Below are 275,504 nucleotides of genomic sequence, written 5' to 3'. Positions count from 1 at the left end.
TAGCTGGTATTATCACTGTAGTGGTACAGAGAAAAAGTATGGGACAGAACACCTCATGGGAATTAAGAGTTTAACACAACTTCTGGGTTGGCTTGGCACAGAGCCAGCTTTGATAGGAAACCGTCCCCACTGTTTATGGCCACGGGAACATGTCTGACATCAGACTTTGCAAGGCTCTATTGGGAAATCAGTGATGTGTCTGTTTTCTCCGGGAAGGTGCCTTGTGAACGTCTCTGAAGCTGCTCGGGGAGGGGCTTAGGTTGGGACAGTGATGTCTGCTCTTCCCCACATCCTCTCCCTACCCCCACATCTGCCCCACCTTGGGTGGATGGAATGGTCAGGAGGAGGCTCCATGCAAGGCTATCTTGCTTTTGGCTGGGGGTCAGCCTAGAGGAGTTGGGGGGGGGTCTTAGAGACTGGAAGTGGATATGGAAAGAGAGAAGATGTAGACTATATACCTGTAAGGGGAAAATCACTCTCACAGACAATTCTAATCCTGATAGAGAATTTCTCATGTCCAGTTTGAGCAGATCTGCCACCATTGCTTCTGGGTCAATGGGTTTTAAACTTGAGTCTTGATCAGATTCATCTTGGGCTCCGGATTCTCAGGACCCACTCTCAGCTATTCAGATTCTTTAGGACTGGGACTGTCACCTCACGTTAACCTTACGCTGGGGTAGTGAGTTGGATATTTTCCATTTGTTTGTCCAGACCCCCCTCTGCCTTTCTCTACCATGTGCTATGCCCTGGAATGCTGACCAATATGGACTGCCTTAGTGGATTTCTGGTCCTCTGGTTTCTGAGTTCAGCCAGTAGGAACCCTGGCTGGAGATGTACAGGCAGAAGCTTCAATTTCAGAGAATTTATCCCCCAGCTCTGTCCCTGCTGATTGCTGGGAATGGCTCTTGGAAGGCAGCCCACATCATATAGCCTTCTCTTGGGGCTCCTGCCATGGCTCCCCTACCACTCCTTGGGCCTAGGGTTAGTAAGAGCTCACAATCGTTACTGGCCTTAGGGTGCTGCACCATTGCTCATTACTTTCTCCAAACCCTTCCCATATTTTGTTAAAGGTCCTTTTTATTCAATTCTCATGAGTTTTTAAAAATTGAGATATAGTTGATTTACAACATTGTATTAGTTTCTGGTGTATAGCTTAGTGACCTACTTATACATGTATGTATGTATGTATGCCTTTTCATATTCTTTTTCATTATAGGTCATTTCAAGGTACTGGATATAGTTCCTTGTGCTGTACAGTGCAACTCTACTATTTATCCAGTTCTCGTGAGTTTGATGAAACTATCTGTCCTTGCCCAGCTCCAGGATGCTATCTGGGTCCTGCCTGGACCCTGATCCATTTGGGGCTTGTCCACAAAGCTACACTTTAAGCAAGGAGCCCAACTTAAAGATGGAGACAGAAATAGAAATACATTAGAAATACTGTTTCAATGGCTTTTAATGCTTCCTAGTTCCTTTTTGGCCTCTTAGTGCTTAAATTATTTGAGACTAAGGTGATGTTTTTCAAAAAGCAACTTTACCAGAAAATGAAGTTAAAAAGGAAAAAAGGCTAATACTATTTAAGGAGAAAGGAAAGCACAGAAACAGGCATATCCACAAAGCCCAGCCTCCTTGTCTGTAAGGAGGCCTACACCCGTGATGGCCCGCAGGCCCCATCCATACTCCCCAGGCCTCAGTTCTCTCAGTTCTGGAAAAAACACTACCCCAACCAAATAAATTGAAACCATTGAAAACTGCATGAATTAATCGTGAATATTACTCTGCCCTCCAATTCTCTTTAACAGTAGCTCCTTTTAACAGCTTGGTGTAGATCCTCCTAGATATTTTTCTGAACATTTTTAAACCCATATATATTTTTATGTTTTTAAACAAATGGATAAGCCATTTACTATGCATGCCGTTCTACTTTTCTTTTTCATTCAACATTATTTCTTGAAGATCTTTCCATGTCCATTCACACACAATCGTCCCTCAGTTGTCATGGGGGATTAGTTCTAGGACTGCCCCATGGGTACCAAAATCCACAGATGCTCAAGTCTCTTATATAAAATAGCATAGTATTTACATATAATCTACATTCATCCTCCTGTAGACATTAAATCACCTCTAGATTACTTACAATACTTAACACAATGTAAATGCTAAGTAAATTGTTGTAACTACAAGATAAATGCTATGAAAATAATAGCTGATGCATGGTAAATGCAAGTTTGGTGTTTTGGAACTTTCTGGAATATTTTTTCCGAGTAGTTTCAATCCGTGGTTGGTTAAATCTGCGTATGCAGAACCCATGGGTATGGAGGGCTGACTGTAACCACGTCATTATTTGTTCAAGTTTTCTAAAAACAGTTTTATTGAGGTACACTTAATATAAAATTAACTCATTTTAAGTACACAATCCGATGATTTTTAGTAAATGTAAAGAGTTGTACAGCCATTACCACAATTCAGATTTAGAATCTTTCCATCACCCCTAATAGAAACGTAGTGTCTGTTTGCAATCAACCCCTCATCTACTTTCTGCCTCAATAGATTCACCTTTTCTGAACAATTTATGTCAGTGGACTCATACAATATGTGATCTTCTGCTCTGGTTTCTTCCACATAGCATCATGTTTTTAGCCCTCAGTTAAACCACTGCCTTCAATGCATTCCATGATGTGGATGCACCTTCATAGTCTGATCTAACCATTTCCCTACTGATGAACATTTAGGTTGTTTCTAAGCTTTGAGTTTTATAAACAAAGCTGCAAAATGTATCCTATATGCATTTGTCCACTTATGTGGGTATTTCTAAGGGGTATATTTTAGAAGTGTAGTTCCTGGATTAGAGGATGTGTGCACTAAAAGAGGTATGAAATTGCCTTCTCTAAAGGCTGGACCTATTTACTCTCCTAGAAGTAGTGATGATAATACTGTCTTCTCATTTGATGAATTCTGACCAAAACCTCTCTGCAATGGCTCCTCCAAATTACTGAAGTTGTCCCCTTTGTTCTCCTGATGACTTTCTTCATATTTCCCCCTTTATTTTAATAATTAAAAGCATTTTAATTGTGAATAGAGCACGTACTTGTGGAGAACTTACGTTTATAGCTTAAAGAATGATAATATAGTGAACCCCAGTTTTCCATGACCTAGGTAAAGAAAGAGAATATTATCAGCACCCTCCAAAGCCCCAGTGTGCTCCTCCCTAATGGGTTGAAACCTTAAAAAAGCATTATCCAAACGTTGGTGGTAACCATTCTTTTGTCTTTAGATTCCTTTTCATAGGTAACCAAAGTTCGAGTGAAAGATTTGTACAGAGTCAGTTTAGTTAAGCTGGAATTATGTTTTCCCAAATCCCTTCCTTGCTTAGTTCCAAGTTAGCTTGGAAGAAACTTTAGTGTGAGATATGCAAGGCAGAGTTGGAGCACAAGCTGCATTTTTTATGCTCTGGAAGGTCAGCACCAGGTGCGAGTCGCTGTGACATGCTGCCGCTTATCTGCTAGCTGCTGTCGTTGGTCGGCCCGCAGTGGGTCCCCAGCCCCTCGTGCTCCCGAGGCAGGTGTGCGCTAACCTTCACGATGCAGGCGCCAGCTTCTCCAGCAGGCAGGCCATCCACAGACAGAGCCTGGAGGCCACGAGAGCCCCTCGCAGCTTTCAGTCTGCCCTCGCAGGTTCCAGCTTGTCCTCGCTCTTCACTTCACATGCATCTTTCCTTCTTGGCTGTCTGTCCTGCCACTTTCAGGTCCCAATACCAGAAGCAAAATCAACAGCCTGATCTAGACTATTTAACCGACTCCCGGTTGCTACAGTCAGATCCCTGCAACAAATCCCTCCTCCTAGTGGTTCTGCTTTTCTAACTGAACCTTCTGTGGTAGAGCATGTGTCTCAAGAGAGGGTTTAGTTTGGCCTGTCTTTGAACTTCTTGTTGGGCTCTGATTGTCTTTTAACTGTCCTGCCTGCCAGTGCAGAATAGGGTAACCTTACCTGAGCCTGCCCCTGTACCTCTGCCCTAAACCTCAGCTGGCCCTTCCTTCCATCAGACTCCAAATCCCAGCACCAACATAGATGACTCTAAGTCCTGAAGAAGTAGACTGGCCCTATTGTGTGAGTGGAATGCTCTGAGAAGTTCATGTATAACTCATGTACCATTAGAAAAGCAAAATATTTGGAAAAAAATGAATTGAACTAGGAATTTTTATTCCAGTGTCATTACTATTCAGCCATGAGATTTTGGTCAAGTTGCTTTGTGTGGGCTTCAGTGTCCTCACTTAATGATTTGAAGGACTTGGCCTGGGGGTGGGTCTCTGGGTCTCCCCTGGCTTTACTGCTGCGCGATGGTGTGGTTCTCCGTGACGGTGTGGTTCTCCGTGACGGTGTGGTTCCCCCTGTGGGCCTACATGTGATGTGTTTCAATGTGACATGCAAACTGGAGGTACTTCTTCATATCACCCAAGAGAGGCTGCTGTTATGAACAACAGGAGCCCATCCTGCAGAGTCTAGGGAGGGATTGTGGCAGAGGAAGATGTCATAAACTTTGGGGACAGAGAAAGAAGACAGATGGTGTTGGTGTAAGCAGAGGAATGTTCTCTGAAAGCAATAGAGAGGCCAGCTCAGACGGAGCATGCAGCTCTGGGCAGAAAGTTGCTGGGCCCCGACACAGTGGGACTCAGGCCTGGAAACTTTGGAGGAAAGACAGAAATCAACAACTCAAAGGCAGACCCTGATTTGCCCTGTCCTAGTGATGGCTTAGTTGGTAGATTATTTGGGCCAAGACTGTCTCTATGTATGTGTGAGAGAATGTGAGTAAGAGACAGGGATAAATATTAACAGCTCACGTAAGTACAACTCAGCCTCCGCCTCATTGCTTCTGGGCTTATTTTATCCTCTTATTTTCCTTGGAGAACCATGTTCTTTTAGCCCCTGTTCAACAAGGAAAGTGCAGAGTTGCTGGAACCAGAGTGGCCTCCTCCCACTGACAATCATCTCAGGGAGCCGTCCGGTCCGCCTGCCTTGCCCAGTCCTGGCAACTCTGGTGTTTGGTAATTACCTGTCTCCCTGCCTTTCCCTCCTGATGAATCAGAAGCTAGTCTGAAGGCTCAGCCAGAGCAGCTAAGTCATGTTTGATCCTGACTGTAGCACGCCGCCTGGCAGAGTGAGCTGGGAACAAGAGATTACTGTTGCTGAATTAATCCTGTTTGCTGAATGTGAAGGAAAAGCACCTTCATGAGTTAGAAGTCATAGTTGCCTGCCCCGTGAGCATTCCAGCTCAGAAGTTTGCTCCTACCTCCCTGGAGAGGCCTCTTTTCATGGCCAAAGTGGCTATCCCCTTGATTAAATGGTCAGACAGTTGTTAACATGAAAGGGATTGGAACCTGGTAAAAGTTTGGTGATAATGAAGTTCAGTTCCCCTTGCTTCCTGACTTCCTCAATAGGCTGCTCAGAGCCAGAGTCCCTCCTGTCCAAAACCTGTCAGAGACAAGCCCTATGAACAGGGGCTCTGCCAGAGGGAGGCTCAGTCTGTTTTGAGTGCTGCTGTACCCCAAACTCTGAAACAGGAGGCACCCAATCCTGCTGAAGGAATGAGTCAAATCTTTGTTTTGTCCTGGTGACTTATGCCATTTCCCTATTCGACATGAGTGCCCTTTTGTCAAACCTGAATGATGAGTGTGTCTGTGTGTGTTCTGGGTGGTAGAGGGGAGAGAGTGAAGGGGAACTCAAAGTGGGGCTTGCTGGTTTTGAGCTCAGGAGAGCTCTCTGACTTCTGGCTACCCAACCCTCTGACTTGGTAGACTTTCTCAGCCCTTCTAGGTTCATCCTTGACACTTGAGTACTCTTGCACCCAGGGACGTGAGGAACACCAGGGGATCCCAGGCCACGTTTCCTTCCATAATACATACTCAGCGGCAGGAGGCTTGGGCTGGGGGAGAGGAAGGAAGAAATGCCAGCCTCCACCTTGATTTTAGTCCTTCTCTCTATGTACTCAGTAACTAACAAAGGGATTTATTTATCATAAAGGACTTCATTCAGGACCTCTGCTCATCCTTGCCCGACCTCTCTGTAGCACTTAAATGCTTTGTGTTGCAAGTAATGAAATACCCAACTAAAAGTAGTTTATACAAAAGAGACATTTAATGATATCATTTAAGAAGTTATAGGTAGGTGGGTCCATTGGTTCAAGTTTGCCTTTTTGGAACTACGTGGTAAAATATGCATAATACAAAATTTATCATTTTAACCATTTTAAAGTGTACAGTTTAGTGGCATTAAGTACATTCACATTATTGTGCAATTATTACCACTGTCCATCTCCAGAAACTTTTCATCATCCCGAACTGAATTCTGTATCCATTACACAATAACTCCCCATTTTCCCCCTTCACCCAGCCTCTGGTAAACACTATTTTACTTTCTGTCTCTATAAACGTGACTATTCTAGGTACTTCATATAAGTGGAATCATACAGTATTGTGCTTGGTTTATTTCACTTAGCATAATGTTTTCAAGGTTCATCCATGTTGTTGCACGTATCAGAATTTTATTCCTTTTAGAGACCGAGTATTATTCCATCGTAGGTATATATCTCACTTTGTTGATCCATTCATCTGCTGATGGACAATTGGGTTATTTCCACATTTTGGCTATTGTGAATAATGCTGCTATGAACATTAGTGTACAAATACCTGTGTGTCAAGTGGGACCTCACTGTAGTTTTGATTTACATTTTCCTAATTATTACTGATGACCTATTTCTTTATGTTCTTTGGAGGAATGTCTACTTTCTAATTCCTTTGCCTATTTTTGAATTAGGTTGTTTGCTTGTTTGTTTTTTGCTGTTGAGTTGTAGAAATTCATTATATATTCTGTATATTAACCCTTAATAAGATATATGATTTCAAATATTTTCTCCCATTCTGTGGTTTGCCTTTTCACTCTGTTGATAGTGTCCTTTAATGCACAAAAGTTCTTAACTTTGATGCAGTCCAATTAACCTACTGTTTCTTTTGGTGCCTACACTTTTGGTGTCATATCCAACAAATCATTGCCAAATCCAATGACATGAATCTTCCCACCTATGTTTTCTTCTAAGAGTTTTAGAATTTTAGCTTTAATTTTAAATCTTTGATCCATATTGAGTTAATTTTGTATGTGGTGTAAAGTAAGGGTCCAATTTCATTCTTGTGCATGTGTACATCTAATTTTACCAGCACGATTTGTTGACAGACTATTCTTTCCCCATTGAATAGTCTTGGCATTCTTGTTGAAAATCACTTGACATTTATGCTTAGTTTAACTTCTGAGCTCTTTATTCTTAGGCTCTTTTTATCCTTTGGCTCCATCAGCCTGAGTGTGGACATACTTTTTGCCTCATTGTCACAAAGTGGCTGCCTCAGCTCCACACATCATATCTTATAACCATATTCAAAAGCAAGAATCAAGGATATGTTTCTCTCTCTCTCTCTCTCTCTCTTTCTCTCTCTCTCTCTCTCTTTCTCTCTCTCTCTCTCTCAAATCAAGAATATTTCCCAGGGGTCTCCAGGCCCTAGCAGACTTCCTCTTAAGCAAAGGTGCACTGAAGCCAATTTTTACCTGCCTGTAAAAGCATACTATTACATTTTCTAGATTTTGTGAGCTGGTTGCTAAACACTGCCACCCCTGAAATCAGCCATGGTGGGAGCATTTACACACTGGAACATGGCAAATGCTACAAATCAGAAGTTTTTCTCCTAGAAGATTGGTTTACCAGAACACTATTGCCTTTAAGTCTCAGTAGTCAGAACCAGATGATATGGCCACTCCTGCCTGAAGAGAATCTTAGAAAGTGAGTGTCTGTCATTCTCAGCCTCTCTCAAGGGACTTTGCTAGAAGGCAAGGAAAGAGAAAGTTGGGGAAGCAACTAATGATGTTTGACATCACTGGTTCCCAATGGTGGAAACTTTTATAGTTACTTAAAAGAGTGTCTTCAAAGACTCTCTGCCAGAAGACAGAGGGCTGTGGGCTCAATGGTTGGATGGACCAAGCTCTAGCAGTTGACATGATGATTATGGTAAGAGGTGGGGCCAAGGCACACAATGGGGGCCTGGTAAGGATGTGGCCTCAGCAACTCCCTGTAACCAGAATGGCAGGCTGCCTTGACATGCAGACTGTGAACAGTCAGAGGATATGAGGCTTGGAATGGATGGTGAAGGGAAGGGAAGAGCCCTGTGTGGGGGTCTTAGAGGGTGGTAGAAGTGTTCCCTGAAGAAGAGCCAACAAAGGAAGGCCTGCCGTCCTTGACCGAGAACTCCTTGCTGATCAGGCCATGGATGGCCATGATCCTGAGGAGTCCGTGGCGAAACTTCTGGCCAATGAAGACATAGATGAGAGGATTGAGGCAGCTGTGGAGGAAGCCCAGGATCTCAGTGGCATCCAGGGCCCGGCCTATGTCATTGCGACGCTCACAGGTCTCCGAGATCACCCGCATCCTCATGAGGGTGTCTGCGATCAGGACCAGGTTGTAGGGCAGCCAGCAGAGCAGGAAGACGAGCACCACAGCAAAGATGACCCGCATGGCCCGGTGCTTCTGCCCCATGTGGGCCGCAAACAGCGTGCGCAGGGTGAATCCGTAGCAGAACAGCATGACCAGCAGGGGCACGAGGAAGCCAAAGGTCTGGGGAAGAGCCCGCATCACCACCCGCCATTTTGTTGTATTGGCACCCATGTCTTCGTAGCAGACTGGGCTTGAATAGGGTGGGTAGATGGTCCTGCGGAAGAGGAAGATGGGCAGGGCCAGGATCAAGGACAGGGTCCAGATGCCTAAGCATATGAACTTGACCCAGTGCCGCTTTTGAGTCAGCGTGCGTGTGGCATGGACAATGGCCAGGTAGCGGTCCATACTGATGCAGGCCAGCAGTAGAATACCACTGTAGAAGTTGACTTCCTTCAGGAGTGAGACCACCTTGCACAGGGGTGTGCCAAAGATCCAGCCCTTTGCCTTGGAGGCGGCCCAGATAGGCAAGGTCAGGGCAAAGAGCAGGTCAGCCATGGCCAGGTTCAGCAGGTAGACATCGGTGACAGAGCGGCCCACCCGGCTGTATAAGATGACCAGCATCACCAGGGAGTTTCCCAGCAGGCTAAGCAGGAAGACCAGGGCATAGATGAGGACAATGCCATACTTGTTGACATCCAGAGATTCTGGCCGGCATGGGGCAGAGTCTGGTAGGATAGAGGGCAGGTCAGTGTTGTAACTGTAATTACCAAAATCTTCACTGTAATTCTCCCAGTTAATGTCGTCCATATTTGAGGTAAAGTTAAATTTCTGGCCTAGAGAAGAGAGATGAGTGTTACTGCACAATAAAATCATCCCAGATTTTAGCCCGTCTGCTCACAAACCTCAGACAGCATTCTTCTTGTTAGCTTGGAAGTAACTTTCACTTCATGGAATGGCCAGGGCTCTAAGGTTTTGGAGACACATTTAATAATAAATGATACATTTCACAAAAAGTGTCTAGTTCCCTTCAAAGTCAGAGAGAGGATAACACTTTCCATGACATTGCTATCACCCAAACCACTGTTTCAACTTTGCTTTGGTTAATCCCTACAGAACATGTGATCTTGGACCCCCTTGGTGGTGGGCACCTCTGACTGTTGAGGCTGATTTTGATGTCAGAAACATGAAGTGCCATTCAGTGCTTAATCTGGGGGATTAAGCAGGCAATACAATTGGGTTAGACCCCCTAGAAAAAGATCAAAGCTTGCCTATAAAGCTGAGAGATGAATTCTTTTGTCCAACTTTCTGAAAGTTAGTTAAAAAGAGGTGTTCTGGAAAAACAGTCTGAGTGATAAGAGCATAGAGTTTCCAGATGCTTGAGGTAGAATAAAGTTGACTCCGTTGGCACAGCCCAGAATTCTTTTGGGATGCAGGAGAGCTGCTCTGGGAGCACTGGTGCCGTTTGAAAAAATATGTTAAAAATCATAAGGCAGCTGACTGATTCTCCACATGGGTGGAAATGTAACAGATTATCTTGGGAGCTCTGGGTGGGCACATTCTGCCATGCAGGGGTGAGCAGAGAAAGGCAGTATGTCCCCAGCATAAGGAGGAGGGGCAGCAGGAAGCAGAGGAGGCCGATGGAGACACGCTATCCTTGTTTTGGTGGCTTTCCAGGCCTGGTGTGACCCTCCCTGTTCTGCCAGTGAGCACCTTCTCCCAACTCTGACTCTCCAGCATGCCAAGACTATCCCAGCTAAACCTACCTCTGTGGGCTTTGCCCTTATTACAGGGGTAGCAGAGAGCCTGCTTCTGGGGGAAGCTACAGCCCCTCTGAAATATTATCCCAGTTTTCAAAGAGGAAGTGAACTAAAGGAACCAGATCTTGAATTATCTTCCTTTTGAAACATGAAATCTATCACCACAGAGCCATTTCTTTATAACAAGGCATGGTCGTCCTGTGACCCGATGCAAGCCTGTAGCCCACCTGAACGTGGAACCTACTGTTAAAGAGAAGACCATCAAGTAAAAAGGCTCAGGAATTACTTCACATTCACTACCACGATCATAATAAAAGAAAAAGGACAATACGGTGGTGATGAAGATGTGGAGAAGTTGGGCCCCTCACATATTGCTGGTGAGAATGTAAAATGGCACAGCTGCTTTGGTAAACAGTTTGGCAGTTGTTAAGAAAGTTAAACACAGCGTTATCATATGACCCAGCAATTCCACTCCTAGTATACCCAAGAGAATTGAAAAGGTATATCCACACAAAAACTTGGACATGAATCTCCTTAGCAGCATAACCACCAGAAAGTGGAAATAATCCAAATATCCATCAGCTGATAAAAAGATAACAAACTGTGGTATACACATACAAGGGAATATTATTCAACCACAAAAAGGAATGAAGTACTGATACACGTTACAGCATGGATGAAACTTGAAAACATTATTCTGAGTGAAAAGAGCCAGACACAAAAGGCTTCATGTTGTGTGATTCCATGTATGTGAAATGTCCAGAATAGGCAAATTGGCAGAGACGAAAAGTAGTTTAGTGATTGCCAAGGGCTGGGGGTAGGGGGAATGTTAGTGAATACAGGGTTTCTTTTTGGGGTGATGAAAGTGTTCTGGAGTTAGATAGTGGCAATGATTATATAACTGCGTGAATACAGATCTTTCTCAACTTACAATAGGGTGATGTCCCAATAAACCTACTATAAGTTTAAAAATTCATAAGTCAAAAATGTATACTAACCCACGGAACGTCATAGCATACCTTAGCCTACCTTACATGTGCTCAGAACACTTGCATGGGACTACAGTTGTGCAAAATCATCTAACACAAAGCCTGTTTTACAATAAAGTGTGGAATAGCTCAGCAACTTACTGAATACTGTATGGAAAGTGAAAAATAGAATGGTTGCTTGTCTCAGTCCAGAATGGTTGTAAGTGTATTGGTTGTTTACCCTCATTATCAGGTGACCAGCATCATGAGAGAGTAGCTTCTTATATGTTGCTAGCCCGGAAAAAGATCAAAATTCAAAGTACAGTTTCTAGTTAATGTGTATGGCTTTTGCACCATCGTAAAGTTGAAAAATTGTAAGTTGAACCATTATCAGTTGGGGACTGTCTGTGTACAAAAGTACAAAACCCCACTGATTCGTACACTGTAAATGGGTGACTTTAATAGTATGTGAAGTGTGTCTCAATTTTAAAAATTAATCAAAGGTGTCTAAGCTTGCAAAGGAAATGCAAATATTAAAATAATATCATCACCATCAATGACAACAACACAAGTGCTAGGAAGCTTTTCTCAGAAGAAGAAGCTGTGGTACTGTCAGTCATACATAGCAAAGCAGAAACCTGAATGAGATCAGGAGGAACTAGGAAAATATGCTCTTTTCCTCTAGAGGGATAGAATTCGCAGGAAGCCTTTGCCTTCCTGAGAAGGCGTTACTTTTCCCCCGAAGTGATGGGGGCCAGATAAATTGCCTTCTCAGCACTCAGAAACCACAGATAGAGTAGATGAGATAGGTCGGTCCAGGAAGCTGAGAGATGTGGTGATGAGGGTGGGTTCCTGCCTGGCCAAGAGGCAGGGATGGTAGTGAGAGAGGGGAATAGTACAGCTGGCTCAGCCAGTGTTGCTGGCAAAACCTGAAAGGAATCACTGGCTCTGCAGTCACAAAGTCAAGAACAAGTTTGCTCAGAGGTCCAGGGTAATACCTACTGAAGTCGCAAGATGGGTCACTTCCAGGAGCAGATGATCAGAGATGCTCTAAGGAAGCACAAGATCTAAGAGAAGACCCACCTTTGAGAGTGGATGCAGAGCTCAGCGGGTGTCGGGAGCTCATTCCCTCAGAGAGGAGAACCTCACATTTATGAGCATCGGCTGTGAGAAGGCAGAGCTGGGGCAGTCACAGAAACTGCCTATCAGAAGGAGCAGCAAAGGCCAAGTGTGATTCACAGAGAGTCTTCATTCTGGATGATCCCGTGCTCAGCTGTACTGGAGGCGGGCTGGAGGCGAATGGGCAATCTCCCACTCCCAGGCATGAAGGGTCCAGAAGGAGACCATGCAAGTCAGGACAGACAGTAGAGAACACAGAAAAGGGAACAAGGCCAGGACAAAGACCTCCAGCCACTGGGAGGTGGGGATAGGGAAGGTTGTTTTAGTGTTGTTTGCTTTTTAATTCACCAGTCTCTGAGGCGCCTCGTTAGCGCAGTAGGTAGCACGCCAGTCTCATAATTCACCAATCTCTGGAGAGGCTGTCTTGACAGGTAAAGGGAGAAACTCAGGGCAGGCAGATACACATCTGGGGTCTGGTCTGTGCTTCACCAGTACATGATCGTTCGGTAGTTACAAATAGGTGTGATTGACCCTGTTTACTGGTGAGAAGACAAGCCATAACATGGTTCAGAAACCAGCCTGTAGTCACAGAGCCTCCAACAGGTGTGAATGGCTTGACATGCTGTTTTCAGTCTACAGATCTGCTTCTTAAAAACAACCATAGCTCTTATATTAAACATACTTGTAAGCTAAGTTCTTGAGATACCACAAAGTCATCCTGGATATAGTCCTCTCCCACTGTTTGAAGTTTTGTGCATTGCTTCCTTTGCTATTCCTTAGGCCCAGAATGAGAGAAACAGCCTTCACAGGGTAATAAACCAAATGCCCTTGACCTGACTGGTCCCTGCTGACCATCCAGCCACGTTCTCAGTAACCAAGCGGGAGATTCCCTCATTGAGTGAAACCACCAGCCCCTTAATGGCTCATGGTAGTTCAGAAACTCTATAGAAAGGATGAGTCTAATTTATTTCATGAAAATGCTAAATTTACAAGAACCCAAACCTTCAAGGCAATCTTTAACAACAGCGACAAGCAACAACAACAAATTCAAGGTTGTTTTAATACATTATTCTTTCTCCATAAATATCTAGCATCTATAAGTAATCTAGTAATCTTTCTCTATAAATATAATCCACACATAAATGCATTTAATAGGGGGGAGAAGGGCTCAGCAGCCCCGGGCTCTTCCTCAGATCCAGTCCTAGCCAAGCAGGGAGAGCTGGCTGAGTGGGCAAGAGAAGGGGGTGGGTAGTGAGCTGCCCTAGGTGGTTGTTGGAGAGAGATGTAGGGAAGAGGGGCAGAGGCTCTCCCCTTGAGGGTAGGGGGGCCTAAAGAGATAAGAGGGAGATTAAAGGATATGGGGATAGATGCCTGAGACCAATGGAGGCTGGATGTCAAGGGGGACAGAGAACAGAGAACTTCTGGATGGTGGGAGGTGTGGGTGTTGCAAGACTTACCAGGATTCTGGGCTTGTCACCTGAGGGACACCTCCAGGAGGAAAGATGTGCCTGACTGAAAGGGCGGCGGTGATGAGATGGCAGTGGTGAGAAGCCGGCGGAGGAAGTGAGTGGTGGATTAGGTTGCTCAATTATGGGGTGGAGCCCCTGAGGGTGCGAGATGCTTTTGATAGCTTGAATAATTAATTTCCAGGTCAGCCTTTTGATAACTAGGAGTCATTTTATGAACTGGCAGAGCTCATATTGGGAAGGGACCTGTGGGGTTTTCTAGCCCATCTCTCCATTTCACAGAGGAGGAAACTGAGGCTCACCCAAAGGAAGTGGTCCAGGATTTTTCTCATCTTTGCGCTGATCTCAGCAGCCCCTACTCTTTCAGTTGCCCTGCCTGACTCTCCCCACACTCCAGCTGCCTCGGGCTTCCAGTGCCCCAGACACCACTACCCAGGAGCACCACTGCTCTTGAACATCTTTCCCATCTCAAAGGGGAACAGCTCATTAAGGCAACTGAGGTGGAACTTAAACTTCTGGTGAGTCTGGTGGCTTTCGTTCTTAGACTTAATGCCTCTTGTCTCCACCCCAGCCAGCCCAGGCATCCTTAAAGCCTCCCAGATTCCTTCTCCAAGCCACCCACCTTTGAGAACCCCTACCCGCAAATGGGGGCCCCATTCCACCTCGCGTTGTCTTTCACCTCACTCCACAACTGTCTGCTCTCACCAGGCACCTCTCTTAGGGCATTGCTAGCTTTCTCTTCGCTTGTCCACTTGGAATTGGGTCTGCAGTAGCTGCCACCTTTGGGGCCAAGACCATCTAATTTGGAAAGCAAGCCATTTGGTAAAGTTAAAATCCCACCCAAGTTCAAACACATTTTTGAAAACTGTTGAGTGACAGCAAGACTATATTTTGGCACATTTGCTGTTGATTACACCTGAAAGGATAAATACAGGCAGAGCAGTGGACACTAATTCACCACCCCCTCCCAGGCCCCCACCCGGGAAATCGATGCCTCAACCCCCTCCACTACTCCTGGCCCTGGCCTCTTGCTTCAAGCGTCCCAGGACTCACGGAGTGCTCAAAGCCTGTGACAATCTCATCTAAGCTACCCCTAGGAAGGAACTTTTCAGTCCCACTATTTAGCAAATATTCTTTGTCACCTTTCTCTTTCCTATGCTGGAGAAGAACGCAGTGATTTCTGACCAGGTGATGCTAAACCCAGACAGAGGCCTAGGACACATGGAGAGAGACCATGAGAACAACAATTAAGAACTCTGTTAGCTGAGCAACTCTGGGCAAGCAGCTTTTCCTCTCTGAGTCTCAGTTTACTCACCTGTAAAATGAGGCCAATGACAGAATCTAACTTGTTGGGTTATGCTGAGGATGAAATGAGGGTAAAGCATAGTGTGAGCATTTATTGCATTTATTGTTGTGGTTATTATTATTGAAATAGTTTATCAGCAAATAGCATGGTGTCTCTCCCATGACATCCCCAAGCAAGAGAAAGCAGTGAGTCTGCTTTCTGAGCTGAAGTCCATGTGTATCTTAATTTGCTTTGACCTGAATAACAACAGTCATGCTAGCTGTAATGTTGAGTATCAGCTTAGGGTCTAGCTTCTGGGGAGAGTGCTTTTCAGAATCTGTATAATTTAATCTTCACAACAGCCCCATGAAGTGTGCACTTTCTGAATGAGGAAACTAAGACTCTGGAGTTAGGCAACTTACCTAGAGTGACTCAGATGAACTGAGTTTTAAGCAGTTTTTAAGACTTTTTTTTTTTAACCTGACCTCAAATCTAGTGTTCTGTCCACTGTAACAAGGAGCTAGATCCCAGCCTCAGTTTTCTGAACTCTCTGTCCTAGACAACTGAATACGAAAGGTACAGAAAGGACAGCCCAGATTTGACATGTCCCAACCAGTCTACTTCCTGATTGTCATTAGATTGATTTAATTTCCTCTGAGCCCACTGCATGCCTATGGATGGTGGATTGAATGTTAAAACCAGCATCCAATCGTGGTTCTGCTGTTAATGGTCAGGGTGAGCTTGGACAAGTCATTTTTCTCTGGGTCTCAGTATGGTCCATTGGAAAATGAGGAGATTAGCCACATGCTGCTACTTAAACTTAATTAAAATAAAATAAAAATTTTAGTTCCTCAGCAGGGGGAGGGTATAGCTTAAGTGGCAGAGCGCATGTTTAGCATACATGAGGTCTTGGGTTCAATCCCCAGTACTTCCTCTAGGAATAAATAAGTAAATCTAATTACCCACCTCCCACCTCCCCAAAATTTTTTAGTTTCTCATTTCAAGTGCTCAATAGCCGCATGTGACTAGTGGGTACCATACTGGACCGGGGATCTACAGAACATTTCCATTGTTATAGAAAGTTTGTTTGTACCGTGCTGTCTTAGTGAAGACTTAGTTATTTTAGCTTTAAGTTTCTGCAATTCATCACTTCAGTTCTCAAGGGACTCAGAGGAGACTGAGATTTCCAAGTTCTTTCCATCAGAAATATGTCCCCAGCAGCCCAAAGTCTGAACAGCCCACCTACCTGCTGTTGTTGCTACAGCTGCTGTGTTACTGGAGTGGCCACGGATGCCTCCACTGTGACTCAGGGCTTGGTAGCTGTCAGGGCTGTTGGACAGGAAAAAGTGAAGCAGACTTTACATGGAAACTTCTGACCGGGGCCACAGGGGGAAATCCAGGAGGCCCACAGTGGGAGGTGTTCCCACAGAGGAGCAATGAAGTCTTTTCTAGGACTCTGACTGCAGCCCGAGGCTCTGCCTGGCGATTCTGTAATGAGTGCTGGGAATTTTCACACCTTCTTGTCTAATGGCTTCTGGAAGAGCCTGCCAGTCTGAAAGTGGAAGTTGACTTCCTCCGCCTCTGTTCTGAATCCTCCTTACAAGGAAAATGCAGGCAATCACAGCCCCCAGCTGGCAGATGTGCCTAAATTTACGTACACACTTTCTTCCTTCCTTCTAGGGGCAGCATGAGAAGTCACCCTCATCTTTCTAGTGAATTCCTGCACCTGGCTGTGGGACTGACTGCCTCTCACATCTTTGAGGATCTTGCCTTCTGGGCCCTCTGCCCCTCAATCACCTCTTTCCCTGAACTTGCTTGGGTCTTTCCCTCCCTCTGTTCTAGGACCCCTTTAGCTACCATCACCCCCAGGTCCTCCATTTCACAGGCAAACTTCTTGAAATAGCAGCAAGCAGTTGCTGCTTCCACTTTGCCAACTTCTTGTTCACTGCTCAACCCACTGCAACCAGCTTCCTTCTCACTGTTCTGCGGAAACAGCTTTTGCCAAGGTTACCAATGACCTAGGGTTACTAAATCCAGTAAACCTTTTTCTTAAAACTGTTTAATATTATAAAAATAAAGCATGCATATTGTAAAGAATACAGGTGATACAAAAGCATATAAAGTAAAATTGGAGTCCCTTCCATCCCTCTGTTCACCCATATCTTGTGAACATCTTTCCAGACTTTTGCCCATGCATGTACTAACATATTTTCCTTCCTTCTTTCCTTAATAAAATAATATTTAACTAGTTATATTGTTCTGCACCTTAAAAATGTATCATGTATCTATTTCACATCAGTTCGTATAGATCCATCTTGCTTTTTTCAATGATGACATAATGGTCCATGGTATGGACTTCACATGATTTATTTGATAATTACCTTATAGATGAATATTTAGGTTCTTGCTATGAGCATCTTTGAATGTAGGTCTTTGGGAACTTGTATGAGTGTTTCAGTAGCTTAAGTATAATTTTGCTGGGTCATATTTACGTACATTTAAATTTTGATTATAACTACTACATTGTCCTTTAAAAAGACTTTTCCAGTTACTCTCCTGTTATCTGTATAAAAGGACCTCTTATCTTATCTACTCATACTATCTTGTATTTGTCAATTCTGTTAAAATATCTTGGCTCAGCCTGCTGTGTGCCTTTTACTTTATTTATGGTGAAATTGTTACCATCCATGTTTTATTTGATCTCTACACCATTTAACCCCACTGACCCTATTCTCTTCTTATTGCTCCTGAAGTTCTCTTGGTCTTGCCTGTCACTTTATTTCTTAATTCATTCCTCAAATATGGATGCTCCTTGGAGCCTGCCTTGGTCCTCTTGTCTACCTGCTCTCCCTAGACCCGCCCACCTGCCTCCTTGGCTTCATCTCTCACCCAATATGTGCTAGCGTCTCCCACACCTGTAGTTCTCAGCCTCTTTTCTAAGCTCAAATTCCTACATGTAATTCCTTCCTGAAGTATCCCCTGAGGTCCTACAGATGCTGCAGGATGCTGAGTTTGCAGAAAACCAAACTCATAGGATTCCCTGAAACGTGTGTTTCTCCTCCTTAACCTGGAAACGGGCACACCCTCTACCCTACCCTCGTTCTTCCTCTCCATGGAGGCCATCTCCGTAACATCCTTTGTGATTATCTCCTCTTCCTCATCTGGTGGCGCCAGGCCCCATTTTATTCTCTCTTGCTCAAACTCCTGCATTTGTTGTGTGATGGCTATAGATTCCAGAGCTGGACTGAGTTAGGATCTCAGCAATGTCACCTTGGACAAGTTATTTCATCTCACGGGTCTCAGTTTCACCATCTATAAAATGGGGATAATGAGAGCACCTACCACAGAGGGTTGTCCCGTGGATTAAAGGAGTCTGTATTTGTAAAGCAGTTAGAATGGTGCAAGCACTGTGGGTTGCTGCTGCTGCTGCTACTACCACTACTATTTTCCTAAATGCTTTCTGCCTCAAGCCTTTCCCTCCTCAATCCATCCCCCACCCCCTACCAGGACGATCTTCTTAAAATGTGAATTTGATCACCCTCTTCCTCTCTTACAACCCTTCAAGAACCCCTGTTGCCCTCAGGCAGAGTCAAATTCCTGATCTGGCCAACTTGTGTCCCCGCATGTGACCCCACATCTCCAGCCTTATTTCAGGCCATGCCCCCTTGAATCCTCAACACGACTGCCCTGCAGTTCCCCTGCAGAGCTGTTCTGGTTCCGTTGGGCTTTGTCATGCATTTCCCTTTTTCTCATCCCCAGCCTCCTGGTCTGGCCAACTGTCTCCTTTCCAGTTTAGCTCAGTTGTCACCTCCATGCACCACTGTCCCCTCTGTGCTCCTCAGCATCCACAGACTTACCTGTGTGATGGCTTCAATTTCAGGGACCTGTAATCATCAGCTTGGCTGCCTCCTCCTTCCTACAGTGAGGTTCTTGAAAGCAGAAATTTTTATAATTTATATGAAATCTGTCTCCCCAAACCAGTCACAGTGTTTGATATGTCCTAGGTGCTTAGTATCCTTTGTTGAGCACTGAATGGATTGACAAAGTGGGGAAACTGATGTACATTGCCCTGCCATCTCACTGCTGCCTTTGATAAGGAGAAGTTCTCACTAGCTCTCCAGGGCAGGAACTGCTGTTGCAAAACTCTTGCTCCATGCGACGGTAATGGGCTGCAACTCTTGGTGGCCCTGACCCCAGGAGGCAGTCCACAGGCTCTGGTCAGAGTCACAGGGTTACCCAATTGCTGTGGAGTCTCTGGCAGTCTGTGTGAGGCAGAGGGGACAGGAATAGCACACATGCCTGTTTGGAACCACAAAGTCTGCCCTGGAGCACAGGTAGGATAGCTAATCGCCTTGTCATAGAGTGGGGCCTGTATATCTTCTGAAACAGCATTCTCGGAAGCAGCACAACTGGGTTCCCAATGAATAACACCTAAGACTTCTTGGGCAATCAGGGGATATGATCTGTACCACAGAACTACACGAGTCCTTAACAACCGTCTTAAATATTAAAGTCTAGCTGAGTAAGCACTGCACAGAGAGTCACCTAGACTCAGCCCCTTCCTCTAGGCACTCACAAATTGGGACCCTGCAAGTCACCATAGTGGTTGGCAGGGAAGGACAGAGAGGCTCAAGCCCCATGTCTGTGCCTCCTCTCCTGTCCACCAAACCAGACATATGCCCTGGGGAGTAACTGGGACTCTCACATTCTGTTGGTGTGAAGGTACAATGTACAATCTCTTTGGGAAATAACCCAGCAGTTTCTTAAAAGTTAAACATACACCTATCATATGACCTGGTCTTTCATTCCTAGGTATTTACCCAACAGAAATAAAAGCATATTTCTCTGCAAAGATTTGTACAGAGGTGATGATGGGAAACATTTGTAATAGCCTCAAATTGTAAACAACCCAAATGTCAGCAATAGGTGAATGTATAAACAAATTGTGGTATATCCACACAGTGGAATACTACTCAGCAGTGAAAAAGAACAATGGATCTATGCCACAACATGGGTGAATCTCAAAATAATTATGCTGAATGAAAGAAGGCAGATAGTAAAGAATGTATACTGTATGATTCCATTTATATAAAATTGTAGAAAATGCAAACTAGCCTCTAGAGACAGAGAGCAATTAAGTTGCCTAGGGATGAGGAGAGGTGTGGAGCAGGAGGGAGAGATAACAAAGGGCACAAGGAAATGGGGGCTGATGGATGTGTTTATTATTTTGAAGATGGTGTGGCTTCACGGATGTATATTGAAGTCAAAATTCATCAGATTGTACACATCAGATTCATGTGAAGTGTATTACATGTTAGCAGCACCTGGAGAAAGCTGTTAAAAATGAAAGATGATAAAGACATACCCCTGAAGCACACAGACTCCAGACAAGTGTCTTGATGGATGGGCTGGCTGAAGAGGGAGTGCAGAGGAGAAACGTCAGGCTCTTATTCTTGGATGAGGATTTTCTGAGGGTGAAGGGACTTTCGAGAGGATGACAAGCACTCCCTCATGTCACAGAAAAAGCCTGACAGCTGAGTGCTTTGCAAGGTTGCCCAGCTCAGCAGTGGGAGATGCAGGGCGGGCACCTGTCTCCTGACAGCCAGCCCCGCTCCTTCCACCCTCCACACCACGGCCTGTCCACTCAAGTGCTGTCCTCTTTAGATCGCTGACTTCCAGAAGATGGGACCGGTCAGACCAGAGGGCCAGGAAGAGCTGAGGGGTAGGGGGTCTTGGTCAGAGGACTTGGGCTTCTCTTCTCTGGGAGCAGGGTGGGCAGTGGCGCTCTCTCTTCTTGTAATCCACAGAGCAGGCATGGCAAACCCGGCCTCCGCAGAGCCTGCAAAGCAGAAATGGAAGAGTGCGGCATGCATGGATGTGTACCGGGCAGGGGGCAACGGGATTCGAGCATCTTCAGGTCCACTTGTTTCTCATCTCCCGGCAGAACAGCCCTGGGTCTGTCTCAGGAGGCGTCCCCTTTCCTAAAGAGTATCCCGATGCCCCACCCTCCAGGGTCCTCTAACTCCAAATGGCAGGTTCTCCTGATGGCCCATTGTCCTCGCTCCTGTTGCTTGTCCTGCCACCGTGTTCCCAGGGCAAAGTGAGGGGCGCAGCTTCCACTGCACAGGAAATCTCTTCCCAGATGAGATCAGCCAGTCTATTCCTGGAAGGGTTACACAGTCCCATCTTTCAGATGCCATTCCTTGTCTGTCCCCTTCCTACTATTCTTGTTATGTTTCTGCTAAGCTTTGGGTAAAATGAGTGGCCAGCTTTAGGTGGCCTTTTATAAGGTGTTCCTCCCTTCTCTGGAGTGGGCAGAGGGCTGTGGCTGGTGGAAACTGGGTTGTCCCAGAGGAAGGCTTCTGTGCCCCACCCATTACCTGCATGGGTACCGCCGAGACAGCCGGCCAAAGATCTTGCTACAGCTGACACAGCATCCAGGGGCCACAGAAGAGAGATGCTGGACCTTCTGCCACAGGTCATCCTTCTCTCTGATGGGTGGTTGGAGGTGGGGACATATACACACAGAGGAAGATAGAAAGATGGAAATGGCACAGATGGAGAGACAGAGAGGGACAGAAAGAGACACAGAGATAAAGAAGAGAAAGACAGAGAGGGACAGAGTGAGTCTCACAGAGATATACACATAGACAAAAAGAGACCGGGGATAACAGAGCAGAAAAACAGAGACACAGAAATGGAGAGGGAGACAAAGAAGGATGGAGACAGTCACTCAGAGAGAGAGGAAGGAAGTCAGGGAGGTGGAGAGGGAGACAGAGACACACAGAGAAGCAGATGGGGAAATACATGTAGAGGGAGAGAGCAAGACACAGGGAAAAAGATGCAGAGACAGACAGGGAAAGAGACACAGACATAGAGGGAGAGACAAATACGGAGAAGATGGAGAGAAAGAAAAAGACATAGTGATGGAGAGAGACAGAAACAAGTGAAGAGACAGTGAGACACAAACACACAGAGATTGGTGATTCTCCAGTTTTTCTGGGAAGATGGATGGTGACACCCAGGTTCTCTTTGCCCAACATAACCTTGATGTATTATTTAAGAACTTGTTCATATCCCACCTCCTCCAAGAAGCACTCCCTGATTTGAAAGCCTCCAGGGGGTTCTTGCTCCAGACTCCTAAAGCATATAATGCCTATTATCTTTTATTTAGCACATTGTACAAACTGCCTTGTAGTTACATATGTTTATCCTCCTGCAAAACTATCTTCACTGTTTTTTAAAGGATGTTTATGAATGTGGGTAGTTTTATATTTTTATCAAAATGACACATACATACAATTTAAAAAGTGAATGGTACAGAAGGACTTCTATCAAAAGGCCTTCTTCCCAGTCTCAGTGGCAAACCCCTTACATCTTTTAGCTTATTCTCCTTGATATTACTTCCATGTTTATGTAATATGCTCCTATCCTTCTTTCTTCATTTTCTTGATTTATCAAGAAAGAACATCTTCTATAGAGCTCCTTGATATCAGAAGATATGGCTTATTTATTACCATGCTCACTATTAACTCTTCTTCCTTCCTTCCAATGCAGTTATATCCCATTTTTGGTTCCTCTTTTGGCTACGATGTAATTTTACAGAATACACTCACACATTTATTTCTCACTCATTTTATAAACTAAAGATATATCACAAGACTGCCATCCTGCAATAAGATGATACCAGCAGCCTTCTCTTCAGCTTTCCCCCTCTCTACTTCCTGACTTGTCATCTATTCCTGCAAATCCAATATGGTAGCCACTAGCCACATGTGTGGCTATTTAAGTGTATATTAAACTTAATTAAGGTTAAAATTAAAAATTCAGTTCCTTAGTTGAAACAGCCATATTTGAAGCGCTCAGTCACTACATATGACTAGTAGCTACCATACTGGACAGGGCAAACGCAGAACATTGCCACCTTCACAGAAAGTCCTCTTGGAGTCTGTTCTATACTTACTGTTGTTTGGGTGGTGACATTTACACTTATTCTATAATTATAATTGTCTTCTGTGCATTGCCTTTAGGTTGATTCTAACATTGAAAAAAATCAATGAATAGTCTTTATTATTATTAGACAACATATAAGCATACTGTGTCAACTGGAGCTAAGATGTGTTCTATAACATTTGCCTTCTTGGAAATTTGTTGTTTTTCTAAGACTTTCTAATTGCCTTTCTTTGCTCTTTGCATGAGTTGCCTTTAACATAGCCTAATCCTAACTGCCCCCTCCACAATTTTTTGTCATAGCAGATACTCTACTGAGTCTCTTTCTCCCCAGAGACCTCCCTCCTGGACTTCTCAGTAATTCTGCTATAGCCTGAACTGACTGTTTCCCGGGCTTGCTGCCCACTTGTCATCTTGGAGATTCCCTTTTCTTCTCTCCTAGGCTAGAGCTACTATTTTCTGAATTCCACATCTTCTTTCTTGGCTTACTTCCTTGTTTTTCTGGAGTATATCTTTCATTAACTTCCTAAGAAAGGCTGTGTGGGAGGTGAATTTTCTGTGACCTGTCTATCTGAAAAATGTCCTTCCTCCATCCCCTCCACACTTACTTCACAGTTTGGCTGGACATAGAATTCTAGGGCAAAAGCCAGCTTTTCTCAGAACTTGAAATCATTACATCATTGATTCTTAACATTTGTTGGGTTTGAAGTCTTCTGTAAGTGGACCTATCTTTTAGGATATTCTTATCTTTGTTTTACTGAAATTCTACAATGTTCTATCTAGATGTAGTTGGTTTTTTTCCCCCTTTTGTTTATTGTGCTTGTCACTCAGTGAAATCTGTAAATCTGAGCTCTGTGTCCATCAGAGCTGGGAAAGTGTCTCATATTTTCATCTGATAATTACCTTCTTTCCATTCTTTCCTTTTTTGGAACTCCTATCAGTTGGAGAAGATACTGAAACTCCTGAATCGATTCTTTATGTTTATTTCTCTCACATCTCCTTTTATCTTTGCTTTCATTCTACTTTCTGAGACTGCCTCATCTTTCTCTTTCAATCCTAGTGAATTAAAAAATTTTCAGTGGTCATTGTTTAATTTCCAAGTACGTTTCTCGTCTTTTTTTTTTTGTTTGTTTTAGTTTTTTTTTTTTTTTGGGGGGGGTAATTTGGCTTATTTATTTATCTTGAGAGGAGGTACTGGGGATTGAACCCAGCACCTTGTGCATGCTAAGCATGTGCTCTGCCATTTGAGCTATACCTTCCCTCATTGTTTCTTATCTTTTGATGGTTGCTTTTCACAGCATCATGGGAGATGGATCTTTTTTGTTTATCTTTGTCACTCCTCTTTATTTTCTAGACTCTGCTCAAATGTCTGGGGGATCCCTGGTTGTCGTTTCATGTTTAATAAAGAGGTGATAAAAACTGCTGGAGCTCCAAGGAGTGGACAGGGATGGTTGACTCGTGGCTTCCCCTTAGGCAAGCTTGGGCAGGGAGCTACCTGCTGCTCTAGACTCTCAAATGCCAGAACACACTGCTTTATTATTTGGGGCATCTAAATTTATTTAGAGAAAGATCTTTTAATTATTTGCCTGGGAAATAGGGCCCTCACTGTTGGGTGTTTGCATGGGGGAGGTAGGCAGGAAGCATGAGTGTGCACTGTTTTTTTAATGACTTCATCAGTTAATTTTCCTGATTTCTGCCCCTCATCTCACTTCTGCCACTTGTGTTCTTGGTGTCTCCAGACCCTGAAGTTCTAACATGGGCTAAATCCAATATTCACTTCTCCATCCATTTTCTGGCTTCTGGAAATTAGCTGAAATCTCTCATCTATGGTTGGTTCCTCCACTTACCGCTCTGTTTGCAATTTATTCTTTTACCATCACTTAAATGAGATCCCAGGATGGAGAATAGATAATGTGTGATCAGTCTATGATCTTGGCACAGAAGTAAACCTTTGTGCTCTCCCCTCCCTTTTTCTTTTCTTCTTCTTCCTTTTTTTTTTTTTTTTTGCTTACGGCTGTATCTTCCGCAACACTTCGGTGAGGGACATTGTATTATGTGATTTGGGACCTGAGTGATTAATTTCTTTAGCACTAGGGAAAACACTTGTCTCTTGGGATGAACTGATGTAGTTCCTTTGAGTGGACAGTGAAATTTAGGTAACTTTCTGTTTCCTTTTTTGATCCTCCTATCAAGATGTTTTAAACCTAACACTTTAGGAGTATTGTTTTTCATCTTTCATTAAATCTATTTTTCTTTAACAATCATATACACAAAGGTCTTTTATTGTTAGCTACGTTTAATTCTTCTGCGAGATATATAGCTAATTTTTGGTATCTTCCTTCTTTCCAGTTGACAGCTCCTCAAAGGAGATTATTCTTCAAATTCTTTGTCCTTTCCAGGCTGATCTCTCCTTTCCTCATCTTTAATCATTTGGATTTTGTGCAAGAGGATTAGTCCAAATGATCCCTCACAACCTCCAGTTCTAATGGAACGTGAGTCCAATGGTCTCCTATTTCCTGAATGAGGTGAAAGTATAATGGACACCTGTGAATTACCGCCTCACTAGACTGAAGGGTAGAAGCCAGGTTTCACACATTTCCTCCATCCCTCAGTGAGCCTAGTGGTTTGGAATTGATCCTGGTGAACTCAGCCTCTGGAACCCAAGACACCTGACCCAGGACAGGCACAGGTCCAGTGGTCAGAGGAAGTCCAATAGACAGGCAGGTATAGGACATTCAATTACCTCTCAGTTAACCTCCTCCTTCTTCTCCTAATTCCTTTTCAACCCTTGGGCTCCTTTCCCTTCTCCTAGCATTGGTGTGTGTGTGTGTGTGTGTGGGAGTGTATGTGGGGGTTGGTTGGCGGAGTGTGTGCCTTAGAGGTAGAGGACTATATGCAATTTATATGCTGTGTGTCCTTGATGGCCAAGTCAGCCTCTCGGACCCTCTGTTTCCTCATCTGTAATATGGGGATAACAGCGGGGGTGGCTGAAAGAAGCAAATGAGTTAGTATATAGGAAAGGGCCAGAGCTGCTTGATACCAGCCCCCCTTCTGTACCCCAGTCCTGGGGTCCTGCCCTTACTGAATCAGTTCCAGCACCCGCCTCTTCATGGCGCGGACCAGGTCCCGCTGCCCTTCAAGCTCCTCCTCATGCATGGCATCCCTCCTTTCAGCCTCCAGTTGCTTCTGCTCCAGCTCCGCCTGCAGCTGGGCCCTCTCTTCCTGACACCTGTGCGCAGAAGGAAGACTGAGTTCTGAGGGAGAAAGCGCAGGGGCTGTGACTGAGCTGGGCTGGGCCTCCGCGTGGCAGGGAGCCCTGCTGGGGAAGCTGGCCATGCCCTCTGTGGATGGACTGCACACACACACACACACACATGCACATCACACACTACACACCACACGCCTCATATTCACAACACCGCACACACACACACTGCACACACTCACAACACATACACGCTCACACACCACATACTAGAAAACACACACACCGCATACACTCACAACATAGCACACACACCACACACACTACATTCACATATGCATTATACTACACATCCATACACACCACACACATCACGTACCTACACTTACACCACACCACATGCCACTAGACATACACACTCTGCACACACTCCCAATACAACACAACACACACACCCCACATCACATACCACACACACCATACTTTCCACCACATGCATACATCATAATACACATCTCACACATGCACACACCCCATACACCACACATACCACACATCACACATCACACCGAACCAAGCACTTTGTGGTCTGACACCTGTGGGTTGATGCCTCAAACCTTCCAGAGAAATGAAAACAGGGCTTAGCCTTGAAGGTTCCTTTACAGAGGACAAGTCAACACTTTCATTTGTTTTCCTTTTTTAAAAGAAAATTTCCATTTTAAAATGTAGTTTTCTGGAAAGGCATGTTCACAATCATGGCAGCTCTCTGAGGGAAATGGGTGTCTGGGAACCCAGGCAGGATAGGCTGTGCCAGCTGAGAATAATTGTGGTGTTTGGGAGAGGGGGTAAGTGGTGTGGGATTTGGAATGATTATTTGGCTTTAAAATATTTTGAAAAATCATGATACATTGTCTTTTCAGTTAAAAAAAGTAATCTTAAACATGTGGCATTCTTCAATTTCTGTTTCAGTTTGGGCTTGGAAATGCCTCAGCTCTATTCTTGCCTCTTTCGCTTGTCATTGTGGCTTCCTAGAAGGTTCCAAGAAAACTAATGGTCTGGAAAGAAAAAGGTCCCAGCTCCAGATCCCAGCCTCTTACTCCATCGCTCAGATAGGAGGGCGTTGCCACGGTGGTGCCTGTCCTGTGACCTCTTGATGCGTGTGTGTGTGTGTGTGTATGTGTGCACGTGTGTGTTTGTGTGCATGTGCACGCCCATGCCCCTGCGCTGAGGGCGTTTGAGGGGAAGAGGCTTGTGAGCAGCTTGACATGAACTGAGTTACTAATGTTTCAAATGCTGCCACGTGTCATGCTTCAGGGAGGAAAACTGGGTGGGCCATGAAATCAAACCGACAAGACAGCCACCGAAATGCCGAAAAGGCCAGTCCCTGCAGCCTTAGAAGGAGTGACTTTTAATAAACATTCTAGTCTTCATTTAATGAACATTGTAGCCTCTTCATTTCTAAGTACTGGGATTTCATTTTCCTGTGCCTGCCCAGTGATCCCAGGGCCCTGGTGTGGCCAGTGCAGTCCCTAATGTGACCACTGTGGGTAGTGTGTGTCTTTGGGTAGGAAGGAACATTTATTAAGCACCTACTGTGTGCCAATGGCTGTTTTCGGTGTCAGGAATAGAGCGGTGCCTATTCCTGGTGGAGCTTATAGCGTGTTTGGGGCAGTGGTCAAAACAAGTGATAGACCAGTAAAATAATTAAGTGTATGACAGCGACAAAGGAGGGGCTGGCTCACAGAGTTGAGAGGCGCTTGGAAGTCTTCTTAGACAAGGTGACATTAAAGCAAATCTGAAAGAAGAGAAGTCTGCAGGGTAGATCCAGCCAAGAGCATACACAGAGTTCTGCAAGTTGGGAAGAACTTGGTTTGTTTGAGGAAAAGAAAGAAGGGTTAGTGAAGCTGTAACCCTGTGAAGGGCAGGGGTGAGGGAGCAGGAGGTGAGGTGGGAGGCAGGCAGGGTCCTCAGAGGCCCCAGGAAGCATGGGCTTTGATCTCAGTGCAATGGAAGCCGTTGAAGCATTTAAAATATTTCAAGTATTTGAGGGGGTGACAGACACTCCTAGTGCAGGAGACATGGAAGGGATTAAAGTCTATCGAGTACCTACTGTGTGCCTGACACTGACCTTAGGGCTTCATAGCCTTGTTTCATTGAAGTTTTGCAAATTTATGGTACAGGTAATACGATCATTATTTTATAGGAAAGAAGATAGAGATTCAGAGAGGGACTAACACTTGCCCAGGGTCACACAGCATGATAAGTGGCAGGGAGCAGAAATTGGAATGCAGGCCTGTCAAGCTCTCACCTCTCTTTGCCTCCCCACACTTGCATCCCAGCAGGGCCCTGATCACCAGTGGTTTGTGGCACCAGGGCTGAGTGGGCAGCAGGTGGGAGTGAGGGAGGGATCCTGTGGTCCTGGGCATACCTCTGAGGAGCTCCATACTGCTGCCCAAGATGGGGGGAAGATGTGATGTTTGCCTAATTCCCCATCTGAGGACCGTCCACTCATTCCTGTCCTAATCCCTTTTGCTTTGAGGTCTAACCCACCTCAAAGGAAAAGGAAACCCAGAGGAAACTCACCTGCTTGAAAAGATGGTCTCGTAAAACATCTGAGCTGGAAGGAGGAGTTTTAGAGATCCCACCATCTCCTTTTGCAAATCAATGACCTAAGGCTGGAAGGGGAGGGCCAGTGTCCCAGGACCCCACTGCCAGAAAGCCAAGGGGTGGGTATTGGAAGCCCAGGCGTATTTTTAAAGCCCCCGGGCTGTTCTGCTCTGGGGCCTGCTGCATCTCCCCTCTGCATCTAGCCTGGGGCTCTGCCCCTGCCCACCTGGTGGCATTTATTCTCCACACCACAGCCAGAGTGATCCTTTAAACACCCAGGTCAGACCATGAGACCCCTCTGCTCATGACTCTGCTCCTACGGCACGTGGGAGTCCAGCCACACACCCGTTTGCTCACGTCAGAATACAGACTAGCTCCATGGAGCAGTAAGTCCTCGAAAACACAGTTCAGCCCAGAACAGGCCTGTCTACACAGACAGAAGGCAGTTAGTGGTTGCCCAGGGTTGGGGAGGTTGCAGAGAAATGGGTAGTGACTGCTAATGAGCACAGAGTTTCTCTGTGGGGTAATGAAAATAATCTAAAGTTGATTGTGGTGATAGATATACAACTTTGTGACTATTTTAAAAACCACTGAATTGTCTTTTAAAAGCAAAGAAGTATATTTTTAACATTAAAACAGTCACATCATGTCCCCCGTCTGCTCAGGACTCTTACTGGTTCAAAGTCAAGTCAAAAGCAAGGTCTTTTTGATGACCTACTGGGGTCTCCCGTGACCCCCCCACCCCAACCTTTTCCTGCATCCTCTCCCTCCTTCGCTCCGCTGGGGCTATAACGACATCCTTGATGCTGTGCCCATTGCCATCGCAGGGCCTTTGCTCTTGCTGTTTGCTCTGCCTGGAACATTCTTTTACCACATATCCAAATGGCTCACTCCTCACTTCCTTCAGGTCTAGATTCCAATTTCATGGAGGTCTTCCCTGGCCATGACACCTCATCTAAACTATCACCCCTGATGCTTACCATTCCCCTTCCCTGCTCTATTTTTTTCCTTCTTAGAACTTACCACAATCTGATATCCTACGTATTTTGCTTGCTTATACTTATCAACTGCCTCCCTATTGGCATGTAAGCTCCACAAGGGAAGGAATTTTGTCTGTTTTATTCATGAAAGTATTTTCAGTGCAGAGTGGGCACTCTGAGTGTTTGTGGAATGACTGAATGATGGAAGGGATGACAGGCAGCAGGACAGGGGTCTGTGAGACAGGGGCTTCCCCAGCCTCAGGGAGCAGCCTGGGGCTGGTGGTCTCCCTGGAACGCCCAGCTACTCCCTCCAGCCTGTCTTCATCCCCAGAAGAAGGCCTGGGTGGGCAAGGCCCCTGCATTCACTTAAGGCCTGAATCATGGGAATCTTTGCTGACCAAAGCACAGGACTTAGCTGAGTGTCTGGTGGGAGGAGTCCCAGCGGGTCTTTTTGGGTTGATTTCTGGGCTGCTGGGCCTCTCTCAGCCTTGTAAGCAGTCAGTAGATACTCTGTGATTCAGTCTGAATCACAGACTCAGGCTCCCCTGGGGGTCGGGGCAGGTGTCAGCCACGTGGGAGAGACAAGGCAGGCGGGCAGACTGAGGCATGCAGAGACCACGGGAGAGACACGGAGAGACTGAATCAGACCAAGGAAGATCTTTGCACAGCGGAGATTTTTAAAAAATAAATTATGACAAAGAAATCGAGACACTGAGAGATCTAGGGGGAAAAGTAGAGATGAAACAGGGCACTTTGGACCCTTGAGGTTAATGTGGTGATGGCAGGATGAAGATGCTGGATGGTGAGAGAGGGGAGGGGGCACCAGGGAGACTGAAATACAGGAACTCGGGATACTGGCCCAGGGGTCGTGTTTAAGCCCACTAGTTCTGGAGACAGTTGTGGGTTCCGGCTCTCAGCTCCTCTACTCACTAGCTGATACCAGGTGAGTTGTGTAGCATCTTTAAGCCTTAGCCTCCTTGTTTATAAAATGAGGGTTCTTGGAGGACTGATCTCCTGAGGTGGCTATGAAGAAGCACCTGGAATAGTGCCAGAGATGTAGTAAATGCTCGGTAATGATAGTTATGATTACAATTATTAAGAAGGTGAAAGAGAGATTGTATAAAAGGGAACAGGAAAATGAGAGACAAACAGAAGAAAAGAGAGAGACTGAAAGAGATAGAAAGGCAGGATCATGGTGGGGCAGGAAGGCTGCATGGATGGACAAGAGAGAGGGGAGCCCAGAAGAGGCAGCAGAAAGGGGCAAAGGTGATTGTGGGAGGGAAGGGAGGGGCCAGAGACGTAGACACCTCCTGGGGCTATGCAGCAAGGTCACTGAGGGAGGGGGCTGGCAAGGGGAAGCCGCCCAAGAGCGGAAACAATACCCTACATGCCTCAGCATCCCCAGCTTGTGCCCCACACCGGGCCTTGTGCACCAGAGGTGCTCAGAAGATGCTTGCTTTTTGACCATGACCACGAGCCTCCTGCCCCCTGGACTCCCGGCTCCCGGCTTGTTCTGATGGTTGCCTAGGTTACCTTCTGAGCTGCTCCTGCAGTGCCTTCAGCTCCCCTTCCTGCTCCTTCAGCAGCTGCTCCTTCAGCAGCTGCTCCTGGTGCTGGGCCTGCTCCTTGGTTTTCTGGAGACCATGTCTGAGGCTCTGAGGGCGGGGAGAGGGTGAGAGGAAGGGAAATAGAAGCTGAAGGAGGAGGGCAGTGACCCTAGCCCAGGGCCTGACCTGACAGATACCCCTGTGAGACCCCAGGTCATGTGAAACAGCCCTTGGGTGGTGGGCTGGACTGGGGACAGCACTAGGAGCTGGCTCTGTCCCTGGGTGAGCCTGAAGCCACCATCTCTTCCTTCATTAAAGGATTGAAGTTACAAAGTTCAAGGATCTGGAAGACTCCGGCTGGGGAGGAGGCTGAAGGAAGGCTTGAGAACAATCCAGGAGAAGCATCAATAAAAGCAAGGAGGCGGGGTCTGCAGTAGGAGAACTTAGAACCTGCCAATAATGTGGGCTATGGAACTTGAGAACAAGCAACTGCCCTGAAGAACTGCTCGGAAGGGATCACAAACTCAAACGCCTACAAGGGCTGGGCAGGTAGTACTGATGAATAAAGTAGGCTGGGCGTGAAGCAACAGGGAGCGGTGGGGACTGCGGTGGACTGAAGAGTGCATGCTATTCACGTGACAAACTGAAGAACTTCCAAAAGGCATCCTCAGATCCTAATGATCCTGTGTGGACCAATACAAATTGATCTGTGGGCAGGAATGGCCCCAGGCTACCCTTGAGGACACCCATCCGTGGGCCAGGTTGGGGAAGAGAGAAAAGATAGGGACAGAGCTTAACTGCTCTCACCTTGACCACATCCTGCAAAGCCATCTCTGCTTGTTCCTCCTTCCTGGTCACACTGGTCACTTCTGTTTGCTCTTGGGGTTTCTCTGTGGTGGAGCCTTCCTTTGTTCCCAGGCCCTGAAGGACCCAGGGCTCCCCTGGGATGCTGGGCACCTCTCCCTCCTGCCTGCTCCCTGACGCTGCGTCCTCTACTGTCCCTTTGGGGCTGGAGGCCAGCAGCCTACGGACATGACCCCACTCTGCTTCTCTTTCATGAGTCCCGTCTGTTGTTCTCTGGCCCGACACATCCAGCAACACCCCCCTGCCTTTCGCCTCTGTCCCTTTCACCTCTTTCAGAGCCCCCTTGGCCCCCTCTCCCTGTCCCTGGATACTGGATGTTGAGTTCTCCAGGTAGATCCCTGTCCTTGGAGCTCCTTTCTCTTGGTCTTGCTGAAGCTCCTCCCCCTCTGGTTCCCACATGCTCTGGGGGTGCCCAAGACTCCTGGGATCTTTTTTCTTCTTTTCCAAAGAGGAGGGAAGATGCCTGTGTTGCTGCGTCCTTGGGAGTCCAGCCAACCGGTCTTCCCTGGGTGCATCTTGCAGACAGCCAGCTTGGCTGGTGTATGGCTCCTCTGGGTGGACTCCTATGGGGTCTCTGTATGTGGCTGAGATCTGCAGAGAAGCCCCAAACCCATCACCCCTTTCAGTACCAATTCACCAACCTGGTGCCTGTGAAAAGCCACAGCCCTAATCCATTGAACTGGCTAAGGGTATGGATTCCTGGCTCCTCCCACTAGAAATATTGATTCAGCAGATCTGGGGTAGGGTCCAGGAATCTGAATGTTGACAGCACCCCAGGAGACTGGAGGCCCGGGCTTTGATCTGGTCAGGGAGCAGCAGTGCTTCTCAATGCCCTTTCCTTTCTCACCTTGTACCCGCATCTTTCTCCTTCCTTTACCTCCATCTTCTGCACTGATCTGATTTCCCCTAAGTTCTTCCCATCTATCTCCTTTAGTCTTTTCCCCTGAACTTGACTTCTCTGTGTTTCTGTTTTCTCATCTGTAAAATGGGAATCATAATACTGCCTTGTGGTTGTGGTGAAAGCTTAAACAGACAGCCCCTAAGAGTCACTTCTGTCAAGAAGGCTTCTCTGCGCTCCCATGTTCCTGGGCATGTCTGATCACTACACTTGTGTTGCAATGTGTTCCTTTAGGGCCTGTCTCCCTGAACAGACCTGGAACTCCTTTTTAGGACAGAGATTGAGTCATAGCATTTGCACCTGGTGCCTGGAAGCTGGTGGGGGTGCAAAGCAAGCTTGTGGAAGGATGATAACCACAAGTTACCCCTTACTGATCATGTTGAAGGGGCCCTGCTCTGTGCTGGATGTGGGCTGTCACAATGCATCCTCAGGATGCCCCCCGCCAGGTGGGACAAGTTTCGTATCCAAGGTTGGTAACGGATGGAGCTGGAATGTGAACCAGGCAATCTAGCTCTTCAATCATTCCCTGAATTGAACTGAGATGTTTGCAAATTGTCCAGCAGAGGATGTTTCCCTCGGCTGTTTCCTATGAGCTTCCGGTCACCTTCTGCAGCACTTCCTCCTCCCCTGGGCCCCAGTGGCACTTGCAGATGGTGCCAGTGGTTCCCTTCTCTCTCCCATATCCTCACCACCTTAGAAGCATGAGCCTTTCCTTCTGTGGCTCCCTAGCCCCAGGTCCTCATGTTGGCCTCTTCCTCTCTGTCTGTCCAGATGGCTCAGTTACTTCTCAACCTGGGGGTCCCCACAGAGATGGAGGAGAAGCAACTCAGAGTGAAAGTTGGGAAGAGGCACCTCCTTTGGGGAATCTGTGGTCTTTCTGCGTCTTCTCCCTTGGGTCCGATTGGAATTGGAGCAGTGGGACCTGAAAATGAAAGTGGCAGGGGGACCTCTGGCCTCTCTCGAGCAGCGGTCTTGGTTCTCAGATGCAGGATATCCCATATTTCCAATCACCCATTCATCCCATCACCCCTCCCATTTTCCTGCCCTTCCACCCTCATGCATGCATCCTCCTCTCCATCCACCCATGCATCCCACACTCCACCCATCCTTCCAACCCATCCCAACATCCCAATATCCATTCATCCTTCTAAACGTCTACCCCAAACATTCAACAAGTGACTTTGTGTTCTATGCAGCATCATGGGACATCATAAGGTCACACTGGGGAAACAGAAGGCTAGGGAGGTGGAGACCCGGGAATCAGGGAGCAAGAAGGGAGAGAGGAAAAGATGGGGTTGGGGGCTAGTTTGGGTGGGTAGTGGTAACAGGAGCAGGCATTGAAGAGTCCCTCCACGCTACACCTACTCACTCTGAGAACATGGGCCAGGCCCCATCCAAGTCTGGCCGCTGCAGGTCCAAGTCGAAAGCCACTTCATTGAGAGCATAGAGGGAATCCAGGATGTCTTCCTGGAGTTCAGGGCACACCAGAGGGCTCCGGGGGCCATACCACTCCCTGTGTTAACAGTGATCAGCACCCTTGACCTCTGGCCCTGGTGCTATTCCACCCCCAGCCTCAGAGAATCCAGCTCCACTGCACACCCTATTGGGATGGTTCCCCAGGCAGGGTTGTGGCCACTGGGGAGCAGGAGGCCCAAGCATCATGATGTTACCAGGACTGGGATTCTAACCTCCCCTCTGCCCTTTCTCCTTTGACTTTCCCTTTACGACCCTCATTTTAGCTGTCCTTGATATTAAGCCACCATTCTGAGGTAAAGAGGGATCTTCATGAAGGAGGGACATGGGCTCAGATGGTATCAGTAGCCACACCTGATAAGCTCTGGGTTCAGGAGGCAGAGCTGCAAGAACTCAGCCAGCTGTCCACGGGCGAGGCAGAAGCGGATGAAGGCACGGCCTTTTCCCAGTGAGGTCTTCAGCTGCAGAGCCCACAGGGGACAAGTGAGGGGGTGGTGATGTTAGGGCAGAGGGAACCAGATGGCACAGAGACAGAGGAGCTGGGAATGAGTGGTTGGTGGGAAAGGGTGTCCTGGGACTTGAGGCTGTGGGAGGAAAGGCAGTGGCTAGAGGGGTGCTGAGGGCAGGGCTCAAGAAAGATGAGGACCAGGTGAGGGGGTCTATGGTCAGTGGAGCTGGGATGGGGGAGAGAAGGGCCTCGGGCGGGTCTTTTTCCCCTCCTGGCCCCTGAGCTATCCTTGTTAAGGGCCAAGTGGCAGGTCTCCATCACACCGAGGCCAGCCTCCCTGCCACCTCGCCCTGGATACCTTGCTCTGTGAGTGGACGAAGCGGGCTGGCTCTGTGTTCCCCCGCTGCTGCCCCAGGGCAGTGCAGAGGAAGTCCCAGTAATCCTTCCGAGGCCTCAGGAAGCCCTTCTGCTCTTTCTGGTCAAACTGGAAGCAAGCAGAGGGAAGGGAAAGTGCAGAAATATTTCTTCCAAGAACCTGCTCTGCGTTCCAGCAGGCTGAGTGGGTCCATGGTAGGGGGGAAAGAGCTTGTGCAGACAGGCCCAGCTTCAGGTCCTGGCTCTGCCCTGACTGGCTGTGTGACCAGGAGCAAGCTGCTTGACCTCTCTGAGCCTTCAACGTTCTCATTCATTCCTTCATTCATTTCAGAAATACTTACAGAGCACTTACTATCTGCCAGACCCTGTTTTAAGCCCTGGGGATACAGCAATGAACAACTGATCTCGTGGGTTTACATCCTGGTAGGGGAAACAGACAATGAGCAAACTGAATAGGTAAAATATATAGTATGCTACAGTGTGCTGACTGCTAAGGAGGAAAAATAAAGGAGGGAGAGGGAATAGAAAGTGTGTGGTGTGTGCATGCATGTGTGAAATGTGTGTGTGGTGTGTGTGTGTTAAAAATCTAGATTTGGGTGACCAGAGAAAGCCCCACTGAGGAGATACTATTCAAGTCCAGATCTGAAGGAAATGAGAAAGTATGCCATCCAAATTTCTGGGGGAGGAGCATTCCAGGCAGGAGGAATAGCAAGTGCAAAGGCCCTGAGGTGGATGCTTTCTTGGTGAGTTTTAGGAAGATCAAGGAAGCCAATGTGACTGGAGTGCAGCAGATGAGGGGCAGACTGGCAGGAGACTCACACAGGCACACAACACATACCACACACACAACACATACCACACACACACAAACCTCACACACACATGCACACTCATACCACACACACATACAAGCACAGAGAAAAGGAGGAAGGGTGTGTGTGTGTGTGTGTGTGGGTGGGTGGGTTGGTGGGGATGGGCTGGTCATGAAGCACCTCAGGGGATTAGAGGGAAAATGAAACAAGATGGGCATGGAAAGAACTTAGCTGGGCACATAGTAAGTACTCAATAAAAGCTAGTGATAGTGATGACTGGGGCTGTAACCAGTAGCAAGGAGGGCCAACCCAAGGATATCCATGCCTCTGAAACTTTTGTCTTTAGAGCAGGGTGGCTGCCCCCAGCCCCACCGAACCCTGCCCCAGCCTGGTCCCACCTCACTTCCCAGACTACAGGGACAGCCTTCAAGGGTGAGGTTATTTGTTAGGAAGGACCTGCTGATTGAGGGAGATGAGGCCGTGCATGGTAGCAAAAAGATTTCTCAGAATCTGGGAAAGCCCATTGGGTGGTTGGTCACTGGGACCTGGAGAGATGGGAGAGAGGAGGGAGGGGAGGGCCCGACCTGCAGCAGAAGCTCCAGGCAGCCACAGAGTCTGTGCAGCTCAGCGCTGGCATCTGTCACCGGCTGCTGCCCACCCCCAAAGCCCTGGAGGATGGCGGAGACGGCAGCTGTAGGGAGGATGGTGGACATCAGACATCGGGCAGTGGGGGCTCTAGCAGAGGCTCCCGAGACCCTGAACCTCTCCCCCAATTCGGTCCCAGAAACTCTCTCAGGACATACTCACCCTTCAGGTCCCTGGTGATCTTGAGGACCTCTCCCTCTTCCGCCATGAATATTTGAAAGTGACGTGATTCCTTGTGGCTCCAGAATATCAGCCCAGGAAGGAACCTCTGGCTTCAGCCGCCCAGCGGTCTCCATATACAAAAGATCAGAAGGGATGTGACATCTTTGGGGCCACAGAGAGAGTTAACTGGTGGGAGAAAATCCCAGCTCTTTCTTGTAAGCCAGGGTGGGAGGATGACAGTGTGACCCCCACTCACGGAGCAGTTCCTGGGAGTCAGACCCTGTGCCCCTGCCCTGTGTCCCTAACAGCCTTGTCTCATTCAATCCCCATAATGACCCTAGGAGGGTTATCTCAATTTCATTTTATACAAGGAGAAGGGAGTTCAGAGAGGATAATTGTTTTATCCAATGTCACAAAGCTCTCAGTGGTGAAGCTAGAATTTGAACTGGGGTCTGGCTGCCCACAGGGCCCATGTTTTCAGTCCTGGCTGGATGTGAGCGGCCCTGTTAGAACACAAGCCATGTAGATGCTGGGCTGAGGGATGCCACCCCTTCCCCACAGGGGGCTTTGCCAGAGCAGTCATCATCCTTGGAACACACATTCATTCTTTCCTGGGCCCCAGCTGAGTGGAAAATGTGTGTTCTTTGAGGAAAAGGAGACAGAAGTAAGGCGAGGCCCCAGAGTGGGGCCTCGGCCAGAATGCTGGGTAGGGAGCAGGACATGCGATTTTTATCCTGTGGCTTTCTTCCAAGCGACCCTCAGCCTGTTCCCCTCACAATGGGTCCTGGGGCTCAGAGAGGAACACTGTGGCCCCTGAGGGCCAGTGGGCTTATTCTGAGAGTCTGAAGTAAAGACAGGCATGGGGTGGGAAACCCAGATGTCCTGTCCCCCAGGCTGTGGTGCCTGGAATTTCGGAGAGTGGGAGTGAAGGAGCGGTAGGATGCAGTGGAGGGGAAGAAAGAAGGAGATGAAGGTAAATGAGGAGGGTGGGTGGGAGATGCATTCAGATGTGCTGGGAGTCAATAGACCTGGTTTTCCATTCTGGCCCTGCTGCTAACTCAGTGTGTGATCGGGGCACAGCCTCTGCCTTTCCCCATCTATAGATCAAGGGGTTGGGCCGAGGGTCTCCACAGCTCCTCCTAACCCTGGTTGTCTGTGAAATCCACAAACATCCAGATGGACCTTCCCCCTTCCTCATCACTATCCAGGATTCCTCTGCCCTTGCTCCCAGCATCACCCCATTTTCCCAGCCACCCCCAGACCTGGGGGCTTCCCTGCTACTCACCTGGGAAGGCCTGGCTGGCTGGGGCATGGGAAGGAGGACACTGCAGCCTGAGACTGTCACTTGTGACTGAGGGCCCCAGCTCAGCCTTTCCCAGAGTTTGCTGCCTGGGAAGTGACTCAGGCCTGGCCCAGCCCACTGGAGGAGGGGGAAACCTTGCTTATAGAGAGAGGAGCAGAAGACTGCAGGGGAGCAGTGGTGGAGGCAGGGTCAAGAGCTCCAGGGCAGAAGGGTTGAGATGAGGGATGGCTCCTCTCAGGCAGACCTGGGGTAGATGCACTTGTTGACGAAACACAGACTCAGACTCACCCATGTGGTAGTGGCAATTGATGCTCTGCAAGTTTCTTTCCCCTTCTCATCACAGTCACTCTTGTCTTTCTTCCTTATCGCCACCAGGTGGCACAAAGAGGCTATGATGCTGCCCCATCTGATACTAGGCAGTCTTCACCATCACTTGGTTGGAGTGTCCTGCAGGTGGGGAGGGGAGGGCATGGGTCCCACCACATGTCTCCCTCCTCCTCCCCTCCTCAGTCTTCTGAGAGGTCCCTGTGAGTGCTGCTCATCAGTGCCATTTTCCCAGTTCTGGGATCACCCCTAAAAGAATTAAAGTGAAAGCACTGGTGAGATGCTGTGTCCAGGAACCCACAAGGGGGGTTGCCCAGGAGGGCTTGTGGTCCTCCCACACTGGCTTTGCTCTGCCTCCTTGAGGCGGGGGTCTTTCCACCACCCGGTCCCCAAGGGCTAGTACTAGGGACAGAGAACAGAGAAACAGGCACCTGCGAGGACTATCCTTTCCCATCCCCAGGAACGGCAAGCAAACACTGGCGCACGCGGTACCCTCCTGCCAGGACAGGGTCCTCTTACCAGGACTGCCTGCCGGTATCTCCTTTTCTGGGACTCGGTCTCCTGCGTGCAGAGGCTTCGTCCCCCTTCTCTGTCCCCCGTGTGCCTGTCTCCCGTCTCTCCCTCATTATCTCTCCTTATCTGCTTCCTGCCTCTCCCGTCGCGCTGGCTGGTGATCTCTTTCCCAGCAGGTCCGCCGCTCGCGTCCCGAGACCCCCCGCCGCCCCTCCCCGCGCCACAGAGCCCTCGGGTCTCCGTCGTTACTGGCTGCGTCCTGGCGCCCGTGTCACCGCCCCTCGCCGGGCCCGCGCTCCCCGGCTTCCTGGCGGTGCGGACCAAGAAAGCTCCGGGCGGGGACGGGCTGGGGGGCGTCGCCGTCCCCCTCCCGACGTCGGAGGCACCCTGGGCAGAGCGGTGGCCAGGGCCGGGGGCGGGCGGGCGCCCGGCCGGATGGGCTGCACCGTGAGCCTGGTGTGCTGCGAGGCGCTGGAGCCCGCGCCCCTCTGCGGACCCCAGCCCCCGGGGAGCCCTCCGGCCCCCGCGCCGCCCGAGTGCCGGGAGACCCCTGGTTCCACTCGCGCCAAGAGCGGGCGGCTACTGCTTCAGGTAGGGCGCTGCGTGCGTGGGTGGCGGGCAGAGCCCAGCTCACCTGAAACGGGCAAAGAGCCTCTCCAGGAAAGCGCTCGGCAGCGGTTGTGGCGCTCTGGAGCCAGGACCAGGTGAAGGGGCAGTTAGGTTGAGGTCACACCTGGATCTCTTGAGCCCCTGGAAGGAGAGGGATGTAGGACCTGACCCTCAAAAGGGCAAATCTTTCAGGTATGGTTTTAGGAGCCACCTAAAAGGGGCAGGGCTGGACCTGTTGGGAAAGGCATTGGAAGAGTGAATTTCCCCTGAGCCCATCCAGGGGTTGACTGTGTGTCCCACCGGTTTCTGTGGCCGTTGTCTCTGACCCGGCTCTGTAGCCAGGAGGGAGGGGGCCTTCTGAGTCAGGGAAGGCCCCTTCAGAGTCAGGATCGACCTGAGGATGGTGGAGGAGCCAGGCCCTCACCCCTGTGTTCTCTGTTCTGGGTAAGTCTTAGAGCTCTGCAAGTGGGACTCAGAGAGGTGGGGACAGGCTGGTGCTGGGAGGCAAGTATGTGTTCTGGGCTAAGTGTCTGTCCATGAGCCACCAGGCCTGGCGCAGGTGTGGGCATTGGATTTCTCTAAGGAGGAGGAGGAGGGGGAGATCTTTGGAGTCACTAGGGACTAGATAACTCTGCCCTTGGTTCCCTGAATAATCCCAACCTACCTCTCTGTCTGGGGGCTGTGAGGGCTGAAGCCTCCCAAGATTTGTTTGCTGTGTGGGGTTTGGATTATACTGATGTCTTACATCCCTCCACCTGGGGCACACAGAGTTTGGGCAACTTAAAATTTATTGTGTGACCACATCCCAGCCCCCTTGTCCCCCTTCACTTCAGCAGCCAGTGAAGCCAGGTGTGTGTGTGTGTGTGTGTGTGTGTGTGTGTGTTCACCAAAGTGACCCCTCCACCCCACTTGACTGGTGCCCCTCTAGGACACAGATTTGATATGTTTGTGGTTGTTCTCCACAGTGCCAGGCATAGGGCTGTGCTTATAAACCCAGCTCTCTGTCCTTCCTAAGCTCTAGCCTTAATCATCACCATGATGACCAGCCATGCTAAGGGACAGACTTGGTGGGATGTAGTTGTTGCCTGAGCCCTCGCAGTGGCTGCTGGTCCAGGGATGATCTGGATGGAGGCCAGATCCTAACTTCGGGCCCTGGGGGTAGGACGAGGCCTGGAGGTGTCAGCTGGGCATCCCAGACTACTGCTTCTTGGTCTTGGCAGAGGGGCAGAGAGTGATGATGACGAGGCAGAACTCTTGGGCCCTTCCAGAGGCCATCAGGGCTCCTCCCCTGCCTCAGAGCTTCATGAACCTTTCTCTGTTCTTGAAGGTTTGGGGGGAAGTGAGTTCACAGTCTCCCTCCCTTATCTGTTCCTATCTCAGATGCTTTCTGACTTTACTCTCTGTTGGTAGGTCTCCCTGCTTTCTCCACTCTGCATGCAGCCAACCATGGGGTGGGTGCTGGGGGGCCACCTGAAGGCGGGTAGGGGCAGGGACAGGGACAGGGACAGGGACAAGCAGTCAGGGCTGAGATGGAGGAAGGAGCCAGGGGCACTGGCGGTGGGTGATCAAGGAGAGGGGAGAGGTGGGGGCAGGGAGTGTGTGTGTGTGGGCATGTGACAGCCACAGGGACAGGCATGGGGACAAGTGTCTGTCTGCATTCGGATGAGCTGGTTTCTGAGTGGCCTCTTGAGAGAGCCTGGCGCTCACCCATGACTCACCCCTCCTTTATCTTCAGGATGAATCTCCGTCCCAGTTCCAGCTCATGCCCACTGCTTCCCTGGCTCTGGGTCCTGCAGGGGACGCTGTTGCTGGCTGCTCTCTCCCCTTGCCGGGGTCCTCATTCATAGTGCAACCCTCACGAGACCTCAGCCACCCAGGAAAGGGCAGCCAAGCTACCTATTGCCTCCCCAGAGGAGACATTTTACCACGTTCTTGTGTTGGATAAACATCTCTTGGGCTCCCAGCTCCCCCAGGAGTCGGGGCTTAGAAGCTACTTAAGCATCTGGGCTCCCAGCCAAGGCCCTCCCACTGACAGTCCTGCCACTGAAATGCCACCCTTTCTGCCACAGACACCCTCTCCTCCCTTCCCTAGGCCAAACTTCTCTCCTTGGGCCACAAGCCATGTTCACATCCCGTCTCCACTTGCGGCCTTGTTCCTCCTCTCCCTGCTTTGGCAAGCACCCTTCTCACAGGGCCATCTTGCTCTCTTGCAACTGTGAGCTGTCCTCACTCACCCCCCTGAGCTGGCTGTCCTCTGCTCAGACCACACTGCCCTTCTCACTCTGGTGGCCTCTTTGTTCCCTCAGGCCCCATTTTCCACACCTCTCTCCTCCCTGGCTGGAATTTGTGGCCTGCACCTCTTCTCGGCTTTGAGGAAGGTTGCCCACCTAGGCGCACAAGCCTCTAAGCTCCAGCTCTGGATTATTGAAGACCAGAGGTGTAAGCCCTGTCGGGTGGCCTCCTTAGGGTCCGATGGCAGCCCTACACTCCGATTCCTCCCTTGGTCCCACATAGCAGCCTGCCAGCCTCAGGAGAAGGAAAGGTGGGGCTTGGCACCCCTCCTGAGAATTCCTGCCAAACCTTCTCTGACCTGGGCGCCAAGGGGCCTGGAGGGCATCTCCAGGTGCCAGCCGCGCCTCCTTGCTCCCTGCCATATCCCAGGACAAGTGGGTGCTTGTTGGATGGTGGTGGGAGCAGAGGGGAGGAGACTCCAGGCTGCTTCTGCCGCCTCTCTCTGAAAGCCAGCCCCTGGGGTCAGTTCAGCTGGCCTCTGCTCAATAGCCCGGAGCCCTACTGAGTTCAGGAGGTTCCTAGGGTTAAAGGTCCTGCAGCCTCCCCTGCATTCCTGTCACGGGGTCCTACACCTGTGATGGAAGTTCTGGGTTTCTAACCCCCTCTAACCACCTCTACTATGAGTTGAATTACTTCTTCATTCTCTCTCTCTAGTTATGTACAATCATAGACCCCAGAGCTGAAAAGGATCTTGGTTAGTGGTTCTGAACCTTGTGAGGTCAGATTCCTGTGAGAATCTGATGAAAGTTACAAATACTCTTGTTAGGGAAATGTATGTGGGCATGTACACACACAAACACGCAGACACACACACACACACACAGAGACGCACACAACATCATGAACCCCCTCAAGCCCACCGAGGGTCTTGATTCTTACAAACCCTGTGTTTCACAAATGGGCACACTGAGGCCCAGAGAAGGGAAATGACTTTCCCAGGGCCACACGAGTGGTTGGCAGAGCCAGGACCACAACCCAGGTGTCCTGACCCTGCGCGAGGGAAGTTTTGTTCTCAGAGGCAACTTTTGCCTTCCCCAGACTGCCTGCAAGATAGGTGGGCCTGACCATTCATTTATTCCAAACTTTTTTTCTTTTTAGTTTTAGGGTATTCATTACCTCAGTTTGTAATAGAATTTATTTCATTGTAAGTTTATGTATTTCTTAAATTTATTTTTATAAAGATGTAATTGACATACAACGTTGTGTAAGTTGAAGGTATACGTGTTGATGTGATGCATGTGTATATTGTGATGTGATTATTGCTGTTGTGTTAGCTAACACCTCTTTCATGTCACATAATTATCATTTCCTTTTTGTGATGGGAACGGTTAAGATCTAGTCTCTTAGTCAGCAAGCACATTTGAGCACCTGCTGTAAGCCAGGCGTTGAGCTGGGAGCTGAGACTAGAGCAGGAATGCAGGCAGCCCATTTTCTTGGCCTCAGAGCAGGTGTCAGTCTGGTGGGAGAGAATCAAGTGCAAACAAGTAATTGCACAAACGCATTGTTGGAAACAGCACGATGGAGAGAAGTAGAGGATGTAATGGGAGCTACCAGAGGGATCAGATGTAGATTGGGAAGGCAGAGGAAGTGGCATTTAAACACGGCACCGAAGTGCAGGTAGAATTTAGTGAGATGCAGTCTGGGTTGGGGAACAGCACACGTGAAGGTCCTGAGATGGAGAGGAATTGGGAGTGCCTACAGAACTTCACAAAGGTTTTCTCTGGCTGCTGCTGGCTCCTCCTGAACTCTGCTGTCTGTGTGGGGTGTGTAGGGGTGGATTGCAAGGGGCGAGTGGCAAAGAAAGGAGACCTGGGGAGGTGGTTGCTGTCATGGGGGTGGGGATGATGATGGTTTGGGTTAGCGAGGTGACTGGCCATAGAGAGGGCTCCCTGAGGGTGAGGGCAAGACTGATTCAGGACGAGAAGGGACAGGACGTGGAGATGGCTTGGAGGTGGGGTGAGAAGGAGTCGGGGGCGAGGTGAAGATGACTACCTTCATCTTACGAAGACCATAACTGGTAAGGCTTCATCAGGCATTCCTTCATTTTAGTTTAGTGAAGTATTTCATAAATACAGAAAAGTGGGCATGCTTTCCACAAACTGAACACGCCCATGTGTCCATGTAAACAGGATCAGCCAAGAAATAGCGCATTGCCTGCACCCAGAAGTCCCCCTTCCTGTCCCCTTCCAGTCACTAATCCCCCTTTGAGGGTTATTCATTCTCCTGACTTCTGCCAGTATAGATTTACTTGTTGTAGAACTTCTTATAAAGGGAGCACATCACATGTGCTATTTTGTGCCTGACTTCTTCTGAGCAACATTGTGGTTGTGAATTTCATCCATATTCTTGAGTTTGGTTGTAGTGTCCCTTCTCACTGCTGCACCGTGTTCCACCGTGTGAAGACATCAGTTCTGCTATTGATAGGCATTTGGGCTGTTTCCAGTTTGGGGCTATTGCACACAGTGCAGCTATGAGAATTTTCGTGTGAGAGGATCCTGTGTTCTAGTTTCTGTCCGGTAGACGTCATCCCTCTATTTTGGTGGTGTCTCTAGAAGACTCAAGCATCTCAAGAATTAGAGGCATCATCCCACAAAGGGAGCACTTCATCATCTTGGCAACGGACATGAGAGACATCCTGGGAAAGGGGAGGATTCCTAACTCTGTAATATGTCCCTCTGTGGTGTCTCTTCTCATCTTGCCACCCTCTTCCCCCACGTGGGGCTAAGGTGTCAGAGGGGAAGGAGGAAGAAACCCTAGAGGTCTGTATTCAAGTAAGGGTGGGGGGGTCAGCTGACTACCTGTCTCAGCCTTACCCACTCTCTGGGGGCAGGTCTGGGTCCTGGTGTGGGTCAGGAGTGTGTGAGGCTGAGAATGGGCCCACACCCTCTAGTCCTTCTCTCTTTCCTGAGGGCAGGAAGCCAGCTACAGCCTCCTTGTTTGATGTATGAACTTGCCAAGGGCCCCTGGCACCAGAACGGAGTGCCGCGCCAAGGGCAGGCAAGCCAAGGCAGCCCCTGGAGGGGCAGCAGCCCAAGAGTGGGAAGCAGAGGCTGCCATCTGCAGAGAAGCCAAGCATGGGGAGCAAAGGAGATTCAGGTGATGCTGAGGGTCCAGGTCCCCTTGCTGACTGTCCCAGCGCCGATTGCTTTTGGCCCATCCCCATCAAGAGACCCTAACCCTGGTGCTTTCGGCCAGCCCCTCCCTCTCCAAGCCTGAGTAGCTGTAGGGCCCAGAGCAGGAAGCTGGGTCTCCAAACCCACCCCAGAAATAGGGGATGGAGAGACCTCAGCTTTAGCGCTCCTTTCTGGCCAAGAAGAGGAGAGTGTTGAGGGTGCTTCTGGTGATGCCTGTTTCCCTCATAAGTCTGTGAGCCGGTGTTTTCAGGCCAGAGCCAAGGTTTGGAGAATTTGGTATCATAGGACGTGTACCGTATAGATGCTCAGTAAGGGTTACTCAGTGAGTGGATGGATGGCGAGAGTGGGGCAGGGAGAGACCCCAGGGAAGGAGAGAGAATCCAGGTGGAGGCCAGGCACAGGGCATGGTGTCAGGAAGCTGTGGCCTGCTGCTTTTCTGCCTGGGAAGCTGTGGTCTCTCCTCCAACTTAGGGCTCCTCTTGGCACCCAGTGGGTGGGCACAAGCGTGGGGATAGGAGCTGGGGTGAGGCCACCTGGGTCAAGCTCAGGCATGACTGGAGGTCAAATAGGAATGTCTGCAGGGTTGGAAGATGTCCACTGACAGCAGGCCTTTTTGAGATCTGAAGAGTGTGGGAAGGGAGGTAAGACCCTGGTGGTCGGCTGGGGCCGGCAGTGGGCGGCGGTCTCAAGGAGGCCAATTGCTGGGGGCTCTGTCCTCTGGCCTCAGCTCAAGCTTTCACCTCTGCCCAGCTCCTCTTGGCATTCCTGCCAGCATCTCCTCAGGAACTTCTAGTTGCCCCATCAAACCCCATTTCACCCCTCTTCCTGCTGCGGCTGAAACCACAGTTGTCGAGAATGGCCGGGTGGGTGCTTAGACCCACTCCTCAGAGCCTTCTGGCAAAGCCTTCGTTTGGTGCTCTGTGGGCCCTGCTGCTTCTGTGTGAAATGTTGGTTCGGCACCCAGTGGAAACTTCCTGGTTCTCATTTATCTGCTCACTTCTCAGCCAATCTGCCTTTCCACCTACCTGCTCCTTCTTCCAGCCACCACCTTCTCTTTTCCATCCACCCTTCATCCTTGTCTCCATCACCTTTCCCTTCTCCCACTCTCCCATCCTCTGCTAAGTACCGGGCACACACATGTGGTCTTCCCCAGTGAGTCCTCACCTTCTGTTGGGACACCCTGTGTTGTGGGGGTGGGTTGGGGTCAGACATCCAAACACATCATCCTGAGACAATATGCAGGAAGGCCTGTGCAAGCTGTCACCTGGTTCTGGGGCAGGGAGTGGCTCTTCTGCCTGGGACAGTCTGGAAAGCCCACCCAGAAGAGGTAACATTTTGACAGGGGTCCTACAAGATGAATAGAAGTTCACCGACGCAGAAGGGAGCCAGGGCCATTTTTGTTGGGCCCAGGAGTGTGAAAGTGTGTACTGCCCTCAGGGAGCTGGAGTAGAGGGTGGGAGGGGAGAGGCTGGGAAAGAGTGGGTCAGCATGGGAAGGGCCGTGAATGCCAAGCTGCACATTTTGGACTTTAGACTTAGATAGGCCATAGAGAGCCTCTGAAAGTTTCAACCAAGGCTGGGAGGGAGTCTGCATTTGAAACTATCCCTGGCACAGGGTGGAGGATGGATGACAGGTGGGCATGGGTGATTGGAGTCAGCTGATGGGGTCATTCTCACGTGGCTGTGGATGAACCAAATGGGTGTGTGTGTGTGTGTGTGTGTGTGTGTGAAGGGGTGCTTTCTGAAAGCTGGTTCCCTTCTTCATCCCTGACTTCACCTCCACCCAGCCTTTCATCCCCTAACCAACAGCCCCAAGACCCCGGGTCTGGCGGGCCAGGAGTTAAGCCGGAGAGCTCACCTGGGGGAGAGGCGGCTGGCTCTCTGCCTTGTCCCTTTGGCTTATTTTCACCTGCTGCCCAGCCCAGACGTTGCTCCCATGGAGATCGGGCAGGGGACAGGCCTGGCTTTGTTGGGACCCTGAGACCCAGCCTGGCCTGTTGGCTTTGCCCTGGAAGGGCTGGAAGATGAGGAATGGAGGCGGCGGGGAGGGATGGAGATTCCTGGGACCCAGTGCTGTGAGCAGACTGGCTGCTGAGTTCCTTGGCTGCCACTTCTGGCACACCCTGGTCACATGCCTGAGGGGGTGAGCTGGGGGTGCTTGGCCAAGGTTGGCAAGAGGTGGGTGGGTCGGAAAGTGCCCCAGGGCCATGTTCTCCTTCCTCTTCTGCTTCCTGTTGTCCAATAGCTCAGCCCGTCCCTGCCCTGGGGAGGTGCGGTGCTCTTTCTTGAAGGATCAAGATCTTTGGGTCCAGAGTTGGCTCTCCTCCTGATCTCTATGCCTCATTTCCGCCTTCTTTCTCTCCTTAAATCTCTCTTATGCTCTAACTGTTTCTTTCTGTGTCTGACCTGCCCACCCCTTAGGAGTTTCAAGTCCCTTTTCCAGCCTCTTTCTTCCCCTGAAAGGCAGGAGGCAGGGATGGATGGCCTCTCCCTTACAGAGGAGGCACAGAGGAGTAGTGGTTACACGAGTGGCCTTCTGAGTTAAACTAAGTTTGACTTCGGGCTTTGCCATCTCAGGGCTGTGTGTCACTGAGCATTTTATGTAACCTCTCTGTGCCTTGGTTCCATCTGCTGCCCTTAAAAGCACGTAGGACGGTGTGGGGGATATCGATAGCATTTAATCAGGAGTAGCTGTTGTTGCTGTTTTTATAGTTATTGAGTGATTGTATTAGTTCAAGTCCTCTGAGAAACAAGCTGGGCTTAAATGTGTGACGATTTTATTAGAGGAGATGCTTGAGTGAAAGGAAGGAGCCAGGGAGGATGCGAGAGCCCTCAGATGGCAACGTGAGTCTGACCCTGAGTGAAGAGGAGGCAGAGGGAGTGAGAGCGGGATGCAAGTGTCCTAGACCTCTGTGCAGTCGAGGGAGAGTTTAGCAAAGCTGACAGGGAACCCAGGAACCAAAGTTGGCCGAGTCGGCTCACGCCCAGGAACAGGCCTGTCTTAGAATCGCTTTGACAATGGCAAGGAGCAGCCCGAGGGAGGTCCGGCCTCAGCGAGCACGGTAGTGGGTTTCAAAGCGTACAGCTGGGCCCCTGCTCCTGGCACAGGAGGTCTGCAAGGTGCATTTTGGTGGCCACCACAGGGCCTTGAGACTCAGGACAGAGCCATGGTCCTGAGGTCTGAGGTGGGTTGGGAGGGATGGAAGGGGTTGACCAGAGGAGCTGGGAGAAGGCAGCAGCCTGAGTCCTAGGCTGTTATGTCCCCTTCCAGGCCTGAGCCTGCTTGGTCTGGCTGCTAGGCCTCCTCGCCTGGGACCTGGCTTCAGTCTGGGTCCTGGCTGTTGAGTTACTATCCTTTACCTTAATCATGTTAAATGGTTGGTCCTGCTTGGAGCAGAGGGCTGGCTCCACCTGGCCTCTGACACTGCTCTCTGTCCCTCTCCTTCCTGCTGGAGGTACTGAGGGGGAAACTGAGGCCCAAAGAAGGTTCTGGGTAAGTAGGGGCTTTCAGGAATCAGCATTGCAGTGGCCTCCTCTTCCCCTCTGGACAGAGCCATCCACCTCAAAGTTCATCCTAGGGGAGGCCTGACAGCCTGACACTACCCTTAACACCGACCTTGGGTGTCCTTTGGGACTGGCCGGGCTGGCCGGGCTGGCCAGAGTGTGGGACAGGGGTGCGGAGAGACAAGCCAAGCTGCGACACCATTAGGGGAATGAAGTTGGAGCAGGAACAAGTGTTTCTGGACGCTGAGCTGAGGCCATCTGTGGCGGTTGGACCAGACCCAGCCCAGCCAGACTGTCCTCTCCACTGCCCCCAGGAGCTCCCCATCACTGCAGACTGCATTGAGATGTGTGAGCCGCCCAGACGGCCTCTTGAACCCCAGCCACTCAATATGCTAAGCAGGGCTAATTTATTCCCTTGCTTCTTAATGGAATTGCAGCAAAGCCAGCAGGGAGTGAATGTGTTGGAGGTAGCTGGTGGTGGTGGAGGGCGGTATTCTCCATGGTTCTCTGCATATCTTGCTCCAAGACCCCTGGGCTCCAGCGTGACTTGACATTTTCCCCGCACCGACCCCAGCTCCCCATCCAAGGCTCAAAGAGGAGGCCTTGTAGTGAAGGGAGCAGGGTAGCTGGGGACAGGTAGCTAGATGAGTTCTTGCTTGCTGCTTCCTAGCTGTGCGCCCTGGGCAAACTACTTAGTGTCTCTGAGCCTCAGCTTCCTTACCTGTAAAACAGGGAGAATAGAGCCCAGCTGACCGGGCTGCTGTGAAGAGCCCATGCCAAGCTCTGGGACGCTGTGGGCAGGTGGCCTCGTTTGAGCCTGTCTACATGCTGCTCTTGTTGGCGCCTCTTTCCCTCTTTTGTCACCCTCTGCAGTCTGGACTCCTGAATCCTGAGGTCAGTGGGGGATGCGTGTGCAGGGAGGAGGCTGTTCTGGAAGCTCTGCTCTATACTTCAGGGATTGGGGGTAAGGGGTAGGGACAGATGAGCTGACAGCCCCATGTGAACAAAATGAGACAGGTTTTGTGGTGGAAAAGTGTGTAACCATGTGTTGGGCTGATCTGGTTGCAAGTCTGGGCTTTGCCACTGACTACGTTTGTAAGCCTCAGTTTCCTCATCTGGGAAATGGGAATGTTAGCACCTACCGGCAGGTTTAGGAAGGGGATTAAGTTGGCTGACATTTGTAAAGTTACTGGCATATAGTAGGCTCTCAATACACATCAGTTTCCTTCTCCCTCTGGAAATGTCCTTCAAAGTCATCTGGTTGACCCCTTCACTGGCTGGCTTGGGCAAGGGCCTCACCTCTGAGCCCTTCTCAGAAAGGGCGGGGGATAGGGAGAGCCCTGGGCTTGGGATCTCTGACTTGGCAGACAGATTAGAGGTCACTTAGCAATAATGATAATGAATGCCCTTAAAAAGAGACTCACGCAATACTCACAACAACCCCAAAGTGATGCAAGCAGGTATTATCACCCCATTTCACAGATGGGGAGTTGGAAGCCCAGGGAGTGATTTGTCCATGGTCTTGCCGCTGTCAGTGCAGGGTTGGGACATGAGCCAAGTCTTAGGGTTCCTGGTTCTCTGCACTTGGCCTGTCTCCTACCTCTTACCCATCTGTTGAGCAAGACAGCCCCACTCAACTACACGGGGAGGGGGTGTGCAGTACAGGTAAAGGGAGGGGTTCTTCTTGTTCTCAGTGGTCCCTTGGGAGTAAGAAGTCATTGTCTTGTTTGACTGGTCAGTCCCTCTGGGACACTCCCACTTCGCTGTCTGGTCTCCAGCCTTGAAGGCACCCACCTTCTTCCCTACCAGAATGAGGCAGAGTGGGGAATGGGTGGGGGTTAGTCTGCGGCAGCTGCCTTCTTTGGGGTTAGGGTAGGGTTAGGCCTGTTGCCCCTCACTCAGGCTGGACCGGGAAACGCAGCTACCTCTCCCTCAATTGCCTCCAGCAGGTTGACACTTCTGACCTCCTCCTCCAGGAAGCCACTTCTTGTCCCAACTCCCCAGCACAGGAGCCCCATCCCCCACCCCTGCTTCCCCTTCCCCCTAAGCTCCCCAGCAGCCTCTGTGGCTGTGAGAACAGCCCCCATCTTGCTTCCCAGACCCACTGACTGGGCTCTGGGGTCTCCCTTCTCCCCCTCCCCTTCTCCCCCCATTTATCTCGGGAGGCAGAGGCCCTTTGTGAAGCTCTTTGTGTGGATTTGAGATCCCAAGGTCAGTCAGGGGGACAAAGGGACACCCCTCTCCCCTCTCCATTGTCCTATCTCTTCCCAAGGATCTGTGTGTGTGTGTGTGTGTGTGTGTGTGTATGCACATATGTGTGTGTCCATGTCCTAGCTTGGTGTCTTTTATATGGAAGGGCAGGAGGAATATTGAAAGAATTCAGGGAGGCAGAGCAGTCTTGGGGCCCCTACACCAAGGCTGAGAGGCCCTTGTGGGAGAAAGGAGACTAGGTGCCTTTGAAGAGGGGTGATCGGTCCTGGGAGTGTGTGGGGTAGGGGGGCCGAGTCACTGACTCTCTGGCCCCAGGACTGGGTGCTGTCACTCCTCCCCCCACCCCGATTCCATCTCTGATTCCATCATTCTGTATCTGTTTCTCTCTCCTTTCCCGCCCCTGCTCCCCCTCTCTCCCTGCAGCTCACTCTCTCCATCCTATCCCTCATTCTCACCCTGGCATCTGCCTTCCTTGGCACTGTCCCCTCTCACCCAGGACAGACCAGGCAGGCACCCCTCCCCGTTACTTGATGCCAGTTCCAGGGAGGCCCTGTCACATGCTGCCACCCCTGTACTCCAGCCCTTTCTTGACTTCTGCCCTCATCTCAGCTGTCCTAGCCTTGACTCCCTTGCCCTGGGCCCCTGCTATTTCCGCCCCCCTCATTCTGCGGGTGCCTCCTCCCAGGGGTGCTATCTCCATGGCCCCAGCCGTGGCTCCCCTTTACCCTGGCCAGCCTGATGACCCCACGGTCTAGAATAACACTGGGTGGCTGGCTGCCCGCCGGGGCCTGGCTAAAAATAGACCCATGCTTGGTGTGCTTTCAGGGCAGTCTGGGGCAGAGGTAGGGTCCAGCCCACAGGTCCTTCATGGGCTCCTTGGGGGACATACTCTGCCGGGGCCCTGGGGCCTCCCCACCACCCCACTGCAGCCAGAAGCTTGGTTGGAGGGCCATGGGCCCCAGAGACACCTGGGAGGGACTTTCTGGTGCTGGTGGGTGACACATGGGCTCAAAGAGGCAAGCTGAGTGCCAGAATCAACCCAGGATTCCCAGCTGGTAAGTGTCGATGGTCTTGACTTGAACTCAAGTCCGGGCTCTCAGACTGGAGGCACAGTTGCTCCAGCCGTAGCTGGCTTTTCTGCCCACAGGTTGCTTTAAGACGAGTTCTCATTCCCAGCTTTGCACTTCTCTTGCTTTGGACTCTGAGCAATGACTCAGGCTCTCGGAACACAGGCTTTCCCACCTGTACGAGGGGGTGTTCCACCTCTTGGGGCTACTGCTAGGCACGTGGCTGCTGGGTCAGTGGTTGACAGGACTCCCGGGGGGTGTCCACAAGCTCACCAAGCTGGTAGCCTCCATCCTTTTCAGCCCCAGCCCTGGACCCTCTGTCTCCTTCTGGCCTTTTGGATCCCTCCCTGTGTCTCGGTCTTCACGTCCTCTCTGGTCTCCAGATGGCTCCAATCATGGACTCGGGGGCCCTATGGGGTCTGCAGAGCTCCCTGGAGAGGACAGCCTGGCCTCTGCCACTGTGTGCAGAGTGGGTGAAGGGGCAGCTATGGGCTGGGTGCCCAGTGAGGGCCTCCATCTGGTCTCTGTGCTTTAAAATTCCCAAGAGCCTTTGTGTTGTTGCTCTCTGAATATTCTTTTAATTTTATTGCTGCTGTTCTTGTTTCATGGATGCTTTTTCTCCTCTGATCTCTCTGAGGAGATTGCTAACTTTTTCTCGAAGTTTTCCTCCCATGGATTCTACCTCCTTTCTCCAAGTTGCTGCTGGTCTCTGCTGCTTCTCTGCTAAGCTTTCCTCGGATGCCTGGGAAGCTGGGCTCCCCATTTATATTTCAAGTGGGACATTAACGGGTGGATTGTTTGCACTGGGGTTGGGCATGGACCCACCCAAGGCTTTGCTGGCTCTCGAGTGTCCAGCTGGACTCCTGCACTGGGGAAACTGCTGTCAGTGTCTCTGAGTCTCTCCTCCTGGGCTTGCCAGATTTCCAGAGAGGTTCCCACTTTTCTGCCTTGGGGTAGGTACAGGCCTGGGTGCTTCATATTCAGTAAACACTCACTTGACCCCCTCCTTCCTATCAGTACTCGTGCCCGCAACTGTGCCTGGTGGTCCCGGGGCCAGAGTCCACTGTCTTTCCAGTGGACTCTTGTCTTCTGCTGGGGGTCAAGGAGAGGATCTGGAAATCTAAGCACTTCTTCAGTGTCCTGCCAATCTTCCCGGTTCAGGTTAACATTGACCCCTGCCCTCAAATGTGTTCCAGTGCCACTGATCCTAAACCTTTAGGGGGTTCTGTGCTGAATAATCTGGCGGCTTCCTGGCTTTTCCCGCAGCCATCTCAGGGTTCAGCTTTCTCAGGCTCACAGTTCCCACGAATACATCTGCTCTCCAGCTCCCAGAATTTTGACACCGTTGTCACGGGTGATAATCAAAATATTTAACAAGAGATCCTGGGGACTGTGCTGGGAGGCTGGAGCAGGTCCTGAGGCCCCTCCTGGGCCAAGAATTTGCCTTTTCAGGTCCAGGGAAGGGGCTAGAGCAATGGGAGGGCGGGTGTGCAGTAACTATTTACCCACTGGGCCAGAAGTATGTTAGTTCTCAACAACCGCAGTGGTTGTGCTGTGCTGAGCATCACTTCTCTTCTGCTTTCTTTTTTTGGTCCTTCAGGCTTTATGCTTTAATTAAAAAAAAATCTTTTCTGTTGCTTTCAAGGAGTTTCAAGAGGGAGCAAAAGTAAATGTGTGTGTTCAACTGGCCAACTTTTCTGAAAGTATGCACTGCCCTTCTCTGGGCTGGGGCCTCCCTCACCTGCAGTGGAGCAATGCTGGCAGGCAGGAATGCTGTGACTGGGGAGGAGGGCTGGAAGATGCAGCCTTTTCTGGGACCCAGATGCAGGAGGTCCCCCACTCTCCTCCTCCTAGGTCAGCTGTCTTAGTTGTGGCTTTGAGGGCACTGATGGGATGTGAGGTGTGAAGTCACCAGCAGGTGTGAAAAGAGCAGCAGAGGATGTGGGAGGTCAGACATTAGGAAGCACTTCCCAGCCAGCCAGGGCTATGAAGCCAGAGAACAGATGATCTGGGGATGCTGTGGGGTCTCCCTTCTGGAGAATTTCAAGCCCCTGGTTGATCTGGGCTAGAGGGGATCTGCGGGAAGGCAGGGGGCTGACTGGGATGACCTCAGGCGGCAAGGATTGGATTTTGGTCTCTTGATTTCCCTTTGCCAACCCCCTCTCTTCATCAACAGAAAGCTTCTCTCCATGGGAGGCAGGGTCCCTCTTCTGTGGTGCTAAGGGACAAGCCTCTTAGGGAAGAGGAAGTTTGAAATGTGAGAGGCAGAGATATGAGGAGGTCTGGGGGTCTAGAAAGAGACTTAAGGGTGGGGAGAGACCCCACGAGGGCCCCCCCACCCCAGGGCCCAAGGCTGGAGGGGAGGGGCCTCCTCAAGGGGGATGGGGGTTTCAAGGAGGAAGACAGTGGGAGGGAGGTTCTTAACTCCAGGACAGACCCATACTGACATCTCCTATAGTCAAGCAGGACGTAGACAAAGAAATTCCTGTCAAGCAAACTCATTTGCATATTCTGCATCCAATTTGCATGTTATTTGGGGTCCAAAATGGCTAGAAATTTCCTTTGATACCTACTTTTCTCTTTCCAGGGGTACTCAGCTCTACCCCTGTCTATTCTTTCCTGTCTACAGGGTCCCAGCCCTGAACCTTCTGCTCCAAGACCCTCACCTTATCCTGTGGGGGCATGTTTTATGTATTTCCATCTATGCTGTATACAATTCCTCTCTCTTCAGGATCTTTTTTTTTTTTTTTTTTTTTTTTTAAGTGGAGGTGCTAGGGATTGAACCCAGGACTTCCAGCATGCTAAGCACACACTCTACCACTGAGCTAAACCCCCACCCCTCCTCTCTCCAGGCTCATTTTTGCTTCCTTCCTTTGGCTCCTTAAACAAAACATACCCCATTGCTAACCAACTCCCAGCCCTTTCTTACAAACTTTCAGGAACAATAATGGGGTTCCATCAGCCTTTCCCTAAGAGGGCTCCTCCCTGTCCTCCAAGCTGCTTCACAACTCCCACCTCTACCTCCATCCTCAGCCTGTTCACATTTTCCTCTGTCTCCCAGACACAGAAATTTAAGGAAGGGGACAATCGGGTGCTAGACAGAACTAGGTGTGAGTGGCCAGGAAAGGCCTGGTTGAAGAAGATATTTCTGATGGATAAGGAGTAGATGTCTGGATGGGAAGAGGTGTCCCACTCCAGGAATCTAGGATGACCATGGCTGGTAGGAATGGGTTTTGGTTTTGGTAAGAGAATCCATACAGAGGGTGCTGGGCTGAGTAAGGTTGGAGATTTGGGGACAGGGGAGCAGGGCTGGCCTGCTTTCCTGCTGAGGTTTTGTGCTAAGTCATAGGAAGCTGAAGACTCAAACCTCATTTGGGGTTTAGAAGAGTTGGGGAATAGTAGGGTGAAAACAGAGGCCTCTCTGGCAGTGTGGTGCCACATAGGAAGTTCTTCCTGTTGTCTAACTTGAGTATTTCCTGCTGAGTCCTGACCATTTCTTCCTGATTATCCTCAGTGGGGATGGGAAGCTCAGGAACTCACACCTATGCTTTCTCTTCTGTCTTCCCTGCTTGAGAGGCATCCCTCAGTTCCTTCTCTTCCTGAGTTCCAGCTTTTTCTGGGCTTATGTGCCCCATTCTACTTCTCCTTTGGCCTGCTTCCAACATCTTCCTAACAATGCTGTTTTGGCTTCATCCTGCTAGGACTCCCGGCTGCTCTTTCTCGGGTGTCCAGTCTCTGGATGGCAGTGTGAACTGTGTGTTCCAGACAGGGTGCTCTAGCCCAGGGCTCTGGCGGGGACTGTCTGTCTGGTGGGGGAGGGGTAGGCAGCTAGCAGACCCAGGGAGGGTTGTGGGGCAGGTGAACTTGCTTTTACAGTCACCCCAGAGTGCCTGCCCCTCCTGGCCCCAGGTTCTAAGATATTTGTCCAGTAGCTCCCAAGGGTGCCTTGATGAGTCAGGTCTGGTGCCAGACATTTTCACATGTATTGAATCCTCACAATTACCTGTGAGGTTAGGATCCTTGTCTCCATTTTGGAGAAGAGGAAATAAGTTCAGACGAGAGAAATAATCTCTTCAGGTTCATACAGCCAGTAAATGTCAGGGCCAGGATTTAGACCCTGGTCTCTGCCGGCTTTATACCTCAGTTCTTCTCTTTGGGAGGTGGCAGTGGGGATGATGGAGGTGACACTTCCCATGTCCCCGGCATGGTCTCAACTGCACTGGGAGGTGAGAGAGGCAATCGCAGCAGTACCCATTCCCCAGAAGAGGACACTGAGGCTCCCAGAGGGGCCGTGCCTGAAACCTCGTCTGAGGTGTTGCCTCTTGTCCTCGGGTCCGACTCCTCACCCCTCACGGCCTCATGACTCTGCTCATCCATCTACAGGGCTGGGATGGGGCTGGGGTGCCCAAAGCAGGCTGCACCAGTAACCCCCTTCTCTCTGGTCTGTCTGGGGCCAGGCCTGCCCTGCTCTACCCTGAAGCTCCCAGACAGAGTGAGAATAGAATGTGCCAGAAGTCAGGCTCAAGTGGATCACAGAGAGGGTCTGGGATCCTTCTAGGAGGGGGGCAAGGAGCAAATGGAAATCAGCAGGCCCAGGAGAGCCTCCAGCCTTGATTCAAGGGGGTGCAGGGATTTTACCCACGTCTGATGCAGGGTCCAGCCAAGGCACACCGAGGTGCCAGTTTTCCTGGCTTCTGTGGAGCAGTGAAGGATTCAAGTCTGGGGACTCTTGAGGTTCTCCCAGGAGCTTGTTCTGGGCCTGGCCCCTGGGCACTAGCTGTGGCCTTCTAGTCAGGAAGCAAGTGCTTGAGAGCCTTGGCCCAGATCTGGTTCCTGACCCCAGGGACTGCAGCCGGGTCCTTGAGGGTCTCAGCTCAGACTCCCTCTGGGTCTGCCCCTTCATGATCAGAGTCTGGAGTGGCGGGAGTCCCTGGGAGCCCTGGGTCCGGCTTCCTTCTGGAGCCTGGAGATGAAGCCATGTCGCTTTGTTTTGTGCCTCGGTTTCCCTGGTGGGTTGGCTGGTGGCATGCCATACTTTCTCTCCTCTTTCTTTATTCCTGTCCTCTTCCCTTCCCTTGAGGCTGGTGAGGCTGACCCTTCCCCGCTGCTCTTTGTGAGATGGTCAGAGCCCTCCACCTCCCTTCTGTCTGCTGTCCCCCACTTCCTCCTGCCCTCTGCGTGTCTCCATCTCTACACTCACACCCGCTCTCTCTCACTTCTCTGGTTTTAGACAGCCTCAGCTCCACTGCCTTTCCCATTTTGGATGTCTCTCTTGGAGGCTCCACTTCCCCTCTTCTGTCCTTATCCAACTTGGGGTCCATCTGGAATCTGGCTCCTCCTGGCCCTCCTTCCTTCTCACAGCTTCCTGAACGTCTTCAGGGCACAGGGGTCCCACTTTCCAGTCTCTCTCCCATTTCTTCTCTCTGTAGAAACCATAGTAGGCGGTGGGCCCAGGAGAGGAGCCCAGTGTGGTGTCCTGGCTGGAGAGGGGTGAGGAGTGCCAGTGAGTGGGAGGAGGATGGTTGTCCAGTGAAAATAGGCGGTAGGTGGTGATCTTCTTATCTGTATCCACCCCCATTTGCTCAGTCTCTGATGTCCCTAGCTGCCTGCCAGTCACTGTCACTATCTTTTCCTTCCTGGGACTAGGGGCTTTAACCCAGCTCCCTTCCTTCTGTGCCTCCCATACCCAACTGCCCTCTCTGTCCAGTTGGCTGGTTTCCCAGGAAGGGGAGGGGGGCTGTGTGGGAGGAGGTAAGGGCGAGGTGGGTGGTAATTGTATTGTCTTGTACCAGTTCTGATGCAATTGGGCTTCCCAGACTGGAACCCCCCACCCCCCTGCCCCCTCCTTCCTCCCTCTCCTCCTGCCTTCTCCATTCATCTAGCTCCGTCTCCCAGTTCCATCAGAATCAATTAGAGAGTCCCTGCTTTAATCTCATTGCAGGAACCTGGGCTCAGACCCAGCAGCCCAGCTCCTAGGTCTGCAGTCCCTGTGCTGGCCCCTGCAACGAACACCCCAGGGACAGAGGGATGACCAGGATGACCTCAGGGCCCCTGTTCTTACTTCTCCACCCCCAGATGCTATGGCCTGCCCCGGGAGGCAGCCCAGGCCCCCAACGGATCAATACCCACCATCACTCCAGGTCTGTCCCCACCCCTCCCCTACCCACCGTTTATCATGTCAGCTGCTGGGTGGTGAAGGAAGTCATTTGGAAAGGGGCCCAGAGGACCCAGGATTCTTAGCCTGCAGAATGCAGAGTGGTGGGGGTAGGGTGGTGATGGGGGCTTGAATAATGAGCCGCCAATGCCTAAAGGCATTTATTGTGCAGAGAGGGTGACCAAGTGGTTCTTCCCCAGACAAGGCAGTCTGAGAGGAAAGGGTCTGGAATTTGAGAGCCGGGATGGAGGTTAGGTATCAGGAGGAACTTCCTGCCTGTCATGGGTCAGAGACCTGGGTTGGTGGTGATAAAGGGGAGAACGAGAACATAGGGGCTCACCTCCCTGGGATATCTATAAAGGAGCAACGTTTCCTCTTCTCTCCCTCCTCTGTCTGCAATGTTGGGCTATGGCAAAGCAATCGAGCCAGGAATGGTGGGGCCTTGATCCATTCTGGATCTGCTACTTTTCAGCTGTGTGATTCCTGGCAAGTCACATTACCTCTCTGGGCCTCGGTGTCCTCATGTGCAAATCATGTTGGGGTCGGGGGCAGGGAAAGGTGTTGGGTCTCTTTCAAGTTTAACTGGAATAAGTGTTGGATATTAAGGAGCTAGGATGCAGAATAGGGAGGTGGGTCCCTCGTCAGGGGCGGGTAGAGTGGAGATTCATAAAGATCTCACTCTTCTGGTGCAACAGCAGTAAGAACCCGGAAAATGACTCCCCACTTCCAGGGCTGGAAAGCTGGGGTAGGGACCCAGTGGGTTTAGAAGCAGAAATGGCCCACCTTCCATCTTTCTTTTTTTTATTCATGCAATCAACCAAGCAGTCCACCAGGTAACTCATGTTTATTGACCATGTGTCCTACACCATGCTGGGTGCTGAGTGCTGGGAGTGCAACCATGAATGACTGACAAGGTCCTCTGGGAGCTGGCAATCTGCTGGGAAGGGCGTGAGACAGTGACGAAGTGAGCAGATCTATCAACAAGAGATAGTGCTAAGTGCTGTGAAGCAATGAACTTGCTGGTGTCACACAGAGACTGGGAGCCGGAGGGATGGAAGGACTCCAGTGGGGTGGTTAGAGAAGGTGACCTTGGAACCTATATGAGATGGGACCCCAGCTCTGCAGGGACCCTAGTTCTGTCACTGTGTATGAGTCCTGGACCTTGAATATGGTTGGGTAGTTTAACCATGAGTGGGGCTGGTGAACTCTGTCCCTGATGGAGGTGCTGAGGCTCTGGGGAACCCAGTCTTGGAGGTGAGACCCAAGTGGGAGCTCCCTGGGGGTCACAGGAGGAATTGCTGTAGCTGGGAGGGTGATAAAACTAACTCTAGTTGTGAGAAAGCACATGGAGAGCTGGGCCTGCCAGAGCTGTCCCCATCTGATGGAAGAGAAAGGCTGGGGGACCTCTGGGGAATGGCCTCTGTGCAGCTCTCTTGGTGTGAAAGCAAGACCCGGAGCCTCTGATCAGATGCCCAAGCCATCTTACAGGAGCTGCCTTTGTTCCCCTGCAGACAAAACCAGCCAGGGGCACTATGGCCCTGGGGACCTGGGACAGAGGAGACTCTGTGCTTACTTTTTCCCCAAGGGGCTGGTAGCTGTGACCTGCTCTCTTGTTTCCCTGACACCTTTGCTGGATGCCTCTGGGAAGTTTCCCGTTCTTCTGGTCACTGTGGGGGGGTGGGGCAGAGTGGAGAGCAGCCCCCTCGCTGTGAATGTCGCCGCCATCCCTCCTGGCTCTAGACCCGAATCTCCTCCCTGGCCTGCATTCAGAAGCCAGGTCTCCAGGCTGAGTGAACAAGAGTGGAATGTGGAGGAGAAATTCTTCCTCCTTCAAGCCCAAGCCAGACCCACAGTCCAGCTCTGCTTGCCAGTCTGGAATCTAGGAGAGGAGAGGAGGTAGAGGGAGGAAAAGCGAGGGTCCCAGGGGGTGGGAGACAGGCCCAGGGTCTGTGGGAGCCTGAGCAGGGTAGGGAGACAAAGAGTCCCCAGAGGATCAGTCAACCCTTTGAGGATGGTGGCCAGCTTTTCAATAGTTCCACTGGGGAGGCCAAGGTGAGGAACTGGGGGGGCTGCCGTCAGCTACCTACGTGGGGGCTGCAGAGAGATTGGCGTCTGATGTGAGGCCCCTGTGACTGACCAGACCCTGCCCAGGCTTATCCCAATTCGTGGTCTCCTGTGTCTGAGCATCTGAGTCTGGTCCATTCTGTGGGGTCCCGCGTCTCTGTCCCTGATGCTTGGGGGCCTGGAAGGAGAAATCTGGGGTGGGGGCATGCAAGAACCCACCAGGTGCCAGATGCATTTTCTGGTGCATTGAGTGCTTTGCGGAGAAAGAGATTGAAGTTGGAAGGGGATTGAACGCCCTCCCCACCTCTTCAAGATGCACGAGTTTGGGTGAAAGAGGAAGCATAGGGATCCTTGCTAAAGCTTTCCAGAAGGTTCTGGGGGTCCTGGAGCTGCTCCCCTCAGGGTTCTGACCTCCTCTGGGGATGAAAACAGAACTGAGGATATGTGACTTCCCATGAGGCACCAAACTCCCGAGGACAAATTTCTGCATCCTGTTGGGATTGTGCACAAGAGGGCAGAGTTCATCAACCTTCGACCTTCGGGAGCTGAGTTACTGGGCCTGAAGCTATGTGGGGCGAGGGGCTAAGAGAGGAGACCTGGGGAGAAGCTCCAGACAGTGCCAGGTCTGGCTTCCTGTCCCTGTCGGGTGCAGACTCTTCCCTTGCTCTCTGGAGGGTCACTGGTTTAAGGACACCTCCTGCTGGCCAGTGGGTGAAGTGAAGGACTCCCCACCTTCGGAGTCCTTTTCATCAGTATTTCCTTGTTGGGAAGGGCAGAATCTAGAAATCTCTTCCTTCTCTTCTTTCCTTCTGTTTGATGAGTGCTTTTCATGCCCTAAGTGCTCAGAAGACTTAAGAATCCTCTTAAGGAAAATCATCTTGTCCTTGCCTCAGGGTCCAGGCAGGAAGACACTCCAGCCTTTCTGAAGAACTTCCTTCCATTTAAAAGATTCAACCTGGGGTTCCTTCCGATTCAGCTTTATTCCACCTACTGTGGATTAAGCTCCATTTCCTCACATCTCACATCTGATCCATTTCCTCTGGTGCCAGGGTGGGGAGGCTGTGGAGATTGCAGGCCCCCAAAGAGGAGGCAGGCCCCTTCTGCAGGCCTGGCACAGACTTCGTAATGCCTGGCACTTCGCTGGAGGTCATGGGCATGAGCAAAGGCAGGACCTGCTAGGGATGGGCCCATATACTTCCTTTCCACTTACTTCCCTGATTCCACCTTTCATCCAGAGCCTTCATGGTGGTGTGTGGGAGGGAGGTGATGGGGTTCCCTCTTGCCTGGGAATTGTGGGGGGGGGGGGCGGGGTTGAGGGCCCTAACATCTGTCTTTCTCCCTCTCTCTGTCTACGGGCCAGCAAGACCCCCTCTTTCTCCCTCACTGTGCTCCTGCCAACCTCCCCCAAAGCCCTGTACCCCACTGCCTTGTCTCAAGGAGAGGAGCTGAAGTCGGGGCGGGGCAGGGCCTGAGAAGTCTGCTGGAGTAGGGGAGAGCTTGGCCCTGGTCCTCAGGCTGCATGTTGGGAAGGAGACCCTGCCTGGAGCCTCCTGATGCTGTCTCTGTGTCCTCATCCTTCCCTGAGGAAGGGGCCAGAGAGACAGCATTGCCAGGGAAAACGTCCCTGAGATGGTGCCAAGGAAACCCAGGCCTGGGAGTGCAGGCAGCTGGGGGCAGGGTGGGGGTGGGGCCTGGCTGGTGCTCCCGTGGCCTGTTGCTGTGGAAGAGGCCCTGGCAGGGTCCTGCTTGCAGCCTCAGCTCTCCCGCCCCTTTTCTTTCTGGGCTTGGCTGGCTGGCTCTCCTCCCAGTTTCTCTGCAGCGACAGAACCAGGGGCAAAGCTCAGGGCTGCTTCTCTACCTTTCTGTAGTCTGCCTGTGGGTCTCCTGCCAGTCTCCCTCTGCCTTTGTCTCTCTGTATCTCTATATCTCTGTGCCTCTCTCCAGAGTCCAGCACCTCCTTCTCGTCTCTCTCTTCTTCCTGCTCCCTAGTTCCAGGGTCACAGTATGGTGATCCCAAACAATATTCTGGAGAGGCCCCCATCCCCTGTTCACATCCTCTGAGCACTGCAGAGGCAGAGAAGGGTTCCCAGCCTCTAGTAGCGACCATGGGGCAGGACATGATGGGACACAGTGCACCCTGGATCCTAAGCAGGAGGTTCAGCCAATAGCTGTGGGCAGTTTGTCCAGCTCTCATCAATCTGATCTGGTACAGCCTCTCAGGCAGGGGCCCTTCCAGCATGTGGGGGCGTTTGGATGCTTGGAGCTCCCTCCTATAGTTGGCTGGAGAGAGATCCAGGCAGAGGAGTCGGGGTGTGGCCAGGGTCAGAGGTTGGTGAGTTGGGACAGCTGGTCCAGGTTGTGTCCTTGTGTGCATGCCAGGCCCACGGATGTTTCTGCTTCAGTCAGGGAAGCCAGTGGCCTCCGTTTAAGTTAATCACATTATGCTCTGGGGAGCAATATGGAAATAAGAGTGAGGTCTGGAGGGAATCCGCACACACAGGCACACACACACATACGTGCACACTCACACACTCACTGCAGCTTGGAGCACAATGCTGCCGCCGCCGCCGCCCAGGCTCCCACCGCCGCTGCGCCTTCCTCGCAGGTGGACGCCCGGTGTCTGGCACCGCCTCCGTTCTGTCGGATCAGCCTCTCCTGCGAACCACTCCGGGAGCCTCCGAAGTTGCCGGGGTGCCTGTGCCCGCCCCTCAGTTCGCCGGGGAAACCAGCAGGCGGAGGCTGTCACGCCGAGGGGAGGAGAGAGGGAGCTGGAGGAAGTCCCCGAGGGTGGAGGAGCCCTGCAGCGGTTCGCGCCTCCCGCAGGGGCTCCTGAGGAGATGGAGCCACGTCGGGGCTGTGCCGCGGGAGCCCCATCAAGCTCCTCCCGCTAGAGGGGCCGGGACACTCGGGCTGCTCCGGCGGAGCTGAGCTTTCGGGAGACCCCGGGGCAGGGCTCTCGCTTTCCTCCTCACCACCTCTCCGTAGCGCCGGGTCCTCCTCCCTCGACCCTCGACCCTCGACCCTCGCACCCCGAGGTGCCCACCCTCGGGGTCAACATGACTCGACTGAGCTGGTGCTTCTCCTGCGTGATTCAATGGAGCAAGTACCTCTTCTCCTGCTTTCTGCCCCTGCGTTTCTGCCTCCGCAGACAGGTAAACTTACCTGGCACCTGCCCCACCTCTCCCTGACAGGCACTCTCCTCCCTTGGGCACCTAGGCATCTAGTTTATCACCCTCCCACCCTCAGAGACACCCATCTGGACAGCTGTCAGCCTGGCTGTCATCAGTTTGAGGACTCCTGGGGAGCCCCCACCCATGCACGGATCAATGAGGGGGAGTGGCTGCCCCTCCCCGGCCATCTCTGGTTTGGGTCAGAACCCTGAAGGTTAGCACTGGAGTGTGTGCAAGGGCGGTGGAGATCTGAGCACAGAGGAACATTTCTAGGGGCTTTAAGCATCCCTCCCAAGTTTCTGTGGGAAGGGAGAGCAAGTTCCTGGAACTGTCTCTTTACACCCCACCCCCACCCCCCCACCCCGGCTCGGAGGATTTAGTGTAAGGCTGGGCAGTAACAGAGTGAGCTGGAAATGGGGCTGATGGACGTCAGGAGGGATTTCCTATTTATTCAGGAGGATGAAGGGTCATGGAGAGGATGGGGGCAGTAGCTGGGTTAGTGAGGTAGGAGGGGTCTGGCAGGACCCGCAGTGCTGTGGTTCAGCATCTTTTCCCCTGGGATCCTCCCAGAGAAGATCCTTGACAGTGCCTTCCGCTTGTGCATTGGGAGTGAGGAGGTTGAGGAGAAGGTGGAGGTGGGGGTATAGCTGGCCAGGAGAGCAGAAAACTGGTAAAACTGCATGTAACCTTAAATCCTCCCCTGGAGGCACATGACCTCAAGCCCCCAGAAGTCTCCAGTGAGGGGAAAGATTTCAGGGACTGGGGGTCTGTTTTCTGATCCACTCTCCATTCCTTAAGGGAACCACAGGGGCCCCTGTCATGTAGGGGGAGGGGAGGGCGCTCAGTGCATCATTCAGGCTAGAAGTGCCAGCTATAGAGCCAGTCTGCCTGGCTGTGAATTCTGGCTCTACCATTTGCTAACTGAGCTTTGGGCAAGTAACCTACTCTGCCTGTACCTTAGTTTTCAAACATGTAGAATGGAGATAATAAAAATACCTGTATCACTGGATTGTTGCGAGGATTAAATGAAGTAGGACATTTGAAGTGTTTACCAAATGCTTATTCCATAGTAGGTGCTCAGTAAAAATTAGGGATCTTACCTTTATTATTGCTGTGCTTTTCCAGCAAGGATCTCCCTCCTTGTAGACTTCCAGGCAGGCCAGAGACGGAGTATGTGGGGATGGAGGGATCTCTCCCAGGATCCATTCTTCCCATCACATGGGTAGGAAGGATCCTTTCACTCCGTAAGAAGTTGGGATGTTCAGCTCCTCCTCCCAGCTGCCGCCTCTGGGACTCAGTTTCCCCTTCTGCCACTCCGCAGTGGGGAAAGGTGCCAGCCGGCTCCCGCCCCAGTCACCCAAGCTGTGCTTTGAAATCTAGCAAAATGCATTGTCCCCAGGGATTGGCTGCGAGGCAGGCGCTGCAGCTGTGAACCACGGGGCCAGAGCCCCATCTGCACCCCTCTGGGCTCTGAGTTCAAATGCTGCGAAGTCCAGGTTTTCAGACTTGGGAAAAGGCAGCCTGCGGCAGGAATGGCCAGCCAGGACCAGGTCAGTCGGACCCCAGGCCACTTGGTAATGCCCCCTCCTCACTTGGAGAGGTTGAAGATGACCAAACTCCTCCTGGGCTAGGGTTTGAGCTGGGGACTGGGGGTGAGGGGCTGGATGATCAGCTGTGGCTGCCTCCCTCCAGCCTGCGAGGGCCTGAGTGAGGCAGGAAATTAGAGCTAGGGAAGAGATTGAGATCACCGAGTCAAGCTCTGGGAAGGATTTTATTAAAAATTGTTGAGATTGGGCCTAGAGACTGTCCCCACCCAGGGTGCAGGTGGAGGGGAGGTAGGGGAAGGGGATGTGAGTCATGCTTCTTCCTGGGTCAGCTAAGGAAACCAAGGCCCAGATAGGGCCTGGTTGGAGCCTAACTTTCCATCTTAGGGAGCATTCTGATTTCTGGAGTGCAAGGAAGTGACTTCCATATCATACCGGAGGGGTGGTAGGCATGCAGGCAAGGGGCTGGACCTCCCCTAACTCCTAGGATCCCTTGATGGGCATTAGGATGAATGTCCCATGCTCCAGGATGATGTGAGTCCCAGGCTTGGTGAGTGGAGCATGGACAGGGCCTCAGCCGCCCTCACTCCTTGGCTGCACCCTTGTTCCCTGAACACCCTGAACTCTGGTATGTGGAGGCTCTGTGCCGCCCAGAACTCAAAGGCTGAGTGTGTATGGGGGAGGGGAGCAGGGAAAGGTGGTATGGCTTATCTGAACAGAGTCCCTGTGGCCAGCAGGGGCCAGACCCTGCCCTCACCCAGGGCTTACTACGACTCTGCTTTTTCTCTTCTGGTTGGCTCTTCTGGAGCCACTAGGGAGTCAGTCAGTCTCACCCTGACCCAGGTGGCAGGATTGTCCTCGGCTTCCCTCTCTGTGTCCCCCTGCCCCATCCTCGCTGCCCCAAGCTGGACCTGGGTCTGAGCAGCTGACCTTTTTCCTGGAGCTTCAGCACCAGCCCTTGGATAAGGAGTCAGGAGGAAAGGACAGCTAACACATCACCTCAACATGGGACCAGCCCATGTCCCTGTGCAACTGTATTGCTAGAGGAGCAGCAAGAAAATCCTTGATCCTCACGAGAGGTTGGGTCAGATGCCCTGGATTCCATTCTCACACGTATTAGTTGTATGACTCTGAGCAAGTTGCTGAACCTTTTTGTGCCTCAGCTGGTAGGAGGCTTAAATATGGTACTGCAATTAAGCATCTGGTTAGTTAATATTGATCTATCTGGGGACGGGGGCAGAGTGGCAGAGTCCAAGGGGGCCAAAGGATGCAGATGCGGTTACCGAGGGCTTTGGTGTCAGGTTCCTGTGTCCCATGCTGTTGGGAATCTGCTGTTGGTCATTGACGGGGAATCGCAGCACCAGCTCTGCACTTGCCTATCTGGTGGGAGGCTCTGGGACCTGCTGGGAGGAAGGCTGCGGTGCCTGTGGCCCCAGTGTGAAGGCAATGGCTGTAGCGTTGGCAGGAGAAAGCTGGCAGCATGACTCTGGTCTTACAGTGACTGGACAGTGGGTGCTTGGGAAAAAAATCTGGGGCCTGGGAGCCACTGCTCTGTGACCTCAGGTCCGTCCCACCCCCTCCCTCCACTGCAGTGGTTTCATCTCTTAGCAAGGGGGCTGGGTTAGGTGAGCGGTGCGTCATAGACCAAAGCCCCCTGGCAGATTTGTTTCATTTAAGCTGACAGAATGATTTGAAAAAAGAAAAAGCCAACCTTTAAAAATTCATATTTTTTTTCATATTTTGTATGAAAGTTTCATAAGATAATATAGATTTGGGGTTTTTCTTGAAAGATCAAAAGATCTGACAGTGTGGACTCATGTCGCTGTTGCCACAGTGGTTGTTGCTGCGGGGCGGGGTCCCCGTTAGCCGGACCTGCCCTCTCCAGGTCCCCGTAGACTCCTTGCCCACTCCCCTCATTTAATTTCTGTTGAGCCCCTGAAGGGTCTGACTGTGAGCCCTGGACTAGTTGAGCCTGGAGGTCTTTCCAGCTCTAATATTCTGTGACCTTCGGACTCTGTGGGCAGTGGTGACAGAGGAAAGTCTCGATGCCACAATAGGAGGTGGGCTGACAATGGGAAGAACTTTTTGATGGGCAAGTGTGGAAGGATAGAAAGAATGGATTGGAGGGAGCTGGGGCCTTGCCCTGGGAAATCCGTGGCATCACAGGAGGTGGAGCTGGAAGGAAACTTCGAGACCATCATCAGCTTGGTCAGTTTGCAGGTGAGGAAACTGAGGCTGGGAGAGGGCAGTGCCAGGCTCAGGCTTTGTTCCTGCCCTCACTCACCCTTCCCTCTACCTCAGCTCAGCCTGCCTCTGGTCCCAGCGCCAGCCCCAGAGCCCACAGTCCTGACTGTTTCTTCAACTGGTTGCTGACTGGAGGACAGTGAGCAGCAAGCAGGAAGGCTCTGTGTGCAGAGGGGAGAGAGGAGTTAAACACCAGCCGCTGCAGGAATGGCTGGGGCAGTGGGTGGCATGTCACAGGGTCGGGGCGCTTGCTAAGGCTCCTGGGACCCCAGCCTGGAAAACCCAGCCAGCCCACCGGCGTGTACCTGATGTCTGCTGCGTGTGAGACCCTGGTGCAGGCATGGGGTGGGGATCCTGGGATGGGTGATACTGATCCAGCCTGTGGAGAGTCTGCAGCCTGAGAGAGCTCGGAGGTGAGGGGGTGAAAGGAAGAGATGGTGCTGAAGATAGGTGGGTATTACAAGCATGTGCAAAGGTGTGCAAGCAAGGTGCACCCAACACCCTTTCAAGGGGGCCAGGGTGGGCTGGGAGGAAGATTTTGGAAGGGGATAGTAGATGATAAAAGTAGGAAAATATGTTAGGATCCATTGGTTGGTAGATTGAGTCATTGCTTCTTCTCATGGCTGGCACCTGCTGTATGCCAGGCTCTGGGGTTACAAACACAGGCTATGTCCTTGCCCAAGGAACTCTCCTCATGTGTGGGTGGGGGAGGGGATACCAGGCTGTGAAGGATGAATAATGGGTAACAAGCCTGAAAGCAGAGTCATTACATACAGATAGACACCTCAGATGGCAGAGTTGAGCATTCAACAGGGAAGGTGGTGGTTGGGTAGCTGGAAGTTCTTCCCAACAGTGAAAGGTTAAAATACAGGGGAGACCCCCATAGTCTTGGAAGAGAGGGGTGGGATTCTCGAAGGGGCCCCCCAGCACTAGCGTTCTCCACTCCCATTTTCAGTCCCAGCTGAGGGGACTGCAAAGGGAGCTGGCCTGGGGGCTGCAGGGACACTTTGGGCTGCATGGGAGGCCGGATGAGTTGGTGTCACTGTGACTTAGTCTTCGGTCTTGTTTTTCTTGTTTCTGGGAAGCCGCAAGGTGATTTCTCAGAACTCCAGAGATAGCTGCCGGGAGGCACATCTTCTAGTGACGCCAGCAGCAAAGGGCTTTGGGAGCAGGCAGGGGGAGATGGGTGGGAGTGGGCACTGGGACGTCAGGGCTGAGCTGGCTGTGCCCTTGAAGTTGCTGGGAGGCTGGCAGGGCTGGTGATGATGGCTAGGGGAGGGCCCCTGAGAACCACTCCTCCTTGATTACCCTACACTCCAGCCAGTGGAGAGAGGGAGGGTTTGCAGGAGTGTCTGTCTGTGGGCATCCCTAGAGATGGCTGCAGGGCCAGCTACATGTGGGACACTGGTCCATTTCAGTGTTGGCTGAACTGTCAATTGAACCCTGGCAGGCTTGGAAGGGATACCCAGGGGGCATTGTGGTTCTGGAAAGGGATGCAGGGTAGGGGAAGAAACTTTCATTGCCCCATAGCTCTGCAGAAGGACTTAGAAAGATGTGAGAAAGGACCCTGATTCCTCACCTTATAGCCTTCATCAGAGCAAAGATTCTTGACTCAGGTACCTGCTTAAGGAAGGACCAGAATTAGACATCTTGCTTTGGTATCCTCCCCTGACTTCTCGTATCACCAAGTAACAGAGGCCCTTGTGCAGTGCACAACTTGCACAGCTGCACGTGGCAGCCTGTTCCCAGATGAAGTGTGAATGTTTCCCTCTCATTCTGGGGTATCCCAGGTAGGTGTCCTGGCTGGACTATGGGCTGGGAGCCAGCACACCTGGCTGGGCAGGTCCACCTAAAGGGAGAGGCCAGTTGAAGAGATTGAACCTTGAAGTTGTGCCGTGTGTGGTGTTGACAGAGAGTGGTGAGGGCATGCTCTTGGGTGAGTGGGAGACAGAGGCAGGGGATATATAACCCTTTTCACATGTGGCCCGGGTCATGTACTGCATGCTGGTGTGTGTACATAGGAGCTCAAGCAGAGGACTTTCTTGCCAAGTTACTCAATCCAAGAAAATGGTCTCTGAGTGCCTGCTCTGGGTGGGGCCCTGTCCTCGGCATTCTGTGTGTTTATGTGAGTTGGACTGTGTGTCTTGGTGTGTGTGTGTCTACAGAAGGGGGTGGGGCTGAGCCCTCTTCCCCTCCCCTGGAAGGCTCCAAAAAATAGAGCTGATGATTCACCAGCCCCACCCACCCTCACTTGGTCCAGCTGCGGCCAGAGCTCCAAGAGGAAAGTTTTGGAGGGGAAGGTGGAGGGGGAGTTGAGACAATGAAGGCCCCGGGGGCAGGGGCAGATTTTGCTGGATTCCCCTTCAGTGAACCCTGGGAATGCATTTGGAACCTGTACCCCTCTTCTTCCCTGCTCTAGACCCCAAACTCTTGGCCCTGGGCTACGGTGTTGGTGTCGGGGAGGGGAGGAGAGGGGAGGGTTCGTTGGGGGGGTTGGGGGAGACCCTGTTTGAGGAGAAGTAGGCATGTGGAATGGTGGGAGGTGAAAACTGGGCCCAGGGAGGGGGAGCAGGGGAGGTGGAGGAGGAAGTGGGGAAATGCAAACCAAATGTTGGCCCAGGGCACAGTCAAGAAAAACAGACTCTCGCGGGAGCCTGCAGCAGGGCTCCCTTTAGGAACGGCAGGAAGGGCTGGGACAGATGTTTGGAGAAAAGAAAGAAAGGGGAAAAAAATGTAGGAAAAACTTGAAATGAAATCCACAGCTCAGAGGGGGCAGGGCCGTCCTCCAGCGGTCTCAAGCCTGGTTTCTTGCGAGTAAAGCATCGGGCTCTGAGCTTGCTGAAGGGGCACCAGGGCCTGACCTGGCTAAGTGTGTGTAAGCGAGCGTGTGTTCCAAGGGCGGGAGGGCATGTGTGTGATCTTGGAGATGGGATGGGGCCAAGGAACCCCAGGGCAGGCAGACTGTGCTGTCCCATGTCTGCCTGTCCATCCATCAAAGGTCGGGGGTGGGGGTCTGCAGTAAGTAGAACAGACTCCAGACGCCTGGTGGTGCCCAATCAAACCAGAAGGCAGAAGGAGCCTTGGGGGCTCACAGGGGCGGTGTGTCTGGGTTTGGGGGTGGCTTCTGCAGGGAGGGGCTGTCTCCTGCTTTGCCTCCTTTCCACCCCCTGTAAAGCAGAGCTTCTGACCCCCAAAGCCACTAGTGGAGCTGGGAGGAGGGAGGAGACAGGAGGCTGGGACAAGGGGGTGGAGTGGGGGAGGAGGAGGAGAAGGAGGGAGGGTGAGTTGGAGGCAGGCAGGGTGAGCTGCCGGGGCCGACAGATGCTGGCAGAGCCAGAGCAGCCGCTGCAGACTCAGAACTCCCTTCTGCCTACTCTGTGGGGACTGCGAGCTCAGGGGGACAATTTGCAGGCCCCAAGTGTTGCCCCAGACACGGGACCCATCGAAGATGACGTGGATCTGTCTGTCCTGCATGCTCTGGGTAGGTCCTGCTGCTCTAGCTAGGCGCTTGAACCCCACCCCCCCACCCCCACTCCTTCGACCTTAGCCTGAGGCTGAGAGAGCCTGTGGTGGGGGGAGTGTCGAAGGTGAGGGAGGGGGGGGTCTCTCTGTCTCTAAGGGATGGAAGGAAAGACTGACTTGAGTAGATCCTCAGCCTGAGTCTTTCCCCATCAACAGGGCCCAGGCCCTGGTTCTACTGGTCAGTACACCCCGGTCCCCACTGCTCTCTCCCCGAGTTGAGTTCAGGAGCTGCAAGTAGAAAGAAGTCATCAAAAAGTTGGATTCTTTTTGGAGCCTCTCCTGTCCCCACCCCCACTGCCACCCCCACACTGGGGTGAAAATTCTTTACCCCTCAGTTGCTCAGCCCATGAGTCTGAGGAAGGAGCAGTGGTAGGGGCCTGGGGAACAGGGGATATTGACCTAGAAAGTGAAATTTGGAGAAGCAGGGCTTGGGGTAGGCTCTGCTCAGATTCCATCAGTTTTATCCCAATTTCAAATTCTACCTGCTGCTATCCCTCCCTCCATAGCCCTCCCATCCTTACCAAGACCTCCCGACTCCCTCCTGTCTCAGAGGAGGAAGCCATGGCCTCCTCTCCCCCTTTTCTTGGCCCCGATTCAGGAAGGCGTGTGTTGGGGCGAGGTGCCTGAGGGGTGGGCAGGCAGGGTCTGGGGGCCACATGGTGATGGTGAAAAGTCTTAAGGCCAGTCAGGGGCAGAGGCTTCTGGGAGAGGGGGCTGGGAGGGGGCTGACTGCTGGAAGAGGGGAGGGAGTAAGGGTGAGACCCCTTCCTCAGAGGGGCTCCGCTGCTGTCTGGGCCAGGAGAAGGCATGCACAGGGGTCAGGAGGGCGAGGAAGTCATCCCTGGCTGAGGTTAATGTTGGTCTCAAAGAGAATGATGGCTGGTTTGGGGGAGGGGGCTTCAGGCCCAGGATCCAGATGTGGCCTTTCCTGCCCCTTGCCCTGTTTCGGCCAGTCCTGGGGAGGGTTCTCTTTGGCCCAGGCAAGCCCAGGCTGAGGACAGTGGTGGGAGATCAGACTTGGGCAGCCAGGTGTACTTTGGGCAGAGAGGGGAAGAGGGGAAGAGGGGAAGGGGCTGGGCTGAGAGGGTTTGGGTGGAGTGTGGGGCTTGGGTGCAGGCACGGGTCTGAGTAATAGATTGAAGGTGTCTGGAGAGTCCTGCGCAGAGGAGGCATCAGGGGTTCATTGGGCTGGTGTTGACATCTGTAAAATGGGAGCAAGTTCATCTCTCCAGGCCCTTCTGGCTCCTTGGGACAGGCTCTGGGAGGCCTGCGGACTATGCTGAGGATAGAGGTGGGCAGGGAGGGAGGCCTGCAGTGGGCAGGATGGCAGTTGGACTTCCAGGGGTGATGTGCTGCTGTGGATGGAGGAAGGGCCACGTCAGCAGAGAGGCAGTGGGAGAAGCGTTTCTTGGCTGTGAGCCTCAGTTTCCCTGTTGGTGAGATGAAGCTGATGGAGTGGGGTGCAGTAACCCTGTCCATGTTTCTTCTCTCCCCGAGACCTGGGAGAGGGGACAGGGGACCAAGGGCAAGTGTGGATTCTGTGACTTCTCTGAGGCCTTCCCTTTGCTCCTTTTTCTGCCCCCTCTCCTAGTGCCTTCCCAGCCCCTGTCCTGCCCCCACCCCCCACCACTGGGGTTGTGGGACAGCCGAGTGGGCAGGTTTCTGTGGGAATGGGAAGCAGCTGGTGGGAGTGGGCTGGGCAGAGGGTGTTTTCTCTCCGTCCAGCCCCAGCCTGGATGCCCACCGGCAGGATGGGCCCAAGTCTGGCATTGGGTGGACTGGCCCAAGGCCACAGTCCTGGCCCCATCAAGCTTCTTATCCCCCTCCTCCAGTCATCCAAGGCTATTGTACCAGAACTTTCCTCCTTTCTGGATGGGCCTCTGTGGGACTGGGGTGTGTGTTTGTAGCAGGGAACGAAGGGATAACCAGTGCCAATTATGGATGGGGGCATGGAGGTCCTGGAGACCAGGTGTTGCTTCTGCCTTGAGAGGCACCTGGTGGTGGGAAGTGTGTGGACTTTGACACCAGGCAGGATTAGGCTCAGATCCTAGTTTTGTCATTTACCAGATGGGCAGCCTTAGGTGCAACAGCTTCCTTCTTGAGCCTCAGTTTTCTGACCCGTTAAGCGGGGAGAATAATCCACACTTTTTGTCCGGCTCGGGTGAAGACAGAGACAATGTACATCCAAAGACCAGGCACCCAAGCACACAGTAGGTGTTCAGGAAATGCCGGTCCCTCCCCTACTCCATACCCCTCTGCTAGGCTTATGGGATTCCCTATATCCCAGATCTGATGTGGGGGAGGATCTCCCCAGGAATAGCTGCAGACAGTTCAGTCTAGAAGTAATCTATCTGTAGCACATGGTTTTAACAAGCTCTAGGAATAAAAATCACTTTATTAGCTGGGGAGCATAGCTATATATTATGCATAACTTGATTTTTTTTTCTTCAAATGCTCCCACTTGCTATTACATTTTCAAGTATGGTTTATTTAGAGAACAATTACATGCTATTAATTGAGGCTTTTTGTGTTGCCCAGATGGAGTTAGAGCTGCAGGCTCTTCCTTCTGGAGGGGCTCATTCTATTCCTGGGAACTGGGAAGAAGCTTATTAGATGGGGCTGAAAGAACCCCCAGGCAGGACTGAAGGCCAAGTCCAGCCCTGACCCCTCCCTGAGCAAGCCTTGTGGCCTCAGGCTCGTCACTTGACTTCTAGGCCTCACCGAAGCTTGGATGGTGTTCTCTGAGGCCACTTCCAGCCACAGACAAGGAAGCGTTCTCTTTGCTGGGGCCTGTGTGCTTCCCAGCGCCAAGCACATGTTTTTGTTGGAGAGTCCTCATGGGCCCCTGGTTTCCTGGTGGGCAGTTCTTGCCCTGTACACCCCAGCCTGACCACTTGGTCCTGAGTTCACTCTCTGGAGTTTTGTTGGCCCGTAAGGGCTGTGCCCACCGTGGGTTTGGGAGCTAGTCTGGGCTGCATGAGACTGATCAGGGTCTGAAATAAAACACTCCTTTTGTAAAATTTTTCAAAATGACGTTTGAGGTACAAAGTCCAGGAGAAATACCGTCCTGTTTTTGGGCAGTGTTCAGAGGAAGTGTGGCGCGCTGGCCGAGAGCTCAGTGCCTGGGTTTCATCCTGGCCCTGTCAGTTGGGAGTTCTGTGACCTTAGGCCAGTAGCTCCAAATCTCTGTCTCGCGGTTTCCTCACCTACTTATAGGGTCGTTAGGTTTTAAATGAGCCAATATATGTAGAATAGTGTCTCCTTCCCAGTAAGAGCTTGAGAAATGTTAGCTCTTTTCATCTGATAGCACATTTTCAAGGCCATGCAGCAAGTTTGTCAGAACTAGAACCTGGATCTCCTGCCTCCCCAGCCAAGGCTTCCTTTCTGGGAATACTTTAGCGCAGAGCATGTGGGGTCAGTGAGAATGGAGGTAAGGAAGATGTGAAGGCCCAGAACATGCAGGCCTTTTCCTGCAAGTAGCTTGCACAGGGTCAGAGCACGGACTTGGGTGCAAATCCTGGCTCTGCCGCTTGCTAGCTGTGTGGTCCCGGCAGCTGTTGAACTTCTCTGTGCCTTACCTGTGTCCATTTCCTTGAGTTTCACAATTTCATTTGAACCTCACTGTGATTCTGGGAGGTAGGAAGGCCAGGGAGCTCCAGTTTCTAGCCAAGGTGAAAGAGACCCACAGAGGGGAAGTGGCCTGCCCAAGGGACCACAGGGCCACTGGGTTCAGTGCTCCTGCAGAGAGGAAGGGTATGGGCTGGGGGCTTTGCAGCTCTGCGTTGAGGGGTTGGTGGTGAGCAGCCCAGGGATAGGAAGTGGTGAGCACTGTGATGAAGAAACCATGCAGTCGTTGGGCCATGTGAGCCCCCACCCACCCACGTTCCCGTCCATCTACCTCACAAATGATTACAGGTGCCAACTTTCTTCAAGAAACTTGCAAATATTAGGCAGATGATTGCAATAAGATGGGTGTTACCAGGAGGATGGGGGTCGGGTTATAGCTCAGTGGTACAGTGCGTGCTTAGCATGCATGAGGTCCTGGGTTCAATCCCCAGTACCTCCATTAAAAATAAATACACATTGTGCTGTACACCAGAAACTGACACAACGCTGTTGTTATGTACTTCAGTTAAAAAAATTATAAAAAGGAATAAAAAAATAAATATACAAGTAATATCTTAAAAAATAAATACAGGTGTTTAAAAATAAATTTTAAAAATGTTAAAAAAAAAAAAAAAGATGGCTGTTACCAGGAGGGAAACTGTGGGGACATTTAAAGGAGGATCTAACCTAGATTAGGGGAGAGGAAGATGTATCAGGAAAGACCTGTCCGGAGGTGAACTTTAAAATAGCTCCAGCGATGAAGCTGAGACCTCAGAAATCCAAGTGCAGGAAGAAAGAATAATTGAAGAAGAATGAGGCGGAGTAAAGTGGCCAGTAGACGGCCTTTGGACCGAAGGGCACTGACGATGTAACTGCCGGGGCTCCTCCAGGTCACATGGACGGCAGCTGTCAACACACCCTTGGAAGTGGTGGTAGTGCCATGGTTAGGGACTTGGGGACCCTGTCTCAGACTCAGATTTGAATCTTCCATCCCGCCTTCCCTGTATGTCTCAGAGCACATTCCTCAGCTTCATCGTAGGATGTTGTTGTGAGGATTCAATGATGGAACCTGTGCCAGCCCCTTGCCATTTTGTCAGGCCCATTCATGGGAGCTTAGATGACCCACATATCTGCACCCTCCCATTCCAGGAGATGATTTCACTTCAGAGCACAAGAAAGGGACTTGGGACTTGGTGCTCAAAAATGGTGGGATGTGGTTTACGACGAAGCCAAGGGGAGAGAGAGACAGGCAGTCTGATGGAGAAGAGATGATTCAGCTCAGGAAGCCAAGTCAGGGGCAAGGGCTACCGGGGAGAATCCCAGGCTTCCCAAGCCTCCGTGTGCTCCTCTGTCACGGGGGAGCGCAGTTAAAGCCACTGTCTGCATCCTCCATCCCGTGGAGATCCAGGGCTTCTCAGTATCAGAGAGCTTTCTCCTTGGCCAGGTGATGCCAGCACCTGGTGTCTGTGGTGAGTGAAGGGGCGGAGCCCGTGTTCTGTCCTCTGAGGGCTGGACAATGGGAGTGGGTGGAATTACACTAGAAGGAACCAAGGTCAGGCAGCAAATCCATCTGGTTTGCTCCTTCTGACTTGTTCAGGGCTCCTGCTGTTCTGGACCCAGGGGACACGGAGCAGCATGACATGCAGATGCTTGTGCCCAGTGGGCTAGTCCAGCACACACAGGCACGTCAGCACAAATCAGAGCCCATTTCCAGTAAGCACTTACTACATGTCAGGCGCTATTCCAACCACTTTTCAGGCATTGCATCCTTGTGATCCTCACAACCTAGGAGCGGTTGCTATGATTAGCCCACTCAGCAGATTAGTAAAGTGAGGCAGACAGGGGTTAAGCACCTCGCCCAGGGTCACTGAGCTAACAAGTGGGGAAGCAGGAATCCGTCAGATTGCACAGAGCGCTGTGATGGGGCATGAAGCACGTGCAGTGGAGGAAAGGAAGGGACACTCGGCGGCGCTTAGCCTGGACCGAATCGTGAGGAAATGACCAGACAAATCGAGATGCTGAGGGACAGACAGTCTGTCAAGGAGCCTGGACTCTTCAAAAAAGTCAGGGTCATAAAAGAGAAATCAAAAGGTAAAGCAGTGTGTCCACATGAAAGAGGAAAGAAACGCAGCAACTAAATGTAATGCAAGACCTTGATCGGATTCTGAGTCCAAAATAAAATCAAATGCAAAGAGCCAGATCTAATGGGTGCATTGTGGCAAAAGGGGAGATTAGACTATGAACTGAAGATTAGGTAACAGTATCATATCGATGTCGAATTTCCTGAGAGCGGTAGTTATACTGGGCTGAGGTAGGGGACAGAGACAGAGAACAAGCTTGGGACTGAAGTGGCGAAATGTTAACAACTGGTGAATCGAGGCCAAGGGCTTACGTATGTTCATCTTTTTCAGAGTTTTAAAACTTTTCATAGTGGAAAAAGAAGACAGGGGTGGGGAGACTGATTTTGACAGAGGTGCTGGGAGGTGGTATCTGGGAAGAGCTCCCTGAGGGGATGAGGTTTGAATGAGGCCTTCGAAGATGCCTAGAAGCTGGACAAGCTGAGAGGGAGGAAGGGCATTCCAGGAAGAGGGAACAGCAGGGTGGAGGCTCAGAGGTGGATGCAGGGCAGGGAGTTGGGGAGCTTGGTGTAGGGGTTGAGATGGCCTGATGGGTGGGGTATGGACCGAGGCTGCTTCCCTGCTGACTCAAGGGAATGCAGGTTTTACCTTGGATGCATGGGAAGGCGTGGAAACATTTTGGGGTGAGTGGGGTTGTCAGTGGCCCCACAGAGCTGTGCTCCTTAGAGGCTGTGTGGGGAGGAGGGGCACAGTGTCGAGGGGCCCATGAGGCTGTTACACCAGTCCCAGGCAGAAGTGACAGGGCCTCCAATTGGGCAAAGGTAGTGGAATGAAAAAGCACTGGAGGCCAAGAGAGTGTTTGGGAAGCAAAATTTACAGTATGGCAACCGGTTGGATTGGAGGGTGGAGGGCCGGGAAGAGGTGAGAGTGACTCAGAGTTTTCCACCTAGGGCGACCAGGAACATGGTCTGGCCATTAGCTGGCTGGGGGATTTGCAGGGTGGGCGGGTGGTTAAGGAACTTCGGGGTGTACATGAAGCTGAGGTGGACTTGAGGGGGAGCTTGCATTTGAGGTGCTGGGGGACTCCCAGATGCCAGGCTGCAACTTCATTGGGAGTCCCAGTCTTCTCCACAGAAATGATGGCTGATGCCAACCAGGGCCTGGTGTCCCAACCCAAGGTGACAATACATGGAAGGGTGGATGGCCAGGAGGCAGGGTGAGGACCAAATGATCCTCCAGGTCTGTCTTGGACCTGCTTTTTGGTGACTCTCCCAAGACTCACTGGCTTGCAGGCATCTGCCCTCTGGCCTCATCATCTGGGCTCCTAGTGTTGGCCCAGGGAGCCTAATGGCCAGGGCTGAGGAGATTTCTTGGGGAGGAGGCAGGAGTTCATGAGCTGGAGGACCCCTAATGTTATTAGCCCCTTTTCATCACCACCACCCCCCCCACCACACTGCCCCATGGGGCTGGGAGGAACCAACAAACAGCCATTCCCACCCCAAGGCCAAGGACTCCTGCCAAGGCTGCCCAAACCAGATGTGCCACACCCCTCTGGCAGGAAGCTTGGCTGAACAGAGGGTGGGAGGAAGAGATCCCCTAGAGGCCCAGGAAAGCCCTTCAATGCTGGATGGGCTTGTTCCGGGGCTAGGGCTCTGGGCTTGGAGAGTGGGGAAGAATGACTTCTGGCAGGGACCCCTCCCCTCTTCTGGGCTCTGGCTCTCAAGGGTGTTGGAAAGACCAGGCAGCTCCTGCCATGCTGGGCCTCCTCTGAGTTTCCCCCAGGTCCATTAGGAGCTAATCCAGCAAGGGAGGGGCTGGGTGTGCTTTGTGAGGCTGTCTGCCACTTGTCGGGGAAAATGATGATCATTGTCATAACAAGCCGCTACCCTCGAGCTTGGGGCTTTATGGGCTCATCCACGTGCTCTGCCTGTGCGTGCAGGGTGACCGTGGGCGAAGGCAGGGTAGGTACTAGACCCTCGTTTCTCTTCTTCCTCTGGGCTTTGACATGTGATTGTTGGGAAGTTCTCGTTCCCCCGAGGCTAATTGTGCATCCTGGTGGTTCTTGCCCACGGGGTTTGCTTTGCCTTCAGTAACTTCACAGCTCGTGTCTGGCCCCTTCTTACAGTGACAGATCCTGCGGGTATTTGATAAGAGACTTACCCACCCTAGACTTTCTCCTTCCTCATCCTGGGGAGCCTTCACACCTGTGCATCTGACTCTTTCAACAAGATTACCAGACATCCCAGTTTATACCCGGGGAAGCCAGTGCTGGCAGAGTCGAGGTCATGACCTGGGGTCACTTGCCCGGGCGTGGCTGAGCTGGTCTCCTCGCTCCTGCTGGGGTTGCCCAGCCTCTCATGGAGGGCGATGTCTTGCTAGACATCCTTACATCATCTCGTTAGATGTAACCATGTCCCATCCGCAGATCCCACAGTCCCTTCATCTCAAACTGGCCCATTATTTCCCCTACACTGTGTACACTCGGACTGTCTTGTCCACATTTCATCTGGGGACTATGAGGTCCAGAGAAAGCCACTGTGGTGTTTTCAAGGCCTAAAAAGCAGGTCTCTAGACTCCCCTCCCAGGGACCCCTTAGTCAGAGAGGCAGGATGGGGTGGAGGTGAGGGGAAGGAGCGTGCCAGGTCACCCCCAGGAGCAGCTTAGGAAGGCTGCGAGAGAGGCCAAGGAGTGTGTCTGAACCCTGTTCCTGCTCTTCAAGGCCAGGCGAGAGGAGATTTCATAAACTCATATTTTATGGGATTGGGTCGGCAGGGTAGGCAAGCCCAGGGCCCAGGGGAGAAGGCTGGGTGTTTGCTTGTCAGCCTAGAAGCCTCTGCCTGCTCCCCATCTGTTCTCTGGGCAGTGGGACCCTCTTTGGGGAAATTCCACTACCCCAACTATGCTTTAGGGAAGAGACCTCTTTCCCTGGGCTTTGGGGGAAGGGCTGGATTGGGGATGAAGGCAGAGAAGTCTGGGGGATAAGCTGGAAAAGGGAGCTTTGTCAACTTAGTGGGGTGGGAGAGGTAAGCTTGGAAGCGGCAGAGTAGGACTGAGATGACCGTGCTCTAGGTCTTCCTGCCTTCCTCCCCAGACAGGCCTTACACTGAATGCCAAGGCCCCTCCCTGTGCCTCCTCCCATCCCTGGGCTGTGCTGTTGACCTAGGGCTGGATCCCCTCCCCGCAATGTCTGTGACCGAGATCATTTGGAAGGCTGCCAGCCAGGGGCTGAGATGGGAAAACAGGGGAGGTGTGACCTCAGAATGGAGGGGATTCACTTGCCTCTCCTTGTGGGATGGGGACACTGAGTGAAGTCCAGAGCTGGGCAGTGCCCTGCCTTCTACCGCGCAACCTGACACCTCTCCTAGAGCCGTCTTTGGAATATCAGAACCCTGGCCCGGCTGCCTGGCCCAGCCACCGGGGGGCACTGCTGGGCTCCTGCACCCACTCCTGGCTCCACCACCCTTTGCTCTCTCTGACTCTGCCCTGGGCTTTATCTGTTCCTTCCTGCCTCTCCACCGTCTCTGTCTGCCTGTCTCTGAATTTTGAGACAATCTAAAACTTCAGAAAAGTTGCAAATACGGTGCAAAGAATTTTTTCCCCCTGAGCTGTTTGAGAGTAAGTTGCTGGTATGATGCCCTACTACCCCTACATACGTTCCTGTTTTCCTACAAGGACTTTTCCTACCTAACCTGACACAGCCATCGAAGTCAGGATAGTGACATTGCTGCGTGACTGCCTTCTCATCCTCCGACCCCACTGAAGTTTGGCCAGTTGTCCCAGTGATGTCCTTCAGGGGCATGGAAAGAATCCAATTCAGAAGCGGCTGTAACATTTGGTTGTCACATTGATTTAGTCTCGTTCCGTCTGGAAACCTCCTCGGTCTTTCCTTGACTTTTGTGACCTTGTCACTTTTGAAGATTAGAAGCCATTTAATTGGTAGACTGCCCCTCCATTTGGGTTGGTCTGATGTTTCCTGCTGATTAGGTTCAGCTTGTGTCTGTTCGGCAGGAGCATCACGAAAGTGATGTTCTGTTCTCAGACTGTCTCCTCTGTGGCACACGGTCTCCACTCATCCCATTACTGGTGATGTTAACTTTGATCGCTTGATTTAAGTGGAGTCTGCCAGGGAAAATTACTTTTTTCCCCTTTGTAATTTATAAGTATGATATGGGGAAGTGCTTTGAGACTCGCAAATGCTCTGTTTCTCATCAAACTTTTGATGTATTCACTTATTTCACGTATCAGTGCAGGCTCATTTAAGCCATTACTATCATTATGTATTTGATGCTCAGATCTTCCCAGTCTGAGGGGCCCCTTCAAGCTGGCTTCTGTGTCCTTTTGTCTGTCTCTCCCCCTTTGATTCTCTGGTTCCCTTTATAGTCTCCATGTGTTTCTATCTAAACTCTCTCACTCTCGGTGCGTGCTTGTTCGTCTCTGTCTTTGTCTCTGCCTTTATCTTGGTCCTGTTTTTTTCCCCTCTCTGTCTGAGTCTTGCTTTTGTCTGTCTTTCTCTCTTTTCTCTCTCTCTCCTCTCTCTCTCCCTCTATCTCTCTCTGTATCTTTGTCTTTTTCTCTGTCTCTGACACTGTCTTTGTCTCTCTTTCCCCCCTCTACCTCTCTCTGTCTTGCTGGCTTTCCGTCTCTCTCATTTTGATCATTTTCCTCTCCGTGTCTTCCGCGGCTCAGTCTTGTTTGCCCAGGACTCACCACTGCAGGGTCTTCAGCTGGGGGTCCTGGACGCGCTGGGTTTGTGGGACACTGTCAGCCACCCTCGTCTGAACACACAGAGCTGGAAGGCTCTGGAGCAGGGTGCAAGGAGGGGGATTGGAGGAGAAGAACCCTCTCCCTGGAACTGCGGGGTCTGTGATCATGTCTGTGTCCATGTGTGTGCAGAGGGCGGGGAGAGGAAGCGTCATGTCTGTGTTCTGCTGGCCCCTGCTGCTGGAGCCGGGAAATGAATCACGTTAGACACCAGGGTGAGGTCCTTGGAGAGGACAGTGCGTGCGTGCAGGGCATGACTTCCTGGGGAGTCCTCTGAAAGGGGAGCTTTCCCAGTCTGTGCCTGGGCTGGGGGCCGCGGGTGGGAGGATGTTGGTCCTAAGCAGTGTAGGCACAGGACTTTGCGCTTAGAGTGCATTTCCATATCTGGTCATAAGGGGTGTGGGGTCCAACCTCATGCTGTCTGGAGGGGGAGACTGAGGCTGGTGGTAGCGGTGGGCTGGCTACTGGCCCAGGGCTCACGGCAAGTCAGACCCAGAGAAGGCTTGACTGCCAGCCCGCCTCTCATTTCATGTGTGTGGTGGTGTAGTCTCAAAAAAGATATTTAACCTATCAATATCTTTATAATTCAAAGCATAGCATATAAAAATAAAGATGGAAGATGCCTTCTAGGCTGGGGCAGGGGGCGGTAGTGAGGGTGAGGGAGAGAACTGAGGGGCCCAGCACTCTGGGGACGTGGGTACAAGATTCAGGGCCACCCACAGTGGAATGGATGAGTGAGCTGCGGGCACAGGATGGAAGACCACACAGCGATGGGAAGGAAGGAGCCACTTCTCTATGCGACCACGTGCATGAATCCCACAGATCCTTGCTGAGCAGAAGAAGCAGACACATACTGTGTAATTCCACTCATATAAAGTTTAAAACCTGGCAGAATGGATCTTTGGTGATGGAAGTCACAATAGTATTTACCTTGGGGTGACAGGGACTGGGATGGCCACGGGGGAGCCTCCTGGGGTGAGGTTCCATGAGGCGCATGTGTGTCAAATTGTATTGAGCAATAAGTTTAAACTTAGTGCACTTTGCTAATAAAGTAAAATTTAAGAACATGATTAAGAAACCACAGAGGGGCCTGTGGTCCCTGGGTGTGGGGTTTCCAGTTATCTGTTCCCACTTCAGTCTGGGAGCCTGAGTCGCACCCATAGCCTTCTCTGTCCCTGGGCACCTCCTCCCAGAAGTGGGCTCAGGCCTCTCACAGCTGAAGGGGCTCTCGCCTCTCCTTTTTCCCAGGGTCCGCCTGCTTCTCCCCAGTCCCCCGGCTCTTTCCCCAGGAGCCCTGCCTTCTGCCCAGGCCTGACCACTGTTCCTCTCCTCCCACAGCCCGAGGATCTGGAGGCCCCCAAGAGTCACCACTTCAAGGTGAAGACATTCAAGAAGGTGAAGCCCTGTGGGATTTGCCGACAGGTCATCACCCGGGAGGGTTGCACCTGCAAAGGTGAGCAGCTGGCTGGGCCATGGGGGTGAGGAGCATGTCTTCATGGGAAGGAAATGGCCTGGGGCCCAGGTCAGGCTGGGACTTGGCTTTATGGATGTCCTTGGGGTCCCGACTTGGTGCCTGGTTCTCCTCTGGGAGGGGATGCTGAGCACATGGATGGCAAGCGTGTGGGTATGTTTGGACGGCATATGGCAGGTGTGGATGGCATGAAGGGGTATGTGGATGGCATACAGATGGCATGCAAATGGCCTGGAGGAGGCGTACGGATAGTATGTATTGGCAGGTGGCTGGTGTGTGGTTGGTGTGTGGAGGTCATGTGGAAGGTTTGTGGGTGGTGTGTGCCCGGCACTGGGGATACTGCAAAGACACCAAGCCACAGTCCTCCCCCTGTGGCAGCTTAGGGGTGAGTTTAAGAGGACCCATGTTCACCCTTGGAGAAGGGCCTGCTGGCTGCCAGGCTTTTGCAATGACTGTTCTCATGTGTTCATGGAACGGCCTGGGGTTTGCTGTCACTGCTGCCAGGGGAGTCAGTGTCTTGTCCCAGATTACACAGTGAAGTCAGCAGGAGGCCCCTGCACCCGATCTTGGTGACTGACACCACCCACCCCGATGTCCCACCAGATGCCTCCCTGTCCCTCACCCCTGCCTCCCATCCATCCCCAGCCCCCTCCTCCATGCGGCTTGAGTTGCTGGGCTTCTCTGCAGCCAATTCAGGCAGCTGGCATCTCTCACCTCTTGCAGCCCCTCTGCCTCTCGCATCCTGACCCCCCTCTCCAGCCCACCTCTGCACCAGCTTCCATGTGGATCTAGTCCTGTCAGTTCCCTGGGTAAAGCCTTGGCAGCCCCGACACCCTCAAGACCAAGCACAGACCCTTTCCTGCGGCCGCATGGCCTGGCAGTCCACCCATTGCGAGCTCTCTGACCCATGTCCTCCAGCCCCCAAGGCCATAGTGAAACAAGCTACACCTTGCACACTTCTCGAATATGCCAAATATATACAATATGCCAAAGGGCCAGGACATTTCTTGCCGGAAGCCTTTACTCATGGATGTCTCTCTGCTAGAACTCTCCCCTCTTCCTTCCCTTCATGCCCAAATCCTGGTGGGGCTGGGAAGCTGGGCATCACAGCCTAGTGAACAATGAATAAAACACTTCGTATGAAAGCACTCCTGCACATGATCTCTTGAGATGCTCATGGCATCCAGGAGGTGCTGGGGTCATCTCTGTTTTACAGATAAGGAAGCTGAGGCTCAGAGTAGCTAAATCTCTTGCCAAGGCACACAGCTGTCTGGGTCAGAGTAGTGTTTCCAGCTTGTGGCAAACTCTGGGGGTGGGAGGGCTTCCTAGACAGGGAGTTTCAGCTGGTGTTGGAGGTTGGAGTGAGTAGATAGAAGTGTGTGTGTGTGTGTGAATGTGAATGTGGGAGATGATCCAGGCACAGCTAAGGGCAGAGGTTTATGGTCCTTAACTGCAGGGCTGGGTCACCCAGACTGAGTTTAGGGGGCAAACAGGAACTTTTGCAATACCAACATTAGCCACAAGGTGGCATCCTCCCCCCAAGACGTCTGGCTGGGATAGGTGGTGGTTTAGGGTGGGAGCTGGAAAGAAGCCAGGGAGACGTTGCTTAGGGTTCTGCATTTTGCTTGCATCACCACCTCCACACCACCCTGTCCCCTGAACCTGCTCAGGTTAGCCCCTGGCCATCTCCCCATTCCTTCCTAATTCAGTGTGCTTTCCCTTCATCCCAGTGACCCTCAATGCTGCTCTTATAGGGGCTGGGGTTAGAGGGAAGTTCCGACATATTCACTGGGTGACCTTGGGCAGGTCTCTGGCCACACACTCTGTGATAGTCTGTGGTCCTAGGTTCTGCAAATGACCTGGCTTCAAGGCCTCGGTTCAGGAGGGGATTTGACCCCACGTGAATGGAAGGCTCCCAAGGTGAGCAGGGATGACCCTGGTCTTACCTGGTTTGGAGCCCGTTCCTGCTAGTGTGAACCAGAGTGGAGGGCCCATGGCCAGTGGGCTGCCAGGCTGGTTTGGCAGCTCTGGGTGAGTTTGCAGGAAGAATGCCAGGGCTACTCTCCGGAGGCACCACCAGGTGTCAGGACTGGGCCACGGAAGGACCAGGGGCCCCCGGCCCTGCAAGGGAGGACAGAAGACTCCTGGCTCTTCTACAGGCCATATGTGCACCCCCAGCAAGAGGGTTGGGGGCAACAGGTCTGTCAGCAGGGTTGGGGCCACTGCGTTTGCTGGTGGGAGATACAGGAGTGGACCAACCCTCTGTGCTTTGGAAACAGAAGGTTGTGATGACATGAGATGAACAGACCCCTTATCCATCCATCCATCCATCCATCCATCCATCCATCCATCCTTCCTTCCTTCCCTCCATCCATGCAGGGCCACCAGGTGTGTTGAACAGGCTGTTCCCTGGCTGAGAGGGCAATTGTGGACTAAAATCCAGGCCATATTTTATTCACCAAGCCCAACCCAAAGGGTGTGCTATGCTCCCTGGTTCCTCTTCTGGTCTTTAAGTCTCGGACTACAGCCTGGATTAATGGCTGGGGGTTCTAGGTCGAATGTCAAGGCCCTGAATTCGGTCTCCATGGGGCTTGCAATGTTGAGGGAACTTCTGCTGCAGGCAGGGGCAGTGAGGACACCTTCCCAGATCTAGAGAGAATGGGGTATTTGTCCATCTCTCACCAGCTGCCCTGCTCCATAGGTCCCACTCTCCTGCATTTCACCGTTTAATGGAACATGGCCGAAGGAGGTGGGGTGGAAGATGGGGTGGAGAAGGAATTCAAGGAACCTGGGGTCTAGTCCTGGTTCTGGAGACTCAAAGGCGACTGAGGCAAAGAACCAAGGTGGGTGGACATGCGGGTGTAAGCGTGACAGACATATAGGAAAAGAGGTCGCCGTGAGACCTCAGCTGGTCTTCTCTGGCACTGAGCCTGCTTCCTCCTGTGTACCACGCGCTTAGTAATCAACCTTGTCCTCATCTCTGAGGTGGTGATTGTGAGGAGCACGAAGGTTCTGTGTGTGGCTGTAAAACGGGCAGGAGTGTCAGGACCAAGGCTCCCTGTGGGGAGACCATGGGAGAAGAAGCCCAAGGCCTTTGTCAGTGGCCCAGCCTCTATTTCCAGCCCTGTTGCTCACAGGATGTGTGACCTCAGATAAATCACTTCACTGCTTAGGCCTCAGTTTCCTCATCTATAGATAAAGGGCTAGACCAAGAATGTCCCCTGAGGCCCAGACCATGGAAGAGCCTGGAGAATTCCCTTGTTGGCATCTGTAGAGTCTGGTAACCCTCCCAGCGTAGGCTGCCACTCCACGCTTGTGTGCATGTGTGCACCCATCTGACAGTCATGAACCAAGCCCCTCTGGGCTGGATGCTGGGCCAGATACTGGTGCCAAGATTCAACCCCTGACCTGGGAAGGCAGACATGCTATTAAACAGTTACAGGGCCTGGTGGCAAAGCTGGCACAGAGCTGTGTTGAAAGGCTGTCTCTGACTCAGCAGAGATTTTCCTGTCAGGCTTCAGCAGGGATGGCATATGTAGGCTGGGTCTTGAGGGATGTGTAGGAGTTCCTCAGCTGAAACATGGGTTTCTCACAGGTCTCTGGGGGCAGTGCTCCAGGGAGTCTAGGGCCTTGCCCAAAGGCCTTAGCCTCTTGCCGGGCTGAAACCCAAGGGAAGAGACCAGAATGCCAGCTCAAGAGCCCAAGGGCTGCCGTCTGGATCTGAATGGGGGCCCAGATTTAGAGTGTTTCCCTTTTCAATGCCCCTGGTCACCCTGGAAGATAAAGGCCGTCACCTGCAGTTTCCCCAGAGTGGGATGCACCTGGGGAAGAGGATTCAGCCCTTCATGGGACAAGCCTACCAGAAGCCCTCACTTGCTGTATTTGGGGAAACCTTGTTTCAGGGAGTCTTCTCCTCTTCACTGGGGATCCCAGCTTCTACTGCATCTGAGGACCTCCTTGGAGTCATTGCAAAGAGCCTGCTAGAGTGGGAGGACCCTGGGTTCTAGTCCTGGCTGGCCCCTGCATGGCTGTGTGACGTTGGGTGAGACACTTAACCTCTCTGGGCCTGGTTTTCCTGGTTCTCTAAATGAGGGGTTGGACTAGGGCACAGGTTCTAACTGTTGCAGGGAAACTGTAAGTTTCTTTGAAGGTGTTTTAGGGATCTGAGAGGGTAGAGAAGAGGGGAAATCTGAGAGTAGTCTTAAGGATCTAGGGCCAGGGAAACCCTGCCCACTTCAATCAGGGCAGCTCTGGTTTTGGGAGTTAAATATATTAGGAGGCCGGATGGTGTGGCAGTTTTGCAGTTGTCTCAGACATCCTAGATTCAAATCCCAGCTCTTACTAGTGAGGACTTAGGCAGATTGCTTCCCCTCTCTGAGCCTCAGTTATCTCACTTTTAAAATGGGTCACATAGCAAACCTCCCTCCTCAGGTTACTGTGGGGATTACCTGAGATAATACCCATGAAGTGCTCAGGACAGATCCTGGCACACAGCAAGCATTCAATAATTGTCAATCAATATCACTGAGATTCCATCTAAGAGGAGGCAGTTGCAGGAGTTTAGCTGCAAAAACAAAAGTTTGAAAACCACTAGATAGGATGATCTAGAAGGTTTCTTCCTGCTTCAACATCAGAGCCACATTGTACCCACTGCCCCTGACCACCCCCAGAGATATCTTGCATTAGGGTTCTCCAGAGAAACAAAACCAGCAAGAGGGGTAGGTAGGTAGGTAGACAGACAAATATTTAAGATACTGGCTCATTTGAGTGTGGAAGCTTGGCAAGTCCAAAATCTACAGGGCAGACTGTCAGATTGGAGACCCAGGGAAGAGTTGCAGTTCAAATCCAAAAGCAGTCTGCTGGCAGAATTCCTTCTTGCTTGGGGAAATCAGTCTTTATTCTTCAGGCCTTCAACTGATTGGACAAGGCCCACCCACATTATGGCAGGTAATGTATTTTACTCAAAATCTACTGATTTAAATTTTTACCTCATCCAAAAAAATCCCATTCACAGAAACATCTAGAATGATATTAAACAAATATCTGGGTACTGTGGACTAGCCAAGTTGACACCTAATATAAACCCATCACATACCTCCAAGCCAGGCAGTGGAGATTAGCAAGGCAGGGAAGACCTGAGAGGCCCGGTGGGCAGGTGGGCAGCTGGAAAGTTGTCTCTGCCAGTCGGGGAAGGAGTGGAGGCCGGCCAGGCACACAGGCAGTTATCGCCAGGGTCAGGTGCACACTGAGGCTATGTGCTCATTTTCCGACCCGAGGCCAGGAGGAAAAGGCCATTTAGATCCCAACAATGTTGGCTTCCTGTGTTCCCGAGAGGCAGGAAGCCACCCCAGGACAGAGCACCGGCAGCCCAGTGAGGCGGGAGTTGGCCAAGGGCTGGGGTTGGGGGTACGGTGCTCCACCCCTGCAGGTAATCCATGAACCCCTCCCCAATATGGGGTTTTGGCTCCGTCTCAGGCCACCGGCTGGGCCCTGCTGCACGGAGGCAGTGTTAACACCTAGGGGCAGAGGTGGGGCCTCTGGGGCTCCATGGCGCTTTGGTTTGACAGGGTCCTTCCCCAGAGGGCATCATCTTGCAGGGTCACTGGCCCTCAGGTGGGGTTGATCCTGAGATGTGTGTCCAGAGAGGGCTTAGGCAGCAAAGGGTGCCAGGAAGGGGAAGCTGGGCTTTTCCTGCCCTTGTCACCCTGAAATGAGGAATGGTACCCTGTGGAGTGGGTATCCTTGTCAGCTGGATGTTTCCTCAACAACCTGAGATGTCTTCAGGGTTGGAACCTGGGTTCCCCACTTTGTTGGTTGGAGGGAGGAAGTGGTGGGTGGTGACTGTAAGAGCTTGTGCACAGGCTCTCACAGCTGGAAGAGGGCTTGGAGACCATCTGTTTCAGGGGTTGGAAATGCCAGCGCATTCAAGGGGAAAGCAGGCAAATGAGTGTGGACAGTAGGCCATGGTGAGGGTCCAAGGGATCTGGAAAGAGCTGATCTGCTGAAAGGCATTCCAGCTAATTAAAGACATCTTTGAGTTTTAAATATTGGGCCAGCTAATGAAGGCAAGGGTGCAGGCCCAATCTACCTTGGAGACTGCCAGTTGACCGTGTTATTCTCTAAGCAGGAATTAAGACTCAGAGAGGGGGGAATGACTTGCATCAGGTCACACAGCTATGCTAGCAGTTAGGACTAGGACCCAGGTCTTTTTCGAAGTGCGCTCTGGGCTGGCCACGTATATTAATTTGTTTAATTCTCGCAACAACCCTGCGAGGTAGGTGCTATTATTACCCCTATTTTGTACATGAGGAGATGAAGGCTCAGAGTAGTTAAGTAACTTGCCCCAGATCACAGAGCTGGTGCATGACCTGCATCTGAGCTGAGAGCCAGTCTACATGTAGCCAAGTAAGTAAGCAGGTAGATGGAGAGCAGGACCAGTGCGTGAGTGGATGAAGGATCAGTGAACTCCTTTAGTGCTCCCAACCCTCACCAGGCTTGATCATACATGGTGTTTGTCCTGAAGCACTTGGGAAGAGTGACTATGGTCCCTACTTGCCCTCTCCCAGCAGAGAGTGGAGCTGAACAGCGGGGCTCACCCACCCTTACTTGTGTCTTTTCTATTGTCCCAGAATGTCAGCCCCGATCCAGGGGGTTTAGGGTGGGGAGAATTTTTCCAGTTTGAAATTTACTCCACATTTATTGAGCCCCATCTATATACCTGACCCAGTGCTAGGGGAAGGGACAGTATAAAAAGCTGCAGAGTTGAACAGGACCTCAGGACCTCCCTTTCTGTCTTCAAGAAGCAGTTGAATGTGGGGGAGAACAAATCAAAGGAATATTTAGTTCTTCAAGCTGGCAAGAGCTTTCCAAGGGTGGTGGGCTGAGGATTCTAGTTGCACAGAGAAGAGAGGGGCCATTTTTGAATGCTTTATTATCCAGGGAAGGACATTTTGAGCTGGGCTTTGAAGGATGTATAGGAGTTCACCATTCCAGACCTGCACCTTGTAGACTCAGAGTCTGTTTGAAGAGTTTGATGCTGCAGGAACAGATCTTGTTAGGGGCAGTGGCTGGAGGTGGAGGCAAGACCAGGTCATGCAAGGTCTTATAAGTGTGCTGAGGAGCTGGACAAAGAGTTTTAAGCAGGAGTATGATGTGATCAGTTTGTACCTGAGAACGGCCTGTGACTCTGTGGATTGAAGGGGGACAAGGCTGGTGGGGAGATGGGGCCCAGGGAAGGATAATTGGTCTGAATTGGTGCAGTGGTCAGGGAGGAAGGCTGAGATTCAACAGCCTCTTTGGATGACTAGTTACTTAGTAGGGTAAGGAAAGGGAAGAAGGAATTACAGGGAGGAACATGCAGGGAGCAGGGAAGGACCCAGGGGACGGCAGCTGGTCTCGATTCTCAGCATCAGCCTTTGGCTTCTTGCTTTCTGAGGGATCCTATATTTCTGGTTCTGGTTTCTGTATTTGTTAGCTGTAACTGTGTAACAAATTACTCCAAGCCTTAGCAGTTTAAAATAAACACAAAATTATTCTCTCATATAGGTTCTGTGGGTTGGGCATTCATGAGTGGAGATTTGCCCAGGTAGCTGGGTGGTTTGCCCATGTACTCTGGGTGTTTCCTGAAGTTGCAGTCAAGATATCAGGCAGGGCTGTGGTCATCTGAGGGCCTGACAGAGGCAGGAGATTCCACTTCCAAGGTGCCTCAGTTGTGTGCCAGCCAACTTGGTGCTGGCTGGTGGCAGGAGAGCTCAGCTGTTCACCACATGGCCCTCTCTACAAGGCTGTTTGAATGCCCTCGCAACATGGTAACTGACTTCTCCCAGAGTGAGTGATTCAGGAGATGAAGGCTGAAGCCACCAGTAACTTGGATGAGAAGCCATCCACCATCAATTCTGCAATAGCCGATCAAACAGCCCTGTGCACTGTGGGAGGGAGCTGCAGGAGGATGTGCACACCAGGAGGCCAGTCACACTGGGGGCCACCTTGGAGGCTGGATGCCGCAATTTTCCTTTCTGTAACACAGTTGAATGTGCCGTTAAACTAGAAGTGAGAAGCCAACCAAATGGCATGTTTTAAATTGCAGCAAGAGGGATGCAAGTTAGAGAGTAGGAAATACCGCCCTATGGGAGAATACCTGAGACAGGTGACTAAGACTGCAAAGGAGCCTTCCCTGGAGGGGACTTGGGGCAAGAGGGTTTCCTTGCAGTTGGGAGCAGGTGATTTTAAAGGTGTAAAAATCCATGGGGGCTTGGCCATGCCTGCGCTGCTTAGAACCTGCCACTTGAATTCAGTTTGCTGAGCTGTCTTCTGGGCTGGGGGCTGGGGGCAGTTTTCCTTGCTCCCCGCTGTAGAGCTTTCAAGGACAGGCTCTGCATTCCAGCACGTAGGAGCACTCAGCACATTGTACTGAACTTGCCCGATGATTTCCCCATCTGCCCTCCACTCAAGGGCGTTTACTGAGTGTCTGCCCACTGTGTGACAGGCAGGGCTGCCCTGAACAGTCATGCAGGCCATTCACTGCCAAGGGCGCCCGGCCGCCTGCAAGAGCACTGGAATCAGCCTATGCCTTGCTTACCAAGCCATGCATTCAGATTCAGGGCTGGGTCCACCTGGAGAAAGGGCATCTTCTTGCCATTCTCACAAAGACACCGTACTCAGTTGTGTGTCCACCAGGTTGGTCTGCTCAGAGGGTAGGACTTTTTCTAATTTTCACATAGGTGCTATTTGGTGCTGTGGGCCTGGAGCAGACACTGTTCTAGCTGCTGGGGATACAGTGTGAATGAGACAGGCATACTCTCTGCCCTCATGAATCTAGCGTAGGGAGATGTACTATATATAAGGGAGCAGGAATTATCCAAGATGACTTGAGATTGTGAGCTGCGCTAACAGTATTTTATTAGGATGCTGCTGAGAAAGAATGATGGGAGAGCCTACTGTAATTTGGATGGTCAGGGAAAGAGATGGCTTTCAGTGGATTCTAGAAGTAGAAGAAGGATATGGTTGGGTGAACAATGGAGAGCTGGGGTGAGAGAGAGTGTTCCAGGTAGCCCAAAAAGCAAGTGCAAAGGCCCCAAGGTAGGAAAGATCTTGGTACATTCTGTGAACATCAGGAGTATGAACTATGATGCTGGAGGAAGATGGGAGTCCTGGCTCTCACTGTGCTCCTAGTGTCTACAACTACGGTTGGGAGGCCTGGAGTGGACACATAGGGATGGATTTTGATTGAATATGAGACATTGAGGGGAGGGTTGTGGTTCAGGAAAAGGCTGAGAGTGGGGTGGGGATGATTAAATGGGGGTGAAAATAAAATTCAGGCATGATCTTCAGTCAGGTCAACTCAGCAAACATCTACCAAGCCTCTGCTGTGTGCTAAGTCCTCTGTATGTGTGTGTTTGATACAGAGGGAGATAGAGACCAAGCCAGGAGTTCCCTTCCTTGAAGGAGCCCATAGCTGTAGGAACCAAGATGGTGGCAGGAAACGTGCACTCTGTGGTGACGCCTTCAAGGAGGTAGGGAACAGTGAGAGAGGCCTTGAGAGAAGGGGCCAGGACTTATTCCTGAAGACCCAGCATTTGATTAGCAGAGGGAGAGGAAAGGTTCCCCTAGTCTGAAGGCAGTGGTCCAGTGGGGCGCCTGCCTGGCTGGGAGGGCCTTCCAAGCTCAGGCCACATGGCCTGAGGCTTTCTCAATTCCACATTCCATGGCCAGAAAAGAAGACATAGTGGGTGGGGCTGGGAAGGCTGCTGGTGTCAAAGTGGACACACCCTTAGGAGCCGAGTTGCCACCTGGGGGTGGGGCAGTGAGAGAGAAGCAGAAAGGCTAGACAGAGGGGCATGACTTGACTTGGGTGGCCGGCGGTGGAGAAGTCCCTGAGCTGGGCTGTGTGGCTGGTGGGGTCAGGAAAGCCTTGCTCAGCACTGGCTGAGTCACAGGCCTGAGCTGGGGCCAGAACTAGGTTCTGGGAGAACAAGATCCGGCCAAGGTCACATCCCAGACTCCTCCCAGTGTGCCTCCCGGTGTCTCCTGACCCCTACTCCACAGACAAACCAGCAGGCTTAGTGCAGGGAGCCCTGGGGCCTCCATCTGTGCCTCTGTCTCCCTTTCTGTGTTCCACTGGGGATCTGGTTGGAAAGGAGATGGGGTGACTGTAGATCCAAGAGGCAGGGCAGCTGACTGTGGCCCGGAGCTGTGAGGATTTGGGGTTAGGGCTGTTCTTTCACAGGTGCCCCGGCCCACCTGCCTCAGCCAGCCCTGGGCAATCCATAAGGTCAAGCCAGTGCAGAAGCTCTTATTAGGGGACCCCCTCACCCTAGCTGCAGGATCTGGTGGGAGGGGGCCACCAAACTCCTGGGTGAGGGCCCTAGGGGTAGGGTGGGCAGGACTGGGACATTCCAGGCTGAGGGAACCCCATAGGAAATTTGATTCCAGCTTCTGTTAGTGGAAGGGCGGAGCAAGTCATGTGTATGTGTGTTTGTGTGTGTGTTTGCGTGTGTGTGTGTTTCAACACAAAGTTTGTGAGTCTGTGTCCACAAGTCTGTCAGGCTGTACTCCAAGGGTCTCCCATTAACGTGTGTGTGCTAGTGACCCCAAGTCAGAGGTTTCTTCTTGGCCTGTATGTGCGTCTGTGAGGCTGGCTGTATGTGCTCTGTGTGCACGTATGGACGAGTGTGTGGACGTAAATGGTTCTTGGTGAGTGTCTGTGTGTGTGTATATGTATGTAAATATGTATGTGTGTGTGCACCGGGCCTCCCCTGGATCATGAATTGGGTCTGTGTATCTCTCTGGGGTGGGAGGGGGAGTAAGTGTGATCGTGGTTCCCGGGTGCCGGCTGACTGTCTAGTGTGTAAGGGAAGGTCCCCTTAGTCCTTGCTATTCCCTGCTCGGTTGGCAAAGGGCCTGGGTCCTGGCCACCTCTGCCCCTGTTAAGGATCCAGAGGCCGAGTGGGTCCGCGGCTCTCCCCCTGCTCCTCCCACCTTCCCGCGCCCGCCGGAGGGGCTCGGGCAATGGGGGCTCGGCGCCTCCCCGGGCCCCGCGGGTCCACAGTCTCCAGCGTTCCCGCCCCGCAGGCTTCGAGGAGCTGCGGCAGCCCCCCGCCCCCTTCTCTCTCCTTCCCTCCTTCGCTCCGTCCCTCCTTCCCTCCCGAGCGCGGGTTGCGGGCGGGGGTGGGAGGAGATTTCGCCGGAGTTTCCATTTCATACCTCGCGGCTAAACTTTCTTTCTGTGTCTCGCCCTCTTGCAGTCTGCAGCTTCTCCTGTCATCGGAAATGCCAGGCCAAGGTAAGGGGCTGTGGGCCGGCTGGCCCCGCGGCGGGGTTGGGGACGAGACTATCTTGGGGTGCCGGGACTGGAGCTGGGGCGACGGCGGGCCGAGGCGGTGCCCTGATCGTCCCCTCCTTCTCTCTTTGTTTATGCAAAGCTTCTGGGCCCAGGAGCGGGCTCAGGTCAAGGTGAAGGCGAGGGCCGGTGGGCAGTGGGAGGAGGGGCGCAGCGAGGGGCATGGGGGGCGCGGCGTTCTGTCTCTGCGGCTACTGGAGGTGGCTGGTGGGGACCGAGATCCGGGAGAAGGGCCTTTGAAGGTATTTCCCCTAGTTCTCTAGGCGGGTGGAGATATGGAGGGGGTGAGGGGTGCATTTCAATTACCCTGTGGGCCGCGCAGAGTCCTAGTCGGCCGGATTTGGCCAGCAAAGGAAAACGCGGGATGGGGCCACAGCCGTAGGACCTCGAGGGCGGGCGAAGGGGATGGGTAGGAGTGGGGGGAGGGGTGAAGTTGAAAAAGGTCAGAGGTCAGGGTCGCTCTGGGCCTGGAACCTCCTAAGCAACCATCCCACTCTCTTTATTGGCGGGGGTCCCAGTTTGGTCCTCAGTTTCTCTGTCAGTGGTTCCTGGCTTGTGTTAGTGGGAGAGGAAAACGGAGGCAAGAAGCCTCCAGAGGGATTGCTGGGTCCTGGTTGGCCAGGTTGGCTGGTCCCCTAATGCATCCTCTCAGGCCTGGACAGAGGAGTGATGGATCAGCTGGTGGCAGCCTCTTGGAGTAAAGGGATGGCAGGGGGAGGGAGGGATGACACCAAGATGGATTGTGATGAATCATTTGGGAAGGAAATTGTTCTGTCAGATGCGCTCAGCTCCCTGGAGGTGGAAATGCCCTGCCTTAACCTTTCCTATGCAGCCAGTCTCTGCACTGTCCCCCATTGTTGCTAATATCCTCCCTGCCCTCTCACCCCTACCTTTGCTGTTCAGTTCAGTGAGTGGAATGGGGGTTGGGGGGGAGAATACTTCAAAAAGGAACTTTGAGCAGTTGAGCCCCAGTGTCTGGTACATCTCATGCTCTGCATCTTATTGGCTGGATGACCTTGGGTAAGTCATGTAATGTCTCTGAGCCTCTGTTTCATTCTCCAGGATTTGGGAATAAGACAAGATTGTTATAAGGATGAGTTGGGTTAATGTGTGTGACACACCATAGGTGCTCAGAGACACAGCAGGTAATTGACTGTTATCAATCAGTAGCTCTGAGGGTCAAGTGTCACCCTGGAGAAGGGTGCTGATGGAGCAGACAGGTCTGAGAGGAATCCACTTTCTCCTGTGTGACCTTGCTCAAGTGAAGTACACAGCTTTGCTGGGAGTGTCTCCCCATCTGGAAAGTCTGTTCTCCCAACAGAAGTGCAAAGGGCCCAGCTCATGGTGGCCACATCTGGACAGTTCCTGCCCCTTCTGTTGTTGTCTGCTTTTCTGACTCCCTCAGCCTTTTCTTCCCTGGGTGGGGAGTGAGTTTCTGCTTCTCCCTCCATCTCCCTCCTGGTTCTCTTCATCCAGAGCAGAGTTTTCCACCCTTAACCTCAGAACCTTCCAGTGCTCTTGCTCCTCCTCAGTCTACCCCACCCCCTTCCTGCACCTGCTTCTCTCAGTAACAATGGACATTTGTACAGTGCTGTAGGCCTTAGAAAGCACTTCAATGCATTATCTGATTTTATTCTTTTAATTCTATCAGAGCATAAAACAGGCCGAAAGAGCCCGTTGTTTTTCAGATAAGGGAACCGAGGCACCCAAAGGTTGAATGACTCTCCTAAGGTCTCACAGTATAATTCCTCACCCATCTCTGTCCTTGGGCCTTTGTGCTTCCTTCTAAATGCTCTTTCTTGCCTATGGACAGACATTCCTTGATCCTTACCTGCACTTCCACCTCTGCCTTTCATCTCTTGCAGCAGTGGATACAGTTAGAGAAGGATCTGAGTAGGGTGAGTGGGGAGTCTGGAGAGGCTGAGAGGTGTGACAGAAGGTGGCTCTTTGTTGTACAGCAGCCTCCTGTGTGGAGGCAGAGGGATGCCCAAGTTGACTTCTTGGGGATGTAGCCTGTCTGGCAATTCGCACATATGCTGGGGGTCGGAATGCACCAGGCTACAGCAACCCTGTTGTACTCAGCCAGGAAGGCCAACCCAGAGCAAGGGGGCGGACTTGCAGGGCAGTGGTCAGACAGACAGATGGGGCTTTTTGTAGGATTTTCCTCTGTAGGAAATGAGACCCACTGGTAGTATGAGCTCCACCCAGCTGGCAAGTCTCTCCCCTGAAACCACAGCTCTTACTCCCGCCCTGCCTTTTCCTCCTGCAGGGAAAGGGTGATGTGAGCCCTAGAACACACAGCAGAGCTCTGAACTTGAAGGTCCTCTCATCCATCCTCCTGCCTCGTCAAAATGCATTAAACAAATTTTTTTTGAGCTCTTTCCAAGTTCCAGACACTATTATTGGTGAACAAAACAGAGAAGGCCTTTACCCTCATGGGGCTGACATTCTAATAGGATAGACAGTAAATAGGCAAACAAGTTATGAAGGAAATGAGCTAGGGTGGTGGGTTAGAGAGTGATTAAGCTGAGTGGCCCAGGAAAACTCCTCCAAGGAAGTGTTGTGTGAAGTGAGACCTCAGTGATATTACGTGATGATTTGAGATTGAAAGAGCCAGTGCGAAGGCCCTGAGGTGAGATGAGTGTGTCATGCTTGAAAGAAGGCCATGTGGCTGGAGACTAGCGAGTGCTGGAGAGCTTTGAGCATGAGAGACATGATCTGGCTTCCACTTTGAGAAGGCCACTCTGGCCTTGAGCAGTCCAAAGGGTAGGAGAAGGGAGATGGGCCAAGAGGCAGCCCAGGTGAGAGAGGCTGGTGGCTTAGTCCAAGGCGCTCACAGGAAAGACAGTGGGAAGGGACCAAGCCTGGGATGCATTCTGGGTTGTGCCCAGAGCCTGGCTGGTGGATGGGATGTTGGGTGCGAGAGAGAATGGGCTCAAGGATGACTCCCAGGTTTTTGGCCAGAGTCACCGGTACATGTGGTTCCATTTACTGAGTTAGATGAAGTGTGTGAGAAATTTCTAGGGAAGAAGGTGCCAGGATTTCTGCTTTGCTTGGTCTCTTATTTCTCAGTTCTTCTCTCCCACACTGGGGGTTTCTTGCTGATGTTGATCCTCTCCTGTCCTCTCAAATTCAGCTCACTCTGGCCACCCATCTAGAAAGTGACTGGTTCTGGATACTTACACATATCACCTTCCAGACTGTTCCTGCAGCATGAACCCATAGCTCTGAGAGGGGCTCTGTTATTTATATGTCACAATACGGTATAACAAATTACCCCTAAATTTAGTAGCTTAAAGCAGTAACACACGGTTTCTGTGGGTCAGAAACTTGGGAGTGGCTTAGTTGGCTGGTTCTGGCCTCGGGTCTCTCATGGGGTGGCAGTCAAGATGTCAGCTGGGGCTGTAGTCATCTGGAGGCCTGATGGGCTGGAGGATCTTCTTCCAAGGTGGTTTTTTCATGTGGCTAGCAAATTGGGGCTGGCTTTTTGCAGGACGTCTCAGTTTCTTGCCACACAGACTTCTCCATCAGGCTGCTTGCGTGTCCTTACAACATGGCAGCTGGCTTCCTCAGAATGAGTGATTCAAGAAAGAACAAGGTGGAAGCCACATGTCCTTTATATCCTACCCTTGGAAGACAAACACTATTTCTCCAATATACTATTGGTTACCGAAGTCAGCCCCACTGAGTGTGGGAGGGACCTATATAAAGACACGAATACTTGGAGGCAAGAATCATTGGGACCATTTGGAGGTGGACTACCACAGACTTCCAGAGAGAGAGCAAAACTGATCTGGCTCTTGGGAGGTCTCAAGAGTGGTGGGAAGGGCAGGGACATAGGAATTAGACATACCCAGGTTTGAACTCTACCCCTGCTGCCTTCCATCTGTGTGAGCTGGGTTATAGAGGATTGAATGCACACTGGCACATAGTAGGTACCTTCTCCTTTCTTGGAACCATAGGTGAAACTGGAAAGGAGCCCAGATATTCTATGCCCCGTTCTTTGCCACTTGGGCTTACTTGAGAGAAAATGCTCAGTACCAGTAGAGGAGGGGCCTTAGCGCCCAGCTCATAGTAGGTGTTGAACACATGTTTATTGCACTTGCGAGGGTTGAGAGGTACGTTGTGCCCTCAGTTTATAGAATAGTGCTTGGGTCATATTAGAGGTTCCAGTGAATGAGTAAAAGAGTGGAATAAAGAAATGTTGAGAAACAAGAAGTTCTTATGTAGAGAGAGAGGCTGATGGGTGGATGGGAGCAGGAAAGAGGGAGCAGAGAAACCATTTTAAAATTCCCCTTCAAAAAGCTCTCCTACCTCCTGACACAGAGATGCTCCAAATAATAAATCTAGATGTTTACATTTTCTAGTTGGTGGTATAACTCATATACCATAAAGTACACAAGTGGATAAATTTGTACATACATATGAGCCAGATCAAGATCTGGAACATTTCTAGTACCCCAGAAATAGCCGTTATGTTCCCCTACCAATCAATAGCCCCCACAGGTAATTGCCAGTCTTACTTGCGCCATCAGAGGCTAGTTTTGCCTGTGGATGAACTTCATATAAATTGAATCATGCAGTATGTTTACTTTTGTGTCTGGCTTATTTCACTCAGCATTATGTCTGGGAGGCTCATCGGTGTTCTAGTGAGTGGCAGTGGTCCATTCTTTTTTATTGCTATGTTGTACTCCCGTAGGTGAATTAACCACAATTTATTTATCCATTCCATTGTTGATTGCCATTTGGGTTATTTCCAATTTGGGGCTATTATGAACAGGCCTGCCATGAACATTTAATCACCTGTGTCTCCACTGAACTTTGTAATACACAAAACATTTCCTTTCACCTTCTCGGTTCTGTAAGAGAGCCCCACTTTATAGATCCAATGGGGAGGCCCAGGTAGGGTAACCAATTTGGCTAAGGGCACCTTAGCACAGTGGCTTTCTGGCACTGCCCTGGGATAGATGGAGGGGGAGCAGATGAGAAGAGGAGTAGACCAAGAGTGAGCGTGAGCCAGAGAAACAGATGAATAGAGAGAAGGGGCTGGTTCAGGCACTGACAGCTCACTGTAGTTCATGGAAACCCCACTCTCCAGCCATCCCCCTAAATCTCTTGAAGGAAGCAAATTCTAAGCCTCCTTTAGTCCCCACCCTTATGTCTCATAGGGGTCCTTATTTGTTCCCAATTGTTTTTCTCCTGTTGAGGATTTAAAATGAACGGCCCAGGATTTGCCTTCCACTTTATTTGAGCACATGCACGGTGTGTATATACACAGCAGATTTTCTTCTGTTTTGCTTTTCTCCTCACGTGCCTGCTATACAGTTCCACAACCTCCAGATACATTGTATTCATTTACGTTTTAATTTATTGTTTTAAAGGAGATTTTAAATTTTGTGGTAGTTTTACAGTTATGGAAAAGTTGCAAAGATAGTACAGAGAGTTCCTGCAGAGCCCACTCCCAGTTTCCCCTAACCCCCCATGTGTGTTTGAGAAACCCTCTTTTCACTCCTCATTTGCCCACTTGTTTTGAAATAGCAGTCCCAGCTGACAAGGGCAGCTCCTTCCAGCAAAGTGCTTGGTGTCCATTCCAGGTCAGATAAGAGATGAAAGGACCAGGTAGCTGCTGGGCAGGCAGATTGCGCAGGCCTGCACCTCAGCCTCTGGGCAGAACCTTCTCACCTCGCTTTTAGCCTTTTGCTCTCTGCTGCCCTCCTCCCAGCTGGGCACTTCCCTGCCCTAAGTACCCAGGGAGTTGAGAAGTAGTGGGTGAAGGGAGGAGGCGGCAGCTATAACTTGGTCTCCTTCCCTGTACCAGAGGGGTTTAAATCCCATCCTTTAAGCTTGAAAGGAAAGGAAATCCCATAATTAACCCCCATCTTTCAATCACATTACACATCACCTTTCCCGCTCTCTCATAAACACACCTGCAGCCTCCTGTCACAGTTGTGTTGGAGGCTTGTTGTGGTCTCCTGCTACCGGGATAGCCGGGTAGTGGGAGGAGGTTCTTGGCCCCAAGACCCATCCATTGCTCTAAGCCCAGTGGAGGGTTTAAATTCTTTGCTCTTGGAGACAGACTTTTGAATTTAAATGCTGACTACACCCATAACTGGCTGTGTGACTTTGGGCAAAGTACTTTACCTCTCTGAGCCCCAGTTTTCTCATCTGTAACATGGGAGTTATACTAACACTTATCCTGTAGGGCTCTATGAAAAACCAACTAAAATGCCAAGTTCAAAATTTAGTGGTCAAAAAGTTGCTAATATCATTTTGTGTTCCTCCTGCCTTCTTCTAACTCACAAAAGGTGAGGAGAATCTGAGAGACCAACCAAGCTTGCTGAGGGCACTGGTGTCAAGCAGGACTAGATACCTGCATGTGCCTTTCTTCTCTTCTCCCTCTCCGTTATCAAGGAGGAATGAGGAAACCACGCTGGCGAATATGTCTTTTGCTTGTTTGCTTGCCTCAGGGCCCCCGAGATCCATAGCAGTGGTTTCCAGACGTTGTTTGTACATTAGAATCACTAGGGTGCTTTAAAAATACTCATGCCTGGGTCCTCCTCCCCAGGGATTCTGATTTCACTGGTTTGGGGCATGATCTGGGCATTGGGGTTTTTGCAGGTGGCAACCAGGGGTGTGAGGGTACGTTGGTACAACCTTTCTGGAAAACAGTTTGACTGTTCCTTTTATAAAGGTAAACATACTTGCCCTCTGACCCAGCAATTCCACTCTAAGGTATTTACCCAAGAGAAATGGAGACATGTCCACAGAAAGGCTTGTATGAAAATTCATAGCAGTTTTATTCACAATAGCCCCAAACTAGAAAAACCTGAATATTCAAAAACAGGTGAAGGGACAAATTGTGATCTAAAGGTCCAGTGGAATACTACTCGGTAATAAAAATGAGTGAACTATTGTTACCCGTAGCATCATGGATGAATCTCAGAAATACTGTGCTTAGTGAAAGAAACCAGACGGAAAGGAGTACATGCTAGGTGGCTCAATTTTAATGAAATTCTTGACAAGGCAGAACTATCATGACAAAAAGCAGATTAGTAGTTTCCTGGAACTGGGGGGGTATGGTGGAAAGATTGACTGCAAAAGGGTGCAAGGGAACTTTTTTGAGAGTGATACAGATTCTCTTTATCTTGATTGTGGTGGTGGTTGTCCAGAGTGTATATATATATATGTATATTTGACAGACTCACTGAACTATATGCTTAAAAGGGATGCATTTCTTATATATAAATTACATTTCAATAATGTTGATTTAAATGAAAGCTTCCCAGGTGAATTTGCAGCCGAATTTGAGAACTGCTGGTCTGCAGCTTCTGAAGACCCATCTCTGTCCTTGCTGACTTGGTGAGCACCCGGCCCAGCGCCAAGTGTGTAATAGAGCTTTCTGCAGTCAAGAGCTTACTCTTTTTAAAAAATAACAACTTTATTGACATGTAATTCACATACCATACAGTGCACCCATTTCAAGTATACAATTCAGTGTTTTTTTGTGTATTCAATATTGTGCAGCCATCGCCACCGTCAATAGTAGAACATTTCATCACCTTGAAAAGAAACCCTAACTGTCCCTCTTCAATCCCTCTGCCCTAGCCCCAGCCCTAAGCAACCAGTAATCTGCTTTCTGTCTCTTCAGAATAGTTCCCTATTCTGGAGATTTCATAGAAATGGAATAATAGAATGTATGTTGTTTGGGGTTGGCTTCTTTCACACAGCATGCTTTCAAGGTACATACTTTTTTATGGCCAAATAATACTGTTGTATCAGTATACCACATTTTGTGTATCCATTTATCAGCTGATGGACATTTGAGTTGTTTGCACCTTTTGGTTATTGTGAGTAATACCACCATGAATATTCACGTACAAGTTTTTGTGTGGGCATATGTTTTCACTTCTCTTGGATATGCAAACCTAGGAGTGGAATGACAGGGTCATATCATAACTCTACATTTAACTTTTTGAAGAACTGCCAGGCTGTTTTTCAAAGTAGTTTATGTGAGTTTTCTAGGTTTGCTGTGACAAAGTTCCACAGACTGACTTAAAATAACAGAAATTTATTGTCCCATAGTTCTGGAGGCTGGAAATCCAAAATCAAGGTGTTGGCAGGACCATGCTCCTCTGAAAACTGTAGGGGGAATCCTTCCTCACCTCTTCTAGCTTCCGGTAGAGAGCTTTGGTGTTTCTTGGGTTATAGATGCTTCACTTTAATCTTGTCTTCACATGGTATTTTCCATGTGTGTATTCTTATCCTCTTCCCTCTGTGTCTGTCTGTCTCTGGGTCCAAAGTTTTAGAAGGACACCAGTTATATTGCATTAAGAGCCACCATAATGATCGCACTTTAACTCTGTAAAGACACTACTTCCAAGTAAGGTCACACTCTGAGGTCCTGGTGGATTAGGACTTCAACGTATCTTTTTTTGGGGGGATGACACACAATTCAATTTATAACATAGCTGCACCATTTTAAGTTCTCACCAGCAATGTATGAAGATTCTGATTTCTTTACATCCTCATCAGCAATTATTTGACTTTTTGATTTTATCCATCCTAGTAGATATGAAATGATACCTTATTGTGGTTTTGATTTAATTTCCCTGATGACCAATGATGTTGAATATCTTTTTATGTGCTTAATGGTCATTTGTATATCTTTTTTTGAGAAATGTTTACTCAAATTCTTTCCCCATTAAAAAACATTAGGTTATTTGCCTTGCCATTATTGAATTGTAAGAGTTCTTTATATGTTCAGGACACAAATCTCTTATCAGATATGTGGCTTGAGGTATTTTTTTACCCATTCTGTGGGTTGTCTTTTTACTTTGTAGCATACAGTTTTAAAATCTGGATACCGTCCAATTTGTTTATCTTTTTCTTTTATGGCTTGTGCTTTTGGTGTCATAGGCTAAAGTCAAATCTTAAGTCATATTTACTCCTATGTTTTCTTCTGAGTTTTATAGTTTTGGTTGTTGCAATTAGGTCTTTATCCATTTTGAGTTAATGTTTGTATATGGTGTGAGGAAAGGGCTCAACTGCATCCTTTTTTTTCATGTGCCTATCCAGTTGTCCCAGAACCATTTGTTGAAAAGACCATTCTTTCTTCACTGAATGATCTTGGCAACCTTGTCAAAAATCAGTTGACTATAGATGTGAGGGTTTATTTCTGAACTCTTTACTGTATTTCATTGAGAATGGAATAAGACTATGTTTACCCTTATACCAGTGCCACACTATTTGATTATTGTTGTTTTGAAGTAAGTTTTGAAATTGGGAAGTGTGAGTCTTCCAAATTTGTTCTTCTCTTTCAAGATTGTTTTGTATATTCTGGGTCCCTTGAGTTTTCATTTGAATTTTAGGATCAACCTATCAATTTCTACAAAGCAGCCAACTAGGATCGTAGTAAGGATTAAATTGGATCTGTAGACCAATTTCGAGAGTATTGCCATCTTAACAATATTGAGTCTTCTGATCTGTGAGTGTGGGATATCTTTCCATTTATTTATATCTTTTTAAATTACTTTCCATACTGATTCATAGTTTTCAGAGTATAAAAGTTTTATACTTTTTTTTGGCTAAATAAGTATTTTATTCTTTTTGATGGTATTTTAAATGGAATTGTTTTCTTAATTATACTTTCAGATTGCTTATTGCCAATATATAGAAATACAATTGATTTTTGTATACTGAAGATTTATCTTGCAACCTTCATGAACTCATTTATTAATTCTAATAGTTTTTAAAAAAATTTTTTGGGGGGAGGGATAATTAGGTTTACTTATTTGTTTTTTATTTTTAGAGGAAGTGCTGGGGATTGACCTCAGGGCCTTGTGTATGCTAAGCATGCACTCTACCAGTTGAGCTATATCCTCCCCCTTAATTCTAGTAGTTTTTAAAATGGATTCCTTAGAATTTTCTACATACAAGAGCATTTCATCTGTGAATAGAGATAGTTGTATTTCTTCCTTTCCAAACTGAATGCCTTTTATTTCTTTTTTTTTTTTGCTTAACTACCTGGCTAGAACCTCCAGTACAGTGTTGACTAGAAGTGGCAAGAGGGGAAATTCTTATCTTGCTTTTGATCTTAGGGGAAAAGCATGCAGTCTTTCACCATTAAGTATGTTAGCTGATGCCCTTTATCACGTTGAGGACATTTCCTTCTATTTCTAGTTTGTTGAGTATTTTTAAAATCAGGAAATGGTGGTGGATTTTGTCAAATCTTTTTATGTATCTATTGAGATGATCTTGTGGTTTTGGTTTTTTATTCTATTGATATGGTGTATTACAGTAATTGATTTTCAGATGTTAAAACAACTGCATTCCTGGGATATATCCCTGTTTGGTCATGATGTATAATTCTTGCTATTACATGTTGCTGGATTTGGTTTCTGGTATTTTGTTGAAAGTTTTTGCACCTCTATTCATAAGAGATATCGGTCTTTAGTTTTAATTTTCTTGTAATGTCTTTGTCTGGTTTTGATATAAAGGTAATACTGGCCTCATAGAATGAGTTGGAAGGTGTTTGCCCCTCTTCTACTTTTTGGAAGAGTTTGTGAAGAGTTGATACTGATTATTCTTTAAATGTTTGGTAGAATTCATATGTGAAGTCGTCTGGGCATGGGCTTTTCTCTGTGTGTAGTGTTTTGATGCTAATTTAATCTCTTTATTTGTTATATATTTGTCTATTCAGATTTTCTATTTCTTCTTAAGTCAGTTTTGGTAGTTTGTCTTTCTAGGAATTTGTCCGTTTCCTTAGCGATCTGACTAATTGCCATACAATTGTTCATAGTATTCCTTCATAATTCTTTTTATGTCTGTGAGGTCAGTGATAATATCCTCTCTTTCATTTCTGATTGTAGTAATTTAATTCTTCTCTCTCTCTCTCTCTTTTATTTTTCCTCTCCTGGTCAGTCTACTAAAAGCTTATCAAGTTTGTTGACCTTTTCAAAGAACCTACTTTCTCTCTAACTCTTACAGGGTTTTTCATGGTAATCACTTTGTTTATAGCCACTGTTTACTGAGTGTTCTCTGCATGGTGGCTTGGCACTCGTCTCATTGAATCCTTAAAAAACCACACATAAAGCAGATATAATTGGTCACACTGTCAAATGAGAAACTGAGGTGAAGTGTTTTGCAGCAGTCACGCAGCCAGCAGGCCTGAGTGTCTGGCTCCAAAACCTTTTTACTTCTTACTTTTCCATCTTCAGCCTTTACTCTCTGCTGCTGTGGTTCATTTTCTGATTTCTAAGGAGATGAGCCATGAGTCACCAGTCCCTCGCATCACCTGTCAGTGGGCCTCAGCCTCACCTGGGGAGCCCATTAAGCATATTCCTGCCACCCTTCGCTTTGGTTCAGTGAGTCTTGGCTTGGGCCCATGGATCTGCATTATTATCTAACACCCCCAGTGATTCTGATGCTGGGGTCCCTTGATAGCACCTGACTAATGTGTGTTTGCCCCCTGGAAACTCCTCTTCAGCTCCACTGGACAAGGGCCTCCAGGAAGCCACTGGTTCCTCTGGCCTCTGTTCTCCTGGCTTCTGTTTTCCCTGAGGTGGGGGTCAAGGATGAGGTAGGTCTTGGGTGGGAAGCCATTTTATCTCTGCTTTATAGTAAATTGCAAGAAGTTGGAACAACCACCCCTCCCCCCAGTCTTTCTAGCGCTCTCTCTGAGAGTGTAGGGCCTTTGGGGGTTAATAAGTAGGCCTGGAGTGTGTCATAAGCAGTCAGTTAGTGCGCCCCCCTTCCCCCAAGGCTGGAGGAGAAAGTGACACTGAGCTGTGACTGGCTTCTCATTTTCCTGGAATGTGGCTCCCAAAAGGTCTCATATTTTTTGGCGTTTCTGACTCTGGGGCTGTGTAAACATTACACAGGGGTTCGCTGCATCTGACAGACTGTAGGAGTTAGGAAGGGGGAGGGTGGGAACACAGAGCAGGGAGAGAAGGGCAAATAGGGGCTGGAGAATTGGAGCCAGAGAGGGAGACAGTAGAGGGAAATCCTGGGGTCTCCTTGAAACAGGACATGTGGCGAAACATGCAGGAGGGAACAAAGGCCAACGGATTCCCACTAAGAACGAGTGTGAGGGATCTGGTGAGGGCTGGGGTCTATGGTGTAAGGAGAGGGCAGGGGGGCCAGGGCAGGTTAGAAGTCCTATCAGTTGCCTGGGAGGGCAGGTGACTCCTGAACCCCTGGTCCATGCCAGCCTCCCTTTTAGCTGGGGTGGTCTTCAGTGCCTGCTGGAGCTGGGCAAGCAGGGAGAATGGGGGTGAGGTGGGCTTCCCCTCCTGGGGCGTCTGCCTGTGCCTGAGAGCTGCTGGTCCTGAAGGAGGACCCCGAGATGCCTCTTGAGGATTCTCCCCTGCTCGGCTCTCCCTGTAGGCCATGACTCAGTCTTAACCTTCTGAGCCTTTCAATCCACTGACCTAAAACCGATGCCAGAGCCTAGATGTCCTGGCGAAGGTGGAGCCCCTCTGGCCGTGGGCTCAGGTGGATCTTGACTCTGCCATTTACACGAGCTTTGTTCCATCAGACAAATTGCTCCACCTCTGAGGCTGGTTTCCTCATCGGTATAAAAATGGTGACATTGATATGGATTAGCCACCTTGCAAAGTTGGTGTGAGGATTAGAGAAAATGTGGGTAAAATCCTGGTAGGTAATAGGCTCTTCCTCGATAGATGGTAACTCTTACTCTGTTACTCTGAGATCCAAGGATAACAAACAGAGAAGTGCCCCAGAAATCCACCAGGCAGCAGGCCTGGCCAGAGTCACAAGAATGACCATGGCCCACACTCCCTTCCCCTCCCCCTCATCGATTCCTCCACCTGTGGTCACCTGCTGGCCCCCCAGTGGGGATCTCCTCCTGGTCCCATGTCCTCCTGCTCTGCCCCACCCGGAACCTATGAGGCCCCTGCTCCCTTGTCTCTGAGGGTTTTGGCCCCTGGCTGATGAATGACTTGGCCAATTGTTCCTGGCAGCCAGCAGGCAGGCGAGATGGGATGTTAGCGGGGGGCCATTAGGAGGAGAGGGGTATGTGTGTCCTGGGGCAGAGCAAAGCACAGAGTGAGTCACAGATTAACCCCCTGGCCTGTTTCCACCTGCTGGACCTGGGCACCCAAGCGAGGGTGTCCAGAGGTGTCTGGGTTCAAACCAGGTTCTGTCCAAGGAAGCGGGGAAGGAAGGTCACTTGTGGGTCATGTGTGATTGGAGTAGCCGCAGAAAAGCTCCAATACCCTCTCCTGCACTCCGAAAATCATACTGGCTTGAATTCCACCATTAGTCTCCAGTTTACAAAGATCCTCTATCCTTACACAGACAGGATCATTTAATCTAATCCTCACAACACCACTAAAAGATAGGCATTAGTATAATCCTCTAGGGCACAGAGGAGGAAACAGGCTACGATGGTTGAGCGATGTGTTCATACAGGTGGAACTGGGACCTGGGAGTTGAACCCAGACTCAGGGAGAGCCTTGAGGAGAGAGTCTGACCTGGAGGTGGTGTGGTGATCATCCCCGACCCCGAGTCTGACTTTCCATCTTCAACGCTCACTAACTCTGTAACTGGGCAAGTTGCTTAGTCTCTTTGTGACTTGGGTTTCTGATCTATGAAAGTCATAAAAATAGACCCTGCCTCCTAAGATTATTGTGAGAATTGAAAGAGTGAATATGTCTAAAGCGTTTAGAGCAATAGATAATTACCAGCAATTATCATCATGGCTCCCCTGTGAATGGAGCCCCAGGACAGAGGCTGCAGTGAGGTTAAATAGAGGAAGTTGTACTTTACTAAGCCTACCTGGATCTCCAGGGAAGACAATTGGGTGGTCCCCACTTGACTGGGCTGTCTTGTGAGATGGTGAGCTCTCAGCAGCCATCTTGTGTTGTAGGGAGGGAGTTTGGATTGGAGGCAGTGAAGGTCTTTTTGGTGTTAAGACTTGGGAGCTCAGGAGTCAGAGCTGGATTTGTTTCCTGCTTTCCTTGCTTACAGCTGAATGAACTTGGACCGTTTTCTGAAGTGCCCCCATTCTCAGTTTCTCATCCAAAAACAGGTCTTAAAAACCTTCCTATAGGGTTGTGGGGAGAACTAAATTAGCTAGATATGGAGTGTGCTTTTCAGCTCCTGGTGCACAGTAGCCAGTGATTTGTGACAGCTGTGGTTGTGGTGGTGGCATCGTGGTTATTATCATTAGATGCCGAGTCTGGGTCTCTCCAGGTGATGATTCCAGAGCTAGAATACCCGTGCATTCCACGTGTGTCACCTTATCCCTCAGCCAGATCTGTTTGCTCTGCTCCCTGAGCCGTCTGCATTCTTCCTCCTCTGCCCTCTTAGTCTGAACATCCCCTGTCTGATTCTGAGGACACCTTTCCAGGTCGAATCCTTCTTCTCTCCCAAGGACTTAATTCTTTAACGCTCCTCTGAATATCATTTTAACCCCTAATCTGTGGTCTTCTTTAAGACCCCCTTAAATTTTTTTTAAATTTTGAAATGATTTTAAACTTACAGAAAATTTGCAAAAATGGAACAAAGAGTACTAATATTCCTTTTCTCAGTTTTTCTGAATGTTGACATCTTACGGGACTGTTGCACAATCATCAAAACCAGGAAATTAACATTGATCTGATGCTATTAACTAATCTACAGATCTTAGTAGAATTTGGCCAGTGTTTCCTTTACTACCTCTTTTCAGATCCAGGATCCAGTTTCAGATCCCACTCTGCATTTCTTCATGACCTCTCAGCCCATGCTAAGGTGGGACAGTTCCTCAGTCTTGTTTTCTCTCCCGTGACTTTGGCCCTTCTGAAGAGTACTGCTCAATTATTTTGCAGAATGTCCCTGTTTGGGTTTATTTGATTTTCTATTTCCATCATTCCTTCTACATTTATTAATTGGAATTCTACTGTAAAGAACTGTCCCTTATCTTCCGTTTATTTATTCAATTATTTGTGGGTTTGGAACCTGGATATCCACTTTATTTATAGGTTATAATCATTATTTTTATCATTATTTTTCTTGGATCAAATTGACCTAGCTCTGGTCACTGAGAAGTCTTTTAAGTTGGTAGGACCCGTGGTTTTTGACCTCTCTTATCTGCTCTCTGTAGCAGGCAGGGTTCTCCAAGGAACAGAACCAACAGGATATTTATATGAAGAGGATTATTTTAAGGAATTGGCTAACGCAGTTGTGAGAACTGTCAAGTCTGAAATCTGTAGGGCAGGTTGGCAGGCTGGCAACTCAGGTAGGAGTTGATATTGCAGCCTTGAGTTAGAATTTCTTCTCCAGGAAGCCTCAGTTTTTGCTCTTCAACTGATTGGATGAGGCCCACCCATATTATTGAGAGTAATTTCCTTTTATGTAAGGCCAGTTGACTGTAGATATAAACCTATCTACAAAATACCTTCACACACACCTAGATTAGTGTTTGATGAAATCACTGGGTACTCTAATCTAGTCAAGTTGACACAGAAAACTAACCATCACACTCATCCATTGTTTAGGAAGCAAGAGGGTCATTTAGCTTTCCGTAAGTCAACAAGGGTGGGTGGATGGAGAATACAGGGGCCCCCTCAGGCTGGTTTGGGATGGAAGTATGCAGTTCTGGTTCAGGCCTCTTTAGTTTCCAGGTTTGACCTTTGCTTCCTGCCCTCTGTGAGAGCTTGGGCAAATCCTTTTATCTGTAAAAGGGGAGAATCATTGTTCTGGGGTGGGTGGATTCAGAAGAAGGATTTTAAATGCCTGCCTTGGAAGCCTGAGTGGGCCCCAGCCCCTGCCCCAGGGCTTGGCTTCAGGTACCTTCCAGGACTTGCAGCCACCTATCTGGGGACATACCTGGGGTACCCCTCCTTCCTGGGAGAGGCGGAGGTGCTGTTAGCAGCAGCTGTTCCTCTCTCTGATCTGATCACTTTGGAAGAGGGTAGTCAGGGAGTCCAAAGTGGATTAACCACAGAGCCCAGGCAGGAGTTGTGGCTACGGGTGTGTACACGCGTGAATGTGTGCTTGTGTGTTTAATATCCTGAAGTCAGATGGGCAATAATTGGAGATGCAGGGAGACCTTCTGGTACTCGAACCTGCAAGGGGCCCACAGATGCTGAGCAAGGCTCTCTAACTGGACAGGGTTCCCGAAAGTTCTCAGGCTGCTGAGGAGGTGGGGGTGAGATGCCTGGCTTTCCCAAAGTTGGGCAAGGAGATGTAGAAAGAGAAGGGGAAAGGGGCCTTCATGCAAGAGGAAAACCCTAAATATATCCCCCAAATCTCCCCTGCTGAGGGGGCCTTGACGTTCCTTCCACCTCCCTGAGTGTCAGTTATTCCCCTTCTTTCTATAAGGGAAACTGAGGCCCAGGGCGGTTCTAGCTTCAGAAGAGGAGTGGATACCAGACATTGTCACCAGCTTATTTTCTTGCTCTTCATGGAGGGCAACCTAGGAGGAAACAAGTTGAAATCACAGCTGGAGAGGGTTGGGTTAGTTCTTGGAGGTGCTGGTGGGAGCCTGGGAAGGGGCCCCAGGGGACTGAAGGGGCAGCTGGGACTCCGTGGCTGGAATCTCAAGAACAGAAGTGGTTGTGTTTGGCAGGTGAGGGCCAGGCCTTCCTGCACTGATGCTGTGTGTGTCTGTAGCGGGGCAGGATGAAGAGCCGAGGAGAATCCTGGGGTCCCAAGCTGCCTTGTGCTGACTTAGGGAAAACAGTGCAGTCCAGCCGTGCCCCTTACAACCTCATTTGTTCTCATGCCACCCCTGTATCCACCTCTGGGGTGGTGGGACAGGAGATGGGACTGGTGTCAGTGAGCATCCTTGGGCCATGAGCTGGACCAGTCCAGCCTAAGTTTCCTCCTCTGTCTAGCTCACGGGTTGCTATGAAGAGCTTTGGAGATGGCATACCTCGTGGGGCCCATGTCCTCTTTCTGGCTGGGGTGATCAGTAGGGGCAACTTTGTGTAAAGCTGGCACTCCTTCTGCCCCACCGCTCACTGAGGGGACTGGTCTCCCAGGACCGAGGTACAGGAGTGAGTTCCTCCCCTATGGGGAGTCCTCCCACTGCCTTCTGCAGCTACCACTCCTCCTCCTTCCCTTGCTCCCCCCTTTCCCTCCTCCCCTCACCCTCACCAGGGAGGATGATAAACTTGCTGCCAGCTCCGAATAGGGCCTGACCTCAGCGGTGAGGCATCCCCTTGCCCCCCACCCTCCCAGCCGCGGGTCCTGCATTCCTGGAGAAGATGAGGTTGAGCTGCTGCCACTCACCCCTCCTTTGTCCTGAGGGCTGCTGCCCACCCTGCCACTTCCTTCTTCTTCCCTCATCAGAGCCTTCAGTGCCAAAGGCCCCAGCTGTGGGCCTCGGACAGGATAGATGATAATAATAATAATGGTGGTTACCATTTATTAAGCAGTGAGGCACATTACATGGATAGTGTCAATGAATTCTCAAGACAGTGCCATGGGGAGGTTGCTATTATGATTGTTCCAGTTTTAGCCTGGACAGGGAGGGGAAGGTGGTGAAGAGAGGGGAACGGAGGCTCAGAGAGGTCAAGCTGCTTGCACCACCTCACACAGCCCCCGCCCCCCACCCCCCCAACAGCCCACCAGCAGCATTAGGCTCAACCCAGGACACAGGAACTGGTCCTGAGAGGAGATGCAAGCATGGGAGGCCAGACTTGCTTGGGGGCCTGGAGCCTCCTGGGGCATCTCAGCTGCCAGAAGAGATGGGTGGGCATCTCCTGGGTGTTGAGAGCTTTATGGAGGAAAGTTAATGTCCCTCCTCTTTCCTTCCCTGGTTTCTAGAGGCATACATTCAGATCTGGGCAAGCAGGCAGCCCTCTCCAGTGTACTACCTGCCTGCCTTCAAAGTTCAGCGAGCAGGCTTGGGTGTCAGGGAGATGTAGGCTCGAATCCTGACTCTGCCACCCACTGGCCCTGGGGCCTTGAGAAAGTCCCATAATCTCTCTGAATCACAGTTTCCCCATCTCTAAGTGGGCATGATATCGTCTACCTCGAAGGACAGTTCTGGGGACTGGAGATACTGGAAGAGCAGAGCCAGGCCCGAGCTGCCCTTGATAAATCGCAGCATTGCACCCTCCGTCACCCAGCAGCATCATCGCTCTCCATCCCAGCTGTGCAGCACCAGCCGCCGGGTCCAACCTCTGGGACCGCCATGTCCGGTGTAGCCACGTACCTGCGTGCTCAGGTTGCAGACGAGAGCCCGGGTAGGGGGTGAATGACTCCCACTGTGGGGCTGTGTATCAGCTTCCCACGCAGGGGGCGGTGTGGGTGATCTCGCTGCTTTCCCAACCACTGTCAGGCTCGTTCTCCTTTCCCATTTACCACATCAGTCATCATCACCTTGCACTATTACTTCATTTAAAAAAAATGACTTGCTTTTTTTTTTTTTAACCTTTTACTTGTTCTAGGTGATAGAATTTATGGGTTTAATCCAAGATTATGTATTTTTAATCTCTTGCTAAATACAAAAAAAATAAAATTGTTGAGCCACGTTTCCAATGAAAATCATCTTGAATGTCATACTTTAGGAAACAGTGGTCAGATGAACTTCTCTCTCTTATAGATTTTTTTTTTGTCAATTCTTAATTACCAGAGATTTGAAACATATACAGAAGCAAGAAGAATAGTATACAAAGAATAGTACTCCTTTGTACCCATACTCCTGTTTCAAAAGCTATCAATATTTTGCTGTTTTTGATTCATCAGTCCCCTGTCACTTTTTTTTTTTTTTTGGCTGGAGTGTTTTTAAAGCAAATCCCAGACGTTATATCATTTCACTGTAAATACTTCAGTACGTATCCTTAACAGATAAGGGCTTTTAATTTTAACATTACCGTAATACCATTATCACAGTCAACATAATTAGTAACATTTTCTTAGGAGCCGCTAATACCTAGTCTGTGTTCAGTTTTCCCTGATTATCTCAAAAATGTCTTGTTCCAGTTAGTTTGAGTGAGGCAGATGGACTTGGAAACTGTGCTGTAGTCTCTCTGTTTCTGTAATAATCCTGTGTCTGCATGTATCATTGCCTCTGCCTCTTCACCAATCAATGGATCATACATGATCACTTTTTCTGACGGGTCCTTATTCCAGTTTTCACCTGTCTCCTCTCTCATCCATCCTTTTTCTCCAGCACAGTTTCCCTCCAGGCTCCTAACCAATGTCTCTGTCCAGTTGGATGTGAAATCAGGAGCCCAATATCCCTCACATTTCCAGCGTCCCCTCCCCAGCCTTGGCCTGGCCAGCCCACTGCCTTGTCCCCAGGAAGGAGGTGCTCTGGAAGGAGAGGCAGTGGGTACTTCTTGGGTGAAGTTGGGCACGGTGGCGGGGAGCTCCTGTGCCCATCTCCCTCGATGCCTCATCTGATGAATACTATGTCCCTGAGATGCCCATGTAAGGCTGCCTGGTTTGCTGGGAGCGGGGGCCAGTGGACAGGGCCGAAGGGGCTGGTTGTGGGGTCATGAGGCTCTGGGAAGCCTTACTGGACGGTTGGCCTAGGGCTGGCCAAGGCCTCGTGGGAACACACCCCTGCTTTTAGTCGCGCTCCCCTCCAGGGCCCTCCCTGCCTGGGGCCCCTGCACTCTTGCTTTCATTGCCAGCCAAGGTCCTGCCCTCTCTGAGCCTGGTTGCAAGCTTGGGACGCTGCTCTGCTACTCTGATCCCAACTCCCTGGGGCTGGGAAAGTCATGCCCCGAGTCCCCGGGCCTTGTGTTCTTCCTCTCCTGCCTCTGCTCCCGAGGTCTCACGCCTCAGTCCTTTGTCTCCTGGGAAGTTGAGAGGATGGGGGTACTTAAGTGGGCCCTCTTCCCAGATTTCTCCTCGAGATCCTCGGCATCTTTGAAGAGGCTGCAGCTGTTCCCTGGGTCTCAATGTTCTCATTTGAGAAATGCCCAGAACAGTGCTTGACCGCGTTGACCGAGTCACCAAGAGGGATGTTTGAGGCTTAGGTGTGTGCATATGCATGCACGTGCATGTGTGGGCACCCAGACTTTAGAGCTGCAGCCTCTGAATGTGAGTGAGGGCTGCCCGGCACCACCAAGGTCCAACAGAACTTTCCAGCCCCTCGCCCCGTGTATTCTCTCTCTGCTGTCTCTTCCCTTCCGGTATCTCAGGTTCCACCTCCACATCTTTACATCTTTGTTCTCTTTCCTGTCTGACTTTTCTCTGTGTCCATGTCACTCCCTTCTGCTGTGCCTTTCAGGACTCTGTATACATGTGTCATCCTCAGGGTCCTACCTTGTTCCCCAAGTCCCAGCCCTTCATCCTGATCCCCTCAACCCTTCGTCCTTAACCCCTCAGCCCTAAAATCCAAAGACCTCTCCCTCTTGACTCCATGATTGGGGGGCCTCTTTCTCTCCCAAGTTTCCTCCAAAGTGCTCTGTGACTTAGGGGAAAGGAGGGCTCATGTCCTCCCGTCCTCTGTCCCAAGGATACCCCTCCTGCCCAAAGGCAGCTACAGATGCCCCAGAACTCCTCCTAATGCCTGACAACTTTGTAGGGGTATTGCCTTCATGTGTGTTACTGAGAGTCCCCGTTTCTGAGCCTGTAATGAACACAAGGCTTTTCCCTGAGAAAGACGATCCCTGAGATGTCCCTGATCTATCCAGTGGCACTGAAAATATGTGATTTAAGGGTCAGCCATGAAGGAGGGTTGTTTGAGGTCCTGGCTTAGGCGATGGAAGACCTGGGTTCAAATTTTGGGTTTTCCTCCCTAGCCATGGGGTCTCAGTGAGCCTCAGTCCCCTCATCTATGGAAGAGGAGCAGCAGTGATGTCACTGAGTTGTGGAGAGAATGGGGCCAGATGAGGCGCCCAAACACCCTGTGGTGTTGGCGGGGGGCTCCCGTAGCTTCCCCATTGCCTCAGGCTCTGCCTGTCCGAGGTGCGCTCAGATGGAGGTGGTGCGGGGCGTGTTTGCCTAGCTTGGGGGGCCTGGAATGCAGGGAGGACAACCTGTAGTTTAGTCCACTTCTCAGGATGAACACAGCCCTCCTCTCTTGCTTGTGTGGGTGGGTGTCTCTGAGGGGTCCCTGGAGATGGGAGACTGCCAGGCCCCTGGCCAAGGCGTCTGTGTTGGTGGCGCCGGCTTCTGGGGCACCTCCAGGACGGCGCTGCGGGTGGGTGGAATCCAAAAGAGTGAGACACCGAGGCCGGAACGTGCCGAGGATGCTTGGGGCTGCTTATCTCTGGCCAAGAATGTGCTGTGGTATTATTAGCCGGCAGCCTTCTCGCCTTTGGAATAACCACCCGGGTGGCATGGCAGACACCTGTCCAGCTCTGCCTGCCCAGACAGCCCTCGGGTGCCTGCACTGAACCTCCTGTGGCTGGAGCTCATGTGTGTGCCTGTATGTATGTGTGTGCCTGTATGTATGTGTTTGTGTGCATCTACATGGATCCACGTGTACGTGGGTGGGGCATGTGCCTGTGTGGGTGCAAGTTTGCATGTCAGTATGGTTCTTTGGGGGCCTTTAAGCACTGGCATGTGTGTGCAAAGAGTGTGCTTGTGTATCTGTACTCATTTTCATGCCTGTGTGTACACGTGGATTTAAGTGCATATGCTTGTGTGCAGTGTGTAGGTACCTGTGCACGCATGCATGCATGAGCGTGTGCGTGTATGAGTAAGTGTGAGTGTGCACGATTGTGTGTCTGTGTCTGTGTGTACCTGTGCCTGGGGGAAGCAGGAAGCCCCGAGGAGGCCTAGGGAGCAGGAGGGAAGTAAAGGAGGGGAGGCTGATGACACCACCTGGACGTGGTGAGAGGCTGGGAGGCTGGGTGGGGAGGAGGGGACAGCAGGCAGGTGTGCAGGGTAGGCAGAAGGGGCTGCTGGGATTCTCCAGACTTGGGGTCTGGGCCACTCCCCTTGACTGGACTCTCCAAGGCAGCATGGTAAAGAGCCCTGAGGTCAACTGGCCTGAGTCCAAGTCCTGCCTCCATCAGTCACTAGCCTTGTGACTTTGGGTAAGTGACTTAACCTATCCAAGCCTCAGTTTCCTCATCTGTATGATGGTGATAATAATAGTACCTGCCTAGAAGAGTTACTGGGAGACAAAAAAATACAGTGCCTGGAACATACTCAGAGCCTGATAAATGATAACGTATCGCCATCATCATCATGACCGTGGACCCCTCTGTCTGCCCTGCATCTGGCCTTTGCAGTCCCTCTCTGGCTGAGACCTTCAGGCAGGGTGGGAGACCCCCAGCTCATTCCGCTCATGGCATGACAATGAGACGGAGGCCTAGAGAGGGCACAAGACTGGTCCAGGGTCACCAGGAAGCACGGCAGAGCCATAAGGTCGGTGCCCCTTGGCTCTTGGTAGCTTTTTCTACCAAGAAAGGCTATTGAAGCTCTTTCTGCCTTGCTCACATTTCTGGGTTGGCAGTCTGTTGCCGGGATGGAGAGGAGGGAGAGTCTAGCTGGCTTTCTCACCCAGGCCAGCTTCTGCCGACAGCCCAGGGCGCATCTGTTCACCATGCAGCTTCTTACAGGACTGAGGCTTCCACTCTCTGCCCTAACTGCCCTCCTATGAGTCTTTGATTTTGAGCTCCCAGGATCTTACTGCAAATCCTGACTCTCAGATGGAGAGGATTGGGGGCAGGCCCCAAGATCCTCACTTCCTCTCCTTGTCCTGCCTGAATAGCCAGCTCCGGACTGAGGTCCTCACACCTGGTTGGGCTACCCTGGCCTCACCTTCTGCTCCGTCTTTGGCCAGACAGGAGTGAAATTCCTAGGAAGCGCCAGGCCCATTTAGAACTGGGCCCCCACCTGCCCGCCTCTACCCCCACCAGCACATCCCACATCCTCTCCCTTGGCCCGCCTAGGCCTCCCTTGAACTCCCAGGTGCCAGGACGACTGCCCCACCTCCTCCACCAGGGTAGCAGGCCCAGGGTGTCGCCAGGCATGTGGGGGTGGGAGCGGGCACTTTGGCGCCTCTGTGTGGTGGGGTGGGGGTGGGCAGAGGCAGGTGGAATCTGCCAGGATCCCCGAGCCTGGGCAGGCTGTGATTGCCCTGGACATCGGCCAGAGAAGACTTGTTTTTCACAACCACCACCAACTACCCGGAAGAAGAAAAAAAAAACCAACAACAACAAAAACAACCACTAAACTTTTTTTTTTTTTTTTTTTTTTTTGTGGAATCTGCTGTTAATGGCCGATTGGCTGTACATTATTAAACAGGCAGCTGGAGGTCTGCCAGGGTAGGGTGCTTGAGCCAAGACTCACAGCCTGAACACAATGTTCCTAGGAAAACAGTCACCGTGGGGTCCCTGGGGAGGAACACCCAGAGGGAGGGGCTCCAGCTGTTGCTTCTCGCCCTGCTCATCTTTCCCACCCCAGCCTCTGTCTGGTCATCTTGTGGGGCCAGGGCCGTGCTATATCTGGAGCCTAAGCATCCAGGCCCTGTGAGCCCTTTCCCTTCTCCCTGCTCTTTCCCTTTTCACGGTTATGTGGACAGCCTCTTGCTTCTGTCCCTGCCCAGTGAGCCCAGCACTGGCTCTCCTGGCGGCTAGGCTGAGCATTGGGTTGGGAGCTGGACACCTGGTTCTGGGTTGATTCCATTGAGTTCCTCCCTGTGGTGACATTGGGGTTCCCTACTTGTACCCATGTCACTATAAGGATGGTCAACTCTAAATTCTCACCAACATTTTGTAAGCCCCATGGGGTGGCCTTGGAAAGATGCTGCGGTGATTGTTAACCAGGCTTTGTAGCCCTTCCTGCTCCCGTCCAGGTTCTATCGGTGAGACCAGGAGTCATTTCTCACCCAAACTCTGCTGGGAGTGACTGGACACTGGATCCATTCACATCCTTTTGGACAGTCCCTCCAGCCCCCTTGAAGCCAACCAGGGTATAGGTCAAAGGTCTGAAGGTGACTTCAAGTGGAAGAAAAGCAGAGGGTCTGGAGTAGGGTGACCACCATCTTCGTGAAGCCAGCGCCATACTAGGGTATGCGGACAGAAGCAGAGCGTGGGGTCTGTGTCATGCCGGGGCGGGCCCACTGCCTTCTGCACCATCAGGCTGCTGCTGGCACGTGCGTGTGGGGGGTTATGAGTTTGGGAACTGATCCTAAGGAACCTTCTCTGAGCCTCTAGAGATAAGATGGCGTCACAGTTAGGAGTACAAACTGGGCTTTGATCCCATTGCCACTGCTTCTTTGCTGTCTTCTTCTTATTGACTTTGGGCAAGTGACTTCGCCTCTTGTGTCTGAGCTGCTACAACTGTGCAAAGCAGGTTAGAATAACACTCACTCACTCCCAGGGCCGTGGTGCGGAGTGAATGAGCTTGTGCGTGGACGGGGCCTGGCACGTGTGGAGGGCGCACTGGCTGTCGGTGGTCCCTCCCACCACCATTCTGTGCTTCCCCTTCATGTTGCTCAGCACTCTGCATGTCACATGTCTGTGCTTTGGTTTGCTCAGTGTCTCCTCATCCTCCAGACCCTGTACCTGGCTTTGACAGGGGCTTTGGGGCACAGGGCCTGACCCAAGGCAGCACTCACAAAGCATTTGCTGAATGAATGGGTGAGTGAATGAACAAATGAAGGGATGAGGGCTGCCTGGTCAGGGACCAGAACCAGAGAAACAACTGAGCACCTAGAAAGTGGAAAGATCCAGAAACTGTGGAGGACCAGGAATGTCCAGCCTGTGAAGCGACTACTCTGGGAGATGGTGAGTGACTGTGTGTCTGCGTATGTATGATTTTTGAATAAAGCTTGGAAGTCATTTGTTCCCTGAGGCTGGACCCGGGGCCTCAGGAAGTAGGCTGCAGCCAGTGGTGGGAGCTGCTTTGGCTGTGGGGGGAGCTCAGGGTGGGGGGTGAGCAGGCAGAGGCTGGTGGCACGCCAGGCACACGGAGAGCCCCGTGCTGTGTGGGAGGTCAACTTGCCAGGTCCCTGCCGACTTGATGCTGCTGCTTCAGCTAGAAGAGTCACAATCTTTTAGTCGATGTCTCTGAATGTCAGTTTCCTCATCTATAAAATAGGATCAATAATGGTCAATATCCATAGGGTTGTTCAGAGGATTCAAGTGAGTTAATATCCACAAAGCTCTAAGAACATGGAAAGCATTCTATAAATTTGAGCATTTATTAAACAACACCAAAATGATATATCGGAAGAAGAGATGAATTGTGATTCAAGTGGGCGCGGTGATGGCTTCTTTGAAGGAGGATGTGGGGGGAGCATAACCGTACCAAGGGCTGCCCTGGACAGACTCTGCACTTGGCACTCAAAGCGGTTAAGTGACTTGCTTGAGGTCACACCGCCAGTGGGTGGGTGGCCAGGCTTCGGGCGCGGTCTGTGCCTCTCCAAAGCCTGGACTCTCTTCCCTCCACTCCTGAACTCCAGCAGGGCGGGGCTAGATTTCTCTGATTCTCATACCCTGGGAGGGATAGCACCTCACTTCAAGGTGGAGCAAAGTGATTATTATTATCTCTAGGGATGGAACCTAAGTCCTCAGGAGGGAAGTCTCCAGCTCTGTCCAACCCTGAAAATGCTTTATAATTAAAAAAAAAAAATGGGGAGAGAGTGAGAGTGGGACAAGGGTGAAAGTTTCAACAGCCTGTTGCCATGGAAACCAGGGCAAGGAGAGATAGTCATAAGAAGAACACTGGAGGGACGAGGATATGTTAAGGAGAAGATGTTAAGGAGGAGGAATGGTGAGATGAGGGGTAACTTAAGGGGGTACAGGGAAGGGAAGTCGATGCACAGAAGGGTGAGGAGGTGGACGAAGGCCATGCCAGTGATGAGAGAGAGGAGGGAGCAGAACCCAAGGTTTGGTGGGACCTGAGCCAGTGGGCAGCTCCAGATTTGGGGCAAGCGTGGCTGGCTAGGGCCAGTCCCCACAGGTCGACTGGGCAGTGGCAAGGGGGTAGTTGTAGAGGTGGGAGGTCAGTGGACCAGTACTTGAGCCAGCCTGGGACAGCACGTGTAAGTTCAGCCACCAGCCTGGCTCCTTGCCTCTCCCAGCCTGGCCGGCTCAGCTAAAGGGCCGCTCTCATGCTGGGGCCAGCAGCCTATCGGCTGACCTGGCCTTGTCAGGATGCTGCTCTGTCCTTAGCAGCTGATCAGCCCCTGGCTGTTCCTGCTTCTTGGACATTCAGAGGCGAATGGAAAATGGTCCCAGGCTTCAAGGAATTCACAGAAAAAGGGGCAGAAAGAAAAAGGAGTGCATATGGGCCGTGACGTTTGCCCTGGCTTACCTTCCCGAGAGAGGTTTTCCAGTATTTGATGATCCATGTTGTATCCTTTCTGCATCATCTGAAATAAAAATTGGACCCTATTTCTTTAACCCTCCTGTGCTTTTATTCAACAAATATTTATTGAATATGTACTGTTGTCCCCCCCGGATGCTCTTTGATTTACAGAGTATAGACGAGGACTTGACATTTCTGATGGTGTCTGAGCAGTGTGGAGTAGAGTGGAACCCTTACCTACTTTGGTTTGGATTCTATACCTCTATTAATGCAATCAAAAGTGCGCATGCCTTTTAGGGGCAACCATAGCCTGCTGTCAGCTGCACTGAATTTCTGTTTTCACCAAATCTTAGACCTTTCCCAAGATTAACTCAGTTTTTTTTTTTTTTTAAACTTTTGAACCTTAATTCAGGACTCTACCCCATGGGAAATGTTCCCTTGCTAATTTTGGCTTTTTTGTAAAGTCAGTTTTACACTTCGATTCAGTTTGGCATCTTAGCTTTTCCTTCTACTTTTTGTTTTCTTCGTGTACTTGGTAAACCTCCATTGTAAGTCTTCACCTAAGTTACTGATAAGTATGTTGGACAAGCCAGGGCAGAGGACAGAGCCCTTTGGCAAGTGAGAAAGTTGACATTGATCTATTAATCAACATCCCTTGGCTTGCTGGCTAGGAATCCACTCGGCTTTCTCTCTTGGCTCTAGGCATTTCAGCCTGGATCCTGCCAACACCTTCCTGAAACCCAGATAATCTGGGTTTGGGGATTCCCCGACCGTCCAGTCTCGGAACCTTATAATAATGGGTTAGGGTGGTGGATGTGGGTATGTGAGGCGGTGGGGGTGTGGGCTCTCTGAAAGAATCCAGGCAGAGCCAGTGATTATCACTGAGATAGGCTTAAGGGGAATCCTGTCCTGGAGGCAACTAAATCTCAGGGTCCTTCCAGCTTCAAAATTGTGTTGCTCGGGGAGACAGGGATTCGTGTGTAGTCAACTGGCACCATCAGTGACTCTCTGCCAAGGACCATCATCTGCTTGGAAACGTGTCCGAGGAATCTTCTAAGGGACCTGAGAGGTTATCAGATGAGAAGATGAAAGCCAAGAGGGCCTGAGAGTGACCTTGGGTCACCAAGACATCAGTGGCTGAGCAGGGCTGGAACTTGAGGTCCTGACTCCCAGTCTGAGGCTCTTGGTGCTGAATCCCAGTGCCTCTCCTGGGTGGAAACTGAGACGGTCTCCAGGAGGGGAGAGGCTGCTAGCATGTGTCTTGGGGACAAGCTATTGGCAAGCCGCTTTTTTCTTGCTTTCCCTGCCCTCTGATCCTCCACCCTTAGACTACAGTGCAAATCTGAGAGTAGGAAGCTGGAATGTGGAAGACCTAGTGCTTTTCCCTCCCTGGGGGAGTGTGTGGCAAAGGGCCTGAGGCATTGCTGCACTTTGAGAGATGCTGGGAATGCATGTAAATGAGATGCAAATAGGGGACTGCGGTGAGGAGGGGGTGCCCCTGCTCCTGCCTTGGTCTGGCCTGAGTGTTAAGGATGACAAATAGAAAAGGAAAGGACCGGTGACCTGGGGTGTGAAGCCCAGTTTTGGAAAGAAAGGAGGAAGAAGGGATCTGTGGGGCAGCAGATCTGTGGGGTGTGGCTTTTGGAATCAACTCTGGAGGGTGCCCTAGCCAGGAGGTCCCAGAGGGTGCCCCAGAGATGAAAGCATCCCAGGGGGCAGCCCAAACTCATCTGTAGCTGCAGGAGGGTGGTGTGGTCAGAAGGGGAAGGGCGCAACCCAAATGCACAGACATTCACCACATGTCTAGGGTGACCCCCGGGGCCTGGGTCCCAGCCAGCTGTGTGTTTGGCGCAGCAGAATTCTGAGGCCCTGGGCCTCTCCCCTCAGGGTCTGTGGTGGAGAGGGAGGAAGAGGGTGAGGGCCAAGGGTGCTGGAGAGGGTAGCTCCAGCACCTCCCCCAGAGACCACCCCTCTCCCTGTCCTAGGAAGATTTAAGAAGCCAGTCCCTCCCTGCTGGGTGTTTGTGGTCAACTGTCAGTTCAGAGGAGCTTCCCCTCAGTCCTGTTAAGAGCCTGGGAATCTGGCCTCTCGAGAGTGGGGGTCGAGTGACACGATGCCCTCCAGAGGGGGAACCGGGGCCTGGCATTCCCACTTGTGCCATATGGCGACTGAGCCTTGAGTTGGAAGATCTGGATCCAAATTCTACCTCTTTCCTCAGCTGCTCTGTGATGTTGGAGGAGTCCCTTAACTGCTCTGAGCCCATCTCTAAGACTGGGAGAAGAATCTATAGTCACGTCCCAGGTTTTAATGGAGATCTGCACGGAGAAACACAAGGGAAAGTTTAGGTGCAGGGCGGGCGTTTAAATATTGACAAAAATGAAATGAGGGAGCAAATGAGATCAGCTCTGGGTGGACCTCCAGCCCCCTCTAGGAAACCTGGATTCAATGCTCTTGGGCATTGAATCTTGGGCACTTTTCTTTCTCTTGACTTTCTCTTGGCCCTTTCTTCTCAGTCTTTTAGTAGCCCTCTCTCCCTTTCTGTAGCATCCCCGCCTCTCCTCGTGGCAGTGCCTGATTCAGCACCTGGCCCCAACATGCATGGTTCATTTTCCCTCTCTTCTCAATGGCCTCTCTGTAGCTTCATGGGCAGTCCCATCATCCCCAGCTCCCTCTCCTTCCTCCTTCTGGGTCCCTGTTTCTGACTCAGTCTTTGTCCCACTCTCTCCTCCTGGTTTTTCTGCCCTCCGTTTCTCTAGCGTCTGTCTTCCCTTAACAAGCATCCATTGAATGCTTATTAGATGCCAGGCACTGCCCTGCTCCTTTCTGGGTTCTGTGTCTCTCCTTGCCTCCCTGCTGCAGGCTTCTCTCCCTCCCATCCTCTTAAGCCTCCTGCCCTCCCTTCCCCCAGCTACACTGGGCTCCAACACTGGTATTATTCAGTTTTATGAGAACCCCCTCAGGCCTGCCCCTGAATGGACCAACCACAACTGGAACCAGATGTGCAGTCTTGCGCTTGGGGATGGGAGTGAGGGAGGGAGGAGGGAAGGGGCATAGGCTGGCTCAGGGAGAGGGGAGGGGGTTGGGGGGATGGGAGATGGGAAACCCTGGGAATCCTGAGTTTTCAGGGCTAGGGGAGGAGTGGGGAGGGGAGAGAGAGAAAAGGGACTGTGTAGGCTTCTGAGGAACCGGTTCTGGCTGTGTGTGTGTGTGTGTGTGTGTGTGTGTGTGTGTGTGAGATGGTGGGACTGATTGGGGAAAGTGTGTGAGATCAGCTGTGGGACAGCTCTTGGAAATAAAGGAAAAGGCTGCTCTTCTTTGAAATCCTCTAGTTCCTCTTAATTCCTCTGTGTGGTTTCTAGAGACTTGCTGAATTCACAGTTCTGTGCCCAGGTGCCAGAGTGGGAAGGCTGGGGTAGAGGGAATGAAGTTGGGGTGGGGGATGACAGCGGCTGGAGGAGGGCGTCTCTCAGAGCCCCCTGGATCTGCCGCAGACCTGACGTGGGTGGGGTGCACTTGGGACATCCATGTACCAGTCGCATGGTCCCCATATCTTAGCAGAGTCAGTTTTTTGGTTTGCAATTATATAGCTTTAAAGATAAAAGTCTGCAAATAATTATCTTGGTACAGCTTTGTGCAGAATTAAGCATTTAAAAGGGAGGCTTCAAAGACAGGGCCTCATCACAGAGGGCCTCAAATGTCCTGCTGCAGAGCTTGGACTGGATATGGTAGGCGATGGGGACCTGGGACTATTTGAGGTCAAGCAGGATGAAGGTGGGTGTAGGTTGGAAGCAGGTGATGGGGAGGATGGAACTTCTGCTATTCTGTGACCTGGTAGAGGTTCCACTTTTATAGTCAACTCCCCCTTCCACCTCTAGAAGAGCCTAGAACCTTTCCACTTCCCTCCCCTGACTGCGGCTGGCGCAAGGCCCTGAGCTGCTCCTGGTCTGCAGAGGGTGTGCGGGTTGGGCAGGATAAGGCTATCTGGAGAGTTGGGGCCAGCGAAGGCTGGACAGGGGCCTGAGGAGGCCTGGGCCAGGTTTCCCTATGCAGTCTCAGAGGCATGTTCTGTGGGGCCAGGTCTTTCCCATCTCTGGGCAGTGCCAGAGATTGAACTCATGTCACAGATTGAGGCCGCTGTCAAGGCTGGTAGGTTCTGAGACGCTGGAGCTTGGGACTCTGGGAGGCCAGACTCTTCCCACCTGGGCAGGGATGAGGCCATCTTGCTCTGGAGGCAGCGGGTGGATGCAGTGATGCCTCTATTCCGCCCTCCCCACATAAGGTCCTGAGAAGGTGCCCCTCTCCACCCCCTCCATTCGCCTGGGCTTCCCTATCACTGATGATAGGGGGTGGGGAGCAGCCCTCTAATGTGCTGACCATCCCAGTCACATGGCCCCAGATGCTCCCAAATCTTTCCTGGGCTCCCAAATCTGTTCCTCCTGGGCTCCCCTGTCACTTTACTCTTTGGAAAATTGAAGCCTGGGGAAAGGTTTGGCTGGATTCATAAAATTAGTGATCATCAGAACTGAAAAGGTCTTGAAGACATTTGGATCCAAAATCATTGGCCAGCAGGGGAAACTGAGTCTCAATGATGCAGGTCATTGGCCCAGGACCTCCCACATGTCAAAGTGAAGGGCCTTTCAATCTCGAAGGGCTGGGTGGTGGGAAGCTTGGCTCTGGAGACCGAATAGGGTCAGAGTTGCTCTCTACGCTCTCCTGTGTGGTCTTGGACAAGTCAGCTAACCGCTCCAAGGTCACTTTCTTCAGCTAAAATAACAAGGGAGATTTGAAGATTAAGTGAGAGAGAGAATATTCTTTAAATGTCCGACATACCGATAGTGGACGGCAAATGACTTTTCCCTTCCCCTCAAAATAATCCTGTCTGCTTCTTCACTTTCATCATTTGTATGGTACTCCAAACTTTTCAAATCACATTTCCCCCAATGCTTTTCATCGTAAAAAGCTTTTTACACATGGAAGAGTTGAAAGGATGATATAGTAAACTTCCTGATTCTATAATGAACACTTCGATGTATTTGCTTTATCACATTTCTATCTATTTGGCAATCCATCTTTTTTTTTTTTCCGATGTATTTCAAAGAGAGTTGAAGTATGCATTCCCTTAACTCAGAGTTCAATTCAAATCACTTTTGAGTATACAGTCACAAATGTCTAACTCAGCGCAGGAGAAAAGCAAGGATTGTTACCCCACATTTGCCAAATAAGGGAAAAAAAAACCAGAAGTGATATTCTAGGTCTCCAGTCACCAAGTGAGTTGGTAACAGCATAAAGCAGAATGGTTTGTAAAACTTGCTATTTATTATTATTGTCTCACCAACCATCCTTCTTCACCCAGTAGCCCTTGAGCTGTTTCTCTGCAGCTCTGTCTCTTCCATGGGGTCCTGGACCTCTTGGCATCCCACTCCCTTTCCCTACCTCTGCCCTGCAAGCAAGCCCCCTGCCCCTCCCTATGGGTCCCCAGGGGGGCTGGTGGGCCAGTAGCTGAAGGAGAGGGGAGGCCACCCTTCTTGGCATGCCCTGCCCCAGGCGGATGTGCTCTGCTACCAAGCAGGCGAGCTGGGAGCTGGGCATGAGTGCCCTGGCCCGAGTGCTTCAGGGGTTAAAGGAGGTGGCGGGGCGGACTGCTGGCCGGCTCCGGGAAGGGGAAAGGAGGCGGTGCGCCGATAGCCCGCCCGCTGCCGGGGGAGGGAGCCGGGCGAGCAGCGCCCTCGCTCAGTTGCTCCCAGCAGTGGCCCTGGGACCAGCTCTGCTCCCTGCGCCCGCTCCCCGCCTGGACACAAGGCTCACTCACGCCCTCCTCTCGGCAACCAGCTTTTTGCCAGCCACAGCTGCTGCCCCATCACTGCCCACTGCCCTGTCCTGTGAGCCCAGACACCCACCCAACCCAGTGGCTTCTCTGCCGGAAAGGTGAGTGCGGGGTGTGAGTGTGTGCTCCGTTTGTGTAACTGGCTGCCGACATTGATGCTGTCAGGACCACGATCAGGGCGTAAATTGGGGGAGGGGGCGGTCAGCCCGCCTGATCATGTGTCTCTGGGCTAGGTAGCCCCTCAGGGCCGACCTGTCAGTCCCCTGCCTTCAGTGTCTGGTTCTGGCAGGGATGTCTGGGGCGCGGTTGTCCCTGCTCTGAGAGAGACCAGTCAGAAGGAGTTTTGTTTGCTGGAGAAGTTGCTGGTGTCAGTGGCTGCTTGAGACCCAGACCAGCAGGGGTGAGTGGGGAGGGACATACTGACCAAGGCAGGGGGTAGGTTGGGGGATTTAGGCTCCAGGGTCCCTTCCCCTACATGCCAGCCACCTCAGGGCTGCGTGGAGGAGAGGACCACCACACAGGCGTGGGCATTTTTTCCTCTTCATTTCTTTCCCCGCCACTGGCTGGAGTAGTTCCTGGCACCTTCTTCCTCCTTGGGGCTCTTTTTGTTCCCACCCCTCATCTCCCAGGGGGCCCCCAAGGCAGCAAATGAGGGTCTGGCAGGCCTGGAAAGGTCTCCCGTGCTTCACTCCCCTCAGCGTGGGTCCGTGCTCCTTTGCCTGTGGGCACAGGCTGGCATGAGTGCCCCATGCCACCCTCCCCCATCCAGCAGCTCTTACTCCTTCTACACCCCTCTAGGCAGAAATAGCTAATCCAGGTGGTTAATGAACAGACATACGCAGCTGCCTTTCGCCCCCTTCTCCTTCCTCTGTCCCCACTGCCGCCGTCTCCTGCTCTGACCCTCTGATGCCCTGCCTACCACCCCCTTCCGAGCCAGAGCATCCATACAGAGCTAACTTCAGTGTCTGTCTCCCACCCTCAGTTCAGGACCAGGGCCAGGACTGCCTGGCCAGATGTTTTTAGGCTGGCCACTGTCCTAGTAGAGGAAACTGGGACGGTGGTGACCGAGTGGTGATCAGGAGAAGGCTGCTGTGATCCCAAGTCTGGTTCCTTACAGGGGAGTGGGATGGGGTTAGGGGACAGGGTAGGTGCTGGCTAGGGGAAGAACTGGTTTAAGGAGGCCAGGACAGGTGGTTGTGGAGCGGGGTGAGGCTAAGAGGGAAAACTGGAAATGAGGGTTCCAGAGTTTTTGGGGACAGGGGCTTCTCTTCTGGAAGCCCCAGTGCCCCTTCCACGTGGCAAAGCCAAGCCAGAGGGGTCAGGAGGGAGAGAGGGGAAATAGCCTTTTTCCTCGAGTCTCTGCTGGGCCTCTTCCTGAAGCTGCCTGGGTGGGGTGGGGTGGGGACCACTGTGGCTTAGACTTGGTCATAAGTTGCTCCCACCCCTGCCAGCTGGTGGCTACTCCAGTCTCCCCCAGCCTCTCTCTCTCCCCCAGGGCCACAAGGCTTGCTACAGCTAAGACACCCTCTTCCCTGACCCCTCTGGCCTAGGGGTGTGGGAGGGAGGACCTGGACCTGGCTCGGGACGGGGAGCTGGATGGGAGAGTTCTAAGTGGGATCAGTGCTGGGATCCCAGCTTGGGGTTGACCTTGACTCTGCTGCCCACAGAGGGCAGGGAGTGGAGGTAGTGGGCCAGGGCCTAGAAGGGTCTCAGCCAGTCTAATAGGACTAAGAGCCAGGACTTTGATCCAGAGCTGAGACTTCTTGGGTGGCGGAGGAGGCAATCTGGGAACCTCTGCTTCCAAATACCTGGCCTTGAACCCTTCTGGCTCTCCTTCTGATCCCTCATCCAGTATTTCATACTTCCCTTCCCCTCAAAGCCCCAGAACCTCCCATGGGAGTTTCGGTGTCCAGAATTGTAAACACAGGGAGCTGGTGGCCAGGTGGAGGAGGGCTGGGGTAGGGTGCAGATGAGTTCAGGGGCAAGGTTACAGTTTGGTGACCATCTTCTCATTGCTGGTGGACTGTGGCTGAAGCCTTGGAGTTTGGGACCTCTCAGTGTCCTGGTTCTACTGAAGAGTTGGAAGCAAAGGGGCAGGATGGATTTTTGTTCGGTGAAGGAAGGTGTGAAGGAGGCCTCCCTAATAAACAAGCCTGGCGGGTCAGCGGGAGAAGGGGCTGCCTTGTAAGGTAGTGAGCTTCCCTTCCAGGGGGGAATTCAGACAGAGGCTGGACAATAGCATGGAAGGATTCCTGAGCTGGGATGTGGTTAGAAGGGATGACCTTGAAGGTCTCCTGGGATGCTGAGGTCCTGGGATTCTTGGAGCTGGGGAATTCTCTGACACCCGCATCAGGGAGCAGGAAGTCAGTGGCCTCTGGCCTGGGGCGTGGGCGCAGACACTCAGGGTCCTCCTCATCCCTGCCATGTTCAGGGAACAGGGAGCCCGCTACTCTCCCTTCACATCCATTGCTCAATGGCCCACCAGGTTGCCTCAGCTGCTTCCTGCAAGGATTCTGAGTTTCTTCTAATTCCTCCTGTCCCCCTCTGCTCCTTGCCCTGCTGGTTAACCAACACCACAAGGGCTGGAGCAGACCTGTGGGCTCGTGGCCTGGTGTGGAATGGAGCGGGAGACGCATGGCAGACCTTTACCCATGTCCCCTGCAGAGTCCGCGCCCTAACCCCACACCGGTGAGGTGCTAACTGGGGGCAGTGGTGTGCTGTGAGGGTGGACAGCTCGAGCCCCTGCCCAGTTTGGCCCCCCAAAAGGGGCTGCCCCAGCCTGCCTGGGGATGGTAGGCAGCAGAGCCAAGATCAGAGATGCAAAAACAACCAAGGCTGCTCTTCTCTGAGCCTCAGTTTCTGAATTTGTAAAATAATACAAGGTTGTCAGGGCAGCTCAAAGTGGTTTGTGTAACTAACAGCTAGGGGTTCAAGCAAAGGGCGTTGTTCTCAAGGGCCTCTCTGGAGTGCAGGAGGAGCAGGCCACCTGCTCCCCCCTGCCAGCCTCTCCAGACCTGTTTTCCAGGTGGAGGTGGGCCTTGAGAGCAGGGAGGAGAGGCAGGGTGGGGGTGGGGTGAAAAGGTTCTAAACACCGAACTCTGGGAGGCTTGGGCGTCCCCTGATGGAGTGAGTGTCAGGGTGGGCTTCTGGGTTGGGCTCTGGACCTACACCTTCTTCTCCCTACCGTCCCTTCTATCTGGGTGCCCCTTGATCCTTTTTCTCCTCAGTGGAGAGAGGGAAGGAGTAGGGTCCCGGCTTTGACTAAGGATGAAGTTCTTTCTGATGTCTAACTTCAATACCTTGGGCCCAGATGAGGCTGCTTAATCAAGACACTCCTTCCTCTGGTCTGACTGGGACCCAGTTCGGGGGTGAGGGGCAGGAAGGTGAAATGCTGAGTGTGCCCTTGAGCCTGGAGAAGTCAGGGTCAGAGCTGGGGCCGGCAGAGGCTGCTTCTGACTTCTTGGCTTATTTCTGGGGCCACAAGTCTCTGATACCCCAGAAAGGAAAACTAAGGTCCAGTTGAGGGATGCATATTGAAGAGGGGAAGAGGAAAGCCCTCTCAGTTACTAGACTCTGAAAAAAGCAAATCAGAAGCAGGTGTGCTGCTGCGGGAGGAAGAGAGTGGGTTTGGGACACTTCTGTCCCTGGCAACCCCCCTCCCCTGGCCCTGGCTCTTAGTTTTCAAAGCTATTAGGTGTGCAGAGGTGTGGGCACCAGTGAGCTGGAACGACGGTAGTGGAGGTGGCAGGGCTGCCAGCCTTGCAGGGCCGTGCTCCCTCCCTCCATGGTGTCCCCTCCATTATGCACAGTCACACGCCACCTTCCTCTCCTTCCTTTTCTCAAATCGCCTGAAACATTTCCCATCTCTGGGTGGCGGAGGTGGTGTAGGAGGTGCAGCTGGATCCCTGGTCTGCTCCTGCCCAGGTTGGTGACCTTGACCATCTTCCTGCTTGTCTACAGTTTGATTTCCCTCAGGGAGGGTGATTGGTCTCTTAGGAGTTGGAGCTTGGGTGGGGTGGGGGTGGTAGGTGGGCCTGAGCCAGTCCCTGGCGCTGCCTCCTCTAGGGTTAGCCTGGGCCCTGTAATCCCTGCCTTTTTAGGGCTGGATGCCTGTAGCTCAGGCCTGGGTGTTCCAGGAGGCTGAGAGGGACTGGCTGAGAAGGGCGGGGTCCTAGGGAGCTGCTGGGCCATGAGGGGTTACAGGAGGGCCTAAGTGGAATCCCATCCTTCTGCTACTATGGGGGGAGGGGCCTAGTCCTAGGTCAGGTCTCCCAGGAAACTTCCTAAGCCTTTTCCAGCAGAGAATGTGGGACCCTTCCGTTCTCCTAGCCCTTGCAAGCTCCCTGTGTGCTGACTTGTCTTCTAACCGGATTAGAAGCTCCTTGAGGGCAGGCCTGTGTCCTTTGCCTCCCTGGTGATCCTTACTGTGCCCGGCAGAGTGCTGCTGAGCACAAATTGACTACCTAATGAGGGGCAGAGGGGTAAGAATTTTAGTTTTTTTATTTTCAATTTTATTTTTAATTTAACTTTTTATACAATTTTTAAAGGTTACTCTCCATTTACAGTTATGACAAAATATTGGCTATATTCCCTATATGAATACATCTTTGCAGCTGATCTCACACCCAATAGCTTTTACCTCCTACCCACCCCGAGTGTTGCCTGCCCCACTCTGCCCTCTTGTAACCACTAGTTTGTTCTCTGTATCTGTGAGTCTGTTTCTTTTCTGTTATATTCACTAGTTTGTTGTATTTTTTAATCTCCACGTATAAGTAACATCATACAGTATTTGTCTTTCTCTGTCTGACTTATTTCACTTAGCGTAATGCCCTAGGCAGTTTTAATAACAGTTTCTGCCTCATGGTGTGGTTGTGAGGATCAAGTGAGTTAGTTTATTTAAAACACTTTGAACAGTGCTGAGCACATAGTAAGTGCTCAGTAAATGTGAGTAATTATTATTATTATTGGTGGTGGCAGTGGTGTTCTTCCCAGAGCCCCACTCTGGGCTGACCCTTTCATCTCCTGTCGTTGTTGTTCTACCCCTAAGATGGGAGGGTTATGGGACCAGAGAGTAGATAGAGGACATGGTGGCATCGTTTTTGCTCAAGGGGTCCTACCATCAGAGCCAGAGAAGAGACCTCCTTTCCCCCTAACTCTTTGTCTCTCTGACTGAGGGGAGGTGGGGTGATGAGGGGACATCTCACGGTCTTCTCTGCCCGGGAGGATGCAGTTATGTTTATGGAGGGCTCTGAGAAAGCTGCTAGCACTGTAAACAAGATGCATTATTGTAAACCAGCCCAGGCTCTCCTTGGATTCCTTCCCATTCCCCGATAAGAGTCACCGAGTCGGAGACTCTCAGGCCTGGCAAGGACATGGCCTGGCCTCCAGGCAGGCTACGCTTGACCATCCATAGGGGTAGCACCTGTATGTTAAAGTGTGATTCCCCTAATATGCTGCAAATTGCTGTGTCTTACACCCTCTATGTCTTTCTGAAATCTAACCTGTGTCCCTCTTGCTGCAACTCTAGCTCAGTCCCTTGTTGGTAGGAAGTGGGGGAACCACACGCAGCCCTTCCTGTGTGCCGTGTAGCTGGGAGCTTTGACTCCGTGGTAGGGGCAGGCTCCTGGCCACATGCCCTCTCCATCCCAGGCCTCCCTGGGGTCCTTTGCTTCCCTGTGCCCCTGACGTTCCTCATTAGCAGCGGTCAGCCTTTGGGGCCTGCCAAGCTACACGCTCCACCTAGCCCTGGTTCCCACCCAGGGAGGCTGAGGTTGCTCCGGGTCGGGGGTTTGAGCTCCATTTCCGGACCCCTGGCCCTCCCAGTTGCAGCTGTAAAAGGCATTAAGCGCTTTTTTTGGAGAAAGAATGGGCTTGGGCTGATGATGTTGACAGCTGGGGAGGGTTCCTGAGCTCAGCCCAGCCCTATCTTGCTTCCCCTCCTCAGCCCCTGCTCACCTCTGCCTCATTTCTAGGCCATTGCTCATCTAGAGGAGGGGCTCACCTTCGACCCTTGACCTTGACAGTAGGCAACTGGTCTCCGACCACCCTTTAAGGGGAGCACTCTGTGGGCTCAGCACTGGGCTTGGTGCTGGGGTGGGAATGGAGGGCAGGCAGAGGGCTTCCAGGGAAGTGTAAGGGAGCGTTTCTGCCCTGGGGTCCCAGTGGCCGAGGGCAGTGGGAGAGAGCAAGGCTCTTTCTCCATGCCTGGACTCTGGATGAGTCCCTTCCTTTGCTGAGCCTGGTGTCCTCACCTGTAAGACAGAGGGCTGGAGAGAGGCTAGGCTAGGAGAGTCTGCAAGTCCATCTCCCTGCCGGAGCCTTCCCTGGTCCCAGACTGCGAACTTCACCTTGGATTGACCTTGCTTCCCTCCCCGCCCCGCCCCCACCTCTGGCAATTGCTGGCAGGAAGTCCTGCTGATTAGGGCCCTAATCACCGCTGAGACTCCCAGAAACAGCCAAGCTGGTTGAGCAGAGAGGGACCGCCAGGCCAGGAATGGGGGAAGCACCAGAGAAGCTCCCACCTAGTTACATGGACTGGGGTGTTGACTGTGACTGGGGGACACTAGTTGCCCGCTTGGGATTGGGGTCAGCTCCTTGGGCTGGGGCAGTGCCCCTGCACCTGCTGTAGCCTTGTGGCAGCTGAATGCAGTTGGGCACACTTAAAAGCCTTTTTGGGCATTGGCCCTCTGCCAGGCAAGGTGCCAGGGGTAAGTCTGGGGCTGGAAAAGCCAGAGAGATGTAGTCTAGTAAGAAACAATGGGGAGTAGACAGAGGGTTTCTGCAAAATGCAGAGGGGTCATCGAGCAGGAAACAGTGTAGATGAGCTGGCAAGTGGAGAAAGCTTCAGAGAAGAGGTGCCATTTGAGATGGGTTTTGAAGGTTGAGAAGGAGTTCTATAGGGAGGAAAAGGGACAAAGACTTCTTCAGGCACAGGGGAAAGCACAGAGCCGCGAAAGTAACAATGGATAAAACAAGGGCTCCAGCCCTGTGTCAGAGTTGGACAGGCTTGGGTGACCCTCCCAGCCCTGCTGCTTACTAGCTATGTGACCTTGGGTGGAGCCTCAGTGTCTGCATCTGTATAATGGGGCTAATCCTTACCCTCACAGAGTTATGGTGGGAGATGAAATGAGATCCTACTTGTGAAGTGCTCAGCTCTGTGCCTGGCACAGGCTCAGCCCACAGTAAGTGGTTTGGGTGGGAAAGGCTGGCTTTGGGGGAGCCTGGAGGTGTTGCTTGGGGTCTGGCTGTGGGAAATTTTCTGAGAGAGGTTAAAGAGGGAAGCAGCAGAAGGCTTTAACATAGGAGAAACAGAAGGAGGGTGTTATTGAGAAAGGTGATCTGGACAGCTGTGAAGGCTGTGTTAGGCCAGGGAGACCCGGTGACAAACCCAGGCCCCTGGAGTCCTGTGTTCCAGTTGCTCAGCCTTGGACTGGGAAACTCCAGAGTCACTCCATGCCTCTGGGCTTGCTTCCCACAGGCTGTCCTCTTCTCTTGATCAGGAGGCTGGGGAAGCACTGAGATCTCCTTCCTGGGAGATCTTTCAGGCTGGAAGAGAGCCCTTTTTGGCAAGGCTTCACACACACGAAGGGCTGGACAGACTGCAGCAGGCGGGAGTGAGGGTAGACTGTGGGCAGCTCCAATTTCTAAGGTGTTAAGAAGCTCCTTTGGGGGGCGTCTGTCACCACCTGCCTGGTACCCAGTAGATGCTCACTGTTTGTTGAATGAATCAATGAACAAGAGTGTCCCCGGGCAAGGTGGAGGGACCTGTCTACTTGGAAGCAGCAGGTGCCCATCCTGACTGTAAGTGACCTGGTGAGTGTCCGGATAGGGGCTGCCCATCCGGAGCCAAGAGGAGTGTTGAGTGTCTCAGAGGCCAGGTGCCTGGCCCACTGCTGGTGCTTAGTGACCGTGTGGATGAGGGAGCGGGGATTTCAGGAGCTTTAACTTCCCTAAGTGGGGTCTTATCACGAGGGCAGTGTGGTGTGGGGGTCAAGATCAAAGACTCTGCAGCCTCACTGTCTGGATTTGAATCCTGATCCCACCTCTTACAGACTGTGTGACCGCAGACAGCTTACCTAACCTTTCAGTGCTTCAGTTTACTCATCTGTAAAACGTGGGAAATGGAAAGAACCGTGTCCTCTGGACATGCTGCATGAGCCTTGGTTATTATTACTGTATTGGTATTACTATTGTTGGTGCGGAGGGAAAGAGTGGGGCAGGGGCTTCTTGGCAGGGATGAGTGCAGCTTCCCAGAGGGAGATGGGGGAGCATAAGAGATAGAGGAGTCTCCTCTGGAGGCTTTGAAGAATCCTTGGCGCCTTATGAACTGCCTCTGACACCACACATGGCGCTGCCTTTGCTGTGGCCAGCTAGCGAGCTGAGCGTGGGAGCGGAGGCAGCAGCCAGGCCTGGATTCCAGGCTGGAGCCCTGGGAGAGCAGGGGCAAACCGGAGCGAGGGGCGGGGGAGGAGAGGTGAGCAGAGACGTGGCCAGGACTCTCCCTAATCCCCAGCTGGGACCCCAGGAATTCCTTCCATCATCTCCTGCCAGAGGGCCTGGCCTTTTAGCTCCCGGGCCTCTGGAAGGCCTGTGGTCCATCTCCTTGCTTTCGGCAGACTGTTCCTGATGCCCCTTTACTGTTAGAAAGCGATTGCTCACACTAACCACTGTCTGGCTGCAACTCCTTTCTTCCCGCTCCATCTCACCTTCAGATCTCCCATCGCCAGTGTTGTGGGATGCGCAGCTGCTTTGCAACAGGAGGGAGTGAGGGAAGACTTGGTAGACATCAGAGCCCTGCCCTGATTCCGGGCAGGGGGAAGGGACTATGCAGTGTGGTGGAGGGACTGATGACAGGGGGTCAGGTGGCCTGTTTCTAGTCCCCCTTTAGTACTGTGTGACCTTGTACAAATCACTTCCTCACTCTGAGTGTCAGTTTTCTCGTTTGTGAGATGAGAGGTTGGAGTTGGGAGAGTTCTCACTTTCTATTTGGTGCTGAAATTCTGCCAAGTCCAGAGATGGTTCTGAACAGAGAGGCTCCTGCTCTTGGGGCTGTTGGAAGAGCTGTCTGCCACGAAGGTGGGGGCTCTGGAGGGTCTGTATGTGCCTAGTGTGACGCCCGCTGAGATGCGGGGGAGGTCCCCTCCAGCCCTGGGATTGGAAGAGTCTTTGCCCAGTGACTGCTCCTCCAGCTCCATTTCTTGGAACAGAGTGGAGGGCAACAGCTGTCGGGGGCGAGTGGGCCAGAGTCTCTGGGTCTCTGTCTCAGTGATTCAGGTGGGGATGCTATGGCAGGATTTGAGCTGGTGAAGTGAGGGAGGAAACTGGGCAGATCTGCCGGCTCCCCGTTGGCCACTCTCAGGGGACAGAGTGGGAGTAAGTGATGTGCTGAGCGGTTGGGGTGCAGAGAAGGGTGAGTAACAGTTGTGAGTAATGGCTCATGTCTCTGCTGGGCAGGTGGCCTTTAGACTGTACAGAGCCATCTGGGGCTCCAGAAATGCTATCCGGAGGCCCAGCCACTGAGTCACGGCAGCCTGAGCTCCACTGCCCCTGCCGTCCTTAGGAACAGGGGCCGGTTGCATGCCCATGTCCCCTGTCCCCTTTGCCTCTGTGCCTCACTTTAGTCCCTCCCACCATCTATACCTCCAATCCCCTTGGCCCCATAGCTGTCCTGTCTGTCTTCTAAGCATCCAGGTGACTTGGATTACCTGAAGGATTATAGATTTTATATTCTGGCTGTCCTAGGCTTGAGTCCCAGCTCAACTGCTCATGCTGAGAGGTCTTGGGAAACTTACTTTTCTTGCTGAGTTTCAGTGGCCTCATATGGTAAAACGGAGTATTGCTTGTTGTGCATATTGTTGGAAGGATTAAATGTGATACTGCGTCTGAAGTACACAGTACATTGTAAATATTCAAATAAAATAATTGTCCGCAAGCCCTAAACTCTTGTTTTGCTCCTCCTCACCATGTCCACACCTAAAATTCCTGCTTCTATGCCTTCATCCCATAATTTTCAGGATGCTTATCCTCCAGTTAGATCTGCCCCATCGTTCGTGCACATGCCCTCCTGTTTCTGCCATCTCCTGCCCAGCTTCCATTGGTGTGCTTTTCCCCGTCATCTTATTCCTACAGAAGAATGGGCAGGGCTCAGTGGAATGGGCGAGTCCAAGGGGAATTTGTCACTTGCCTGGCTGCAGTGTGTGGGCAGGCTCCTGTGGGCATCTTGCACCCCCGTCTCCCCGCCGCTGGTTCGTGCTCTCCCCTCCCCTTGTCTGCCCGCATGGGTCACTTCCCCCTCTGGCTTCCTGAAATCAGCTGAGCTTAGGGCCATACAGACTGCCCCTGCCAATGGGTGTGTTGATGGAGCTGCCGTGTTCCCGTCTGTGCTGCTCTGCTTGGGGTGGGGCGGGAGGGAGCACCAGGGAGTGACTTTGCATCTGGACCTGGCAGTGGTCCTATGGCGTGTGTGGGCTCTGTGTGTGCCTCGGGGCATCTGAGCTGTGTGTGTGCAGTGTCTCTGGGTCACCAGGCGCCTATCTGATGTGAGCTCTCTCTCCTGTCCGTTTAAATTCTGCCTGTGTTTTCCCAGCCAGATAGAGCCAGGTCTTCCGCTGCTCCTCCCTCCACCCCCTCTTCCCTCCAGACCTGGTTTCAGATGCGTGCATCTTGGAGGGCCTCCCAGGGAACAAGGAAACATTGCAGGGGGGTGGATATGCGTCAGATGGAGCCAAACAATGCCGGTGACAGCCAGGCCTCTGCTGGCCTTCATTGCTGGCCTGGCTTCAAGTCTCTGCTGCTGGCTAATTGGGAGTGAGAGGGGGCTTCCTGCGACTCGGCCACAGATGCATTTAAAGGAGCTACAAGGATCTGGGCTGTCCTGCTTTCCAGACCTCCTGCTTCCAGGGTTCCTCGTACAGTCCATCAGAGCAGATGGGGTTCCAGAACACCAGCCTTTGACATGAGCTAATTGTGTGGAACGATCACACACTAACTCCTCTTGTCGCTGCCATCTGTGGCCCAGGAGTTTTCTACATGAGTGAATTTTCAGATAATTGAAGCTTAAGGTCATGTGAGAGTCGAAAGCTCCAAAGGAATAAAGGTAAATTGTTCTGATGGGAATCTTTTGCATTGTATTATACTGTTCCGAGCTCTGAAACTTAAGGTAGATGGGACCTTAGGAATCACCTACCTCTTCTTATTCTGTTCTTGTTCCTCAGTTTTTTCTGTAAAGTGGGCATAGGAACAGAACCTACCTTTGGGTTCAAGCAAGGGTTACATGAGTTGAAACACATCAAATGTACGTAGTATGCCTGGTACAATTTGTTGTCCTTTTTTTTTTTTTAAACATTTTAATGTTTCTGAAATTGGAATGCATCTTACAATTGAAGTGTACATTTGGGGTAGCATTTCCTCCTCAAAAGCTGTTGATGGTGCCCCAGACAGTCAAATGGTATCCTTAAGATTAGGAAGCAGGGCTGTACACACTTATGGTCTGTAAGGCTCTTTGCAGATGTGGAAGGGAGAGAGACCTGCAGGGCTGACTGTGGCCAAGTTTCAGAAGGCAAGGGGGCAACTCTGATGTCTCTGTGGATTTGATGGTGGCCCCCAGCCCTGGAATTCTCTGGGGCCTGGCTCATCCCACCCTCTCCTCCAGCCCCCTGCCCCAGCCTCCTCTGCCGGCCCCTAGCATGCTCCTCGGCAGTTCCTGAGGCTTCTTGGGTTTCCCCCATGCTCTTAAATTTTTTTCCCATGCATCCTTCCTGCCTCACTGTTCCAGCACAGCTTAGGGTCAGAGACTTTTGTCCCTTAAAGTTCTCATCGAGGGACAGAAACTCTCATGGGGAGTGAGGGGGTGGGGTGGGCAGTCTCCCACTGGGTGTAATTTCTGGAAAAACAGATGGACTTGAGTCCCAGTGAAATAATAACCCTCTTCATACCACCATTAAAGCAGTTACTGGGCTCTTTTGTAATTCTCTGTTTACATGCCTGTCTCCTCCACTGGGCCACAAGTTCCCCTCCTGGGCTGGGCCATTCTTACTCCTCTCTGGCTCTCTAGCTGGGAACATGGCACCGAGGGGCCCTCGGTCACTGTTGTTGAATGAATGCATGGTTTTGCTTCCATACCCATCATCTCCCCCCGTCCCCAGTTCCACTAGAACCTTGACCACAGACCACAGCCCTTTCCTTGACCAGATTCTTCTAGGAACTTCCTAGAAGCTCTGTTTTCAGTGCTGAAGCCATGTCACCCAATCCCCTGCTTCAGAATAAATGGCCCTTCTCCAGGTGGGGAAGAAGGGCTGGGGTTTTCCCTGCTCTTTAGATCTCAGGAGAAGGTCACCTTGAAGTCTGCTTTTTAGACTCCCTGTTCAATGCCTCCACTTCTGTAATAGAGGTCCCATGTTCTCTGAGTCCTCCTGTAGTAGAGGTCCCGTGTCCTCTGGGTCCTCCAGGCTGGGTCCTTCAGTGGTGTCCGGCTCCTCAACCTTCTCACATCCCTGTGTAACCTCGGTAACCTCTCTCCTCTCTTCCTGGCCCCAGCTCAGAGCCTCTTTTCACCTTGGTCTTCTCTCTCTACCTCTGCCCCCTGACATCTCCTGGGCCCACCCACCTCAGGGCTATGCCCTCTGTGAAACTCTGCCTGTGGCCCCTGGCTGGGCAAGGTGGTGTGGTCCTGGGCAGAGCCGAGGCTTGGGGTGCCCCCAAAGTAAAACTCTGGTTCCATTACTTACTGCTTGTGTGACCTCAGGTTAAGCATGTGACCTGCCAGAGCTTCATTTCCCCATCTGTAGAATGGGTTGATAACCCCTACCTCAGAGTGTACATGGGAAAAACCAAACTTGAAAGTGGTTTTCCCTGGCTGGAGCAAGGGCTTGGAAGTGGAGAGGTGAGAAATGGGACCAGAAAGAGAGACATGGCCAGGTCTCAAGGGCTGTGAGGACCATATTAGGGCACCTGGACTTTATCCCATGGAGCTGGGAGCCTCAGAAGGACTCTAGGCAGAGGAGTGGCATGACTGGATGTGCATTTTAGAAATAGTTCCCTGGCTACTGAGTGGAGAGTGGATTAGAGGCCCAGGGCTGAGGGCAAAGAGGCCTGTGTTAGGAGGCTATTGCAAGAATCTCCTTGACTAACGGGACTGGGGGTGGTGATGGAGGGGCTTGGAGAGATGTTTGGGTGGAGGACTTGGCTAGGCTTGGTTGGGGCAGGAGGAGGAGTCCAGGCCGACCCTCAGGTTTCTGGCTTAACCACCTTGGGTGGCCAGGGGTAGGGGAGTGGGGCAATTGTCAGTGGCCAGTGGGGGAGCCCTGGAGGGGGCAGAATAGGGGCAGGGCTATGAGCCCAGGATGCTGACCAGTGTCAAGCCCTAGGCCCAGTTGTGCCTTCTCGCCCCTGCTGGTACTTCCCTGCGGCTCCGCATGCCCCACCCTTGTCATTGCTGGCCCTTCCTGGGCCCCTGGCTTGACCTCTTGTGCTCCCAGGAGGCGCTCAGTACCTGTTTGCTGAACTCAGCTTCTGATTCTCCTGCTTGCTAGAGTTTGCTTGTGAGAAGTCTGGCTTGGTGTGCAACCACACTGACTTTGGGTGTGGGCAAGTGTGGTCCCTGAGCTGGGGTTCCAGGGGAGGCAAGATCTTCAGAAAAAATATTCTGCCACCAGCTAGGTGTCCAGCGAACCAGATGCTACCTTATGCCATCCACCAGACAGGCTCTGAAGGGGGCTGGCTTCAGAGGGTGGGGCCCCCTGGCTCTCAGTGTGCTCTGCTAGGCCCAGCCCACCCGCTCTGCTGCTTCGGGGACCTTCTAGGGAGGGCTGATCTGAAACACCACATTCCAGAGGGCTCCAGAGGGTCGGGCACACGAGGCCCTACCCTTGTGGGGGTTGGGCTGTGCAGGTCAGGGCTGCCGTGTGTGGGCGTGGCTAGCAACTCCCCTGGCTGGAGAGCCTCATCTTAAGTGTGTTACAGGACCTGGAGGCTGGCAGGGGCTGGGGTGGCAAGTGGGTGAGGCTTGAGAAGAGGCTCCTGAGACAAGAGGGATGACTGGGGTACAGGGAAGGGGGCAGCTGGAGCTTGAGGGGCAGACTGATTGGGTCAATGGTCCAAGTGGATCCTGGCCCAGGAGGATTTGGGGGAGGGGTTGGGGCTGGGGTTCTGGGAGCAGTGCCCCGAGCCGGCCGTCTGGGACTCCCTTGGGTCTTGTCTGCCTGGGTTCTGAGTCACAGACTGTGCTGAGTTTGGGGAAAGAGCCGGGCCCCATCTGCCCCCCGACTGGCTCCCCGGCTGCGGAGGGGACTCTGAGCTGGGGCATGGCCCCCGCCCCTCATCTCGAGGTGTCCCTGGGAACAGGCCCCTTCTTGCCTCCAGGAACTTGATGTACTTCCTTTCCCGGCCCCGAGCAGAACTCTATATAAGGGAAGGAAACAGCGAAGCAGGCCGGGAGCGAGCTCTGGTGAGGATAGGAGGCCCGGAGGAGGGGCACAGGCCTGGGAAGGAAATGGAGTCAGGGCAGTGGCCCCCTCTTCCCCGGGACCCCCCTGCCCAGGGCTGGAAGCTCAGTCTGGGAGGCCGGTGCCTTCTGGCCGTTCCTGGGGCTCTGCCTCTTTCGCCACAGTTGTTCTACTTGCTCTGTCTACACACCCCCACCCACATCCCCCACAGCCCTTTCATGGCTGCCTGACTGGGAGCGCCCTCAGGTCCTGAAGGAGCGCATGCTCACCCCAACCTGGCTTCCAAGCCAAGCCCTGGTCCACTTGGCTGGGCCTCTAGCCTGCCCTTGCCTGGCTGGCTGGGCCTCCTGGGGCCTTCTTGGTAAAGCCCAGTGGACTTGTGAGGTGAACTCTGAGGTTCTGGGCTGTCCACAGATGAGGGGTCATCTGGCTACATCCTTGATCATGGGGCATGCCTGCTGGATCCCTCTAGGATCCGTCTGCATTATTCTTGACCCCTCTGGTGTCACCTCAGTGACCAGGCCTCAGAGGATGGCTGCGTTCTGGCCACAGGTTCCTCGGGCGGGACCCGGCGGGTGAGCAGCAGGCAGAGCTGTGGGCAGGATCCCGGCTCTGTGAAGGGCAGGAAGGGAAGTGGGGGACCGCCTGCCCCCAGAATGGGGGAGCGGTGTCCTGCCATGCTCTGGTGGGGAAAGAGTAGAGGCTGGAGGGGCATCTGTCCAGATGAGGTGGGGATGAGTGTCTCTAGGTTTTAGGGTGCCTGATGGCCCCTTGTCTCTAGGCTTCCAGGCTCCTCTCCAACCCCTTTCTCCTTCCCCCCATTATTATTGGTGTTACTGCACATCTCCTGCTTGCCTTAAGCTCCCCATCCTTCACCTCCCCCTGGTCCCTCTCCTACTCAGGCACCTTCAGTGGCTCCCCAGGGCTAAAAGTCTTAACTCCTCTGCTGGACATTGAGAGTGGCCCAAGGTCCAGCCTGGAAAGAGAGTTTGCAGCCAGTCTGCTTCTATCACCTCCTTTGATCTGCCCTTCAGTGCTGTTTCTTCCCTCCTGTCCCCCATCCCGTGTCCCAGCCAATGGGGCTTCTTTTAACATATGAAGCATTCGCACCTCTATGCCTTGTTCCTGTGGTTATTTCCACCTGAAATGCCCTTTCCCCATCTCCATCTTCAAAAACCTTATCCAAGTACCTCATGAGCTCCAGGCTCTGAGCAAAGCACCAGAGCTTCTCGATGAAAATGGTGCATGTGCTTCCTGCCCCTGTGGGGCTTCCAGGGGAAGTGGGTGAGACACACAATAGAACAGTGAAAGCCTGGCTGGGGTGTCCCCTCCTCCAAGGAGTCTGCCTGGGATCCCTGAGCTCTCTCTGCGCTCTCACAGCCCCGGCACCTCTACCACGGTGCAGCCTCATCCAGCCGTGGAGGCAGTGAGGGCATGCTGGGAGAGGCAGATACTGAAGGCAGGCTAGCCTGGTGGTGGTCCTGCACTGTCACTTGGTAGGTGTGCCGTCTTGGATCTCACAGGATTGTTGAGGGGGCTGCCTGAGATCTTGTAAGATGAGGATGCTAGTAAACTACCTCAAGGGGGTCATAAGGAGTGAAGGGATAATACAGACCAGGGCTTAGAACAGTGCCTGGCACCCAGTGAGTGTGCAGAAAATTTCAGCAACTACCACTTCTGCTTCTGCCAACACTATTACTTTTAGCTGTTTGACTTCTGGGAGATGGCATTGAAGCCAAAGTCAGAAGGATGAGAGGGCTAGCTATGCAGACAACTGGGCCAAGAACATCCTGGGCAGAGGGAACAGCATATGCGGAGGCCCTGAGGAAGAGCAGAGCTCAATCCCAGGGACTGAGAGGAGCCACCTTGTGGGTGGCTTTGGGTCCTGGACAAGGGGGGATGAGCACAGAATGATGGTGGGGGAAGATGGCAGGAACCAGGTTGTACAGGGAGCTCCTGGCTTGGGCTGGCTGCTGTCGAGTGCTTTAGACCCTCATGTCCTGGTAGTCTCCAAGGCTGTGCCCTGTTGTTGGCATTGTGCCCAAGGACCTTTGAAGTTCAGAAAATACTTGTGGGTGGAGGGCTGATGAATGTCAGGCATTGACCCTGATTGAGCCCGGTAACACTCACATCCCGCCTGCATCCCTGGCTCTCTACCTCGCAGACTCCGGAGATAAGCCGTTCTGCTGCATTGGCCTTGGGCAAGTCATTACCCTTTTTGTGCCTTGGTTTCTTTGTCTGTGAAATGGGTGTTATAACAGTACAAGCCCATATATTTTTTTATTAGGATCAAATGAGTCCAAGAAAAGGACTTAGGACAGTAACAGACATATCAGCACATCCTGCAGGCTTTTTGTGCTCTGTGGAAATTTGTGTTCATGGGAGAATCAGCACAGCAGAGAGGGCAGGAGCACGCCTCTGTCTGGAGCCAGACTGCTGGGTTTGCATCCTGCCTCCTCTGCTGGACAGCTGATTAACCTCTGTGCCTCTGCCTTCTTATCCACAGAACAGGACACTCAGGGTTGTTGTGAGAATGAAGTGAGTTAATTTACTCCAAGTACAAAGCACAGGGCCTGGCATGTAACAAGTGTGATGGAAGTTATTTGCTGCTGCTGCTGCTGCTTTTATAGTTGGCATATTTTTCAAAGAGGAAAGGCTGAGCCTCGGGTCCACCAGCAACCCTGTGTGCAGATGGGTTGTGGAGGTAGACCCAGGGGGAGGAGGCTTACCTGAGGCCGACTTCCTGGGCCTGAATTCTGGAATCTCGTGCTGTCAGCCCTGGGGAGGTGAAAGGTTGGCAGGGTTGGTACTGAGAGCCCCCGCAGACACTCCAGAGGCTACCTCATCTGCAGAGGGAGGGTTCCTAGCTGGGGTCCCCAGGGGGCAGGGGGAGTGGTCACTGCCAACAGTAGGAGTCTGGGGCCACAGGGCATGGGCCAGAGTGGCAGGGGGCCCTGGCTCTCCCTGGCACATTCCAGGCTCCTGAGAGGGTGGCCAGGGGCCAGGGTGCCGGAGGGAAGGAGAGAGCCTTTTAAGGAAACATTCTCTGCTTAAAAAAAAGAGAGAGAGAGAGAGAGAGAGACAAGAAACATTGAAACACACAACAAAGTTAGTGGGCTGGCTGGCCGGCTGGCCCTGGAATGCACAGCTGTGGGCGGCGGGTGGGGGAGGCCCACTGGGGGGCAGCAGGCCACGAGGGGGCACCAGGCATCAGGCCCTTGGACTGGGGGTCCACAGCTGCCCCTCAGATCTAGGGGCTGTCTCTGCCTCAGGGGGACAGGGAAGGGACCTGGGGTAAGGACACCTGGGGCCCCATTTTTTCCACTTTCTTAAGGTGGTGCTGGGGGAGAGACACTTGTCTATTCTGACTCTGCCTCAAAATGTGTCTGCAACCCCCTCCCTCACTTTCCCAGCCTCCTGTCCCAAATGGAGACTAGAAACTCACTCTGATATATTGCAGGGGAAGCCAATGGCGGTGGATGGAACTTGGCTGTGGCTGGGAGGCTCAGGCAGTAGCCAGTGGCACCCCCATCTTTTGCAGTTGATCCCCTATTTAGGTTCCCAGCTCTGTCCCATCTCTAGCTCAGAAGGAAGGAACAGAGCAGGGTGCTGTCCTGTAGATTGCACCTGCTCCTACCCAGGGCCTGAAAACCCGTGGGTGATAGAGGGAACAGGGGATACTGGGGGCCTGGCCCCATGAGGTTGAAACCTATAAGCCCCAGAATGGGATTTGGGGCTGGGGGCTACAAGAGACAAGGAGGAGGCCACTGCTAGTGTGCACCCTGTACCTCAACAGGAGGTATAATAGTACTACCTTATTGGGTCGTTGAAAGGATCACAGGAGTTAACGTGGGTAAGGCATTGGTAATAATGTCTGTCATGCAGTACACATTCAGTATGTGTTATATGTTTAAGATATTGTTCCCCTTTTTTTGGCCTCATATGTTACTCTCCCAAGTCCTGGAGTAATGTTGAGTACTGAGACTTCAAGCAGGCCTCTGCTTGAAATGAGTTGGGTTAGGAGCCTGCCATGTGACTGGGTCAAGAGCCCACGGATGCTAACTCCTAGCCTGTCCACCCTTTCCAGGGCTCGGGCCACATCGTCCTGCAGGCGTGGTCCCCTTCTGGGCTGCTGTGTCAAGCCAAGGGAGCCTTTGGGCTGGCTGGACAACAGAACGGGGTGGGTGGCAGGAGGACCGGGCTGAAGGTGAGGTCTTTGTGAAGAGCTGGGGCTCTTCCAGCTGGGGCTATAGGCTGTCACTGTCACTGCTCCACTGGGGTGGTGGCTGGGATGGGAGGCCGGCTTGCTCACTGTTCCAGGAGGGAGCTATCCCCTCTTTGGCCATCCACCGCTTATGTCCAGACACCCTCAGGCCCGGGGGGAGAGCTTCCCCCTCCGTCCCCTCTGTAGGCCTCCTGCCTGGTGTTCGGGTCGGGAATTGGAGCCAAGGTTGAGGTATGAGCTCCAAGAAAAACGTGTCCCAGCTAGAAAAAAGGAACACACTGAGTCTCTGATAAAGGCCCCTGCTAATTGTCAGGATAGTGGTTTGGCTGCCCGGCCCCCAGAGAGGGAGTGTTATCTCAGGATAGGAGCAATCCAGCCCCCTCCCTGCCCTCTCCCTCTGTCTTGAGGCCACATCACCACCCACCTCCCCCCATCAGAGATGAAGATGAGGATGATGACTAAAGTAATAGGTCACACACTGAGGGTGCTTTCACCCTTCAAGGCCTTCCTCATCAGTTAGCGAAGTGGCCAGTTCCCTCTGGAAGAATCGGCGGGGTCCTCCACCAGCCTGTTCCCGCACGCTTTGAGAAACTTGCCAGCTGTTTGCAGCTCTGACCTTTGGGTGAGCTATCTTGGCACTGGGGAGAATGAAGAATGTGACTTTTTCTTTTCTAGAAGTCTTAAACATGGTTTTAAAAAATTTAAAACAAATCTTCCCATATTATAGAAAATTTAGAACATGGAACCAAGGAAAAAGAATCTTTATTCTTATTACTTTAACCCTGGTGCTTTGACCTCCAGTCATTCGGCATATTTTTTAACAGAATTTAAAAACTGTGACATCCTTTCATTTTTGCCTTCTGCTCCTCCCGCTCCCACCTGAGCATTATTGCCTAAGCATTTTTCCATGTTGCTACATGGTCTTCCATCAAATTCTCCCACTGGAGAGTGTCAGTGTTTGTGAGTTGAAGGAAGGGGTGTCTAGTGTGGGATGGGGAAAGTGGAATGATCTCAGGAGGCCCTGGTTTTCTATGGGGATGAAAGATGCTAACCTTGCCCCTTCTTTCTTCCTCCCACAGGTGGCTGCCCCCTGTATTCCTCCATCCAGCCATGAACTGGTGGTGAGTGACAGTCCATCCCGTGCCCTGCCAGCCCCACCTCCCCTCTTTCCTCAGCTCCCTGCTGCAGCTTACTTTAGGCCCAAGCATGCTGAGTAGCCCCCACGGGTGCTGATCTGTTAGGTAAGGAGGAGGAAGGGGCCACGTCCCAAGGCCGAAGCTGGATTGGGAGGATATGAGTCATGAGGTCCCTTCTGATGAGATGTGAGGCCTTCTATTTCAATCCTGAGACTTAGGTCCTTGGAAAAACCCATAAAAGGGCATCTTGCCTGTCTCTAGGCCTGGCCAGGTGCCTGTTGTCCTGGGGCTCGTGGGACCTGGGGATGGCATCTCCTTCTACCCTGGTCCCCTGTTAGGTACCCTCCGGCCGGAGGAGGCGGGGATGGATGGCATGACCCACAGAATCCATGTACCTGGGCCGTTGCTCACATTTATTCGAGTGGCCTGTTCCACCTCCAGGCTCCTTGGCTGACTCTGCTTTTTTGCTCTCTCTCCACGTCCCCCTTCTCCTCCCTTCCCTAGTCAGGCTTCCAGAAAAGCATAGGGCAAGACTTCTGTGAGTTATGGGCTGTCGAGAGGGGCCTGCTCCAGACCGATCCCAGCTGGGCTGATTTGGAATGTTGGGAGCTTTCCCTCTCTGCCCTTCAGAGATCCCTCCTGCTCCCCAGCCCAGCCCTGGAGGCTGCGGAGGAGGGGCCTGCCTGCGTGCAGGTGCGTGCTGCTGCCTGTGCCTGTGCTCAGGGGTGTGTCACGGAGGGCCCCTGCGGGCATGATCTGATCGGCCGGTGGCTGGTGCGGAGGTGCCTGTGGTGACACTGATGTGGGTGGGAGTCTGGGGGAGGTGGCAGAGGTGCCTCGGGGCCCAGGTGGTTTCGGGTGTCTGCATCCCTGTGCGGTAACTTGCCCAGCCTGGGTACTGGAATCTCACTCAGGTCACCTGGCCTTCTCTCCTCTAACACCTGTTTGCCATGTGACAATGCGCAGGTCCTGCCCTCTTTCTGGACCTCAGTTTCCCTTTCTGTCGAAGAGAGGGGTTGCACTTGATACTCCAAAGGCCTTCTCAGTGCTGATAAGTATTCCCTTGATTCAGGGTCCTTGATGGAATGAAATAAATTATGCAAGAAAAGATTATTCAAGAGTGCTTGTGACTCTTAGCTGTCTCGAGGACCCAGAGCAGTGTCACTGCCCTCTGCCCTCCTGGCCCAAGCCCTGCCCAGCTATTTCCCTTCCTTGCTGTAGCCCCTCTTCCTGGTCTCACTGGGCTCAAACCCTTCTGGGCCTCAGCTCTCCCTGGCTGTGCCGCTCCAGATGTGGTGTGTTATTCGCACAGGGCCCAGCCGAAGGTCATCTGACAAGAGTAGGGGATGGGGGTGGGATGCTGTGGGAATGAGGCCAGCCTGGTTTGGAACTGCCAGGGAGAAATCTCTCTGGGACTGTGGAGGGATACCATGGGGAGGAGGGTAGGGAGGAGTGGGGAGGGGTGAGGCTATGTCTCATCATTTCAACCCAGCTGCCACTTCGCTGCTGAGAACAGAATGTCCTTGGCTGGTTTGGGATGGCTAGGGGGCTCCGGGGTTTAAGGCTGTCCAGGCAGAAGCCAGATGCATGACCTCTGGGAGTCTCGTGAGCTTGTTTATGTGAGAAGGGGTCAGAGGTTGAGACAAAAGGGAATAGGTTGGCATTCCAGCTGGAGGCCATGTAGTTAGATTCCAGAAGAGACTCCTGCCTGAGCGAGGTTGTGGAGTCTTCCCTTCTCTGTGATGTGCCCTACCTGGATGGGGGAGCTCTGACCTTTAGGGAGGTTGGATCAGCCATCGGATGGTGGAGTTTCCCCACCTGAGTCAGAACCTGTCCCCCACCCCTCTTCTAGAAGCTCCTTCCTTTACTCACTGTGCTGCAGCTACCTGGCCTTCTTGTTGGTCCTTGAACATATGAGGCATGATACTGCCTCAGGGCCTTTGCACTTGCAAAGCTTTTCTCATGGATACCTGCCAGGCTCTTGCCCCCCTCCAGGGTCTTTACTGAAGTGTCAGATTTCCCTTCCCCCAACAACCCTACTCGGGCTTTTTTTGCCCCTTAACATGTATCACCATCATACTTGCTTATCTTGTTTAAAAGGCTCCCCCACACCAGCATGTAAACTCTGATACAAGAAGTTTTTTTTATCCTTTGTGTTCATTGCTGTATCCCCACTGTCTGGCACACAGTTGGTGCTCAATTCATGTTATTGAGTGGCTGGAAGAGGACCTTCAGCCAGATGCCTGGCACAGATTAGGTACTCAATAGACAGGACTGCTGTTGCTCTTAGTCCCTACTGGTGGGCGGTGGGGGATGTGATGGGGGCCAGTCTCCAGTTGGAAACTCTGCTGCCTTCCCCGGGGAGGGAAAGTGGCCCAGGGGAAGCTGGGAGAAAGTTTGGCTTCCCCCAGAGAGCGCTGAGCACCTGTTTCCTCACGGCAGGCAGGCAGGCAAGTGCTTTGAGCAGGTTCACAAGAGGGAGGAAAGGGCGGGTTGTATTTTTCCTTCCTTTTGCCTTCGCTGCCTGCCCTTCAGCCTCTGCAGGGCTGGTCTCTGGCCTCCCCGCCCCCTCCCTCTTGCCTCACACTGTGTGTCTGCCTGCTTGTCCTGTTTTGTCCATGCCTCCAGCTCTCCCTCTCACCCATCTTGCTTCAATCCTACCCCCCTGGAATCGGACCGCTCATCCCTGGGCACGGGATTTCTGCCAGCCTCTGGGCCCTGCCGGCCAAACACATCTTCCGGCCTGTGCCAGGCCAGCCAGGGCACAGTGGCTTAATCTTCAACCAGTGTTTTTGTCTTACTCGACAGATGTTGCCCAAGCCCTTGGGTAGAAGGGTCACCTGCCTCCTGTGGGGTCCACGTGTTGGGGCAGGATGGAAAGGGGAGAGGGCATGTTTGCCATGGACGGTCCTGATCCTTGGAAAGAGCTGAAGCAGCTTTTCTTAACATCTAAAAAATAAGAGTCAAAAGGAATTTCCAGAGGGTGATGGCCAGAAGTGGCCAGGCCACCAAGGTTGGTCAGATGTGAGCCCTCCTGCACGCGTGGTCTGGCACCAGGAGACCTGGGCTAAGGGAGAATGTGTGGGCGCTGCTTCTCCTCCGAAGGCCAGCCCCGTGGTGCTTGAAACGTCCTATGGAGTGAATCCCATCGAATCACAGGTCGGGGTGGAGAGTGCAGCGGGGAGGTGAATGGGGAAATGGGAATGCTAGGTTGATTTCCTCTATAGTAGTAATCAGAGCAACAGTGAGAAGTTAATTCTTGTCTAGAACTTTCTCTTTGCAGACCTCTGTTCTGAATGCTTTACAAAAGTAAACTCATTTATTCTTCAAGACAAGGCAATGTGTGTGGGGGTGTCTCAGATGGGGAACACAGATGAGGCTTAAGGCCACAGAGTTATTCAAATGGGGAGCTGGGATTTCGACTCAGTGGCTGGGCGCCAGGGTCCACACTCATGACCGTGATCATGACAGACGTGACTGGCTTGCACAGCAGCTGTGGTCTTCTGAGCCTGTCCCCTGACACTGGGCCACTCAAGCCCACAGTGACTTCGGCAGAGATCTAAATCCATCCTTAGGGAGAGGAGCAAACTGGAGCTCAGAAAGGCCAGACTGGTTTGCAGTCACACACAGTGGCTGGGGCTGGGGCAGGAGTGGGGTTTGTATTCCTGAATCTGCTTTCTCCCCAGTACCCTTGGTGCTTGCTGCTGATGTAAATACCTGATGTTGCCAGGCAGACTTCCCCTGCATTTCTTATTCTAAACAGTACCAGCCGTGAGTCCATCTAGCTAGCTTCTCTGTTTACCAGCGGGCCTGGGATTTTGGGGAGGGTCTATCCATCTATCTCTCTGCCATCCACCCTACCAACAAACGTTTTCTGAGTGCCTACCTTGTGCCAGGCACTGTTTTCAGGCTGGAGCTGCAGGGTTCTTTTCTACCAAGTACCGGGGCTTCTGGAAGGCAGGTGAGGATGCAGTGGGCACGGAACCACAGGATTGAGAGGATTAGATGCTATCTAGTCAAATCCTGCTCTTTCTCAGGTGAGGAAACTAAGGCCTTGAGATTTCTTTTCTACTCTAATCCATTTTTAAAATTGTGGTTTGTTTCACTTAGCGTAAGGATGCTCAAGGATGAAACCTCAATATTCACCCATGTTGTAGCTTGTGTCAGAATGTCCTTCCTTTTAAAGGCTGCATAATATTCCATTGTGTATATATGCCACATTTCACTTATTCATTCACCTGTCAATGGACACTTGGGTTATTTCCACATGTTAGTCACTGTGAATAATGCTGCTATGATCATAGGTGTATAAATATCTCTTCAAGTCCCTGCTTTCAGTTCTTTTGGGTATGTACCCAGACGTGGAACTGCTGGACTATATAGTAATTCTGTTTTTGATTTTTTTTTTGGAGGAATCACCATACTGTTTTCCATAGTGGTCGTACCACTTTATATACCCACCAGTAGTGCACAAAAGTTCTAATTTCTCCACATCCTCCCTCATACTGTTTTATTTTATGTTTTTCTTTAATTTAATTTTTAGTAGTAGCCATTCTAATGGGCATGAGGTGGTGGCCCTGAGATTTTCAAATGACTTTCTCAAGGTGCACCTGTATCAGATCTGGGGTGAGGAGGTTGGCAGAGAAGCACGTAGAGCCCTTTAGCCCCCGTGCTGCCGTCTTGCTGTCCATCAGGGAGAGTGGCCAGCATTTGCTTTAGTTCATTTGAACTCCCAGCCCTTATGTGTTTCATCCAAGGGCACTGAGCCCCTGGGTAGCCATCTTTGGGAGATTCTGGAAAGTGGAGCAATGTCAGGAGAGATGAGCCCAAGAGAGACTTGACTCTCAAAGGAGAAGGCAAACTCTGAGCACTGCATTCCAAATAGGATTCCCAGAGTGATGAGGGAAGCTGGAAACCCCAATCTGTGCACCTCCTAGGCTGCTTAGTTCGGAGAGGGAGAGTAAAGGCAGGCTCAGAATGGGAGTGAGTGTGTTGAAGGACACCCTGGCTTACTTCGTGTGGCTCTCCAAAGTCGAACCTTGTAGGTGGAGGTTCTCATGAAGAGGAGGAGACATGGATGTAAAGGAGAATTTTCTAACACCTACAATGGCCCATCGGTGCTGTCTGTCACTGGAACACATCATACTCACTGATGCCTATTAGGATGCAGATGGGAGGTCCTCTCTCTAGGAGGTGCTTGGGTGGAGTCCTCAGGGCCCTCTGAGGCCCTGCCCTTAGGCGGGGCTATGGAGGGATATGGTTGCATGAATGTGCTGACCACCTTTCCTTTGATCCCCACTGGGAGAAGCTCCAGTTGGGTGAAGGGGGATCCTCTGGGGACCCTGTTCAGTGGGGAAGAGAGAGAGAACTCTATTGTGGAAATGAATTAGTGCCCGACTCGGGGGTTCTGACAAGAGGCAGCCTTGGGGTCCAGGGAGGGCAGCAATCCATCTGTGCTATGCTGGTTGAGGCGTCTGCCTCCTCTTCCAAGTCCAGTTTAAGATCTGAGCAAATGGAAGAGAGGAGGGAAGGAAAGAGGGCCTTCCCGAAGGTGGCAGAGCTGAAACAGAGATGGGGTAGGGCCTGGGACAAATTATCAAGTCTGATGGGGCCAGAGCAAATGCAGAGCCCTTGCTAGGGGGAAGAGGGTGCCAGGAAATCTTGTTCACCTTGGTGGCCGTGGCTGAGTGCTGGTGAGAATAGACAGAGAGTGAGAATGGAGGCGGGAGGCAGCGTGGCACGGTGGTGGGCAGTGAAGAGATGGGGGCAGAGCCTGCCAGTAGAGGAAGGGAGAGGGCAGTGGAGTCCACCCGAGGAAAGAGGGGCCAGATAAGGGAGGAATCCAGAAGCCGGGTTGGGGAACTTGAACTCAGTGAACCACACGTTAAGGGCCATTGTGGGTCCTTGAGTGGGAAAGTGACCCAAAGTGGGGTTTGAGAGCGGGAGTCTGCTGCCAGCTGTGGGGTGTGGCTTGGTGGCGAGAGGTTTGCCAGGAGACGGGCCAGGGGGACCAGATGAGGCTGGTGCAGGTGCTCAGTGTTGGGTGGAGGATTTGGGCAAGGGCAGACAGAGGGGCGTGGAGGAAGGGTCCAGGAAGCACAGACTCCCAGGGCCCTGGCTGAGGGGTGGAACAGCGTTCGTGGGGAGTGTGGCAGGAGGGGGCGAGAAATATTCCAGCCTGGCTCAAGACCAGCCTGGTGGGCGTGTGTGAGCAGGACAGGGTGGGGGGGGTGGGGGTCCAAAGTTACCCAGCTTCAGCAGCCGGGAGTTGGGTGCTGGGTCCCTTGGGGTGATTTGAGTGGGGAGCTGAGGACAGGAGTGGGCTTGCCCAGGCCTCTCCCTGGGGGTGCAGGGAAAATCAGGCATCACATTCCATTTAATCACATCCAGCCTGTTTTTTCACTCTGGTGGCTTCAGCCTGCCCGGGAAAGGATGTGGCCCCTGGAGCAACTTCATCCAAACATTCATGGGGTGCAGGCTGCTGCTGCCCTCCCTCTAGCCCCTTGCCCTCCGTGGTGATGCTCCAGCTTCTGGGATGTGGGAAATCACATGGGGTGAGGAGTGAACATGGACTTTGAGGTGTAGATCTGAGCTAGTATGGAGCTGGCTAATCTCCCTGGAAAATGTTTCCTCATTTGCCAAGAGGGATTCAAAGTGCCCCTCTGCTGCCCCTGCTGCACGTGTTTTTGTTATTACCACGTTGCTGGTCCCCCGACCCCCGCTGGCTGTGGGGTCGGTCTGTGATGTGCCTGCTGGCCATGCTCCCTCTAAGTGCCCCATAAATGGAGCTTCCCTGCCCTTCCCTGCCCTTCCTTGTTGCTTTCAGTCTTCTCTCTTCATTTGTTTAGGGTTCTATTTTGGGAACAAGTGAGCCTGGAATAACGTGCTCTGGGTCCTGGGACAGAGGACATCCCAGCCCCCACCAGCCCCACCACCAGTGCCCTTCCCCTTCTGATAGGCAGCGCTGCCCTGACCTCATAGTTCAAGTCCCTCATGGCAGTTGCTGTGATGTCATGGGGTCTTTTTTGGCCTGAAAAACTGCCTGGATTCCAGGCCTCCCAGGGGGCAAGAGTAGGGAGAGCTGGAGAGGTGGAAGGGGGGAGGGTGTGAGGAATTTCTGGACGGAATGTTCCTCCGGAGGCTGAGTCCGCATTCTGCGCTGGCCCCCCTCCCCCCAGTCCAGGGCTTGGGCACCTCCGCCCACCTGCTATGGCCCTCTGCCTTTTCCTTCCTCCAAAACAGCAGCCCACAGATACATTTTTTCCCCCCAGCCCACCCTCCCTGCAGGCTACCAAAGTGTCCCACCGTGTGAACCTCCAGCTCTCATCCCAGCCACCCCAACCTCCACAGAACAGCCCCTCCTCGGGCCCACACCATTGGGGGTGGGTATGCATGGAGAAGGCAGGCGTATCTTTTTTTGGAAAAAAAAAATCGAGGAAAGGATGTGCAGCTTCCCTTATCCACCCTGCGGTTCACAACCCCTCACATTCAGGAAGCTCTCTCTGGTGTCCGACTCCAGTCTCTCCTACTGCAGCCTGTTTCCTCCTCTTCCTCTGGAGGTGTATTGAAGAAGTCTCTTCCTCCTGGGGACCTGAGACAATTAGTCTTTAAGCTGCAGAAAGCTTGTTCCCAATAGGAGGGCAGTTGATTAAGAGTAAGTGGAATTGAAGGTCATGGCCAGGAGAGGAGACAGCATGAGGGGGATGTAAGGAGCAAAACCAGCTCTCCTACCTGCCAGCTGTGTAATCTTGGCCATGTTATTTAATTTCTTGGCCCCTCAGTTTCCTCACCTGTAAAATGGGGTAACCCTGTGAGCATTATGAGGACTGATGATCATGAAAGCGAAGAGGCCTATATTAAGCCCAGGGCATCATTAGTACCTGTTGAGTAATTATTATGATTGCAGTAACATTATGAAAAGGCACCTGCAGACCAGGGCAAGGAAGAGGTAAGGCAAATGGGGACCCTAGGGTGCAAAATTGGAGGGGGTATCACTCTCAGGGTTGCGCACCCTGACGCTGAATGCCTCCTTAAATTTTTTGCCCTGAAAGTCTGAGTCTGGTCCCTGCCTTGCTGCAGACTCCCCGGTTTGAGACTCTAGAGCAGAAAGATCCATGGAGAGCAAAGCCTTGCTGTCAAGTGGCACCAGGTCCAAACCTTGAGCTGGATTTGAGTTGTCCTGCCTAGGGGCTGGGGCATTCTGGAAGACCCTAGCGGCGCAGTGAGTCAGCTGCCCTCAGCTCTGGAAAGTCCGAGGTCCTTAAGATCCAGAGTTTGTCTTGGGATTGGGCAGTGGGTGGGGCCTGGCGGGGGGGTGCCATCCTTGTTTGGGCTTCATCTTCTTTGTCTTTCTGCAGCTGAGCCTGTGTGTGGAGGAAGAGCAGAGACTGCCAGGAGCTACCCAACTAACCCTGCCTGCAGGCTGGCTGGGGACAGGCTGGGGGGTCAGTGAACGAGCTCATTGGTGGGCTTTACTGGGTGCCAGCCTGAGTCTGCCATGAACCGCACTGTGCGAGGCTGGACGGGTTATACCTACACCTCTCTGCACCTCAGTTTCCCCATCTGTGAAATGGGGAGGGAGCAGCTGGTGTCTGAGTTTCCCCTCAGAGCTGATGTTCTGAGGAGTGGTGTGCAAGGATGGGGTGTGTGTGTGTGTGTGTGTGTGTGTGTGTGTGTGTGTGTGTGTGTGTTGTGTGCTGAAGGTAGGGTGACAGCCGAGGCCTAGTGGGTCTCTGCCAGCCATTGAGCTCTGGGACTGTGGCCTCAGGAAACCACAGCCCTGATGGTCTGGGAGCTTCCCTGGAGCATACCCAAACCTCCCTGCAGGGCCTGGGGTGGGGGTGACCTCAGGGGAGACCCCCCCAAACCTGGCCCTCCTGTTACCAGTTCTCTTTCCCAGTAGCCCCAGAGCTGGCAGTGCCTGGGAAACAGAGAAGCAGGACTTCAATCCCAGGAGGACTGGGGTGGAGGGGAGGGGCGGGGAGTGCAGCTTGCAGGCTGGGCTGTGTTTGCAAACTCTGCAGGAAAACACTGGGTGTTTAAGTCCGAAGGGGTTTTTGGAAATTTTTAGTTCTTCAGAATCCTCACCACCAGTACATTGAAGGCAAGCATCTGATGGCCGGCCTCCAGCTGGCACGAGGAAGGGATGGGGGCTGAGGGGCTGGTGCTCAGATGATTGCTGGCAGGGAGAGAAGTTTCTTTTGCACTGCTGAGGCCTGTGGTTTCTAATATTGACTCCTTGGTCTGCACTGTGCCAGACCCAGGAGGGGCGGGGCAGGAGGGTCAAGGTGGGGCAGGGTGGGGTGGGGTGTCTGGGAGAGGGCCTGGCCCTGGGCGTGTGCGGGTGGAGATGATAAATAACAGCTCCCATTTACTGAGAGCATCCTAAGTGTCAGGCCCTCTTCTAAGTGCTTTCTGTGCTTCATCTCACTTGCTTCTCACAAAATAAGGCCTTGCAGTCTTGCCAAAGAGCAGCAAGGACAAAGTGACCTACCTAAGGTCACAGAATTGGTAGCAGAGGGAGTCAGGACAAGGCCTGGCCATCTGTAGCCAATGCTTTTGGCTTAGGCTAGTGGTTTTCAAAATGTCATCCCTGGACCCGGAAACCTGTTAGAAATGCACATTTTCAGGTCCCTCCATCCTCTGCTGGATCCCACCTGGTAGGGAGGGCCCAGCTATACATGTGTCTGTCAACAGTCCTCCAGGTGATTGGAAATTTGAGACCCCCGGCTCTCACTCTGCTCTGCCCAGAGTTGGGGTCTCTTGGGAGACTCCCCAGAGCAGGGTGAGGAGCTCTTAAGGGCTTGTAATGGGCCTGGGACAGGTACTCTGTCTCCAGTTTCTCCATCCCACCTAACTTCTGTCTTTCTGACCCCCCCTATCTAGGGAGGCTGGTGACTGTGAAGAGGGAGGGTTTTGGACCTGGGAGATCTGGGTTCAGATCTCAGTTGTGGTGTGTAGACTCTGCGCACAGAAGGTTCCTGCAGGCCTTCTCCTCCCCACAGGAGGCCAGAGCAGCTCCAAGAGGAGGCAATTGGGCTGCCCTGCCCCGCCGAGGGGTCTCCACCTGAGCATCCTAGAACCCTGGACCAGAAGAGACAGGCGGCAGGGTGTGGTCAGAGGGCTGGGGTGGGCTGGCACTGTTTCAGAGAACTCCCCTGGGTGCGGCTAGGTGGTGGTTGGAGGCTGGGGGAGACCCTGGTCCCAGTTGTCAGGTAGCTCCTAGGGCTCAGTCTGGGGCAGGGATCCCCAGGGATTTCCGGGAGGCTCATTTTCCCCCTGCCCAGTGGCCTGTGGCTCAGGATTGTGGAGTCTGGGGGCAGCTGGGTGAGGATTAGGATGGGGCTGGGAAGGGGCAGAATGTGGCATCTTTACTCTTCTTCCAGAGCCATCCTCAGACTCCAGGTGGGCCAGCCTAGGGGGGCTGAGGGAGGCTGGCTGATGTGCCTCCCCACCTCCTACTCTGTTCTGGACCCTGTCCTCCCTCAACCATCCCAAGCTGCCTTGACCCTGAACTACACAAGAGGTTTCACCCACCTGGAGAGAAGTTTTGGCGTCAGCCTCCCGTCTTCCCGGCAGGAGGGGTGAAGTATGGGCCCCTTTCATAAAGAGCATGACTGCCTTTGGCTCAGCCCACTTCCTTCCTCCATGCCCATCTTGGCCCACTTCTCCTCCCAGATACCAGGGCCTTTGAGGTCATTCTGTCTATCCCCCTGTCTTCAGACATGAGCAGCTCACCCTTAGGTCCCAGGGATGGGATTGGGCGGATGCTCCTTATTTTGAAACGCACTATCTTAACCTGGTCTACACTCATCTCGGCAAAGGCTTGTTTCCATGACCTTGACAGCTGTGCTCACGCCTCTTTGTAGGACTCAAGGGCCCTTCTAACTGAGCTGGGAACAGAGGCCTGGAGACTGTGGCCAGGAGGTGGCCCTGGCACGGGGAGTTTCTCTCTGGTGATCGGGAGTCTGAGGAGCTCATGTTTCAGGATGCCTTTAGTAGGAAGCAATTCTGTTGGTCTGAGCAAGGGAAGGATGGCACTGGGGTGAGGGACAGCCCAGTCCACAGGCGTTTACTGATGGTCCGCTCCACATAAACCCAGCATGAGGGACATGGCAACTGAGTTGGTAAAATGCTGCTTTGACTCTGTTTCAGAGGCAGGGCGCATAAGAGTCGTAAGTAAAACAATAGTTGGAGAATTAGACATCTTCCCATGATGAGATTATTCATACCCTGAAGACCAAATAAGTGGCACAGATCCTGGAGGTCCACGGTGTGAGAGAGAGCCCCCTCTTGCGGGGGGGTTCAGGGAGGGCTTCATGGAGGAGGAAAAGAGAGGAAGCAGTTCTACAAACAAAGGCTTGGATGTGGGAATAGCAAGGGGTCTGGATGGAGCAGAGCTTTTGGGCATGAAAACAGCTCTGTGAGGGGGCTGGGCCACTGGTGGGGGTGGCCCTTGAAAGGCCACTGAAGAGAGGACGCTGGCAGGCCCCTCACCCAGGGTTGCTGCAGTTTGATACAGAGCACGAAGTGTAGAGACCGAAGATGGGGTTCTAACCCGTTGTCCCTCTTTGTAGTAGGTGACTTTGGGCCACTCATCTAATTTCTCCTTATTTGTAAAGTGGGGCTCAAAGCTAGTAATGTAGCTGCCTCACTGAGTTCTTGTGAATAAATGAAACGGTCAGTGTAGGTGCACTTGCCTGGTGTGTGGGAACAAGAGTAACTTACTTGCTCCTTGCTCCTTTTTGGCTGTCTGAGTTATTGGCCCTGGTGAGGTGTGTCCAGCTGGATGGTTCGAGTAGTAGTTTGTCATTTTCCAAACTCTGCCCCCCAAGCTTGGGGTCAGCGCATCTGTCTGAGTCTTGGCTGGTGCCATCGCCCTGTCTCAGGACGCCTTCTGCCCATCACAGCCACCGGCCCTGGGGAGAGAGCCAACCTGGGGAGGTTTGCCCTGAGGCCTCATGCTGTTTCTCCTTCTGCCCACAGCCCGTCAACACTGAGAGCGCTCCAAAGAATGTAGTGGACACGGTGAGTGACGGCGGGGGGTGGGGCGGCGGGGTGGCCGGAAAGCAGAAGGAGGATTGGGAGGAAAGTGAACAGATGTGTTTGGGGACACTCTTCTGGAGTAGATTTGGGGAACTTGAGGGAAGGGTGGGGACATGGATGATGTTGGGAGCCGGACATCTGACCATCCCCTTGTGTGTCTGGAAATGGACTGTAGAGGAACTAGGCTGGGGGAGAGGGAGAGGCCAGTGGTTAAATGTGGACTTCTTTATTAAATATGTAGAATGTGAGAAAGCCAGGCAGATCTTTCCAAACCCATCTCCCTGACTTAGCAGAGAGACACTTTCCTCAAGGCTGCGTGGAGGAGGCAGGGAAGGAAGTGAGTGGGTCCTGCGGAGGGAAAACTGAGGCTGACAGCTGAGAGGCATCTCTTGGCCGTGGCCAGCGTGGAATAATGGGCTTGGAGACTGAGGACTTGGGTTTACAGCCTAACTACTCCAAGGTTCTATTTGTGTGACTGTAGGCAAGTCATGAGCCTGCCTGTGCCTCAGTTTCCTCATCTGCAAAATGGGAATAGTAATAATGTCCCCCAGGAGAGGTCAGGAGACACAAATGGAGGGTGTGATTAGCTCTGAGGAGCCTTTAGTGGACAAAAAGATTCTACGCAAACAGCCGAGCCCCTTGCCAGGCCCTTCTGCCAAGCCCCCACCCCCCACCACTGCTACACCCAACTGGATAAAGACCTGGTAACTTTTGGTGACTTTCCTTGATTCCCCTCTCTGACTGCCTTTTCTTTGTCTCCAGGGAGAAGGAGCCTTCCGGGGTGGAAGCACACGGAAAAGCCTTGAGGAAGAGGTCAGTATAGGCAGGAGGAGGACAAAGATGTGGCCGGGTCCCTGGTGCCTGAGGTGCGGGGTGGACCATGTCTCACACTTTTGTTTGGTGGGGCCTCTCCTTAAGGCCCGCTTTCCAGAAGGGCAGGCAGGGGTTGCTCAGCTCAATTACTGAGCCAGGAGAGGGGCTGGGAGGGTAAGCAGGCCCCATTACTTGGGTACTAGATCCCAATCTTAGCTTCAGCCTCCAGCTCAGCTGGATCCGGAGCTCATTTGCCATCACTTAGGTGGACTCAGTGCTGCAGGGTGGGAGGAAGAAGAGAAGGGGCCTGCTGTGCTGTGTGAGGCCTGGCTGGGTGGTGAGCAGTCACCAAGGTAAGGACCAGGGGAAGGGGCAACGCCGCAGCAGGAGGAACTAAGGGCGGAGATGAAGAGAGACTCCCGGGATCTTAGAGGGAATCGCAGGCTCTGCTTCTCTGGAGAGAGGAGGCTTTGAAAATGTCCTAAATGCTGCTGGTTCAGGAGGAAGCTGGAAGATGGTTGATCTCGCAGGACTCCTCCTGCCCTGCGGTTTTGGTGGAGGGTGATGGGCAAATTCCTTACGTGGAAGGACCTCAAGGAAGGCAAGAGGAGCTCTTCCGGGACCCCGCTTCCAGCTGTGCTCGTGTCTGGGCTCGTCTTCACAACCCCAGGGGCAGAGGCCCGGCCAAGTTGGGCCTTTCTCTTTCTTCCCCGCCCTTCTCTGACAGTTTGCCCCTCTGCTGGCCTCTCCATCCTCGCCTGCCCTGATCTGCAGAGGAACAGGGAGTGGTTTTGGCGGTTGGCACGGGGGGAGCTGTTGATGGCATGAGGCCCTATCATCTGACAGCTGCCTGACCCACGGCAGGGAGGGCCTCAAAGGAAGGTACTGGGCTCCCGCGGGCAGCCACACTTCTGTGGTGAGCCTGCCGCCGCTGCCACATTGCCCAGGGGCAGCCCTGCACAGCCAGCCCTGCGAGGCGGAGGTGTCCCAGGGGCTACACAGAGCCCCTCCAGGAGGAGCAGGACAATGCCTCTCAAATTAGTGGGGAAGGCTCTGTTCAAGGTATGCACGGGTCCTGTGGGCACGGAGTACCCATGCTGGTGTGGGACCCTTGTCCGGTTTGTGATGTTTCTGGGGCTGGGGTGCAGGGAAGAAATTAATTTTTGTGTACCTACTACTAAGGATTAACTACCTTAATGTACACAAAGTGTATAATATGTGCTCAATAAAAATGGGAGCCATTCTTCTTACTGTTATTTTGGCTAAGGGCCAGGAGCTGGGCTGGGTCTTTTTTTGATCCTCATGACATCCCACTGTGGCAGATGCTGAGACCCCATTTTATAGTTGAGGAAACAGAGGCTTGGAGGGGTTCACTGACTCAATAAACGTCTTCTCCATCCCATCCCAGGATGGCTGCCTGGATCTGGTGTTTCCAGGACTCTTGATCCTTGGCCAAGGGACAGGGTGACAGCGTGTGAACCAAGCCATTTAGCCAATGATCTGGACACTCTTATAAGCTGAATCCTAGAGCAGTTGCTCCCCACAACCCCAGCCTCGGCCAGACAGATTTTACAAGGTAAAGCTGCAGCAAAAGAGACTGAAGTCAGACATCATGAAGAACTTTTTGACACGAGGATATGTGTGACCTTGATCCTGGGAGAGAAAGAGATTGCTGTTTAGTTGGGATTAGGGGTGTGTGGTTTTTTCTTTTTTTTTTTTTTAAGGAAAAAGTTCTGTTGATCTGGGATGAAAGTGTGTGTGTCTGTGTGTGTCAGCAGTGGGTAAGGGTGCCGTCTTGTCTGGATATGGGAGAAGGGACATGATGAGTTTTGCTCTCATTCATCTAAAGTTGTTCATGAAAGACTAAGCGAGTGAGCAGATTCCAGAATGATCTGGATACTGCAGAGGAGGAGAGAAAACCTCTCCTGAGGTTCCCAAACACCTGTCCCGGGCTGAGTGATCCCCGGGTCACCGAGTCGGTCCCCTGCCCATCCACAGGTCTTTCCTGCCGTCTGCCCGGGGTGAGGAGACCACTTTTCAGGGCAGCATGGTTGCTGCCCTGGGCCTGCTGCTGTGATAATAATGTGCCTGTTTGTTGAGCTGCTTTCCTGTCTCTGGCCTGCCGCCCAGGACTCACAGGGCAGGAATGGCTGTTTTCCTCTGACGGGGTTGGTGTGTAGCAGCGTTTGTGGATGGTGTGCTGTGTCGCACTTTGTTTTGGAAAAATCCAGGCTGGTGGGCAGGAAGGAGAGAGGAAGGGGTGTGGCTGGAGGGGCTGGTGCGGAGGGGAGGGGATGGTTACAGCCCCCAGAGGAGACATAGGGATGGGGAAGGGCCCTTGACGTAGATTGGTCACCGATCTCTGGCTGCTTGACATGGCCCCTGGCGTTGCTTCCAGACCCTCCTCCCAACTGTGCCCCCTGGGGACTTGGGCTCAGGAAACAGCTTTTCTTTTGGTCCAGAGCTGTTGTGTTTGGTCTGTGGACCTCAAAGGAAGGCAAGACTCTTCCCACACAGTCATTGCTCCAAACCAACCCCGCCCAGATCCTGGGGTTCCCACTCTTGCTGCGTGGTGGTGGGAGAGGAAGAGAGCAAAAAACGGAGCCGAGGGTCATAGATCTTGAGCTGCTCAGGAGTGTCTGATCGGTGGTCAGCAGCTCTCACCTGCAGTGAGGACTAAGGCCAACAGAGTTGGCCTAATCTGCAGCAGGAAGGGTGAGGGTTAGATACCAGGAGGAACTGCCTGATAGTAAGAGAAGTAAGACACCGTTTGGGGAAGGCTGTGGAATTTCCTTACACAGTGTCCTGTAAGCAAAGGAGAGACTTGTTTCCTAGGGAGCTGGATCAAAAGTCCTTTTATTGATCCCTGTCTTGGGAGGGCCAGGGAGGAAGTTCAAACCATGTGGGTAAAGGGCTTTGAAAGTCTTGGAGAGGGAAAGAATGGGATTACGGGCAGACAGAGAGCTAGTTTTCTTTATAAAATAAAATCTTTGGAGTACTCTGTAAAGCCCTCCGGTAGTTTCTCCCAGAGGCTCTAAGTGGAACGGGTCAATTACATGCGATTGTGTTGTACCCATTTTACATATTGGTCAATGAGACCAAGCGGCTGCTTCTCACACTGGCTGCGTGGATGAGTATCTTCCTTTGCAGAATATAAGCTCTCTGAGGTCGGGGGCCTCATGCACAGCCAGTGGACTCAATGAAGTTCATTGCATGAGGGAATGCATGCAATGATGGGGAGGAGAGGGGACTGCATCCCTCTTGAAAAAGGCCTGTGTAATGAGGCATGCAGCGGAAGGCTGTCTCCAGCCCTGTGTGTGTGAGGTCACTGTGTTTCTTGAAGCGTTTTATGTTGCTCACATCCCCCTCCCTGCCCCCCAGCCCTTTTGTGGTTCTCTGTTCTCCCTGTGACTCTGTGTCCACCAGCACTCAGACAGGTTACCTGTGCAAGTCTGCTTTCTGCCAGTGAGCGTCACATGCCCGAAAACTTTGCAGAAAACAGGAAGCCCTGTCAGTTAGAAGGCGGCCCAGTGATTCATCAGGGGATGACCGTCCAGCTGTTTGTCCCTGTCCTCCACGCTGGGGTCACTGTCCAAGGCAGCTTCCTCCCGTCTCCCCTTCCCTGGCTGGCCCAGCAGAGCAGAGCCGGCTTGGACTTTGTCTTATCACCTCTGGAGGCGGCATGGCCAGACTCTGTTAGGGCCAAGTTTTTATTTATCTTCCCTGGCTTTTTTGGGGTGGGGAGGCTGAGGAATGTGGAATGTTGTAACATTGGGAAGGGGGGTGGAGAAACGGGAGCTGGCTCTCCGGCCCTGCTCATCCTCCTTACCCCTGCGCCTGTGGAGGCTCCCGGCTCCCCTCAGCTCCCCCGTCCCCTTGCCAAGCCCAGCTCAATATCCCATTGTCTCCCTGCAGCTCCCTGGGCCTGGCCCTGTGGTCCTGGCCACACCTCCAGCCTTGGCTCTGGTTGTGGCTTCCAGTTGTTAGAAGCAGCTGTGGTGGCCTCCTCCAAACAGGGCTATGGATCAGCAGCAGACGGAACCCGAGGGGCTATTTATAGCAGGGTGGCCCTGGGGCCTGGAGCGGGGCCTAGGGCCTGGGGAGGTTCAGCGGCTCCTCATCAGGGGCCAGTGAAACGGAGACGGATGAAGTGTGGGGTTTCTGCGTTCCTCTGGGTGGGTAGTTTTGGAACAGCCCGGTTTGGGTCTTGAAAACCGAACACAACTCAACCCCTCCTTACCGCCCGCCCCCAACCCCCCACGCCTGACTCATGCAAACCCGAGTCCTCAGGGCCAGGAGAGCTGCGGAGACAGAGAAACCTTCCGCCCCGACAGTCCCACTTGGCTGTTTCCTCCTGCTGCTGCCTCCAAGGCTGAGCTGTTCAGAGCTGGGCGGCAGCCCAGGCGGAGGGGACTCTGGCCACAGCCTTCTTACGGGAGGCTGGATGGAGGGGCCTCCTCTTAGTGGGGCTGCCCTGACTTTGGGCTCAGCTGGGAGCTGGGCCATGGAGCCCAGCCACCCCTGCCTCGTAGGCGCTGCTGGACCTGGAGAGGGCTGAAGGGGGCTTCTCTTCTTGCGGCCCCAGTGGTCCAGCCCAAAGTCAAGGTGAATCCTGCCGGTCATCACTGTGGGGGTGAGTTACTGTGGCCTTGGTTTCTCCTCTCCTTGGTGGGATTGTGGTCCTGCCTCCTCCAAGACGTGGATGCGTATTGGTGGTCAGGAAAGGCTGGTTTTGGGGAGTCTCAGGGATGTTTGGAAGGTGCCAGTGGGCTCAGAGAGCTCTGCCTGAGTCTGGGAATCTACCAGTTGGTGTCTGATTTGCGTCAAGTGAGGTGGCTGAAAGGATGGGTGGCAGCTGGTGATGTTGGATTTTGATTTTCTGTAGAGGTGAATGTTTGGTTATATCTCTGACTCTCTTTTTAATTGTCCTTGATGTAATAACGGTAACAACATCTAAGTGCCTTCTGGGCATAGTTCTTCTTAATCTTCAAACAACCTCATAAGGATTGTCCCGTCTTACACGTGACATTACAGAGGCTCAGAGCGTTAAGGAATGCAAGGCTGCCCAGCAGGATGCTGTGGGACTCTGACCCTGTGCTTTCATCACTGAGCCATTGGGATGTCCTGGGATATTTTGGACACCAACTTGGGTTCCTTTGCCTAATTTTGTTCAAGTTGATAACCCTGGGATGGGGAGCGAGTGAATGGGGGGCGGTGACAGATGCTGGGCAGTGGGTCCTTAGGAGTGTGATTTGCTGCCTAGCACTGGTCTTGGTTACTGCCAACCATGCCTGATTTCTTCTTGTCTCAAAACTTTTGATAGAATGAGCCAGTGTTGCTGCTTTAAAGGAGAGAGGCGTGTGGGCTGCTGGTGGTCGGAGGAGAAATGTTCAGAGCTGGGCAGAGGGTGGCCAGCACGCTCATCTTTCCTTCTTTCATGCTTGCGATCTCTATTCTCCACTTGGGGTTGCTATTCCAATGTCCAGCGAATCAAGGTGAAATGGGTTTCCATCAGTTTAGTGACAGTTTTATTGAGCGTGGACTCAGCGGAGATAGCAGGTGTGATGCATTTCTCAGCATTTGGGATTTCCTCCTTGTCTGGGAAAGGAAAGCCTTCCCCTAGGGAGGCTCGCAAGCACACAGGCACACTCATGTGGGATTGGCATTAATTGCTTTTGGCTTTGGGTTGCTGTGTTGCTGGGGCTTTAGGGTGCCTGGGCTGGAACGCTGGCAGAGGTAGGAGAGGAGAATCTGTTTGCCCGTGGTCCTGACTGCTCCCATGGACAGCTCTCTGCTGCAGTCTTGCTGTCCTGCTGGCCTCCTCCCTAATGCTACTTCTCTTCTCTCTTTCCCAGGGCTCCACCAGAGTCACGCCAAGTGTCCAGCCCCATCCCCAGCCCATCAGGTATGCCAACTGTGGGTCAAGGGGTAAGGGTACATGCAGTGAGGTCGCTGTGGGTGTTCTTCACAAGTCATGCCTTTCGGTCTCTGAGACTGAAGTCACAAAGCCACCGGTAGGGAGCATGGGCAGACGTGAAAGCCGCAGGGAGAGGATGCAGGTTGATGCCGCTGGGAAGCATCATGTTTTGCATTCTAGCTCGAAGCCAGGCCTTGTGTTGGATTCTTTATTGACCAGCATGATCCTATCAAGCCCTTGCAACAGCCCTACAAGATGAGTATTTTATTCCCATTTGGCAGATGAGGAAACTGAGTCTCAGAGAGATGAGGTGACTTGTTAAATGTCACAGAACCACCAAGAGGCAGCTCTGGGGTTTGCACTCAGTCCTGGCTGGCATTGAGGCCCCTGCTAGACCCTGTTCCTCTCCATGGGCAGAGATTTCTGATGTTGGAGGGTCATTTATAAAAGGAAGGTTCTCTATCTGGCTGGGCTGGGGGAAGGAGATCCACAGGGGACTCGGTGCCTTGCTCATCCATGATCTCTTTTTCCTGCCCCAGCTTCTCTAATTTTCCAGCTGGGGCGCTTCCCTTTCTGCCTCCCCTTCAACCCCGAGGCTCCCGAGATGAGTGAGAATCTGGCCCTAGGGATATGGAGCCCCAGCGAGAGAGGGCCTGGAATGTAGCTGAAGCTCCCAGTGGGTTATAGTTCAGGCTCCAGCTGTCCACAGAGACTCGAGGGCCCATTTAGAGGATCCCCTCCTCTCGTAAGCTGAGAGTCACTGTGGGGTGGGTGGGTGAAGAATGTGATGCTAAGGTTGTCCAGGTGGGGGCGCGGTTCTGCCTTTAGTAGGAACCCCACTCCCAAAGGCTGCAGTGAGAAGCTTGCTTTAGGGATGAGGAATGGCTGAGAGGTCAAATTCAAAGTGGGCTCCCAGCCGACTGACCCCTGCTCCCTGCCATTGCCACCACAGAGAAGCTGTTCAACACCCTTGGCTCCCCTTTCTCCAAGCCCCGTCTACACAGTTGGGCTCAGAGCTAACCCTTCTGGATTCTGCCCTGCTTTCAGCATCCCATGGCTGTACTGTCCGGTGCCACCGTGTCACACTGAAACACCTCTGTGGTATTCCTCCTGCCGCCCCTCTAGTCTAACTTTACCCCACTGTAGTGAAAGGTTATCAAAATGAACTGTGGGTGTTGCTTACCTTGGAGAGAGGTGGGGAAGCAGGACACTAGGAGGCTGGTGATGGGTTAAGAAGGGGAGGGTGTGAGGTGCACCCACAATGGAATGCCAATGTCCCCATTTCCCCTTCCTGTCAGGCCCCCAGTGGTACCCTGGACCCTCCCTGGAAGAGAAGCTGGGTGAGGTACAAAGGAGCCCCCACCTCCCCTCACCCAGTGCCCAGCCCAGGGGGCTCCCCACCTCTCCGAGGAGCTCAGATGGTGCTGGGATGTCTGGGGGCCACCTGCCACCACAGCACACCCTCTGCTTCCTGGGCCCTTAGAAATCAGGGCGGTCAGTGGCAGGAAGCTGCCCTGGGAGGTGGTGGGAGCTGACAGAGGTGGGGAGACAGCCAGAGAACAAAGGGCAGGAGTCGGCCTGCCTCCGGGGAGGGCTGGAATGTGTGCTGTGGTCTGGCTTACCTGGAGCCCAGGTGAGCGTGTCACCTGAGCTGCCCCTTCCCCTGAGGGGCCTCCCTGCCCACTCCACAGCTCGGAGCAAGGGGAGGGCAACAGAAGACTCAGCTCTGGGATGCGAAAGCACCCAGTTCAGGCTCTCCTTTCTCTTCCGGAGCTGTCCCTGTGTCCTTCGAGAAGCTTCTGCCAGACCAGGTGGCCACGATATATCAGGAGGCTGAGCTGGACTCCTGGGTTCCTGGCTGCTTCTGGCTCTGACTCTGAACTCTGGGATTACAGGCTGAAGGCAACGCCAACAGGACTGATGAGCACCTAGGACTGGTGTCATCACTCCTCTGTTCTGAGATGGCCTGAGATCCTGGCCATCTCCTTCCAGCCCTGTTCTCTCCGGCACTCCCAGACTGGCCTTGCTGGCCACACTGGCCTTGCCAGGGGAAGTCTCTGGCCTTGGCTGTGGGTCAGGGAGCAGCCAAGCCCCTGGGTTAGATTTGGGGGCCATGTCTGATGTGTTGAGGGTGCAGATACCCTGTCCTTGTCCTGGGGCCCTGGATCCTGGTCTGGAACCCCTCTGCCTGCTGTCTCCCCAGAAACATGAGTGTAAGCCGGACCATGGAGGACAGCTGTGAGCTGGACCTGGTGTATGTCACCGAGAGGATCATTGCCGTCTCCTTCCCCAGCACAGCCAACGAGGAGAACTTCCGGAGCAACCTCCGCGAGGTGGCCCAGATGCTCAAGTCCAAACATGGAGGCAACTACCTGGTGAGGACGAAGCCTCTAGCCTGCTGGCCTGGTGCCCCCACCCTTTCTGCTTGCCACCTCCTCCTGCTGGTGTCCCGACCCACCTGCCCCTGAGCCAGCTCTTCTTCCCTTCCTGCTCCTGCCCTTGGCCCCGGGTGTCTCTCGTGGCCTGAGTCTTCACTCACTCACCAGCCCAGCTCTACTGTAAGGGGTGTATCTACAGTTGGGATGCAGCACCTGGAGCCAAGTTGTGTGTGTGTGTGTGTGCTTCTGTGTGTATGTGGGGTGTGTGTACGTGTGTGTGTGTGTGTACGTGTATGTGGGGTGTGTGTATATGCATGTGTGTTGACCAGGAGGAGAGAACAGCAATAAAAACTCACGTTATTGAGTGTGATGAGCCAGGTCCTGTTCTAACTCCTTTCTGTACATTTAAACTTCACAACAGCAGTAGGAAGCAGGTTTTGTATGAGCACGGAGGGGTGGGGTATCTGCCTAAGGTCCCAGCGTCAGGAAGTGGCAGGAGTGTGACACTGTCAGTGCCTCTGAGAAGTCTTAGGGCAGGGTTGTGGCAGAGTGTGTCTGAAGGGACCTTGGGTTGCTGACACTGGGATCGTACCTGGCACAGGAGACTCACCTAACCAATGTGGAGGAAGTGGCCCCGTGGTCTCTAATGTCAGAAAGGCTGGCCTGGGGGATGGGCTCTATCCTGGCCCCAGAGGAGGGCTCGATCCACTTTACAGGGAGGTATGTGTGGGCTGGACCCACGGACCAGATGGGCCACCGTGAGGAGCTGTCCTGGGATGTCTGAGCAAAGACGGGGTGTGAGGCTGTACTAGGTCCCAGGGCCACAATAGGAAATTACCACAAATTAGGTGGCTTAAAACAACAAGATTTACTTTTTCACAGTTCTGGAAGCTAGAAGTCCAAATCGAGGTATCAGCAGGGCTGTGGTCCAACCTAATTCCCACAGCAGGGGCCCTGCCTTGCCTCTTCCTATCTTCTGGTGGCTCCTGGTAGTTCTTGGTGACCCTGGGCTTGTAGTGGCATCGCTCCAGTCTCTGCATCTATCATCACATGACCTTTCTTTCCTGTGTCTCTGAGTGTCCTCTCCTCGTCTTATAAGGACACTAGTCATTGGATTTAGGGCCCACCCTAAATCCAGGGTGATCTCATCTCCAGATCCTTAACTACTTACATCAGCAAAGGATCTATTTCCAAATAAGGTCACATTCTGAAGTTCCGGGTGAATGTGAATTTTTGTGGGACACTATTCAGCCCTCTGCAGAGGTCCATCCATCAATTCTGTTGGGCATTCTGGCTTTAGGGGGAGGGTATAGCTCAGTGGTAGAGCGCTTGCTTTGCGTGCACAAGGTCTTGGGTTCAATCCCCAGTACTTCCATCAAAAAATAAATAAACCTAATTACCTCCCCCAAAAAAGAAAAAATTTGAAAAAAAAAAAAAGAGCCTGGCTTTAAACATCAGAAAGTTCTGGGTTGGAATGCTGGCTCTGCTTTTACTATCTGATCTTGGCCCTTAGCTGCACTAAGAATTAAGATTTCCATCTGTAAAATGGGTCTAATAACCCTCCGTACCTCTGTGGTTGCTGAGAGAATTAAGGCAGCTGTTAGACGTAAAGTCTTAATACGGCCTGGCAGGCTGCAGACACTCAAGTGGTGTCTGTTGTTAACAGCATAAGGTATGTTCCAACTAAGATCCTGCCAGATTTCAGGAGTCAGGAATCCGTAGGTCTCTGCTTTCCTTCCCATTCCAGACCCTGTGGTCTTCTTCTCTCCCTGGAGACATCACAGGGGTCTTTGAATTTCCCAGGCCATGAGGTGGGTATGGGGAGTTCTGCATGCCTCCTTCAGAGGTGGAGACAGAGATTGGGGGATTCCTGTGGGATGTGGTCAGGTGTCAGAGGGCATCTGCTGGGAGAGGGGTGTCAAGGGTCTGAGAGGGCCCACCCAGCGCGGGTTACACTCTTGGATGGAGGGTGTCCGACCACAGAGCAGTTGCATCTTCGTGGGGTGAGCTAAAGTCAGTGTGTGAAGTGGAAACCAGAGATGGCCAAATACTTATCATTTGATACCATTGGATTCCACTCAGGGTGGGGAGATGCCCACCTTGAGGGTGGCACAAGGGACCCAAGACAGGTTGATTTCCTCCTCGTCTTCAGTTCAGGACGTCTGCTCCCCCAGGGGAGTGGCTCGGTATGTCTCCCTCTTTATCCTGATAACCTGTAGTTGAGTTCCTGTTGGTCAGTGTGTGTCTGATGGGACGCATGTATGCTCATGTATGGGTAGAATTTCCAGTAGGAAAAAGAGAGAGAGAGAGAGAAGGAAAGAGAGAAAGCCAGCCTTCTCACAATCTCCTCCTTTTCCTCCTTCTAGCTTTTCAACCTCTCCGAGCGGAGACCTGACATCACGAAGCTCCACGCCAAGGTGAGCCCATGGCTGCTTGGGGGTGGGGGCTTCTCCCTGCCTGGAAGGGGGAACAGATGGGCCCCCTCTCCCTGAGGTTCCCACATGAACATCTTGGGGAAAGTGCTGCGACAATTTGCAAAGCCTGTTCAAAGTTACAGTGCCGTCTGCTATGTGAAAAATAGAAGAGAATGTATTTATTGTTTGTGTACTACAAAATACAGAAAGCAAAGCTCAATACGGTGCTCTTCACCCAGGTCTGCCCCCTGCGGTGCACACTGGGGCTGGAGCTATGGGATGTTTAGTCTTATTGAAAAGTATCCCGGATTTAAACTGGCTGGGAATCGCCAATGCAGACTTCCTCCAGCCAGCCTCCTTTCACTTGCGATTCAGTGGGCTGTGTGTGGGGCTTAGCATGGACGTCTGCTCTGGACCCTGGATTCTGGTACCTGTCACTGTGTGACCTTGAGTGGGCGGCAGACTTCTCTGGGCATCAGTTTGCACCTCTGAAAGTGGATTAGATGTGCTCTCTGGGCCCTTCTTGACACAGGTTTTCTCTGACTTTAAAGTTCTATTAATTAAGAAAAGTTTGAAGGAGCCTAATGTCTGCTATTCAGGTCTGTTCTCTGTTCCCTTCAGACCTCTTTCCGCTGACCTGAAAACTTGATGGTTTGTGTGTCCGGGGCTTGGAAAAGAGCTATGAATAGCCCTTCACCCTTCCTTCTTCCTCCCTGAGCCAGGTCTCAGGGTTATCTGTGGGAGGAGAGGTTGGGAACAATGCTAGGGGGTGTTCTGAGGTCAAAGTGATGTACAAGGGACCTAGGGGCCATCGGCTGTAAGCCTTTGCCTTATGCACGTATGAGAAACTGGGGCTGGGGAAGGGGCCGTGACTGGCCTGAGGTCGCACAGCCAGCCAGTGTCAGCCAAAACTCAGGCCCAGGGTCTCTGGTCCCGGGCCAGCATCCTTTGCCTCTGCATCCCTTCCTCCCAGCTGGGTTGACGGTTAAGGCAGGAACTGAGGCCCTGCTGCTGGTGCCACCACTTGGGTACTGGCACGAGGCATGTGTGCTGGCCCCTACCCCACCCCTGTCGTTGACTCTCCGGGTTCTGCCACTTCTCTCTCATGGCTCGGGCTACAGGTACTGGAATTTGGCTGGCCCGACCTGCACACCCCAGCACTGGAGAAGATCTGCAGTGTCTGCAAGGCCATGGACACCTGGCTCAACGCAGACCCCCACAATGTCGTCGTTCTACACAACAAGGTCAGAGCCGGGGCTACAGGATGAGTGTGTGTGTGCACGCACATGCGCACGCATGCACACACACCCACACATGTGTGACTATATCCTTGGATGAGTGCATGTACCTGCCCGTTTCATTGACTGTGTGAACACACAGGTTTGTGTGTGTGTATTCTCCTCCTTGAGGAGAATAAATTCTGTCCCGGGCACCCCCAAGAAGTAGGGGGTAGCAGCTTGAGGGTCCCTCGGGCATGGTGAATGATCAGCTGTGTTTCTTCTCTTTGACGGTCAGCCCTCACCTGCTTCTGCCCTTCTCCTGTTCTCCCTTGGACCACCCCCTTCTCTCCAGCCCCTGCCCCCGCTTTTCTTCAAGGTTCTGGATGGGCTCCGGGGCAGGAGGGCCAGCGTTAAAAGTAAAGGCTTTTGTGTTTCGGGGCTTTTCCAGGGAAACCGAGGCAGGATAGGTGTTGTGATTGCGGCTTACATGCACTACAGCAACATTTCTGCCAGGTAAGGAGGCCCTGAATATCGCCAGCAGGAATCCCCTCCCCTCTTCACCCATCTAGAAGTTATGCACGCCTCTGCCTCTGGCCAGCAGAGGCCTCTTCCCACTTAGGTATTTTGCAGCAAGAATAGAACGCAACCAATGGATGAGTCCCATGCTGATTTGGGTTTGCAGAGGGGCAGAGGGGTTGGTCCCTTCATTTAGCCATTTGACGGGGGTGGCGGGACAGCCCCTGTGCAGACTGCGCTAGGTGCTGGGGATAGAGCAGGGGGCAAGGCCAGGCCCCGGCCCTCATGAATGTTCGATAAGTAAACGAATATGTCAGTAAGAGCAGGTGACAAGTGCTGTGCAGAACGGAGACCAGAGCAAGACTGTGGGGAGGGGAGGCCTCTTGAGGAGGTGGAACTTGAGCAGAGACTGGAATCAAGTGAGGGGAGGTGGGAAGGACTGGGTCATATACAGCCTCTGGGCTGGGGGAGAGGGGGAGCCGGGAGGGGTGGTGCTGGGGGCCTGGGACCTTCCAGGCAGAGAAGAGGGGATGCAAGGAACTGGCGTGTTTGGAGCCGAGTAGGTGAGGGGACGAGAAGTAGTAGGTAGTGAAGCTGGGAGTGGGCGGAGCCTGGGGGGCCTTGTAGCCCTTGATCAGGATGTTGGGGTTTATTCTAAGAAGGATGGGACTTCATTGCTGAGTTAAGAATGGAGGAGCTGTGTGATCTGTCCTTTCATTTTAAAATCTCTTTGAGGGTGGGTAGAATGTTCTATGGAGAGTTTAAATAGGATGGTAGTTTTATGACTTTAAGAAACCCGACCTGGCCTAATCTTTGCTTAATGGTGAACATTTCCTATGCACCTACTGTGTGCCCACATGTGCCAAGCTCTTTACAGATGTTATCTCACTCGATTGCCATAACAACCATCAAGTAAGGCCCGATTATTACCTGATTTGACAGGAAGGGAAAGTCAGGTTTAAGAAAGTTAAGTAACTTGCCCCAAGGTGCAGGGCTACTAAGTAAGTGGTGGACTTGAGATGGGTTCCCAGGCTGCCTGGCTCCAAGGCCCCCATGCTGAGTACATGCTGGGGCAGTCCTTTCCTGAAAGCATCTCAGGACAGGGTGGCTGGAGGGCTCTGCGGGGCAGGGGTCTGGGGACAAGGGGCTCTTGGACATGGAAGCTGGCTCCTCTGACTACCTGTCTCTCCCCACAGTGCTGACCAGGCCCTGGACCGATTTGCAATGAAGCGGTTCTATGAGGATAAGATTGTCCCCATAGGTCAACCATCCCAGAGAAGGTGGGTGGCCAGGGTTCTCGGCCTGGTGCACACTTGTGTGTATGTGCTCGCTGTATGTGGGAACTAGTCTTGTGTGCTCATGGGGGTGGAACAGCATGCCCAGGTTGAGGGTGTGCCAAGCACACGTGTCCAGGTGCTAGCCTAGAGGGGCGTGAGCTCAGGGTCATGGTTGAGCCCATGTGCAACTGTGTGTGCCCACAGGGGTTCCAGAGGCTGGTGCAAGACAGCAGCGGGGCCATCAGTGGGAGAGGTGCAAGAAGGCAGCTTGTATAAGAAAGGCAATGCCATTCAGGGTTGCTTCCGTGTTTAGGTGGGTCTACAGGAGCCTGACATCACTGCCACCTCCCCTAAGGAGGTCACAGACACTCATGATAAGGGCCACCTTCGGCTAGGAGAGCTTTACAGTTTTACAGAGGGCTCTCAACCACGTGATCCACAACAGCCCAAACAGGAAGCAGGACAGGGATGGATTTCTTCATTCATCTGGCAAATTTTGGGTCCTCTAGTGCGTTCAGAGTGCTAGAGATATCTAGTCGGACAGGACAAAGTCTTTTGCCTTTGGTGAGCTGACATTCTATTGAGAAAGATGGACATTACACAAGTGAATGAACCATCAAGGTCATTTTGGACAGTGAGAAGTGCTTTGATGTGGAAAAACCAAAACAGAACATGATGGGCTGGAGAGTAATGGGGGTGGGTGTGAGGGGCTGATTCCAATGGACTGACCTTTCTGAGCAGTTGATATGTGAGGGGAGGTCTGGGAAGGGAGAAGGAAGCATCTGAGTGAAGGTCTAGGGTCAAGGATCCAGGCAGAGGGAGCAGCAAGTACAAAGGCCACAATGTCCTATGGGCTTTTTCCAGCCCCTCAGAACACTGACTGGACACTCAGGACCCCCAGCTGCAGATCCTGGAGCTTTCCAGCCTCTCTGTGCTGGGAGTCTCCAACCCACACCGCATCACGCCTACCTTGCTTGCCTGGCTAAAAGTGTGCTGGCACTGCTGGGGACTGTTTCTGCCGTTGTAGCAGGAAGTACAAGAAGGAGTAAGTCCTCAGGTAACCAGTGCCTTACAACTGACACAGGACAGCTGGTAGTCAGCCTCTGTGTCAGTGATCAGAAATGAGCTGTCTTTATTTGCAGAAAATTCTGGCTAGGCTGCCAGACACAGCTGCTGTGGATCAGTGAGAGTCTTCCCAGGGAAGAAGTCTCAGGGAGGAGAGAGCTATCATTCAAGACCCTGGCTTTTGCTACATGTGACTGGTGGCTTTGGTCCTGAGTCTCGCCCTTGACCTTGAAGGATGAGAGATTCAAACAGAGGAGCATGATGTTACAATGGCACAATGCGGCTTGGAGAGAGTGGGCAGAGCAGTCACATCTCTGAAGCTGAAAGCCTGGGCAATGGGGATCAGTGTTACCTCTCAGGAATAGAATTGTTCAGGGATTCCACTGTGCAGAGTGTGTGCTTACATAGCATGTGATCAGTGTGTGTGTGTGTTTATATTATCTGTGTCTGCCTTGCAGCTCATATTTGCAACTGCATCATCTGATGGGTGGGTAATTCCATCTGCATCTAAATGTGGAAGTGCAACTGTTGGGAAAGTGGCATTCATTGCTACTTTCCTGCCTTCTTGTCAGTGTCACTTGCAGGGAATGGAGCAGCTGGAGGAAAGGAGGGCAGGGACAGAGGGAGGGAGGGGCTTTGACTGCAGCTCCCCCATTCATTATCACCCCACCCCCGGGCTCATTGTCCCCAGCACACAGACACATCCTGTTGGCATGATCAGAAGATCTGATAGGAGCCTGCCATTCCAGGTTTCCGGTTTGAGCAATGGGGCTGGGGGCTGGGCAGGGGCCTGAATAGGAGCTGGCCCTGCCCATCAGATTATCTTCCTGGGGTAGTCCGAGGTGGCCCCACCCTGGCCCAGGGACAGAGGCCCACAAGCCTGGAGGTGAGCCAAGAAGCCAAGAGTCAGGATGGGACCACTGTCATGGTCATGCGGATTCTGGTCTCACCCGCCTCAAAGAGCCCCCATTGGCTCCCTTGGAGACTCAGGATGCATTCTGATTGGTCCAGATGACTCAGCTTCACATCGTCTGGCCAGTCAGACAAGGAGGAAGTACTGACCAAAAGGACTGGCCTGTCCTTCTAGTAGATGCACTGGAGTCAGACTGCTTGCTTCCCTTCTCCCCTGACCCGCTAGCCTCCCAGCTTTGTGTGTTCTTGCTGTGTGTCTTTGGGAGGCTGATTACCATTTCTGGACTGAGTTTTCCCTCTCTTCTAGAGTAGTGGGGGATGGCTTACTCCTTCCGTTCTTCCAACAAGATCTTTGTTAAGGGAATCGGGGTTGTTAACCCTAGAGATAGGAATACTTAGTGGAAGCTAAGTATCCCCCAATACCAAATGAATGATATAGAGAAACTTTGTACACTTCAGTGCAATATAAAAATGTGAAGGGTTATAATTATTAAGCTCTTACTGTTTGCTGGACTGTCATGTGGCTAATGGGTCTGTGGGGTAGAACTGGGGCCTGTGGGTACAAATGTAAGCCTGGTTTGGGCTCAGTGTAAGGGTTGTCAGAGCTGTCTGGTGGTTGATCAACTTGCCTTGTGCAGTAGTGAACAGCTACATGCTGCCAGGGATGTGTGGGAGTAAATTTGGTCCAGCAGGGGGTTCCTGGGCTGGGAGTGAAGCATGAGTGATGTGGTCATGTTGACCACCAGGGGGCGCTAGAGAACCCCAAGTGGGAGGCTTGCCTTGACTCCATTCTAGGTGTAATGGTACCTGTTCACCCTCCCTACCTGGGGCTCCAGGCAGTAGGGGAGGACTGTGCTGGGGGCAGAGACCCCAGCTGCCAGGAAGCTGGGGTTGGTTGGAGGAGGGGAGCTTGGTGGGGCCACCTAGGGTGATGTTCTTAGGGGGGGAAGAGAACAGGACTGCTCTGCTCCAGCACAGGCTTCCCTGGCTGAAGCTGCCCCTCTCCCTGCTCCAGGTATGTGCATTATTTCAGTGGCCTGCTCTCTGGCTCCATCAAAATGAACAACAAGCCCTTGTTTCTGCACCATGTGATCATGCACGGCATCCCCAACTTCGAGTCTAAAGGAGGTAACTGTCCGTGCCCGCTGGCTTCCACTCCCCTCCTGTCTTCCATCTCCCTCTCTTAGGAGGCAGCCCTGGGGGGTAAGAATGCAGGCTAGCTGCAGCCTTAGGCTTAGAGTCTCAACTCTACCACTTCCTATTTCTTTGAGCCCCAGTTGATTCATTTGCAAAATGAGTTTAATCCTGGTGGTGTCTGCAGGGCAGATGACACTGGACATGGCAGTGTTTTTGTAAACTCAAAATGCCTTTTAAAAGTCAGGAAAAAAAAAAAAAGAAAAGTTAGTATTTCTTCCTCTTTCTTTTTCCATTTGTCCTTCCTCTTTTCCTACTTCCCCTTCTTACCTTTCCTCCTCTGGTTGTTCCTTCCTTCCCTCATCCCTCCTCTCCCCTTCCTCTTCCTGCTGTGTCTGTTGTCTTGGCTAACACCACCCCTCCCTTACAGGGTGTCGGCCATTTCTCCGGATCTACCAGGCCATGCAACCTGTTTACACGTCTGGCATCTAGTAGGTATTCGCAGGAATGAGTGGCCAGGGATGCCGGAGGCCGAGCCTGAGGATCAGCGGCACGGGTTGGGGGGCTGCCTAGAACCTTTTCTAGGAGGACTTTTAGGAGAGGGCTCAGAGATGGGGTCAGTGAGTTTCCCCAGTAAGCCCCGGCAGAAGGGCAGCTGGGAGAAAGTGCACTGCCCCACCCTCTCAGCAGCCCTCTCCCCTCTGCCTGCCTCTCTCCATAGCAACGTCCAAGGAGACAGCCAGACCAGCATCTGCATCACCATCGAGCCCGGGCTGCTCTTGAAGGGAGACATTTTGGTGAGTCGCCTCTCTGCTCAATCCTGTGACTGCCATTTTTTTTTTTTTCCTGCTTCCCTCCTGCCTCTCTGGACAAGAGTGTCATTCTTGGTAAGCCGCCAGCCTTGGGGTTGCAGGTTCCCAGGGGCCCTGCTGGGTCTTCCAGGCTTTGATGACCCTTGTCCATCCGCTGCCTTGGAGTTGGACGTGCCCTCCGCTGGGCTCTCCTCTTGTTCTAGATCATCTTCAGGGAAATATCTCTCAGTGTGAACTGTTACCTCAGGGCTTCCTGCTGGTGACAGGACTCCCTCAATCCAGGTCCCTCCTCCCTCCTGCAATTTAAATCCACGCCTATATTTTCTATTCCTACCTGCATGCAGGAACTTCTTGGGATGATAGCCTTGTCCCCGCAGGGCAAGACTGGCCTCCAACTCTCTGCTGTTCTAGAAGTTTCCCCAGAGAGCTCTGAGCGCCTGTCTGGTATTGGTGACCTCTTCCTCACTGGGTTTGGGGTGAGCCTTGAGGGCCCAGTCATGGAGCTAGTAAGGAGGCTCCCTAATTTCCTGCCTGATGGGCTCTGCTCTCTTTCCCACGCAGCTGAAGTGCTACCACAAGAGGTTCCGGAGCCCAGCCCGAGACGTCGTCTTCCGTGTGCAGTTCCACACCTGCGCCATCCACGACCTGGGGGTGGTCTTTGGAAAGGAGGACCTTGATGATGCCTTCAAAGGTGGGCTCGTCGAGTAGAGAGGCAGACCTAGCATGGAATAATTAGAACCACAAGGTGGAAGAACAATGACGGAGCGGCTGTGGCAGCAGTGAAGGGGGAACCATGTTCCCAGGGAAGGGGAGGTGTCAGGGAGGTGTCTGTCTGTGCTTCTTTCTGCTGTCCATTTGAGGTTTCATCTACATCGTGTTCAGGCAGGCCTCGAACATATCCACATCCATCCATCCACCAGCATCACTCGTGTGTCTGTATGTTCCAGGCATGTGTCAGACCCTAGTGATACAAAGAGAAAGAAGTCAGGCCCTACCCTCAGGGAGCTCACAGTCTGGTAGGCGAAAGACACACAAACATGATACTATGAAGTGATGCTCACAGTGATGGCGACAGACACAGGCATGATGGGTGCTCCACGGAGCAGACACCGTTGCTACTGTAACTTCTCTTCCTACAAGCAGTGGATGGTGATCTGTGTCCAGATTTGGCCCAGGCAGAGATCAGCTCATGCGGCTGGGGCTCAGAGGGGGGAGGGGCTTGATCTCCCACTATAGTCTGGCTTGTGCAGGAGAAGGCTATTTCTGTGATGAGCTTTCCCTGTACTGGAGCCAGGAGGGCAAAAGCAGATGATGTTGTTATAATTGCAGAAGAGAATGTAAATGTTATCAGTCTTAACAAGGAAAATAAAGGGCTAGCTGACAAAATAAATGGGTTGTAGAGAGGTGGGGGGAGGGAGTGGCACAAATTTCCTCTTCCTACATGGAGTCAGGACATGATTGAAAATGGACAGATCAAGAAATAGAGGCTTAACCATAGTACTGAAAGTTTCAGAGGTAATCAGAAGGATGAATTAATAATAATAAAAAAAATAAAGCCAGATTTAAGAAGAGAGGTGGTGCAGCCATTATGGAAAACTATGGAGATTCCTTAAAAAACTAAAAACAGTCTTAACATATGATCTAGAAATCCCCCTCCTGGGCATATATCCAGAGGAAACTCTTAATTTGAAAAGATACATGCACCCCAGTGTTCGTAGCAGCACTATTTACAATAGCCCACACCTAAAGGTGGGCAACCTAAAGGTCCATTGATAGATGATTGGATAAGGAAGTTGTGATATATTTATATAATGGAATACTACTCAGCCATAAAAAAGAATACAATAATGCCATTTGCAGCAACATTGGTAGACCTAGAGATCGCAAAGTACTTACTTCACCTAAGCCAAGTAAGCCAGAAAGAGAAAGAAAAATACCATATGCTATCACTTGTATGTGGAATCTTAAAAATAGACACAAATGAATTTATTTATAGAACTGAGACAGACTCATAGACACAGAAAAACTTATGGTTATCGGGGGAAAAGGGTAAGGGGAGGGAGAAATTGGGAGTTTGGGATTTGCAGATACTAACTACCATATATAAAATAGATAAACAATGAAGTCCTCCAATGTAGCACAGGAAACTATATTCAATACCTTGTAATAGCCTACAATGGAAATGAATATGAAAAAGAATATATGTATATGTACGTATAACTGAATCACTATGCTGTACACCAGAAACTAACACAACACTATAAATCAACTATACTTCAATTAAAAAAAAAGTGATGGAAAAGAGAAAAAAAAAAAAAAAGAAGGGAGGTGGGAGTACTGTAAGTGATCCAAATTATTCATCTTCATAGTGGTGAATCAGTGAAGATTATTTAAAACTGATATACCTAGAAATAGTGGCATAGAAACTATGACTATTATTTAGAGTCTTAGAGGTAACTTTTAGTAGAACAAGAGCTAGAAATAGTTAGAAATGGTTAACTCAGGCAAGGAGGCCAGGGCCTAGGGTGGCAGCCTTAATTTCATTTTGTGTGTGTGTGTGTGTGTGTGTGTGTGTGTGTGTGTGTGTGTGTATATGTATATGTAAAACTTATATTATCAACTATGTATGCACATATTGCTTTAATTTTTTCTAGAAGAAAACTTTTTGTGAAGTCCTTTTTGGGAATTGATTGCCCATTTTTGTTTTTCCTCTTCCTTTTTCAGATGATCGATTTCCAGAATATGGCAAAGTTGAATTTGTGTTTTCTTATGGACCAGAGAAAATTCAAGGTAAAAGCCAAGTTAGAATCCATTGATTCACTCCATTCCCTCGATCCTGCCCTGCCTTACTTCACCCCACTTCCACCACTTTCCCACTGATCTATTCTACGATTATCAAGTTACCTGTGATTGAGAGGCAGGCCAGTAGTAAAGGATCTGGATATCATAGTGGACCCCCAGCTAAACATGAATCAGTGACTTAATCCCTGGATAATAAAAATAAAAAAGTAGACAGAGAGGCGCTGGGTTGGATAAACTATTCTGGTCTCATTAGGTCATTATCCTATTATATTCAGAGACTGAAGGCCTTGGTGGATGGAGGGACTGGCCAAGGGGACACTCAAAGGTGCTGGATGGATGATAAGTATTTATGAAAACTGAGGTGATTCAACCTGAAGATGAGAAGGCCAATTTAATTATAGCCTTTAAGCCAGTACACTGGTTATATGTGGAGACCAGTTGTTTTCCATCTTATTTGAGAACAGAATGGGAAGAGGTGAAGACAGAGGGACTCTGGGTGAATTAAAAAAAGGACTGCTGGGTCAGGAAGGTAACTCATCCCAGAAGGCCTGACTTGCACCTTATGCTATCTTCATGCTGGATGTGTAGGAGAGATTCTACCTGGAGTGGAGAGCATGTTAATGGGGAGAGGGGCAGGGATGGCTGAGATGACCTGGGTCCTCTCAATGTCAAGGCTGTGATTCGCCTGCTGTCCCTGACCCCATGCAGCCCATCGCAAGCCTCTCCCACCTTCCCTCCTGACTTCAGGGGCAGACTCTCCGGACTCTTGGCACTGCCCCAAGGGCCCCTGGGATACAGAAAAGAAAGAGGGTCCCCAGCCAGAGTCCTCGGCTTTCTTCTAGAGGGTCTTCATTCCTCAGCGCCCCTGTCCTGACTTACCCTTATGACCTGGTGTGAGCCTCTTCAAGAATGCAGGAAACCAGACTCCTGGGTTCTCCATCCAACTTAAGCCACTAGTCCCGCCCCACCGTGGTCAAGAAACTGAGAAGTCCCGTAGGGAGCATCCTTGGGGAGCTGGTTGGCTTGCTCTGTTTTTCCAGCTGCTGATCTGTTTTTTCTTTCCCTTCACTGTCCTCTCTGCCTTTCCCACTGTTTTTAGGCATGGAACACCTGGAGAACGGGCCGAGCGTGTCTGTGGACTATAATACCTCCGATCCCCTCATCCGCTGGGATTCCTATGACAACTTCAATGGGCATCGAGATGACGGCATGGAGGGTAGGTGGGACCAGCGGCTTCCAGCCCCTCCCCAAACTGCACAGCCCCTGCTCACATTGCCTCAACTCTCTTGGTTTGCTACGACACCATACTAGGTTCAGAGGGAGAGTGGTGCAGAGGAGAAGTCCAAGGAGAGAGCTCACAGTTCAGTGGGGGAAGAGAAAACAAAACATGAATGTGTTAAGTAATGAAGGCAGAGCTAAAGAATGCAGCAAAGCAGCCATACAAGGGTGTATCCTTGGTGCCAGATAAGTCCTGTTGGCAGCAAGTGCTCTGAGATTGGCAGGGGAGGGATTCTTGAGAGATGGAATGATCTCGGAGGGCTCCTTGGAGGAGGTGGCCCTGCGTGGAGCTTGAGATAACTCTCTGTGCTGCAAATATAGCATTTGTTAAATCTCTTTTAACCTTGTTGTTGGATTTCTTCAGGCTCGCTGCCTGAGTTCTCTGGGGTCAGAGCACTAGGAATGTAGACACAGCATTTAGGGCCCTCCAGCTTTCATCAACAGCCAACGAAAATGTTTGCGAGCTGGAACCAAACCGGGAGGCTCCAAAATTTGAAAAGAAAGCAGCAGAATTGAAATTAATACATGTTTAATTTAGCTACAAAACCTAACATTATGTCAGATGTTCATCTGCAACTCTGTTCAACTCTTGAGAATTAGATATGAATTATATTGATTGATGTGGTTCATTTGAATATGTGTGATGGGACGCAGGGCCGGGCCTCTGAAAGTGAGCATGTCTGGAGCACAGGAACCCTTGAGACACCCTGGCTGGGGTTTGGCCACAGGCTTGTTACCCTGATTTGGTCCCGGGACCACAGAATATGGGAGCTGGGAGGACCTCAGGACCATTGGCCCACCCCCCCATCCATCTTCAGCTGGGATAGCTGAGATCCCCGTCCCCCAGGAGGAAGCATCTCTTGATTTAACCCCACGACCAGGATGTATCATTTTAAGGGCACTGGTGTCCCAGCCTCTGTGCTTCTCTTCCCAGCTGGAGCTGGTCCTCGGGTGGTCTGCGCCGTCCCGGGGACCCTGGGCCATGTGGCAGAGCTGGGCTAGGTAGATGCGGCACCCTCACCCTGCCTCCTGCCTCCATCGCCAAGGTTGTGGATTTTTTTACTCCACCCTGAAAATCTTGTAGGCCTTTTCTTGCATAAAGATTCTCCCTCTGACCTTGGAGATACCAGAATGACTGATGGATTTCAGACTGGGATGAGGGTGGTGGTTGGGCTAGAACTGAGGATTTGTTGGGAGTATGTTCATGTGCAACGTTGCCATGTTGAAAGTTGGTCCTCGTACCTACCTGATTCCCACCCTTCTCCGCTCCCCAGGGGCCCAGCCCATCCACCAGCGTCCTCCCTACTGCGCTGAGGCTGTCCCCTCAAATTGCTCCTCCCCTCGCCCCAACCACATCCCCTTGTGCCCAGTAACTGAGGAGGAGGAGGATGAAGTGAATTAGTCCGGAGGTACCGGTGGCTGCCAGCCTAATTGTTCATTGTTCTGGGGATGTTTGCATTTTTAACAAGAACACTTGGCAATTTGAAGGAATTTTTCAGTGTCTCTTCATCTCTCCCTAGTGTGGATTCAATGTGATGATAAATGTAAAAACATTTAGTAAGCCATAAAGTGCCAGGCAAACAAAAGGTAAAATACTTAAGGGGAAAGGAGTGGCTGTGGGAAGAATGGGGCTTGGGATATTGTCAGCTGTGGGGACAGGGAGAGGGCAGACCAGAGAAGCAGGGAAGGGGAGGAAGGAGAGGGCGAGGGAGGCCCTGGACTCCTCTCCTGACCCCTTGCCAGCCCTCCTCTCCTCTGATCTGCTCCTCCAGGCAGGGGGATGGAACCAGTGGGACCTTTTGGCCAGTTAAAGGTCAGCTTGTCCTGTAGGGACAGAGGGGCTCCTGTCTGGAGGCTGAGATGCTGGCTCCGTGCCCGAGGGTGGGAAGGGAGGGCAGGGGAGCAGCTCACTGCCATGCTGTCCTCCTCCCAGGCCTGGCTGGCCTGGGCCTGGAGCTGAGCAGCTGGGGTGGTCACTGGGGCAGACCCTGCCTGTCCCACTGTGTGCTCCCCGCTGTCTCTGGGCTGCACCTCCGACAGGGACAGGAGAGCGAGGCGGGTGGCCCTGGGGCGGGAGCAGTGATCGTTATCCTCGTCCTGCTTCTCCTGGCTGAAGCACTTCTGGAAGGCTCTAGATTCTGGGGCCCAGAGGTAAATGCATTCTGTTCTGGCTAATTTTCTGGTCAAGAGAGCAGAGCAGGAGGCCTGTGTCTGTCTCCCTGGTTGTGGGCTGGTCACTGTGTCTCAGTTTCCCCATGTGCTAGCTAGGATATGGATGCCTAATGCCCAAGACTCTGGGAGCGCAGGAGGTGGCTCACACTGGAGCCTGGGAGGGGCTTGGCTGTCGGCCGGAGCTGTCCTAGGGCTGGGGGATGGCTTTGCGGGGGGCGATGTGGTGTCTGAGGCAGCTCTGCCTGCTCTCCGGGGAGGCCCTGGACCAGGAGAGGCAGGCTGGCCCCAAGGCGCTGAGTGCAGGGGGTGAGCACGTGTGCTTTAGAGCCCAGCTACCTGGGCCACACCTCCTGTCTGCCCTCTGCAGCTGTGTGCCCTGGGTCTTCACCTTCCTGTGGTCTTTGTTTCCTCACGACAAACGTGGAATGGTGACAGTCTTCACCTCCTCGGATTACTGTAGCGATTTTCACAAAAGGCAGTTGGTACAGTGGTTAAGACTGTGACCTCTAGAGCCAAACTGTCCGGGTTCAAATCCTCTGACAAGACACCATTCTCTTGGGGCCTCAGTTTACCCTGCTGTGACACAGGGATTCCGTTGATAGGTCAATTTGAGCACCTTTTGGGGGAGCAGGAGCTGCAGGGGGGCTGCCTGTTGTGTTTCCTTGTGAGTCTCTACCATGTCGATAGTGACTGTGACTGGCATCTCAGGGGTCTGCCGACAGGACCAAGGGAGGAGCTCCCTTGGCCTTGGTGTCCAGCTCTGGCTTTGCCATGCGCCAGTCACGATGCCAGGCACTTGATAGCTGCCATCTCATCTGATGCTCATGGCCACCTTGTGAGGTTGGCACTGTTATTAGCCCTGGGTGGGGGATCATCTAGGGCACAGGGGGCTTAAGTGACCTGGCCAAGTTTGTCTCACTGGTCAAGAGCGGGTCTTGGTGTGAAACCCCAGTGCTAACTGCTATAGCATCCTTGACTGGCCGACATCGCCAGGGGATGTCCTGTGACAATATCTGGGCCCCTTTGAGCCTGGGTGAGTGTCTGTCAGCTCTGTCCCCCACTTCTCACCACTGGACAGTCCAGATCACCCTGGCCCTGCTTCTGAGGATGAGGAGGGGTTACATGCAGTGATGCACTGAGTATAGTACCTGTGGCAGGTACTTAGCAGGGCCTGAGTGCCAGGAGCAGCTGAGGTACATCCACTGATGTCCTCTGTCTCCCTTCCTCCCCCACAGGAGGGACTGCTCACTCTGGTGAGGGGCTGACCTCTCAAAATATGAAGGTGGTGTGTCCTAGGTGAGGTGAGGCCATTTCTGGAAGTGGCCCATCTCTCCTATTTCAGGCCCGCCAGAGGAGGGCCCAGGAGGGGCCAGGCCAGTACCTCTGGAGCCCACTGGGTGACTCAGAGTGGCTGGGGGTGGCACTGAGCCGGGCTCTTGGTGACAGAGGTCATCTCTGGCCTGGGCCCCACCTTGGCCATCCCTGCAGCGAGAGGTGGTCAGCACTGGGCTCAGAGTGCCTACTCCTCTGGGAAGCCCTCCAGATGACGCTGACTTAACCCTCCTCATCCTGTCGGGAACTGCTCTGGACTTAACCCCTTCTTCACTTCCCGCATCCCCACAACACAGCTCCTGTGCAGGTTTCCAATTGAGGGCGTACAGCACAGTGATACCCAATGTGCCCTTCCGCTCCCTCAGGACATCCCCCAATAGTCTCAGTAGCAAGATGATGGAGGAAAAGCCGGGTGGGGACTTCTGGTCTCTGCAGGCCTGCTTCCCCAAACCACAGAGCACATCTCATGCCTTCCGGCCACAGAGAGGAAACTGAGGCTCGAAGGGGGACGGGACCTGCCCAAGGAGGAGGAAGTCCTCACGTGTGGGACCTTCCTTCCATGATCTTGGTTCACTCTGTCCCAAACCCGTGGGGTGATGACCACTCAGGTCCCCAGCATGTGGGGAGGTCAGCGATCTCGCCTGGGACCATGAGATAAGGGGTGGGGTTGGCTTGTGAATCCAAATGTTGACTCCAAATCCCTTCCCACCCCCAGGCTCAGTTTCTTCTCCCCACACCCTGAACTCAGGATGGTTGTCCAGCTCCTCACCTTAGAGGACAGGGTGCCCACAGGGTAGGCGTGGGTCCAGGAAATAGAGCCAGAAATTAAGGGGAAAGGGAGAGTGTGCCTCTCTGTGGGGGACCAAGGCTGCAGTGACCATGGTGCGTGGACACTTGGCTCCCCTACACTTAAGCCAGAGGAGGGGGAGGTGATGAAAGGGGAAGAATCCAATGGAAGCTCAAATGAAGAACTTTCTGATCGGAGAAGCTTCCATGTCTTGGAGCAGGTGGCCGGGGAGCAGAGGAGTGCTGGCAATTTTGGGGACTCCTTACTTGGGGAGCAGCATGCTCTGGTGAAGCTGGGGGCCGGGTGTCTTAGTCAGCCCGGGAGGCTGCAACAAAGTACCACAGACTGTTTGCCTTAAACAACAGACATTTATTTTCTGACAGTTCTGGAGGCCAGAAGCCTGAGATCCAGCTGTCGAAGGCTTGGTTTCTCCTGAGGCCTCTCTTCTTGGCTTGTAGATGGCCGCCTTCTCTCTTCTCTTAAGGACACACATCCAACTGGATTAGGGCCCATCCTTACAACCTCGTTTTGACTTCATCACCTCTTTAAAAGCCCTACCTCCAAGTAGTCACACTCTGAGGCACTAGAGGTTAGGACTTCAACATATGAATTTTCAGGGGACACAATTCAGCACATAATGCCTGGGAAGGAGTCTTCTGGGTCGCCAGTAGTCGGATGCCCTGAGTGCAGAGTAAGAGAAGGTGCTGGGTGGGTGGAAGGGAAAGCAGTCTGGTCCCCACCAGCCTCCTGCTCTCTGTCTTTCTCTGGTTTGGTCCGGAGCCTGCCAGCTCAGCACTCTGGCTGACACCACATTTCACAGCCTCCAGAAACCCCATTAGCTCTTTGGCCTGAGTCCTGAAGCCCCGTGCCCAGATCCTGGCTCCTGGTGGGTGGGAGTGGGGCTGTGTTTTTGTCTATGTTGCACAGAGTCATCTCCAAATTCCTCCAGAGTGTTCCAGGGCAAGCCTTCCCAGAAGCAAGTGCCAGGCTGAGGGAGTTTGGGCTGCCCTCCACCTCCTAGAAGCCTGCAGGTTGACCAGGCCTGAGTTGCCTCACTACCCACTCACTCACTGCCACCCTTCCCTGACCTCCTTGGACACTGAGTTGATTAGAGTTTCTCTTGACTTAAAAAGAGAGGACCCAGGAGTAGGGGCTGGTGCTGGGTGAAACAGCAGATTGCTCCGAGCCAAAAGGCAAATGAAGGGAGAAATGACAAGTCTGTTGGCCTAGCTGAAGATGGGGAAGGGGCTGGGAACCACCCCACCCCTGCATGATGCCCAGCACCCCTTCTGTTTCCGTGGGCAGCCCTGCCAGAGCCAGGGGCTGGAGCCACAGGGGCTTGGTTTTGTACCCGAGCTTCTCAGCCCTCGGTTCTGTGAGGAGAGGAATCCCCTCTTTCTGGGGAGAGCGGCCAGCTCTGTAGGACACCACCTCCTCGCCACATTCCTATGTCTGAGCTGGGGAAGAGCCTCCCAGGAGCCCCTGGTCTGGTGACTCTCATGAGCTGGACTTGACAAATGATTCCCTGATTTTTATTGAGAGAGACACACAAACAGGCAGAGAGTGAGAAAGAAAGAGAAACAAGTGAAGGATCTGGAGAGACAGACTGACCCGGACAGACATTGGCCTGGGAGACAGGAGATTTGGGTTTGGATGTCCCTGGTAACTCCTTTTTTTTTTTTTTTCAGATCTTATTTATTTCCTATAAAAATGGGCTCCAGTTGTGATTATTTCCATTTCTCTGAGCTCATTGTTTCTTTTTTTAAAAGTGTATTTCTCCATTCTATTGCAATAACAATCTTAAGTCTTGGTGACTTATAACAATAAGGATTTTTATAACAGTTTTTTAAAGAGCAGTTTTAGTTCACAGCAAAATCAAGAGGAAAGTACAGAGATTTTCCTTATAACCTCTGCCCCGACACATACAAAGCCTCCTCTGTTATCAACATTACTGGCCAGAGTGGTGCAGTTTTTACCCTGGATGAACATACACATCATTATCACTCAAAGGCCATAGTTTATCTTAGGGTTCACTCTTGATGTTCTGTGGATTTGAAATGTATAATGACATGTATTCATCATTATAATTCCATACAGAGTATTTTCACTGCCCTAAAAATCCTCATGCTCCACCGTTTCATGGCTTGCCACAACCCCTCTCCCTTGGCAAGCACTGATCTTTTTTTACTGTCTCCACAGTTTTGCTTTTTCCAGAATGTCATACAGTTGGTATCATACAGTATGTAGATTGGCTTTCTTCACTTAGTAATATGAATTTAAGTTTTCTCCATCTCTTTTCGTGGCTTGATAGCTCATTTCTTTTTAGCACTAAATAGCCATTGCCAGGATGTACCACAGTATATTTATTCATTCACCTACTGAAAGACATCTTGAATACTCCCAAGTTTTGGCAATTATGAATAAAGAGAGCTCACTATTTCTTTTAGTAACTTATGAGGTTCTAAGATGGACCTGCTGAGCTGTCTTGAACTGGAGTGAGAAGTAGCAGCACTCAGTGGCTGTGTCAGTCAGGAGAGGCTTGGTTCTGCTGCACAACAAACAGCCCCCAATTATCAGTGGCTTAACCAACAAAAGCATATTGTTTGCCCATGCTGCATGTCCAGTGTGGATTGGCAGGGGTCTCTGTTCATCTTACTTTCTCCAGGCTGATGGTGGCTTCATATCAGAGATGCATCCACCACTGCTGCTGAAATATGTAGTGGACAGTCTGACTTGCACATACTTCTGTCTGGACATGACACACTTCTGCTCACATTCCATTGGCCAAAACATGTCACACACCCATGCCTAACTTCAAAGGGGACAGGGAATTTGTGCGTGGAAGAAAGCAGAAATATTGTTGAACTGACTGAGGTCTCCTTTAGAGATTAAGATTGTGGGATCTAGGATTGGAAGAACTGGTACTAAGCTCTGTTGTTTTTAACTGTGTGCCTTGATCAAGTCACTTTGCCTCTCTGACACCCAGATGCCTTATCTGTAAAATGGGTACAAGAACAGTACTTTCCTTCTAGGATTATCATTAAGACTCAATGTGATAACATATGAAATGTGAAAAGAACAGCACCTGGTGTACTATGCTGGCAATAATTTGTGTCTATTGTTATTATTATCAAAGTGCTGGAGGAAAGAAGAAAGAGATGTTATTTTGAAGGCATGCAAACCCTATCTTTTATGAAAAAACCCACATCCCCTGGCCCCTCTACTCTCTGGGAACCATCTGTAGCTGGCTCTGTTCTGGGAGCCCCACGCTTGGAAGTCAGGAGACTTGCTGTGTAACCTTGGAAGAGTCACTTCCCCTCTCTGGTTCTGTTTTCCTCATCAGTGAATTGAGGAAGATGGATTCCCAAGGGGACTTCAGCTCTACAACCCTGATGCTGGTAATGATGGTGACAAAGACAATGACTAGATGATAGCTAGCCTTGTGTACCCACCCTTTGCCAGACAGCATTACCTACCTGTTCTTTTGGTTACTCCTGCCCACGTGCCATAGGTGGTTACTGTTCTGAAATCATTAGGCTGAACCAGCAGAACTTGTAGGATGTGGTTTTAAAGCTTCCCCTGCCCCTGAATGACATTGGAGCGAGCCCTGTGCATTTTCTCATCACACTGAGGTAACACAAGAGCCTCGGGGCAGTAATAAATACACCCAGAGCCAGTGAACTTGGTGCTGCGCCCCGTTAGTTCTTCCCCCCATCTGCTCCTACCTGGAGCTAGCTGTGTGTGTGTGTGGCGGGGGGTGGTGGTTTCAGTAGGTTTTCTCTCTGTTTTCCTGATTTATGTGAAGGGAGGAAGGAAGGAAAGGAACAGAACGTTCTTCTGCCCGCACCACCGTGAGGCTGCACAGACGCCCTGGGTGGAGACACAGGCACGGATGGTCGGACTTCTGAGCTCTTTGCCAGTGGAAGATTCCAGAGGCGTCAAATGCTGGCTGTCTCTCTCCTACAGCCCTTTCATGGGTGTTTTGGGGACACCCCCAACCCGCTCTCAAACTCCCCAAAGTGTCTCCTCACTGTCTCCTTCGGGTGGGTGGCTGCAGCTCTGTCAGAGGCTCACGACCCTTCCACGGCCCAGCATCCCTGGCTCCCTCCAGCCTCCTGCTGCTGAGACAGTTTAGCCCTCCAGGTGGCAGCCCCAGGCTGGCTCTCTCTCTGCTTGCTCCGTGGGAGCCCTTAGGCTTTTTTTTGGGCTGAGCACCGCCTGGGACTGAGGTCTGCCGCTTACCATGCGGACTTGCAGGCCTGAGCTAGCCACAGCTCTCCTGTTTTCCATGCTCCTGCGGACTCATATTGAACTGAGGTGCAGGAAAAGCCCCCGGCAGGTGGCACTTGCATTAAAACATTCTTCTCTTAGATTCCTCTTAGAATCTCCCACTTCCTGTTCCTTTCACTCCCTTGACCTGGAAGTGTGTGTGTAGGGTGTAGTTTAGAGCCACAAAACAGTTTTCAGCCACCCTGTCTTTAAAAAAATTTTAACAGCTAATATTATATATTCCCAATATAATAAAATATAATGAAATATTACATTGATATAATCTAATACCATAACTTCACCTACTTAAAGAATACAATTCAGTGGGTTTTAGTATATTTAGGGTTTACAACATCCCCATAATCTAATCTTAGAATATTATCACCCCCTCAAAGAAACCTCCCACCCATTAGCAGTCACTCCCCACATCCTTCCCCACCCTCAGCCCTAATCTACTTTCTATCTCTCTAGATTTGTCTGTTCTGCATATTTCATGAAAATGGGATTATACGGAACGTGGCCTTTTGTGGCCTTCTTTCACTCAGCATAATGTTTTCAGGGTCCATCCATGTTGTAGCGTGTTGGTACTTGGTTTGTTTTGATTGCTGAACAGTATTTCATTACATGGTTTTACCACATTTTGTTTTTATATCTACTGCAGTGGATGAATATTTGCATCGTTTCCACTCTTTGGCTAGTATGAAGAATGCTGCGATGGGCATTCACGTATGTTTTTGTATGGACTTATTTTTTCATTTCTCTTGGATTGATACCTATGAGTGGAATTGCTGGGTCCTGTTAGTAACTGTGTTTAATTGTTCAAGGAGCTGCCAGGCTGTTTTCCAAAGTGGCTGCAATCATCTTACATTCTTACCAGCCAATGTATGAGGATTACAATTTCTCTACATCCTCACCAACACTTGTAATTTTCTATTTTGGAGGTTCTAGCCATCCTGGTGGGTATAAAGTGGTATTTTCTTGTGGTTTTGACTTTTATTTCCCTAGTAATTAATGATGCTGAACATCGTATCTTCTTTAGAGAAATGTCTGTTCACATCCTTTGCACATTTTGAAAGTTGGCTGTTTTTCTTTTGGTCTTTTTATTAAGTTATGAGTTCTTCCTATATTCTGGGAGTAGGTCCTTTATCAGATACATGATTTGCAAATATTTTCTCCCTTTCTGTGGGTTGGCTTTTCACTTTCTCGTTGTCAGCCATCTCTCTGTGCAAGCCCTGCTTGGTGATCGCCTGCCTTACTTTTGGAATGTGGCGCTCATGTCCTGGGGTGTCTGTCACAACTAAGGCCTGAATACTTCTGTGTGAACACCAGGTTATGAGCACTCTCATTTTATAGGTGAGGAAACTGAGGCCATCACAGAGAGGTTAGGGACCTCATTCGAGGTAATACCCTCAGTAAATGGGGAAGGCAGGGTTCTGACAGGGGCGAGTAGGGGTCTGGAGCCAGTCAGAGATACTTCTTCTTATCATTCTGTGATCTTGATCTAAAAGATTATTCATCCATAGCCTGAAATGCTTTAGGCTGCTTCATTTGAGCTCATTCCTACTCTGGAACTGGTGCTGGACTGGCCTGGAAAACAGAGAAGACTGCAGCAAGAGGGGCTTGAGTTAGACACCTGGTAGAACTTCCTGACTGTGAGAGGGTGGACTAACGGGCAGGGAGGTTGTCCTCTTGGCCTTCTTGGGCAGAAGTGTTGAGAAACAAGGGAGACAGTTCTCAGTGTGGGGTGATCTACATAGAGATAGCGACAGAGGTAGGAACAGAATGACTTCTGGAGGAGGATCTTGGTACCTTCTACTCCCCGAAGAGGGAGTCCTCTCTGGACCTGCTGGCACAAGTCAGAGTGCTGAGAATTTAAATGTGGGGTCGGCCTGACCTTCAGGGTAAAGAAGATGACACCGCTGACCCAGCATCTGCCGGCCACCTGCTCAGCGCTGCTCCTGGCCGAGTGGGGTGGGGCTTGTCCTGATGCCCTTGGACCCTTAGCTGGCCCTGCTCTGTGGGGCAGCTGGCAGGCTTGGAGAGTAGTGTCTGCCCATGGAACATTCAGTAAATCAATACCCTCCCGACTGAATGTGCCTTTGGTCCTCCGTAATCTCTGCTATCGGGTAGAGGTTGGAAGGCTGGAGCCACACTCAGAGCGGACGCAGAGCTCTTGGCCAGTGGCCTGAGTGGCACGTCTGCCCTCTTGCTGAGCTCAAATATCCAGCTTCAGGCCAGGGAAGAGGAGAACGCGCAGTCTTTCCCCCTGAACCGCCTTCTCTGCCTCCTGCCAGACCTGTAGACAAGTGCAAGTTAGCTGGACCCGGCAAGACCCCAAGATATGAACTCTAACCGTGTCCAAGAAAAGAAATGCAACCTCCCATTGATCAAATTTTTTTTTTTTTTTGGTACCCTTTTACCCCTCATTTCCTTACTTTCTCCCTTTCATCTTCCTTCCCTCCCTTCCTTTCCCCCGCCCTCCTTTCCCAATAGTTACAGATCATCTACTAGATGGTGGGCCCTCCCCGAGCTGTAAAAAGTGGTGCCTTGGAGTCGCCTGCAGACAAGAGCAAGGTGTGTGTGTGGCAGGATCAGACAGGTACACCATCTGCGGTGACCCATGGCCAAATGGAGAAGGATGTTGGCCAAGAGCCATGCTTCTCAGGAGAGATGAAACTTCTGGGGATAGTGGTGATCAGAGGTGGATGGCTTCGCAGAGGGGCTGCCTTTATCCTGGGCCTGGGACAGTAAATGGCATTGAAAACAGAATTGTTTTTCACTAAAAGTGGCATAACAACATTGCTCAAAGTCTAGAAAGTTGAGGGAAAGAAAGCAATCAAATTGGCCTGGCCTTCCTCTCACCGCTGCCCCCATCCCATGGTGGGGTGGGTGGGATGTTAGTGGAATTTGGGGGTTGGTGAAAGAGGGAATGTTGGAGAAGGTGGAGGTGAGAGTGAGGGGAGCACTGAGGAACTGGATTCACGGGGTCCAAGAGGAGAACAACCAGGAGATTAAGCGAAAAGACAGCACACAAAATCCTGCTGCAGGTAAGCCCCTGCAGCCCAGATCTGTTGCCCAGTGGATGTGGCTGAGTGATGGGCGCTAAATGAGAGCAGAGCTGGTGAAAGCTGTTTTTCTGGATTGTTCTGGAGTATTCCTTGATGGACCTGTTCAGGCCCTGGGTGTTCCTCCGTGCCTTTGGAGGCTGTGCCTGGCCCTCTTTCTCCTGGTCCAGGCCAGTTTGCCTGGGGCTGGCTCGTGAGTGCTCACTGAGGCTACTTTGCTTTTTGGCAAAGTTTAACTTCTCCACTATGGTGTTGGCTTTCAGGCCCATCTCTCCATCAGCCTTGGAGAGGCCGTACCTCTCTGGAGCTGGTCTGCGTCTTGCCCACTCCTCCTACCTACTAGCTGGTGTGCTTCTCTTCAGGCAACAGAGCCCGTTCCTCTTGGTCCGCTCCCCGAGGCCCTGCTTTCTGCCCAATAGAAAGTTCTGAGGCCATTTATGGGAGAGGTTTCAGTGGATCTGGGATCTGGAGGATGATCTGTCCTTCCCTCTTTCCTGGTTCCCCTTCGTCTACTTCCCCAGCTGCTCGTGGATGACTCATCTCCTGTACGTCTCTTTCTTTCTTCTCTATGCTCCGTTTCCTGCCAAGAGACCTTCTAAAATCCTGGCGACGTTGCTGAGCTCACACACCTTCAGTAATAGGCAGCTTCCTCTGAAGTTAAGAAGGACAGTGTCTTAGAGAAGCTCGGGAAGGGATGAAACCCAGGGCACCCTAGGGAGGCAATAGAGGTGCCATAGTGGTTGAGAGCATGGGCTCTGGACTCAGGCTGCCTGGGCTCAAGACCCAGCGTTGCCTCTTAGCTTCCGTTGACCTTGGGCAAACCATTTAGTCTTCCTGACCCTCAGTGTTCTCCCCTGTAAAATGGGAACAAGGATATACCTTTTCTATAGGGCTGAACTCTTAGCTTTTGTTTATCTGTGAAGCTTTTGATTTCTCCATCAAATCTGAATGAGAGCCTTACCAGATAGAGTATTCTTGGTTGTAAGTTTTTCCCTTTCATCGCTAAATATATCATGCCACTCTCTTCTAGTCTGTAGAGTTTCTGCTGAAAAATCAGCTGATAACCTTATGGGAGTTCCCGTGTATGTTATTTGTTGCTTTTCTCTTGCTATTTTTGAATATTTTCTCCTTATCCTTTATTTTTGTCAGTTTGATTACTGTGTGCCTTGGTGTGTTCCTCTTTGGGTTGATCCTGTGTGGAACTCTCTGTGCTTCCTGGACTTGGGTGACTGTTTCCTTCCCCAAGTTGGGGAAGTTTTTGTTTATTAGATAGGGCTGAGAATTAAATGAGGTAATGGATGGGTGCTCAGCTCTGTGTCGGTTACATAGAAAGACATCAGTTAACATTAGCTGTTACTGATACTGCCACCTGCCCTTGAGTGGTATTTTACACAGTGCTTCCCTGAGTGAGAGTCAGTTTACCTTTCAACCATCCCAGTTGTTGAACTGGACTTTGAACCCCAGCCTCTGGCTGCAAGTCCTGCGTTCTTCCTACAGAAACTTTTCCCCTGGCATCATCCAAGTGCCAGGCTCCATTCCTATTGTGAGCTGCTCCCTCTGCTCAGGGGTTGGAGGATTTGCAGAAGTCCCACAGATAGTTGGGGGCAGAGCAGGCCTCTCACTCCCAGGTCTTTCCAGAGTCCTAACCTCCACAGATCCTGCCTCCCTGGCATCGATCATCAGTGCTGGCCAGGCTGTGGGCCCAGGTGACCCCTGGAGCACCCATAAAGCTGCTTCTTTCTCTTCCACTTGAGAAAACGTATTGGGATGCAGGAGAATGAGAGTGCATGATTACTGGTGTAACCTTGAATCCGCTGTGCTGAAGAAGAAGAAAAAAAGAGAAAAACAAATCATTTGTGTTCTTTGGTACATGGCCTGTCCTCAGTAACATCCATTTGTTCATTTGCCTTTTATTAAACAAATATTTATCGAGTGCCTGTTATGTGCTGCTATTCTAGATGCTGAGGATATAATAGTGAATAAAACAAAGATCCTTGCTCTTGTCGTGATTGTATCCTAGTGGGAGAAGACAGACAATATAAAAAAAATTTTTTTTGAAGACATTGTAAGTGCATTTGACTCTTGAACGACACAGATCTGAACAGCGCAGGTCCACTTATACAGGGATTTTTTTCAATAAATATAAGTCTGTATTTTCATTTTATGGCTCTTTAACTGTGGGGAAAAGTTTGTGTTCAATTAGAGATCACAATGTGTGGACTGAAAAGAACAAGGGTTTGAATCCTGATTTTATCCAGACTGTTTCAGCTTCCTGCCCTCGGGTGAATAATTTATTAATTCTTTTGTTTTTGAGGCAGAGAAAACAGTATGTGGATTTTTGACTATGTAGGGTGTTGGTGCCCCTAACCCGCCCGCATTATTCAAGGGGCAGCTGTAAACCGGAGAGCATGTTAAAAGGTGATAAATACTCTAGGAGTAAAATAGAGCAGAGTGAGGGTTATTGGAAGTTGTTGTGGGACATCGAATGGTGAGTTGAAAGTTTTTAAAAAGCTGATCAGCCTAGGCCTCACTGAGAAAGGGACACATGAACAAAGAATTGAAGAAGGTGAGGGAGTCAGCCAAGCAAAAACTGAGGAAGAGCAGGGGGAACAGCAAGTGCAAAGGTCCTGAGGCTGGAGCCCACCTGAGATGTTTGGGAAGCAGCCAAGGGGCCAGTGTGATTGCAGTGATGGTTGTAATAGGAGATGAGGTCAGATGAGATGGGGACCAGATCATTTAGGGTATAGTGGCCACTGTAAAGATTTGGTTTGTACGTGAGCTGTTTCACCTAATGCTATAGTATGATGATCTTTTCATAATAGCATATAAAAAGCCTTCTCATTTTTTCAGCTGCATAATATTCCACTGCATATAGGTACTGTGTTTTATTTAACTAGTATTTTTTTAACTGTATTTAAGTAGCATGAACATCTGTGTTGTTTTCAATCTTCTGCTGTTTTCAGAAATGCTGCAGTGAGTAGCCTTTTCACTTGTACGTAATACAGTTTCATTTGTGCAAGTCTGTCTGTAGGACCAATTTCTAGAAGTGGAATTGCTGGATGGAAGAATATATGCATATATAATTTTGATAATGCCAAATTGGCCTCCATAAGCATTGAATTAATTGGCACTCCCAGACAGCAGTTTGGTTAGGGACTAGAAGGAAAATCTACCTCTCCCTTCTGTATACACCCTCCATGAGTCTATTAGGTACCCATTATGTCCTTTACTCCTCATCATCCTCCTGTGAACTGAATATCCTTGTTCCTATTTCACAGATGAGGAAACAGGCACAGAGAGGTTAAGTAGCCTCCCAGTGTTTACACAGCCAGGTAGATGTAGAGCTGGGATTCTGACGTCCACTGTTTCTCACCATAGCTTCATGAGGGCAGAAGTCTGAGGCACCCTGCCTCCTGTCCCTCTGCTACCCCGCCTCACCCCAGTGGGCACGTGAACCTAGCACTACTGTGCTGGCATCCTGGAGACCCTTGCAGGCCAGTGGCATGATGGGAAGAGGCCAGCCCGAGGGGCCTGGAATCACCCTAGCTGAACTGGCTAACCCTGACTTCCCCTTCTGTCCCCTCCCATCATCGGCCCCATTGGTGAGACCTGGGAGGCTGTGATCTAGCTAATTCTGCTCTGGGGGGCGGGGGGAGCTCCCTGCCGCCTTCTGCTGGGTCAGCTCACTCCGGAGTCTGGGTTTCGGCGTTTCACTGATGAAAATAAATCCACCTCTTTATTGCCCTGCATGGCCCTTGGAACCTCTGCAGCCTGGTGTGTATTTCCAGACTTCCTGTAAGTCACCATTTCTGTCCTATCCCCCAGGGGCTCTGTGTCTGCTGCAGAAATAGCCTTGGACCAGTTTGGAGCCTGGAGCCACCCAGGCAAGACCAAGTAGGTGAGGAGAGTCAGGCCCAAAGAATTCAAGAGCTCTGAGACCCTGACAGTGCCTGGTTGAGCATCTTCTCTGAGTTGGATCCTTGAGCATCTAGAGTTGGCTAGGAGTTCAGGGATGACCCGGCTGTACTCTCCCACTGCACAGAGGAGTAAACTGAGACCCATCCAAGCTCACTCCGTAGTCCTCTGGCCCTTTGACTCCCAGTTTACTGTTGCTACCAGACAACACTTTCTCTGGATCTCTTTATTGTGCAGTGGTCAGTTAGGGTTTGGGAGGCAGAGCTGGAGAGAGTGGGTTTTAGCTTCAGCAGGTGGGGTGGAGGTCTGTCCTCAGGAGAGCCGTCTTGCCTCTGAGGGATGTGAGAAAGGGGAGCTGGTGGCAAGACTGGGTTTTGTTGAGGTTCAGGTGAATCCTCCACCCACGCATCTATCAGATCAGGGGAGTGACAGCTTCTAGGGAGCGAGAAGGCATCTTGTAGGGAGCTCTGACAAAGCCGCAGCAGGTTCTGTGTGCAGAGGGGACTCGTGAGCCTTGCCACACTCCCCTTTCTCCTGCCTCTCCCTTTCTCTGCTGAAGCATTATTTGCACGTGAAAGACTCTCCTGCAGGGGTGGAGGTGCCCTGCTCCAGATGTCGGACCTGCTTGCCTTCCCTCCCACCCTCCAGGGCCAGGGCCTGGTCCACCCCAAGCCGGCTTATTCAGGCTGCAGGCGGGCTCCCTGGTTCTGGGAAGCAGTGCAGAGCTGTCGGTGGGTGGGGGCCGGGAGCGGCTGACTGCCTTTCTCATCTGGGACCATGTCTTTACATCCTTACAGCCAGTCAATGCCCCTTGTGTTGTTTTGATTGCTTAAAAAACTGTTAGCAGCAAAGTGTTCTTTGATGTTTGTTCTTCGATGTTTGTTCTCCTTCTCTAGGGGCAGTGAGATCAGATTTTGATATGAAAGCTCAAAGCTTCTCAGATCATTCCTTTTTCCTTCCTCCATCCCCCTCTGTCTGTATACTGCTTGAGAAACTTCGAGAACCAGGCAGGAACTCTTCATGCAACACAAGGATAGAAAGAGGGCTGGTGGTGGTGCCCTGGCTCCTATCTCCTGTCCAGGCTTGTACCCCATGGTGCTGTAGCTTCTGTGGGTAAGAAGGGTCACTTCCAGCTTGTCCTTCTGCAGCAGGGCCTTCCTGCTTCTGGCTCACATCTCCTCACTTGTGTGAGCTTGTCTACAAGTGCCTGGGAGAACCCCACGGAGGGGCCTACAAGAGCCTCCTTCTACCCATGCACACAGAGGGACACATTTGGGAGAGGAAGCGGAGACCCACCCAGATCCTCCACCCATCCCCGTTCCATACCCACTCAAACACAGAACCACAGAGAGCCCTCTGCACACAACCACTGCTCGTGCATAGGAGCCCACCCCACTGTACATCCCCATAGCAGTGAGGTGAGGGGAGCTGTCATGTAAAACACGGCAAGCCTGGTAATCAGTACTTCAGTGTGGTTCTTGATGGACTTGTTGAGTACCATTGACATGCGATAGACCCTAAGTGCAGAGATGGGCTCATTATGAACCAGCTCTGAGGCAGTTCCCTACGAGTTTACAGAAATGCTTTGAGCCCTGGCAACATCATTAGGATAAATGCTTAAAATTCCCGGGGACCACTTTGGTGGGACAGCACCCACTTGGATGGTGGGGTTTGGGCCAGTTGTGATTTAATCATCTCTCTCCACTCCCTTCATCCTGCTGGATCCTCCAAGCTCTCATCCTCTGCCCTGTCCCTCTCCTTCCTCCTTCCTCTCGGGGAAGTAGAAAGAACTTGAACGTAAGAGTCAGATTGGCAGTGTGATCTTGAACAAGCCACAGCCTCTAAGCTCCAGCCTCTTTACCAGGAAGATGGTTGCCCTACTTTGAAGGACAACGTGGAAGCTAGCGAGAGAACATCCATTAATGTGCAGGCACATAGTTAAAATGCGCCCACCCAGTTCTGTTGTGCTATCTCATCCTTCCTGCCTCCCCAAGCCCCAGGAACGTCCTTCCTCACTCTCCTGCCATCCCTCCCAAGTGAGGACTGCTACCGAGATGATGTCCATGTCCCGGAGGCAATCCGAGTGGGGAGAGGCGGGAGGGAGGTGAGTGGATACACCCAGACCCTTGTCCAACTCAGCCGTCTGCCTGGGAGTTGACGATTCCCTTCCTGCGTAATCCTCTGGCACTGAGCCTTCTGCCCTACTCTTGGGGAACCCGTTCCTGAGCCTGGCCCTGTCCGCTGCCGTCCTGAGGGGAGTGAAAATTCCGGAAGGCTGGGGCCATGCCAGGGCTGCCCAGAGCCTGCCCGCCCTGGGCTCTGGGTCGCCTGCCTTCTCTATGCTCTGGCCTGGAAGACAGGGAGGAGGTCCTGTGGGAGTTTGTGACTTGTTCCTATGCCACACCCTGAGCCGCACCCCACCCAGACAGCCGCCTTTCCCTGGGGTCCTCCCTCTCCCCTGAGACCTTCACATCTCGATGCTTGGGACACCCGGGCCTCTCTCCTCCTCCTTGTGTTCTGCTTAGAATCAGAAGCTTTAGAGTTCAAAGCTTATCTTGCTTTTCTCTCTCATTTTACCACTTCGGAGATGGAAGCCTAGGAAAAGGAAATGACTTGGACAAGGTCAAGTGTTGAGTTAGCGGCTTGGCTGGGATTGGGACCCAGGACTCCTTAATTGGGCCCGACCTCTGTCTCTCACATCCCAAACTCCCTCTGCCCTCAGTCTGGCTCAGGGCTTCTAGGCTGGGGCACCGCTGACATTGGACGCGAGCCTAGTGTGGGGGCGGTCCTGTGTGTTACAGGATGTCTAGCCGCATCTCCACCCACTGGATGCCAACAGCATTTCTTCTACAAATGATAACCCCACATATTTCCAGACATTGTCGCATGTTCCCTGGGATGCCCCATGCCCTAGGGGAGGACCGCTGGTCTAGCTATCCCTTCAGCCCCTTGTCTCTGGGACTTCACTTCTCCCATTTGTAGGATGTGAAGTAGCCCTTCACTAGGGACACTCTTTTCTGCTTCCTGCTTCTGTTCTAGGACTGGGCTGCTTGGAAACCAAAACACTCAGCCATTTTGTTCCTTAAGAGAAAGAGCAAAAACCCAGGTCTGGAAAGATGCCATCCCTCCCTCCTTCCGGTCTTTGGTGTTGAAGCCATCTCTGGAGATGGGAGAGGCAGTGGCATTTTCAGGTACAATGTTGGCAATAACCGATGTTGGGACAGTCCCAGTGTTTGTTAATTGAACATCACATCCTCAGCTGTTTCGTGAGACTCTTCTCTTTGCTGGACACTCGATGCCACGATTTTTGAGCAGAGAAAGGACAGGTCCTGAAGCTTAAGCAATGAGCGTGCTTCGTCTGGGCCCAGTGAGATAGGGTCACCCAGGAGCTGTTCAGGGCGGGGTTGGGTAGGGAGGGAGGAGGAGAGGCAGATACTGTAGTGGTGGGGGTTGTATATGTGTGGCCGCCTCATTTAGAGCACCTGTGCGTGCTGTGCTGCGTGCTTTACGCATATTACATCGGTCTTCGCCGTGCCCTCGGAGATACCCATTGTACAGATAAAGAAACTGAAGTTCAAAAAAATTAAGTAATTGGCCCAGGGTTGCTCTAAGCTAGTAAATAGTAGTGTCTGGATTTAAACCAGTGTCTGCTTGAACTCTATGCCCATGTTCTTAGCCTCCGTGTTCCTGGCAGATGCTGAAGTGACATGCGTCACAAGGGCTGGGTACAACTTCAGGTTGCATTATTAAAGGCATGGTTTCCAGAAACTGGGAGATGTTAGTCCTGTGGTGCTCCTCATAGGTCAAAGAGCCCACATGGGTTGTCCCTTGCTTCAGAATGATAAAAACTACTGGTAGCAAGTGCTCAGGTGGTGAAGAGAAGCGAAGGGAAAGTATGGTATGGCGGGCTCAGGGACTTCCGGTCCTGGGGTTGGGGGGGGATTGCCTGTCAGAGAGACTCAGGAGGACAGTGTGCACCACGTTCAGGGTCTGAAGAGCTCTCATGTGGCAGAGCTTCGGCTTGTCTGAGCCACCCCATTGGGCACAACAAGAATAGTCAGTAGAAAAGGAAGGGAGCTAAAATCTACCTCTAATGATGAAATGGGCCTTTGGGGGGACAGTAAGATCCCTATAGCAGTAAACAGGTAAGTACAGCCAGGACTTTTTAATTGTTTTGCCAAACCTGGCTGCCTAGTATTCTCAACTGGAGTGTATTTTACAATTCAGATTCCTGGGCCCCACCCTTCACAGTTTGGCCTCTGGAGGTCAGGGGTGGAGCCAGGGGATCAGGGCTTTTATAAAACTCCCCAGAGGCTTCTGGTGCAGCCAGTCCCTGGGTGGAAGCAGAAAACTGCAGGACCGGGATGCTACTTACAGGGACTGCCGCGTGGTAGTGTTTCCAAAGTATGGCACGTGGGCCAGACTGGTAATTATATATGCAGTGATTTTAGGGGTATTTATTTTAATGCACATTAAAAAAAAAGTATAGAGCTTTCACACCAAATCTGTGATATCATGGATATTGATGCTTGGAGCTACTTGATGTTAAGTTTATTTTAAGAATTTTACAAAATTTATAAAAATAAATTGATGGGGTTCCTATGTGCAGATAAACATGAAGGTTGTATGCAAATAAAATCTAGGTTAACACTGTCTTAGATGAACAGGCAAGTGGCTGGACTGGTTGACCTTAACCCTTTTAAGAACCTGTGGTTTGTTGGTTCGTTCTAGAAGGCTCCATGGAGGTAGGAGGGTAATTACAGTAGTTTGTCCAAATTGTGGTCTTACAACAATCCTGCACTGGGAGAATCGGAAGCCCTCCTGCGCCCAGTTTGGAGTCTGAGGCGTGAAAACTCTCTTCTCCCTTCCCCATTCTTACTGGTTTCTGTGAAGTCTTTGACACTGGTCTGGGGGCCTCCCCCATCTCATCAGTTACGATAGAGCAGGGTCCAGAGTACAGGGCAGCACACTTGTTCTTCCTCTCATTTTCCTCCTTTACTCTCAGAGAGAAGCAGCCGGTGATGCTGGCAGCGGGGAGGGGGCTGGGGGTGAGGTGTCTGCTCCCAAGAGGGAGAAGTACGTGGCCTGCACCTGGCATGCCTCTCCCTCCCAAGCCTGCAGTGGCACTCCTGGCTGTGAGGGGTCTGGGCATCAGAGTGGGGTGGCTGCAGAAGCACTTTGGGGTTGCAGACTAACTGGGGCCCTGGTGGGGAGACCCAGGCCATGAAGCCCCCGCTGGCCTGGATGCAAACCCCAGGCTGTCTCCTACCACCTATGGGTGTTGGGTTGGGACATTCAATCAAAGTACAAGTATAAGATGGAATTTGGTGTCTTGCTGGCACTTTTTAGGGCACACGAGGGGAATGGTGGGGACTTTTGGGGCAGCTCATGTGGCTTTTGGCTTAGCAAGCCCTTTCAGACCTGGGTGTTTGGGGATGAGAGTGGCTGTCACTGACACTGAAAAGTTACTCTCTCTGCCATTCATGATTGCCACAGATGGGAACAAGCTGAATACCAATAGCCAGTCAACTGGAGGCTTCTCAGGTGGCCTGGTGGATCAGTATCCTGGGCCAGGCACCTACTGGCCTTCCCACTGGGCCAGAATCTAAAGCTTTGCACTGAGAATCTCGCTTTGGGGCTCCTGTCCCTCTTCCAGCAGCCTGCTTACCCAAATACCCCAGTCCGTCTACTCAGGCTCTCTGGTCACCTCTGAGAAACACAGGGACTTGGGTTTTTTCCCCCTTTTATAAGCCAGGGAAGTGTCTTGGCTCTTAGACTCTGTCCTGTGAGGGGGAAGGACGGGGAGAGAGAGGGAAAAAAAAGATTTCCACCTTATTGTTCAGCAGCTGGAAAATTGTTGTCATCTGTTCTGCCTTTCATTTGCTGAGAATGGGAAAAAAATGTGGAAAAGTTAGGGGAAATAAATCTCAGTACCCTCAGAGGAACTCTCACCCTTCCCTCTTTCTCCCTCACATCCTAGCCGCTTTGCTCCCATTTCTTCTCTGGTCCTGGGGCCATGATGCATTTGGGGCCTGGGCTGGGCAAGGGCTGTTCTGAGGCTGTGCTGGGCTGCTCTGGGATGGGACTGGGCTGGGGCCGTTGCTGGGCTGGGATTGAGGTGGGGCTGCAACTGGGTTGGTGCTGGGGCTGGAGCTGGGCTGGGCTGGCCACTTCTCACTCCATGTGGAGGGCTTGGGAAGCCACTGTGATGTCATTCGAGAACTGCATAGCTACAGGATGATAAGTGAAGCCCTGGGGACCCAGCTGGCTGAAATTACAGACAGAGTTTTATCCCACTGGCTTCCTACAAGCCAGAGTGAAGCAGCGCTAGCAGAGCCGAGAGGGGGAGAGAGCGAGTGAGCGAGAGCCGGAGGGAGGGAGCGGTGTGTGTGTGTGTGTGTGTGTGTGTGTGTGTGTGTGTGTGTGTGTGTGTGTGTGTGTGTGTGTGTGGTGCACGGGCAGGCAGGAGGCACTTGCTCCTCCCACCCCTGACAGTCCGAGGGAGCCCGGGTAGGACACAGACAGCACTGGGAGCTGCAGCCATGGAGAAATTATTTGAAACTTGAGGCACAAAGAGCAGAGAGCAAATCAGAGTGCTCCTTTTCCCTTCCCTTGCTCCCTCTCCGTCCAGAGGGTAAGTGTCTGCTGTGTCTGCCGGGCAGCTGTCTCTCCCGTGTGTGTCCTTGTGGGGCTCTCTGCTGGACCTGGGGAGAGGGTGGTGGGCAGCTTCTGTGCCTGGGGCCTGGGTTCTGGGGTGGGCCTGGACCTGGGAAGGGCGTAGGGCTGTGGGGGGCCATGGCCCACCGTGCTTCCTTTAGAGGCGGATGGGGCTGACCTTGCCACCTCCCTCCTGGACTCGCTGCCCTGTGTGAGAGCTGCCGCCTCAGGTCTGGATTTGGGAGGTGTTGGAAGGGGGCAGTGTGTCTCAGTTACCTCACTTGTTTAGGGGTGAAAGTTCACGGTGGAAGAGAATGGGGTGAGCTGAGGGCTTGGTGGAGACATAGAATAGCTCCTGAAACATTCCCATTTATTCAGGATAGCACCCCCGTCAGTCATGTGGCCTGAAATCTGTGGCACCCCCAGTGCAGACCGTTCCCCTGCCGGCCTCCTGTGGGCTCCCATTTGTGGCTTCCTCCCAACTTTGGCAGGGTCCTTGGCGACTCGGCCGGCCCCCTTGCCAGGGATCTCTGAGTGTCCAGGCGGGCGCCCTGGTCTGGCAGAGAAGGCCTTCGGTTGTTGTGGGCCCAGGAGCTATTTTTACCTTCCCGAGTGTGCCTGTGATATCTGCTGCCCGGATAGGCCGATGGCTGGAGTGGGAGGGCCGGGCTCTGGTTATAGTGCCTGGCGTGGGAGCTGAAGGCCAGGCTGGAGGCTGGCCCTGCAAGTTCACATTTGTCTCACCAGCGTGGGCTGGCCTGTGCCTGGGCAGGTCAGTCACTCTCCAGGCACTGGTCCCCTGGGTCTGAGATAAAGGTCACAGGCAGGTTTTCTGTCCCTACTCCCTCTCTCTGGGGGAAGTCAAGTGAGAGGATATCTGTGTAAAGTGTGTGGGTCCTTCCTGAGGAGGGCCTGGGGACACATCTGTCACCTTCACTTGCCCAAGCCCTCTGTATTATGTTGTGAGGTTCTTGGTGCAGCCGCAGTTGGAGAGTCCCCCCGCCCCCCAGGCTACTCCAGCCATCTTCACCTTGAAGCGCCATCAGGGGAAGAGCGCTGAACTTGGAGGCAGGGAGCCGAGTCTGTGCCCTCCGTGCTGGGTGACCTTGGAGCTTCCCAGGAGCCTGCAGAGCCTAACTGTCCTATAAAATGAGGGGTGGGTGGCAGATTAACTGATCCCTTAAGGCCCTGCAACTCCCCAAACCCCATTGCTTTTAAAAGGCTCTCTTGGCTCAGACTTGTTCTGCTGCCTCTGGGGGCTGCAAGCTGCAGGGGGGCAGGAGCCGCTGGTGGGAAGGGCTCTGTTTTCCATTTCTGTCTGAATGCTGACTTTATCCATCTTCGAGACCCATGGGCTGAAGTTCATTTGGACATTGGGTCCTGTGCCTCCCTCTTTCTTTCTTCCCTGAGCAGATTGATGGAGGTGGCCCAGGGAAGGTCCACAGAGGCAGGTTTTTGGGTGACACTGGTGAGGTCCCTTGTACGGGGGCAGAGCCACCTGTGAGAAGATTGATGGCAGCCCTGGGAGGATTCTCGTTGCCTTGGTCCATGCTCTGAAAATGCAGTGGGTGCCCTATGAGTGTTGCTGTACAGGGGGAAAGACAGGTGTCTCCTCGCCACATCTGGACTCATCCGTCCCCGTCAGCCGGGGCCTGAGCCTGTCACTGTAGCACCAGTGGACACTTCCAGGGTGGACCTAAGTTCCTCGGGCTGCACCTGTCACCGGCCCACTTTGCCTCTCAGAACCCGTGTGTCCTCTGTGTGGTTCCCTTTCAGAGACTCGGGGGCTTCTCTTCAGAGCCTAATTCTGCTGCTCCTCAGAGTCCCTGAGGAAGCCCATTCCCATCTGGAGAAGTTCCAGAACTCTCTGTGAGCTGTGTTGAACAAAGGGCTGCCTCAGGCCCTGGCGAGCTGTTTGTGGGGGAGAGGGAAGGGGGCGGTCAGCATGGGTGGAGGCCAAGACTATCACAGGCTGGGCCACAGGAGGTCCCTGCTGCCATTGCCAGGGTGTCTCAGGAGAACTGCTGACCATGCTTGAGCCATGGGGCTGAGGTCCCCACCGCCCTCTGCGTCCTCATCCCCTCCTCACACCACGCTGCTCCCCCAGGCAGGTTAGAGCTCAATGTGTTGCTCTGGGCTGGGCCCCTTCTCAGGCTCCTCCAGCTGGAAGGGTCCCCTTTCTTTGTGTTCCCCCATTTCTCTTGGATGGAGCCTGGTGTTCTCCACAGAAGTCTGCGTGACAGTGAGGGCCCCTTAGAAGCAGCACCTTAACTGTTAGATGCATATATCTTAATTTAAGAATCATATGTGGACTCTAGGGTGTCCATCACCCCCCTGAAATTATGTGCAAAATTTGTACGTGTGCATTTTGGAGGGAATTCATCAGATCCCTGAAGGGGTCCTGGGCTGAGAAAGTGAGTGTCCACTGGACTGGGTTGGAGCGTGGCTGAGGAGTCTGTGGGGGACACTTGGGGTATGCTGGCTCAGCCAGTTTACAGGGACCTCCCTGGGGCCCAGCCTGTGCTGCTAACTCTGTAGAGTACCCCTCGCTCATGATATCTTGGCTGCAAGGTGTCTCTTCCCTTTGGGAGAAGCTTGGGGTCCACCTGCTTTTTCACTTCTCTGGGGAGCAGTGGAAGAAGAGCGTCTCAGTGCTGACAGGGCTAGTTCATGTCATGCAAGAAGCATTGAAGAAACCTTTAGTGTGCGCCAGGCCCTGCACTCTGTAGGGCCATCCTGAATCGCTATGTGAAGTTATGCACTGAACTCTAAGAGGCTCTGTTCACATAGACCACATGCGAACGGTCCTATCTGGGAACCAGGCACTGAGGGAGAGAGAGAAAGACATAAAGGCCTTTCCTCAAGGAGCTTAGTGGGGGAGGTAAACATGGACGTCAGTAGTGACCGTCCAGTGGGTGACTGGTGGTACAGTCACAGGAACCGGCCAGTGGGAGCATGAGAAAGGCCTATCTGAGTCTGGAGGACCGGAGAAAGGGCTTAGGCCAAGGGAGGCTTCCCAGAGAAGTTCACACTGAGCCTGAAGGAGGAGGAAGAGGTTCGCCAGGGAGGTTGGGAGCTGCCAGAGCAGGGTGAGGAAGGGTTTTTTAGGAGAGGGAGCAGCATATAAATAGAGTGGGGGTGTTTGGAGTATTGAGGACAGTGAAGGTGAGGTTTCAAAAGGCAGGCGAGGGGTCAGGTGATAAAAGGTCTGGCACATCTGTCAAGAGGGGAGAGGGGCTGGGCTTTGCTCTGTAGGTGATGAGAGCTGTTGACATGGAGAGAGAAGAGTATGGCGTGTCTGGATGTGCCAGGCCCAGCTCACGATAGTCAGCTCCTGAATCCTATCACTCGGCAAACCGGCAAGTAAGCATTTGAATCTTGACTTGAGTGGCTTCGAGGCCAGGCTCTGCGTGGTTAAGTGGTTGACTCAAGTTGAGTTGGCCATTAAGACGGAGGCCGTCCTTCTGAGTGATAGGTGCATTTGGGGCAGGGGTGGGGTTGAAGGAGGCGCTTCTCCTCTGCCTCCTCTCCAGAACCACATCCCTCTGGCCTCCCTGGTACCCAGTCCCTTCCTCTGGCTTCCATGTGTTGCTTCTCAATAGCCCTAGCCCTACCCCAGCCCATGGCCAAAGGGTTAGCACACTCAGAACTTGCTCTCCTGGCTGCCTCTTGGCCTAGCCTCAGGGCTTGTCAAAGCTCACCTACCTCCCCGACCAACACACATTTGACACCTCATTCCCATGTTTAAGGAGCTGAGACTCCCTCCCGGCCTGCTAGGGCCCCCAACTGCCTCCAAGCCGCCTGTGTCCAGGGTGGGCACAGTGCCTCTTCCTGTTGGCACTGCATTGATTTTCCTCCACGTTGGCTGTTGGTTGGTTATGACTGCTTCGGGTAATGTGTTCTAATGAATTGTTATTCTGCTGGATGTGGACCCAAAGGACTTTTTATCCTGAAGGGCCCCCATCCTGAAAACCTTGATAAATCATTTTCTGTGCACAACAGGCTTGTGATTGGATAGGGAGGGGTCTCCCCTCCCCTAGTCACTTTCTTGCAGTTGAGTAGGCTGACTCCCTTTATTCTTCCTGGTTGGCCTTTCTGGCCCGCCTTCTAAATAAATGGTATCTCCCCACTTGACATCAGTAAGAGAAGTGGAGGTCCTTAATCTCAGGACTCAAAAGGCTGACCGTCAAGGTCAAGGTTTCTCAAGATGTTATCAAGAAGCCCCGAGAGCTAGCTAAAGTGCTGATCCTTGGCCCTACCCTTGACCTATGAGTGAAAACCTTTGGAGATAGGCCCTGGAATCTACATTTTTAACAACTCCGGGAGGAGATTCTTATGAACAACTAAATTAGAAGACAACTGCGCTAAACCCTTTAGCACCTTAGCATCCCATGTTTATTTCCTTGGTTCCTTTGAAGTATGTGAGACGGATGTGTGCTGGCCTGTGTGTGCTTCCAGCCCCAGGGGCACCTCCGCAGTTCACTGGCGGGAGCCTGGGGAGCAGAGAGTAGGGAGGAGGTCCGCATCCAAGTCAGCTGGGGATTTTCCTCAGAGCTTTCCAGAAGCATGACACGTACATCTGGATTACGGCCGCTGTGGAATAAGGGCCCCTTGGTGCAGTCGAGCTGAGTGTTGAGGGTGGAGTCCAGGGCTTGGAGCAGCTGCTGGGAAGAGCGGGGAGACATAGTCAGACAAAGCAATCAGAGCCTTGAAGAGACTGCGGACTTCACTTCCTGAGAGAAACAGGCACAGTGTCCAGCCTGGCCCGGGCTGGGGGCCTGGGAGCTCGCCCCGCTGGCCGCGGTACCTTGTGTTTCCCTTACAGTTTGTCCTTCTGCTCCACTGTCACCCATTCCAGCACCCACGGCCCCATCCAGGCAGGTCCCTTCCTCTATCCCCTGCCCCTTCCCACTGGGTGTCCAACATCCTCTCACCTGTGATGGTTTTACCTGAACTGGCCTTGCCCATTGAGGCTGCTGGACTTTGTGATGGATCTAGTGGTCCTTTAGCTTAAGAGTCTTAAAGTCATCTTCCCTCACCCCTCCAAGTCCCCACTCCTCCTACCCACCTCTATTTCACTCCTCCTCTTTGCTCTGCCTGCCTCTCTTTTTTGTCCTTCCTGCCTTAATAGATTGAAACCAACATGGTGTTCCGGCTTCTTGTGGTCCTGGTAAATAGCTCTTAATGTGACCGTGGTCGATGGGGAGACAGGGGTGACGAGCGTGTTGCACAGTGTGGGGGACACAGGCACGTACCCTCATCTCTGATGGGAGTGGCAGGTGTATGTGCCCCACATGTCATGCGTGTGCTGGGGTTTCAGCAGAGCCCTCGCAGGGGCTAGACAGACCTGGGACAGGTGTGGATGTCCTCAGTTTCTCCTCTTGATATGAAAAGGAAGATGACCCAATGAAGGTGCAGAACAGCCTGGAGTGTGCTGCCAGCTCTGGGCGTCGGAGCAGCTGGCCCCTCCTTTGAGGACAGAAATAGATATTTCCATTTGTACTTAGCAAATAGAATTTAATGAAACAGTTTACACTTTTGATTTTCTTATCAAGCCTTCGTGGCCTGGCAGTTGTAATTCCTGATGCTGTTGCTGCAAACAGTAGCCCACGTAGGAGTAAATGACGTGGCAGAGTAAGTTTAGTATTGACATTTTCAAAATTAGTGAAGAGTGGGTCGCGGCCAGAAGGGCTCAGGTGTCAGGTGGTATGAATTCTCCCTCCTTGCCTCAGGAGGTGCTTTCTTAGCTCTTTTGCCAAAAGCTCTTCTTTTGTGAACCCTAGTGGGTCTGCTTTCTCCTGGCAGGAAGGAACACTCTCAGGTTTGCACTTGTTTGCGCCCAGGGGTTCTCACTGCCTTCTGGGTGTAAGTGAGACCACTGGAAACTCCACCCTTTGCTGCTCCCCCACTTCCTAGACCATGTGTGCATGTTCTTGGGAGGTTAGGGGGTTCAGGGTGTGGAGGAGATAATGGTTTGGGCTGCAGGGTGGGGCCAGGGCCCAGGAAGGGGCCCGCTTTCTCTGGGGCCAGCAGCTTTCCAGGCACAGTGAGAAGGAAAGACATCTCTTCAGACTCCCATTAACTGTTGTCAAGGGCCCATCCTCGCAGGAGCCACCCCCTAAAATCTGGGTGGATGAGACCCTCCTGAATGCAACACTTTTCTCCTCTGAAAACAGCCAGCTGGGGTCTCTTTTGTGTGTGTAGTACGGAACCCATTTCTTTGGAGGGACGCTGCGTGAGAGGCAGCCTCTCGTCTGACATTTCGGCCCCTTTAGGAATGATGCCAGGCGAGTTGGGAGAGGCAGCCATGTGTGCAACTGCATTTTAGTAGCCTTTAGGGGTCCGGGCACAAGGGGCAGGCTGTTGGAGAATCTGGCCTTTCTCAGCTGAAAGCCCTTTCCAGTTCAGACCAGCGCCATCCCTGTGAGCTGTGGGCTGCGGCAATACTCTGGCCCAGTGTCACTTGGGGCCTGCTGCTGGCTGAGGTCCCAAAGCCCCAGGGAAAACTGGGGGCAGAGAGATGGTTATGGAGAGTTAAGGGAATGGGCAGAGCATCCAGCCCCTGGGGGGTTTGTGTGGACAATGTGCCTTGTCGGGCGTCTCGATGCTAGCTCTCGGGTGACGTCAGCTGGTTGGCCTGTGGTTTGTGTGTGTGTATGTTGATCAGGATGTTCCTGTTTTGTGGTTGTCTGATCACTTGTTTTTGGCCGTGAGCTTCTGTATGAGTGTTTATTTTTAGCAGCTGCCACTTCTGGCCTGAGGGCTGATCCTTGGGCATGGTAGGAGCTTGTATTTTCTGAAATGTTTGTGGCTTTAAACTTAAGTATTTATTTTGGGGTATTGCTGCTTTTTACTGTGTTTATTGTAGTGTGTGTGTGTGTGTGTGTGTGTGTGTGAGTGATATGAGAGATAGGGTAGAATAATACAAATTGTGTGATCTTTAAATTTCTGATTTAGTTCTGATCTTAAATTAGTTCTGATTTAAATTTAGTTTTATTTTAATTATGTTTTAAATTGGTTGTGTTTTTAAATCCCAGCGTTACCCAGGTACTGTGTGTCTACAAATAAATGGTTTCACCTCTCAGAGTCTCAATTTCTCCTTCTTTAAGATAGGCATAACACCTCTGACTCACAGGATTAGAAATAATGTACGTGTGAGTGGAGCAAAGTGCTTGGCATAGAATAGGTGTTGACTGCACGTTAGCTATTAATACTGGTCTTTGTATATTTGTGGCCACGCCCACTCTTTCTGACTGGGGGTGCCTGTCTGGTGTACCCCCTGAGTGCACGTGTCTGGGTGTTTGATTTGGGCGATTTCTGGGTGGAGCGTGTTTCTCTGGATGTCTTTGTGTCTGGTTTTCTGCGTGAGTGTGTGTGTGACTGTTGGTGTCTGGGCTGGAGTTTGTGCCGTATTTGGGAGGGGGCTTGCTTTTCTTGCCAACTGGGGCCTGCCTTGGAGTGAGGGGAGGGGAGGTGTGTGCGTGTGTGTGTGTGTGTGTGTGTGTGTGTGTGTGTGTGATGGCTGGAAGCTGGGCTGCTGACTGTACAGGGTGTGAAATCACCGAGTTCCTCTGGGCGGGGAAGTTCTTCGTTCCTGAGTCAGCCCTTTGGCCTCCAGCCACCCAGCGCTCACTTTTTCCTTCCAGAGAAAGTATTGCTCATGGGGTCCCCCAGAGCTGTCTGCAGACAAATGACCCGGGGGACACCTCTCCCTGATGCAAACTGTACTTTTATGTTCTCCATCCCTAAGATGCTCCCTCCACCTCTGGTCCCTGTATCTCCTTTTCAGACCCCTACGGGCCCCAGAATTCAGAGGAAAGTGTGTCCCCTTTAACAAGGGGCCTCCTGGCTTTACTGAACCCCACGTTGGCCCAGCACCTCCAGGTCCTTGGGAAGCTAGTTACGTACCAGAGCCAGGCTTTGGGCTGGGGCACTGTGCCCCCAGGACCCCTGCCCAATCTTGGGCTCCACTGCCTGGCCCTGATGCCGGGTGTTGGGAAGGGCAAGAGCCTGGGGAAGGGATCCTCCTGTCCTTTTGCTTTTCTGGCCCTCCTCAGGTCTGTCTTGGAGTGCTAAGGATGTTTTGGGATCCAAGGAAGGGAAGCTTTCAGCTGCTTTCTTTGGGAGAATAGAAGATGTCCCATCTCCCACTGACATCTGCTATCTCTATCTCCCTTCCTGGCCCTCTCTTGTAGAGGTTGTGGGCCACACCCAGGGACCCCTGGATGGGAGCCTGTACGCCAAGGTGAAGAAGAAGGACTCACTGCACGGCAGCACTGGGGCTGTCAACGCTGCGCGTCCTGCCCTTTCAGCCACCCCCAACCACGTGGAGCACACCCTCTCTGTGAGCAGTGACTCCGGCAACTCCACGGCCTCCACCAAGACAGACAAGACCGATGAGCCTGTCCCGGGCCCCTCTGCTGCCCCTGCTGCCCTGAGTCCCGAGGAGAAGCGTGAGCTGGACCGCCTGCTCAGTGGCTTTGGCTTGGAGCGAGAGAAGCAAGGCACCATGTACCACACCCAGCATCTCCTGTCCCGCCCAGTGGGGGGCCCTGCTGCGCCCTCCTCTGGCCGCCACGTTGTCCCCGCCCAGGTTCACGTCAACGGCGGGGCCTTGGCATCTGAGCGGGAGACAGACATCCTGGATGATGAGCTGCCTAACCAGGATGGGCACAGCGTGGGCAGCATGGGCACACTGTCCTCCCTGGATGGGGTCACCAACACCAGTGAGGGGGGCTACCCAGAGGCCCTGTCTCCACTGACCAATGGTCTGGACAAGCCCTACCCTGTGGAAACTATGGTCAATGGCGGGGGCTACCCCTATGAGTCTGCCAGCCGGGCAGTGTCTGCCCAGGCTGGCCACGTGGCCCCCATGCGGCCCTCCTACTCTGCACAGGAGGGTTTAGCTGGCTACCAGCGGGAGGGGCCCCAGCCAGCCTGGCCACAGTCAGTGACCACCTCCCACTATGGCCATGATCCTAGCAGCATGTTCCGCTCTCAGTCCTTTCCAGAAACCGAGCCCCAGCTGCCCCCAGCTCCAGCCCGTGGTGGGAGCAGCCGGGAGGCTGTTCAGAGGGGCCTGAATTCCTGGCAGCAGCAGCAGCAGCAGCAGCAGCCTCGCCCACCTCCTCGCCAGCAAGAAAGAGCCCACTTGGAGGGTCTTGGGCTCAGCAGACCTAGCCCCCAGCCACTGGCAGAGCCCCCCATGCCTGGCCTCCCTGAGTTCCCACGGGCAGCCTCCCAGCAGGAGATCGAGCAGTCCATCGAAGCCCTCAACATGCTGATGCTGGATCTGGAGCCAGCCACGGCGGCTGCCCCCCTGCACAAGTCCCAGAGTGTCCCTGGGGCCTGGCCAGGGGCTTCCCCGCTCTCCTCCCAGCCCCTCTCTGGCTCCTCCTGCCAGTCCCATCCACTGACCCAGTCCAGATCCGGCTATATCCCCAGTGGGCATTCCTTGGGAACCACTGAGCCGGCCCTCCGGTCCTCCCTGGAGTCTGTCCCTCCTGGCAGGCCTTACTCACCTTATGATTATCAGCCATGTCCAGCTGGGCCCACTCAGACTTACCATCCAAAGAGCCTAGCCTCCTCCTCGTCTGCTCTCCTTCCAACCACCCAGAGTGCACCAGGGCCTCAGCAACCTCTGGCCTCTCTTCCTGGCTTCACCGCTCAGCCTCAGCTCCCACCAAAGGAGATGACTTCAGACCCATCACGAACTCCAGAGGAGGAGCCATTGAACCTGGAGGGGCTGGTGGCCCATCGGGTAGCAGGTAAGAGCCTTGGGGACCATCAGTGCTTGCTGTCCCCTCCTGACTTCCTCTACACCTTCCCTCTTCGGTCTTGGTTGGTTTTGCTGGGGGAAATGCAGGCACAGCCATCATGCCTCAGTGGGCGCTGCTTTGGCCCGAGGAAGAGGCTGTCAGGAGCCCACATGCCAGCCATCCCTTCCTGCATTCATTGTCTGTTAGGCTCTAAGACAGGTATTGAGAATCAAAGATCAGTGTCTTTCAAGAGCTTTCAGTCTAGTGAGGGAACAGGTACACAGACAGATAATCCTAACAGTGCAGTGTGTGCTACAACAGAGGTGGGGAGCAAAGCCCCAGAGCCTGGGAAAGCAAGGCTTGCCCCCTAGGGCAATGTGCAGGTGTTGACTCTGGGGTTGGAGAACAGATTTCCTATCAGAGAATGAGCTTATCTTTGTGGAGAGAGGAGAGAGAGTGGGGCAACCAGTCGAGCTTACTGGGGAGATAAATGCAAGAAACAGTGGCATGCCCAGGGCCATGCTGGGAGGGGCAGGAAGTCTCCCTTCCTTCCCTCTGGCCTGAGCTGATGACCATTCCGTGGGGCAGCCAAACTGGGCGGGAAATCCTATGAGTTGGTTTTGTGGTTGACGTGAAGTCCAGCCATGGGTGAACCAGAGCCTGGGGCAAAGGGGACCTTGTACCAAGCCCCTCCGCTGACAGGGTGGTGCGAGGCCGGGATGCAGAAGAGGAGCTGGGCAGCTGACTCTGCCATCTGTCCCTTTTCCTAAATTTAGGGGAAGCTGAGTCACCATGCCAGCTGCAGAGAGGAAGGGAGACACCCTCCCTGGAGATGGATGGTGGGTTTGGAGAAGTAGCTGGGGCCAGGCCTGTTGGCTAGTGGGCTGGGTCTAGGATCTGGTGTGGGGGCATGGACACCCAGCTCCTATGCTTCAGAGCAGAGCACAGTCCCCAGTTCAACTATTGGTAACTTGAAATTGGCCATAATGAAGTATTCACATTATGGAAATTGGCAGTCAGGGCTTCACCTGCTCTGGAGAGTTGGTCTAGCAGCACATCATTGCTTTTACCTGAGTCAAACCACAAGATGAGCAGCTCTATAACCCCGGGGTGAAATGCTCCATGGGGTGGTCCCCTTGGGGCTCCGTCTACTTTTGTCCACATCTGGGCCCCTGTGATACAGAACCCCGGGCTTGTGGGCAGAAACCATTTTCTCCTGGTTTTGTTGAAGGGAGAGGAATGGGTCCTCTCAGTATTTTACAGGGTTGAGGTGTTAGCCTGAGGAATAGTGATACTCTGGTCTAATGACCCAAGGGACTCTTCTCTGCGGGAGAAGGATGAATTTCCTCCCCGTCCCAGAACCCTTCTGTAATGGCCCCATAAGGATGTCCCTCTTGTAGCAGCTCTCCCCTCAGCCTTTTCTCTCCTATCAGCTTCTGAGATCTTGACTGTCAACCTCCATATCCTGTAACTGCCCAGATTTTGGCTGCCAAGAAGTCACAGGGAGGGAAGGATATCGTTGGCACAGTATGTCTGTCCTCCAACCCCACTGTCATCTCCTCCACTAGCTGTAAGTGACTTAATCAGGGGAAGGGGTAAGATGTGTATAGGGGACAGTTACATTTGGTCCCCAGGGCCACAAAGGGCCCCTTTGGTCCATGCCCTGTCATGAACAGTATTTCTTATGTCAGCAGTTCTTCTTTGCACACCTTCCTCAGGAGCCCTTCAGGGTATCTGCAGTGCTTGTCTAGATAGAGATGCACCAACAGGATCAATTTGTAGAACAATCTGGGGCCAAGGGATAGACTTTCAGCACTGCCTTTTCCTTCTCATTCTATATTCTTCTACTAGAAGCTGGAACATAAGCTTCAACATGAGTAACCCAGGAAGCTCAGATCTGAGGGAGAACCTCTGTATGGCCATGGATGTGATCTGGTTTCTTCTGGCCTTTCTCCCTCGGGTCTGCCTTTTCTTCCTTGGCTGTCCTCCATACCTCGGTGCTATGTCCCTGGTTCATTCCACTTTGATCCAGCTACTCTTTATGTCTTATTTCAGCTTAGATCTCAGAGACTGTAGGGATAGTTTTCTTAACTTGATAAAGGGTGGGTACCAGAAATCTATAGCACACATCACACTTTCTTGTGAAACGTGAGAAGCTTTCCCATTACACCAGGGACAAAACAAAGATGCCTGTTGTCACCACTATCATTTAACATTGTATTAGATATCCTGCCACTGCAATAAGACAAGAAGAAGAAATAAGAGTCAGAGTTGTTGAGTCCATTCAAGTTATCTTATGATCCTGATTCTGTGACTGGAGCGATCTCAGGTGTCTCTAGAGGTAGAGCTTTCAATGCATATTGGAAATCAGATGTGGATCTTATCTCCAAGGAGTCTAGAGTTTAGTAAGGGGAAAAAGAACTGGAACTTTAAAATGAAGTTATTTGGAATAAGAGAGAGATGGAGAAAGTTCTGTGGGAATGAAGAAAAAGGAAAGATCATTATCAGCTAGAGAGATTGGGGAGGCTCTGTGTTGAGTGTGGGTTTTGAACAGAGCTTTGGAAGCTGGGTAAGATTTTGAAAGTGAGTGAGGTCATTGGAGAGAGAGGATACATAATGAAGACAGGAAAGCATAGGACATGTTTGAAGAATAGAGTAGGTTGGGAACATATAAGCTGTATGAGAGAGCGTCAGGAAAGGTAGTCTGTGGCCTGCGTCCAGTTGGTTTTAAATACCAGACTGAGGAGCTTGCATCTTACCCAGTGGCAATGTAGGAAGTCATTACTATGTTTCAGTCAGAAGAGGATGCCATGATCAGGGCTGTAGTTTAAGAAGATGTATCTCTGATGGGTCTGGGCAGGAAGGATGCAAAGGGGGAGAGACTCTGAGCTAGGAGATTTTAGCTTATTAGCTAGCCTAGGTGATGGGGACTGACCATGGAAATACAAAAGAAGAATTGGGTGCCAAGGACTCTGTGGGAATAGAACCAATGCATTTATGAATTGATTGACTGTAGTAGATGAAGAAGAGAGAGACATCAAAGATGATTCTGAGGCTTCATGGATAGAAGCAGAATGATGGTTCCATTAATGAGCCAGAAGTTAGGAGAAGGAGCAGGTTTGATGTAAGGTGAAGACCTCAGTATCAGATGTGTTGAGTTTGAGATGACGGTGGAGCCTCCAGGTAGAGATGTATGGAAGGCAGTTGGACACCTAGAATTGGAGCTTGAAACAGCAGATAGAGCTATAGATTTCAGAGTTGTCCTCACAAAGGTGAAGGTTAAAGCTTTGGGCATGGATGCGATCTCTATGTCAGAAAGCATGGAGAGAAATGACAGAATGAAATGGCCATGAGGGAAAAGGAGGCCAGGGGACTGAGAATGAATGTTCAGGGCAGTGAGAGGAGACTGGGACAGTAGGTCATCACAGAAGTTAGAATAGGAGAGGGTTTCCAGGAGGAGGAGGGGGAGGTTAGCAGTGTCACTGTGGAGAGATCAGGGGAAAATTCATCGTGCTTGCCAATTAGGTGGCCCCAGTGATGTTCAAGGGCATATTTTCTGTAGAGTGGTGGTGACAGAAACCAGACTGAGGGATTGAGGAGTGAGAGGTGAGAGAGTGCAGACAGCGTATCAGTTACTCTTTTGAGTGGTTTTGTGATAAAAGGGAAGAGGATGGTAGCTGAAGAGAGTAGCAAGATATTGAGAACTTTTTGTGAATATAGGAGCCATGAGAATGCTTTTAGAGAAGGAGAGAGCCCAGGAGGATAATTTAGGCTCAACCAGGAGGTGAAGTACCTCTTCATGAAATAAGAATAAAGATGGATACAGATATAGAGAAATGTTGGTGTCAAGCTTTGGGAGCTTAAATTGAGAACCCAGTTTTTACACTTTGCTATGGAAATAAGAGATGAGACAAGGCCCATTCCATCATTCATTCAACATGTACTCCTAATCCATGCTACATGCTAGTCTAGGCTCTGGAAAAATGGTGATAAACAAAAGAGATAAAAACCCTGTTTTTAAGAAGTAGAAATGGACAATAAACAAATAAGCAAATACACATATAATATGTCCAATGGGTGATTAAGTGTCATAGAGATAAAATAAAGCAGTGAAATGCCAGGGAGGGGTGAGGGGTGGGTGAAAGGCGGTTGCACTTTACATAGGATGGTCAGGGAAAAGGCTTCACTGGTTGGGGAAAGAATGTGCCAGATGGAACAGCAAGTGCAAAGGTCCTGAGTCAGGAGTGTGCCTGGTGTGGGGGATGTAGGGGGCCTGAAGTCAAAGAGGGGATGACAGTGGGGACCAGCTGGCTGTGGGCCTTGTAGGTGATCATAAGAAATTTAGCTTTTACTATACATGATATGAGGAGCCTTAGGAAGGATTTGGGCAGAGGCATGATATCCCTTGACTTGTTTAAAAAGGATTAGTGTGGCCAGGGTGGAAGAAGACCAGATAGGAAGCTGGTGTTATTGATCAGGATGGTGTCTAGAGATGGTTAGACGTGCTCTGGTTGTAGACATATTTGGGAGGTGGAGCCATCAATATTTACAAGGAGACTAGACATGGGATGTGAGAGAAGGCAAAGTCAAGGATCCTGGCCTGAGCAACTGGAGGATGGGATTCCTCTTTATTGAGATGGAGAAGAATGTGGGAAGAGCTCGCTTAGAGGCATTATCAGAAGTGTGATTTTGGCCACGTTAGATTTGAGATGCTCACAGAATGTCCAAGATGGTTGGATATGTAAGTCCGGAGTTGATGGAGGGAAAGTTGGAGCTTAGAAATGTGGGAGTTGTCAGCATATGGATGGATATGAAGCAAGGAGCTACATGACACTACCCAGCGGGTGAGCACAGATGGAGGAGGTCCCAGGATTAAGTTCTTGAACATTCAGCAGTTGGAGACATGAGAAGGAACCAGCAGAGAAACTGGTTTGGAGCAGCTTTCGAAGTAGAAGAAACTGAAAAAGATGTGTTTCCCTGGAAGGCAGGAAGGGGTGATATTTGCCCCTGTGTGGCCCCTGTGGTGTGAGATGGGTTGGAATCAGCTGGGGTGAATAAAAGGACATCGCTGGTCCTTACGGTTCATCCAGGCTGGCTCATCTTAAGAACATTTCAGCGGTGCCCAGCAGTTTGGGGCAGGAGTAGGAAATCCTAAGTGGTTCCCATGGAAGGGGATTATTAAGAGGGGGTGTGATGGAAGAATGAAGGGCTGAGGGGTGCTCTGATGCTAGAGAAGATGACCCTCGGGCTCAGACTAGCAGGGTCACTGGTGAATCCTGGAAGAGACAGGTGACCATGAGAGGAGGGAGGTCCTGGGATGGGGCTGCTCTGAATGTGAGGGCAGGTGGGGCGATAGGATTGAAATCTCCTGGTCCCAGGCCGGTAGCTTCTTGCTCCACGCTGGGGTTAGAAAAGAGAGATGTGGGTGGTGTCCTTCCAGACAGCAGCAAGTCCACCTGCCCTTTGGAGAAGCAAGACCCTGGACCACCCTCTTTTCTTGTCTGCCACCCTGCCCACCTCCCTCCAGTGTGTGGCCAGATCCCAGACTCAGAACACCAATTAATCTTGATTTTCTCTTTGTTTTTGTTTTGTTTCGTCCTGTTTAATGCCTTGTCCCTTGCATTCTCCGTGTGTCCCGTGTCCATCTGTCCCCTGTGCCATGGGTGTGGTGCCTTCCTTGCCTGGTGTCCTCCCCTCCACCCTGCCTCCCCTCCCTGCTTCCCTCTGCCGGCTCCCCTGGGGTGGGGATGGGCAGCGTACAATGCCAGGCTGCAGGGCATTGGGCGGAATGTCAGCTCTGGGCACCAACCTCTCCACCGGCTCCAATCCACCTCTCTCTCTGGTTGGTTCCTCTCCCCCTCCCATCTTTGCTCTCAGTTTCTCCCTCTTGCTTTCCGCCTTCATGTGCTATTCCCGCTAGACTTTTACCCACTTTCTTCCACCCTCCTCATTTCCCACTTCTTCCTCACTTTTCTTTCTCTCCCTCTTCTGTTCTTTTCTTTCTTTCTTTTTAATTCTCATTGCCCTCCTCCTCTCTCCTTGCCTACCTCTCCTCCTCGCTCTCCCTCCTCCCTCTCTTTTCTGCATGAGCAAGTGCTCCCACTTCTGCATGGACATGGCATGATGCTTCCAGCCTTGGCCTTCCCTGCTGGGAACAGGATCTGGGGTGACTAGACCAACTTTCAGAGTCCTGGTGGACACTCAGGGCTTTGCAATGAGGGTGCTCAGTGAGAGTTCAGGACAGCCTAGCTCTTTAGCTGCCCCAACCAGACCACCTGGGCCGCCTGGCCAGAGCCTCAGTGGGTACAGTACTTTCCATGGACCATCGGGCTCAAGACACAAGCTGGTGCCCTGGCACCGGCTGCTCCATCCACTCTTGAGTACACACTCCCTGGGGACAGGGCACCCCCTCTGACCTCATCCTGAGCCTCTGATCCTAGGAACCAGGGCCAAGAGTCAGAAGCCCTGGGTGTGGTCCTGGCTCTGCCTGTGACCACCTCTGTGACACTTCTGGGTGAGTCTCTTAATTGCTTTGAGCTCAATCTCCCAGTGTGATAGAGGATCATAGCCTTGCTGGGTACTGTTTGCATGATGCCTTGATGCACCCCAATATTGTGAACCCTCCATCGAGGGTCACGTTCCTCTCTTTGTTGTAGTCCACTAGTGTCTCTCTCCCTGGCTCTTGGACATCAGGCCCATAGGCTTTTAACCCTGGGGAGGGACTCCCCTCATCCTTTCCCTGCTCCTTGGAGCCCGGCGGCCCAGGTAGGGAAATCATGTGCTCAGGCTTACCCCATGCGTGGCCTTGAGCAGTTCTGGGAAAAGGCTTACTGGGCGGTGGAAACTGTTGACTCCCAGTGGCAATATCTGGTGCTTTCACGACCATGGATAACGGGGAGATGGCTCTAGAAGAACGCCCCCTGTCCGCCTCCTCTCCTGTCCCTTCACCCTTTTCTCGGCCCAGTGGTGGGGAGTGCAGTGTTCAGCTGGGCCTAGGGGTTTGGGGGCAGTTCTGGGGTGGTGGGCCTGTCCTGAGGGGAGCTGGCATGGCTTGCCCTGGGGCTGCTAGTGTGACTGCCGTGTGGCTTTCTGGTGCCCTGGCCCAGCAGGTGGCCTCCCGGATCCCCTCACTTCCGGAGCCCCAGGCAAGCAGTCGGACACCCAGCCCTGCCACCTGGAGCTGAGGAATCCAGTCTTTTGGAAATTGGAAGGCTGGAAAGAAGAGCTGGGTCTGTGGGGGTAGAAGCGGCCAGTCCAGGGGGCATAGGGGAGGCATGTGATGAAACCCGACCTGAGGGCATTTGTCTGCAGGGGCCCAGGACCGGCTGGCAGCCATGCTCTATCAAGGTGGTGTATTGATGTATGCTGGGGCTGCAGCCCCTAGAATTGCCCGTGTGTGTGTGTGTGTGCTCGCGCGCACGCATGTATGTGATGAAGGGGATTCACGGCCTCAGGTGCAGCCCACTTTAGGGGAGCTTTGGAGCCATCTGTCCCCCTACGCACAGCACCATCCTGGGGGGCAGAGTGAGAACCCACGGGAGATGGGGCTATTCCTGTACCCTGCTTTTCTTGTCTGGTGGCCGATGTGGAGGCCCTGGGCTACACTGACTACCATCCTCCAGGCGGTGGGGAAGGCCTGATGCCCACAGGGTGTGAGTGACCCTTGGAGGACGACAAAGGGCCTCTGGATGTAGCGTATTATCATTGTAAGGGCCACTTTCTGGCCATCAGGGTATCCATTCCTCTGGGATGGGAGCTCGAAGGCTGGACTCACCAGCTTTGCTGGGAAGACCTTCCAGGGCCCCTTGCCTGCCTCTCTTTCCTCCTTTCTTCATGAGCTCCCTCTGGGCCCCGGTTTCCTAGTGGGGAAAGGCTGATGGTGGAGCTTCTGAGGGTGACTGTGCCCCACTGCTATACCTGTCGGGCTAAGGCTGTGTGCGCCCCCGCCTGTGTATGCATGTGCCTGTGTGCGTGCAGGAAGACACAGAGGCCCTGAGAGCGGGGCCAGGGCCAAGAGACTGAGAAGGTCCCAGGGTCGGGGGTGGTGGGGGAGGCGGGCAGTGTGGGGAGTGGGCCTATTTTCATTATCCATCCGTCTCTGGGATGTGAGGGAGGGGTGTTCTCCCTCTGACACTGGCTGTCAGCTTGTGTCCAGACATCCCAGCTTGGCTGAAGAACAATGGAGCTCTCTTCTCTCCCCTCTGCCGTGGCCCGCCTCCCCTCCCATAGAGAAAGACAAGGGAGAGAGAACATGGCTCTCTGAGCACTCCAGGGCAGATCTGGGCCTGCCAAGGGGGACAACAGTGAGACACTGTGTTCAAAGAATGTGAGAGGCCCAGGCCAGCCACTGGGGCTGTGGGGGCACTCTGCGGGAGAGGGGCTGCCCCCGTGGGAGTGGAATGCAGGGTCTTCCCCCATCCGCAGTGGGAGACTCTGCCCTGCAGCACTCTAGCTCTTTGGACATCAACCTGTCCACCCCCCCTGCCTCTGGACAGTGCGTGCTCCTGCGTGCCAGTCTGTTAGCAGCGGCGAGGGGGCTTGAAGAGGTGTGATTGCTCTCAAGTGTCTGACCGCCTTGGGCTGGGATCTCACACCTCCACAGCCCAGAAGCCCCTCCAACAGTCCAGCCTCCTCTCCGGGTGGCTGCAACCATCTGCGGCCCCTGAACATGGAGGACGTTTTGGATGCGTCAGGGAGAATGTTCTCTGTCCCTCTGGGAGATTCAGGCCCTCAAATTGAAACAGACCCATTTCTCAAGGGCAGACATCAGATCCCCAAATGGGGAAACTGGCCACCCTTTGCAAAGGCAGAGGGATCTGCCAGAAAGAGGCTGTGGGGCTGGGTGAGCCGGAACTGAGACGAGCCCTAATGCGTTTCTTTTAACCTTGGGGCTGAACTTGGTTCCAAACCCCAAGAGCCTTTCCCGAATGGGCCTCCTTTGTCACAATTATTATTAGAAAATCAATGGCTATGTCTGTTTCTCTCTAATGTTTTTGCCAGGAATGAAACCAGCAGCAGCTCTGGACCAAACTGCCCAGGGAGGCCTGAAAGGGAAGGGAACTTGGTGGAGGTGGGGGAAGCGTAGCCCCCACGGGGGTCCCCATCCGAGTTGGTGGGAGGTACAGCCGCTTCTCTGACAGCTGGGAGCCTGGGATTTCTGTAGGGCCCCTGGGCACTGCTCAACCACTTAGAGCCGTGCCCCATCTTTCATCTGGGCTGTTGCTCATAATGGCCCCCATTTTTCTATTCTGAGAATAAGGGCCCTTTGAGGTGAGGGACTTACTTGCTTTAAGTAAAGCCGTTTGTGAGTCTGGTTTACTGTCTTCAACTGGGGCTCTTTTTTCTCGCTTGAGATGGTAGGCAGGTTGCCTCTGAATAATGAAGAGCCCAAAGTGGAACCCCAGAACACCCCTCCCCCACCCCAGGGTACCTTCTGCATTTGCAGAGTCGTGCCAGTCCTGCTGCTGTCCAGACGGGGCTCCCAATTATGGGACAGTACGTGTGCGTGTCTCTGAGTGACTATGTGTGAGAGAGAGACTGTGTCCGTCCCTAGACTTGGCAGCCAGCAGCCTGCTGTTCATGAGTAGGAAGGCTTCCCAGTATGTGTTTTTCATGGCTGCCTTAGTGGCTGTGCCAGGTGGGAGCTGGGGAGCCCCCCAGGGCCATGCAGACCCCATTGTGGAGGGTAGATGATGATTCAGTTTGAATGAGGGTGATTTCTGCTTGGCTGCACTGACTCTTTCCTGGGGCCAGCTGTGTATGTGTGTGTGTGCACGCGTGTACTTGAGTGTGTGTGTGCATGGGTGCCATGGGGCAGTCTTTCCACAAATGCTGGCTTGAGGCTGGTGTAGCCAGAGTCTCACAATGCCTTTGGTAAGTCCCAGCACCTCCTCTTACCTCGCCTGCCCTCATGGGTGGTGGTGAGGGCCGGGCTGAGAGTTTCCTCCTGCAGGGTAATGAGGATGAGGGGCATGCCCTCAGGCTGGGCCTTGGCCTCTGGGCCCTGGGGTGTAAGTTTTCTAGGATTCTGGAGCTAGCTCAATGAGGCAATGGGTTTCGTGCCGCAGCCCAGCTGTGGGAAGAGGGGTGGGAAGGGAGGAGGGTGAGATTAACAACGTCCCCAGGCCCGTGGACTGGAAGGGAAGTACACAAAAGCAGATGGAGTCCATGACTCTAGGCTCTTTGCCTGCTGTTCTGCTGGGAGGGGCAGGTGGGGACCTGGACCATTTTGGGGGCAAGAAGGGGGTGGGTAGATAAGGGGTCAGCATAAGGGAAATCAGTAGGAGGTTTTAGAGGTGCACTGGATGAAGGCTAGGGAACCCCAGAGAAGGCCAGTGATATTCCAGGGGCCGGCTGGGGCCGGGACGTCATGACGAGTCTTAGTCATTTCTTGGTTTCTTCTCGGGAGCATGGTTTGCAGGATGAGGCATCATCCACTCTTTCCAAAATCCTTCCCCACGGGCCTGGTGTTGCTTGTTGGTTGATGCAGTCGCCTTGGAGACTGTCTCTCCTCCCACCACCTTCCCTCACTTGCCTGGAAGCTCTGGCCCTCTGCCTCCGGGGCTTGGAAGAAATTGACATCTGTTTCTTGTATCAGTCCTTTGTGCTCCAGGCCCCAGCCCTGTGCAGAGTAGAGATTCTTGGTGAAGGCCAGCTCAATCGAAGCAGGTCCCCAACCCTGCAGAGAAACCTGGGTGTGGGCAGAGGCAGGCTGCGGGGAGATGAGCCCCACTCCAGCTTGGCCCCCTGGGCTGAGACACACTGCCCTCTCTGGGGGAATGATCAAGCCTTTCCCCCGTGTCATGCTCATCACCTTCTGCACCCTGCCATTCCTCCCAGGGGTGCAGGCTCGGGAGAAGCAGCCTGGAGAGCCCCCAGCACCTCTCCGGAGGCGGGCGGCCAGCGACGGGCAGTATGAGAACCAGTCACCAGAACCTGCATCCCCCCGTAGCCCGGGGGTCCGCTCCCCTGTCCAGTGCGTCTCCCCGGAGCTGGCTCTCACCATCGCTCTCAATCCTGGAGGGCGGCCCAAAGAGGTGAGTCCTGGGGCCCCAGAGGGTAGCAGAGCCCACCTGAACTATTCAGGAATTTGATGGTCACCTGGCTGGCACTGACCTGTCAGTAAACTCAGTAATTTTTCCTCCCTAGGTCTCCTCTCTGGCCTGTGGAGCCCATTTCCTTTTCTAAATAGCTTTTATGCCCCTACTTCTTCCATGAACACTGAGGCTGAGGTTCCCTTCTGACCCCTAAAGAGGGCACCTTAGGGGGGTGGTCAGCACCCTGGATATGACATAGGTGACCGCAGTCTCTAAACTCCAAGCCAGATCCTATAGACTGAGAGTTTTTTAGCCCTTTCTAGACATTGGGTTTTCTTGGGAGATCTAATTTCAGTGCCAAAGTGCATTTCTGAGACGTTTCAGTAGTTTGAGGAAGTAGGTCTTAAACTTTAATGAGGTTAACAGTCACTAGGGAGTTTGTTTAAAATGCAGATTCCCAAGTCCCTGTCCAGAAAGCCTAGCATAATAGACCTGGGACGGGACCCAGGACTCTGCATTTTAAACATGCACCCTGGAAGATCCTGATGTGAGTGGTCCGTGTTTGATAAAGCCCGGGCTAACAAGTCATTCTGGATATAAATGACTTTTGGACATCTTTTCTCTCCTGCCTTCTGGCAGGACCCCAGTGCCCTGCCCCAAGCCTCTTCTCTTTGGCCTTGTTGTGAAATATTTCCAAGGCAGGTGCTACTGGACTGTGGCAAATAGACACTTTCTAGCCTCTTGACTGCAAAAAGTTGTTGGGACCACAGATGGCGGAGGTCTCCCTTTGACCTCTGTGTTTACCTGGGGAGGGTGAGGGGCCAGCCTGGTTAATTGGGAGCCTTCCTCCTCGGGGTCATGGGCACCCATGGGTACCCCCTTTCCCTCCCTTGTTGTCCTGCAGCCCCATCTTCACAGCTACAAGGAGGCCTTCGAGGAGATGGAGGGAAGCTCCCCGACCAGCCCACCGCCCAGTGGGGGTAAGAACTCCGCACTCAGCCTACTTTCCCTGCGACCCCTCTGGCCTGTGTAAGCTCTCCAGGTTTGGGGGTGCTGGCAAAGTTGGGCAGGGCCAGAATCTGCTGCTTCTCATCCCTGTGGCTCGTTTTACTTCAGCCTCCTTCCCCCACTGCTCTTCTGTCCTGTTGTCCACGCTCACACATCTAAGGATGCAGCAGCCACAGGCCTAGCATCCAGACTGACCTACAACCACAGGGCTCCTGGACTCCCATATTGTGGAGTTTGCCTGGTTGATGAGAGCCTCTGCAGCCTTATGTACAAAACATCCCTCATCCTAAAGTGATTCTTTGTGACTTGCTGGTGTATCTCTGAGACACCCCCGGGCCTTCTTGATTCTGATCCTTGTTTCTGTCTGGGTTCAGGCACCTCTTCCACTGTGGGCAACCTGTTTAATTTCCACCAAGGAAAGAAAGGCTTAGAACCCTCAGGCTGACCATGTCCCCATCTCATCCATCTCTTGGCCTCCAGATAGGAGCATTTAGTCTGCATACCCTGATGCTCTCACTGGAGAGGCAAATCCCTGTAGGGCAGAGACATTTCCACCCACAGAGAAGACCTGGGTGAGCCTAGGAGAGGGGCAGTGTTCCTGTATATGGTAGAAGAGACACAAGGAGGAGCTGGGGGAGGCCGTGATGGAGCAGTACTCAGGGTCCCTGTGAGAGTCCCAGGTTGGCAGAGATGGAGAGACTGATGATGCTCTAGGGTCAGATTGGGTGGGCCTGGCCCAGGCTATCCATTTGCTCCAGTCAGAGGGGAGGAGGGTGAGGACAGGAGAGTCAGAGCTGGCCATGCCTTCTGGTGGTTGGCTGTCCTGCACAGGGAAGGAGTGTGGCACCGGTACCTGTCCGCTGGGCCAGCAGAACTCATGCTGGCTACCATCTTGGATAAGCAGGAGACTGAAGTTAGGAGTGGATACCACGGCTGTTCCTAGAGCAGCACTGTCCAATGGAAAAATAACATGAGCCATGTTTGCAAGAGAAAATTTTCTAACAGCTCCATTAAAAAACATACAGGAAACTGGAGAAATTAATTGTAATGACTTTTTAAATTTAGCCCCAAATATCTAAAATATTATTATTTTGATAGGTAAATCAAAATAAAAATATTAATTATATATCTTACAATCTTTTTTAAAAAATCAAAAAAGAGGCTGGTGAAATTAATTTTGATAATAGGTTTTATTTAACCCCAAAGATCTAAAATATCATTTCAATATGTACTCAGTATAAAAAGATATTTTGCATCATTGTTTCATACTAAGCCTTTGAAATCCAGTGTGCGTTTTACACTTACAGCACATCTTGCCTCAGACTGGCCACACTACAGGTGCTCCATAGCCTCATGTGGCTCGTGGCTCCCATACAGGACAGTGTGAGCCCAGGGCAATCTGTTCAAGACAGTTCTGTGGCCTTTTATAACTCCATGGAATCTCTCTCCCTAGTCTTAACCCCCTACCTTCACACCTGCTCTGATTCCCTCTTGGTCCCAACAGCCAGGATCCTGGCCATCACCCTGTTTGGGATGAAGCCATCTGGGCCAGGCTAGAGTTGGGTTCTGCCACATGTTTCTGTTCCCATTCTTCCCTCCCTCCCCTTGGCCAGTCACGGGTGCTCCCGTGGGAAGAATAAGTTAGAGGTTTCCTCTATGCACAGGGTTGGGAGAGGGACAGAGGTGGAGAAATGTGAGGAATTCTTCTCTTGGGAAGCCAAGCCTTGCCTGGCTTTAGGGCCACCCACTAGTCTGCCTCAGCAGAAGGGCCAGATGCCTGGGGACTGAAGACAGGAGTGATTAGGGAGCTGGAGGTGCTGAGGGGAGCCTAGAGAAACCTCCCACTGCCTCTTGTCCCCTCGTCCCCTGCACCTCCTCTCATTGTTTCACCTGTGCCTCTGTTGCACTTGTTGGGGAAACACATGCGGACTTCTGGGCTGGAGAGGCTTCGTGCTCATTCTTCCATAATTAATTATATTCAAATGCATTAATAAGTGTTTGATAAGTGTCTGTTACAAGACACCTCTGTGTGTGTGTGTGTGTGTGTATGTGTGAGAGAAGGAGGGACAGACAGAAGCACGCAGGCCTAGACCTACCCCAGGCCTGGACGTGTGTGTTAGTATGTGTTTGTCCTCTCTGCTGTATTTGTCCATTGGGTATCTCAGGATGGAGTGAAGGTGGAGTGACAGGTGGGCCACCCATCTGGACTCGTGTGATGGCTCTCTTTTCCCATGGACACCTATGTACACCTGCGTGTGCACAAATAAGTTATTTAAATTGCTGCATTGAAAGGTTATATTTTGGAGGGGCTAGTTGCCTATAGGTCTCACTGTCTTTTGGGAAAGGGAAGTGGTGCCAGGGAAGGTCCCCAAGCTGCTGTGTTTGTCCTAGGCACCCGAGGGCCACAGCTAGTCTGTTGAGGCCATCAGTGTGGGGCAGGCAGCCTCAGGCTGTAGCAGTTCTGTGTGGCTGCTGTCCTCAGTGGCTGTGGCCTCTGCAGGCTCCCGAGAGCTGTGATAGGAGACACAGAGCTCATTTCTTTACTTCTTGAAGAGGTGTGTTAGGAGAAATCTCTGAGAAATCTCGTGACTGGGCAGAGCAACCGCCCAGCATCAGCTCAGAGTCTGGCCACGTCCTCGGCTGATGGGAAAAAGCCTGACTGCCCTTTCTGACCTGTGTGTCCTGTGACACTTCCAACCCAGACAGGCGGCTTGGGAGGGAGCTGGGGTTCGCGCAGGGAAGTGGTGCTCTTGGCCGAGGATTGTGGAGATGGGGCTTCTTCCCCTTCCAAAACATTGAGGTTTTGAGGGGTGGGTAAGAGAGCCTCTGCTGAGAAATTCTTTCCTCCTGGGGTTTGCAAGGGATCTGCTTGCTTGAGGGCCAAAGCCCTGTGACCAAGGGCTGGTCTGGGTCCTAGGGTTGGTTCTGCTGGTGGTCCCTTCCTCACCTTCTGTCCTTTACAGGGTGCGCCATCTTAATACTACATTTTCTTTAAGTCCATCTACGTGCCTTATTTAGAAAGATTGTGTGTGTGTGTGTGTGTGTGTGTGTTAGGGGTGGGATGGGGAAAGTGAGAGGAGGTGGGTAGGGAGAGAATAACATAGAGCAAGTCAGAGAGCGCCCAGGAAACCTGCACGTGTGTTCTAAGCATACGATGTGAAGGGACCATAGCGAAGCAACTAAGGGCCTCGGGAGAGAAACTGTTTTCTCGAGGCTGATGGGCAGGGCCGTTCCCTGGCTGCCTTTACCCTTTGCACCGCTGAGCCATGGAGAAACAGAGACAGGAGAGGAGCCATAGCAGCACCCCAGGGCTGGAGCTGGCTCCGCTGCTCCGTCTCCTGCTGCCCCCCTTCCCCAGCATGCCCTCACTTAGGAGGGGTCCCCTCCCCACATCTCCACCCCGAGCTCACTCCCGGGGTCTCCCCTCTTCTTTCTGGCACAGTGCGCTCCCCCCCAGGTCTGGCCAAGACACCCCTGTCTGCTCTGGGCCTGAAACCCCACAACCCAGCGGATATCTTGCTGCACCCCACAGGCGGTGAGTGACTCTGGCAGGAAGGGAGGTGGTCCGGGAGGCCGAAGGGAGGAGAGGGGAGTTGGAGGACCCCTGTGGTCCTGGGCAGGGCCCAGAGGTGGTGGGTTCTCGGGACCCTTCTGGAAATAAGGTGGCAGCCTGGCTTTGTGCCCACACTGAGGGCAGGCCTGGGTGGGGCTCTGTGCAGCTGAGGGGGACTAATCCCTCTGTAGCCTTCCTGCCCAGGAAGGGGTCAGTGCCACTTCCAGCGTCCTCTGGCCTGGGGGTTTTGGAGGCCTACCTTGTTTCTGTGGAGTTGGTTAGCTCTCTGCCGGATGCCTGGCTCCCCACCCTGCAGTGCTCAGACACTTGTGTACACACACACATACACACACACACGTGCATGCACACACCCCAGGTTCACACCTAGTCACACTTCGCAGCTTCTCTCCTTCCTGTGGGAAAAGGGAAGGTGGGGGCCCTGGGCCCTTACTGGCCATTTTGAACAGACTGAGCCCAGAAACTTGCTCCCTAGACTCCGGTTTTTGGGCTGGGCTGAGGCTCTGGGGGCCAATTTTGTTTCTTTTCCTTAGTCACCAGAAGACTGATCCAGCCAGGTAGGCGGGCAGTGGCATGCAGGTGTGACCTACGTGGACACATGGCCGGGCACAGCCTCCCACTCAGGATGTGTCTGCATGGTCAGGGACACTGAGTCACCGGGTGGGGGGCTGCCTCTCACCAGGCCCGCACACTCCTGCTTGAGGCATGGGGACAGTGACAGGGACGCCGGGCTGCTCCTGAGAGTGAGGCCCTCTCCCCTGGGAGCCCTGGATCTGGGGGCAGTCAGGATGGACTGCACCCCCTTACCCTACAGCTCTTCTGGGGAGCTTGTCTCTGCCCTGGGCTCACCCTGCTTTCCCAACTGCCTTTTCTCAGCAAAGTCTCTCAAGAAATAATCCCTGTTAACCCATCTCTCTCTTTCCTTTTTGCTCTCCCTTTCCTCTTCATCACCTGCCTCTGTCCTGCCTCTCCTTCCTCCCCACTTCTCTTCTCATCTTCCCTCAGAGGAGGATGAGGGGAAGGGGGTGACAGAGCTTCCCAAAGGTAAGTGTGGCCTTGCTGTGTGGCCGCTCCCCACTCTCCAGGGCTGGGAATGGCATTTCACTTCGAGTTTGCGCTGCCTGGCTTGGGGGCAGCTCTTTGCTCTGATCGGGTCTCGTGTGACACATCGCCCCCAGTCCCCACCCCCTGGTGATGAGCTGTCACCCTGGATGCTGACTGAGGTGCCCGCAGCTGCTGGGCGTGGGTCTGGGCGCGGCCAATGTCCCAGTGCTAGTGCGGTGCCCCCTGGCTGACAAAATGCCCCTCCCCAGCAACATTTTTGCCCCCCCAACCTGGGGTGCAGCCAGCCCCTTCAGAGGGCGGGGGCCCGTCACCCCATTGCCCAGTCGTGTTCCGCACTTACAGCTCAGAGCAGGGTTTCTCAATGTCGGCACCACTGACAGTTGGGGCCGACAGCTCTCAGTTATGGTTGCTGCCCTGGGCCTTGTAGGGTGTTTAACAGCGTCTCTGGCCTCTACCTGCTACATGCTGGTAGCACTCACCCAGTAATGATGATCAAAATGTCTTCAAAATGGCAAATGTCCCTAGGGGAATAACCACCCCCAGTTCAGAGCCACTGTCTTGGAGCCACGAGTTGCCCTCTTGACACCCTTGCGTGATTTCTTGTCAGCACAGGTGGTAGGACATCCATCTTTCTGGGAACTTGGATGCCTTTGGGGATTTTGGAAAAGCCACGGACCCACCTCTACTCAAATGCATTGGGACACCCATGCACATAATTGTGACAGTTTCAGGGAGTTAGCACGATATAGATGAATTCCACATTGCACACAGGGAAGCAGAGAGGTGATGTAATCTGGCTGAAGGCCTTTAACTTATTAGGGACACAATTCAAATGATGACTCAGAGCAGCAGGTGAAATGAAGGCGTCCTGCCTGGAACCCCCTGGGCATGGTTCTGGGCATCCACGTCCCCATTTCCACCCCAGGGGCTTGGACTAGGTGGGCACCGAGGCACCTTCCGGCTCTGACATGTTAGGTGTTCTGACTTCTTACCGGGGCCTGGGTTCCTTGTGGCCTCTGGTTTCTTAAGCCCACTTCCTGCTTTCCTTTCCACTTACTACCTTGATTTTCTATCCGCAAAGTGGGCGTGGGCTGTGCCCCGCTGTATCTGCCATCACCCAGTAAGATGGCTGGAGCTTCCCATAAAACTCGCCCAGTCCTAGCCAGCTAGAGTTCAGGCAGCAATGCCAGGCTGCCTGGGGTACAGAACAAGGAAGCCCCCATCAACAGATCCTAGAATCGGGTGAGCCACGCATGCTCCCGGCTGCTGGTTCCTGACAGGGCAGTGGAGCTGGGACAGGGGTCTGAACAAGCTGGGGCCTGGAGCCAGTGTTCGTGTGCTGTGTTTCAGGTGCCCACCCACGCAGCAGGCTTTCAGCTTTCCTCATGGTTGCTGATCTCCACGGGCTGGGGGACCTCACACACTCTCCAGTGGGAAGGTCTGAGGGTGACAGGTGCTGGTTGTGTGTTTCCCACTTTGGGGTGACTCTTTAGAGGAGCGAGTATCCACAGAATGGAACTGACACCCGCCCCTTGCGCCTTATGAATGAATCTCAGCCTACAGGGCATGAGCCCTCTGACCCTCCTCCCTCTGCCCTGGAGTCACGGAGTTTGCAGAGGAAGGTTCTTAGGGATCAACTCAGCCACACCCCTCATTTTCACAGAAGTGGAACTGAGGTGCATGTTTTGGGGTGAGGGTGGGCCATCTGCCCAAGGTCATAGTTAAGCGGCCAAAACTGGACTTACTGGTCTCCTGTCTCCTTGTCAAGTGGCCGTTTCAAAGCCCTCATCCTGCCTCCAGGCGCCGTGCCCTGGGATTCCAGCGTGGGGGTTGGAATGCCTGTCATGGCCTGGGAAGCCGGTCGGGTGGGGGCAGGGGGCAAGGCCTTGGGCCGCCAGTCCCACTTCTCCTGACTCACACATCACCTCCCGGGTCAGACTTAAAAGCACATTCTTTGCTGACCCTCAGAAGTGCTGCTTGATTTCCCTGCTGATACTTTGATGGGAAACTCAGAAAAAGAGGCCTGTGAGAAAAAATGATGAGAGGCAGACTTACTCAGCTACGGGGAGCAGAAGACTTTAGGGGAGTCTGCTCTGTTCAAAGTGCTATGCTAGATGCTTTTCATTCATTCATTCTGTCATTCGTTGATTCATTTTTTCAATAAATATTTTGTGTGCCTACCATGTGCCAGGCGCTCTGGGGATATAATGATAAGCAGCACTATGGTTTCTAATCTCATGGAGCAAATGCATGAACAGGCCAGAATTAAATTATCACTCAAAATTACATATTGTGATACGTGCTCCAAAGGGAAGGGATTCCGTTTGGTGAGACCCTGGCTGAAGAAGTAAGATGTGAGGGTGAGTGCATTAAGTTGGTGACACTGGGATGGGAGAAAAGCATTCCATGTAGAGGTAAAGGGCACGTGTGAAGGCCCTGAGGTGGGAGGAACAGCATGTTCTTTCCAGGAACTGTGAAATCAGTGAAGTGAGAGCAAAGGGTAGCTGGAAGGTGGAGCAAGAGGGCGTGTGGGACAGAGTGAGGGTCATTGGGCAGGGGCAGGACCATGTGGGGTCATTGTCACATCATCTTGTTTAATAATCACAGAAAGACTGAGAAGAAGGTGGTAGGAACCCCAGTCTGCTGATGAGGAGATGTTTAGGGATGTTAAACGACTTGTCCAGACCTAGACAGTCAGTCAGGGGCACAGCTGAAAGCCTACCCTGGATCAGCACGTGGAGGCTGCCCCTTTCCATGTGGTTGCACAGAGCACAACCTCTAAACGTGGGCTTGGAGACTGGGAGCTCTTCTCTGTGATGGAAAGAGATGAGGAAAGCCTGCAGCAGTAAAGACAGGAGGTCAACACTGGGGACATCTTCCCCATGGTGAAATGGAAAGAAATTCCTGAAACTTCTTCCCTGGAGGAACAGGAACAGGGAACATTCAGCTAAGGTTCTGTCTGTCTGGATGATTGATGGGATGGATTTGGCACAAAGGAAGACAGTGGACTAGAAATGACTCCTCTGGGGATCTTTCCTGTTCTGAGATCCTTGGTGATGGGTTTCCTGTGGCATCTGGGTATTTCAGGGCAGTGCTGTGCAATGCAGATTTATTGAGCACCTACTCTGTGCCAGGTCCCATGCTAGGCATGGAGGGTATAAAGATGAGTGATACAGCCTATTGAGGACAGAGATGCTGGCAGATATTTCAGCATAAGATAGGAGTGCTGAGTGGGGGAGATGAACAGCATGTGATGGGAGCTCAGAGGAGGGCCGTGTGGCTCAATCTCAAAGTTTGAAATTCTGCCTTTTGAGCTCCTGGATTGGGACTTGTGGGGTTTTACTTCCTGCCTCTCCCCCACCCACATGTCTTCATTTCACTTGGAGTGGGCAGGCCCTTTCTCTCCAGGCAAGGAACCTTTTCTGGAAGGCAGAAAATGCACTTAAGGGTGTGGGTGAATTTCTGACCATGGGCCCCAGTCACCGATGGGGCCAAGTTGTTCTCTCTACCTCAAGTCCAGCTGCTCTCACCCTCCAACAGACACTTGGAATGGGTTTGGGCTCCTGGAATGTTCTCCATGGAGCACCCTCCCTGGCCACACCTCTCCCGCCTTTCCCAGTTCCCGTTGCCTCTGGGTGCAGCTGCTCCAGAATTGGCGGAGAGAAGGGAAAGAAGGTGCAAAAAGAAGGGTACAGGGAGGCGGGCGCAGACACAGCTCAGGCACAGGCTGGCGACGGGGGGCAGCTTATAAACTGGAACTAGCAAGAAAGAATTAGAAAGGACTTTCTCATCTCTTGACACTTGATCCTGGCTGGGCAGGTGGGTATTCTCATTCCCATTTTACAGATGAGGAAACTGAGACCCAGAAAGGTTCAGCAGCCTGTCCCATGTCACCCCTCCAGTAAGTGAAAGAAGGGGGAGCTTATAGGTTGTATGCTGTCCTGAGGTGGGGAGGGGAGAAGGAGGGCAGGAAAAGACAGGAAAAGGGGGCATTTACAGTACAGAAATCTGAGTCTGAAAATTTGGGAAAACTGATTATTTGACCCCAAAGGTTGGTTTTGAACAGTTCTGGAGGTGGACTCAGAAAATCAATGATCTTCTTAAAGGTACCTCCTGCTCTGGGTTCATGAGGACCAGAGATTAAGTGAATCTCTACCCCCCGATTTGGGCCTGGAGGGGCAGGAAGGGGTGACAGACTAGCCAAACAAAGAAGAGGATGGAGGTGGAGAAGAAGGTCAGGGCAGAGCCAGGTGACCTGGATCTGAAACGTACAGGATGCTAGCCCCAGAGCAAAGCCCCCAGGCTGGTTGGCTGCCTAAAGTCACAGGGCTGTTCCCATGATGGTGGAAACGGCTGCTGGTGCTTCTCCCTGGGTAAACAGTCCTGTCCCCCAAGTTCAGATACCGATTCCTTTGAGAGCTCTGGAGCTTAGGATCTGATGGGAGTGAGGATAGGGCTGATAAGGCCGATGCCTTAAGAATGTGGCCATCGTATAGCCACCTCTGGTTTTCTGATATCTCCAGCTTTCTAACATCCTGTCCCATCAACGTTCTGTGCACACTAAACTCGGACTCCTGGCCTTGAGCTCAGGTCACTGTGTTTGGGCCAGAAGGAGTTAGTGGGGATGCAGCCTTGACTAATGGCAAACAGAGTAGATAGGAGTCAGCTTCCATCATCCCAGGCTTGGCTCTGTTCTGACTGTGGGACAGGTTGGGTGGCCCACCTTACCTCAGTTCTACTGCTGGTAGAAGCAGTCCATGTACTTTTTGACAGGGTGAGGTGCTTACCCAATAATGTGAGCTGGCAATATCATGTGAGTTTCTTACCCAATGTATGGGTCAGGTCCTGGTACGAAACAGATGCCTCATTCCAGTGGAGCAACCAAGGAGAGTTTAATGGACTATATAGAAGGTCTGGGCAAGCCATCGAGGGACAGTGAAGTACCTGAGCAGGAAGAGGGAGCCTGAAGGAACCAGGAGAGAGGTGGAGAAAGGGCCCTTGGGTGGAGGGATGCAGCTCTGGCACTTTGACCTTCTCTCCCCTCTCCCTCGCTCCCGCTCATCCCCTGCCAGTCCCTCCTACTGGCTGGCTGAAGGCCAAAGCCATCTGGAGCCCTGAGCCAGGAGGCCTGGGGGATGCAGTCAGTAAAAGCTGGCTTCCAGGGACACGGAGCAGGCTGGGGAGTGGATCAGGAGGACATCAGCAGGTCGGAGAGGAGCACGGACTGCAGGGGTCATCCACGTGTTTTAGCTTGAACTTTGGGAGTCAGCAAGAATTCAAGAGAAGGACTGGAATGAATGTGTGCCTCTTAGGTCTTTGTTCCTGTGTACCTCTGTCTGGGTGGGGCAGAGGGTAAAGGTCACACATATCAGGGACCTATTGTGTGCCAGGCGCTGCAAATACAGATCAGCAAGGAACCCCAGGGCGGCCAGGGAGCAAGTGGTATCTTGCTGTCTCTGGGTCAGGGAGAAGGGTGCTGAGTGCCACGGGCACCCCAGAGAAACTGAGAGCCTTGAAGGGTCCAGGAGGAGTTTTCAGAAAGTGACCTCGGGAGGCCAGAGATGGGCAGGGAGGGTGGTCTCTGCCCTTGGGTCTCAATTGCTATTTTCATGGGTGTGAGGCCCTTTCTAATGGTCCCTTCTGTTAATCTGGGTTATCCCAAGGCGTGGAGCGGCCCCCTAAGGCTAAAGACACACTGAAGCTCTTGGCTCCCCGCTTTTCACCTGGCTGTATGTGCGGGGCTGAGGAGTGGGTCTGAGGAGCAGGCTCTGAGCCGGACCGCCTGGGTTCCTGGGCCACCCTGCCGCTTGCTACTGTGTGACCCAGGGAAGATACTTACATTCTCCAAATCCTACTTTCCTCATAGAGTTTGCTATTTTTACCATTATTAATAGCCTGTGGAGTTGGCTCTTCTCTGGCCGACGGGCTGGAGTTCTGGGTAGCAGCCAACTGTGGGTGTCCCCATAAGGCTGTGTTCCCTCTCTAGGCCACCCAGAGCCAGCACTGAGAGTCAGGAGATGGTATCCATGACCACTGATTGGCTGTGTGTTCTGAGGCGAATCGCTCCACCTCTCAGGGCTGAGGAGATAGGTTACATCAGGAGCCAGAAAACTACGGCCAAATCTGGCCCACCACCTATTTTTATAAAGAAAGTTTTATTGTAACACAGCCATGCTCATTCTTTTATGTATTGTCTGTGGCTGCTTGCGCGATACAGCAGCAGAACTAACTGAGCAGTGGTGAGAGAGACTGTCTAGCTCTCTAAGCCTGAAATATTTACTGCTGGGTCCTTTATAAAAAAGTGTGCTGCCCTGGGCCAGGGGGTCTCCACAGTGTCGCCTGCTTCAGCTGGGCCTCGGGCTTGGACGGCACGGAATCATTGCCTTTGGAGTGGGTGTGACCTGGGGCTTCTGGGAGGTGGGAGGGCGGCCTGGGCTGGTTGAGGGGGGCTTTTGAGGAGGCCTTGCTGGCCTCTGCCCACAAGGACTCCGTCATTGGGCGCTGTAGCGAGTCCCCGGAATAGACTGTCCCATGCCCGTCCTTTTGCAGACATCTTGCCCTACCCTCATCCACTGTCAACTGCTGTTGGTTGGAGGGAACGTTGGGTGGAAACTAAAAGACACACTGGCAGCCTCTGGCTGGAGTTGTACGCAGACCCCCAACGCCGGCCTCCTCTGTAACGGGCCCTGTTCTGAAGGACCATCCTTTCTTGTGTCCAGAGGCCTCTGAGCCTGGGTGCAGGAGGTCAGGCCTGGAAATCACGTCAGAGGCCAGGCGCAGGAGGCTGTGCTGAGCAGTGAGAGCCTGTAACAGCCCGATAACACCCTGGTGATTAGGCTCCTTCCAAAGTAAGGTTTTCTTTGGGCTGAGGGGAGGAGGGGGCTGTTCTCTGACTTGGTGGCTGGCACAGTCCTGGCAGCGAGGACCCCAGGGGCCTGGCCCTCCAGCGCCGCACAGACTCTGTGGTTCTTCTGTTTCTCGGGCTGGTTTCAGCAGACGCCCTAATTGTGGGCAGATGGTGGGTGTGTGCTCAGGTCATGTCCCTCCTGGGATGTCCACAGGGACAGTGCCAGGTTTGGAGGTGGCAGGAACGTCATCCATCCCTGATCCTGTCCCTGGAGAAGCCAAGGGTGCCCTTCTTCTTCTTCCTGTTTGATAGTGAGTTAGTTTCAGAGGCCTGGGGTGAGGGTTCGGGGGCGTTGGGGGTAGGGGGTAGGGTGGCCCAGGAAATCTGGGTCCTGGCTGTGCCTCCAGCCATTTCCCTGTCCAGGCTTCAGCGTCCTCACCTGCAAACTGACCTTTCTGGCACTTGCCCCCGCCCCTCCCCCACCTAGCCTTCCTCTCAGACTGTTCTGAACACCAAGTGGATAACGATGTCAGTCTCGGGAGGAATGCTAAGTGTGTCAGGCAAGGTGGGTGAGTGTGTCTTGGCACACAGGGACAGGGTGTGACTCACCCCGCACAGGCCTGTTGCTAAGCCAGCAAGCCTGTTTCTGGATTCTGGGTGCCGGGTGGAGCCAGTGTGAACCCGGGCACTGTACTGAGATGCAAGGGCAGGCTGGAGCTCTGGGCCCACAAAGAATCCAGACTCCAGCGATGCCTGGGGAGCCTAGAAGGACCTGGGGTCCAGGGTAGCTGGGCTGTAGAAGAAAAGAAGCAGCTGGTGGGGGGACACCAGTGATGGACGGGCGTCCTGGCTCTAGGAGGGAGGATTCTGTCATGGCTGTGTTCTGAGGCCCATTTCTGGAAAGCTTCTCAGCATGAGGCCCTGGTTAAAGGTTCCCTGGGGGCTCTCAGAGCTTCTCCAAGACGCTGGGAAGAGGGTGGGCATGAACAAGCAGGAGCCCTGGAGAAGTACCCTTTGCCTGCATGGCTGTCCTTTTGGGGCTGTCCCCATAGGCTCTGCTCTGGTGAGGCGGGTTTCCTGGAGGCTGGGTGGGGTCCACGCTGCACCCCTGTGGATTCAGGCTCAGTCCCTGTCCCCTCACCCCTTCCAGAGCCCCGGAGCTATGTCGAATCCGTGGTGCGGACAGCAGTGGCTGCGCCCCGGACTCAGGACCCCGAGCCCAAGAGCTTTAGCGCCCCGGCTACCCAGGCGTATGGCCACGAGACACCTCTGAGGAACGGGACTCTGGGAGGCTCCTTTGTCTCCCCGAGCCCCCTCTCCACCAGCAGCCCCATCCTCAGCGCTGACAGGTAAGTTGGGGGGAGGACCCAGGCCTGGGACAGCTCAGATGAGGCCTTTTGCATCTGCCTAGGGTTTGGACGGGCAGAAATCATACTCAGATTGCTGCCCCTGGGAAACCAACCCCTCAGGGTGCATTGGGCGAGTGTCCCCTGAGTGCCAAATCCCTGGGCAGACTACTAAGGTGAACCAGGTCCTTCCCCCAAGTTTAGAATCAAATGAGTCATCACTATGTTGTGAGTGCTTCCTGTATGCAGGCATCTTGCTAAATGCTTTCCATTTAATCCTCACAGCAATGCTCTCAGGTAAGTACTGTTATTATTCCCACTTCTCAGAAGAGGAAACTGAGGCACAGGGAGAGGAAGTAGCTTGTTCAAGGTCCTGCAGCTAAACAGTAGCAGAAATGGGATCCAGATCGAAGGGGTCTGGTTCCAGAGCCCACATCTCTGTCCTCCCCTGAGACCTGTGTTACAGCACCCACCTGTCACAGGGTGTCAGTCAGATGTGCCTGAAGCAGATGTGTAAGCGAGGCGCTCAGAGCTCAGAGCAAAAGGCTGTTATTTCTGGCTCGGGGTGTAGAGAGGGTCTCTGGGGGCTGGAAGTATTTGTGCTGAGGCCAGAAAGTTGAGCAGGGGTTGAAAAGTGAAGGAGGGTGGAGAGGGCCTTCTAGAAAGACAGCACAGCAAGGACAGAGCTGGGACTGCTTCTGTCCATCCCCTCCCATGTCCCCTCCCCCTCTCAGCCTGGGACCCCGTGGGACCCCGTGGGATCCCTGTCCAGCCTCTTCGTCACACTTCCCCAGGCAGGGGTGAGCCGAGTGTGCGTGTACCCGCACTGGCCCAGGGCAACGCGCGTGCTCCCAGGTCGGGGGTGGAGGACGAGGTGGGTGAACAGAAGCAGTTTTCTTCTAGAGTCTGAGAGTTCTGAAACCTTGAGCCACGCATGCACCCCCAGTCCACCTTGCCCCTCCTCAGCCTCTTGACGGCTCCATTTTTGAAAAGGTCTGGCTCTGGGCAGAAGCTACATTCATCTTTTAGAGAAAAGAAGATTTTCCTCGCCTGTCTAGCCACCCATGCTGCTGTTCAGGCAGTCCTGATATTAGGAAGTCTTCACTGTTTCTCACTCAAATTCCTCCTGCAGTAGGACTCAGGAAGCTAGCGTTTCTCCTCCAGGATTAATTATTTGGAACTTCATTTCTGTGTCCCTAGCACCTCCAAACCCTGGCTCAGCCTGACGTCCTCCCATTCCTCAGAACCCAGGTTATTCTATACTGAAGTGGTGTTCCACTCGGGCCCCTTCTGGAATGCGAGGTAGACTTTGTCCTGGCCTGGCCCTTGACCTCCTCCCTGCCCTTGGCTCTTGCCTGGCCCTCCCACCTCACATCACCCAGGGGACCTGAGCTTATCCGACCCAGCCCAGGGTGGGACCAGCCAGCTTCCAGACTCCGGCCTTCCAGTCTGCAGCTCCAGGCTTTGTCCCGTAGTCTTATGTAAGGACCCCCGCCCCGCCCCCAGCCCCAATGGCTCCTGGTCAGAGCCTGCCTGCTACCTCCCTATAGCTGCTGCTTATGCAAAGTCCCTGTCAACCTCTGTCTCTCCTTCCATGTTATCAAGGAATAGCAGTTTGGCTCTGGAAGGAATCAGGGTCACTTAACCAATCTCCCTCATTTTTCATGTGGGAAAACTTTAATATGCAGAATGCAGGTTTCCCAACTCAGAGGCCATTGTGTGGACGGCCACATGGTCTGGTACTTAACCTCACTGCAGAACCTTTGGTTGTGTCTATTCCCCCAGGTACAGTGCCCTCTGAACTGAATTTTATTAGTCTTAGAATTGAGAGCAGTGCCTGAGCTCATCTAATATAACCTCCCAATGGAGGAAATTTCCTTCACAGCATTCAGGTCAAGAGATTTGTTAGCCTCTGCTTAAATGCTCCTAATGATGAGAGTCTCATTACCATTTAGGCAGCCTGATCCATTAGTGGTCAGATCCAACGGCTGGAAAGCAGGCCTTATAATGAACTGAAATCTCCTTCTATGAGACTTCCTTGTCTTTGCTTTTTGGAGCTACCCAGGAATGAAAGCCAAATTACAGCACTCTCAATGTTTAAAGATGCCCATAGCACACCTGGGAACACTGAGTCAAGGTGGGGCTACTTCCAGTAGGAACAGGATCCAGGTGGCTTGACCCGCCTCTCCAGTGTTCAGTTTCTATGAAGCTGGAGAGGTCAATAGGACAGTCACCTTCAGTTTCAATAGGAGAGGTCTTCTTTGATGTGGTTGAGCAGTCAGGGTGGTGCTTGGGAATACATGGGCTTTGGAATCACAGCTGAGTTGAAATCCTGTTATTTTTATGAGCTGTGTGGTTGTGAGCCAATTGCTTAACCTCTCTGAGCCTCAGTTTCATCTTCTGATGGTTTTTAGGATGATGTATAAAAGCCCCTACTTTCCAACTTCCCATATGAGGGAAGCTTTTATTGTCGTTATTAATGGTTGAAGGGAAGGCTGAGGTTCACTGAAAGCCTGTCCTTCTTTAAATGCCATCTGCTGACATCTCGACCTGCCCCACCTCTCTCTAGCACTTCAGTAGGGAGTTTCCCATCCGGGGAGAGCAGTGACCAGGGCCCGCGGACACCCACCCAGCCTCTGCTGGATTCTGGCTTCCGCTCCGGCAGCCTGGGCCAGCCCAGCCCTTCGGCTCAGAGAAGCTACCAGAGCTCTTCTCCTCTCCCGACTGTGGGCAGCAGCTACAGCAGCCCCGACTACTCACTTCAGCAGTTCAGCTCCCCGGAAAGCCAGGCCCGGTCTCAGTTCAGCGTGGCCGGTGTCCACACAGTGCCCGGGAGCCCTCAGGCACGGCACAGGACAGTGGGCACCAACACTCCCCCTAGTCCTGGCTTTGGCCGCCGGGCTGTGAACCCCAGCATGGCTGCACCCAGCAGTCCCAGTATGAGCCACCGCCAAGTGATGGGTCCACCAGGAACTGGTTTCCATGGTAACATGGTCTCCAGCCCCCAGAGCAGTGCAGCGACCACTCCAGGAAGCCCGAGCCTAGGCCGGCACCCTGGGGCTCACCAGGTTTTAGGCCTCCACGGCAGTGTGGCCACCACTCCAGGGAGCCCCAGCCTGGGCCGACACCCTGGGGCCCACCAAGGCAACCTGGCCTCCAGTCTCCATGGCAATGCAATGGCTAGCCCAGGAAGCCCCGGCCTGGGCCGTCACCTGGGAGGGTCTGGATCTGTGGTTCCTGGCAGCCCCAGCTTAGACCGGCACGTGGCCTATGGTGGCTACTCCACGCCTGAGGATCGGAGACCCACGCTGTCCCGGCAGAGCAGCGCCTCGGGCTATCAGGCTCCTTCCACACCCTCCTTCCCGGTGTCTCCTGCCTACTACCCGGGCCTGAGCAGCCCCGCCGCCTCTCCCTCACCGGATTCAGCAGCCTTCCGACAGGGGAGCCCGACACCAGCCTTGCCAGAGAAGCGGAGGATGTCCATGGGAGACCGAGCAGGCAGCCTCCCCAACTATGCCACCATCAACGGGAAGGTGTCCTCCTCGCCTGTTGCCAGCGGCATGTCCAGTCCCAGTGGGGGCAGCAGCGTCTCCTTCTCCCACACTCTGCCTGACTTCTCCAAGTACTCCATGCCAGGTACGCCCTCCCTCCACGTCCATCTCTCCTGCTGGCAGATTAAGTCCACCAGTTAGGATATCTGTCCCAGTCTCTGTCCTGACATCTCCTTGGCAGACAATCTTGGGTGGATCACTGACTTCTGGGCCTCAGTTTCCTCATCTGTATAATGGGAGTTGGAGCGGTCCTCAAAGCAGATGTGCTGTGGTCATGATAGCTGAGGGGGCAGTGATGAGGATGTGGATGGTGTTGGCATTGCTGTTATGATTATCATCACCGTCACCATAGTCACTACCACTTGCTGTGCCACTTGGCAAAGTGGGTATTATTACTTCCATTTTACACGTGCACAAACTGAGGCTTGGAGAGGCTCAGTCATTTGTCCAGGGTCTCACAGTTAATAAATGGTTTCCCATCCAGACCCTTATCGCTCTAAAGCCTCTGCTCTTAAAGCATGATCCGAGTTGTCTTGTGTTTGCGTATCTCAAGGGTAACTGTGATTTAGCACAACCTTGAAAATGGGCCTTCCAAGCCTGGACCCCCGTCCCTTTTGTCAGCCCACAGCACTCTGCTTCTACCTGTCGATCCCCACTTAGCACACATCACTAATAATATGGCCAGATGCCATATGGGACAAGGCCGAGGTTTGGGCATTTTTACTGGAGTCTAGTTTCTACCAACCTGGCTTCCCTGAAGCTCATGCCGGTTTGCACACTGAATTCTTCTCTATCACCGGAACTGGGCACATTTTGCTTCCACGTAGAGGGCTCATTATCTGAACAAAAAGGTCAAGGCTTCAGCTGATCTGCAGCTTCTCAGCTAGACCTCAAACCTGACTGTGCAGAGTGGCCCTGGGGCCTGCGGCATTCGAGGAAGATTTAGAATATGGCAGGCAGCCTGGGATGGGCCCCAGCTGCCCAGATTCTCCGTGTGCCATTCCCAGGTCCTGCCCTGAGCCTGCCAAGCCAGGGGCACCTACAGTGATTCTGCACACCCCTGCTTCCTGCTGTCCACCAGAGACATCTGGTTCCCAGCCCCAGTTCTTGGAGGATGCAAAACTTCTAGTACTTGGGACATTTCCTGTTTCCCACCACCTTCCTTGCTTAAAATAGCCATGGGAGTCAACACAGGAAGGCACACAGGGCTGCAGCCGCCTCTGACAGCTCATTAGACAGACCTCAGCAGCCATGGGGCCTGGGGCTTCAGAGCAGAGAGAGAGGCAGCTTGCACAGTTGTATGGCCCAGCTGCCTAGCACAGAGGCCCTGCTCATTGCACAGCTGCCAGGGAAAGGAGCTGACCTAGGCCCCTTCTGTCCTCCAGAGACCGATCCCAGAAGTGGAGCAGAGTGTAAAGGACAATTTGAAATTGACTAAGCACTGGACACACAGCCCAACCCGTGTCTCTTGTCTGTGCCCTGAACAGCATAGACTCCCCTGCTCCAGACTCTCTCTGAAGAAAGGAAGCATGTAGAATTGGGTTACTCCTTTTTTTCCCTCTTCCCCCATCCTCCTTTTTGTTTCCCTTGGTGCCAAAAGATGAAGAGGTTGTAGAGTGAGAACCACATGTCCTAGTACCCAGGAAGATACAGTGTAGCTGGCACTGAACTGGCTGCTGTGTCTTCTTACCTGGGAAGGTTTTACAAAAGCCTTTCTATGGACCATCTGTGTGACTTGGGCAAGTCGCTCCCCTTCTCTGAACCTCACACTCTTCACATGCAAAGTTAAGTGGTTGGTTACGATGCTCCTCCAGAACCTACTGTTCTATGAAAGCATCCCTAGCCTGTGGAGGGTCTGGGGCCAGGGTGTCTGCCTGGGAAGTGGGTTATGTGACACACAGTAGATGGCCTCTTAATTCCAGGCCAACTCTTCCCCAGTTTGTCCCAGGCAGGGCAGGAGTGATCTTTTTGCTGCTCTGCATGAGGCTGAGCCCGTGCTTTCCATATGGGAAGCGAGGAGGGGGTTGGGGAGAAGTGACAGGAATGTATCTTTTTGCTGTCATCCTTGAGGTTGTTATGATAGAGCTGGGAAGTTGAGCCTGTTGGGAAAGAGACTGGAAGGCCAGGGGGTGTCTTAGCCTGAGGGAGAGAAGCTTCCAGAAGGGTTAGCCTGAATCTTCTAGAGGAGGGGAGGAGGAATGGAGTAGGGCTGGCTTGGTGAAAATGCTGTTCAGGCTCTTCGACAGGAGGGCAGCTCCGTGACCCACGATGGTTGGCAGGAGACGGGGAGAGGATGAGAAAGCAGCTTGAGGACCCTTCCAGCAATGTTCTGATGATATCTGAGGAGACTAACCTTCTGTGTTAGTTTCTTAAACAGCCATAACAAAGTCCCACAGACTCGGTGGCCTAAGGCAACAGGAATTTATTCTCTCACAGTAGCGGGGGCCAGAAGTCCGAAATCAAGGTGTTGGCAGGGTTGATTCCTTCTGGAGTCTCTGTGGGAGACTCTGCTCCAGGCCTTTCTATTAGTTTCTTGTGGCTGCTGGCGGTCTTGGGATCCCTTGGCTTGTAGACACATCTCCCCAGTCTCTGCCTCCATCTCCATCTTCATGTGATGCTCTCCCCATGTGTCTTCCTGTCCCCTTCCCTCTTCTGGTAAGGACACCGTTCATATTGGATTGGGGTCCATTCTAATCCAGCATGACCTCTTCTTAACTCAGTTACATCTGCAAAGACCCTATTTCAAGTAAGGTTCCGTTCACAGGTACTGGGGTTAGAGCTCCAACGTACCTTCCTGGAGGACACAATTCAACCCACAACCCTTTCTTTTCCTCTCCTTCTCTTTTAGACAACAGCCCTGAGACGCGGGCTAAAGTGAAGTTCGTCCAGGACACCTCCAAGTATTGGTACAAGCCTGAGATCTCCAGAGAGCAGGGTGAGTGCTGGGCGGCGCTGAACGCCCCAGGGTCCATCCGGTCACAGCTGGCTGCTGCCCACTGTGTCCTTTCTGGGCAAGGAACAGACTTACTCCTCTTTGCAGTAGGTGGTGGTCCCAGAGAGGGGCTGGGACCAAGCTTAGACAGTAAGAAGCACCTCCCCACTGTGAAGTGGCGCGGAACAGGAGCAATGGTTGTAGCTGCTCCTCCGAAGGCTCCTTAAAAACAGCAAAGTCTTGGTTTTCCAGGGCAAAATCAAAGGTTGGCAGAGATGATATGAAACTTTAACTCTTCATCTGCATGATGTGGGAGATTTTTGCACATTTTACAGAAAAAAACATAGTCGGGATTGTGGGGGTGGAGATGTGAGGCCTTGGCCCCTAAAGAAAGTGCTATGTGGCTGTCGCGCAGGGTGACTGCCACCCACGGGTCGGATCCAGACTGCCGCCTGTTTTCGTAAATACAGTTTTATTGGAACACAGCCGTATCTGTTTATGTGTGTCTGGGCTGCTTTCGGGCTGTGATGGCAGCACTGAGTAGTTGCAGCCGACACTGCCTGCCTAGCCTGCAAAGCCTGAAATACTGTCTGGCCCTTGACAGGAAACTTTGCTGACTCTAGTATAGGAGGACCCCTCAGAGTGTTTGCACTTGAACTTTAATCTCTACTCACCCGAGGGAATGAGATTCGTGGCCCGATGAGACTTAAGCAAAGCCAGTGCATCAATTTTTCATTTCCTCTTCTCTCCTCCTGATGCAGCCATCGCCCTCCTTAAGGACCAGGAGCCAGGGGCTTTCATCATCCGTGACAGCCACTCCTTCCGAGGAGCCTATGGGCTGGCCATGAAGGTGTCTTCGCCCCCTCCGACCATCATGCAGCAGAATAAAAAAGGTGACACCAGCTCCTCCAGCAGGGCCTCAGCCTAGGTGGCTCCTACGTTCTTGTTAGAGCCTGAGCTGCCGGAAGGGCTAGGGGAGGGGGCTGTCAGCTTCTAATTCTCTCTGAAGCCAGTCCCTGCCAATCAGACTCTTGAGAAGAGTGGGTCTTGGGCTTGGTGATGAGTGGTGTCAGAGAACAGGGAAGCAAGATTATTAGCACCCTGTGATTGAGTTTTCTCAAGGGCTGGGATAGCAGTGGTGGTCTCTCCACTCCAGGGCTCTGGCCATGCTACTGCTGTGACCCTCTCTCCATTAGAGCCCTGCACGCTGGAGAAGTCAGAAGTGGTGTGGGGAGGTGGTGGGAGGGTGCCACGAGGAGTGACCAATCTGCGTTTCTTTCTCTTCGTCCCAGGAGACATGACCCATGAGCTCGTGAGGCATTTCCTGATAGAGACGGGCCCCAGAGGAGTCAAGCTCAAGGGGTGTCCTAACGAGCCAAACTTCGGTGAGCTGTCCCCTCCTCTGCCTCCCAGTCTCAGGCCTGTCCCAGGTTCCCCGCCACAGCTTCTGCCCAGCACCCTTGTCACAGACGCAGCAGAGAAGTGAATACTGACTCCCTTCCTCTGCGCTGTGGCTCCTTCACTCTGCCAAACCCGTTCTGTATTTGTCCTCCCCGCGGAGACTTCTGTCATTCTCATTGGAGTCACAACTATAACATCTGCCTTTACCCACCACTTACTATGTGAAAGTCACATCCAGGTACCTTGTATCACTCCTGGTCTCAACCATCCTGCATGGTAGGTGTCGTCCCACTTTACACATGAGGAAACTGAGGTTCCTAGGAGTTAGACACACCCAAGGACACATAGCTAATATGTTGCTGAGCAGGGATTTGATCCTACCATCTGCTGACACTTCTGCCGCACACTCCTGAGAGCAGCCCTGGCAGCTGGAGGGACTTAGGAGAGACATCGGGAGTAACTTCCTATAAAGGAAAGTTATGCGGTAACTTTCTGTCTGCAAAAGTGAGCCTTTAGAATCTTCCCCCTTGAATCTTGCTAACAAAGAGGGAGTGGATTTTCAGCTTTGTGGGTGGGTTGAGGGAGAAGAAATAGAGAAGCTGAAGATTATAGACAGTCATGGGGGGTTGGGTGGGCTTCCTCTGTGCCCCTGGCTGGCTCTCAGTAATGCTGTGGCTGACGGGCTGTCTCCTCCCTGCAGGATCTCTGTCTGCCCTGGTCTACCAGCACTCCATCATCCCTTTGGCTCTGCCCTGCAAGCTGGTCATTCCAAACCGAGGTAGGAACCTGAGACTCCTTGCCCTCCAAGCCACACCCTTGTGCTGGCCTCCTTCTTGTCTTGGCCCAGCCAGCTGCTCCAGAACATGGGCCAAGGTTGGAAGAAATGGGTTATTTGGCCAAGCTGGGGAAACTCAAAACCACTCTCTTCTTTATTTTTTTCTAATAAAAAAGAAGGGAAAGTTCATTAAAAAGCTTAACTCTAGAAATATACTTAATTGACTTGCCAGATTGTTCTGGAAAATTCTCTGGAGGCTTTAAGAATTCGTACTTGCATCCTCAGAATTAAGCTTCACCTCAGGGGAGGCACTTGAAGCAGGAGACAGTCCTGGGGAGGCCCATGCCCAGAGGATGAGATGAGCGTCGGTGGGCAGGGCAGAGGGAAGGGGGAGGTGGGGCAAATGTAGGTCATGGGGCATCCAGGTGTGTGGGGGGTTCTGCGTGGAGAGGAGCAAGCACAATCGAGGGCTGTCTTAGAGGAAGAGGTGGCTGGGCTCCGCGTGGTGTGGGAAGGAAACAGGAAGCCTAAGGGGTCCCTGGAGCTTCTAGTCTGCATGGCAGAGAATGTTCCCTGGACAAGCGGATACTGAGCTGATGGTAGGAGCAAGCCCTCTTTTGATTGTGGGAAGTATGCATGGAACCCAAGAGCCTCAGGACATAGAAGGCGAGAATTTGAGTGAGACTCCGGGGCTGGACAAGGAGATTTTAGTTTCTCTTAAAGAGGTGTCCAGCTTTGGAGGATGGCAGATAGACACCCCAAACTCCTCCCAGCACGGGCTTCCATCACACAGCTCCAGGTCCACGGGGCCCACACGAGGGGAGGGGAATATGCCTGGCCCTGAACTTGAGGTCTAGGAACAGGGAAATGGGGTGCCATCTACCAGTGCTCTCTGTTCAAGAATAGGGTATTCAGAAGTGTGTCTGGGACTTGCTTTCAGTCTGTCTTGGAGCTCCTGGGGTTATGTCCACACATAAAACCTCCAATATTATTTGGCAGTTTCTATGTATCCAATTCAATTTGTTGAATTATTAATGATAATTGACCACTCTTATTAGTTTAAAAGTTCAAATACTATTTAAATAGCACTGTTAACTGCAGGATTTAGGCACTATTAAAATTACATTTCTAAGGAATTTACCAAAGTAATTCAACAATTATGAAACTGCTTGATCGTTTACACTGTACAAATCACTTGTTCTCAAAGTGTGGTCCCCAGACCAGCAGCATCAGCTCCCCTGGGAACTTGTTAAAATTGCGAATATTCTCAAGCCCCACCTAATCCGAACCTCTGGGGTGGGGCCCAGCAATCTGTGTTTTAACAAGCCTGCACACCAAAGTCTGAGAAACGCTGGTATAAACAACACTCAATTCTTATTAATATAGAAATTGTAGTTGTGCCGCGTTGTGGTTTAATGAATTAGGGCATTTATTGATCTGTACAAAGACACGTCAGTACAAAACAACTTGCCGCTTGAATGCTTGCTGTATGCCAGCCACTGCGCTGACACTGTACCTGGAACATCTCAAAAACCCAATGAAGCGGGTACTCTCACCATCACCTCCGTCTTGTAGATACTTGGTAAGTGCCTGGGTGGCCATATGAACCCCACCCTGTTGGACTCCAGAGCTCCCGACCAGTGCACTGAATACTTAATGACTGGATGTTTAAACTGGACACACGTGCCATCTGCCAGGGCCTGTTAGGAAAGGCAGTATCTGTTGCACAAAGTATTTGCAAAACTAGCCCGAGGCCCAGCCAAACTTGTGTTTCTTTCCAGCTCTGGAGTTTTAATTACCAGCTGAATTAAATGTTTGTTTCAGACCCCACAGATGAATCGAAGGATAGCTCGGGCCCTGCCAACTCAACCAGCGACCTGCTGAAGCAAGGGGCAGGTGAGTGGCCACCCCAGATGGGATCCCTGCCCAGGCCTTTCTTCCCCTCTGCCCCGTACCCTCCTGCAGGTGCGGGCTGGATGTCTTTCCCAGACCCAGATCTCCCTGGGCAGACCACATTTCTGTGTGCACATGCCTTGGCCTAAGACTGGCCTGAAATTCATCTGCTAGCTTCTCCCTTTAGGGAGTGGTGCCCACCCATTTCAACCCCCATGACTCCTTTTTGGGTGGGTTTCTTCCAGCCTGCAATGTGCTCTTCGTCAACTCTGTGGACATGGAGTCCCTCACTGGGCCACAGGCCATCTCCAAAGCCACTTCTGAGACACTGGCTGCTGACCCCACACCAGCAGCCACCATCGTTCACTTCAAAGTTTCTGCCCAGGGAATTACACTGACCGACAACCAGAGAAAGTAAGACTCTTCTGCTTGCTTCGGTGTTCCTGTGACCCATCTGCCCATCCACGTACGCACCCACTTACCAACTGATTCATTCACTGCATCCATCTATCCATCCACCCACCTATCCACTCACCCACTTGCTCACGCACTCACCAATTGATCCATCCATTCCTGCATCTATTCATCCCCCATTTATCCTCTCCCACTTATTTATTCCTTCACTCATTTATGTCACCCCCTATCTATCCATCCATCCATCCATCCTTCCTTCCTTCTACAAATACGCCTGAATAGGTTAGACAGCTGTAAATGCATCTGATAAAAGCACCTGCTCTCTAGAGTGGAGCCCCTTGTCTCATGCTCTCTCCCCAGCCCCTTTTCTTCCTCCTCCAGTGTCTCCCCCATTTCTCATTCCTCAGTGCCAGTTTCTTCCTTCTTTTCCTAGCCTCTAGCATTTGGGATATGTTTCTATGACACGTCCCTCTGTCCCTATGTGTTGCTTTATGTCCCCAATGTGAGCAGCCCCGGCCATCATGCTCATAAGGGAGAGGCTGTGTCAACCTGTGACAGCCACAGATGGAGGGTGGGGAGAGCAGTCACTTCAGCGCTTAACTCTCTGTTTCTCTGATGTGTGCGCCACAGACTCTTCTTCAGACGACACTACCCCCTCAACACCGTCACCTTCTGTGACCTGGATCCGCAGGAGAGAAAGTAAGTCTCTTGTAGACACCTGCCCTCCCAGCCATCACTAGAACACTGGAGTCTGTGTGTGTGCACTCATGTACGTGTGTGCATATGCACGTGTGCTTGTGTGTGCATACATGTGTGCACATGCGTGTGTGCATTATTGGATCAATTTGAAGATCTACCTGTGTCTTTGGGACTGTGAGTCACTGTGCAGGGCATCTTTTTGAGTTTTTCTATCACAAATTTGAAGCGCCTCCCAGGGATCATGCGCCTGCTTCCACCCCATCTGCTGTGTCACTGAGCCCAAATCTGATTCTCCCTCCACGTTGGGGAAGGCTCCTTGTGCGGCAGGCCGCCGTGTTCTCTTCACTATGAATGCCCTGCTACGTGATCTTTGGAGGCTCCCTTCCCCGGAACAGGGGCTCTGCCTTCCCAGGGGGCCTGGGCCTGCCCAGGGCTGGGCTCTAAGGGAGAAGGCGGGGTGGTTCACACTGTGCTGTCTTTCTTTCTGCAGGTGGATGAAGACGGAGGGAGGTGCCCCTGCTAAGTAAGTGTGCTTGTCCCCTGCCCCACTGGCTGCTCTTTGTGCCCCTTGCTTGGTGGTGGGGTAGGGTGGTGGTGGGGTAGGGTGGTGGTGGGGGTGGTGCGGGAGCAGGTTTAGAATCCAGGACCAGGGGTAGGCAAAGGGCAGCAAGGGTCACTCAGCTTTGGAGAAAAACTTGACAAAGGCCCAGACTCCAGTCTTGTCCCCTGCCCTCTCCCAGGACCAGACCATCAGGGGTTTGAGGAAGTGAACAGAAATCGTTGCGTTTTACTGAAGGTGATGGCAGTGGGGCAGGGGTTGTTTAAATGCTCTTTCCTGCAGTCCTGGCTCCCTGGGTTCCCTTTCTTGCTCTCTTGACGTGGATGGGCTAGATCTCCTCTTCAGACTGAGGGAGTCTGGAAGGTCTGAATTCCAGGGATGGCCCTGGGGCCCTCTGGTCCATTTTTCCATCCATTCAGCAATTCATAAATGCCTCCAGGGAACTCAGCCCTAAGGAATCAGACCAACCAGGAGGCTGACTCTGCCCCCAGGAGGTCTGACATTGGCACAGTGAATAAGATAAATGTATAAACAGCAGTGGTTTTCAAACGGTGTTCCAAGGAGCCCTAGGGTCCTCAGGTTGCCACTGAGCTGTTACGCAGGGAGGAAAACCCGGCTATGATTTGTAATTATTTATAAGGATGAATCAGGATTTTCTCAGTTAAACCAAAACATAGTATAGGAATAACCTGGGTAATGAAGCTGATATAAGGCTGTCACTGCGATCTATAATTCCACCTTTTACTTTGGTTCATCCAAACAGCCCCATTTTTTCTCACTGATGGACCCTGTAATAGGTAATGGTTATGCTGTTGAATTGACACATTTATAGCCATAAGGACTGCTGTCAGCTTTATATATCCAGACTTCATATAAGATTGGCTTTAGAAAAAGAAAACTTCTGCTGTGTAAAAAACAAATAAATAAATAAAACCACTGCTGAATGAGATATGTCAGGAGGGTACAGCTCACATCTGTGGTGTCGCAAAGGAGAGCGCTTCCAGGCAGGGAGAGAGTTGGGAGAGTTTGGGAAAAGAACCTATATTTAAAAATAGGTCTTAAAAACAGGTCGAAATGGGTGTGGGGGTAGGAGCGAGCTGATTTCTTGGGGACAGGGAGGTGGGACCACAGACTGAAAGCTCCCTGAGGGCAGGACTGTGTCTGCTGTGTGGGAGGGGCTGATAAATATTTAATGAAGAAATGAGAGGGTGGAGGCAGGGAGGAGGAGAGCGAGGAGGAGCCCCAGTGAGGTTACCGTGGTCAAGGTGAATGGAACTGACCAATCTCAGCACAACGAATGCTCCCTCTGGGGGTGTCCAGAGGGGCTTGTGGGATGGGGGCCCTTGCCTGGCCCCAGGTCACATAATGAGTTAGCAGCCCCACCGAAAGGAGGCCCCAGCATCCAGTCCTCTCAAAGCTTGCTTCTTTCATGCCTCAGCTCTTCCTGGGCTCACGGGGTCATTAGGGTCTCCGAGTCCCCCGCCGGAAGGCCAGAGCTCCCTGCGGGAAGGAGCTTGTCCTTAGTCACCACCAGGCCCTGGGAGGGGGAGATGGGCCAGGGAAGGAAGCGGGCTGGCCCCAGGCCTGGAAATCCCTCTCCTCATTTGGGAGCAGGTTGGGTGTTGAGCCGGCTGATGACTCGCCCTGGCAGACGTCCGGGAGAGATCAGGGCTGGACTGTGGTGAGGCAAGCGAGATGCCTCAGGCCCCCGATTTAAGGGGGTGCTTGTTCGTGCTCCTCTCTGCCCTTGAGGACTGAGGTTTCTCACCTGCATCCGCTCCCCCAAGCAGAGGAAGGACTTGGGCTATTGTGAGTCGGCCCTGGGACCATGGAGCTGAAATAAACATCAGGGGAGGGTAGGTGGGCAGTGTTCAGCCTGAGAGGTTGGCCAGCTCTCCATCCTGACAGAACCTGGCACCGGCACCAGGGTGGGTGCTCTGTCATGTGGGCAGCTTGGAGCCACTCCCTCTCTCCGCCCTTATCTCCCTCCATGGCACAAAGGAGCCTGGAGAGGGGGCTCTGAGGAGTGGTCCACAGGCCTAGGCTTCCCTACTTGGGTAGACCCTTACCCCAGGCCTCTGGCTTCATTGTTCCCAGCCCCTGAAACATAGTTGGGGATAGCAAAGCCGAGGGGAGCCCACTGTGTGTGTGTGTGTGTGTGTGTGTGTGCACATGCGTGTGTGTGTGTGTGCACATTCATGTGTGTGTACATGAGTGCACAGGGTGACAAGCCAGACAAAACTTTGCTAATTTTAGCTGTTGAGGTCCAGTCCTGGGAGAGGGGTTTCCATTGGAATCTCCAGCTGTCGTGATTTCCCCATCTAGCTCTAATTAGCAACGTGCTGGCTGGGAGGGGACCTGAGCTCACATTCTGTTCTCCCCGCTCATATTTTTAACTCTGTTTTGCACAGAGAGAATGCTAGGTCACTCCAGTCCTGGTGTGGGGAGTGGGGGTTGGGGGAGCAGGTGTGGGGTCCCATCCCGCTCCCGTTCTTTTGAGCCCAGGAGAAATGTGTGCCTATGTGGTGGGGGATGGTGGTTCCTTGTCCTTGGGTCTCCTTGACCTTCTGTGGTGTCTGAAGAGGCAGGGGACATTTAATTCATTTGTTTGTGTTGTGTGTGAGAACAGTCGGGTAAGGGTGGGGCTGGGACAGGCGGAGAGAAGCTGGTCTAGGAATGTTCCATTTTATTTTTGGTCTCATCCCCACCTCTCACTGTGCAGTCTTGTCATTCACCTCCAGCACCTCCTCCCTCTGCCCCTCCCAAAGGGGAATTTCTGCTGACCCTGAACAAGTGACACTGTCATCTCCAGGCGTGGAGGAGATAGGGTTCTTTCCTGTGCTCCACTGTCAATACCCAGAGCACAGTGGGGTGGGGCAGGATGGGGGAGAGAGATCAGCTGGAAGACGAGCTTGCTCTCCTGGGCAGCTCTCCAAGGCTTGGGGTTCCTCGTGCTCCCTCCTCACACCTGTCACCCCTCTCCTGCCCCTGCAGGCTCTTCGGCTTTGTGGCCCGGAAACAGGGCAGCACCACGGACAACGCCTGCCACCTCTTTGCCGAGCTCGACCCCAACCAGCCGGCCTCTGCCATCGTCAACTTTGTCTCCAAGGTCATGCTGAGTGCAGGCCAGAAGAGATGAACTCCCACCCCTTGCCCCGGGGCCAGGGCAGTGGGGGTGGGGTGTGTGGGGAGGGGACCCATGAATCCTGACCATCCTTGAATCCAGAAGGAGGACTTTGGGCCAATTTTGGAGAAGGAGAGAAGAAAGTGTAACGTGGGGAGAGGGAAGTGAATTGAGTGGGAAGGGGGAGAGAGAAAGAAAGAAAGAAAAAGATGGAGGAGGAGAACTCGGATTCCCCCAGGTAGATGGATACTGTGAAACCCCCCAGAGCCTCCAAAACTAAGCAGATCCACCTAACTTCCCCTCCACCCTCTGAGAGGACGGAGCTGCTCAAGGGAGACAGAGCCAGCTTCCTTGGGGACCCACATTTTGGGGAGAAATGGAAAAGCTCTTTCTCCCTAACCCAACTGCTTTGCAAGAAGAAATCATGTCAAGAGAATCTTTTTCTGGCCACCTTTAGGGTAGATCACCAAACCAAAAAAAAGGCAGCATGGGACATCCAGTGGCAGAACTTTTGCTTTTGAAATTATCTCAGACCCGAGGCACTTAAGGTCTCTTTGCTCTGCCTCTGATGTACAGTTTGTGTATATATGGCCACACCCACGTCCTCACACACTGATCTGTTTGCCTCTCACCTAGAGTTATAAACAGGTGTGCTTGTCCATGTCCCCTGTGTTTGTACACACATGTATCCTGTCCAAAGAAGGTAGAGTTGGGGAGACAGGGCAGCTGTGGGGGCACAAGCCCTCTTCCCCAGGAGCACGCAGGATGATGGGTAATGGACTCTCTCTCAGTCTCTGCACCTGCTCTAAAGACCTTGGGTGCTACCAGCCCCACCTCTTCACAGAGACCCCGACAGGAGTGGGGCTGGCCATGTTGCAACGTTAGCCTTGATCTGCCTCCACCAGGAGGCTGGAGCATTGGTTTGAGGAGATGCGGACATGTGTGTCCGTAGCCTTGGGGAAAGGATCCCTCAGGAAATGTGGCTGTTGAGCTCCAGGCACCTTCCCCAAGGCGTGCGGTCCAGCATCGGGGTGGGCAGCTTCCAGCCCTCAGCCCTTCCTTGGGTTTTGTGCCCCAGATCCGCCTTTCTCAGACTGGCTTACGTGCATGATGCCTTTTGGGGTGCTGGGGGTTGAACCTTCCTGCTCTGCCCTGCCCTGTCTTGTCCTGAAGGGTCCCTGCGTTGGGGGCTCATCCTGGGAAACTGCTTCCAGAAGCCCTGCTCTGCGAGGCCACAGGAGACGCCCACAGTTCTCGTGCTCCCTCTGCAAGGCTTTGGGGTCTGACTTTTGCTGGGCTGCCCGGGGGAGCTGGGCAGAGCTTTGGGGGCTGCTGCCTGTATACCACATGGCCTGCGTACGATACCAAAGCCTTGTTCTCCCCGCTTCTGCCTTGGGTTCCCCGCAGAGCCCAGCTGCCGCAGAGCAGAGGGCAAAAGGCTCACATTTAGGCCAAGGGGCCAAGAGTCCAACTGGGCTATTGGGAACCCCCTGACCACCACCCAAGGTCTCTAAGCCAGATGGAACATCCACCAGGTCTCCATCCTTAAGTAGCTCTTAAGCCTCTGGGCTCTCTAGAGAGAGGCATTGTACTGATATATAAATATATATAATATATATGTGAGACATACTGACAGAATCTGTAAGCTAATAAAATATAAGAAAAGGTTAAAAAAAAGAATAGGTAAATTGACAAGAAGTATTTATTATTTTCCCGTACTGCGTTATGGCCTCCCTGGCATAAACCAACCCCTATCCCTCTCTGTACAGATAAGTGAAACCTGAACTGTAGGGGCCTTTATCCTTGGAGCAATCGGGGTTCTCCTTGCCCTGGCCTTGGCCGTCCCTAGACTCTGTCTGGGGCTCAGTGGGCAGAGGGTGCAGGTGTTCCATCCCCTTTAGCTTTGGCCAGCCAGGGCCCTGCCATCAGCTCCCAGCGATGAGAGGGGAGCTGCCCTGGTAGGTGTGAGAGCCTGCAGGGGACATGGGTGTGCGTGGTGGGCGTGGGTGATGTGTGCATCTTGTATTATTTTCCTTCCAAGAAGCTGTGTCTGTGCGGACATTCTGTTTCAGGGAGTTGGAAAGGAGAGCGTCTGAGGAAGGCTGGGAGCAGCACCCCACCCTGTGCTTCCCAGAGGTTGAAGCCTTGTTCTTGGTGACTGAGATTCCTTCAAAGTGCTCTTCCTTCTGAGGCCTTGACTACCCTGATTTCCCCTCTCTCATTCCCTCCCCACCCCCAGCCCACCTCTCTTCCCAGACAGAAGAGAATATTTGCACCTAGTTCCTTTGTAAATATCTTAATCTCCCACTGGACAGTCTGGGGACTCTCTCCTCCTGGTCTGGATGGCCAGGTGGAGCTTCGGACCCTTTGTGCAAATCTGGGTTCAGCCTTTGACATGTGCTTTCCCACTGCCCACCAGCAGCCCACCTCTCAGGCATGGCCAGCCCACCCCACTCAGACCTGACCATGCGTGTCTCTGGGAAGGACCCAGGAGATGCTGGGAAGCTGATCAACTCATTCCCCAGCATCCTTCTGGAAGGAGTCAGTTTCCTAGAGCTCGGCCTGTCCAGAGGAATGATGGGGAAGGGTACCCCAGTCTCCATCATGGCTCCGTCTCTGGGTCAGACATTGCTTGGAAGACACCGTAGTCCCCCCGTGTCTTACAGGTTAGGCCTGTGCACCCTGCACACGTGCACACACACACACGCACACACACACACACAAACATCACAGCACTGCGGTATATTCTTGCCAAAGATTTCCTTTCAAAGAAAGCACTTTTAATTATTGTTATTATTGTATGAATGTCTATCCTCTTTTCTCCCCACCATTTGTGCTGTCGTTTATTGTTGAATCTGTTTGTCAGCCAGGAGAGTGCAGTCTGGTTGTGAAAATGGGCTGGGGAGTGGGGGACAGGAAAGGGTCTGGGAGGACTTGCAAGAAGGAGCCTGGGAGGCAAGGTCAGCTTGTGATGCAGTGACATGGAGCGCAGGCAGCCTCAGGCCCAGCCCCGGGCCCAGGCTGCCTCTCACTGTGCAGCCAGGCCTGGAGGCAGCCAGAGCCTTGTAACCGGCCTGTTTGGTGCCTGGAAGGCAGGGGTCAGGGGAGTGACACCCCTCCCATTCAGGGAGGGAGGCCCAGTGAGGTCTGCATGGCCCTTCCCAGATGGAGTCAGAGGGGAAGACAGGGCATGGGAACAGTGGAGAGGTGACCCCAGAGGGGAAATGGGGAGGAAGTGAGCATTTGATCCAGCTCCAGGGGTGAGTGGAACGCCCCTGCCCGGCCATTGCGGTCTTCTGTCCCCCTCATTCAGCCGGGTGTCCAGGGACAGACGTATCGCGGAAAGGCCCTGTGACCCAGGTCCTCACTGGAGTCTGTCCCACAGCAACTCCAAAAGCTCCAGGACTGCCAGGATCCCTTCTCCCCTCGCAGGGTTTTTAGGGATCCTTGGGTGTGTCAGCGACTGGCAGGATAAGGGAGGGGGTACCTGATGGCCTTGTGGCCGTAGGAGGGAGCAGGTGGGACAGGTGTGATCCTCAGTAAAGGGGCTTCCAGGAGGGAGACGAGGAGGGCACTCTGCCTGACTCGGATGGGCCCAGCAGAGGCTGGGCAGGCTCCTTCCGCCACCCGGGCACTGTGGATGGTCTGTCAGTGGAGCAGCATCCATGCCCTCCCTTCCCCTAACGTCCGTCCACCAGCCCTGGCTCCTGGCTCTTCTCCCCTTTGGTCTTTCCCAGCTTCAGGATCTGGGGGGATTGAGGGGGCCAATGCCCTTCCCAAGGGCTGCTGCCTCCTGCCCCTACATCTCTCCACCCTCAGGTTCCTTGGAGAGGCTGAGGACAGAGTCCCTGGGCCACCCTTCACCCAGGTCCAGGTCCCGCAATCCCGAGACTGGAGTCCCCTGGCCAGTGGTAACACAGGATGTGTGCGCGCGTGTGTGCAAGTGTGGGTGTGTGTGTGCGTATTTTTGCTTGTCTCTTTAGGGAACTTAGGAGTTGGGTTGGAGGTGGTGGGCGATGGGACGTCAAGTTCACTATCGCCCAGCGGTGAAAGGAATCAGGAGGTGAGGCCTGTAGGGCCCCCGATTTGGGGGATCTCAGTGTTGGCGAAGGTGGGACTCCTCTGCCCTCAGATGTCTGAAATGTTGGAAGATCTCTGTTTCTTTCCCACACCTGGGCTCTTCCCAGCAATGAGGTGACTGTAGAGTAGCCCACTTTTGTTTCTAATCAGTGTTCAACAGGTTGAGACTCTCCTGTGTGTCCACGTGTGGTTCGTGTGTGAGAGAGCACATCTATGCGTGCATGCTGTTTCCCCATTTCTCTCCTCTCCAACATGTCATTCAGAAAAAATGTAAGAAATTCCTCACCCCCACTCTCTCCTGCCTCCCAGGCCCTCTGCAGGAAAAACAGAATAACCCAGCATCTTCCCGATCCCCTGGCTGTGTGTTTATATAGATGGAAATATACTTTCTATTTTGTATCATCGTGCCTATAACCTCTGTCACCTTGTATAAACCTTGATGTATGCTACTTATCCTGGACATGAATGTATTGTACACTGATGCTCCCATTCCTGTACAGCTGCTTTGTTTCTTTGCAATCCATTGTATGGCTTTATAAATGATAAAGTGAAAGAAAAATCTGGACTGTTATCTAGCTGTGTTGTTTGGGAAGGGGCTCTGTCAGTGGGCAAAGGAGACCTCACCCAGGCTCCGGATATGTGGTGGGCTTCAGGGATGCCTCTGGTGGACGACTCACCCCAAGTCCTCCCCAGTGGTTTCCCCATCATCCAGGTCTTGTGTCTGATTATGATGGGTTTTTCAGATTCTTTTAGCTAGAAGAGAAACTCAACTCAAAATGGTTTATGGGGGGGGGGGAAGGAACTTAGTGACACATGTGACCAAGAAGTCCAAGCAGAGCTGGCTCTAGGGGCCCAAGTGGTAGGGATTTGTCTCTGCTATTTGGTTCTGAGTTGGTTTAATTCTTAGGCAAGCTCTATCCTGAGGGTGGTGCCACTGGATCCTCCAGAACACGCCACTAGAGGCTCTGGGCTGTCATCCTACCAGTAAGATGAGAGCTCTTTTTCTCCCACTGTTTTCAACAAAGACCTGGGGCAAATGCTCATTGGCTCTGAGAGACTGCTTGGGCTGTATGACTAATTCTGAAGCAACTGCCCTAGCTGGATCTGGGTCACGTGACTACCTCTGGAGCCTTCTGAATCATGGGGACTGAGAATGGGGCAGTGGCTGGTCCCTGAAGGGGTGAGGTTTACCAGAGGACAGGGAATTCGAGGCTGCCAGGAAAAACCCATGGCGGCCAGCAGACGGCATGTGTGTAGCTCACTTGGACACCAGGCCCAATGGTCCTGGGTGAATTCTTTGCAGTTCTGGAAGTTTGAGGTGAGGCACACCTAACACAGTGCAGCGTCCCTCGGGAGATCTCAACTACTCATGACACAGCTGCAGTTCCCCAGTTGATTTGAGCTCGGATGAGCTGATTTGGGTGAACGTATGCCGAGACCCCCATTCAGCCAGCACAGCAAGTATCAAGGACAGCCTTCTCAATGTTTGGTATTGTGAGTGAAAAGTGTTACTTGCCATATCAGTAAATAAAGGATGTTGCAGCCATCAAGCCACGAGAGCCACCTGATGGTGAGCCCTGAGAGCACTCAGGATGGGGACAAATGGACTGCTCGATGCCAAGCCCTTAGCCACTGCAGCCACCCACATCAGTGCACCCAGAGTGGACTCAGGATGGAAGAGGACAGGACACTGGCCCCGGATAGATAAGGTGCACACCAAAGGAATGATTTCAGTGAGCCCTGACTCCTGCATCTTTCTATACATAGTAAAGCCTTAAATCCCTTAACCTGAGATAATCCGAACTTGGTATTTCTTTAATTAACAGTAAGTTTTTGATGTTCTGACTACCTGGTCTTTGTTGCAAAAACTCCTATACATCCTGGCTCTTCCCCTACTTTTTCAGCGCAGCCCCTTAGAGTAATCGGACAGGCTGTCTCCTGGGCTTGAAGTCCTCAGAAAATCCACCAAATAAAACATAAAATTCTCAACTTTTCGGTTGTGCACTTTTTCCTAGTCAGTGGTTTCAGGACTCCTTTATATTCTTCAGAATTACTGAGGACCCCAAAGAGCTTTTTTTCACATGGGTTATCTCCATATTTACCGTATTATTCATTAAAACTGAGACCATTTAAAAATGTTTAATTCATTCCCACAGCAATATTAAACTCACTACATGTCAACATAGTATTTTTATGAAAAAAAATATTTCTTAAACAAAAGAGATTGGGTGAGAAGGGTAACACTGTTTTGCATTTTTGAAAAGCCCCTTTCATGCCTGGCTTAACAGAAGACAGCTGGATTCTCCCGTCTGCTCCTGTGTTCACTTTGTTGTGATATCACACATATGTAACTCCAGAAAACTCCGTTGTACACTCGTGGGAAAATGACAGTAGAAAAGACAAATAACAGCTTAGCATTATTAAGAAAATAGTTTTGACTTCACACAACCCCTGGGAGGGTCTCGGGGATCCCTGGAATCCCAGACTTCAGCCTGAGAACTGCTGCTCTGGGAACAAATACACAGGAAGCACAGACCCTGCCTGGGATGGAGAAGTAGCGTGCATTGCATCCCTGCCGTGTGCCGGGCTTCTTCCTGCTCAATCTTCCCAACGAACCCACGAAGCTGGTGTTGTTACACCCAAGTGACAAACAAGGAGACTGAGGCTGTGAGAGGTCGCATAGCTTCTGATTGGTAGAGCTGGTGCTTGTCACTACTGGGACAGCTGCATTTAGCACACCTGCTAAATGCCAGAGACGGTGCTGAGCACATGTGTGTATTTTCTCATGTGCGTGCACCCGGTGAGATAAAGGCTGTCCTTGTCCTCATTTTACAGAGAAAGAAACTGACGTTCAAAGAGGTTCAGAGATTGCTTGAAATCACACAGCTGCTGAGAGGCAGAGCCAGGCTATGAACACAGGCGAGCTGACCTCCCAGTCCAGGTCCTTCCTGGCTCATACCTCTTCCTCTGCACTCAGGGTTTGCATCCAAAGGGTGCACTCAGACTCCTGAGTGACGGGCAGGCAGGAGAGCAAACTGATGGCATTGGTCAGACAGGGAGTCAAGGGCAAGGCAGTTGTGCTGGCTTCCTGGGGGGTGGCCCAGGGCTCCTGGTGCATGAACGGGGAGGGCATCCTCTGATGCCACCCAGCTGTGGAGTGATGTGGATACCTCAGGCTGGTGCCAGGAGTGAGACCGGGCCTGTGTGCTGGGTTGATCTAGCCTGTCTTTGAAGGGACGGAAGAGTGAGGCAGGTTGAGGCCAACTGTGTTCCCAGTGCCCTGAGGAGGGGGAAACGGGTTGGAACAGCAGTGGGGGGGGGGGATTAAGGAGGTGAGTGCTCATGACCCACCTTATTATATGAAGGGCCAAAGGGCCCTTCCATTTCTTGCAAAAAATGTGGTCCCCACACCGTCAGCATCAGCATCTCCCCGGAGCTTATTAGAAAGGCAGCGCCTCTGGTCCCACCTCCGACTTGTAGATCAGAGTCTGCACATTAACAAGGCCCCCAGGAAGCCTGCGTGGGCACTGAAGTCTGAGCAGCCTGGCGGGTATCACACAGCTGGGGCTCCAGGCCGGGGCCTGAGATGCTGATCGGGGGCTTGCCTCAGCTCCTCCTTAAAGGTCAGGACTGCAGCACTCTTGTCTGGGTCTCCACTGGAGATGAGCAGCCCAGAGCCTCACCCTGGGGCCAGTCCTGCTGACAAGGTCGTGGCATCTCTACAGCCTGGGGCTGGCTGGGGCCAGTAGGGGTGGGGCCAGGTAGGGGTGGGGTCTGGCCCTGGTGAGCAGGAACTCTGGGTACAGCAGATGTGCAGGGCGTGAACACAGTCCCACCTGGGAAGAGGCCGAAACATCAGCTAGGGGGAAGGCAGGGGGCGGGGGAGGGGGGTGTAGGAGGGTAGGGTTGGGGCTGGAGGGATGGAGTCTCGTTCAGTCTCAGACTTGGCTAAAAAGTACCGAAGCCTGGGTCCCGCCTAGAGGTTCTGAGTGAATCAGTCTGAGGTCCAGCTGGGGCGCTGGGATTTTCCATCTCTCCTCAGAGATTTCAGGGGCAGCCAGGGCACAAAGCACTTCAGAGGAACTTACACTGACTCTTCCACAGCCAGTGTGTGTGCCCCAGAGATGGCGGGGAGCAGAGCCATCTGCTTCCCAAGGCCAGCCTTTCCCCATGTCCCTCTGACTCTGGGTCCAAATGTTCCTCCCGCTGCACCCAGGCAGGGCTCTACCAACCATCTCAGGGCCCGTCTCTCTCGGGCTCATGCCTGCGAGGTCCTAGAGACAGGCCATGGTGGGAAGGGAAGGGCCTGGAACATCCAGGTCCAGGGGCTCTGGAATTTCTCCTCATGGGTCTTAGATCAAATTTTGCCTTCCTCTTTTAAAGAACTGGATTTTCCTCATTAGTTGGTAGAAATGACTATTAGTCTCAGCAGTTTCTAAGCAGTTCAAAATAGGGGAAGAACATGGCTGCTTCTAAAAACACTGAAGGTAGGTGTAGGACACCCCCCAACCGCCACACACACACAGGAGGCCTGGCCCCTTGGGTGGTGCTGAGTCTCCAGGAGGCATCTCCATTCCTTCCTCCTTCCTGGCAACATTCTGGTGGAGTTCAGGCCCTGGGGGTATCAGGCCAGCAATGGGGCAGAGCTGCTCCCGCAGTGAGCAGACCCTTGGCTGCATCAATTAGCAGAGTGGTACCATCAGAGGAGGGGGAGAGCGGCCCTTCGAGCTCTGCAGAGCAGACCCACTGGGGGGCCCTGGTGCCCACTGCGTGTGGATGTGAGCAAGCTGCAGTGGGTGGAAAAGGGCCAGTCAGCTGGAGCCTCCAGAAACCTGAAGGGACTGCCCGGGAGAGCTTAGCTTGGAGAAGAGGAGGCATGGGGAGGATGGGATGCTGGCTGTCTGGCATGCGATGGCTGCCCTTGGACGAGAGCGTCAGCACTCTGTGGGCACCACACTGGCATAGTAGGTGAGGGCTGCAGGGAGGTCAGAGGACAGAGGTGCTGCTGGTCATGGAAAGGGATGCTTTGGGAGGCGTGAGCTCCGGGCCCTGAGGGTGTTGGGGGAGGACTGCAGAAGGCCCCTCCCAGCCCCCTCTTCCAGCCTGACCTGGTAGTGAGGATGTGGCCCGGTCCGCAGCTGGGAGATGAGCCCCTCACTGCGCCTGGCCTAGGAGTGCACTGGCCTCAGAGTCAGGCTTGGCAGAATTTGGTTCTGGCTTTGCTGGGACCCCAAGAAAGCTTTTTCCCTCTCTGGGCCCCAGGTTCCTCATCTGTAAAATGGGCTAACACTTACCCTGGAGGGGTGGTGTGAGGACTGAGGCCACGTGACACGGAACACGTGACTCAGTCCACAGCTGCTGGGCTGTCAGCCCTTAAGGAGTATGCTCTTTCTTTTCCTTTTCTTGTGCCTCCTGCCTCAGCCACACCATTTCCTCGGGCCTCTGGGGAGACTTGGCAGCAGAAAGAACTTGTAGCTGAAAGCCTCCCGAATGATATTGATCTCGCTGGCTCCTGACTCCCGACCGCAGGGCTTGGGGATGGTGGTACAGCCGCCTCCACGGCTCCAGCTTTTATGGGGCTTAAAGATCATCTCTGGCCATCGAGACAGGATGTCCGGGCTCTGGCCCCTCCTCTCAGCCTCTGCTCCTTTCCCTGACTCCTGGGTTGGTCCTGGGAAATCTCACATTCCAGGGTCGGGTCCTGGGAAACCAGGGGCATCCTGTAAGGTCACCAGCTCCCGCTCACTTCCAGCCCCATATCCCACCTGAGCAGAACTTGACCTGGCAGTCCCATGGCCCTCCCTCAGGGGGCTTGGGCTATTTGAGAACAGGAGTAGGGGCACGTGGGGCAGGGGTCCTTGAGGAGGGCAGGAGTCCCGCAGGAGAGATGAAGAAAACCTCTAGCCATGGAGACCTCAGGGCTCCCTTGGGTAAGTCAGTCAACCAATCAATCAATTAATTCATTAGCAAGTATTTATTAAGCTTCTACTACGTGAGGTGCTGAGCAATCCTGGGGTGTTCTTCTCTCTAGCAGCATCCCAGTCTAATGCAGCAGGGATGGGAGAGTGGGGAAATATTAAAAGAATCAGCCAATTTACCATCACAATGCGATGGATGCCCTGGAGGAAGGGTGCCTCATGCAGCAAGAATTTGTAGTAAATGGATCTGGATGGCCTGGGAGGGCAAAGACTGTGTCCCTTAGGAAGTGACGCTTTCTGAATGTTAGAGTCCAAAGAGTGACCAGGAGTGAATTTGGGCAAAGAGGAGAGGAAGAGTGTTTCAGGCCAAGGGGACAGCGGTGCCAAGGTCCCGGGGCAGGAGGGCATGCGGTTCTGAACCCATGTACCTCCTCTGGGTAGTACTTTCGACAGTGTCATTTGACACTCCTTTGAAAGATAGGTAGAAAGGTGGTTAAGTGCACAGGGTTCAAATTTTAGCTCTGTCTCTACTAGCTGTGCGACTTTGGGCATGTTGCTTGACCTTGCTATGCTTCTGGTTCCACGTCTGTAAGTGTGGGATGGTAATAGTGGTACCTCACCCGGGAGGTTGTTGTAAGAATTGGGGGTCTATACCTGCAAAAACAGCTTGGGACAGCACCCAGCCAACAGTAAATGCTCATCCGTGTTAGCCAGGTTTTTTATTTATTGACTTAACATTTTCCCCCTCCCTCACTGGACTGTAAAGTCCCTGAGAGCAAGGACCTAGGTCTGTATCTGAAGCCCCAGCACAATGTCTGGCATGTGGGAAGCCCTCTATCAATGTTTGTGGAAGGAATGAGGTAACGGCAAGGTCGGGGTCGCCCTTGGTGCCTGGGGAGGGGGAGGTTGGGCTGGGGGAGTTAGGCAGGGCATGTTTGGTCATGTGAAGCATTTGGTGTTTGATGTAAGAGCAGTGGAGGTTTTTGAAGGTTCTTAATCAAGGGAGTGGTGGGATCAGGTTGGCATTTTGCAAAGATGACTGGGTTGTCTGTTTCAACATCTGCTGAACCCTGACTAGTTAGATGGTGTAGTAAACATTATCTCATTTATTTGTTTATAAAATGATCCTGGGAAATAGGTATACAGCTAAGAAAACTAAAGCTTAGAAAGATTAAGTAGTTTGCTGGAAAATTCTGCATAAATGGACTTACAATCTCTTTCATTTTATATCATTTAGAATATTGGTTCAACTTTGATAACAGAGATTTCAAATGATTAAACACTTAAATGTGATAGAAGTTTATTTCTCTCTCAAGTAGAGGCTCTGGCTTGTATTATAGCTTTCCTCATGAAATTGTTCAGGAATCCTGGGTCCTTCTGTTTTGTTGTTCTGCCATTTTCAACACATAGTCCATTATGGTTGCTCCAGCTCCTGCCATTGCATCTGCATTCCAGTCAGTGGAAAGCAGGAAAACCAGAAGGGAAGGGCATGCCCTGCTCTTTGAGGACAAAATACATTGTTTCCATGGTGCACATTGTTTCTGTTCAGATTGTCATGGCCAAAATAGTCTGCTGGGAAATGTCACATATGCTGTGCAGCCATGAGCCCAACCATACTTCTGGTAACTTATTACTAAAGGAAGAAGAGGTGAGTGGGTATTGGGAGCAACTCTTAGTTTCTGATTCCCATTTTGACACCAGTGAGAAGGAGATCCCCTTGGCAGCTCCAGTGGCAGGAGGCAGGGCCTATACTGCGCTTCTTCCTGGGGCTGCACTCAGGGGAGGCTAAGCTGGTAGAAGTGGAAAAGCTCAATCAGTAATCCAGTGTAGGGGAGATGGAAAGAGAAGAATTGAGAACGACTGTGTACACCTTGATAACACACTGAACTGAGAAATACCAGTTTGAGCAGAAGTGTTTGCAGTTGGACGTGTTGAGAGCAGCAGCTGTGGAAATTCCAGGTGCAAATGTTTATGTAGGAGAAGTGAAGGGTCAAGGCCGGAGGTAAAGGTTTGGGAGTTACAGCAGACACCACGTGGGTCCCCCTCTTTTCTCGGAAAGAACCTGACCTACAGGGGTGGCCCCCAGTGTCCATGTCTGTGTGTTGGGGCACCCTGACCACTTCCTCCCGCACGGTGGCAGGCTGCTCCGGGGCGAGTTGTCTGACTCAAGCTGGAACAGTCCAAGTTCTCCCCTGGACTGGAGAGAGGAGGGAAGAAAGGACCTATGGGTGGAGGTGGGGGGCTGCCTGGGCTTCTCAACATTGTATCCATGGAGATGACAAGACCCAGAGGATGAGGACCGGGGCAGCGGGGCCGAGCGCCTGTGCTCTGTGTAGCAGAGGGAGAACAGCCTAGCTCCCAGGCTACCAGACCTGAGGATGGACATCTCAGGCTGAGCCCTGGGGACAGAGGACTTATGGTTCAAGTGGGCCTGTCTCAATGGCTGGGCATTCCCTAAGCTCCAAGGATTGGACACAAATTAAAGTTTCTTGCCCCTTCAGTGGGGATGGTGATAGGAAGAGGGTGCTGTGAGGAAGACAGAGTTCTCAGGAGGGAGGAGAAAGGGGATGGACTGACATCTTAGCAGGTGAGGGGAGTGAGAGCTTCTGGAAGGAGGAAACGGCTGGTCGACAATTCAGCTCCCTGTAGGGATCAAGTCGAATGAGCCTCACAGAAGGTCTTTAACTTGATGACAAGGTGGCCCCTTTTCCCTTGGGAAAAGAGCGAAGGCCGGGTGGTGGGGCTGAGGGCTGAGGAAGAGGCTTAGCACAGCGCCTGGCTCTAGAAGGCTCACACTGTCTGTGGAACTGGTGGCTGGAGGAGCGGCTAGGAAGGGGAGAGACACAGCCTTGAAAAAACCTTGACTTCTGCCCACTGCAGTTAACTTCTTCTTCTGAGCTTTACTCTTTGTTTTCCGCCGATCATGTTGGCCTAGGTGTCCCCTGCATCCAGTGTTGGGGTGGGGAAGGCAGAGACCAGGAAAGAAGGTGATTTGTCTTGGAAATCTGAAGCCCCCGGGGGCTGGCCTTTCAGGAGCAGCTGCCTGATAGCTAAGTGGCTGTATCAGCAGGTGTCAGCAAGGGAGGCAGAAGCCTTTTCTGAATGACACGCCTTCAGATGACTAACACCTGCGAACTCTATCCCACGTGGAGATAAGAGAGGTGAAAACCAGGTGAGCTGCAGTGTGAGCCTTTGTGTGGGCGCAGGGTGGCATTACACCACCTCACCCACTTCCTCCTCTCGACTTCCTGCTCCCAGAGCTGCCCAGCCTCTCATAACCCCAGATCCTGGGCTGGATTGAGGACACCGGCTGGGCCAGGTAAACAGGCAGGAGGGAGCAGACGCAGACACCAGAGGAGGGTGCCAGGCCCCCGTCTGGATCCCTGGGGGATGGCCTGGAGGAGGCTGGACTTCCCTGATTAGCTCCTTCATCTTTCCCTTCCTACCTGCACTTTCCCTCTTCTGTCCCTGTTTTCTGTCCCCTCGTTTCTGTCTCTCAGTCCCCACCCAAGAAGCCACCAGGGGACAAGGTTTTGGCTGTAGCTACTGATGGTGGTTCCTCCTGGGGGATGGAGACCAGGGGAACTTCCCTTCCCAGGGATCTCGGGAGACAGGAGGGGCTTAGGCTGAGGGAGGAATTTGGAAAGTCCAGCCAGGGCTGGGATTCTGAGATCTGCAGCTTTCGCTTTCAACCTTGGGTCCGCACCGTGGGGAATGGCTTCCCAGGACAGTTGTGGGCCTAAGGCTCTCTCTAGTGGCCACCAGAAGCACTGCAGGGGCTCGGCATGCCTTCTGGAAGAGGTCGCAGTGGGCAGCTGGCTGGGTCAAATCTCAAGGGCCTAAGGGACACGGTGGATTAAGAGTTGGAAGCTGAGGGTAATTGGGCACTTATAGGCAGGCTGTTTATTAAAAGCTCCAGGGCAGTGGCGGGGATGGAGAGCTAATGGCCTCTGTCCCCATCATCAGTCAGCCCTCCTGGCAGATTGGAGCTGGTCCCAAGCTTGTCAGTGAGTTCCCTGGGGGCAGGGCCGAAGGCTACACAGGTGGCCAGTGGTGGCAGGAGCTAGGGAGGCCCTGGTCCGAGGGTGTGGCTGGCTGGACCAGCAGCCAGGAGATTGGGGTACACAAGGAGCGGGCCGAGAGATTTCCCCTCTCAAAGCCTCGGTGTCCTCTCCGTTAACCTAGGCCTCCGACACCGGTGATGTCTCTGGGTGCCTGCTCACAGCCCTGCACGACCTAACCCTGTGTTCTCACTCCCTGGGTCTGTCCATCCCCCTGCGGCTGAGCCCACTGTTCAAGCCCTCTGTCAAGCTCTCCAGGCCAGTGAAGCAGCATTCTGTTCCCTTTGCCCTTTAAAACCATCCAACACTCTGGAAATTCTATTCTGCTCACCTCCTCCTGTGCGAGCACATTTCTGGAGGGTCCAGCCCCTACGGGGACAGGAAACAGCTGCTTCCTGTCCTCGGGGATCTGGGTCTGAGGAGCCGGAAGGAGGTGTCAGTATCCCCCGGACTTGGTTAGTTCACGTCCCTGCTCTTCACCGTCAATGGCCCCCATGAAAAGTGTGAGAACAAGTAGGCACACTTCTCCCCGCACCCTCAGGCCTCTGATCTCACCAAAGTGCCCCAGGGCTTTATGAAAGAGAAGCTAAATCTTACTGAAAAGAAAAATAAATCAGCGAATAAGCCTCTTTCCCCCTCAAAGGAGGGATGGTGGGTGCCTTTGCCCAGGCAGGACCAAAGCTCTGATAAACCAACTGGGAAACAGATGAGAAAACTTTCTCCTTTCACCCACACGGGAGACGTGGAGGCAGAACACGTGGCTGGGGAGGAGGAGCCTGTAAGTCCTTTCAATCTGGGCCTGAGCTTCAGTTCACGATCCCCAGGCCAGTTGTTTGACCTCTCTGTGCCTCAGTTTCCTTGCCTATAAAATGGGCTACAAATAACTGCCTGACAAAGCTATGTGAATATACGTGAGTATGTGTGTAGAGTATCTAGCCCCGTGCCCGTGTGGAATGCTGGGCGTGAAGTGACAGTTATTCCCCACAGGACCTGGCCTCTGATATGCTGGGTCCTTTGGGAGGGGCACAGCCTCTCATCTACAAAAACCCAACAAGGTGGCCTCTACCACCTCATTTCACAGAGAAGCAAACCAAGGCTCAGAGAAGGTGACATTCATTTAAAAAGAGCTGGCATAGGTTTTGAACCCACGTCTATCTGCTTCTAAAGACTGGGCATATCTAGAAAGTTGTCGATGGGGTGGAGACAGGAGCCCACGGAGGGCAGGGGCCTGCGAAGGGAGAAGGCGGGAGCCCTTGTGAGATCAGAGAAGAGCCAGGCAGGAGGGAAGGAGGGAGTGGGGGAGGAGACCCAGGGCTCATGTGATCTGGTCACCATCTCATCTCACTGAGCCCTTTGCAAGCAAGACAGCTGAGCTCAGAGAAGGGAAGGGACTTTTCAGAGACCAATTGATCTCTTAGAGCCTGCTGGTTCAAAGATCCAGTAACAGATCCGACAGTCACCAAGAGGCTGGCAAGGCCAGACAGTGTCTAGGATGCATTTGGGAAGAATCCAGGCCTGGCTGTGGACAGCACAGGGAAGCAGACCTGCAGAGGGCAGTGGGTGGTTGGAAGCCAGAAGGTCAGTATGGGGTCTTCCTGCCCAGCCCAAGCCAGGAGAGCCCTGGGACAGCACTGAGGGGAGGGGTCACCTCCCCTGACACTGGAGGGGTTGGGGATGTGCCTGGACTCAACAGGAGAGAGCCAACCCCGTGGGGACGCAGGGAAAGAGAAGCCACAGAGAGGGAGCTCACGCCCGAGGGCGGCACATTTTGTCTCTGGGTCAGCCCAACATTCAGCTGCGGCCAGTGAGGCCAGTCGCCGGGTCCAGAACCCTCTCTCTCGTTTAGAAGAGGGAAGTGGACATTTGGCCTCCCGGCTGCCTCTGCCCTGGTCCTGGGGGAGAGGTGGGGTTTAAGCATGGAGGCTCTAGAGGCATTTGAAAGGGGATGTCGCCCCCTGGTGGCCTACACGAGCCGAGGCTGAAAGGCCAGAGGAAGTGCCCGGTGCAGGCGGTCGTCGTCCCAGCTGATGAAATAATTCTGAGCTCCTCCTAGTGCCCCTTTGTGAGCGATGCCCAGGGACAGGGTGCATGGGGGATAGAGTGGTGGCTTTAAAGATTCAAAGAAGTGAGTGTGGTTTTCTCTGGAGATCCTTTAGGGCTATAAGGGTCCCGGGAACACTACATTAGTGGTGATGGCAGGGACAGAGGAGCAGAAGGACCTGTCCTGACCTCCAAGCACGAGCCGGGCCCTGTGCTAGCCCCCGAGGCTGCAGAGAGGAACAGGACCTCCCCATGCCCTCCATGATCTGTGCAGGACTCAGATGAGTGACCTGGTGACAAGGATGCAGCCGTCTCCAAGGTGGAGCCACCAGTGGTAGGAGCATAGCCTTTTCTCCAGTGGAGAAGTTTCTGGGTAATACCCTGGCCGCTCTCCTTACCCCTCAGTCTTCTTCATGTCAGAACGAGTGACTCATCAGCTTGGGAGTTTGGGAGGAGAAATCGAGCAAGTGGTCCAGCGCCTTCTGCTTGCTCTCTCCCCCTCCAAGCCAGCATGTTCTTGGACATTTGCACCCTAGTCTCCTCCCTCACGTGCAGGGGGCCTGCGGCTGCTCAGCGCTACTCATCTCTGGGATGGGAGGGTCTCGTTTTGGGTGATATATGGGCAAGTTCTTGTGGCCATGAATCTAAAGTCACATTCTCCAGTCAGCTCTCTCACTAACATTTTGATTTTCATCTTCTGGACTCTGGGCCAATCTCTCAATAGCTTCTGAATTCAGGTGTAGGGAGAGGATGCTATTTGTGGATTCTCTAAAGCCCTAGAGCAGCTGTTCTCAACCAGGGGTGGTTTTGCCTGCCCCGGTGAACTGTGTCACAACTTGGGGGGCGGGGGTGGTGCTTCTGGCATCTTTTAGAGACCGGGGATGCTAAAAAAATTCCTAAAATACACAAGAATTTTGTAACCCAAATTGTCAATAGTGCTAAGGTTGATAAACCCTGACCCTGATAAGTGTAGGGTGTTAATGAGACAGTAAAATAGAAGTGCCTAATTCAGCCTTGTGGAGTAGATTGTGTGGTGTGGGAGTTAAGAAGCCTTCAATATCTAATTTGGGTTTTGAAGTATAAAGTGAAGATTTCCACACAGGTGAAGAGTTTAGAGTGAGGCAGGTGGAAGACTCTCCAGGCAGCGGGAAGAGTGAGTAAAGGTGTGAGGGTGAGAGCTGTGGTGCCCGTGTGTGAGCATGGCCGGGGCAGGGGCTGTGAACAGGGAGCTTGGGCTGTGGAGGAGGGCGGGGCCAAACATGAAGGGCCTTGTAAACTTTGCTATCAAGTGTGCTTTTATAAAGCATAGAAAAGCACAAAATGCATTCAGAAAAGAGCACAGAACACAAGTGCATATAAATGTAGAGCTCAATAAATTATTAATTATATGGCATTGCTTCCAGTTTGAAGGTACTATGAATAAAGCTCTATATACATCTTTGTACATGTCTCTTGTTGTTCATGCTTATGAGTTCCTTTCTGGGTGTAAACCTAGGGATGGAAAGGCAGGGTCATGGGGTATTCACATATTCAACTTTAGTTGATACTGTCAAATGATTTTCCAAACCTCTTGTAGGCATCTACAGTCCTACCAACAGTGTAATCTCATTCCCATTGCTCTCCGTCTTTATCAGCACCTAACATTGTCAGTTTCTTAAATTCTAGCACTTCTGGGGTATGTGTAATGACAGGCATTTCCACATGTTTCTTTAAAAATAAAGTTTGTCGATATATAATTTGTATACAGTAAAATTCATTGTTTTAGGTCTGTAAGTCTATGGACTTTCACTAACCTATACGTTTTTGTAATAAAAAAATATATTTCCTCACCCCCAAATTTCCCTTTGTAGTTAATCCTCTCCTGTCACCCCTAGTCTCTTGTAGCCACTGATCTGTTTCCTGTCTTCATAGTTGTGCCTTTTCTGGAATGCTATGTAAATAGAATCATAAATTATGTGGCCTTTTGAGCCTGGCCACTTTTATTTAGCAGTATGTCTTTGGGATTCATCTGACGTGTTGCACAGATGAGCAAATGGCTAGTTTCAAAAGTGAGATGGAAACTATGGGAAACATCAAGGGAAATGCTAGGAACAGAAACTACAGTAACAGAAATGAAGAATGCCTTTGATGGATTCATCTCTCATCTCTTACTTTCCTTCTATGTCCTCATTTTCAGCATAGATAGTTGGTTATACAGGAAGCACAAGCCGGAAGAAATGTAATTGGTTCCTCGGTTGCTTGTGTTTCTTAGAACACCATGGCCTTTTTTATGAGTTAAAAATAAGTTCTGGTTCAAATGCAAAGCGTGGGCCCTTGTGGCTGTCGGTGTCCTGCTTACCCGGTCATAGACATAACCCACGCTTTTCGTCTTGCTGGATTCCACGTATAGGGCACCCACTGGATTCTGCACTCACGGGGCACTGCCAATGGTTGTGTGTGTGTGAACAGCAAGGAGCAGGGGACAAGCTTCCTGCTGAGTCTTCTCTGCTCATGGGCATGCTCCATGGGCCCACTGGACTGGACTTACAAAACACAAGTTTGAAGATACCCTCATCAAGAATGGCATGATGGTTCCCTTTTGAGTGCAGGGCCCTCTGCCATCGTTCAGATCATATGCTCAGGAAGCTGGCCCTGGAGCCCTTCACCCAGATGGAACTTAAACTTTCTGTTTTTTTTTTTCAATTGAAGTACGGTTGATTTATAATACTGAGTTAGTTTCAGGTCTACAGCATAGTGATTCAGTTATTTTTTCTTCAGATTATATGTAATTATTTGTAGGTTATTACAGATATTGAATATAATTCCCTGTGCTATACATTAAATTCTTTTTTTGTTTTACAGTAAATTCTTGTTGCTTATCTATTTCATGTTGAGTAGTCTGTGTCTGTTAAAACCATACTCCTAATTTGTCCCTCCCTCCCTCTCTCTCCCCTTTGGTAAACATAAGTTTGTTTTCTACGTCTTTTAACTTTATGTTTTCTGGTTTGTTTGTGATTCCCTCTCTCAATGATCCATTTCAGAGATTATCCAGTCTTTTTCTGCTATGAGAGAGATTCTATGACTGCTAACTCATACAATCCCACTTCCTACCACATCTTTACTTTTTGTTCCTCTTTGGTCTATTTTGCAACTTTCTATAAAATGCACCTTTATTGCTTGGTACATAAGTTATAAAGATGTATCTTGATTCCGCCATTTTGTAAACTGAGGGTATTTGAGCCCATGTCCTTCGCCTATTCTCTCCCCATTCGCATTTAACTGTTTTTTTAATGTATGCTTTTACTTACTATATTTGTGAGGCTGATACTAGATGCAAACACGAATAAAACAAATATGTCTCAAGGACAATAAAAGTTTATTTACTGCTCATGTAATGGCACTGGGAGATGAATAGGTTGGCAGTTCATTTGTTGATTTAGTCTGATGGAAGCCTTATGAGTTCAACGATAAATCAGTGTGGTTTCCATGGTGACAATCAGCATTGCAGCCAGCTGGAAAGAATAAAGAACATGGACAAGAGTGCGTGGGGGATGTTTATGGGTCAGACATGGAAGTGGCACGTAGTACTTCACTCACATTCCATTGGCCAGAGCTTAGGCATATGGACACATTTTACTGCAAGGGAGTTTGGAAAATGCATTCTACTTAGGGGCCTAGGGAGAAGAGGAAAGAGAACAATTAATTTTGATTAATAACTAGTGGTCTTTGTCACTTGTATACCATCAAGTTTGTGGTTTTCCTGTTCTTTTCAGTGATTTATGTCTTTGTTGAATCTGAAAGTTGAAAAGCAACATCCCGTGTTTACATGAACACAACTGTGTGGTCAGGATTCTGGTGCAGGACAAAATCCACTCTGGATGTTTGAGTGGGAGGAATTTATTAAATGGATTTCAACATTATTGGAAGGGAAGAACAGAACAGATGCTAGGATAAGATTTCAGGAACTGCTTCAGTTAGTCCCTGAGAGATCTGTGACTCCTCCCCAGTCAGATACCCACCATCTCCAGAACTACACTGGCCACTTCTGTGAACAGGATGCTGCCTGGATGAAGGGGCCATCACCGCTGGCTCTAGAACCACACACACAGAGCTGTTTGGAACTGACCAGCAGAATGGCTGCTCTAAGTCCTGCCTCAACACTCTGGAAACTTGTGGCTGGATGCCTAGACTACTGTTAAAAAAGCAGCAGTACCTCCATGGCTGTGTGTGCCAGCAGGAAAAAGCACAAGTGGAAAAACCCCACCTCTGCTTTCAAAAACCTTGAGTATTTGACTAATAGAACATAAATCACATCTAGGACTCTAGCTGCAAGGGAGCCTGGGGAATGTAGCTCTCAACTGTCCAGCCTCTGCCACACAGAAAAGCACATGGGGAGCAGGGGGTGGGAATGGAGGCTGAGCACCAACCCACCCCATCCATCCAACTGCATCCCTCTGACTAATCATTATCAGTTTTACCTATACTTAAATTTACAAACAACCTCTATAGCAACAATGTTCTCCCTCTGAATATAATACAGTAATCTCTTATAAACCAAAACACATTCACTATCTCCCTCAAAGCTGATGAGATACCCAAAGTTGCATCAGTTATTTCAGTCATCACTTGGTGATGAGCCTTCTCTCTCTTGTTTAGTTACCATTCCATCTTGACACTTTGTAGCCCATGGATTGAATGATGAAATTAACCACCAGCACACAGGCTATAAAAATGATAGGGAAAAGAAAAGGGGGAAAAACAGGAAACTATTATTATTATTTTTAAATAACAAAGAAAGTAAGAGACTATAGGTGGCTGTTACAGCCCTCCTTTCTGTAACTAGTCATGAGGTTGTAGTGTCATTTGGGTATTTTCCTGGTGGAATGACCCAAAACCAACCCAAAGGGTTCTAAGTCTTTGATGGTCTTATTCCTACTGGGTTGTTAGAATGTTCCATTTATTTGCCACTGAACATGGCCATATTTGGAGATGCTCCAGAAGATCCCTTGGATTCTCGACCTATTTTCCCTTCTACCATACGAGATATAGCGACCTTATCCCCCCCCCCCCCTTTACCTTATTCTTATGCCTTTGCCTGTTGATTTAATGGCATAGAAAGATCCAAATGGCTAGGAAACAGGTTCCTATTCCTATGTTTTAAAAATATGTATGTATGTATGTATGTATGTATGTATGTATGTATGTATGTATTTATTTATTTATTTATTTATTTATTTATTTATTTATTTTAATGAAGGTACTGGGGATTGAACCCAGGACCTCATGTGTGCCAAGTATGTGCTCTACCACTGAACTGTACTTCCCCTCCCCCAATTCCTATGTTTAGTGGATCCATTTTTGGTCTCCTAAGGGAAGATTTTCTCCCTTGGGTACTTAGATCCCTGTCAGCTTAGCCCAAGGAATCGGAAGAGATGTCTGTAAGGGACCATTAGGGTTAATAGTGAAAGGCACCTCTCCTATTTCTACTCCTTAGTTCCTGCATATGCATATTTCTGGCCATAAGTGCAATAGCACTCCATCTTAGTCCCCAGTTCTGAGCATATACTGAATTCTGCAAGAGATATCCCACTCCCTTAAGGTGTTGACTCCAAGTTAAAGTTGTAATGAAAGCTTTAGCACATTAGTTCGCTGTTCTACTACTCCAGCCTCTTTGGGTGATGAGATCCATGGTAAGTCAACTGTATCCTGTGGAAATAAGCCTATATTTGCTCTAAGATGATTTTCCAGGACAGAGACAATCTTGAGAGGGAGAGTGTAAGGGCAAATCAAGTATTCAGAAAATCGTAGACTCTGCTGCTGGCGGGGGAACAAGCAGAGATGACAAATTCCAGAAAGTGTCTGTTCCAGGAAGGACAAGTCTCTTCACCTTCCATGATGGAAGATGTCTAGTAGAGTGGTGAACTCTTGCACTAGGTGCTCAGTATTTTGGTCTCTGCTATTGCATACTCAGCAATGGCCAAAGCCAGATTAATCTCAGGGAAGGGAAATCTGAGCACTTGCATGAAGTCCACCCCTGCCACCACGGCCACTTTGTTCACAAACCCATTGAGTAAGCACTGGGTTGTCTGCGTAAAGAGGCTGGCTGATATCCTGAACAAGTCATCTTTGTCCACCCAATCATCAGAAGCCTCACCTGCAGAGAACACGTTTGGTAAGTTTTGTAGCCGGAATGACTCACTGAAGATGTCCATATCCTGATCTTTAGAATCTGTAAATGTGTTACCCTACATGACAGAAGGGACGGTGAAGATGTGATTAAGTTAAAGATCAGAGAGAGATTATCCTGGATACTCTGGGTGGGCCCAGAAAGAAGGAGCAGGAGGATTAGAGTCAGAGAAGATGTGAGTATGAAGCAGAGGTCAGAGTGATGTGATTACATGAGCCAAGGAGTACAGGTGGCCACTAGAAGCTGGAAAAGGTGATAGCTGGCTATCTCTTAGAGCCTCCAGAAGGAACATGGACCCAACAGCACCTTGATTTTAGCTCAGCATGACTCATTTCAGGTTTCAGAATTGTAAGATAATAAATTTGTGTTATTTTAAGCCGTGAAGTTTGTGGTCATTTGTTATAGCAGCAATGGGAAATGAATTTATTAATCCTTGTCGTATCACTGACTTAATCACAGATGTCTTCCGTGGCTCTCTGCTAAAGATATTTTACCATGTAAAGGAAATATTCATATATTTCTATTTTATTTAATTAAAAATTCTAATGTCACAAATGGATCCAGAATTTGGTCCAATGTCCTTCTGGGATCTATGAAATAATCGTATATGTTAAATAATCTCTTAATATGATGAATCATATTATGGCTTTTCTAACAATGAGTTATCTTGGTATTCCTAGAATAGTCTCATTAGATCATGTTTCTAATTTTTTTATGCTGAAATTAAAAAAAAATCAACATAA

At 52.0% G+C, this 275,504-nt stretch overlaps 3 protein-coding genes and 1 non-coding gene across 23 annotated transcripts; 2 read left to right on the top strand and 2 right to left on the bottom strand.

Moving 5' to 3' along the window:
* Positions 1 to 6,110: 6,110 nt before the first annotated feature.
* On the bottom strand, positions 6,111 to 19,478 carry CXCR2 (C-X-C motif chemokine receptor 2). Of its 6 annotated transcripts, none has more exons than XM_031452148.2 (3): positions 18,923 to 19,065; positions 16,312 to 16,394; positions 6,111 to 9,303 (listed from the first exon to the last, which is right to left on the bottom strand). In XM_031452148.2, exon 3 carries the CDS (start codon positions 9,275 to 9,277, stop codon positions 8,216 to 8,218), a length of 1,062 nt encoding a protein of 353 aa, XP_031308008.1. In that variant the 5' UTR covers positions 9,278 to 9,303; positions 16,312 to 16,394; positions 18,923 to 19,065; the 3' UTR covers positions 6,111 to 8,215. The 6 variants fall into 6 exon arrangements, 3 of the variants coding, with proteins under 3 accessions (XP_031308008.1, XP_031308009.1, XP_064341236.1); XR_010380689.1 differs by lacking the exon at positions 6,111 to 9,303 and adding an exon at positions 14,785 to 15,139 and having other exon boundaries at positions 18,923 to 19,478; XM_031452149.2 differs by lacking the exons at positions 16,312 to 16,394; positions 18,923 to 19,065 and adding an exon at positions 13,772 to 13,906.
* Positions 19,479 to 20,230: 752 nt separating this feature from the next.
* On the bottom strand, positions 20,231 to 39,383 carry RUFY4 (RUN and FYVE domain containing 4). 2 transcript variants are annotated; one of them, XM_031452145.2, is made up of 13 exons: positions 39,178 to 39,383; positions 38,623 to 38,781; positions 37,032 to 37,159; positions 36,809 to 36,915; positions 35,396 to 35,521; positions 34,944 to 35,050; positions 34,486 to 34,629; positions 33,969 to 34,038; positions 32,162 to 32,809; positions 31,341 to 31,462; positions 26,098 to 26,244; positions 21,446 to 21,556; positions 20,231 to 20,904 (listed from the first exon to the last, which is right to left on the bottom strand). In XM_031452145.2, exons 3-13 carry the CDS (start codon positions 37,075 to 37,077, stop codon positions 20,802 to 20,804), a joined length of 1,731 nt encoding a protein of 576 aa, XP_031308005.1. In that variant the 5' UTR covers positions 37,078 to 37,159; positions 38,623 to 38,781; positions 39,178 to 39,383; the 3' UTR covers positions 20,231 to 20,801. The 2 variants fall into 2 exon arrangements, with proteins under 2 accessions (XP_031308005.1, XP_064341235.1); XM_064485165.1 differs by lacking the exons at positions 36,809 to 36,915; positions 37,032 to 37,159; positions 38,623 to 38,781; positions 39,178 to 39,383 and having other exon boundaries at positions 35,396 to 36,749.
* A 43,085-nt stretch (positions 39,384 to 82,468) lies between these two features.
* TNS1 (tensin 1) lies at positions 82,469 to 257,141 on the top strand. Of its 14 annotated transcripts, XM_064485155.1 has the most exons (36): positions 82,469 to 82,583; positions 93,845 to 93,882; positions 145,681 to 145,722; positions 157,723 to 157,764; positions 158,545 to 158,595; positions 164,451 to 164,500; positions 166,716 to 166,887; positions 169,257 to 169,307; positions 170,426 to 170,548; positions 170,973 to 171,037; positions 172,237 to 172,320; positions 175,310 to 175,422; positions 175,859 to 175,919; positions 176,150 to 176,225; positions 176,802 to 176,931; positions 178,965 to 179,030; positions 180,142 to 180,258; positions 191,374 to 191,454; positions 210,713 to 212,284; positions 218,031 to 218,117; positions 223,115 to 223,311; positions 224,216 to 224,291; positions 227,762 to 227,854; positions 228,424 to 228,447; positions 228,896 to 228,934; positions 236,953 to 237,151; positions 239,718 to 240,784; positions 243,548 to 243,634; positions 244,393 to 244,524; positions 244,924 to 245,016; positions 245,733 to 245,810; positions 247,632 to 247,703; positions 247,946 to 248,114; positions 248,745 to 248,813; positions 249,304 to 249,336; positions 252,367 to 257,141. In XM_064485155.1, exons 7-36 carry the CDS (start codon positions 166,720 to 166,722, stop codon positions 252,509 to 252,511), a joined length of 5,367 nt encoding a protein of 1,788 aa, XP_064341225.1. In that variant the 5' UTR covers positions 82,469 to 82,583; positions 93,845 to 93,882; positions 145,681 to 145,722; positions 157,723 to 157,764; positions 158,545 to 158,595; positions 164,451 to 164,500; positions 166,716 to 166,719; the 3' UTR covers positions 252,512 to 257,141. The 14 variants fall into 14 exon arrangements, with proteins under 14 accessions (XP_064341225.1, XP_031308002.2, XP_064341231.1 ...); XM_064485164.1 differs by lacking the exons at positions 82,469 to 82,583; positions 93,845 to 93,882 and adding an exon at positions 125,997 to 126,036; XM_031452142.2 differs by lacking the exons at positions 191,374 to 191,454; positions 218,031 to 218,117.
* TRNAA-UGC (transfer RNA alanine (anticodon UGC)) lies at positions 168,193 to 168,265 on the top strand. Its single transcript has one exon. It is a non-coding gene; the product is annotated as a tRNA-Ala (tRNA).
* Positions 257,142 to 275,504: the final 18,363 nt, after the last annotated feature.

Source organism: Camelus dromedarius, chromosome 4 (assembly GCF_036321535.1).
Source record: "Camelus dromedarius isolate mCamDro1 chromosome 4, mCamDro1.pat, whole genome shotgun sequence".
NCBI classification, from domain to species: domain Eukaryota; kingdom Metazoa; phylum Chordata; class Mammalia; order Artiodactyla; family Camelidae; genus Camelus; species Camelus dromedarius.
The sequence above is the reverse complement of the archived record's forward strand: the minus strand, read 5'-3'. Positions and strand labels throughout refer to the sequence as shown.

What these genes read in the sequence shown, in the direction of transcription:
- CXCR2 (XM_064485166.1), bottom strand. Translation starts at nt 12,321, where the DNA reads ATGAGCTCCCGACACCCGCTGAGCTCTGCATCCACTCTCAAAG. An exon ending in CTCTGCATCCACTCTCAAAG is followed by an intron (nt 9,304 to 12,278) that starts GTGGGTCTTCTC and finishes TCTCTTCTCTAG; the next exon opens with GCCAGAAATTTAACTTTACC.
- TNS1 (XM_064485155.1), top strand. Translation starts at nt 166,720, where the DNA reads ATGAGTGTAAGCCGGACCATGGAGGACAGCTGTGAGCTGGACCTGGTG. An exon ending in TGGACCAGAGAAAATTCAAG is followed by an intron (nt 179,031 to 180,141) that starts GTAAAAGCCAAG and finishes CACTGTTTTTAG; the next exon opens with GCATGGAACACCTGGAGAAC. An exon ending in CCTGCTGAAGCAAGGGGCAG is followed by an intron (nt 247,704 to 247,945) that starts GTGAGTGGCCAC and finishes GGTTTCTTCCAG; the next exon opens with CCTGCAATGTGCTCTTCGTC.
- RUFY4 (XM_064485165.1), bottom strand. Translation starts at nt 35,722, where the DNA reads ATGAGAACGTTGAAGGCTCAGAGAGGTCAAGCAGCTTGCTCCTGGTCA. An exon ending in CTGAACCCAGAGCTTATCAG is followed by an intron (nt 34,630 to 34,943) that starts GTGTGGCTACTG and finishes CTGTTAACACAG; the next exon opens with GGAGTGGTATGGCCCCCGGA. An exon ending in CTGCAGGAGCAGCTCAGAAG is followed by an intron (nt 26,245 to 31,340) that starts GTAACCTAGGCA and finishes TTCTGCGCACAG; the next exon opens with GTGTCAGGAAGAGAGGGCCC.